Source organism: Pieris rapae, chromosome 18 (assembly GCF_905147795.1).
Source record: "Pieris rapae chromosome 18, ilPieRapa1.1, whole genome shotgun sequence".
Classification (NCBI taxonomy): Eukaryota; Metazoa; Arthropoda; class Insecta; order Lepidoptera; family Pieridae; genus Pieris; species Pieris rapae.
This window is the reverse complement of record NC_059526.1, coordinates 254,170-483,296: the sequence shown is the minus strand read 5'-3', so window position 1 is coordinate 483,296 and position 229,127 is coordinate 254,170. Positions and strand designations below refer to the sequence as shown.

Here is a 229,127-nt window from a genome sequence, read left to right as displayed (position 1 = left end):
ATACTCAACATATAGCAATACAGACACTGCCAATATTTAGTAATATTATTTAAATTTAAATACATCATTCACAGTCAAGGCAAGCTATTCATACTGTTGCCTCGCTTGGCCAGATCAACAAGGCCTAGTGGTCTAGTAGAAGGTAGCAAGTCATTTAAAATTATTGCAAAGCGTCAGGGGTTGAGTCCTATCAATATCAGATGAATTCCACTTGATTATATTTTTAGTATGATCTGTCAAAATGATAATTTAAGTAAAGACATCAATGGCTGATGCTACTCTCATCAACAAGTGACATAATTTATATATAAAAATCAAAGTAGTACGGTATAGAACACGCCTCCCTGTAATGCCTCATGCCTCCGGCCCCCTGCCCCCAGCCCCCCTGCCCTCGTCAGATCGATATGACGCTTGCGCAATGCACCCTTAAGTATTGAATGAACCATTCATGGAGCAACTGGTGCCTTTAGAATGAATCGAACTAATACAGTGCTTAGTATGTTATCAGTAAAGCTAATGATTCTAATATTATTATCAATTGAACACACTTGGTTTTACATCTGAGTTATATTTCAAACATAGTCTGTCGAATGAATACTTCCTCATGTGTACTTGTGTGACTTACTGTTTAATACGCGTATATTAAAGAGTATACAAGAATGGTCTTTTCCACCTCTATCACCTCGATTCGTCGTTCTATAAAAAGCGTTTTTAAAGTTTTTGCCACACACTAAATGAATCCAACTGCCCCGAGACTGTGCAAAACAATTCGTCTAAGGTTCCTTAACATTAAAAATAAATAACATAACATTAACAATGGCTTAACATTAGGTGCGCCCTTCCCGTCTGTCAACTATACTATAAAAAAGAGATTTTTTATATATTCCAATTTAAAAGAGATTTGTATGAATATTATGAACTGAATCATAGACCGGATATATATTTTTTTTTCTACAGTTAGTAGTCAAACACAAGAGCAACCCTTATAATCTGACCCAAATACTAGCATTACGTCGTGTTAATACCTTCAAAAAAACTCAGTGGTTTGACTCAGGTTTTGATCTTAATGTGGTCCCACTTACCATCATAGCGGCTTGCTCACCATGTTTTCCTTCACCAGCGATATCCATTGGTGCACATACAGGGTTTGAACGAGAGATCAGAGTTGCACGCTCAAGCCTTCAGGATATCTAATGCCTTTTTTAGATAACCATTTAAATAAAAGTATTCTGATTGGATATTAAATGGAGCCACGTTTATAAATGTATGCGTATGCGTCCCCAAATGAAAATGCTCTAAATACCAAGAAATGCATTGTGTGACAGGGACAGAAATCTGTTAGCCAGAAAGATAATGGTTTTAGTGCTAATAGTCTCAATTATATCAAATCCAATTTATACCACACAGCAATTAATCAATTATGTATTCGGGCCATCATAGTAAGATTAAGTGATTTCGATGTCAAATCCTTTTAATTTTGCAGCAGAAATAAAACTCTGTAATCTTTGAGTCACCAAGCTACATATTTTAAAATACAAGCTACAAGCTCTATATTTTAAAAATATAGACAATCTTCAATATTTCATATAGATAAGCAAAAAATTACTAGTGAAATTGCGGATTAGGTATCATCAGATAGGCAATTAACAAGGTTTTCTTTTCAAATGGATCAAACCAACAACGAATATATGAAGATCTGGAGTTCTCTACAATAATTTTAGACATATATAAGTTTTTTTTTATTTGATCCAATTTTAAGTTAATTTATTACATTTACTGAGTTAGGTTCCGAATACAAAACGTAAGAGGCGACTGTAAGATTCCATGAACTGTGGTACAGCTATAGTAAGGTTGTATAATATGAACGTAGGCGGTAGACCCAAATTCTGTGAATTATTATTGATGTAAAATTTGTTCCCACTCTATATGAGAAATTCTATTTAAAAACATCTTGATTCACAGCGGTGTGACACTATCTGCATTTATTTTTTATCATGTAAAGGATTGTAGGGAAAATTCATTTTATATTTTTTGTAAACCTTCCCAAATGTTAAAGCATTTTCAGCCGAAATATCCTAAAAGTTTAAATATAGTAAGTTTCTTACGTTCATTGAATACGTAATCATGTTTATTAACATACCGTCAATGGATGACGCTGAGTACAGTGGTAAGATAAACGAAATATGGCTTACGGCAAATTAAAAAAAGGAAAAAAATGTTCTTATTCTATACAAACTGAACATTATGATAGAAGATATTACCATCTTGGCCGCAGATTTATCTGTAACTATTCCAAAAATAGAGGTGGGCCGGTAGTTCTTCACCTAGGCCCAGACGATTTCCCGGCCTTGCAGGCGCTGGCTTAGCATTCGAAAAAATGCTATTTGAGTAAGTTTTATAGAAAAATTATATTAAAAAAAAATATTTACATTAACTAGAAGCTCCATCCAGGGCCTAGAAGAGACCAAAAGAAACTACTGTTTTTAATCGATTATTTTATTGCATAATATATGATATGATATCAGAATACAAGGTATACTTTACATTTAATATATTACAATAATAACAAACAGACGCAAGCACTCTCTTCAATTGTTACGCCGCATTAATTCGTTTCATTATTTCGCTTATATTCTATAATTGTACGGGAGTGGTTGGTAACAAAAAATAAAATCCTCCATTGTTTAAACTGCCGATGAACCAGGAACCTCTTTTAACTATACATATATGTATACTAGTGTCTTCCATTTCACATATTAATAACATTAATAATTTTATAGTTAAAATACTGTCGTATTTGTAATGTATAAAGTTTTGAAACGACAGTGGACATTTTGTTTGTAAGTAAGTGAAAATGCCTCTCAAAAGAGAAAAAGTGTAAGGTGAAGGTTTTAGCTAGTTAGTACGTGGGTAGTTTCAATATTTCATATTAGATTTTATGTATAAAATTCAAAACCCACGTACAAAGTTAGAAGATATTTTATATTCTCAATGTAAATATAACTAAGAGTAATATTTTATGTTTAACCTCACGTAAATAACTGTTCCATTCAATTTTTCCAACAGAATAATTTTTATCATGCCGTAAGAAGCGACGAACTTATACCACGGTGCCACAATGCAATGGAGACAATAACCCCGATAAATACCCTTCAGTGTGTCCTTTTATCCATAAAAGGACACAGTGGATCTCTCGGCAACGATGCTGCCGACGAGCTTGTGATGACAGGCTCGGGAATCCGCTCCATCCTTTCAAGGGTGAATTCCAGATTCACCCTTGAAAGGAAGGAGCGGAGCCAAAGATCTACAGAACTCCAACATCACCGATGCTCCGAAAACAGCCCTCAGACAGTCCAAAATGGCCAGCAGTCGCTAACGAGAAAGCGAATTCTGAGTCTCAACAGAAATAATCTCAAAGTGATAGAGACAATTTCGGGCTATGATCTCCTTAACAAACATCTTTTAGATCTAGGCAGACAGCTCCATGTGCAGAGGCTGTGACAGTGTAAAGGAATCACTCACCCACTGATGTGGCTAAGGTTAACCAACGTACAAAAATCCTTGGAGCAGTGAGACCGCTCCGTGAAGCCTGCAGTTCACAATACTTCTGTGCTTCTGGAAGAAGCTAGGCAGGCTTAGAAAGCCAAGAAATACGCACAACAGTTACTTAGTGAGAGTCTTGTGCGGAAACTGAGTCCACCAACCTACATGACGAAACTTATATATGAAATGGTCAATTAATTTACTAAATATAAAAAGCACGGAGGAAAATGAAATCCTACTACGATTGAAACTACTATTACTACTATATATGAAGAAAAATCATTGAAAAATTCAAAATTGCCTTAATTTCACTAAAATACTGTTGCAAAAAATGCACTTACTAAAAATCATTTTTTGAGAAAATCTGTTATATTAACCCAACACAAGTTTTATTTCGAATTATAAGCACTGTGATTGACTTTTCTATCAAATATTTCACATACTAAATGAATTTTTCCCTATAAGGAAAATGTATAAAAGTCTGAAAATACATTTTCACCCCGGAATACAATTTTCCGAGCGAGTGAAGCCTTAACCTCAACCTCAATATTAATAACTATAACTAGCGTCCGAAGTTTCCTTTCTGAAAGTGACTTTTGCTTTATATACGTTTATTTAAAATATACATTTATTAATGGAAAAAAATACCTAATCAAAACCTTCTTAGAAAATAATCTCAACTGTAAACAAAACGTCAATATATTGCACAACTGAAACTTTTATAAGAGTGAAATGAACTTAGTGTTTGTTGAACATAATATGAAACGTCGATGCAATTTTAGTTTAAGAGCTAGTAATCACTTCGATTATTATTTTTATTTCAGGCACCCGTTAATTGAGAATTGTTCAATCGTGCGAATCGTATGACAATATAATTAAACTAAATAGTAGATCGAGTATATTTTTTTATTATATTTGGATCAGTGCAGCTAATATGATTGGTTGGGCAGCTTACTTGAAGTAGTCTCGTACTGGTAACCCCAGACGGAAACCCCTCACGAGGAGGGATGACGATCTAAAATTAACTACTGGTACAAAGGATGAAGGCACACTAAGCTACAGGACATTTTATAAAACCAAATTCAAAGTAGTGTATGTAGCTTAAATTTACTATTCCTTTTCATTTTTTTGATAGGACGCAAAAATTCCGATCCATGTAAAGCATCTATTAGTTGTTAAAAAAAAATCAGTGGCACTAGAATCAGTTTCGATTTGGGCATCAGATTTCCGAATCTGTTTCATGATCATTTCTCAATCTAGTGGCAAGTAGGTGATCCGCCTCGTGTGCCAGACACACGCTGTCGTCTTTTTGGGTCGAAGAGATGTCGGTTTCCTCACGATGTTTTTCTTCACCGTTCGAGTGAATGTTAAATGCACACATGGAAATATAAGAAAGTCCATTGGTGCACACCCGGGGATCGAACATACGCCCTCAGGGATGAGAGTCGCAAGCTGAAGCCACTATGTCAACACATTTATTAGTTGTTACTTTTCAATAATAAAACATTGAAAAATATTCAGCTATAATAATAAAATATTATCATTTTTTAAAGTAACATAAAAATTATATATTCTAAATTATAAAATAGCTCTTAGCGTATTACAAACACAAACATTCATAAGTCCAATAACAGACTTTATATTGAGTACTGCGTATTGATTGTGGTTTGACCTTTAACATAAAACTTAATGTAAATGCCACTAGAGTACGGGACGACAACGCTTTCCTGTAAAAACCTGTTACGACATTATTGCAAATAATATTCTTTCGTATTTTACATTAAAACAATGCTTGGTATCGAAATTTAAGTTATAGATTAAAACAAGGCACGTCATATTAAAAAAACATGTACGATATTTAAACAAAATAGACGAGTTAAATATATTGACTTCACATAAATAATAAAAAATCAGGGATCATAAAAATCAATCGTTTTTCTGTAAGTTTAAAAAGGAACGCTGAAAATATTAGCTGGTGCAACATTCAGTATAAGTTGACAATACGTCTCAATCCAAACAAAGTACTTAAACATTCAATATTTTACAATGAAACTTTGATGAAAAATGACTCAGTTGACATTTTCAGCTACTACATGGAGTCGTTTTAAAAACTACAGTGTAAATAAAGCGGATACTTGGAGGACCCATGCGGCGGACCAATACAAAGAGTCCCTTCGTAAGTTGTATGCTGCTGCTGTTGAATTTGCGGGCTACTCATTTGTGAGGAACTTGCATGGATCTGAATTGTAATTAGCGCTGACCCTTCTTAAATTCATGTTATTTGACTGACTGTCGTCCTTGCAACATGTGTGATCTTTGAAAGCAAAAATAATAAAAAATAAATATACGAACTACGATTGCATTATACGTAGCAAACCCCTACGGCGTAGCCTTCAACTAAAGCGAATATCGAAAAAGACAATATTCAGAACAGCATAATATGTAATTAATACATAATGTATTAATTTAAAATGTATTATATTAAGGATTTTCTAAATTAATCTACTAACATACCGTATTATAAGAGATTACGAAGCACTGCTCCCGATACCGTAGAATTAGGATTAGGTTGCAAGGATTTATATTAGATATAATAGTTTTGTATTTCTAAGACATGCTTAAATGGATATATGTTGTTGCAATTGCATAATATTTGAGTATGATATATTTAAACTTCTATACACGTGTGTAATTTTGTGTAAGTTTATTTGTATTTTTTCTACAATCCTCCTTTGTCCACGGTGCTAACTATCCCTTACTATTATATTATCCCTTAGTATTATTAATAAATACAGATAATACAACATTTTCTACAGCTGTGATACTTTTTTGATATTTAACACCTTTTGTCTTCAGTCACCGTGACCACGCACGCTGCTAAGCACGCGAAACGTCGGTTAAATTTACAATAATACATAGCTTCAATCATTTAAAAAGTGTTTTTCTTTAAGTTATCCTTTGTTTAACTTAAAAAAAAGGAAAACTTTATCATTATATATGCTAGATTTTAACACTTAAATTAGTTAATAAATAGTAAACGAGGGATAAAAGCAGGTTAACCGTAAAATGGTTACGTCTATCAGAATCGTTTCGATTCAATAAATGTCTTAGCATTGAGTTGGGATTAATCCCATTCGATGAACGTAGATGCGTTGTTTCTTATTTATTTATTAAACGTTCACCACAACATACAAACTGCTATTTGTTTTGTTTAGCTTTATCTTCTAAAATATATAACAATAAATATATATAAACACAAATGGTGATACCATTTGTGTTAAAAGGAAAAATTACACTTCCAATTTTAGATAATACAAAAAAATAGCAGATTAGTTATCTGATAGGCAGTCAACAATGTTTTTTTTTAATTGTTCAGTCCACCTGATGTTTTATTCTAAATAAGTAGTGTTTATTCTGTTATATTCTCTATTCTAAAGAGGTGTCTGAATTAGGTTGGTTTTTGTAGACGGAATTTCGAAAAGTCTGCTAACTTTAAGCAATGGAAGTAAATAAGAAACGACAATGTTTATGTTCAATAAAAGGTTACTGTTGTACATTTGACCATTTATATAAGAAGGTGACACCGGCTAGAGGTTTCTTATGTTAGAAACTGAATATACTTCTACGTGTCCTACATATTGAAAATTATCAAGTGTACTTTTAAATTTTGAATCGAGAAGACTGCTTTTGTCAAATTTTTATGGGGACATGTTCGTATTGGTGAAAAAGATAATTTATAAATGCCGCCGGGGCAAGGGACTAGTTTGTGAGATATTCTGCAATATCCAAACATCTATCTTTGTCTGAGACGATCCAATAAAGCTTGTAATAATGGTGCAGTGGAAACAGAATTTCAATGAAACGTTTAACCAATTTCTCGAAGGCTTTGTGAACCGTAACAGATACAGGATGTGTGTAAAATTGTTTATATTTTAATGCGTGTCTTTACTATTCATTTATGTAACACCTAATTAATGAAAGTCGAGGGCAGCAATCATGGTCTGTATGGGATTCCTGAAAAGCAGTTAAAACGACAAGTAACTTAAATATAGGTTTGCGTTAAAAATATTTTTTCAACTATTATTTTATAATTTAATTATAAAAAGCTTAACTTATTATTCTGACATAATTCTTATGAAAACTTAATGAAAATGAATATGACATTTGCATTTTTATATGTCTGATCGGGCGGATTTTTAATTGATCGATCTATATGTACCGCAAATACTTGCAAATAAATGATTTGTTATTGTTATTATTATTCTAATATACAAGTAGAAAACATGGCTAGGGAGTGGAACCATCGTCGCGATTGATGTTTCGCACCATACACAAAAATCAGATAAATAAAGATATAAATAGAAAACCGGACCTAACGAAAATATACATTTTATCTTAATATATATAAATCTCGTGTCACAATGTTTGTCCTCAATGGACTCATAAACCACTTAACCGATTATAATAAAATTCGCACACCATGTGCAGTTCGATTCAACTTGAGAGATAGGATAGGTAAGATCTTTAATTATAGTCGCAATTTTATTTTATTGCAAATTATTTGTTTATTATTTGATACAATTCTAACAGATGGCGCTGAGTTAAAGGTAGTTTAGTTTAGGTCCGTGTCGTGGTACCAACGCGACGTTTCACATAAGTTCTCCTACGGTTTCCCTTGATTAATTTACTTCTATGTAATATAACAAAAACCTTAGCCACAGCAACGCTTGGCCGAGTCTGCTAGTTTTATTGTATAGATCAGTGCCAAGGTAATATATTATGTCATAATAAACGACATATTTTTTCACCCTAAGAACACCCTGTCGAGTAGAACTAAGACTTATATCTACTTTGAACGATAAAGAGCTTTTAATAGCATTTTTAAATAATTGTTTCCGGTCAGTGAGTTTAATTTTTTATTCTTGAATAATGATGCCGCAGTAGGAAAATTTAGTTCTTATATATAATCATTAGTAGGAAAACTAATGATTGACCATATCTATCTATCGCTTAGCTGTAAATATCGTTAAACTTTGATTATTATTGACCATTGCCAGCTAAATTTGGGCTTTCAATGTTTCTATTTAATAAAGAGACCAATGATTACATGAAATGATCATATGTGATCATACTCATTAATAAAAAAAGAATATAATAGGATAAATTTGGGATTTGGCATTGAGAGTGTCCATGGGCGGCGATATCACTTAACATCCGGTGAGCCTCCTGTTCTTTTTTTTTGCTCTATACAAAAAAATATGAGGTTCTTATAATTTAACTTAAATTATTTTGATATATGATTTTATTGTGTTTTATTAATGTAATCGTACAATATTAAACATTATTATGAGTAACTCAGATGATTTCAGGAATTACTTACTAATTACTTATTTAATAAGGAGAAAAATAGTGCTAACGTCGAGATTTTTGAAACACATTTCTATATATGACACAAACAGATATTTAAACAAAATTTCAATAATAATATTAATATACTTTTATACTGAACATATTATTTTGAACTTCTTTCTTACCTTAGCTAAATTTTTTTCACAGTAGTTGCCCGTAAGAGATAGCTTGAAAGCGAAAAGGCAGTTGCCCTCCTTTTCATTTAATCATGTTAATTGAACTATATTTCTTCAATTATTAATATATAAATATATAATATATTCTACAAAAATCTGATAAATGCTAGCATCTGTTTCGAAAACAGCTTGGGTCTAGTTAGCAAACTCATTAAACATTGAAATGAATTCGCATTAAGTACTTAGACTGAAATTAATGTATTTTCATCTACATTTTCCGCATATTCAAATAGTTCTCATTTATATTCACTTCAGTCCACCTACAACTTGTGGGCGGATAAGGAATTATACATAATTAAATGCAATTCATATACAAAGTTGTACTTCGACGTCTGTTCTACTTACAAGTTTTAACTGTCTTACACACACTGTAGCAAACAACAGTAGCAAAACGATTCTCAATCTTCAGTACTTACGATTGATTAGAGTTGCCTTTCTTAATGATTAGACGCGTCCACACAGAGCGAGCAGCCTCGCGAGGCATTTGTTGCGCGAAGCACCAAGCGCCCAAGCCATCGAGTGTCGGCTTTTTGATTCGCTCAAAGGCGCTTCATTTGTTTACCGCGCGCACTCTGGAGGCTCGGACTTATCGCGCGAGGCCACCTCACGATATGTTTCCTGGCGCGGTAAATGCCTCGGGAGGCTGCTCGCACTGTGTGGACGCGCCTATTGGCATACTGTCGTACGGAGAAGGTAGAGTGAAAAAGTAAGTAATTGAATTAAAACTGGAAAACACCCGTACATCACAACTTTCTACCCGAATCACCTCAACGTCCGTCTTAGCATAACGGAGCGTTTTTAAGGCAGTTTTTATGACCACAATGTAGAACCGGACTATAACTTTCACGTGAGCCTCCTCTTCTATTAAAAAAAACGTATGTCAGGCAGGGTGACCCACTTGGCTGAAAAGAAATCAATCACGAAACATGTCTTAATAAAAGCGAACATTCCCTTCCACAACATCAGTTAAACTAGTATATATTCGAATAGATGTAAATTAATGCATTCTCAAAGATTACTAATATTAAATCAGCCACACATTTGAAGCATCTAATAATAATAATAAAACTATTGTAACCACACCTTTGTCATAATTTCATTCTACTAATGCTGGAGCTGGTGGTAATGGTTCGGCACTTCTTCATCTTCACGGAGGAAGGTCATCATGATATACCATAATTCGAACATTATTTAATACTGAAATATCTTTACAGTGTAAATCAAATTATAAATATCTTGACGTCTCAAGTTAATGGGCATCACTTGTGAGTAAAATTAAATTATTGCTAAGTGCTGATGACATTGATTTCATTAATTATCTACGTCAGGTGGTGTATGACGTCAGTATTGATAGAGATAGCAATACGGTATCCTCCTTTATCCGCCTTTGGACGTATCTATATATTTGTTAAATAGTTATTTAATTTAATTCAAATCTTTTTTTTTAAACACTTGAGGTGGTTAGTAGTAATTATTTCATTAGGAGTTAAACCTACTAGTGTTAAAAAATAAGCAAAAAAAAATCCGAGTTAGATCCGATCTAGGACTTAAAAACAGAGATAAGTAAATACTAATATACATATTGAAATTTATAAGATATAGATTCAGAGTTAAAATAGCAAAGGATCATTTTTACCAAAATTGGCAATGAACAGCCTCAATGTGCCATAATTATGTCACGTTTTTACCTTCAGTGTTCTCAGACTAAAATATCAGGTTATAAAGAAATGGTTTGAAGTCAGGTTAAGTAGGACTAATATTTCTTGGAAATTTTATACTCAGGTTGGAAAATATAATTCATATCTCCGTAAAAGCATTTTATTAAGCCCACGACTTTAGTGTAAAAAGCTTGCTTGAATAATTCCATCTACATATTTTTAAACTTGAATTCGGTAAAATTCATTTTTAATAAACAGTTATATGACTGAATTTTCTGTTATTAATTAATTAATTTTCAACTATTCAGAAATATTATGAAGAGATTTATAGAAACTATAGCTTTACTTACAAAATGTCCCTAAGTTATCGCAACAATACCTGGATATTTCTAAGTCTTTAGCCGATTTGTCTTGGTAGACTTTACTAACGAGACTTAGAACTGGATCAAGGAGTTCTAGCAGAGTTCGGTCGAGGGTTTTATTAATAACGTTATATTAGAGAATCGATAGACTCTCAGCCGAATAAGTCCTTTCGTTTGGGATTAGGTTTACAAATCAAAATCACAAATCCATATCTGACGTCAGTGACAAGCCTTTGAATTTGGGACCCCATTCAGCGAAATTTCGCCGCCTACAAACTCTTCCTAGCTGAAATGATTCTTACGTGATTTACCCTCCCTTTCTGGCATACAAGAAAAGTGATTTTCCCGCTCCCTCCGACACCCACTCACAAGCTCACTCCTACGTGTCAGCGCTTTCAGACCTCCAGTCGAACCCTCGCCGCGGAACAGCGCTCACGTCATGACAATAAAATAATCGCTTTTAATTCGAATATAAGAAATGAAATTTTGACGTTGACAATAAAAGAAAAAAAGGAAAAAATTGAAATTATTACAATAAAAAACATTTGTTGGTGACTGAACGCAGCGTAACAGGTGAGTGAAATCTCTTAAGCAACTAAGTTCATACTTAAAGAAATGTCGTTGGAATGAAGATATATTCTTGCATTTGATTTTAAAAATAAAAAACCTTTATTAATATTTAAATGACTTGGATACATTTACAGTTAAACTATTCACTATTTTGTTATAAAAACCTTAACTATTTTTCAAGGTTTCCACCGCACAAGGCATAAGAACAACCAGATCCCTTACTATGTTTGTAACGAATCTCTAAAGAAATAAAATTGAAATTGAATTCTGGCAATTACATATATCTTTAATGTTATATAATAAAAAGTCTACACAATAAATTATCCTTGGACATAAGCTAGGTATACATTACTTTTATGGGAATATAGTATATAAACTTAACTTACACATATTTTTCAATAAATTAAACGTTACGATAATAGTTTCAAAGTACCTTAAAATACTTTTTTGTATATTGAAACTGTGAAGAACTATTAGCTAAACAAGGTCTCTCAAAACTGATCGTATTTTCAAATTTAACCGAAAAGTAAACACATCTTGAGGCTTTTAAGCGCCTTCTTATTTTTTATTAACTATTAACTACTATGACTAATTAATTACTGACATATATAATTCTCAATCGATGTTGCCAGACAAATAAACACAAACACTTCCGTAATTTGATCGTAAAATCTACACGTAACAGGTATGTGGCTGTAAAAACGATTTTATTACAGAAATAAATTTATATAGAAAGCACTTTAAATAAAATTAATATGTAATAGTTGGTTATAGAAATAGGGCTTTTTTCACGTCTTTCTTTTGCTATAGTGTAATCAAGTTTTTTCTTTCTTTCTTTCTATTATAATAGTAAGCGAAGCTACGTCTATAAAACATATGGGATCATCTCGTGACGCATGTAACTACTTTTAGTATTATAGAGCTTTTAGAGTTTTATTTGAATATGGTTTTTGAACGGTTATGTTTTACAAATCTGCGTCACAACACACAAACATCAGACGCAATTTTGTGATTTAAAATTGTTAGGTGCGTTGTCGTACGCAGTCACTTCACATAAACTTCAATTATTCTAACAAATACCTTATTAATTATTAATGACTTTTAGATACCTATTTTAGAGCAGAAAAAGAGAAATACTTAATCCTAAGAAATATTTGTATATGAAACTTAGATAATAATTATATTAGTGATTTTCTACAAATTATAATTTTCTTGTGTAGAAAGTTTCTTTAACCACACCATGCCACACCTTCTTTCGATGGGAAACGTTTTAGGAATTTTTGCCCGTCACGCCCTGTCTTCGATTTGTATTTGGAATGTCCGCGTAATGAGAACGGTTTATGCGAAATTTATTGCGTGTGCGCAACCGACGTGCGTCTGTTGTTGTTACGATTTACGTCAAACATTAACGTATTTCCACTTCCATCCCGTACAAGAGCCGATTTGATTTATATTTTGCTTATTAGACGATTAAAAAATACCTGAATTGTTTATTATCAGCTTACAACGTAATTTATTATTTTGCAGCGAGTCTGACTAGGCTATACCAGTTTTCGTAACATTAAAATAAAATAAAAATCATAGTATTTTACCATGCGACGGGCAGTCTTATCACTAACATGCGATCTCTTCCAAGAAAAAAATGCTAATGGTATATAACAAAAACCTACAAAATTAAAATTACGAGTAACACAAAACTTATGCAATTACCGATTAAAATAAAATAAATTTAAAACAAAGATTTGTCCTCTAGCAGCAGAAGGCATGAATTTCGAGCACGCACTAACATTCCCGTGGGAACAATACGCAAATACATAAGTCGAAATAACTTACATTACCGCAATCACGATTACAGTCACCAATAATAGCACCCGTTCACGAGTATAGCGCATGGTCATCCATCGGCCCCCTCGCCATATTTTAGGGAGAAAGTCAACCCGACGCATGGACACCACTCCACGCAATGACATTTTAGCGAGCATGACCATCTTCGCTGTTCATTAACTACAATGTAATACAAAAGAATAAGGAAATACAGGAATTCCAAAAGTCACGTTTCAGCAAGATAGGATATGTTTAAGAAATGTTTATGTAGAAGAACCTAAACGAATTGCCCAAATACGAGGATTTGTGTGATGGAATTTGCTAAAAGCATCGCGTAATTACATTTTTTTTTTCTTAATATGTGTACGAGTATACAATTATTAGCAACTATGCATTTCTTAATCAATTAGATAACGAAATTGGATTTGATTTGAGAACTGGCAGGAAATGTAAAATTAAATTCATTTAATATTTCTTTTTTTTTGACGTTCATAAGTGTACATTATGTTACCTATATGAATAAATAAATTTTGACTTTTGACTTTTGGATATATAAAATATAATATAATAAAATAACGTATTTCAAACATATCAGCAGCATTATCAAAAAAAAATTCTAAACAAAATAGGATTAATTCAAAAAATATTTTCATTTTTACCATTCGAAACTATGAAAGCCCTCTATTTTATTCGGTAATTGAAACTCTGTTAATATTAATGGGTAAGTTGATACTAGTTATTTTCATTCATAAATAAACTTTGGTCAAAATATTTTTTGATAATGCTCGGAGTGTTATTATTTTTGGGATTTTATCGACTAACTTTGGGACAGCGTTTTGCGACTTGTTTTATAAATTCGTATCTTATTTTGTGTGATTCTTACTTGAATATATAAGTAAAGTATGTTAAAGCAGTGAGTAGTTATGGCTTCAGGGTGCGACCCTCATACCTGAGGTCATAGGTTCGATCTTCGGCTGTGCAACAATTGATATTTTCTAGGTGCACATTTAACATTCGCTGAAACGGTCGACAGCGTGTATCAAGCACAGGTTGCTAATCACCTACTTTCCTATTAGATTGACAAATGATCATGAGACAGATGCAGAAATCTGAGGCCTAGACCTAAAAAGGTTGTAGCGCTACTCATTTATCTAATTCTTACATACAGATAGTTAAAAGTCGTCGTCTATATACGTACATGCCTATTGATTTTGGAAACCCGACTACTGATTGAAAAAAAAAAAATTATAGCAATATTAATAGAATTCATTTCACAAAATATATTAATTCCATTTTATATTAAAATAAATATTCAAGTAATAACCTGTTTTGTAAATGAGAATTCTTTGTTTTCGCTTTTCTTACAGACATTTAATTGACAGGAATGTCTTCGTTAATTAAAAGAAGGGTCTTTACTGAATCAGCCTGAATTCTCATTAAATATTTGCTAAAAGGAATTTAAAACGTTTCTCTTGTCACATTCTAATGTGTCTTCACTTTTATTTTCGTCGTATGTTATGTAGAATGTTATGTATGTGTTATATAGAAAGAAAAAAAATATGTTTTGTAGAAAATGTAGCGTACTTTAATGAATTAATAGGCAAAAGAGGCAAAATACAGAACGGACACAAGAGAAAAGCTAACCCATCGACTATTACATATAACCAAAGCATTAAATATTCTTTGATCTATTTTTAGACGTTAAAGTACGGTAAGGGAGATTTTTATTTCACTCGTAAATGGAGAATATTTTTATCTTCTGATATGTATAATATATATTTTAACAGTGCTCAAATACACCTGTAACTCACAACCATGGTGCGTTTAAACCTGAACTGTTAGCTTAATAAGTTTTGAAGAATTGCTCATTAGAAGGATGTGAGTATGATTTCTGTTATGTTATCGTAAAGAGATAAATTACGAAGGAAAAAGGAATGATAAAAATGTACTATATATCTAGAAAGGAAAATAATCTGGTAGTAGTCCAAGTCCTCTGGAGGCTTGATGTTATGAAGTGAAATCGACCGCCGCTACTCATACCCTCAGCGAAGACTAATAAAAAACGGCAAACATGACACAATGCATAATATGCAATGAATGCATAGATTAATAGGCGTTTTTTATGAACTGATGTAAAGTCTGCCTTACCTCATTGGAGTAATCTGTATTGTGTTTTGCAAGAATGGAGGGATGAGTGAGGTGAATGTCGGTTTGGTTTTCAAACCGTTGATCTTATTCGTCCCTTTTTTAAACACTGGGTGGACTGATGGTGGAAATAGCTTTCCTATCCGCTTGTTCAGATTCACTCTGGACAAGCTTTGGGAGTTACCTGAATCAAATCAAACTTATGATGAGACACGTAGTTAAGGAGAAAAGAAGGATCGGGACAGCGAGCTAATATAAAGTTTTGAAGATTTTTACCTGGTAGGAGTAATGGCGTTATTATGGCATTCGCGTTGGCGGGGGTAAGGATAGGGCTCAGCTGTTATCTGCCTCCGCCCATTGGCGAGCTGAAGGCATCAGGTTTTTGTGGATAGGGTTTTAAATATTAAATTTGAATCCCACATAATCCCTGCTGCTTAAAATAAAAAAACGCTTTTATAGTTTTCTTTTAGTAAAATTTTAATAATGATCTTATTAAACTTAGCGTAAATTACAAAAAATAACTTCGATTACTGGCAAAATAATTATTATTATTTTCTATTGGTAGGTATTTTATAATTACTGAGCGCAAAATAAAATTAATATATGGGGTTCGATTACAGAGGAAATAATCTCATCAATGTGATCGCTGAATAGCGCTTGAAACGTCCAGTTGTGAAAATAATAAGGAATGAAATAAAAAAAGGTTTAAGTCAAAACTCTGAATTAAACAATTGTTTTAAACATAAAACGTGTTAGAAATAAGATGAGAGAGAGAACGTGTTTAAAACTAGCTGATTTAACTCTCGCTTAACTAATTTTATTAAGTAAGATAATAATTAAGTCTCGCTGACGACGCGTCGGGAATTAAGATGGATTAACATTAAACCTACTCTCATTTAGAACAACGACCGCCATTTTGTTTTATTTTCGTGGTTTTTGATTCAAAGTAAAACAATATTCAAGTCCTTTGTACGCACATAGACAAATATAAAGTTGTATTCACTGGTCTTTCCTTTTAAAAGTGAACACTATTTGATAGTAAAAATCCCTATTATACTTTTAAATAAATAAGTAATTTATGTTTATCATTAGCATGAAGATTAATACATTCCTTATGTATATACTATTGTAGACAAATGTATATATTTTTTTATTTTGTTAACGTTACAACCTACTATAACCATAATTGACTATTCTCTATTATTTATTATCTTTTGTCGATCCGAAGTGGTGGAGGCCTGAAGACCTGTAACACAGGTGCACAACCTTTAGCAGGCATCAGTCTCACATAAACAATAACTATCCCTCAAAAGAAGAATGACAATTATTTACATACATTAATAGTTGTAACTTATCATGTATGAAGTTTTGTGAAGATTTTGTAAGAAAATAAATAAAGATTATTATTATTATTATTAATGCAATAACAAAATAAAACCTTACCTTTTGAATAAATCAATGTATCGAATACCTTCGATAAATTTACTTATTTTTACTTAAAGTACGCGTTTATTTCTAATTTCAATGTGTTTTTATTAGATAAAGGTTTCAAAGGGTCATTAAATTGATTCGAAGTACTAATCAAAAAGTTGGAGACAGTAAATTGGATCCATTAGGTCTGAGGCTCGAGGGAGATAAGTGGGAATGTGTGAAGTAAGGTCATGAACAATGCTAACGCAATCAATGTTGCTAATGTACTCGTGAGGGTCGTAGGGTTGATGCCATGGTAATTAACTTACTACACATAGTAAAAGTTTATTCCAATAAATCAACGTATCATTTGAATATTTTGTTTCGAGTAAACAATTGGATTGACGCTAGGACCTGCTTCAATGTGAATTATTTGTATCTCGATTTGGTTCGATTAAAGAGGTATTCAGGAATAAATTGCCACATTCCAGCAATATCATATACTTATTAATGAACAGCGGCTAATTAATAAATTTCATTTCGAACAATTTACCATACTTTTACAAAAATTTATGTCATTCGTTTTTTTATTAAACAGTCTGGGTCAGTTTATTGTTTCGTGCATTGCAGTATGAACTCCTATTAGTGAAGGCCTCCTCCTGAAGAATCTGTTTTTTTGCTTCATCCATTTATATCCGGCCTGGTAAGCTTTCTTACTCAACACTCGCTTGCCAAACAAGAGTTTACCAAAATTTAGCAATATTATTATTGACAATTATTCATATTAGGCTATTGCATAGATTTTATCGCTGGCATTGAGCGCGGCCACCGAATCAAGAAATTCCGTAACGAAAATAACCTAACACACTATGACGTAATAAAGGTGCGCCCAATATGCATTAGAGCAGGACAGAACGCTTACTGCGTGTCACATCTCTCTGACGAGATCGGTAACGTTAACTTAACGTAAGCGCGGCCGGTACTCGTTAGGCACGAGACAGACTAGATAGGCTTGTTAGTCTGAGTCTGGTAGATTGAATTAATGTCAAAGAAAAAGAATACTGCATAAATAAAAAATAAATAAAATAAATTATAATTGCATAGGTTGATAAAAAATACTATGCAATAGCTTTATCGCGGCTGTCCCCGAGTGCCACACGTTTCTTTTTTAAACGGTTTTATTTAGCTCACCCCGTTTGTTTTCGCATTCTTTTTTCTTGGGTCAAATTTAGTAATTCAAATTTCACCATCTTCCTGTCAACCGATTAATCTGAAATTTTGTATACACTTTGGATTTTGGTGACAATAAAATTATATTTATTCATTATCATTATAAATTCAAGTTGGCCGCCGCTACAAAATGGCGGATAATTTATGTTTTATTAATCCCATCAATATGGGTATCAAATGAAAGGGCTCAACAAGCAGAATACAATATACTATAAAAAAATTGAAATCCAAGATGGCAGCCGCTACAAAATGGTGGATAACGTAGGTTTTATCAATCCCATAAATATGGGAATCAAATGAAAGGGCTCAACAAGCAGAATACAATATACTATAAATAACGGGAAAAAAACCTTGCAATAATGAAGCACATAATGAATTAAACAGAATGCGAAATAAAAACTAAAAACTAGAAAATAAAAATAGGTAAAAAAACTTTTTATGTTAAACATACATTGCAATGTTTAAGATAAATGTACTAAAAACCAAAAAATAATAAAATAGATACAGTCGTGGGAATTATAAACATATGCATAGACTAGACTAAAATAAAACCGTGGGGAATTTCCATGAGCAAGAAAATAGTAAGTAATTTCCTGTATTAATTCTCCATGCTAAATGCGATAGTAAATCAACTCTATGCAACGCCAAGCGATCAAGCCGCTCGGAAAGGGATTAGTCGTCGACTATTCGAACGATGTCAACGCCAAGTATTCCGATGCTGGCTGTGGCTTCATTAATTTCTGTATTTTTTATCTGTCTGATTCAGGTTTAATAACATTTTGATAAAGTAATATCACATGACCTACATTGAAAGTAGACTGTTTAAATATGAGGCAACATTTAATATCGCTTATTTACCGACGAACTATTTAAATGTGGCAACCCTTTGCATAATGTTGATTAAACGTCTAAGTGATAGTCTAGATGTTACTACATAGCCTTGGGCCTGGAGGCCAGTCCCTAGAGACGATATTGGAGGTTGATGAGGAACGTACTCTCAGAAGATAATTTAAGATTTCATTTCGATAAATATCACTTATTTATGTTAGTAAGTTATATACACTGATGATTTTCAAATTTTAAGGAATCTAAAAGTATGTTTCCCAAGTCAAGTTTGAAGAAAGAACGTAAGATACCCTCGTCCAATCGAGTAATAACGGGGGCAGCTGATATTGCACCTTACTTGGCCTCTACTAGCAGTGGGCATGGCGGAATAGGATTAAGTATTTTTTATAGTACAGGGTGCAAACGGACTAAGCTCACCTGATGTTAAGTGCTCAATGCACGCACAAAGCCATACGGTTGCGAGAGGGCTCGCTAGTGCGTTGCCGGCATTTTAAGAATAAAAATAACTTGCCTACGAAACACTTTAAATGGGCAGCTGGTCCAACAAAATGTGATGACTCGCGACGAGAAAGCCGCATCGAGGTGATACGTGTGAGATTTCAAATTGTGTCTGGAAACTGATGATGAATCTCAGATGCAGGTATTAATTCGAAGATATCCTCTAAATACTATCAATCGTTAATAGGTTAAAAGATGCAGAAAAATCCCACAATGCTTAGGAATCAAGCCACTTGAAAAGTTTCCTTCAAACCGCTCTTCGTTGAATACAATATAATATAATATACAATCACCAGCTTCATATACACACCTTCACGTCGGTACTTATTTTTACACCATCACACATTATAGCCAAATTAGTCAAATGTATTTTCCCTTTTATAAATGTATAAATGTTGAACCTTTTTGTAAATATTATGTAGGTATTCCATCTTTGGCTATAATTATATAAATACATATGTAGCTGTAGGATAAGGACATATAAACCCGCATTTTTTACGGTTAATTGTATATTACAGTCAAAGAAGAACGCAAGGTAATACAATCCCAAACCAGCATAAATTGAAAACATCTTTAGATCAGCAACGAGGACCCTCAAGTTCGCTGAGTATTCAGGATATTATGTAAGCTCCATTTTGATTTATGCTGAGATTTAATATTCGCAATATCAGACTTGGTTAAGCGTTTCGTATTTTCTTTTTACGCTCTATTTACAGATTTAGATAATTTAAAACTTGAAGATAATGTAGCACCAAACGCATATGCTATATATATAATAATTACTAACATGTATTTTTCAAATCCTTAAACAACATGAATTTTCATTTTTTTTCGTAGAACGGCCGTGTAAAATCAATATCTAACAACAATGGTATTTTTCAAGAGAATCTAAAAAATAAAAATATCTATTTCGACCAGTTTGTTACATTAGTTTAGTTTATTTATTTCATATTAAAAGACTACTTATATAGACATACATAATTATTTAAAAGACACCAAGAGCCCTGTTAAATCATTTACAGTCGAAGTTTCGAAGGTATATAGGGCAGGTAAACATTGTTTTATTAACTTTTTATATCTAATAAGAACTAGAAAAGTCTCCACAAATGTCTATATTGTCACTCCATGTTGATTTTGGTTCTAATATGCCGGTTTTTTTAAAACTAATTAATTTGTGCAACTTAAATGAATACTGTGAAAATGTGTAAAATTTTAAAAATTTGTATTTTAAAAGCGTGGAGTATTTTATCGATAACTCAATAACGTTTCAATTTGCCTGTAATAACAACAGTAATTGAGTGATCGCGTCGTACAAATTACATTTTGCCGATAGGATGCTATAGTTAAATCAAAATAGAACATTTTTGCAAATGGATTTATTAGATCTCTTTTGTTTTGTGATACAACACACGAAAAATAGTTTTAAATAATCTAAGACAAACAATTTTTTTTATATGCCGTTTTACTAACACTAGCATAAATCCTTTTGTACAACACAGCCACACTCTTATACACTCTAAAGCTTAATAAACCAAGAACTATACATTACTAAAATATATTCATATCTTTCGTACATTACTAAATAAATCCTAAGTTCGATTCTCGGCGAAATAATTGATAAATAACAATTGCGAAATTTATTTGATTTAAAACAAAAGAACACGTAAACAACCAACTCCATTTTAAGATAAACCGTAAACAATTTGTCTTTAAAATGGATCGGGTCTTGGGCGTTAATTAACTTTTAATCATGCTTTTGTTTAATCTCTGGTTGACGGATTATTCCAGATCATATCAGTGCTTGTCTTAGCCAGTGTTTTCTTATCTTATGAGACCATTAAATGAGAGAATTATAAGCTTAAGTTTATTTTATTTAAAACTGTAAAATAATACACAATGGCCCTGAAACCTAAGGCTTAATCTCTTCTATGCTGGTTATTTAATATTATTGTGAAATATAGTGCATCTTAAGGAAATATTAATTATATTAATTTATTGAATATTATATTATTATCTGCACTCATAAAGAGTCTCCCATGAGTATTATACTATTCACATTTTCAATTCAAACGTAAGCGGCTTATGTTATTAATTTTCTATTTCTATGTTCGATTTAATAAAAATACATATGAAAGACATTTTATATATAAATTATGGACATATTTTTAAATATATCGATAGTGATATTGAAACTACGACTAATGTGTATCAGGGTATATGTATCTGATGAAATATGCTGCATAGGGCCTTTATCGCTCAGCCCGGGTTGTCTGGGCCCGTGTAGCTCGTTCGGAATAGGCGTTTCCTGCGACTAGCGCAAGGGTGTCTCCTGAGAGACTCGAACCTCAGCTTGGGCTACCGCGGGGTAGTCAATTGCCTGAAGGGCACGACGAAAGAAAGCTGGAATGAGTGATGCTCGAAGTATAGGTAAAGGTAAGGTAATATTTCTTTTCAGATTTTTAGTGACGAAATTTGTTAGAACGGCATTTAAGATTTCTATGTAATAAAATGTAACAAAAGTAAAACTTCATATGATATAATATAGTATTGAACAAACCCGCACCAATGACTGCACATGACAGATTCATATATAATTGTATGAAATTTATGTCTTAATTTTCCATCAGATGTTCTTAAATGACGCATAAAACTTGGCCAGAATTAAATTCATTCGTTTTGCATAATAATGTGTACATTATACGATGTACCGACTTTGCCCACACAGGATCGCCAATTTACATAATTTGTACTAGCCGTGGCGCTGAATATAATTACTTAATCAAAGTACTTTTACACAAGTGTATATAACAGACTGACATTTAAATAAACTTTCTCTACGAAATACATTTATTACATTAAAAGCTGATACGAACTTATTTAACGTGTTACATACGACGCTGATTTTATGAATGTAATACAAAAACAAATATCTGAACGCACAAATATTTGACAACCAATAAAATCGTCAATTTTTTCATTGCTGGCTTTATTCTTCCATTGCCATTATTAGGCCTCCTGCCCGTTTGCCCCCTGTTCTACAAAAAAAGGTGGACAGATAAGTACAAATACTAATTATATTAATACTATTAGTAATTTTAATAAGTCTGAATTTGCTAATTGAAGTTTCTGAGTAAGTGATGATTAAACATAAATTTTTCGTAATCATTTCGTAGCAATATAAAATGCTTAAGATTTTGATGCGTGATACGTAAAAAGAATTTAATAATTATAAATTCAATAGGAAATCAAATCTTGTATTTCTATGAAAACCATATAATGATAAAACAACTTCTTCAACAACAGCCTAATCATTTTGTTTGCCACGCATTATTTTTTATGTATTTTACAGCCTAACATCGCGATTCATGAACCTGTTCATATTCGGTTATCGTAGGGACTAATGTGGTTGAAAGTTATACATATAGTTCATACCAAAATAAATATCACCTGCACGTCCGTCCGTTTTGGACGCGCAACACCACAATGTGTAACTAGCCAACTAAAGTATATCCAAACCAATTAGACGTTGGGTCCTTCAAGAAAAGAAAGTAGGCCTTTTAGGCCAGAAACGCAATTTCGAGCCTTCTGGCAATGTGAGTATCCATGGGCGGTGGTATCATTTAGTATCGGGTGAGAGCCCGTTGCCTATTATAATTAAAAGCAAAACAGATTTTTTCAGTATTGAAATGAGCCTTATTAATGTTTGAATTATTTGGAAAGCAGATAGCGGGAAATCCTATTAAGCGAATGTAAATCCGAAAGCGTTGAACTGTAACGTTTTCGATAATACGCGAACGCCTTGTACTCGTTATTCTGAGTGCTGTGGGTTGTTTTATGCTCTGTTGAATCCACCCACTAGAAAATAGATCAGAAATAGCTTTGGGGTCAGTGACCTTGCCTTTATAATTCCGTAAAAAGATTGTATAAGTTTCAGTTGGCTGAAATACAGCAAAAAACGTTGCGATTAACCAAAAGATAAATTATGAAATATTACATCTAACTAAGAAGCAAATAGAACTATGGCGTTTGTACAGAATAGCCAGGACTGATAGCATGTACAGAAGATATACAAATAATTTATTAATTTAACTTACAAGAAAACGACGAAGGGAAATTGAATCAAATGTCATTGATACTGGTACAAAATCTTTTTATGCATACATTAAAAATCAATTCAGCTCTACATATAACAGGAATTCCATCGGTTTTAAAAAATGAGGCAGATGAACTTGTTGTTGAGCCATTAATGATAGCAGAAATATTTGCTGATAACTTTGAGTCTAATTACTCTCCAGAACCTGATGGACGTCTGGATCTTCTCACGCACTTAATGGGTTAACGTTTGTTTTAAGTTTTTTGATTTGTTGATTATTTTTCATTTTTTGTACTCTACCCTCTATTAGTGTTTCTTTATCGTTGTCTCTCATTAGGGTTGCCTGGAAGAAATCGCTTGTAAGCGATAAGGCCGCCCTTTGCCTTATAACTTTTGTAACTGTTTTTTTTTATTTTTGTTATGTGTGTTTTTGTATAAGGCGACAAAGGATAAATAAATAAATTAAGACATGTTGTAAAGATGTATTAAAGAGTTTTCTATCTACCATCTCCTGTTTGTTTTGTTTAGTGTTCTATGTCCTAAGTGGTTATGAGCGTCCGGAAACTATGACGGTACTTTGAACTTGTAATACTCCATGTTTTGGGTTTGATGGTGCTAAACACATGTTAATGTTCTCACCCCATTCTGTGAAATAAACAATGTGGTTGATACATTTCGGAACCAGTTTTGTTTTACATTACATGTCTTTTGTTACACAACCTAAGTGATAATTTAAAAATTTGTCATAATCGCTATGAAGCTATATTTGCGAACAATATTTGAAATTGAAGCCTGTTTGATAAGTTAATAATGCTTCTCGAACTATTACTGAAGGTTCTTTAGAACACGAAACTCGACACTCGACTTTTATAGAATTTAGCATTCAATAGGCGAGTTATAAATAAATTCCACTTTTGAAATTTGTTGTTCCATTTAAAATTTTGCCGATTTCTTGTTGAATTACAGAATGGCTTCCTTTTTTTGAAGATAAAAAATATTGAAAAACATAAATTGATTTAGTAAGAAATTGACTAAATAACTAGAATAAATGATGATTATTCTACCACTACAAATTACAAAATTAAATTTAGTTTATTTCACGTAATTTTTCTAATGATACTTAAACACCAAGTTTGTAACTTTATTTCCAACACAAAAATATACAGTATTTACAATATCCTTAATCTACATAGTATTACTAATGATTTTCTATAAAATAGATACAAATTTTAAAAAGTTAAAAATAATCAAAAGTGAAAAAAAATAGTAAAAAATTGTGGAAAAAGATAAAGAGAGAATTGTATTATAAAAATTAAAGGAAAAATAATTTACGTGCGATCTGAAATGGGTAAGGAAAAGGGGGTGAGTTTTTAAGGGTAAAAAACGATTTTCGGCAAAACTAAAAGTCCTTTGGAAAAAAGTTAAATGGTAAAGTTGTAGATAATAAAAAAATCCTATTACTTTTTTTGGTTTAAAAACTTATCAACCCTGGTCTAAAAGTTCATAAAGTTGGTAATATTTATAATCTTAGTAATGTTTGGAATATAAAGCAAATTTGTTGCAGTAAAATAAACAATAAAGTACAAGTTTAAACACAAACATTTCTCGCCAGATGTCACTAATGCGCCGGCACTAATTGCTTCATCAATTAGTTGAGTTTTATACGTAGGAGTAGCGGTCTCCACCTTCCAGTACGCTCTTACAAAAACCTGCAAAGGAAACACTAAATGATAAAGACGTATAATATAAACGTATAACTGAATAAAAAATAAAATTCTAACGTTGTTTAAATTCATGTTTGTAAAAAAAATAGAATAAAGCGAAACGAAGTTCGTGAGGGCATATTAAATAAAACATAACATTATGCAGAAAAACGTCACAAGTGTGACGTTAATACACTATGACAATGCTAAATAAAACAAACTAAGATGTTCAAAACTTTTATCTGTTTTAGGATTTAATTACACGTCAGAAAACTTTAAGTGAGAAAGTTTCGACACAAACAGTAATTTCAAGTTGGTGGTAGACAAGTGTCTATTTGAGTTATGACTCTGAAGTTCCAAATGTATAATTAACTATGTATGAGATAACTGTCTCTCTCTTACCTCAAAGTCCGTCGATCCACAATGCAGTTTTTCACGTGACATTGAAGAATCAATAACACTGAGGGTCCTTCTTAAAAGAGCGTACCGATTCTGAAAACGACGGCAATTTTTCAAAAATAATATTGTTTTCAAGAAATATATGTCTCATAACGAACAAAAAATAGGCTTTTACCAATCGCCAGTTTACAAAGTCATTAAGCTTGAATATTTTAGTATTTAATCGTTAATAATTGATTATGTATGGCAGTAGAGGTGAGACGGGAAGAGGCGCGACGCAATACTCGTAGTATAAAAAAAAATGCGCCTCAGAAAAGATACGTAGAAAGATGAACAAAATACTTTGTCAATGAAGCCACTAAAAAGCGAAACATATTTGCTAAGGAAACAAATAAAAAGTTCCAGCTCTTAGAAATGAGTTACGTCAGTTCTTAGTCCAGTATTTCTTGTTACTTTCTTCTTTGGCTCGAGCGTGGTCACGGCTGCGGCAAAAACAAAATCAGTCAATTTGTACCGTTTAAATTAAACTATGTTATCTTCATCATAGATTAAACATAGCTTGATATGGATGAAAGAATACTTTAGTTACTGTTTTAACTCTTATGAATAAGGTTTTTAAGGTAACAATCACAAAGGTAAGATTTTTCTTATCAAGAAATGCCAAGAAAAAGTTTTTCCCATGTATTAAGGTGTCACTGTAAACAGGTATTATTTTGTCAATATATAATAAAAAGCATACAAAACCTCCAAGTTTCTCATTCTTACAAACCTAAAATAGGATACAGCGTTATAAAATATTTCTCTCTATTTACCATATGTCTCATCCAATTTATGCAATAGGATTATAGTTATAGGGGAGACGAGTCTCGAGGGCTCGGATAAACTAATAAAGTGCGAAGGTGTCAGGCTGTATTCATCTTGTAGACGTTCATACTATTTGTCTTGAGAAAAACAGGGACGAAGCAGTGAGGTTTTATTTTTGTATTCCTTAATACTTTTAATACAAACATTTTATGTTATGTAAGTTAACGAATACTGAAGTATTTCCTAACTATTTCGAATTAACGTCCTTCAAGAAAAGAGCGTATCAACTGTCAAAAGACTGGCAACTCGCGCGCCATTAACGCGTTGAGTGTCCATGGGTGTCCCTGCCCATGTAGTATGAAAAAAAAACGTTGATATTTCAGATAATTACCACTTGAGGTAAATTGCACTAAAGTAGCTTATGTACTTTACTAAGTTATAGAGAAAAAAAAAATATAGAGAACTTGAACAGGTTATATTGTACAATATCATATTATTAAAAATTAAATGTTGCTTCTTCAGTCGCTTCAGACACATTTTTACATTCCCATCATCGTCAGAAAATCTTCTCTATTAAGTTACTTAAGTTCTTACATAAAACTTTGGTGGTTAAAAGGAACCACCTCTAGAGAATAAATATATTTTCAAATTATTTGTAACACTGTTCCGGCCCTGAATATAGCTGAGTAGATGCGAAATAAGATTCTCGTCCCTCGCCCACAACATAATACATTTTTCTAGAAATAGTGTGGTTATTGTAATTTATTATATTGAAATTATTACAAGTACTTTTCTACTCATGTAACCTTTTATAATATTGTTCTTATAATTTCAAATATTTATTTGCCTGTTAAGATATATCGTAATAAAAAATATAGTTTGTTTTAACCAAAGTACTCGCATCACAACGTAAAAGAGATGAAAAATATTTTCGTTTACATATTAATAAAGTTTGACTGTCTTAAAATTTATGAAATTGACAAACTAACTTTGCTCCGATTAAAAACGGACTCCTCACCGATCTTGCACCGTTTGATCAGTCTGCTAACACACAAAGGAAATTAATTCCAACTAGGACGACAGTAGAACACGCTTAACACTGTCAGTCCAAACACGTAACAATCAAAATAATAATCTTCATGTTTCTCATTCGTCATGAACTGAAGAGCTGCAGTTTTGTGATTAAACAATAAAATATATATTACAAGAGATGACATAGCAAGAATATAAAAGTAAAATTACTGATTACATTTGATAAGTTAATTTTTATTGTTATAAACTCCAAAACAAAAATGGTATTAAAACATTATCGTATTTAACATCAGGTATTCTAATAATTATTATTTCTCATATATCCATCCCCAAAATTATCTCAAAGTGAAACTGCAAGTACCACAAAAGAAGCTTTAAAAGTTATATAAAATTTAAATCCTTCTGTATAATTTCATCGTAAATTACATGAAGCCTGAAGCCATTAGCCACTTGTTGCTGCTGGTAAGTTGTTCTCTTGCTTTAGAAAAATAATTTCTACAGTGGATATCTTTTATGAAGCATTACATGCATTGCTGAAAATGCCTTATGACGACACCGATTATTTCGTTACAGTTCGAGTTTTTAATTAAATTTAGCGTAGACTACATATGAGATATGTTAAATATGTATGGGATATGTTTAAATAGCTCTAAATTACCTATAAACTACTTTGAAGGCGAAAAACTAAGCCTGTTTAATTGCATCGTTAAGTGTACTTGACACTTTAACAAACATTTTATCTGAAGCCCAGACCTGAAGGTTGATTCTTAAGGTTGTAGTGTGTAGTTTAATAGTTGTCAAAAATTATAAAATACATACATATTTACAATATTTTTTTTAAACCAAACAAACGGGGACAAACGGATCGGAGGCTCACCTGATGCTAAGAAACAGTGTCCATGGGCGGCAGGCCCAGGGCTAGCGCTGGAGCTAACGCTCAGTTGTGGAACGGCGGACGTCGAGGTGATACGGGTGGAATTTCGTATTCTGCCTCGACGTCCGATGATGAAACTCAGCTGCATGTATTAATCCGAACAACTACTCTGAACACTCTCCATGGTAAATGCGGTAGAAGATGCAGGGTGACCCCACATCCCTATGCAACGCCAAAGAATCAAGCCGCTCGGATAGGGATTGGTCATCGACGATTCGAACCGGTCGCCTTGTTGAGCTCAGAAAGCTTTTTGGAGGCAAATGTAGCCTTTCCCTCGAAGCAATCGCGAAACTGAAATAATAAAGTTTTCACATAAAAAAGTTTAGTTAATGTTTAATATCGTGTGGTTATGTTTATTTACGTATACTAGATAAAATATTTAATTTATAGTTCGTGAATATTTATAAAATTTTCATTACATGATTATTAGATTTTTGATATTAGATACATGATTTAAAATGTAACCGCGTAGTAACTACGAAAATTTATCGCAGCTACTGGTATTACGTACGTTTGCTTTATTTCATTAAGTATTATCAAAGCGTATTAGGGACTCACAACCTCAACATTGTCTATCAGTACAATAGATAACCAATAATACCGGCTAATTGCCCAACAATTATAGATCGCTGACACAACAATAGAGCATTTCCATTATAATTAAGAAAGGTCAAAGGTTGAATTTAGTTTACGGGAATGAGGATGTTTAGGAGGAAAACGGAATGTAATTATAGGCTTTAGCCTTAATATCTCAAACGTTTAACATCTATTTCAATTTCATCATATAAATAAATAAATGGTATATGATAAAGTTATAATGTATTCAATAAATTATATTTTTTATTAACGACAGAACCTTCTAAACATACATTTAGATAACCGTCATAAGTATATTTAAATCTTTTCAATTTGTATTTAAATTACAATGATCCAGATAAATAAGCGGTCAGATAAAATATACCTGTAATTAGACTAATTAAACTTGTAATAACTAGGAGTAGCACTGGGAATAAATAATAACATTACATATTATTATAATAATGTATAACTTGACTACATATATTTTTCAACATGCATATATATAGTTTTTACAGTATTACCTACATTAATAATCAAACATTGTTAATAGAACATTAAAACCAAACTTAAACTTAAATAGAACATTAAAAAAACTTGCCTTTTTTGGTACATAAATGTTACTTGCTTGGTAAGGTTATGCTTATCGCAATTACGAGTATCAGAATTGCGATGGCAACTATTTTTATTGATATCGATATTCATGTTTAATTCACTCTGTGAACTAAAATACTGTTTCGTATCATTATTCAAATTTAACCTCGACCATTGCCTTGCACTTCATTAATTCAATAGGTTCCTTCGTTCTCGGATGTCGGTTCAAAATTAAGCTGTGGACTTTAATATTTAACGAATAATTATTAATCTAACAGAGATCCTATACAGATTAAATATACTCGAATAAATCTAACTCTAAAAGAATTTTTATACTTGAAAATTGTCTTTTTCTCTTGACATTGTGGTCATGCCTTGATTTGTGGCTGGAATTCAGTTTTTTGGTTAAAATTATCAACTCAAACACAACAAAGTCTAAATTCAACAACTACTTTGATAAGAAGCCATTAAATAATATAACGATTAACGAAATACCTAACGAGTCTACGTCTGATATTCTATTTCAGATAATTATCAGATACTTTAAAGATAATTTATAGGTTACATAACGATTTATGTAAGTTTACCATATGATTTGGATTATATTTTTATAGGACTGGGGCTAAGCGGGCTGGTGGCTCATCGGATGTTGGGCCTGCTTTTAAGGGATTCATAGGTTCTTATCTTAAAGGACCCTATGTCGAATTAGTTCGGACTTATTTCAGTGGGCAGCCGGTTCGACATAGTCTTCTCTGAACAGTATTTACGAGTCTTTACGAGTGGCTTGACTGGTCGGTGACGATTCGAATCGCTCTACGTTGCATACGGTCAAGTGAAGATAGAAAAGATATGAAATATCTTTCACTACTTCTTCTTGATTTTTAAAGATTTGAAATCCCATTTTTATCATCCTATTATCAGAGCTTTAATAATCGTTATTAAAATAACTTTGAATATTCCTCTCGTTTATTAATTCTTCGTAGCATCTAAAATAGAATGAAGGTTTTCCCATCAAATCAAATTATTAATAAAAGTAAACTTTGCTTTTCATCACACGCGAATAAATAAATATGCTAATAACAGCAGAAGACTAGATGAGTAGATGAATCTCGTATTAGCAACATACATTTCTGGGAACATCAGGGAGCTAAAAAGAGTCATTGCAGAAGAACGGTAGTATTCCTCAAAACAGAAAGAATGCCCAGAATTATTTAAAGAGTGACTTTGGCAAGAGGCGGTCACACTCGTTTTTAAATTTTTACATTTGTAATTTTATTTTAATAAAGTAAAGTGAATATTTTTTCTTGTCTTTATTGCCTCTTTTACCACTGGCCGTGTACATCAGTTTTAAATAATGCATCAATGATTGAATAAATAATTGCCAGCAGTTTCTGCACCTGTTCTCATTTACACAATTCTAAGTATACACGTACGTATACTACGTCTGATAATAATTATATTTAATTAACTCAAATCGATCTTACAATCTTATTTTCCCTACGTCCCGTGTTTTTTAGAGTTTATGACATTTTTTTTATTTTTAGCAAAACCTATCATATATAAGTTAGAAACAGTTTTGATAGGAACATTTTCGGTTTTAGTATTTTTCTTTACTTATTATTTATATCTTTTATCGTTTAGTATAAAACACCGGAACACTTTTGAACAACAAAACAAAAAAATGTAAAAGTAATATAACAGTCCGATTTCAAACCTTTAGAACGAATATTAAATTTCACAAAATTCTCCATGTTATTTCACTTTAATTTTGCTTATATAAAAGGCTAAGGAAAGAGAGATTTTCTAAGAAAAACGTGAAAGTTGGGTTACAATCGATGATACTCGATAAAATGTAATATTTTATCCAGATAAAATATTACATTTTATCGAGTATCATCGAGTATCACGCCCAGGCGTGTAACTAAAGTTTGATGTTTGATTCGTTTAAGGTTGACTTTGTTTCAAATTTTTAATTACTGGTATGCTAACAATATCCTAAAACTTCGGCAATTTCAGTTCATATAACGATATATCAAAGGTTCTGATAACATAAAATCGTGGTGTAGTTAAGGAAAAGTCACATTTTATATTAAATGGCTGTAATAATCAATTCTTTCCATACGATTAAACGCTTCCTCGGAGGTAACTCTCAATTGTGTAATATTTTGGAAATAACTACCTAAAGTATAACGAATTGGTATTATCACAGACGTACTATAAAATAATTCTAGTTTCATTTATGAGTATATAAGTTTGATATTTTTGTAGTCGTTTCAATACGCAATTAGAAAGATGGATCTCTGATAAGAAAGGTAGGTGATCAGTGTTTTCGTCTGGGATCAAACCCACACAAAAATGAATCAATACTACGACTAGGCAACGCTGACAGTTGTTGAAGTCAAGTTCAATTTTATGTGCTTTATTAGATGGTTATCTTTTATTATCTACAGATAAGCAGGTTTATATCTCACGTTTCCAACGAAGACGTTTCATGAATAAAAATTACTTTATAATTAAAATTTTATAAAATGGCACTTTAATTTCGAAAGATGTATTCATAGTAGTGCACCTAATTTAAGTTGCAACATTATTTTCTCAAAGCTATAGTGTGAAAGTGATTTTGAAATCAAATCGCAAGTGAATACGACCGGAAGTAACAACATAAGCGGATATTACGAGAATCAATTGCTGAAAGCTCCGTCTAAAAATAGAAGCTGAAACTCTCGACAAGTTTGTAGTTTATTCGAAGAGCTTACTTATTCAAGTATACGAGCTTGGAAGAAGGTTTTTTATACATTATATTTAGCATATATTCGGTTACATATTTATAGTATATATCGGTCTTACTTATCTAACTAGTTTTTTAAAATATTTATATTGTAATTATTTACCTGAAAGCCTGTGTTATTTTCAAATATTGTTGATATGGATTTTTAGTTAAGATTTCTCTTAATATATAATGATAATATGTACATAATGAAATATGATGCCTATTTGTATCTCTTGAGCCATAACAACATAGACTATAAACATTTAAGACACAACACTAAATCCTGGTAATTCCAATATAATATATTCGGAATATAAAACTTGATATGTTATGTGATAGTAACAAATATATTAAGTTCTATCGCATATACCATGGGGAGCGAACGACGAAGTTTTCGGATCAATATCTGCGGCTAAATTTCATGATCAGAGGTCAAGACAGAATACGTAATTCCATCCGTTCTCCCTTGAAAGTGCCCTTTTTAAGGCATTCTTCCCACGCATGACCACTTTTTGACATCGGCTGACATGTCAGGTATTACCTGACCACAGCAGACCGTACCACTAGCTTTAAGGCCGGCAACGCGCTTTTAAACACACTTAATATTTGCTTTATCTTTATCTACGTTTGTAGAAAGCAGATGTAGAAATAAGGCTGGTCACGTTCGTAATTAGGATATTAATATAACAAATATTTGTATTTATTATAATAATAAAATACATACATTTCGTAAACACATTTGAATAACTCAAAACATTATTTAACGTCAATACATATAAGTTTCTCGTTTTTGATAAATTGCAGCTAATATCAGTTCAATTTCAATCAGCGGAGATGAAAATCAAACAAAATGATTGATCGTGGCAAAGCGGACTGTTTGTTGACGTATCCAATTATCACAAGTAAAATAAAATAAATATATAATACTACAAATAAAATATGTATAATAAAATAATACGCAGTTTATGTACATAATTTAATCATATGTTAAGTACATACTTAAACTATAATAAAGAAATGTATGAAAATAAACTACTATAATCGCTACTAATTTAGAGCATTCTGTTGCATTCTGAATAATGTATGCAGTCAAAGGTTCAATGTATGTTTACGAACAAAGCGTTCATGGTTTGACGCCTACGAACCGCTACGAGCTACGCATTTGCATTATTCACGTAGCTACGTGTGGTTCCATGAAGTTACTGTAAGCTATGAAATAAATTCTCTATGCATAACTTATCTAGACCCTGTAATATACATTTTTAATTTAAAAATATATATATATATAATATAAACATTACGTCTGAAAGAAATATTTTTATACATACATAGCTTCTTGCATAATTCTTGTCTCTTTGCTTGCCAAAATCTATGTTTTTCGGGAAGGTAATGCTACTATTTCTAGGATACTAAAATATTACAAATACAGATATTCAAATAACAAATGAAAGCCTTTTTTTCTGTACTGTATTTTTTCTAATTATACTTTAGAGCAAAAGCATTTTAAGAATAAAAACATACTCGTGTTTTTTAATAATAAAATGTGTTGCAAAAATTTTGAAAAAAATATAAGTATATGTACATCAAGGAAGTTAAAAAATGCGTAATAATTGAAACCGTGTTTGACGACTTTGTTCTCCGGGGCAATAGAATTATATATCTTAATAAAATCATCCAATTTTAAAGAGGTAAGCATACCAACAAACATACTTTGTAATATGAACGTAAAAACCTCTTACGTAGTTTGAGAGTTAATTTCGCGTAATTCCCGTGAGTTTGCGTCAACTACTTGTTTGCGAACGCCCGATAAGGGTTTAATTAAAACACAACGATGCAATTATAACGGAAATTACGTTGGATTGCGTAGCAAATTGGTTGGATAATTAAATTGTACCTGTCAATTGTGAGTTGTATGAAATTCCAGCAAATTATGAAAATTGTTACGCCTGCGTTCGATAAATATTAAATTTAAATGTTGTTTTATTTTTAATCTTAATGCAAGATATATATAAGGTTACATGTTTTGTACACATTAACTAAAACACTTTGTCACTAAAACTAAATGATCAAAAAAATAATAATTTAATTAATTTGTATATATACATCCGTCATACATAGTGGCGCTACAACCCTTGACGGGTCCTGGCCTTATTCACAATAATTCTCCACTGGTCATCATCGTTGGGGACTCACTTCCAGTTCTTATACTTTCATGTGGGTGGCATCCACTAAGTCATATTATTTCATGCCCTGGTCTTCATGATACGCTCCACTTATGCCCAGCTATACATTCTAGGATCTGCCTATATTATTCTATACAATTTGTGAATTCTATTTCATTGAAATACTTACTTTATCCGATCAAATTGTGGTTTCTTTCATACTTTTATATTTAAATTATGGAACGGGTTTTTTGTTTTATTTTATTTATATTGTTTTCGTAATAACTTATTTATCAATAAGATTGACATTTGTAGACCACATACACTCTAAGGCCTACGTGTCATATAAGTTTTGACATTAACTGTCACATCGAAGTTGTGATTAGTTTATGGAAACAATGGGTATATCTGTCTAATATGAACTAATAAAGAAACAATCCGTATAGACTGTCAAGTATAAGTTGGCGTTCCAGTGGCGGCGCCTCCTACAACCCTCTGTGTTGCCACTTTTTTTGTTTAGTTTGGATTGATGGATATTCTTAGATATTACATTAAAGGTAAATAAAAAACTCAATAACAAAAAAATATTTTTTATAGTAATTATGGTCTGTTAGAGGCATTATTCCTTCCATGAATTCTTCAGAGTCATCTGTGTCAGAAGAATCTGAGTCGCTGCTATTCAAATCAATTAAAAATGGTTCCATTACTGTTTCAAGGCGGTTGTCTGTCATACGATAATTATTTTCAACATTTATAACGTGATTACAGTGTTTCTGCCATTCTTCAGCAGTTATTTTGGAAAATGCACTATGGATTCTCTGTTCCATGTTTTCAGAGAGGCCAGTAACATTTGTGTCTGCAAATATTCTTTTGAACGAACTCCAAATGAATTCTATTGCATTAAAGTCACAATGATAAGGCGGAAGTCTTACAGCCTTATGACCATGTTTCTTTAATATTTCATCAATTAAGTAGACATTCTCCTGATTGATTGTTTTTATAATTTCATACAATTCTGCTTTTTTCATGGTTTCCAAGTATGAAAGATTGTTTTTTTTTATGAAATCTTGCATCTCTTGTTTCTTACTGTTCATTGTCACGCGTTTATTTATTTTAATACAGTGATATGACGCATTGTCCATCACTATTAATGAATTGGGCTCTAAGTTTGGGATAAGCTTTTCTTGTAGCCATTTACTGAAGTTATCTCCATTCATCTCGTCGTGATAATCTCCACTTTTGGTCTTAGATTTGAAACACAAAAGACTATTGGGGATAAAACCTTTCTCACTTCCGGCATTCACTATGATCCATCTCTGACCTTCTGAGACTTCTGTAAGGACACCTTCAGTTTCCTCAGACTGCCAACATTTTTTAACTTTATAGCCAGGGTGTAAATAAGTCTCGTCCAAATAAACGATTGGCCTCGGATTGTCACTCCTTCTATTATTGTCTATTTCTCGTAAAAATCTTGATCGCCAGGCAACAACATCATATCGCTCCATGAGAACCATCCTTTTGGATTTATTCTTTTTATAATTAAATCCCAACTTGTGTAGTATTTTTCTGAGAGATTCTATACTACCCTTGAAATTGATGTCTGCCTTTAGATCACAATGTAATTTTCTGAGAGTAGGGACGGAATTATTTAAATAATAAGATTGGATTTTGCGTCTAATAACACAAAGATCAAAGTCATCCAAATCAGAAACAGTTAATTTTCTTTTTCTACTTTTACCTGGAGTGACTAGTTTTATCGTCTTAGCCTCGGAAGTAGTGTTCTCTGGTGTGGAATTGCCATCACAAGCTGTGGATGTGGAAGGTCCTTGAGCTGCTTGATTAGGGACTTCAATTCTCGCTGTAAAATTACTTTCCATGATTTTTCCCTCTGAAACTATACGGTTCACGGTTCTTTCAGAAACACCTTAAATAAAACAAAAAATATTTTAAGTTATCCATCAATCACATTTACTTTCAAAAGCAATTATTATTTTTCCCTAAATTTGGGGATATAAATATCACTTTTAACTGGCAATACTTTACCTGTCAAAGCCGCTGTTCGAGCATTCACTTGTTGAAATGGAATAATCGGCCCATTGTTACGTTTCTCCTCTTCACAAAAACGTTTTACAGCTAGAATAATTTCTCTAGCTGCACTCCGCACTACTTTTGGCATGTTTCGTAATGATTTTTACACTTTAAAACACAAATTATTAGCACCGACACACGTGAGGCTACCAAGCTGTTAGAACTGTCAACACAACTGTCAAAATTAGTACCTTTTTCTGCCACACGCCAACTTACACATGACAACCTATAGCTAGCAAATGTTATACAGACTGTAAATGTTCAATTTTATTGGTTAAACTAAGTAGGCTATATAAAAAGTTACTAAAACCAAACGGGTAAACATTTAATTTACAGCCCATATAAAAATAGGCACATGGTATTGTATACAATGTATTCTTCATAATGTTAAGTTAAGCTGGGACTGTTCTCGCATAGAATTTAAAATCAACAAAGATATTAAGCGAAGATAACATTTTATAGAATATTTTATTAATAATAATAATAGCAAAATATATTAGTAGTTAAATAAAAAAACTATATCTAATAAACACGATGAATCATTACGAGATTTAGAATACAGTTTTAATTATTTAATTTACCTTGGATACAAATTATGTTTTAGGATGTGGTCAACTCTTCCGGCGTGGTTCATCACAATTTGCGTGTGCGCCTGCGCTCAACGCATCGACCATGAGCCCTTGCTTTCTCCACGCCAGTCCCGGGTTCGAGACCGGGAAGTGAAACCTGATGAACCTACCTGTGACCAGCTCAAGGCTATGTGGAGGTACAGAATTTTTACAGTTTTTTTTATTATCCGTAAATTCACCACTTTAGTAGATGTTTGTCCGAAATCCTTGAGCCTCCTATAGTATACACGTTTTTTTTTATTAGTAATATAAGTATATAAATTAAACATATTAAACACGCTAAACTAAGCTATGCCTATTTATTATGTTATATATATATATATATATATATATATATCTTAATATATTTGAACGTAGAGTATAATGTAATCCAATGCGTCGAAGGCTTTTACGGCTACGAACTGGAACCTAAACAAGGCTCTAGTTTCACACAAATAGTTGACTAAAGTCTGAGATGTCAATCCGAAAGAGGTGAAATACCTCGTGAACTACGAAATAGCACAATCAGATTCCTCTACATGAGGAATGTTGTACGAAATGTACTGAGGTTTTCACGCCAAAACGGAATTTTCGGCTACATTGTACAGTAAACGCCTAAGTAGATTCTGCATAAGAAATTCTTGTAAGTGTAATTTACTTTAACTATTTATTAATGAAATTTATGAAGGTCATTTGTAATATAATCCTTGATTTACGGGAGTACAATTAATTTGAATTTATTAACGAATTTCATCGCCATTTTATATACAATTCAAATAACTTGACATTATACTCCAAACGTGGTTATAAATAAATTTTCATTAACATTACTCTTCTATTAAAAGCAGGTTTAAAAAATCAAATACCAAAGAGAACTTAGAGGTGATACCAAAGGTTTTAGCGCCACTGGATTCTATTATATATGTAGACGTACTATAAACAAGTCATACACTCATTGACAAATAACTCATTGTTTCGTTCTTCAGACGAATCATTGCCTGGCTCACATTATTTACTCGTGAACACATTGTGTTTGAGTTGACTGTAACTCACACAAAGGTTATTGGTAACCTTTTCTATTCAATACTTTGCCGGCGGCTTATCGATTTTATGAGGATTTAATAATGGCTTGATATCGCCTACGAATTTTTATTTAAGACTTCTGATTTGTGACTCAATATTGGCAAAGCCTCTGTTCGATTCACTTTACTTGTAAATTAAAACACCTACGAAAACCGTTACATTTATTACGAATTTTCGGCTAAGTATTTATACAGTAGTATTGATTTCAAGGAAATACACAATAGAATACAAAAAGTCCATTAAACTGACTTCACATTCATTTAAATTCCTGTTTATGTTATGTATAGGTTTCATTATTTAAAAACTCTGAAACAACTCATGCTTTATATGCGTCTCCAATTCTGCCTGCCTATTAAATTGGCCAAATTTTACATTACCAAGAGGATTAAGTACTTAAATAAATAAACGGTCAACAACGTGTAAAAGCGTTGTTAAATTCATTGATCTGTGATAATCTAGGGACAAACCAGAGTATACTAATTAACAGTTGTCCAATTTCATATTAAAGAGTATCATATATATTTAACTTTTACATGAAGCGAGCTTTTATACATCATCTTTTATAGAATAAGGGCCCAACTGGGATGATGTTGAAATATATTTTAATTTGATTCAATACAAAAAAATCGCAAATACTTGTAACCAAACATGTCGTACGGAATACGTCAAAGATCTTGTGTTCTAAATTCTGTGGTAGTGGTCTTTACAGGATTACAATAACGTGGGAGAACATCAGGACATAATCAGGCATGAAATTGAATAAGCCCTCGTATTTTACAAGCCAAACAATTTGTTTTAAGACCTCGGCTATAAAAACTGCGCTGAAATATTGACCCTTGGTTCGTTTGAAATATGGTGTCCTCTATAAGACCCGAGTTTTCTCGTTTAATCTTATCTTTATTTCCATACATTCGCATGCGTAACATGGATACAAAAATAAAGAATGGGTGAGGAAGCATATGAAACGTGTGTAACGGCGTAACTCTTTTTACTGCGTCTTCTCTGTTTTATACAAATATACTTTAAGTAAAATTAAATAGCACTAATTCGAGGACTCAAAAAAAACACGTATGTTTACCGAGAAAAACAAATCAGCTTTGACAAATACAACAACTGCTCAGAAATTGAAAAGCGAATTCAACATACTTGTAACAAGTTCTAGAGTCTAAAGGCAATATGCCAGTAAAACTTACAACACACACGTTAAGCTACATAATCCATGTCGAACAAATGCTTGCCGGACTTGGAAATATACAGACAAGAAAAATAATAAGAACGGAGCAAGGTTAAAAAAAATAAAATAGAATTAAATTCTGTTGTCCTGAACTGCTAGCATTACGTCTGACTCAACCTAAACGAGCGTGCCCATGTCTGAGATAGCTAGCGATTCTTGGAGGAGGCCCTCACCTGCAGGGGTGATCTTGCTTACCAACTTCAAAATATTTTTTAGTATACACAAAAATTTGTGTAATTTATATATATTAACTAGCAGACTCGGCCAAGCGTTGCTGTGGCTAAGGTTTTTGTTATATTACATAGTAGTAAACTATTCAAGGGAAACGGTAGGAGAACTTATGTGAAACGTTCGTAATTTTAACACAGCGCCATCTGTTAGAATTGTATCAAATAATAAACAAATAATTTGCAATAAAATCAAATTGCGACTATAATTTGAGATTTAAACTATCCTATCTCTCAAGGATGGATCGAACTGCACATGGTCTGCGAATTTTATTATAATCGGTTAAGTGGCTTAGGAGTCCATTGAGGACAAACATTGTGACACGAAATTTATATATATTAAGATTAATCGTAATAGGATTGTTTACACAAGTAAACAATCCTATATACTTGTGTAATAGCACACAGTAAACAATTTTGCAAGATAAAGGCTTTTTAATTTAATATTATTACGATATTAAATAGAAGGCCTCCGAAGCAGTAAATGAGCAGCTACCTCGTTGTTTCACTAATCGACTATGTACTTTCTTTAATACAGCACGGAGCGACAGCGGTCTTAAATTCTCTAAAATATTATAATTATCATAAAAACTCATTATTAAAAATTTGCTCTGCTTACAGGTTCTCGAAAAGGCAAGCCCGAGCACCCGAAATTATGAACGAGGTTAATTCCTACCGTGATCCGATGCTGTACAATGAGTGGCCCGTCTACACAGCCGTGCCTAGGGCTGCCCCAAGGTATTGTTATTCATCACTTCTTCTTAGAACGGAAATAATACAAGACACACAAACCTATATAAATATAAAGTATACCTATATATATATGTATATAATAAAGCCCCTTTCTAGGAAAGGGATGAATAGACATTTCCTTCTAGTTTAGATTCTAGGATCTGCCCGAACGCGTGGATTGTAAAAAGGGGTAGGTGTTTTAATACAAAATTCTCACTGAGTAAATAAATTTAACCGTGAAAAAGTGTAAACGTATATTGTCTCCGTATAACATTTCAAAAGTTCACAAAGGAAGTTGCGACTTCCATTCAAAGATTCGCTAAGTGTATTACAATGAACAACAAGACCTATGGAGCTTATGAAATAATGTTGTATACTACAAAAAATTCTTTATCAGGCGATTTTTAGTTGTTTAAGTCCAATATTCATTAAATTTATTTATAAATTTTATAGAAAAAAAATAACAAGGTACATAAAAATTATTAGGGACACAACTGGCGGACTTATCGGTAACAAGCGATCTAAGTATTTCAAGCAACCCTAGAAAACTGAAAAACCTAAAAAAATATATATATAAATAAAGTGCAACAATTACCAACCTCATTATATAAAAACTAAAAAAGGTAATGAATTGAAAAAAATACAAAAGCCACGATTGAGCTGGATTGGATATGGTTAAGAAATTTTTACGTAGAAAAGATAATAATAGTTTTGATATTAGAGGAATTACATACGTACAAAACAAATAATACCTATCAAACAACCTTTTTACCTTTGAACTTTGACTGGTACAAATCAAATGACTGTTTTATACCCACGCATATTTGTCAGTAAAAGCTCATGACAGGCGTAGAATGAAAAAATCTTTCCTGCTTCTTTATTTTATAAATGTCATACGAGTTATGCGTCCCACGCAAAGGCCCAATTTGCCTCTATTTTGAACAATGCGACTCCACGCGTATCTATGTCCACTGAATACAGATTGTGTTATTAATGATTGTAGCAGTATGCACCTGTAATTCCGTTGGTTGATTATGTTACTATTATTACATTTGCTTTACAGAAATTGTGTATACACTTTGACGATTTGCCTGTTTGATTCTAGATTGACTAAGGGTCTGTTTCACAATGTCCGGATAAGTTCCAAATAAGCTATTTATTACTTATTGGTAGGATAAACAGTATTTTTACGTTTCACGACTGTCAGATAGCGCTATTTGTCATGAAATGCAAAGTATCGTATTCGGAACTTTTTTATTTCGAATAATTTATGTGTTGCATAGCTATTTGGCACTTTATCTATACATTGTGAAACAGGCCCTTAGTGATAGGCCGAGGAACGTTACTTTGAACTTTTCCTATCTTATCTTTCTTTGTTCTTTATATTTTAAGTATTATTTCTTTACACTATTAATATTCGTAAGATGAAATAAAACATTCTTCTTCCAGCTAATCTCTCGATCCCTCGTCAGCTCATCGCTCTATTGGTCTTCCTTTGTTCCTTGTTCCTTTTGGACCAGTGCTATCTCCAATTATGTATTAAGGCATATTGCTTAGCATTGCTGCATTTCTGCAAATAAATTCACTATATACTCAATACTCCTTTCTATTGCACGCTGGAACGAACGTAATCTGGTTTTTGTTTTGTTTTTGAAAATCCATCAAACGGTATCACTTAACATCAGATAATTTAAAAACGACGGGGTTTAGTACAGTTTTATCTAAGTATACTTTAGGCATATGTTAGATATTGTATCTAGTTCATAGTCTAGCGAGTTACGAGTTCTTTCACTGACGAAGGCGGAAGGAACGCCCATAAACTACTTTTTGGTCCACTACTAACTATAAAACCCTAAATAATTAGCATATTTGTCCAGATTCCGCTACCAATACCCCGCTATGCCACGTGAGGCATATGGCCGAGTGATTACGAAGGCACCACCAAATGTCGTCCGCACACCCGACTATGGAGAAGTAAGTGTATTTCTATTCAATAACTATATTATTAATGACAGGCAACTGTTTACACCTTTTTTCTAATGAGGTCTAAAGCTTGTTGCGGGGACTTTGGGGCTGGGTCTAATGTAGCGAGACCCTACTCACCGAAAAAAAACCCAATCCTCCACACGCCCTAAAGACTTGGCGAACCCCGAGGTAGCTAACCCGGGTCATTTTTTATATGATACCCGGGCTGATTGACGTAGAGCTCAATCAAGACCTATATCTGTATCTACATAGGCATAACTATAAATATAGGCACTTATAAAAAAATTATCAGTCTAATTGTACCGTATTAAAATGCTCATCTGTCACTTTCTATCATAGCGTAAAAACAAATTGGTAGAAACAGACGACAGTTAAAAGTTAAATTTTTAAAGGCCCATTATTGTTTTTTTTAATCTTAAGCAGTGTTTATGTACACCCGTATTGCCAGAGTGGCATTTATACATTTTAGCAGAAACCGTTTGAAACCTTATTAAGTATAATTAAATCTCTCTCTTGCAAAATATTTTACTTGCTTTCAAGGCTTGTGAGTGGCAATACGTTTTTTTTTCGGCTAAGTCTACTCTGAATTATACAATATATACAAAAGTTATTTTCATGTTCCTATATGAAGCAATTATAGGAAAACATAGCAGCAAAACATACTTCTTTAAACAATTGAAATTTAATTATTATAGTCAAGCAATACAAGTATGTAAGAGATAACAAAATTTGTTTAAAGTGATGGTGAAACAGCCAGATGGGGTGCAAAATCATTGTTTTTTAAGTTGTTTTAAAGACTTGGCAATCGCAAAACGCAATCCTTTCATAGGGTTTCGATTACAACAGAAACTCAATTTCCTTGTAAGAAATTATATTGTGTAATACAAGATCAAGGGCGAAAAATTGCTTAAAACTTGGCACGCCCTTACCAACTTTGTTATTGCAAAAAAAACAACTTGAGAATTACACAATCTCTTGTGAGATTTCTTTTGTTTTAGTTTTTACAACTTATACGAGTATCGTTGATTACTTAGTTCTTTAATGTTGCCGAAGTACGAAATACTTATTGTTATTTTAGCTTACTAACTGTTCTGTGTTAAACGTTCAATGCATTTTAGTATTGCATAGCGATGTGGGGTATCTGTGCATCTTCTACCGCATTTGCCATGGAGAGTGTTTAAAGGTTATCTTCAGATTATTACCTGCAGTCGAGTTTTATCATCGGATCTCAAGACAGAATACGAAATACAATCTGTATCGTCTTGACATCCGTCGTTCTTTAAGACAGTTTTTGGCGCACATCACTACTATACCAATTCGCATATGGCAAGCCATGCGAACATTCTGATAATGTAAGTCCATGGCCGGCGATTATCTCTTAACTTCAGAGGAGCCTCCTGCCAGTTTGCCCCCTGTTACATATAACATAAAAAACTTACAAGATCGATCGTGTATGGAAGTTTTGTATCGGAAGAACGAAAGATGAATTTTTTCTTCTGAATTTTTTACACATTACAGAATCCAAACCAAATGATTTTTATCTTAATCCAGCGCCATTATTTACGAAGTATTCACAAAATGATTTGTAGAGTATTTAGTATAAATAAACTAAAAAGCTCTATTTCCGACCGACGGGATTTTCCGCGAAATTCATTATTCATTCGAAGCAATAGACAGTTCCCACGAAATGTATTTTTAGTGTCGATTCAACGTGGGTGGATGAAACAAGGGAAAATATCGTACAAAGGGAAAATAACAACTACAAAGAAGTCGAATAAGGGGCGATCTTTCATAATAGGTACTACCAGCTACTATAGATGGTTCCCTTAAATTTTAGTTATAGTAGATCCTGTTGTAGACATTTTGAAGTCTGATACCCTGTAATGAGGTACAGGTAGGTAGTCATGTTCATTCATAATTTTTCTGATGAGGTGAGTACAAAACCAAAATGAGGTTTTTTATTTCTTTCTTACGAGCTTTAATTAAAGGATAACTCCACTATATATAATATAATTTATAGATTAATCAGCTAAATCATTTTTTTCTAAATAGTTATATAATGACTTGAAGGTCGAAAAGACTTAACCAATACGTTGATTTGCTGCCTCCACCTCTATCCTCAGCTTGTCTCGGTGAATGAGGGATTCTTGAAATTAACTAATTAAATACATGCCTCAATATTTCCAATTTATTATGTGACACAGTTTACCCTTTACGAAACATTGTCGGCCAAGTGGTCCCTGAGGTTGACCAGGTCTAGGCCAAGGCGGTTAGACTTTTTCCGGCTTTATATAATATTACAGTTGTTCTCCTTTAATTCCGCGGAGAGGATTACGAAATTTTTGTTACGATACTATACCATAATTTAGTAGATTTAGTTCTATGTAATAACGACAAACACTCACGTGCCCAGTTTACTGGTTTATGATAGCAACGGAAAGAGGGCACCAAGCAGAAACGAAATTGCTTGTGGTTACCCAAAAGACTAATCAAATATTGAAATAAACATTACTGACGCTCAAAACCATCTAAATTATACTCTAACGACAAACATAGATTGTAATAACAATTACACCTAAATGTATTAAAATACTGTAGAAGAGAACATCTTATACTTTATCAACAAAACCTCGTTTTCCTCTGTACAAAGTAAATTGGTTCTTTGTTCACTGAAGTGACTTTTCAATTGAGTAACCAAAGGATTTCCAATGTATTTACCTTTGGGTATTTATTTTTCGTTTATAAAACTTCTTAATTAGGTTACAGTTTTGAAGTATTTCTATTGATACAGAGTAATATTTTTAGCACCTTATAGATCCAGTGAAAGTATGATGCCTTTAGCTTTTATTGTTATTAAAATAACTTTTTGTCACCTGATTATGTTAAAATTATTTAATACATATTTTATTTACATTTATACATGGAAACCTGTGTACAGTATACGTTCATTGTAAATGACGCGAATGTTACTTTATATAAAATAAAAACTAAAAAACAGAATAAAATAGCAAAATTTCGTTTTTACTTACGAAATAGGTTACGACCCTGCCAGGATTCGAACCTGGAATCTTCTGATCCGTAGTCAGACGCGTTATCCGTTGCGCCACAGGGCCGGTAGATCTAATTTTATAATTTAAATCACATATCCACAAGACTGTCTTATAGTGATTACACACGTACGCGTCTGTATCAATTAAAAATAAAATACACCCCACCCTTGTGTCGAGCGAAGTAAGAGATATTTATCGTACAAAGTCCTCATCAATAATAATTGACCTTACCACCACAACAATGCGAGACTCACTTATTGCAAAAACCAAATCCTTCAACAAGGAAATGAAGGGCTCGAAAAAGCCACAGCTTAACACGTCCCATATAAATATTCCTGGGCCCACTCACACTATATATCTATCAGAACACCTGACGACAAGATCCAAGCACATCTTTTTTCTCGCCCGAGGGCTTGTTAAAAGTAAGAAGATTGCTGCATGCTGGACATCATACAGCAAAGTCTATATCAGGGTGGCCGAGGGCCAACCGTCATTGCGCGTGGACTCAGAAGAGGACCTACAGAAGTACTGATTTTAGCCTTAATATAATATTATGTCTTAATTTTACTTACGTGTTACTGTATCTTACATCATTTAAATTGCTCTTTTTTGTCCTATTCAATATCAGTTATCTGTTTGTACCAGTGTGTAAACTGGGAAGAATAAGGAAGCCGCATATAATACAAACCTATATTTATAAAAACCACTACACATATATTATACAAACTTACACAACACTTACACATGTAATGACTATTTATAAGCAGTCAACTATACTTATTATGATTTCTAGAAGTATCGCAACATACTATACCCCAAGTAACAATAAAATTAACTTATATTCTCGACCTATTTGTGTGCACTCTCCGTCCCAAGTGAATGATAGTGTATAGATATATTAACGATTGTAACCATCTTTATAACGACCTAGATTCCTACAAAAATATTCAATTTTCAATCTGTGATCCCGAGGAATGTCAAAATGTGATCAGAAGTTCATGCAAATCTTTATCAATCCTGTCACAGAATATAAGAAGTGTAACCTGTAATATTGATAGTTTTATTACTCTAATTGTGCGAACTAATATGTCCTGGGATTTTCTTATTTTAACCGAATGCTGGCTTCCGTCTACAAAATTTATACCAAATATTCAAGGATACAACTATGCTGCCACTAAAAATAATTTAACTCAAAATGAAGGGGTTATTGTCTATTACAAAAAAGGTTCCAGTCCACTCATCGAGGAACCCCAGGAATTTCACGACGCTAATTGTTTAGTAATTAAAATCGATCCCTCTACTGTTATAATTTCTATCTACCGTCCACCAGGATATAAAGAACCATTAACTTTTATTAATTCATTAAACGTACTTTTAAATAAATTAAAAACTCATAGAAATATAATTATTACAGGCGACATAAATATTGACATAGCTCTAGGGACAAGTGACCAGCGCTCATGGGACTATCTGAATCTCCTTGCAGAGTTTAACATCCATCCCGGGTACAACGCTCCAACCCACAACCGCACGTGTTTGGACCACATTATGGTTAAGTCAAATAATGAAGCACACTGCCTTATACTGAAAACTACCATAACTGATCACAACAGTGTAGCCCTCCATTTAAAGATCCAAAAGGACTATTCCTTAACTCCTCGTCAATATAAAAGTAGCGTAAACCTTGCTAGATTGGATCTAACGATCCAAGGACTTGATTTTTCACAATTGTATAATCTGACAGATGTGAATGAGGCAGCTAGGTTATTTACAGACTTATTAACAAAAGCTATTATAGATAACTCCAAACAGATAGCTGTACCCAGACGTAAAAGAATTATAAAACCCTGGGTGACACCTGGGCTCCTCAGATGTATGCGCAACAGGGATAACCTTCACAAAAAAACTAAAAAGAATCCAACTGACGCAATATTAGCAGTGACGTATAAAAGATATAGAAATTTCTGTAATTCGTTAGTAAAAAAAGTTAGGCGTGCGTATGAAAAGGATGAAATTACTAGACATAGTACAAACAGCAGGAAACTTTGGGAGACCATTAATAATATTACACAATATAAGAAACCTATATCATCTTCTATAGAACTTTTAAAAAACTGTAACCCACAAGAAAAAGTTAACAGTGTAAATTCATTCTTTGTAAATGTAGGGAAAAACATTGTTACCGGTCTAGGGATTGAAAATAGCTTTTCCTACAACACCTCTCCCGCCCCGACAATAAATTCTCTTGTCCTCATTCCCACTGACAATGCTGAAGTTAAGAGTTTGGTGATGGGTCTGAGAGACACATGTGCTGTTGGTAATGACTTGATACCTAGTCGACTTCTCAAACAGCACATCGAAGTTTTGGTCCCACCCATCACTTACATTTGCAACCTCTCCATGGAAACAGGAGTGTTTCCAGACATTTACAAGAAATCCCGCATAACGCCTATCTGCAAGGGTGGTGACAAAAGCCTTGTAGACAACTACAGGCCTATCTCCTTACTTCCCATCATGTCGAAAATCTTGGAACGTCTGATTAACAGGAGATTGGTTCATTTTCTCGAGAAATATAATATAATCTCTGACTCCCAATATGGTTTTCGTTCGGGTAGGTCCACTGATGACGCAGTGCATAGCTTGACTGATTTTGTAGTTAGAAATATGGATAGGAGGGAAAAAGTTATCGGTATCTTCATGGACTTGAGCAAAGCGTTTGACACCGTTTCTGTTGAAGTGTTACTGCACAGAATGGAGAGATTGGGCGTTAGGGGCATAGCTCACAAACTTTTCGCGAGTTACCTCTCTGGACGTACGCAAATTGTGAGGGTGGGGGATTGGTCTAGTACTGAGCTACCTGTGACCTTCGGTGTGCCGCAGGGCAGCGTCCTGGGACCCACACTGTTCCTTATTTATATAAATGAACTGTGTGGGATGGACCTTAGAAATGGAAAAATTGTAGCCTTTGCTGATGACGCCGCCTTGTTGTTCCATGGTCAGGATTGGTCTGAGGCCTTTCAACATGCTCAGATAGGTTTGAATTTAGTTTCTGATTGGCTATTTAGAAGTTCCCTGGCCCTTAACTCTGATAAAACCAAATTCATAACCTTCGAAATTACGAAGCGTAAAATCCCTTCTAATCTTGAACTTGTGTCACATGCTGGATCATGTTTAACCAAAGTGCAATGCGGATGTCCAAAACTTACCTCCACAAGTACCTTGAAATACTTAGGTGTCATGCTAGATAGCAACCTGAATTTTCAAGCTCATATTGATCTATTGACCGGTAGAATTAGAAAATTGATTTATATATTCAAAATTTTGAGGCACATTGCTAATCACACATTAATAAAAACCGTCTACTTATCACTATGTCAATCCATTCTGGGCTATTGTATATCTTCATGGGGTGGCTCCGCAAAAACACAACTTCTGAAGGTAGAAAGAGCTCAAAGAGCTATTCTCAAGGTAAGCGCTTTCCTTCCGTTCATGTATCCCACGGCAGAGACTTAGAAACATTGGAAGGTTCTCACTGTTCGTCAAATCTTCATTCTTGCCACAATACTACGCAAACACTCACTTCTCAAATATGACCCACACCTCAATGATAATAAGCGTAGAAAAAATGCACTGTGCCATACAAAACCCTTTCGCACAAGCTTTGCTCAAAAATTCTTCTGTTTTTTGGGTGATTACTTATATAACAAGGTAAACACTTCTCTCTCCATATATCCCCTAACAAAAAATGAGTGCAAGAAGACGGTTACACTGTGGCTATTAGACTTAAACTATGAGGTTACCGAGAAAATGCTTATCATAACTAAATAGTTGAGCATAAAGTTTGACACAAATTTTATGTAAATTTTAGTTAATAATTATTTGGAGTATAATTGTGCAATATTTTTACGTCAATTATTCAGAACACACACATACACAGACACACATACACAAACACACACATACACAAACACACACATACACAAACACACACGCATACACCATGTGGTTTCCTTATAATTAATATAATTGTCTATTCTTTACATATAATCATTTTGTCGATTCGAAGAAGTGGAGGCCTGATGACCTGTAACTCAGGTGCACAACCTTTAGCAGGCATCAGTCTCACTTAAGCAATAGCAGTGATCCAAATAAGAATGACAATTATTGTATATGTTTTTATATGTTTTTGTTTTTGTGAGAAAATAAATAAATATATTATTATTATTATTATTAATGTTCTACACAAAAGTTACTTTTAAAAGCTCTTAAAAGCTTTATTTTACTGAAAGCTTAATCTAATAAGCTGAAATCAAATGCAACAAACGAGGAATGTCATTACCGCAGCTCCACCACTGCATACATTATGCGGCTAAATTTACATTTTAAACTGTTGTTTAGATGGTAAACCTAAAAGGGTTCGTGATCTATTGTCAACTATTAATAATTAGATGTTATTTACGCAAATGTCATTTATTAAAAATAAACTATAATTATTCATATTTAGTGTATCTTAAAAGCTTTCTTACATATATAAACCAAAAGCAGAATTCAATATATGCTTGAGACGAGCCGAAGGGGAAAAGGAAAAAATAATATTTCTCTCTTTATATCTTTTATTTAATTTTTTCTCTTTGATTACTGCTGTGTTGTGTATTTATGTGTGTGTGTTTTGTTTGTAATAAATAATATGTCTATGTTTATGTCTAATTCTTGTTATTATTCTTCCGACTGTCTTCAGGCCATACCGCTTTTATGTAATAGTTATTTAGAAATAAAATGTAATTTACAAAATTTCACAATTTCAATGGATAAGCGTCTCAGCCATTTCGCCTTCAAAAAGCGGGAAACAGAAATACGAGTGAAGTTAAACATGATAAATTACTAATCTGATTTGTTAAAATTTTACACAGATATTATTTTTCCATAACGCGATACAGATAAAAAAATATAAGTATATCTTTATGAATCATATTGTTTATAAGTCCGTAATTAAATTGTCAATTTGTACGGCTTTACCTAAAATTCTTATCTCTTTCTTTTGATCACAGCGAAAGCACAATTTAACAGGTATTAATACGAAACGTTGCTTTTGGGAAAAAGGTGAGGCTATTGTATTAGCCAAGTTTGAAACCGAATGTTATTATTATATATACGTAAATTAAATTTAAAATAGATTGTTGTTTAGATTCATTTGTATTTTTGTGTGTTATAATAGTGGTTAATGTAATAGTGGTAAATCACTTATTATTTTAAAAACTCACCCTTTTTAGTGGCGTACAATTTAGCTAAAAGCTATAAATATCTTCTTAATTACTAAAATAATAAAAGTATACTTTTATAATATTATTATTTATACGACATTGTATCGATATTGTAAATTAAGTATACATCATCTTTTTTAATGTATGAATCTTATCGAGTTTCCAGTATTACTATCGTGTCGTGATATATATATAGTAATAATTTGATTGGAATAGTTAATAATATTCCAATCAAAGGTGCAGATATCGTCGTGTACTTCTATACTGTAATTCCTTTTACAATTTATATAATTACTTTTACAATTTCAATTTCCAAATCCTGTTGAACAATATAGATATTGTAAAATACCAAAATTGTAAAAGTAATTTTAAAATTAATTAATTATAGAAGCTTTTATATGACATCCTTTTTGTGCAGATAACATATAAATGAGTAATTAGTTTTGTATTTTCAATTAATGCGCTTTTATAATATCACAAGTATGTTTAATGTATACCTAATTATGAATTCAGTTGCTCAGTCTGCTTACCAATACGCTTCCAATCCTTATTAGAATAAATTACTTGTTAATTACTATATAAGTGTAAACAACGGTGGATTTTAATGATTTCTTCGTAAAATGTAACTAAAGACTGTAATATAAATAATCTCATCTAATCCTCTCAAAAACAAGTGTGGAAAGGTTGCGAAGATCATCATCCTAAATATATCTAGTAGTTCTTTGCTAATAAATGGAATAAGACCCAAATGGGGGTTTTCTCAATAAATACACCATTCATAAAGAATATAACTTACTATCAATTTGACTACTTCGACTTTGATTGCCAGATCTATCAATCTCGAATATCTCTACTACTTCAAATGTTTTTGTAATATTGAATTGAACGGTCCTTCACATATTCCTTGAACGTAGCTACATACGCCGTCGCGTGATTTTATGGTAGACATTTACTTAAATTAACTAAAAAAATATCCTTATTATAGAATATCATCAAAAGAATCGCTCAATGGCATTTAAATCTTGACAAATCTCATACTTGTGTAATGGTAAACTGGCATGTAGTAAAAAACTTTGCTGCAGACGTCCTGGTCTGGCGATGGTTTAAGCATCAACTCATAATCAAAAGCTTAGATCTTTAAGGACCTTAAAATAATATAGTGCGATAGAAAGATCATTTCTCATCGCTAACTGGTCGTATCTATATGAAATAATCTTTTAATGAACAATAAAATATGCAACATAGATTCTGAATACGGCGTTGAATTGTTTGCAGGGATGAGGAAAATTCAATTTAGTTATTCTGGGAGCAAAAACTACGCCGTCAGTTCCGAACCGATGGGCAGAAACTGCGCCATGATGAATACTGGGAAAATGTACAAAATATTTTAAGTTTGATTCGGTTACAAGAATTATAAAAGAGCATTTTAAAAATCAAACGTGTGATACAAGAAGTCTGGCGTAATCACATATTAATATTAAAGCTATATTATCCAAGAGGAATATTGCGTATTGTTTTAGCTAAATTTTAATGATTTAAACGTTGGTACATTGAATATAGACATCTGCTTGAATTGTATCAAATAAAAAAACAAATAATTTGAAAAAAAAAATTGCGGTTATAAATTGAGATGTAAGCTATCCTATCTTTTAAGTTAGATCAAACCGCACACGGTGTGCAAATTTGATTGATATCGGTTTGGTAGTTTAGGAGTCCATCGCGGACAAACAACGTGACACGTGATTTATGTATATATTAAGATAAATACCAAAAAGTTATTTGTTAATTTTATAAAAATCCCTTCCTTGCATAATATTTCAGTTAAATTTTGGTTAAGTCATGTCTCTTATTGTATAATTATTTTGTTACAGATGTTCGGAATGTTGAACGTTCCCCATACATCTGGCAAGATCTTACGTTACCCGGGGCCTTCAAGACCTCGAGGTGGGTCCACTTTTATGGTGCCACCTCAACGTGACAGGTAAGCGGCATATTACACTTTACTACAGATAACACAAGTGTTAAAGATCAATCATATTTGAGTTGTAATCTAGAGGATTTACGATCAAGATAACAGAAATGTTAATTAAAAAAAATTGTTTGATGAATAAAAATTTAGATTAACCAAAATATTAATTGAAAATATAAACCTATATCTATTTTGGTAGATTTGAGGCGCTGAAGAAGCTAATAAGACAAGAACATATCCGCGAATTACAGAGGAAATATGAGACAGAGCAGAAACATGAACTGAAGGAAATCGTTGCGGGTCGAGGGTAAGAAAATGCATAAATTTGTTTTTATTACATAGAAAGGTCTGAAGAACTTTGTACAGTGCCTCGATACTAGCAAAAAATCTTGTTTTTCGGTGAAAGCATTTGATTATATGTATTTGCCAAATTAACTCCATGTGAGTAAAACATTTAGATAGCAGTGTTGGTCTAGTGGTTCAGGGTAAAAATTGCAACCCTCAGGTCGTAGGTTCGATCCTCGGCTGTGCAACAATGTGCGTATTTACTCGAACGATGAAGGAAACATCGTGAGGAAACCGGCTAGCTTTAGAGCCAACTGTAAGAGTTTTTAGCTTGTTTTGGTAATTTATTGAAAAGCATGTTAATTTATTTAATATAAACTACTCTCGCATTAATAAAATACATTTTGTTTGCTATTAACAGTAATGCTACAAACATTCCATAACTTTTACGACATAAGGATAAAATTAATTAACGGACGTTATAAATTAAGCATATAACCATCCGAGTTTGAAATTTAAGTCGAATTTTAGGATGCCAACGTAAGCGTTTAAAAGAATTTTCTAATTTCTTTCTCTTCCGTAATACCAAGTGAAAATTAAATTCATGGACGTCAAAAATCTTAATCCCAAGCTGCTCGTAATCACGAATTCGCATTGAGCGGTCTTTTCACTAAATTTTTATAGCATTTTTAAATCCCCTTTGTTCGTTAATTAACAAGATTTTTTGAAGATTATTTTATATGTGAGACAGATGTGAGATGTTATATTGTAGGATATGTGGCAAAGAGGTATCTGTCAGATACAAAAATAAAATGCAGTATAAAAGTGACAGTTTTAGTAGGCATTACTAATATTTAAGCATAATAATTTAAGCATTAATTACTTATAATTATAGCATAATTAATAATAGAATGTGCCTTTATATAAACAATTCGTAATGCTAAAGTATCCCATTAGACATAAATTAATAAGCACACACTTTGATCAATTTGTAACATACACATAAAAAACCTCTTTCGTAAATTTTATGTCTCTGTGTTCTTAAGTTTTAAATTAATTCAAGTTTATTTTACGGGTTCTAATTAAAACCCGTAAAATAAACTTGTGTTAACCGAAGTATTTCCGAACCAATTAAGGTCCTTCACGAAAAGAGCGTACAAATTCTTAAAAGGCCGGCAGCGCACTCGCGAGCCCTCTAGCGTCGAGAGTGTCCATGGGCGGCGGTATCACTTAACATTAGGTGTGCCCCCTGTACTATAAAAAAAACTAAAACATATGCGTTATATATGTTTGGTCTATGGAACCAAACTACATTAATAATAGCATACTAGACATTAAACGGCCAAATATTCCCAAGAGAACGATTCAAAGCGAGGTATTTCATAATTGTTTTGCAAGTTACATACAACAAAGCCGGCACACTTGTGAAATTAAAAGTTGGAATGTTCATAAATCCACTTCAGCTATCGCAAAAGATGTTATTAAATTTTAAAACTTGGTTACAACGCCTCGTAAAGTTTTAGGAGTGTATTAGCTGAGTTTGCTACATAAATGCGCTGTGCGGATTATTAAGAAATTGGACTAAAAATTTATAATAATGTTGAAACATTTCAATGAGAGATAAAATATTGTATTCAAGAAAGTATAACACAATATCCTGAATAAATATATATTTCAACGGGTAAAGTTACTAAATCACAAATAGACACTATTATTAAGGCATAACTAAGTAACATAACATAACATAAGTAATAACTGTAGACGAAGGTCACTCATAAGCCTACCGGAAGTCTCCGAATGAGTAATTTAAATTTTTTCTGCTCTTCAGCAATGAGGAGTATCCGTATGGGGCGTATGGTGAACAGGAACCTCGGGGCCTGCAGCCCCTTGAGTACGCAGCTGATGACCCCACCGCTAGGCACAATAAGTAAGTGAAATAAAATAATTAAGTTTTGTAATAAAATTATATTTAACTTAGGAGATTATGTGACATGTTTTTCTGTTTTTTAGTTACATAATTTACGAAAATGAAGAAGATTTAGATGTTTTGAAGTAAATAATTATGGATATTTTCAGGAAACCAACTGCCGGCAGCCGTCAAGTATCCCAGTTCTCGCGTTACTCCGATGTGATGCTTCCACCAGTACGCCGTACCGTTTACCCTTACATGGACTACACTCTCCCTGAATATATCCCCTACTACTGAGTCCCTCCCTCGACCAGAGGCATCAGACATTCCCAGGGGCAACCCTCGTACAACTCTTCAGGCTTTAAAACCCATTTATATCAGTATTAATGGTCATATCTATACCATATCGCTTTCGCTTCTCGACGCGAGCTTTGCGTTATTTTTTTATAAGTGAAATTTTTTACGTAGATTCGAATTTTATCTAATATTTTTATAGTGTAAGATTAGATGTTTTAGGACTTCCATATGACAATAAATAATTGCTTTTGATTCATATACAAGATCAATTAATTTCCCGTCAATTCGGCGAACGACAATAATAATCTACAATCGATGTTTAGGGTAAGATGTTTGTTAGTGATAATTGAACCTTGGAATCTTCTGTGGAATCCCACAATTGTATGTTCCGCGGCGTTCAGTCTGAGCCCGACGAAAACGTGGAATAAAACTATACTACTGTGTTACCTAAGTATTTTTATGTACCTGGCCATAACAGGATATCTAGTCAATATTTGTTTCATCACCGTAGCCAATACAATTTAATCGCATTTATTTTAATGTCAGTAGATCGTTTGAATACCATATAAATATCGTTGTGATTAGACGCTAAGTACTTACTAAATCTTTCAAAAGCCTTCGAGACGGCTGTCGGTGTCGGCTGTGTTGTTTTCGATTGACGTTATGTGGGTAGGCACAACTGGACACCGACAAAAATGCTTTAACTACATTTAAATGTTTCATGTTTATAGATTATTTGTAAATTAGCAGAAGTGCGACACGCGCTTATGTATTGATTAATACATAATATTAGGTAAAGCAGCCTGATGCAAGTCCATACACAACAATAGAGTGAAACCAGAGGGCGCTTTACAGCGTATAATATTTTTTTAATTTAAAACTACATAACATATATAATTATATATATTTATATATATAGGCTGCGTAACGTTGTTAACTATTTGTGTATTATGTATTGTGTCAAATCTTTCGACTTGTATTACGACGAACCGTCGGCATAACTTACAGACTATGAAATTTGGCTTTAAAATGTTGTATTACTTATTACAGCTTTAAGCTAGTCAATATTCGTTATCCTTCTATTTAAAATGGACAGACGTCCCTTCCTACATTACTAATGTATACAATCGGTTATTTATATATAATATTTTAACAATATTCTGTAGAGATTTACAAACTTATTTTAATATCTATCGATGGATAGTTAATTGAAAATGTGCATGTCATTCATATTCTGATCAATAATAATTAGTAATAATTGTAATTGGTGTACTTAGATGTGCATAACATATCCTGTCAATGCGACATTTCTTATCATATCGAAACTAAAATTTTGAAAAATAATTTTTGTGAGTTATACGTATATGTCTTAATCTATGACAATAATATGCTGCTATATAGCATTGTAAATTATGACAATAAAATATATCTCTGGACAATAAAATGTTTAGAATGAGTGTAATTGTATTAAGATGTAATTATCTATAGAATTTAATGTTTAAATTTTAATTGGTGTTTCGTTTTTTGAAATAAATATAGTTACATACTCCTGAGCATAATGTTTTTTTTATTTATATACCTGATTCCTCTCCACGCATCAGAGCTTATAGGCTGTTGGCTTGTTTCTCGGTTAATAAAAACTTAATTTTAACAATTTTATGAGTCTCTTCTGTCACCATTATTGGCTCCGGCAATCATCCAGGCAAATCTCGCAAATTTAAACTTTTAAAAATATATTGAAATTGCTGGGATTTATAGATAGATTGTAAGTGGTTGGGATTACCTATAAATATTTACATTACTAGATTACTTAGGTCACACTTATTTTATTACAGAAACGGGCCATTATAATCAGTGTGGTTGTTTTTTTTAAATAAGCCAAAAGTGCGACATCAAAAATTTAATAATAAGAAGTATCAATTTAAATGTAATTTTTTTCTTCTGACTTAAAAAACAAGTTTAAAGATTCTTGTTTATCAATATTAAAAGAACGATTATTTATGGGTGCAAATTTATAAATGCAAGACGAAATACGATACTATTTCAATCTTTTTCAGATTTCTTTACACTAAAACTAAAAATCTAACCTCTCCAACAATGCCTAGCATTTAGTCATTTATTTCAAACAAAGTGAAAAAATATGATCACACACACACACAGTCGTACAGGTTTTTCACATCAGATTCCTAATTGCCGGTTACCTTAGCTTTTAATGGAGTGTACAAGCCATTCCGAGTAACTGGTAGGGTTCAGACACTGCCCCTTGTTTTTACAAAAAACTGGCTACAATGCAAATTTAGATGAACATATATGTATAACTAATCTGGCCATAAATACTGTTTCATAACAACTTTTTTATTATTTTGAATTTGGAACACGTATGTTATTTCAAAAATTTCTTACTATTTTAAAGAAAAAATTCTTAAAGAAAAAAGGGCTCCCGTGGTCGCCGCGCACACTATTTACATATTTCATACTATCAAGAGCTATAAACAGATATATGTACACTTCGTCTATCGAAGACCAGAAAAGATTGTGGCCGCCGCATGCTGCTGGAACTACAAAGGTTGTTAATGAATACCCGGAATACGTCGAAACCCCATTAGGAAGCAAATAATCTTATCGCTAGAAATGAAGGTTTCCGCTAGGACTCAGTCGCGTATTATAAAACAAGACCTGAAGTTTCGTACGTACGTAAGTACATATCGTCGATATACGAGATACAAGAGTGGATCGATCACACAGCCTTCTGTCGCGATACGCAGGTGAAAAGCACAGAAATATCATCTTTAACGATGAAAAAAATTTCACATTTATATGCTCACAGTACTAAAGAAGCTGCTTAAGTAGTGGGAGTCGTAGGAACAACGTAGTCATCATCCTGCGTCAGTAATGGTTTGGTGGGGAGTGTCTTATTAAGGAAGTCACAATAAGTACTACGTTTTTGTGAAAAAGGAATGAAAACAACTTAACTAGCCCAGACTTCAACGTAAGGTCATTTTAGAGGACACTGTGCTCTAAACGCCACGGTGACTCCATAGTCTCTTAAAAAATTGCCCTTGGAAACTGCGTAGTAGTGATCCATAAACTATTTATTTACTTATTTATTCAGAAGATTCACAGCACAATACAGAAATATATGTATATACCTATATAACATTGTGGGCCAATTACAAATCTTCACAAATAGTTTTTTTTTTAATAGTGGCCAATTAAATTAATGGCCCGTATAAAAAAAGCCAAAGATGTCCATTTCGAATAGATTTTTTGGTGAGACTATAATTCATTAAATAAAATGCATTTTCATTTGTAACAACTTGTGTCTGAACTAGGTATATAATATTCGCTACCAACATATTTTGTGATAAGTCTCTGTAATATTCTTCTCGTAACTCCATACTTGGCTGCTGATTTCCAAAAAGAGTTTGTTTTTAAAACTTCATCGATAGCTTTTAACATTGCCGCCCGTTGCATCCCTTGTAATTTATATATACTGTGTTATTTGTATTTCTTTAGCAACGAAGTGTAAATAAATAAATAAATTTTATAAATTTAATATTGCCTGTTAGTCAACCCCTAGTTCCTATTTTCTTCCCTGACCATTATCAGTCTGCAAAACAACACGCATAAGTTATTCTCTTGATGTGCGCCTATCATCAGATGTTGTACGAATCTGCCTTACTTACCACTAATGGATTATTATAATTACTTGCCCTTGTACTAGCTAGTACCTAACTTAACGATGAACGCTGGCATTGTGAACATAACACGATTTCCTCTGAAACCTGGCTAAAAATACAACTGTAAAACTAAGACATTTTTCGGTAGAAATAAACGATAAAACCAAAAACAATATTATGTAGTTATGGAAAGAAAGTTTTCCCGCAATCGGGTCTTCTTTCAACAAATTCGGAAATATTACAAAGTTTTGGAAGTTACGCAAAACTTCGCCGTGTAACTTGTAATTGAATGGTGATCGTTTCCAAACATTTATTTTACACGCATAACTGAATTTATTTCAACAGAGTTTAGAGTTATGCAGGGCGCTAATAAAATAGACAATAGAATTTATTTACGATTACGGAAATCAAATGAAAAGACGATCTCGTTTGAACGTTGTATGTTTTGGTTTGATAGTATTTCTTATAGTCTCTCCGAGAATTAGTTATTATCGCATAAACCGTATAGGGTTGCTACTTCCCACATTTGGGGAAACAAAACAAAAAAAAACATGCCTGTATACAAATATCAATGAAACAAACTATAAAACCAGCGAACTCGCGTAAGCTGGTGAAGTTCATTTTCATATTGTTATTGAAACAGACTATCATGTACACAAATAAAAACATAATAAGGAAATAGAGAAGTCTCAGACCATGTGTTGTTAAGCCGACTCAGAATGGTGAAGCCTCCATAGAAATACCATCAAGCAAATTCAGACATTCGTATTCTGGGGCCAATTACGCGCTCATTGGCCAACATGTCATTTAACCAATAATAAAAGACGTAAGACGGAAGGGCGACTGCCTAGTGAAACAAACGTATGCCCAAAATTCGCAAAACGAGACTAAAACGAGGATAAAAATGAAATAATGCCAAAGTCATTTATATAACTCGTAAAATAAAAATATTTAATAAAAGTAGCACCTAGGTCAAACCATGTGCTATAATTCAATTATTTTTGTCTCCAATTTACCTTGTTTTTTTGTATCGAGGAATTTATAGTGTATTGTTTTTAATATTACAGTCAACCATTGAAATTTTTGTAAAGCATCAATACAGATTTATTGTTTTTAACTTATACATACATAGATCAAATGAAACCTACAATGAGTGATTTTCTTTATAGCCCGCTATCAGTCAATAACAAAGGAATAGAAATGAAAACACAATATACATATACAAATTCATATTTTTAATATATTTTTACATTTCAAATAAAAGGCGGTTACATAAAATAAATAGTCTTCACACGATTTAAATAGTCGAATGTGATGTACAAAACTTATAAACATTTCTAGGATAATACTAAACTGTACATGGAGTTACAAATTAAAAACTACGTGCGTTCCACCTAAGTATATTTATCAAGTCTGGAAACACTTCTTAAGATTTAAGTAATACAATATTGGTAGAACAGAATAATATAGGACAGACCAATAAATGGAATAGGTAGTAGCCAAAACACCTTAATTTGTTTGATGATTAGCAACTATCGTTTAGATTAGAACAAACGAAAACGTTTAACAAAATCCTTGAAATCTTAATAGTTAAACTTTTCCGTTTCTTGCATGTGAATTAATCTTTCGACGCGATAGTTTCCATGAACATTTTAACTTTGTTTGTACTACAATCAAATAACACTGCGTTAAGCTGTTGAATGTAATATGAGCTTTCAGAAAATATCTACTAAACACTTGCATCTTTTTGAGATATTTTGGCGCGCATATCAACGCCATCTTGTGTGAGTAATACCAGAAACCGCTCATTACAGAAGAGAAGTCTGTATATAATAAACATGTAGAACAAAACAGTATACGCTTATTTTATATATTGCACTATATGGAGTCAGCCTTGTGTAAAAATAAAAAAGTAGAAAAATCAGTGAACTACTTAAAATATATTGTGTCTAAATTATTAGTAAAGTCGTGATTTTCTTAAATACTTATTAAATAAAACGTATTAGTTAGTTAGTTAAAGGTCAACGTTGAGATAAAGTAAAAAAACTGAATTCATCATTATCTTTCATTATAATCTGTGCAATTACTATAAAGAAATTGTCAATTCTAAATTTAGTATTCCACCCTTTTACTCCTTATGTAAGAAAAAGTAATGATGGGTTTTTAAATTATGTAATATCATGGAAAATTAAAGAAATTGTTATTCTACCATCGAGCAAAAGTTGAAGCTCCTGGTGTAAGTATAATTTTACTTGACTATAGATTCATAAAATTTGACCTAATGTTCCGTTTAAAACTATATTATCACGAAAAAACACATGTTTTTTTTTTAAATTATATATTAACGTTTAATTATCGTTGGTATTTTGAAATGCAATACGTAATTGTACCTAATAGAAAAATTGTGCTTCAATACAAAATCTCCTTCTATTGTCAACGAACGTAAAAGAAAAAAAAAATTTGTTTGGAAAAACTATTATAAATATTGTATATGGTGCTTTAGTTATATTTTTACGGGTCTAAGTTTAATTTATTACAGATATTATTTATCAGTGCAGAAAAAGTATACCACATAAACCTAGGAAAATTGAAAAATTCTAAAAAAAATCTATTTAAGCATTAATAAAAAATACTGGCTTTAATTGTTAGTAATTCAGGTAAAATGTCTATGTTACGGAATGTCTATTGTATTCAAGGAAATAATAATAAACAAATCATAATTGATACAAAAAGAATGACGTTTCAAATATATTAGGGGCCGCCACTTAGCTTATTAATTTTAATGAACATCGAAAGAAATATTTTAATCAGTCACGCTAAATGAAACATTAATTTTTAATTAGTAGATTATATAAATTACGCTTAATGTATCTACGAATTATTTGTTCAACGTGCGGTTTAACCGAAATCAGATTTATAGCCGACTTTTTAAGTTAAAAGGACAAAATGTCGTACCGTATAAAAAAGGTATATAAAAATTGAACTAAGCAAGGTATATTGTATACAGGGTATATAATTAACACTAACTACATAGGTACTAAGCTTAAAATGGCACATACGAGCTTCCGAACCTTCCTTTCGCTATCCGATATGATCCAAAGTTGTCAAAATAAATGGCCACACCCTGCGATCATAACGCGTCTATTAATATAATATGTAGTAGAATTAACCTGTTACAGAAAAAAAGTTTGTCACCCCGTTTGTTCGGTAGTTTCAGACATGATTAAACGGCAATTATATATCGTATGAATAAGATTTTAAGAAAAAGATCGAGCAATTATTTTGACAACCTTGTCAATGGTTAAGCTCCACAGCAAATGAATCTGATATGAAATGATCCTATAAATACTTTGTGCTTTAAAATTAATATACACTTTATAAGTAACAGTTAGCAGAGCAACGTTGTACGAAAATAATAACTAGTCACTTGGAACAATTTCTCACTTTATCTAATTCTACTGAGTATTAGGCATTTCTGTCTTTTACGGGTTTTTTATATTTCTCTAAGAAGCCTAGGAACTAAATTGTTACTATTCTCTATATGTGAATTATATGATCATTCTAAATGTTTCATATTGAAAACAAAAGTCATCGACTCATCAATATAGTTAAATTGATTTTCGTTTATGATATAATTTATACATCACATTGATCAATTACAAATAAGTACAAGGTGTGGTAAACATAGTCTATAATCTATATATATACAGAATATACTGGGAAATTATTCAAAGTGACTGTCAATTGTAAAGTATATACCGTTTGCTAGTGTCACGTCATCGAGTTAAGTGTCAAATATCAAGTTTTGAATCAAAACAAAAATATCTAACGCTGATTTATCACAAATATTATAACTTATAATAATCCGAATCGAGAATATACTGTTAAATTATCTTGAGTCGATCTGTCACCTCCTAAATTCCAATGGTAATTTTGTGTTGCATTTTAACTGAATTCGATGACACTGTATTTTCTTAATGTTTTCGCGGCGTGTCGAATCCGGCATAAATCTAAAAATTCTAGCGTAATTGACAAACTATACAATACTAACATTAACAAATAGTGGACCATACATTTAATAGGAGTTATGCCTTCGAATCTAATTTGGTAAACAAGAACTGCTGAAATCATCCGATACAATATAATATATATTTAATATTTTAATCAACGGTGTATTTTTTTAACAGATTAAAAACAACAGGCGTAAAAAAGCAAAAGTTCGTTATTTGTTGTCATTATTTGAATAACTGAGCACATGAGACTTTCTGTAATTATATTAGATTCTTCAGAAATACAATTCAATGTTATCGCTGTAAAACCAATTTTGATCTTTAAATTATTTAATAAAAGATTAATATGATATCGGTAGTAAATTCAAGTTCTTATTTACCAGATATGCTACTCTTAACAAATCGACACATAGAAGCCTTCATCAATATACTCTTAATACTATAGACAGGCGAATAAGCCTAAACAGCCTGTACATTTCATAGCCTTTAAATTTGATATAATACCATAAAATCCAATAGAAAATCGGAAATATTTGATTAGATACTAACCGCACTAAATAACTTTCCATATACCAATTACACCAATGAAGCATTCATAAACATTTACCCTTATGGAATATTCATAATTTTTAATTTTATATTCGTCAATCGACTTCGCATAGGACACATAAAAATGCTTATAAACCTCTCTAAGTTACTCCAGTGAGTATTTATAAGTTTAATAATTGTTAACAGCAGCTTGGTCTTGACAAAGTTCAAATTACAGAAACTGTACTGAAATATGACAGTTATACAAGGAGGTCGGTGAGACCTGGATAATATCTCGGACTTTCAGGCCACATTAATTTGATGCAAAGTACAAATATTAGTGGCCTCAACACAAGTTCAAAGAGAACAAAGCTATTACAGTCGTTTTCGAAACGGTGCATTTTGAGCAGCTCCTAAATTTGATTTAGTCAGACATTACAAACTCCATCAACCACCGATGAACCAATGTTAGTACAAATCCAAGCCAATACGCAAACTACTGAATCTGAAAAGCCTCAATACACATTCTAAATAAACTAATACTTTAGCACCAACATAAACTGGAGACCAACATCGGTTCAAACGTTTGAGCGTCGCGTTGAAAACGTAAAACCTAATCTTATCCAACGTTTGGTCAAATAATACTTCGCTGGATCGCACAACGCGCTGAGTATTCAATGTACACTACCGTCTACTTGCGACCACCACCTGTCGAAGAACATTCTTGTGAGTGGCTGAATATAACTTTTGACGGATTTTACATATTAGAAAATTCACATGATACACTCAAACATACCCGGTTCAGCTATTACGATCGTGCAAGCCGGGCGTATACGCAGCCAGCGCGCAATAGCACGCCAGCAACGCGCCCGGTGGTAAGGGCGCCGACGTCGACGTATACGTGTGATGGTGTACGCACCGTGCGTGCGCTTGAAGCGCACACGCACAGTATAGATCGGCAGACGAGCAAGGGGTCGCGTGTTCTGCCCCCGGTTCACGTATATTTGGATTCCGAGCGCCACCACCGGCTGCACTCAGAGCGCAAAAACTTAACGCCCGCCAACCCCCGAACCTATGAGAAACAAACGTTTTAAAATGACAGACAATGTCTGGTATAAACCGTGTATACTTAAGTGTTTACGGAACTGAAAAAAGGTGTACACTTTTTTGGAAAGCACCGTAGTTTTCAAAGACTCCCTAGACATTTCTGTGTAGTAAATTTATATAAAAAAAATTCAATATAAAATACTCACTTGTCTACAACAATAACAGGCCCATTCTTATACTCCATCTGGCATCCGGCTACGAATTCAATCAACCCGAAGGAATCCTTGTACGGCGCTATCAACCTATCCAACGCTGCCTCCCTTTCGCTCCCGCTCGTCTCTCTCACTCCGCGCACGTGTTCGTTATCGTCCGGGGCGTTAACACTGTAGTCCGTCGTATCCCCACTTAACCAACCACAACACTTAATAAACTTCACACTCAGTTGATAATCGTCCTGCAACGAGTGCACACTAACATTAGTCACTTCTATCACTCTGTCCGATGGCACATGACTGGTGTTTTCCGTTCTTTCGAAATAGTACAGCGGCCTGTGGAGTTCCATCTCCTCCTGGACCGTGAGCGAAGGCTGAATCGGAGGAGGAGGAGGGGCTTCGTCGGGCGGAGAGCCGGCTCTTGCCCCCCATTCGGGAAACTTGAACTTCGTCGGGGAGCTCAACTTAAAGTTCTTTAGGGACATTTTTGAAGGGCTGCGAGGGGATTTTGGGCCGTTTTTCTTTTCCGCTAAAGACGAGAACAGATCTCCATTGGCTATTGATTTTCTAGCGGATAGATCTCTGCTTCCGTTGAGTGAATCGAGGCGTAATTCGGCTCTGTCGTAGCGGTGTTCTCCATCTTGTACCGGTGAATTCTCCGGAATTAATCGTTCATCGTCAGCGCATTCCGACCCTTCTTGCCTCCGGTATCCATTGATCTCCGGTTCCGACGGCGTTTCTGCCTTTTTGTCTGTTCGTCGATGCGCCACATACGTCTCCTTGGACACAAAACTGGCTCGGAAGTTAGCGATGAACAATTCTCGATCATCTTCAGTTGGCCAAAATACTTCACAGTCCTGTAAATACGAAAACTAAAAGTCATTTAAGGCAGAGCTTTATATATTTTAAAAACATATTATATAAAGAGTTAAAAGCAATAATCAGTATCTATGGTGATGTTAATTTTCAAATAAATTTGTATGTTTCCTACCGAGGAATTTTCATCCGGCAGCATCAACACCAGCTGCCCGGTGTGGTCCCACAGAAGCCGCCAAAGCTCTCCGCCGGTCCCCGGATGTTGGGCGACAGCGTACTCGCGCATACGTCGCCTGCCGCAAACCCACGATGCATTCACGTAGTCGCTACCTGTAGATAAGGATTTTAAGATAAATTTATATTTTACTATGGTTATAGAATCTTTATTTCGGTTACAACATTATTTTTTTATCAATAATTCATATACTATTTATTTATTATTTACTATTCACACAACGCAAAAAATGAATCAACTACAAAGAATAGTAATATATGGCAGATATTTAACAAATAAAAGCTAACATACATTGCATTTACGTGTCATGTCTATATTTTATAATGTATTAAAAATACCACTTGCTAGTCTAATTTAGAAAACCGTTAAAATACGGGTTCTTAAAGGTTTTAATTTACATTCGTAACAAAACAAAGTACAAAACAACATACCTTCAACCCCAGGTTTTGGCACCAGCATGACTCTAGCCGAATCAGAAGGAAGAAAGCCACCAGGTTTATTTTTGTCAGCGTTGTGGGCTGCGCGTGCGCACACACTTGGTTCCACACAGGATCGGGTTATAAGCTAGAAAGACAATTAGAGAAATTTTATATTTGTCAAATTTAATCAATTTTTTCAAACATTATTAATCCAACTAAAATAATAAATCTAATTTTATGTCCGTCAAACAACCATATTTAAATATGCTCAATTAAATTCAAATATTATAATCTGTATTTTTATTTTGAGATAAGAACCTGATACTGTTTCTCCAACAAATTGACAGGAGGTGGGCCTTGGTACGTCGGTTGCCGGTTTGATAACGACCGCATTCGTTCCAACAGTGCATAGTTTTCCACTCGATTCGCCCTAGAAAATTTATAAATCTTATATATACTGATATAAATGATAATAAACCACAAAAAATTACGTTTTGACTCACCTCCTAATCTCCTCTTTCTCTTCCTCACTCATACTATTATAAGCCGCCATTTTCTTACTATACGTGTCCGTAGATCGCGGGGCCAAGTCGTACACTCCCTCGCTTTCGTCCCCGTTCACCAGCACCTCCTTCTCCTGGCCATCAGACGATTTACTCGGCTCGCTGATTTCGTCAGTTTTCAAAGACATTTCGCTGCCATTCTCTAATATTTCTGTCTTATTTTCGCTATTCGATTTGACGCTGGTGACATCATTTTCAACAGTTAAATCGTGGACGCTCTTGGTTTTGGTCGAATTTAAATCCATAACCGCCAGTTCGTCGTCCGATATGGGTTCCAGGAGTTTGATGAGATATTCCCTGGCTTTTGAGAATTCCACCTCGGTGTCGCCGGAGCGGACGTACTCTAGGAGCGCGTCGTGAACGAATACGTACTGTTCTTCCGTTTGTACGAGATGGTTTCGTTGCGTGCGCGCGCGGCAGAGGAAGCCCAGCGGGGACAGAGTTCCCGTTAGCTTCAATTGGTTCAATTGTGCGTCTATGACTATGTACGTGCCCGTTCGGCCTACGCCCGCACTGTGAAAATAGAAGTTAAAAACATAAATACTTTGTGCGTCTCGATTTTTGTCCACGAACTTCTTAAAACTGTATTTCTGTTACCAGTATTAAGATTAAGGCTCAAGTAGTGCTCACCTGCAATGGACTAGCACTGTGTGCGGATCTGCGGCGGCTTTAACAAACGGCAAAACGGCCAGCGGGTGTCTGGGCGTCCCGTGGTCTGGCCACACCGTATAATGGTACTGCACTATGTGTCTCTGTCTGTCTGGACTGTCTTCCGTTCCTGGCTCGGTTACCTGAATTTCAAAATTCATTTTTCAAAAAAAAAAATACTCCAAAAAATACTTTTCCTATTTAAATACCATCTAAGCAATAATAATAATAATAAGGTCTTACCACGGGCGTTGCTCGTAAATGTCGTATGGTATATGCAGCGCGTACGTCCTCATACAAAAGCGTAACGTGCACGCCTCCAAACTCTGCTGAACTTCCTCGACCCCCGGACGGCCAGTACATATCGCATTTTCGCTGTAAAGAAATATATATTTGTAGGAAGTTACATTAATAATATATTATAACTTAAAAGTAAGCCAGTGTCTTTAGTAAAAAACAGCGCTTGCTTAATAAGTAAATTTTAAAAATATTTTAAATTAAACACATTAAATTTCTGATATAAAATATTAAATAACTATAGCACAGATTAAAATAATACATATATATTTTTGTAATTAGTTACTCTTTATATTGATGATGCATGAATCTTAAATATTTAAGTACACCACTGACCCTTCCTCTCTCAACGAGATTCGTAATCATGACCAGAGTTCTGACTTTGTGCTGCCATATCATCCTCCAAAAGGCATCCAGAGTGGCCGGAGTCGGGCCTTGAGTAGCGATGTAGCGCCTCTTCCATACGACCCACTCCAGCTTTATTTGTCGTATCGCGCCATCTGTTGGTGGTTTTATGATTTTTATTTTTATTAAAATTTCCACGTTTAATAGGACTCTCATTGAACCGTTAACTTTTAATTTTACTTAGTATATATACTGATATTTATTATATTTACATACAATCTCACAAGAAATTGCATTGGTAAATTCGTATTGTTTTTTCAGTAGTAACTTATATTTTTTTAGTTATTTTAATCAACACATTCGTGTAGGATAGACATATACATTTTAAACAGACGACAAGTTCTTATATACATATGTATACCATCCATATGGTTTAATAAATAAATCATTATAAGATATATTTATATATGAACTCACTGATATTAACAAACACATCATCCAGTTGTTCATCGTCATCGCTGGTCTCCGAGTCAGAGTCCCTTTGATCATCAGACTCCACAATGCCCGAGAACTCGATATTTAGGAAGGCAGACTCGATTCCCTCGGCAAGGTTCGGTGGTGGTTTTGATGCTTTTACTGATGGTTGTCTGAAATTAAAAATCCACTACGCATAAGTTTATAATGTCAGAATTTATTTATTAAGTCTACAACATCATACATATTACGAAATCTACTGATTGATAATTTTATAAAATCTTCTATCTAATATGTACGACAATACATGTTAACAAAAGTTTTGCAAAAAATAGGAATTAAAAACATATACAAGATAAGACAAATACACAATAAAATAAAATTACCAAGAATTTTTGGTACTTAAAGCAGAGAAAAAAAATCATCAGCAAAACAGCGAATTAGGTTCGAGAAAGGCACCCAACAATGCTTTCTCTAAAATCGAATTATAGAGTACTCGCTAAATTGTCTAATACATAATAAATTACAAATTGTCACTTACTATAGTCAAACATATAATAAAAAACTTTTCGCAGATAAAGTATAGAATAACACTATTTACAATTTTTCAATGTATGACATTTATTTATATATACATATTATAAGATACATATGATTGAATGAAACGTCAATTGACACAGCCAACGAAGTCTACCTGGTAGGCCTATTCCGCCTCTCCAGACGTCGTTCGATCCGCCTTATTGCGTCTTCGTCCAACTGAGGCAATATCCCATCGATGAAGTTGGCGTTGACGTAATCGCAGGCAGCTCCGCGACCTGCGCCCACGCACCCCGCCGCCCCACAACGCCCGCCGGCCGAAACGCACACGCGGGAATGGTCGTCTGAAAGAGAGGCACGTATTTGTTTAAAACCCAACATTATCTCATTTTATTTTAATTAATTGACACTCTTCTTCCAAAAAGGGAAGAATTTTTTTTATTGAAGTTATTATATGATATTGAAATAGTGTATTAAGATTTATACTCACAGGCTGTGATGTTTAAATATCTATTTTTGAGTCTGTTCTCTGGTCTGTAGCTGTGATGACTAGTGTGACCTAAGGCCGCGGATTTCGCGACCACGATCTCATACTCCTTGCTGAAAATACAAAAAAATTGTTTTTGAACATTGTTTCCAGTGATGTTTTTTTTCATAAGGGCCTTTCAATATACATTAACATTGGCTGGTGCGTTGCCGATCTTTTAAAGAATTGATACGCCCTTTTCTTGAAGGACCCTAATTCACATTGGTTTGCATCATACAGCATACATCAACGGGCGACTTATTTTAATTGCTTAAACGCAATATTTTAGCATATGAAGTATATGGTAATATATAAAAAAATATACGTATATAATACTATTCTACATTCATATAAATTATATAGACAGAACAAATATACCTAAATATGCCACTTAAAACATGTAAATTAACGTACACGAATGTACTTACGTACGTATGAATACTTTCACACGCGTATACGCACCTAAACCCGATATCTCCATCGGCATGCAACGAGGCCACATGACTGGGAAAATGCTGCGCACGTACTAAGGGACAATGTGCGCCTGCCATTCGAGGCGGACGGCCGCATACGCTCTCTGCCGTGATCCCGGGGCCCGTGTTGTTCCCTGTTGGGGGGGATGAACGGGATACTGAAAAGTACATGCACATACATTTATAGATATACATTATAGTTTTATTATCATCGCTATACGCTAAAATATTAAATCAAAGAAAATAATATTAAAAATACATATTTGGATAATAGTAATACTGTATACCATGGTTAAGATAGATTTTTTTTATAAAGTCACATTTGTATGAATACAATTTCCCCCTCCCCCCCTGGCGTTCAATTCCTATTCATGGGCAATAAAATCGGTAATCTTTTTCAGGAACTATTACCGAAACATAAACCAGTTGGTCTAATATATAAAAGTGCTACATTAAGTATGGAAAAAGAAATAAGGATAAAAACAAAACGTACCTGGTTTCTTATAAGTATTGAGTGGAGCTCGAGCTGCCCTTTCGCCCCCTTCCTCCAAGTAGTTGTAGGCAGCACTTATACATTTGCTGAGACGAGTTCTGCATCTGATACAAAGTATCATACTTAAGTTAACCGTTATTCATATCGTATAATGGAGAATGGGATAAATTTCTGTCTGTTCACTTATAGTTTTAACCCAATTTCCAAGAAAAAGCGATTGAAAGTACTTGTCGTTGCCCTTTTGTATAGTTTTACCTCCAATAAAGCACGCCAGCAGTAGCGGCAGCCAACACAGTCATAAGGGCGGCTGCAAGAAGTGCTACGGACGCATTAGCCCCGCGCATAGCCTTTCCCACCTCAGGTGACATAGCTTCAGAATGGGCAGTACACCACTCACTCGATACTTGCTATAATATAAGAAACATTTATTATTTATATAATTTTACGAATACTAAGCAAAAATAAGAAAAGAAATATATACATTGCATCCGTTAAATCCCATAACGGTTTACAATTACATATATGTATAAACAGAATTATATGACGTTAAATAATAGAAAACTTATGGTTGTTTGTAAAGTCGATTTACGGAAAATAGTTTAACGTGACGTCATAAAAAATATTGATGAAATGATAGCATACTTTTAAAAATAAAATTTAATAACTTTTATTGAATTAACACTATTTTGTATGGATGTAAAGGAGTAAATCCCCGAACGCAAAGACCAATCGAGCGGAACAGAGATAGATACGGCGCAAGCGGATAATGAGCGTAAAGGGACAATGAGTCATGCTTTTTCGTACGTGCAAAATGCCTTCTTCATTCCGGATTTATTAGAGGCTATCACGTCAAAAAAGATAAGATCAGCGACCAAAGTAGAGGACGTTCTAAAGAAAGTAGAGGATATTATAAAGAAAATAAGACAATCGAAATGGCGCTGGACCGGGCACATGGCGACAGATAGCAGGTTTGAAATGGACAAAAATAATTACAGAATGGCAACCACGCGATGCAAAAGAAGAAGACAGAGCAGAGGATGGGCAGACGATACAAAGAGAACAGGAGACACAACTTGGACAAGAGCTAACATCAGAAAATAATGGAAGCACTTCCAGCTGCTTTATGTCACAGGACACGCTGATTATTAGTTTTATTTATGAATTAGAATTAAGTTTTTTTATGTAACTTAAATAAGTGTTAGTATATTTTACTGGGTGTCAGCAATAAAGGCGTACTAATTAGGTAGGCGTTTTTTAGGTAGGCGTAGGCGTTTTACCTCTGGCGGAGATTCAGTGCCATTGATGAAAGTGTCCGGACGTGCGACTGACAGCGTCACCGCGTAGATCTTCACTTCGTACTGTGTTACGTTCCATAGCTGCACGTTCTGCAAAATTGCCGGAATTTTGGAAAATTTATGCAAAATATCGCAACGATAATTACTCAATAATGCTTTTGATATTAAATTAGTATGGGTTCCCGTAACGATGACGTATTTTAAAATTAAAATCGTCATTATATCGTCGGTAGATATTTAAATTGTTTAACACTGTTCATTGATCTGACCTAGCCATATCATATCGTTTAGCTAACGCCTGCATTCGATACACATTACAAGCCTTTCTGTGGTATGTTTATACATCGAAGCGATCAAATTTACGATTGAGCAACGAGTAATATGTTTTTCAAGAACAATTATCAGAATACCACGGCAACACAAGTAAATTCACGTTTATTGTGTGATTGTCAGTTGAGTTTACCTTACAAAATCGCATCTATTGTTTAGTTTTAAACGTCTTTGAACCTCCGGTAAAAAGACTTAAGCGAGACAACTCGTCATCAAATTACCATAGAAGTTTTTCCTTAATGTAGACATTTCACGGAGCATTTAACATGTAAATTGACGGACAACTGTCTAATCCGATTACACGAGTAAGTATACTTTATCTTTCTTAAGGGGAGAATTACGAAGCGAACCTAAAAAGTAAAGTTGGTAAACAATGTTTTATAAGCTTCAGTTTTTGAATATCACTATTTAGTAATATTTATCCATACCGCTAAATCACCTCACACACACACTTTTGCACCGTCTCACAACACAGTTGAATTGTGATTGAATGTATGGAATATTTTCATTGATTTTTCCTTTGTAAATGTATATTTGGCTATATCTTTTTTATTTATTTAGCTTAAGCATTTCGCGGTCACTTCAAGAATCTTTATGTGCATGTATATATCTCGTACATATATTGTGATAGTAGGCACTGATACTCACAACACTGATAGTGGTCTCAATGTCATCCTTGTTGGTGGGTAACTTGAGTCTCGTGCGAGGCTGTTGCTCAGGTAACTTCCTGAGGGTCACCACATACAGATCCAGGGAGTTATTGTACTCCAGGGGTTGACGCCATTGGAGGTATAGTATACCTGGGTAAGCATTAATAGATATGAAAAACTACAAAGTTATAACAATTTTTTTTCCAGATTCACAATATTATTTGCTTACAATTAAAAATCAATATGAGTTAACTTTTAAATGCTCTGAATATATTACTTAGTTACCATTACTTATACTTCAAGTAAGGTCACCTATGTATAACATATCTGCAATCTAATTTACAGTAAGTATTTGTATGTAAACATTGTTTTTATAATTTAAAAGTAATAACCTAACTAAACGTCTAATTGCTTAAAGCAGTTTCATGCAGACCAAATAATTCAAAAGAAAACAGTAACGCATCTTAAGTGGAATGATAAGTATTTACCATTTGGTAAATCACACGTCAGATTTAATATGATGGGCGCTGAGGGTGGATTCACATCAGATAGGACGTACAGCGGCGTCGACTGAGGACCCAAGCGTTGAAGGAGATCTTGTGACTTGACTCCAGTCAGTTGGAAGTTGTAGAATGCACGGACCCATATCTTGTATGGAGTAAAGGCCTCTGGTGGAAAAACATATATTTAGATTCCTATATTCACATAAGGAATAACTTAATAATACACATCTCATCTGTGTGCATAATATCACTGTTTAAATGGACTCACTCGTTTGATTCGGCATGCAAAAAACTATTGGTAAAACTTGAGTCATTCCCACGCGCCCGATAGGTTTTATTACTTACACATACAACATCATAAATTACTTACTCAAATTCTTCAATCGAAACCCAACAACTTTAGTGGGAACACCGGACGTATTCAAAAGCGTTAGATTCTTGGTCGCATTCAAATAATCCTCCATACCAAGATCGCTTCTAAACACATTTCGTCGTTTAATCTCGTCCGACGTAGGAACACCAGCTACGAATATCGAATCGCTGGAGCCTTTCCGAATAGCGACACCTTCTTCGTAGTACAGGACGTAAGCTATTTGAGTTATATCAATTTTAGCCGGCGGTGACTTCTTGACAACTTCGATTGGTAACTCAAAAGCTTGGTGGGTTTCGACCTCAATTTTCTCATGTGTTACGTTATCCTGCCTTCGCTTTCTGTGTCTGTGTGATCTTATGTCTCTCTTATTTCTATAGTCGTCTGATGCAAAGTCATCGTTGTATTTGAGCCTGTCGTTGTTGTAAAGAGTGTATGCGTAATCTTTGAGCTTCTCTGGTTTCGGCTCTTCTATTGGGGCATCGGCCTGAGTTCTGGGTATAACTTGCAACTCGTCGTGTTTTGTGGTTCGATCTACGGTGGAATCCAGAATGTGTACTGTGTATGTGGATGGCGGGGCCCATGACAGATGTATTTCGTCTGATATAACTCTATTCGCTGTGAGGTTTTGCGGAGCGGACGGAACTGAAAATAAAAAAAATATAAAATACAATGCCTTCCATTTTAAATAATCTTCTCCGTATACAATTTTCTCACTTTTTATATCGCAACAGGAGCTTGCAAGAAATGCAAATATAATAATTAATATATAATAAATAATTATAATATAAAACAAATTAACTTTCATCAGATAAATAGTAGAAATTATCGTAAAATTTCCGTAAATCCTATTACGTGATAATTACGTTAAAAAAACGAAGTGGTTATTGAACTTGAGCCAACCGTTACAATATTGACCAAAACTTGTTGGGACCGGATACAAAAAAAGCTAAATTATAATTAGATGGAAATCTTCACATTATATACATATAATACAGTCAGACCTAAATTCTCTATATTCTTGGTTTCAACAAAATCTGCTAACCATAAATATCTCAAAAACATCTTATGTAATATTCAGAGCAAAAAATAAAATCATTCCTATGTTTCAACCGTTAAAAGTTCAAGACGTTGAAATCACTAACAAAAAATGGGAAAAATATCTGGGTCTTAGAATAGATACATATTTAAAGTGGAACTTTCATATATCACACATAATTACCAAACTAAAATCACTTATAGGCAGATTTTGGTCAATATCAAAATGTATTCCTCAATCCGTACGTCATTTAATTTATAATTGTTTAGTCAAGCCACATTTCATATATCTAATTGAAATATGGGGTACGGCATGTAAAAACATAATTTCTAACTTACAAACACTACAAAATAAATTAATAAAATCATTATTTAGATACAATTTTTTAACACCGACTAATAAAATCTACCAAGAAACCAAAATTATGACAATTAAACAATTGTATGTATATAGCACCTGTATTTTGATAAAAAAAAATTTAAATAACTCTATCCATAGTTGCTTGTCGTTTAAAAAAATCAAACACACAACGACACGCAATACTCGTCGAGTGAGTTTGCTTATCTTACCGAAGCCGCGTACAAATTATTTGAAGAAATCTATTAGGTATGAGGGTGTGCAATTATTTAACCAATTACCATCTCAAATTCGCAATATTGGAGTGTTTGACAAATTCAAAAAGGCATTAAAGATGCATGTTAGAATTAACATAGCTGACTAAAATTGTTACGGCTAATGGCGACGTGTATCTCGCTCGTATATAATATATAAATATTAATATTAAGTTTCTCATGTAAATAAAATATTTCTGTTTTGTAATGAGAAATAAAGTTCTTTAAACAATAATAATAACTGTACAAAATATTAATATTGTATAAAAACTATGTTTTCTGCTCTCAAAATTTAGACTTTATATGTAATCCCTTTACGTAAATATGTGTTTTTTTTTACGTTTCTGTATCAAAACTTAACTTTCGGTGCGAAAAAGCATTTGTAATAAGGGCTCCTAATATCCTATAATTACTTTATATAAACCGTTGCTTGTAGCGTGTTTTATTCTGATAAACCAGTTATTTTTAATTTATCAGCTCAGACTCAATTGCCAATCGTACTGTCAGTATTAGTTACATAGTAATATTATCAAGTTCCGTTATGTATATCGTTTCTATGTGCCGTTATTACTTAGCCATTTGCTATCCTACAACCATTTTAACTATGTATAGCTTAAACCTTTCCTTTTTACTCCTCTATTGTACCGATTTACATTAAACCTCTTTTTCATACAAGAATATTGTGACTGTAAGGTGATTTGTAGAATACTTTTGTTTACTACAATAACACCTAAATCTAAATATTAGTAGTACATCAGCTAATAAGACTATGTATTATCATGACAAGATTTTCATTTGATAGCTAACATTCATTGCAATTTGTATAAACCAAAAAAACGAATACTACTGGCGTACAATTGCCACAGATTACGAAACTTAATTGCATTCGGAAGTCATTTTGTACAAGGAATCACTTTCTAATTGCCTGTCTAAAAGTTCAAACTATAATTTCAATTCTGACTATCATCCAAAACAATTAAGATATACACGTTAAAACTTTGAAAATACATAATGTTAAAAACTCATTTACATATAAAACATACAACTACAACCGAAAGGCCGCCGACCCATGGCTAAGAGTTTATGGAAATAGACTGTGGAGAAGGACCTACGATAGCGTGCGATCGGCAAAGATTTTCTCTAATTTCGGAGTCAAGCTCACTTTGGGTCGCGCGTCAGCGGAGTAAGTAATATACATAACTACATATGTGTACTATAATTACAGGAAAATAAATTAGGAAAATTCGAACTAATAATGAAGAGTTTTTGATGTATTTTGAATTTATTACTAAACGCTATAAGTATTTTAAATAAGTTGTAACCAAACTAAAGCACTGCAGACTCATAACCCGGTCAGGCAGAAGAATACGTTAATTTTAATCTACAATCAAGATATAAATACAATACCAGCTCGTGTCCCTGAATCTCAAGAAACTCTCCACATTTTCTTTCAAGCAAAAACCTCAACCCGTTTATGTCGTTGACCTATTATTCTGCTTTGTTAGTTTGTATTTTATAGATTTTGCAACCCCACATCCAGTTTGCTTACAAAATCATCTTCTTGTAAACATATATTGGATAATAATATATATTAAAATTGAGTGTTGTAGATGATTCAAAAACGCAGAAACATTTCTTTTTATAACCGTTACATTACAACTTTAATGATAAATCCAGCAATGTTGAATATTTGTTAATTGCACATTAGACGCGTGAATGGAAGATGATGGTCTAAATTTAAAGTTAAAAGATCAGAAGCGTTTTAGGTTGAGCCTGGGCCTCAGATTTCTCATCATCATGTGAGCAGCCTCTTGTGGCCGGACCTCTTGCCGGTTTCCGCACGATGTTTTCGAGTGGTGCAGAGTCGGAGATCGAACCTACGGCCAACACGTATTTAAAGTCCATTCATTTTCAGGAGTGATTCCAATTGCAAGTCATTTATTTATATAATACGCAAAACAAGTATTTCCATCATACATTGATTGAATCATAATAGGAGTCAGATTTTTTAATAGCTTATAATATTTAATCGGCGATATGTTGCATTCAGCTGCAATTGAGAAAAATGGAGCATTTCGTTTTTACAGCTGAAAAAAGACACCGTAGCCGAAGTTTCAATAGAAAAAAATACACAGCAAAAAACTGTAACAAAGGTGAAAAACGAAAATCCATAACGCTCACTATTGATGCGCTATCAATTACGAGGTAAAATCCTTCTTAATACCAAATACAGAAAGCTGCGAATCCCTTGAGCTCATCGCATATGGCTATTGTATGTACCACTGTAGTGTACTCGCTCTTGACAGTAATCAAAGTGAATGGCGACGCGTCAACTGCGCTAAATTGAGATTGGCCACAGAGTGTTGCATGCACTCTATTTCTATTATAGAAATGACTCTCATTTCGAAACGCTTGTGTTACCTGTACAACTGAAGCTTTAATATTTAAATTGCTATAGAAAACGGCGTGCAGTATTGTGAGATTATTTATTGCCTCAATTATAATAATAAATGTACTATTGTGTCTATTTAATCAAGGTCAACGCTCATGTTGAAATTTACATGAACGTTATTTGTCTTGACTTGTAGACAAAATCATGCATCAAGATAAAAAAATCTAAATTTAATTTAAGCTGAAAAGTTTTGAGCAATACATTTCTTCTACCTACCAACCTATCATTTTTATAATACGTAAGAGAATTTAACAATATTCACAATTTCTCAACTGCAAATGTTCTAAGCTGTGACCATACAGTGAATCACTGATGGATCTGACCTTAGCGAGTGCACCCTCATAGTCTTGACACTTTTATGTCTATTTAAATTGTATTATTCTGGACTTGCTCCCACGTATCATTCGTGTTTAAGAACTTTGAATAGTACCTTATTAATATTGTTTTAATTTAATCAAAATAACGTCACAAACGAAATTTTTAAAAATATAATCAAATTATACTTGTTTTAGAAACACTGAATCAGAGATCCATTTTTCGAATTCCTCTAGAAATCTATCGTGTTTACGAGCCTCAGTTTCTTTCTCTTTCGTATATTAGCTTGGACCACTTTCCTTTTAATCTATACTAAAAAGAACCAACCACAAGTAATTTTTAACTTAACACTTACGCAGTCAAAAAATGAATCTTGTTGGAATTGATTTTGTCGCAAAACTTCAAGTGTTTCCTCCTTTATTTGTGTTTCTGAAGTCGCGAGCGTTTACTAGTTCTACAACTTTACGAGTACTATAATTACCATATCCGTGGTAATTCCGTTAAATTGAACTCTTGTGACGTAACATAATATGTAGGTTACGGTCGTAATTAGGTACTAGCAGAAAACGAGCGTGTAAAATACGATACGAAACTACAATTGTTAACTGGTACTCGTTCGCAAAACTTTTAATGAGAATCATGAATGCGTGCTGGATAAGTCAGTTATAACAATATCGTGAAGCTCAGTAGTTTATCTAATTTATACTTTACTGGCGACTCGTTCTGACATCACACATATAATAGAAAATATACTTTATGTGATTTGAAGACAATATTACAAATAAACTGTAGGCGTTGCCATCTAAATAATAAGATTCTTCACGTGTATGTCACTAATTCAGAAATGTTAAAAAAAAATCTACTTTAAGTACCAACAATTTCTGGTAATTTTATTGTGTGCTTATATTTTCTTATATATATTTTAATTGTATATTTTTAATTTATTTTTTTGTACAACTTATGTTTACATTTTGTCATAGAGAATTAAGACTTTGTAAAATATTTAGTAGAATAATGTATGATGTCGTAACCTCAATATATAAATAAATATACACTGTAATAATAAAAATAGTTATATGTACTTAATATCAAATAATTAACTCTAAAAGACTCGGTTAAACGTCTCTATCGAGTTTTATAAACTTTTACAGATTAGGGTTTCAAAATTCAGATTGGCGAGAGCTAGATAAGAAGTAGTTTATATTTCAAACGGTCAAACAACAGTATAACATGGCTTTAATTGTTAAATTCTTCATATTTTTTACGTACCTAAATTACGCTATTCATTCTCAGTCCTACCATTTAAAGAGATCTCTATAAATATTCGTAACGACACTAACAGGAACTAAGGGCTGACCTCACAATTGATGGTGACAGCTACGAGGGAATGCTTACGGTACAAACAATTATGCTCAACTAATTTACGTGAATTTGTAGTTGAACCTTCTCTGTAACTCAATATTTTAATTTAACTTAATCTTTGTAAGGACACCAAGCGCGAGAATTCTCGTCTTACCACGGCTTATATTATTATGAAGTCTATTAAGATATAGAATTGATCCATAGAAATGAATTCTTATTACAAAAATAAATGTGAATATCAGGTGAAAACTATAATAATTAGTACCTTACCACGTACGTCCAAAATTTTTAACGTCGTACGTATTAGTTACGTTCAAGCAAGAGCCGTCAATAAGAAAAATAAATAAAATTTTAAATGAAGGCTTCTATTTACCTATAATAAGTAGAATATAAAAATTTTGGCTCAGTAATTTTCACTAACTACAGCCGACGCAAATTGGATCTAGCTTGATTGGTATTGAGCGCGAATCTTCGCCGACTTGGCACGACACATTTGCTTTAAATTAAAACCAGGTCGCGGATTAATTGCCTATAAAAAAGTTACCAGGTCCAATAGCACTACATCCCTTGGCCATCTGATCTTGTTACACCTCACTTTTGACAGCGATTTTACACGAATCATAAATCAAAACGCGTCTTGTATCTTTATGTGATAAATTAAATATAACAAGTGCAATAGATTTATGCGCCAAAGCACTTCGAGAATTTTGGTGAGCCCACTATTACCGTATGTTGTGTCACGATATTAATTATATGGGACAACGATAATGAAGACAGAAATAAATATTCGAATTCTACTTTTTTATTGCACAAAAATAAATTTCCATACCGAGGCACACACGGCTCCTTGTTCTAGAAGTTCGTTGGAGAACAAGAAAACCGGAAAACAGGAATATACCAATTTAATAAGAAGCTTATTTATTCCTACAAAATACTTTCGAGGCGGTCTTTTGAGCGGCGTAATTAAAAAATGTTTCCGAATCTACAACTGTTTAATATTTTATTTCAGTAAGGTGGATTACAGACGAATATACGGAAATTATTGAATTCTACTAGATATTGGTAGTAATAACAACAATTTTCTTGATGCCTGTTTTACAAATCTAAAAAAAGTACTGTATTTAAAGTACGACATACAATAATTATATCATTGTAATATTAGAGTCAAAATAAATGAATCCACAGTAAAAAGCAAGGCATTAAATGACAGTATTCTATTGTTCCAATATTATGTTTATACATTGAATAAATCTCTCAACATTATTGTATCAACAGCCTAATATGCAATATGGCTTTTTCCATTAAAAGGTTCAAGAGATGCAATTGCAACAATAATGGGGTTTCTAGGTTATAATTGTGCAATCTTAATTTGTCGGCCTATATTTTTCTATTCAAACGACTCTCAAAGAAAAATGTTTATGAAAAGCCTCTGTTAACAATGAAAACAATTTGTTTTTTATCTAATTAGCCTTTTCATTGCATGAAATGAGTGAAATGGAGCATTTTCTGTATTTTCATTATGTCTGTGTTTTAAATGCTTATACTAAACTTAATATTTCTGTTCTGGATATGGGTTACTAGGATTCACTTCACTGGACATATTTTAGATATATATTTTTATTGGTATTTGATTTCACAAATTTTAGTGAACATGAACTTCGTAACCATTAGTCTTATGTTTCAGATGAGACTTAATTAATTAATCTCTAGCATTTTTTTCATTCCTTAATGTACAATATCCTATCCATACTCAAGTAAACCACAGTGTTAGACATAATAAAACTACTAAGTACATACAAAAAATATATCTTAAAATGTAGTCATAAGAAGATCAAGGTCATGATTTAAAGCAATTAACTGATGTCTCACAGCCACCTTAATATAAAGCATACTAAGACAATTTAACAAAATAATTGTTTTTTTGTAAATGATAACTTCATAAGAATGTTTTTTTTAAACCTGTACTATTTAACAAAAAAACTATGTATTAACTTGTCTATTTTATGTATGTAAAGCTTTGTACTATTACTCAATTAACAAACACAAATTCATTTATAATTAGATAAATGATATTTCATTCGAAACCAAGTTGTTTATAGGAGTTTATGTTGTGTAACTACATTTTATTGAAAATGTACATCACTAGGCTGCAGTAGGCCAGTTTTGAAATGTTCTGGGCGGCTTCTAAGTGGAATTATGCATAGAGTGCTGGCTCCATTACATAGATATTTAAATTATGAGTATAAAATCCTAATAACACTCTTATGTGTCAGATAAAGTAAAATATTCTTTAAACCATGATCTGATGCTTATTCCTGCAAAAATAGTGGTTTTTGTATCTAAGGAGATACCTACACCTAGATTTACTGACATAGTATTTTCTTATAAGAAAAATAAAAATATGCAAATAAACACTTATAATTAATTAATTAAACAATTGTAACAAATTGTAGAATTAACCGATCTAATCCATATTATACGTTTGTACATACTATAATATATTTGCCGCTTTTAATAGGATTTCGAGGGAGACATCGGAATGGTTCAAAGGATAGGCGTTACATCCTGTGAGTCATATCGTTTAAAATTTATATTACAACAGTAATTTCTAAATATAAATATAGCCACTTACCGTAAATCTCCAATATTTCGTTGTTAATACCAGCATTATCACAATGAACGCACAAAATAAATACAATAAAAATGGCTCCTAACGTGTACTGAAAATACATCTTTGTATCACAAAATAACGGTGTCCACCCGTAGAAAACGTCTAATTATTGTTCGTACACCACATTTTTACGACAATATTACATGCAGGCTGTTTTAATCTCGTCAACAAGTCATTTATTTCCACTAAATTGTTTCCATCAAAATGCCATCGAACCAGGACCCCGCCGTCTGTCATTCATCTTGTCAATAAACAACAGATGTTGCCTGAATAATAAAATTTAACACAATTTAATTGTAATGTTGCATTTTACCAAAATATGTCGTAGTCATTTTTTTTATCATATTCATATTACTTCAAAAATAATGTAAATGATATGTCATTCTTGTTTTTATTTAGTATATAAGACATATTATATAATTAGTCGGTTGAAAAATATATGTACTTGTACTAACAAAAGTAATATAGCAACCCTGACAAGCACTTGCTGTTATTATTTATTTATGCTAGCAACACCAATAAAAAAAAGAAGATTGTTTGTTCGGCTTTGGGTGTCAGCCGCTTTGTAAATTTTTTATTGTGATAAATATAGAATTAATCAGTGATATCGTCGTGTATGTGAATAGAACATGAAATAACAAACATGCAATGAGTTTACTATTGTGGCTCCTCGTGTATTTTATGTGAAAGAAAGCTCCTTCCGCCATGACTGTAGTTCACTTGGTGAGGAAGTGCCCCGTAACATTTGCGCTTTATTTCGGGTGTATTGCACTTTGTTATCCGGTTTTAGGTAAGTTATAAACAATATGTATAAATAAAACAAACTGTAAGTGAAACATATTGTCAAATTATTTCTGTAATTACTGTTTTTCAAGTTTCGTAGCTTGTAAGAATCTATATTTTTTCACAAACATACTCGCAATGAGGTATTCCTTTACCAATCAGATGAGGGAGGTTTTGCCGAAATATAGTTACTGTAAGCTTATTTTCAGATACGGAATGATGACTATATTTTTACTTAATCGTACCCTTCTCTATTATGTGTAGGCGGCATTTATTATGTGCATTATAAACTTCATAATTTATTATTGTTCATAAATAAATTCTTGCTGGCTCAAGAGACGCAATTTACCAATTATCTGACGACTGATAATCCTATGATATTGTATTTAAATGTTGTGATGATTAAGAATTAATGTACTAATACCTGCTTTAATTTCACACTACCATCTACTTTTACTAACAAGTAACTATAAATATATAGACAATACTTATTGTGTGTTGCTTAAATTAAATGATTTATGCATTGTTTTCATGAGAATATACTTTAAATACCTTATATTGCAAGCTACTTACACTACATTTATAAGATACAAAGCCAATTTTTTGTGTCATTTTTAATGATTTATAGTCAGTGGTAGAAAATAAAGTATTGTATCATACATTGAATTAAGATTAAAATCAGTACCTTTTTACTAAGACTTACTTCTATTTTATCTTAAGTAGTGGTCTGTCTCGGTTCTGCTATACTAGACTTTAGTTGATTTTTTAAGATAAAAATATATTAAGTATACTAAGGGAGAAATGTCCCATTTTAAAAGTGAGAGACAGTTTTAAATTAAACCGGTAGTTTTTTAATTTATTTATTACAATGATACAAATCTTTCCTCATTTAAATTTAGTATTCAGTATTTGTATGTAATTAACTTTATTGTACTACCACAGTGGCTAAGTGGTTATATTTGATTTGTAAATCCTGGCATGGCATATATGGAAACCTGAAAACCCAGATTTATATAAAAATGTTTGATGGTAATGTAAAAAAAAATATTTTAGGTTTTGAATTATTAATGGATTGATAATTTGTAATATCACATAATGAACATAGTCACACTTATAATGCTTAAAATGTATTAGACTTAATAACAAAAGAAGTTTGATATTTATAGCATCTTCTATCAACATCTTGGCATCCACTTATTCTTTAATATGAGACATATCATCTACTTGAACAAAACAAAAGTTGATTATTATTGTAAACACTGCTGCTACAGCAGTCATTTTATTCATCTTAATTTATTACATACAGACATCAATTACTTAGATACTAAACAATAATAATATACAGAAAACTATTTGTTTTGGGTAAGCTATTGTTTTAAGTAGTTGTTTTCAACCTTACAACAGGGGTGCACATGAGAGCCTCTCGTAGGTGTGAAGTATTTGACTTTCAGCTTTCAATACATGTGGGAGTGTACTCACACATGGAACTAAGAAGGGGATGTTTTAAACCTGTAATTGTCAGAGATTTAAGTAATTTAAATTTATGGTATATTTAAATAGATGAAAAAATCCATTGAAATTGTTTTATATGAATATAAAAGTACTTTCTTAAATTTACATTATAATATAAAATGCTTTCAAATTTTTTTAATTGTAGTTCTAAAGATTCATGAAATGTTCTTTTAAATGATTTTTATAAAAGTTATAAGAAATTTTATGTATAACTTCCATTATATGATTCAATAATGATGAACTTGAACTAGAAAGGAAATAGAGCAAATAAAAATAATAATTTTGTATATTATTCAGTCAAGTTCACAGTATATAGAAAAAGTGACTTTTACAAATTTTTAATATGTTTACTTTTGCAAATTAATTAAGTATATTAGGAAGTCAACAAATGCTCTCAACAAACATTTTGTACACAATATTGTAACTGAAACTCCTCTTACAGCTCAAGATGTGGCAGAGATTCTGGACTTATCATCAAAGGGTGAGCTTGGTGGATCATCTAATATCAGCTGCAGTGTTGCTCCGAGTGAGATTCAGGTGGAATGGCTTTATAATGGGGAACCTGTGAAATTTGATGAGAGGTGTATATTAATGTTTTTTGCAATTATTTTTTATTACAATTAAGAGGTATAGTACTTAATATAAATTTCTTAAAATAACAATTTTAAGAAATAATATTAGTTTTATAATGCTTAATAGCTTACACTCCTCCATGATTACTGAAAAGATATATATTTTTGTTTATTCCGTCCCTAATGAAAGCTTATAAGTACCTTTTTAAAGCTGCCGTTTTAGGCACCGACGCGTAAAAGAACGCGGGAAGGGACATACATATCTGTCTGTAACGTTGATCTCGTAAACGCATAAACAAAGTTTTGTCTACTACTTAGAATTAATTAAGTACGGTATAAAATTTACTATACTACTTATTAATTTCAGTAAGAAATTACTACTTCCATTATTATGAATCCATTTAATTTAGGCTTTCCAATTTTTATTATAATTTGTCTATAGAGATTCTCATCGGCTATTATTATTAGTATACTACTACAAATTATCTCATTAAATAAACTGTGTTAATCCGATGAGCGACATTTTTCGATGAAGTGGTCCCATCGTTGGTTAAGTGTCACGTATCTTGATGGGGGTTGAGTGAGACCCTGAATTGGCAATGGATAATTATCATTTATTAACCCCTATATTCTTAGTATGGTAAAATCAAAATAATACTTTGAAAGTACTCCTTTAATCTGTATAAACTAAACCGATTTAGGGACAGTTCGTTGCTCTTATGAGAATTACCATTAAGAGAAATAGCAATAATTCCAAGAAAAAACCCACCTAACGCGGACGTCCTTACTCGTTTAGCTGTGTACACAACAGATTATTCTAGTGAATATGGAGATTATAAAAGCAGTATCAGCACTGCATTTCCATTGATAATATTTTCAGTAAATCTAACCTACTTAGGTTATGTTTTTTTTTAATGTCGCATTCATCGTATAAGCTTGGATTAATATTCGCTGTCATACGATAAAAAAACTAATTGAATTGCACTGAAAGTAGGTCGGGTTATCAGTCAGCTCCTGATAGGTTTGCTTTATAAAGGATAAAGCTTTAAACTTTTAACGAAGCTAATATTGAACTTTCAACTTTGTACTGTTTGGTGTATCGCCTCTTTATATTGAAATGTGGATAATATAACACCAGCATCAGTCGTTTTTAAGCCTGGAAGAATCATCATTCATTTTTGGCCGATACTCTCAATATGGTACTAAAAAAAATATTTTATTTGATTGTTAAATGTTTGTTGTGTCCTGTATGTTGTTGTAGTTTACTGCTTTTTCTATTAAATTCACGTTTGCGGTTTTGTATATATAATTTTATAAAATACAAAGCATTTTGATTTCACGTACTTGTAAGACTTGCCTGAAAGATATTGCTTTTAATTAGTATTGTTTCAGAGTGACCTAAGCTCTATTTAAAATCTTTATGTAACCTAGATTGTTTTTGTTTGACGAATAACTCAACAAACTTGGCAAGTGTTCTTTGGTTATTGTATTGTAATTGATACTACCTACCTGTGCTGTGGTCTGGCCCGGTTAAGATTGTTGACCTGAATTTACGAAAATATGCGCCTACGCCATCCTATTTCTTATTTATTGGTTTGTCCTTTACTCCATAAATAGTAAGCATCAATAATAAGATTATATATTTATCTAAAAACATACAATATTTGTATTTGTTCTATTTTGTTTCGAGACTTTTCGTATATTATATGGGCCATTCTCTACTAACTGGAAACTTGTCTATTGACAGTTGTCCTAACCTTTTTTTTCTAAAAAATATAAATATAATATGTTAAGTCGATAGATAGTTATAATATATAAATATTTAAACAAGAAACCATCGTAATTTTCCCTTATTTGTCGAATTATAAGCAATTTTGTGAAAAAACGCGGCAGAGGACTGTTTTGCCACCCAGATGACTGTTTTATCTACCCACATACCAGTTTAAGTCAATGTTTATATGAATAAAAACACAATATTAGTTATTAAATGTAATCAAATAAATTATCTTCTTTATTAAATACTGTATCACATACAGAAATATTTAGATTTATTAGGAAGAAATTGCGAGTTTCGCTCTCTGAGTAACAAATTAAAATAATTATAATCAAAATTAAGCTTAGGTACTAAGAATCAGCCTTGTTTACTTATCAATGCAGACTTATTTCTCAAAAACAGGTACAGGTATATTAAAATAATAAAATATTCGTTTCCCTTTTAGGGCAATATCTGGGTTTGGCAACTTCTTTAATACTTCTGGTCAAAGGACACATCAGAAACATCATTTTCATCGACTCTGAACGTGTGTCCTTTGTCATCACAAATTTTTAAGAATGTTACTGTTAGTTCGCCTTCTTCCATATCTATCTTATTAATTACTGCAGCATAACAATATTCAGTGTTTCTTACTAGAAATTTAACCAAGACGTAATCACCGATGGTGTAATTCTGTTGGTTGGATCCTGTGAGTTGTCCATGTTTTCATTTTCAGAGTCTGTGTAAATATCATCTACGTTAAGTTTTGTCTTGTTTTTGTACGCTCCTAAATTAAAATGCTGGCACTCGTCTTCACAATTGCAACTTAAACTTTTCATTGTGAGTTTAGCGCATCTTGGAGCTGATTCCAGAGGACTTCTTAATATTTCAGCCTTTATTTGATGTATTTTTAGAGTGCCATTAAAGTCTGTCTAAGTCTAAGTCTGCTGTTGTCATCATTTTCATAAAAGATTCGTACAGTTTTTATGCAATCAGATGAAATTTTGTCTTTGCGAGTCCGAAGCTTAGGTACTAAAACTGATTGACGTGCTGCCTTCTGAATTATTTTATAAGATATAGCTTATCTTATAGATATCTTTGCTTCGCCATAACTTGTACTTGTGAATTAGTTTACCGGACAAGACTTTTCCGAAAATTTGTTTTTCTTGGCAGGTTTTTAAATTAGAGTAGTTTTCTTTCAGCTGTGCATTCAACACTTCACCGAATAGCGCCTTTTTGACTACTTCTCTGCGAGTTACTGGCGAATCACACATTTTGATAAGTTTAGTGTTAGGTGTGTCTACATTTTCCTTTGTCTTAGCTTTTTCCAAACGTTCTAATCTCTTCCTATACTTCTCGGATTTTTTTTTGTAATACTCGATCTTTTTGTCTTTATCCTTTATAATTTTGTCACGTTTCTTTCTCGCATTACTTGCATCACTTCGTGGAGTGGTCATAGGACTCATAGGTAGTATTGATGGAGAGACAGAACATTGAGTAGGAGGAGAACCCTCGGTTTCGGGCGTATTTTGTCGTACAAAATTGTTTGTAATTTCTTTCAAAGCTTTTTTTTTGCGCGATAGGTAGCACAGTGCTCTCTCCACTCTTTAGTCACAGCTTTGTGTTCACGTCGACTCATATCTTTAACTAGCTTTCTTGTGCCTTTTTCCTTCTTCCTCTTGTAGTTTCGTCGTTCTTTTTCCTTCAATTGCTCTCTTTTTACAGGGTCATTTTTTAGCCGTTGATATCTTAACCTTTCAGCAATTCTTTTCTGCTCTTTTATTTCTTCTTTGGTTTTAGGTTTCTTCTTTGGTGGCATTGCGTCAATACTAAAACAATAAAATAAACTTTCAAAATTGAATTTAAAACGGTAGGGTTTAAAAAAAGGTAGTTATTAGGTACATATTATTGTATATTTCAAAATCCATAATAATAGAAAACAAGACCTGAATGAGCGTGGCATGCCTTTGTAAGAAAGAAAGAAGCTATCGACAAACAGTAGGTTAGTGCATACTATAAGGAATATTAATAAAATACACGGACGTCAAATAAAACAGTTCTCTGTTACATTGAACAGTTCTCTGTGTTATAAATTTCCAGAGGACTGTTGCACAGAGGACTGTTATTTTTACGTAAAAATGTCATACCGCGTATGAGTTTAAATATATAACTTCATAACACTGAGACAGCTTTAAATTATCACACTAAGCAATTTTTTGTTAAATAAATATAATTATAACACATAAAACACCGTTAAATAGACTTACCAGAGGAATGTTCACTCATCACTACAGAGACGTGGCTACCATACTGACGCGGAGTTGTCACTGCGCAAAATGGCGGCGATTTGTTTAGCATGGCGACCGAGCAAACTTCACACTGTTAACGTTCGGTTTCAAGGGCAATGTAACCAGAATTGTCTTTAATATTTTTGTGGCGCGACATTCAAATTATGACACAGGACTGTTCAAAAAATGTCTGGACAAAATTCGAACACTAGTTTTTAGTACTAAAAAATTATCTAAAATAATAATTGTTTTTTGTTCACATGCATCAAATATTCTTTATGTTTTTATAGTGTTCAAAGATTTACTTTTTTAAATAGAACTTAGAAAAACCGAACCGACTCATACTCGATCCGGAATTAGGACATAACAGAGGACTGTTTTTAGTGGCCTTTAGACCGAATTTATGAAATGATTATGATTCTAAATATTGATTAAAACTTGACTCCTTAAGTAACAGGTTTTATATTATGTGTTTTAATAAATATAGCTATGCATTAATATAGCCAAAGTAAAAAAAAAATGCTTGGACCATGATTTTCCTGTTAGCAGAGAAAGGCCCATATATTTATTGTTAACGTATGTATTAAATATTAAAGTACGACTTACGTATAAAAAAATTCCAATTCGTTATTGACATACGGGAATATCGTCCACGCTAAGACGTTACACTATTTCTCCGAAGATAAATATTTACATAAATGGTTTTTTTATTAATAAAAAATATCGCAAAATTTTGCACATAAATTGCGACGATTAAAATAAAAGTTCCCTTGACATAGATCGTATCTAATGGTTACTATAAAATAACTTTTTACTCAAGACGGCCAGTTACCCGTTATAGTGCGAACTAGCTGCCTCTTACTCTAAAATATACTATAACTAACAAGCTGGACGTATTAGAATAATCTTCATGAGTCCATTGGCATTGCAGCATATTGGCAGGGTGCAGACGCATTTCTTCGATTTGTTGTTTTTTTTTTAATTTGTGTGGAAACAATTGTGTTGCCATCACACGGAGGAAATAGCTTTTCCAACGTTTATATGTATGAAAAAAACTTTGTAAAAGTTGATATAATCTTACAGAATCAAAGAAAACACTGAAGAGAAACTCCTGCACAAAAAAGACTTAGACGGAAACCAGCAAAAATATAAACTCAGTAACGTGTTGATAACAAACACTACAGCCAGCGATGATGGGAACTATACGTGTGTAGCGAAATCAGGGGAGAAGAGGTCAGATAAAATGGTCATACTGGATCTAAGTTTTCCTGGAAAATTGGTGAGGAACACGGCCGGTCCTATCAAGCAGAATGCGTCCGATCAGGTCAATGTGACGTTGGAGTGTGTTTTTGAAGGTAAAGTAAAAATGTTGTAATAATATTCTTTGTCTTAGATGAATGCATATGCAAACTTAGTCGCTTTGAAATAATTAATAATATCTATAACCTTTAAGTGACACCCTTACAGAAAAGACCTCTGTTCTTCCTTTCACTCAAATCCTTGTAATTCTAGTTTACATAATCATCAATTTACGATGCGCTTAAATATACCTACTATAAATAAATACTTATACATTAAGAATGAAAGGTTAAAGGTAGAAAAATCTGGAATGGAATATATTTTCTGCACTCGACAGAGTTTACTGCATCTTTTATAAAGATATTCGCCGTGTTGACAATTTTAAAGAAAGTGCACTCGTTTCTGAGAAATGCGATAGTTTTATTTTTAACAGTTCAGGCTTTTTGTGGCTAAGCTCGGAATACAATTTGTTTATAACATTTGCTGTACTTACTGTAAAATTTATCCAGACTGACTGTACAAGTCTAATATCTATATATATTTTTTATTTGTTTCTAGATATAAAATACTAAAAAGCAAGATACTTTGACAGTAACTTTATACTTATACCATAGAAATCTTATTAACATAAAAATTAAACTAAGAATGGAACAAAGAAAACATAAACCCTAAACCTTTTATAATTATATTTAATTATTTCCGAAATATGTTTTGATTGTATTGACGTCTTTTATTTGTAAAATATTATGCTAATTTATAGTCACAGCACCATGTACTTATTTTTTAAACCAGAGGAATAAAAATTAAACCTACCTAATGTTAACTCGTTTCAGTATATAAACCCAGCGAAGTGAAATGGTGGAAACAGGGGAAAGATGATGAAATAACCGATCTTACAACGAAACCGCCGAACAAAATAAGTCTGAAACAAATCCAAAGTAACTACGATCTCCGTATACACAGCCCCGAAGACAACGGGACCTACATATGTCAAATATTTGACAATGTGACGTCACTAAATATTACCGGAAACGTCGACGTCATAGTGTTCGCTCCACCCCAAGTCGTGATAGACACGGTGATACCGATCAGCGCTTCACAACTTTTCGTTAACTGGACAGTTAGGTCCTACAACTCGCCAATAAGGTTCTACAACCTAATGTATCGGAAATTGCCTTCGACGGATTTCAGTCTTTACACCAGAGAGAAAATTGGAGTCAAGAACATATCGTTCGTCATGGAAGGCTTGGAGAAGTCAACGAAATACCAGTTGAAGTTGGAAGTGACCACTATGCACGGTCAGAGCAAGCCGCATATATATGAATCGACCGTTCGGACTTTGGACAAAGATCCTATTTTCGTACCGAATATTTCCATTAATGGATTTTCGGCGACGTCGGTGACCATCGGTTGGGCTCCTCCGCCGGAAGATATAGCTGAGCTGATACATTATTACCTCCTGGAAGCGAGGAAGATGGATGAAGTGGCTCCACGAAGGGCGTATCACTCGAGGGATAGTCGTAACCTGCCGTATATGTTTGACAACCTGGAGCCACATAGCACTTATGTTTTCAGGGTATGTCAAATTCCTTAGTCAATTAATATAAACGCCATATTATATTCTCGTACTGTTTGTGTGTTTATTGATTTATATTATATATAGTAAAAAAACTCGCGATCGTTTCTCAGTAGAGTATTATTAAATATCTTCATATGATGATTTTTTTTTTAATATTTCCAGGTTTGCGCGTGTTCAGACTTTACAAAGCGGTGTGGCAACTGGTCTGGTGAAATGCAGGCAGCCACCCTGGACGGTATACCTGGTCGACCTGCCAATGTGACCGTCCATTGCGCGAGTAGCTGGATCAATCTCACCTGGCAGCCTCCTTTGAAGCCCAATGCTGAGATTAAAGGATATACGGTAAGGATATTCACGTAGCTAACTGTTCATTAATGTAGTAAAAAAATATTAATTATATGATTATTTAACCACGTTTTAAAAATGAAGGGCGTTAAACCGATGATAAAAGCTGTACACTTTTAAAAACATTCTGTAATGTATTTGGTATATCTGAAAGGGATTGATGCAGCGTCCGGGAAGGTTCCAGGGCGGATGACTTTGTTCCTGTGTCCATGTTCCTCAATGAAACGTTTTAGCCACTTTTGTCGTGAACTACCTCTATGTGGTACCAGCTGCTTACTGAAGTATTTCCGAACCGATTCGACATCTTGCTGATGGTGCTATAAGAAAAGAGCGTACCAATTCTTAAAGGCCAGTTACGCACTTGCAAACTTTCTGGCAATGTGTCTATGGGCGGTATAACTATATGGGCTATCATATAGAACCCAATCATATAGAATAACTGCCAACATTTATCGTTATCTATTGGTGAAAATATTTGCAGTAGCTTTTGTGTTCATCACCAGCAGACAAACGTTTCGCAGGATGTATGAATTGATGTTATGTTATGGGACCGTTGAATAAATTAACTATATCTTCCAGATGGAGTTGACAGGAAACGCCACGTACCGGGATAGGTACGGCTCCGTCAAAGAAGCCATGTGGGGCCCACTCACCAAGTTCAAAGCCAATGACTCCAGGAGTGTTCGGTGAGATTTCACTTTTCCATGAAAATTCATTAAATCCCATCCCATCCTTTTTGAAGTCAAATTTCTTTAGGCCCATGAGGGTAATTTTTTTTACGAATCGTCACGAAGATGTGCAGCATTTTTGTCGAAGAAAAGGGAGAGACTGATTGAGAGGGAGTGAGAAAGGGAGATCAAGGAAAAAAAACGTTATTAGTCTATTAGTTACATATCGCACGTCTTGTGTAAACAATGCGAATATTGATATACAAACACATGAAGTGTTCCTATACTGGTACATGGGCCTTCATCTATTGTGGTTTTCACCTTAGCAATAATTATTAATTGTCAAATAAGATTTACTTCTGACATGTGTACTTTGTACGTACACACATTTTTTAAATATGTTTATTTAAATGTCTTGACTCGACATGACTATCCAGCTTTTAGACAATTTCAAACTGACTTAATTTACTGATAAGGATATTTAACATAAAGAAGTGCGTAATAACTCTACTGCTATTAAATCTATGTTAATCACAGCAGTTATATTAAAAATAGATTCATTTCCAGTTCTAGACTAAATTGGAATCGAACTTAAAATTAATATTTTAGGATTATTACACAATAAAAACTATTTTAGGTTCGAAGATCTCCAACCGAACACAAACTATACGGTGCGCTTGAGTGCGATGACCCGAACCCGTAGACGAGGTGAAGAAGAGACAAGGTATTGCTCCACTGCGCCGGCGCCGCCTGATTCGCCACCCAGACCTAGGTGGAGGAAGGTAATGTCTAACTCAACATTTAATGACACATTCACGAATTTCAGCGTAACTTTTCGAAAAAAAACATACAAATTTGACGACGCCCCGTAATATACAAATGTACCTATAATATATATTATTTATATTATATTATAATATATTAGTAAAATACTTTTTTTTTCCTTCACCAAATTTATCCACATACTTGCTTCATACTATGCCTCCAACGTACACATATATGTAACCTAAACTATTTTTGGTTTTTACTTATGGTATATACTTTACATATAAATACCTAAATTGTACCGAAAATTTGTTTTTAATATATACATTTTTACAGATAATGGAGAACGATAGATATATGTTTACCATGTATCTCCCAAGGATATCGGAAAGGAATGGACCCATCTGTTGTTATAGGTGACTAATTTGGTTCTTTTTTGTTATTAAAATATAAAGACCTATTTTATGTAGTTTAATATTTTGTAAACTGAGCTTTGTGATACTCAAACTCTGATTATTTCAAGACAAAGAAACCTTGTTCCTCCATCTGCTTTTATTTTCTATTCTACGGTATGTCAAACTATTTTGTCAAAAATGATATGAAATTAAATGTTCACAGAGTGTACATGGTGCGTCTTCTGCCGCACTCTGATTGGTCAAACCTGCCTCCTGCCCGAGACATCAGTGTACTCCAGTACGAGGAAGCTCATGCCGTTCAGCCCACTTTGGGGGCTTACATCACCGATGTCTTCTCCAAGTGAGTATATCCACATTAATCATCAATATTTTGTTATACTCTTGCCTAATAAACTTTTAAAGATTTATATTGTTCTTTATCAATAACCATACTATGTGAGTCCCAGTTAAAATTATATTTTTAGACTGTAATAACATGTATTTAAATTGTTGTTTCTCAAATGAAAATTATGTTTAATTCCAGTGACAGATTCCCTCCAGACTCGGAAGTAATTCTGGGCGACGGCAAATCTATTTTCGATAAAGAAGATCCGGGCATCGTTCAACCGTCTTGCAAAAGATGTCTCCGTAAACCGCGTCGGGTGTCAGACACCCCGGTGGTTCCTAAGACCACTACAACTGTCCCGACTACTAGAGATGACCTATTCGAGGAGGAGATCGATACTACTGCTGAGCCTGATTTGGAAGAGGAGAAAAGAGAGAGAAGATCGTACGTGGAAGTTGAAAGGTAAACAAATAAATTGTTTTTTTTAAATAAAGTGAAGCCAAAGAAATGACTATTTTCCTATGATAATTACAAGCTATCTATCTTCTATATTCTTCTAAGGTGTCAAAAGCTAAGCATCTTAATATGTATGATAAAATCCAAAAAAGTCTATAACAAGGCAAATAAAACAATTATAGGTGCTCCATTGTGGATTATTACTTTCTGCAAAAGTCCAGTTTTTGCCTCTTGCTAATACTTTTTGAATATGTTAAATGCTATAAATGTTTTAATGTACGGCTTGTGTTTCAGAGATTACATGAAGAATCCAATGATGATGGATAAATTGGTGGATGAGGAGCAGGATTGGGAAGAGGTGATCGTGAAGGATGGCATCTTGGATCCAGCCGCAAACTACACGTTATTCGTCGAGCTCATACGTAAGATTTATTTTTCGAAAAAAATTGATCTTTTACGTGTACTTATATAGTTTTCTGTATCTGCAAAAACTCTTTTTTCAGCTGGCAACGACCAAGACGAGGCCATCTACAGCGAATACGTGAACGTGCTGATGCCCGCTGCCACGCCCCGTCCGTCTACGCACAACGCCACCTTGGAAATTGCTCTACTGGTAAATACGATGCGTTTCATTTTGTTTTTATATGCAATATTCAAACTACATACTATCTGCTAACCAGAGATATTCCTGCATATATAAATATATATTACTATGATTGTGTTCCAGAGACAGGTTATAGAGCTTGATACGTGTAACTTTAACATTATATAAAAAAAATTAAGTTCAAATAATTCTCGACGAAGTACACATCTATTTCTTTTCATCACAGCGTAAACACAGTTTGATGGAAAGGTATAGAAACAATTTTGAGTGCTGAGACGATGGGGAATAGAAGAAAAGAAAGAATCTTGAATGATTGAACAATAGTTGCAAAAATTTAAAACAATATTGACTCACTGAGTTAACTTGGTATATTTCTGAACTCCAGAATCCACTTCAACCTAGATTTCCTCATGGTAAATAACCAGTGCTAAAAATAACTTTAGGTCGGTGGCTAGATTTGACTGATTCTTTAAATGTGTTTGTTCCGCGGCAGGTGACGTGCGCAGTGGCCGGTCTGGTGATTGTGGTGATGGTGGGAGTGTGCGTGGTGCAGAGCCGATCTGCGAGGAAACTGCCGCCCCATCCGCATCACGCCAATCTCGAGATGAATCCCATACAGGCGGCGTTACGGTCAGTATATTAAATCCGTTTAAAACAAAAATCGAGTAAAGCTGAAAATGTGATTAACGTACAAGAAAACATGAATCTACAGATACGTAGTCGGTCATATCGGACGACAGACGACCGGAAGTGCCACGCCTCCCGACCTACCTCCGATACCGAGAGATCAGCTTCCCGCCGCATACGCCGAACGCCAGGCGGACTCCGACTATGGCTTCCAAAAGGAATTCGAGGTAGATATGGAGATAATATTTATTTATTACAATTTTATGCAACATTACTTTCAGAGGAATCTTAAATGTATGGGTTTTATCTCGGAGAACAGATATTAAGGATTCTTCTTTTTGCTCTAAATGTAAGTAAATTAAAATTGAGATTGTTCTTGATTTGCATGCGTTTGATGGGTTTCGTTATTTTTTAAATTAAGATATTTATGGTTTGACTTATGAGCAGAACTCATTTTACATTACATTTGTATTGGGGTTAAAGATTATATTTTATAGTAAATAGATCATTTAGATCGAACAAGCTAGATCTGGATAGCCATAAATGATATCCCTTCAGACTTTGAGATCGATTTTCCTTTAGTTTTTATGATTTAATTTTATCTTTTGTTTTTTCCGTTTGCCATCAGTTGCTTGTAACATGTCAGCGTGTCGAGCGTTGGCAGGCTTTTGCATATAAAATAAATACCATTTGTTCTTTTAGTTTTACAGTTGATTTTAATTAATTTGTATGTTACTGTACGTCTACGTTATAAGAGATTGCCTAATCTGAATTACGAAACTTAACCCTGTCAAAGCATACTAAATGTGACATAAATACTTTTTATATAATGAAAACTTGGTGTCTAATGTTATTCAGTCCTTTGTTGGTTTCATATCTAACGACTAATCAGCGTCTAACATTTAACCTTATCGCTTTGAGTGTAATCCTTAATCAGGACCAAACCGGGACAAGTTGTTGCAGATGCTGCCCGAGTGTTTCCCGGACAGGACCAGCCACGCGTCCGAAGCCCGGGAGAACCAGCCGAAGAACAGATACCCGGACATCAAGGCTTACGATCAGACCCGGGTGAAACTCGCCCAGATCGACGGAATAAGCGGCAGCGACTACATCAACGCCAACTATGTGATGGGGTATAAGGTCAGTTCTTAACCCGGGTAATGTTGAACCGGTAATCCGGGAGTGGGAAAAAATTCTCTAAACACTATCTAGAATATTCGGTAGTGGGCTGATCTATTAAAAAAACATTGTTAAGTGCCTTTCTGACACCTAATTCACTAATTTCTAAATCTTAAATTGGAAGTTTTTTTGTAACATTTATGTTTATCATAACTGTCTTGTATTTTATATAATATAGCTTTTAACATATACTGTAGACATAGCATTATATATGATGTGGTGACTTTTAATAAATAAATAGATCTATGACGTATCTGTTATACTTTTGACGTCGAGGGTACGTCATATCTGGGCTTGAATATGAAGTTTAGTTAAAAACTGTGTGTAAATAGATCTAGAAAAGATGTTTTAATTCTTCTACTTAACAAAAACCCTTGCATGGCGCATGAGTTCCTTCTAAAAGCACAATATCTAACCTGTGTGTTTGTCTCTTGCTTACTCAGGACCCCTCGGACCACAACCAGGTACTGCATGAATCGCTCGCTACAATTTTACATCCGTCACAGTTTTAGTGTACCTTATATTATAAACTTTTTTTTTTCCAATTATACTTTCATTCTTTGTGAGATTAGTCATAGTACTGAATGCTGCTTCTATAATCTTCATGTTTATCCTTATAAAAAATGTCTATTATGATTAGTATTGAATATGGATTCTTTATTAATACATATATCAATCCAATATATCCTTTCTCTCCTTTAAAAATATTTACTATTATTATTATATTCAGTTATTTTGGGAAGACATTGTATTTTATTTATAAGAAGTAAATTAACATTTCTTGTTTCGTAGAAAAATTGCCACCATATTTACTAAAGAAACGTCTTATCCCAGGAGCGGAAGAAGTTCATCTGCGCCCAAGGCCCAACGGAGACCACGGTGAACGACTTCTGGCGGATGATATGGGAACACGGCTTGGAACTGATCGTGATGCTGACCAACCTGGAGGAGTACTCCAAGGTGAAGTGCAGCAAGTACTGGCCGGACGAGGTTCGTGGGAGTCGGGCTTTTGGAAATATCACGGTTCATCATGTTTCCGAGAAGCGGTAAGTATCACGTTTACTCTGTAATTAAAAAGACTTTCATTTTTGTTTGTTTTATTTTTATATATAGGAAAGAGTCATTTTTAGTGGGTGCGTTGCCGGCCTTTGAAGGAGGAGTACTTTGATCAGTTTGAGGTCGTATCTCTCAGGGTAGACCACCACCCGAAGTCAGTTTGTAAAGTCCATCTTACTGTTGATCGATGATTATGATTAATATTGCAGATATTCAGACTACATCGTACGAGAGCTGAGGATATCGAAGCAGGCTTTGAACTCTGATGGCCAACCGGTCGTCGAGAATAATGGAAACGCTAAACGAAATGGAGGTCAGAACAACATTATTATTTATTTAGTGGGTTAATGGACGTAATGATAAAATAAATGATTAAGAGGACTAATATTAATTATAAAATACTGCACCATGTAGAATATTTTAAAGCAAACATTAAATCAAAGCCATAAATAACAGATTGCGGCATGGGCGAGCTGAGCGCCCCGACGTCCCCTCAGACGAAGGGCGAAAGCCGTCTCGTCCGTCAGTACCATTTCCTGATGTGGAAGGACTTCGCCGCGCCGGAGCACCCTCACTCTATACTCAAATTCATCAAGGTAATATTTGTCAAAGGTTAACACACAGAAGTGTGTTTCTCTATTTCTCAACTGACGCCCGTTTCAGCGCGTGAACGAGGCGTGGTCGGTGGCAGTGTCCCGAGAAGTAGTGGTCCACTGCTCGGCCGGTGTGGGCCGAACCGGGACGCTGGTGGCTCTCGACTGCCTCTTGGAGCAACTGCGCGACACCAACTGCGTGTCCGTCTTCAATTGTGTGGCTGAGCTGCGGGCGCAGAGGAATTTCCTTGTTCAATCACTGGTTAGCGCATTCAATACGTTGGCACGGTTCATGAGTTGTCTCAAAAACAATTTAATCCAACGTATTTATATAAATATATATTTTTATTGTTATAAGTACGTTGTTTGTAAACGTACACAATTGTACGTACAAAATGCTAATTTCACTACTTTATATGGAAATATTAATGTGTGGTCGGTGTAGACATTCACAGTTAATGGTGGTATACATACACACATTCATACATATATTTGACATACTGTTCCAATAAATAAATGTACAATGTTTCCCTGAAATTGCAGAAACAATACGTGTTCGTATACCGTGCGTTGGTGGAGTACGCTCACTTCGGAGACACGGAGATCCCGGCCTCGCGACTCAAGAGCGCCATCGACAGACTCCGGAACACGCCCGAGGGTAGCGACAAGAGCCTCATGGAAATGGAGTTTGAGGTATGTTTATTTATATTCTTCCTTCAATGTATATGTGTTCTGCATTCCACCTTCTTAATAAAAAAAAACACTTCTGCTTTTTTCAGAAACTAATTCGTCCGCCAGTGATCGAGAGCGCCAAGTCGTGTGCGGCGGGCGGCGGGGAGGAGGTGAGGTCCCGGAACAGATCCACCGATTGTCTGCCCTACGACCGGAACAGGGTCATCCTGGCTCCTCTGCCCGGACGGGATTACTCCACGTACATCAACGCGTCCTTTATTGAGGGTGAGGAAATTCATCCTTTTTCAGTTGTATTAACTTTTGAAGAAAAATCACGAACTTCCAGAACCTTCATATTTGCTCATATTGAATAATTTTATCTTTCACGAAGGTTACGACAATTCAGAGGGCTTCATAATCACTCAAGACCCACTTCCCAACACAATTATGGACTTCTGGCGAATGGTCTCCGAGCACAATGTCTCCACTATCGTCATGCTCAGCGAGGTGAGTTTCTCTTTCAGTGCTTCTGTTCTTAACATGGAATTTCACTCAGTAGCTTAATCCGTTTAAATGTACACATTTTTACAATTTTAAATCAAACAATTTATTTTTAGTTATTAGTAGTTAGAAGACATAACATTAATTACTAACAAAACACACACACACACACACACACACAGAGAGAAACATACAAAGTAACAATAATAAAAAAAAGCAATTAATAATAAACATAAAAAAGAGATTTTTTTGTAAAGAACAAGGATGTGGCTGTAATTGCAGAGTGTTCCAAAATAGATCGTACAATAATAAAATACTCCACTTTGCAGTTGGGTGAAGGCAAATGTCCGCGGTACTGGGACGACGGGACGGTGCAGTACGAGCACATCTCGGTGGAGTACGAGGAGAGCGAGTCCTGCCCGTATTACACCAGGAGACACTTCACCGTCACCAATAACAAGGTGGGCTAATATTATTTTAAAACATATTTAACCAAGCACTTGCTATAAAAACAGAATAATCACTAGATGGCGCTTACCTTCACAATTTTATTTAATAAGAAATACAACGGTAACTAATACTTTTATGATCATGTAGTTTATAATATCAAATTAAATCACACATATCATGAGCACACCCCACATACACAAAATCACGTACTGGGTATGGGTACTTTTACATCATCACACAACACAACTAATTTAAGTTTAGTTAAATAAATTAAATCACAATTAGTTAAATGTATTAAATCATTTTTGTTTGTTTGTTCCCTTTTTTAATTCTTTTTATTGTTATATATATCATGTATTCCATATTTGGCTATATTCTCAGTGTATTTGTATGTCATTATGTATAATTTATGTTAGCTGTAGGAGTACTAAATAAATAAATAAATAATTATTTTAATTGAATAAATGAAGTTATGTTTTTTTTTATTGTCAAAAATTAGGTAGTTTTTGGCAGTTATAATTCAGCGTGAAAACTGTGTCATTACCTTTTGTTTGTAGAATCTTGTCTATGTTCATATTTGGTGTCTGCCTCCTCAGAGCGGCGACTGGTGCGCCGTGCGGCAGCTGCAGTACCACGGCTGGCCCACGGCGGCGGGCCACGTGCCCGAAGTCACGCGGGGCCTGTGCGAGCTGGCCGAGCGCACGCAGCCCTCCGACCACGACACCACCACGCGGCCCGTCTTGGTGCACTGCCAGTGAGTGCTCTCGATGCTCCCTCTTTCTTAGAACAAAGAACGCTTCGATAATTTGCGATCTATTCAGATACGGCACGGAGCGGTCGGCCCTGTTCGTGGCGCTGTGCATCCTGACCTGGCAGCTCCGAGTCGAGAGACGCGTGGACGTGAGCGCCGTCGCCCGGAAGCTGCGCTCGCAACGGACCAACACCATCGACACTGTGGTGAGCACCGACACCGCTCGGACTAATCTTTCCTCTTGTCTAAGAAGTTTTATTTATATATTCATAATACAATAACATTCGATTTCCGGACGTCAAATAGTAAACATCATACTTGTGCAGCTCCCGATAATATTGTGCTTTGAAAAATACTTACGCTCACTTGTTGTTGTTACAACATCACGAACTATAAATAAAGTGTTGTGAATGCGATAGAAGTGTTGATTTCACGTTATCCTGGACATCACACTGCATTTAGTGTTAAAAGTCGCCGGCTGGATTAATGAGGTTAGAAATATCTATGTTCATTGGTTAATTTGATTTTTGGCATTTGACATCTGCCAGCGGCACTATTGCCATACAAGCGGCTGGATACAAGCATTTTGGACCTAGTTATTGTGACATACTCTTTGATTATTCCTACATACGGTTTTGAGTGGAAACAATAATAATGAATTGCCGTAAATGTTTAAAAATTGCATCTGATGGGGACAGCATTAAATGTGTCTCCTGCCTAGGATGGTTGCATTTTTATTGTGCAGAAATGACGGAATTAGACTTCAAGAAAATTTTACCTATGAATAGAATGAAGTGGAAGTGTTCGGCATGTAAGATAAAAAAGAAAGCTACTACTTCGACGACTTCACCTACACCTACTTCGGCTTCGCCCTTGAACGTGGACACGGAGGTCTTGGGAAGGGGAGGGAAGCAATCGGATCGTCAACAGATACCTGGTTATACTGGTTCATTACAGGATAGGGACGCCTTGGTATCAGCTATAAGTAATCAAGTACTTGAAGCTATTAAAACTGAACTGCCGCAGATGATATCCAGAATATTGAAAACAGAATTATCATCCATTAAAGATGACTTGTTGGATTTTCGCCAGTCTGTTGATTTCCTGAGCACAATGCATGATGAAATGAAGTCTGCGATAGACACTTTAGCCAAAGCTAATGCATTAATTTCTAGGGAAAATTTAGAACTCAAGTCCACTGTGTCAGAACTATCTGATCGCCTAAATAATTTGGAGCAACATATGCGCGAGAACAACTTGGAGATGCAAGGTGTACCTGAGCACCATAATGAAAATTTACCTAATCTTCTTAAACAATGTTCTCGTGTAATAGGTCATGATTTGAAGGAAGATGCAATAGTAAAGTGCACTAGAGTCGCTAAGTTGAATAAAGAAAGCAAGCTACCTCGTAGTATAATTGTCAAGTTTAGATGCGTGGAAGATCGTGATAGCTTTTACTCTGCTGTATATAGATATAATAAATCCAACTCTAGTGACAAATTAAATACATCTTTACTAGGAATCGCGGGTGATAAGAAACCAGTGTATGTGAGTGAACATTTGTCGCCTTTCAACAAATCTTTACATGCCGCGGCTCGTAAAAGGGCGAAAGAACTTGGATATAAATTTACATGGGTAAAAAGTGGACGTATATACGTTCGAAAAACTATTGATTCTAAGTATATATTGATTAAGAATAACAAAAGCCTTGCTCTAATAAGTTAATACTATCAGTGCATATTCAAGTACCCATAACGGGTAAAAATAAATACTAATTAATAGCTAAAATGTCTCTCTCAATCTACTATCAGAACATAAGAGGTATGAAGAGCAAGACTGTTGATATTTATAATAGTGTATTGTGTAATAACTTTGATATAATATGTTTATGCGAGACTTGGCTAGATGCCGATGTATTTTCATCTGAACTGTTCGATGACAGATATTGTGTGGTACGTAGAGATCGTGATCCTGGATTTTGTCGACGGTATGGTAAGGATCATGGAGGTGGTGTACTAATTGCTTATTCTAAGAAACTCAAAATTTTGTTGAGAGATGACTGGCAGTCTGACTGTGTTGAGGACTTGTGGGTACAAGTCACATTGAATGGCGATTTTACTATGAATCTATGTATTGCATATCTGCCTGGATATTTATCGTCAAATGCAGCTTGCGATTTTATTCAGAAATGTGGTCGCATAGTTGGTGACATGTCTGATCACAGGACTTGTATATTGGGTGATTTTAATCTTGGTAATGTTCTCTGGTCAACTGAAACTGGCTGTCCTCTGAACAATTGCTGTGAAAAGTCAAAAGCTTTGTGTGACCTATTCGATGTTACTATGTTGCGACAGCTAAATTTCAATAAAAACTATAAGGGTCGAATACTAGATCTAGTTATAACTGACTGTCCAGACTTATTTACAATTTTACCGACTTTACACATGAGTCGTCTAGATGAGAACCATCCGACATTTGAACTAATACTTCAAACCACTCCTTCTACATTGATTCAGCACACATTGCTTAAAAAACTATGTTTTCGTAAAACTGACTATGAAAGCTGCAGAAAGGATATATTGAAAATTGATTGGGCTGAATATTCATTTAATATGGGATGTGACGAATTTGTTCTGTTATTTTACAACAATATACATTCAATCATAGAAAAATATACTCCTAAGTCTAATGGTCCAAACAATAAATATCCGCAATGGTATTCCAAAAATTTAATTAAATTGCTTACATCTAAAAACAAAGCTCATATTAGATATAAGCGATTTGGTAACCCAAGGGACTATGACGAGTTCTCTATGCTCAGAACTAGAACTAAAGAAGTTATTAAGAGGTACTTCAGAACATATATAGAACGAATTGAAGAGGATGTTAAACTCAACATAAAAGCTTTTTGGCGCTACACAAAATCTAAACGTATCACCAATAATATTCCTGGTCGAATGTGTTATCAAGACAAAGTTGGTACTACGGGTGAAGATATTGTAAACCTGTTTGCTAGTCATTTCTCATCAATTTACTCTTCTAATACCACAAATAATTACTTTCCTAGCTTTCCGTCATCAAACTTCTCTATTGGTAATTTACAGATAACTAGAGAGGAATTGTTAAAAAAGTTACAAAGTGTCGATCTCTCTAAGGGTGCTGGCTTTGACGGGATTCCACCTATTTTTGTTCGTTTTTGCGCTACTGCTCTTGTTACACCGTTATTGATTATATTTGAGAAATCTTTGCACGAGGGAGTATTTCCTAGCCTATGGAAGATAGCCAAAGTTACACCAGTGTATAAATCTGGAGACAAAGGTGATGTTTTGAATTATAGACCTATCTGTATTCTAGACTTATTTGCTAAGATATTCGAGGGTTTCATCTATACCCATATGTATAACCATCTCAAACATATATTGAGCCCACGACAGCATGGATTTGTTACTGGAAGGTCAACCAACTCTAATCTTTTATGCTATTCTACTTATTTATGTTCATCATTTAATGATAAAAAGCAGGTGGACGCTATATATACCGATTTTTCAAAAGCTTTTGATAGAGTGGACCATTTTGCATTGCTTGTGAAGGCTCAGCATGTGGGGATTCATGGGAACTTATATAGATGGTTAAGTTCTTACCTTTTGAACCGTACCCAACTGGTTGCTCTGAGTGGTTACGAATCTGTGCCTTTTTTAGCAACATCGGGCGTGCCCCAGGGATCGAAGCTGGGTCCTTTACTCTTTTTGTTATTTGTGAATGACTTGCTTAGCAAAATAAGCAGTGAATGTTTGGCATATGCAGATGACATTAAAGTCTTCAGACGTATATCCGATGAAAGAGATTGTGAGACCTTACAATTGGATATTAATACTATCTCTGCTTGGTGCGATGAAAACTTTATGGTTCTGAATATTGAGAAGTGCCGAGTTATAACGTTTACAAAAAGTAGGAACCCTATCCAGTATAAATATAATGTTAAGGGTATTCTAGTTGATAGAGTTGAGGTGATTCGTGACTTGGGAGTGCTATTTGACTCTGCTATGTCTTTTAGACCTCATTACAATGATATATGTAGTAGAGCTAACCGGATGCTATCGTTTATCCTTAGAACTGCTAAACCATTCAGGCGAGCCGACTCCTTGATTATCTTATACAGCTCTCTCGTGAGAACCATAGTTGAGTATTGTTCGGCGGTATGGACCCCGATATACCAAACTCATATAGATAGATTGGAGGCTATACAAAGGCGGTTTGTCAGAGCATTGTGCTATAAGTATGGTCTTAGGCGAAAAATAAACCAATATGACCAGCGTCTTGCCCACTTTCAAATGGTTAGTCTTGAAAGGAGGAGGTGGGTGAGCGACCTATGCACTTTGCATAAAATAGCAAATGGCTCATCTGACACCTGCCTTTTGGAGAGGCTGGAGATCAAGGTGCCGACGCGTTCTGTGCGCATCCAGGAATTATTTGTTATACCTATGACTGATAACAATGTTTCCCAGAATGCTCCGCTCGTAAGAATGTGCAAATATTATAATGCTGTGTGTGCTGAGGTTGATATTTTTCACAATAATATTTGTAAATTTAAAAAGATAGTTCATAGTAAATACTTGTAACCTTAATTACTAATTTAATTGATTAATGTATATGTATATACATGTGTGTGTGTGTGTATGTATATATATATTTTTTCCTTTATTTTTTATTTTTTTGTCATTCGGTTTGATATGTGTATGTTGTTTAGTTGATATTTAGTGTAAATGCTGTGTACAGATATAACTGGAAGTCAGATTTTTAAATGTTGTTTAGTATGTAATAATTTTATGTATGTAGTCAGTCTGTTTTCTGTTTTTGTACCTTAATGTGAAAATAAAAATAAATAAAATAAATAATGACGGCACCATTTCTATTTCAGCTCCAATATGAATTCCTCCACCGTGCCATACTGAACTACGCGGAGCTCCACAATCTACTCGACGACAGCTAAACAGAAAATGATGAATTTGAGGCGATTCGTGAGACACAAATTTAGGTGTAATCTTTTCTATTGACCTTTTGTACTGATTAACGAAATTGATATATTTTTTTATACTTTTGTTACAAGCTTTTCTCACTGACGACGTTGTCCTGCGATCTGTGTTGTCCTTATTAGGTCTAGATCTAGATCTTCAGTGAGAAAGGAAATCTTTGGTTCATACCTTGTGCGTCGTTGGGGCGTCTGTCGATTAGGCCTCCTAACGTGTACTTTTAGTACTGTGTTTACACAAATTATGGGTGCTAAGTTCGATTGAGGAATTTTGGACTTTTTCCTATTAAAATCGAAATCACCTTCACCGACGATTGGCAGATAGAATTGTAAGTTTGTCTCGAAGCGAGGAGATCTGACGGTTTTGTTATACTTTTTGTTTTTTAGTTTCCAGATGTTAAGGTCTAGTATTAAGTGGCGTCGCCGCCTACACGCTTGATGTACCCGCTTTGCGAGCGTTTATTTATATTGGTATCAACGGCCTGAGTAATAAAATGGTTTGTTCACAATGATTCATACTTTCAAAATGTCAGGCGAGAAGTTATTATATAAGTGTATTTTTTGCGTTCGCCAATTAAGTGATCAAACTATTCTAAAATCCCATTTTATTGCCTCGAGTCTTATACCAATTGAAACTATGTCCAAAGAAGAAATTGTATTTATTTTTGGTAATGGAGCGGCCGTACGAAGCATTTTTTTGTTTCTTTTCGAGGGTTTATGAAACCTGGCCAAAATCTAAGCCCGACGCGTGCATACTGACAGTCAGTGTTAATATCACATTAAAAGGTATAATGCATGTCAAAAAGAGTAACGATAAATAATTAGGTCCATTAGACGAAATCATATCATAATCAGGTATAAAATTCAGTATGAACATACTCGATTCCCAATTCTAAGTTTTTATGATCTTTCTAGAAATTATTAAAACATCAACTCTTTTAAGTACAACGAGCTAATGATAATTAAACATGAAACAGTTGGATTGGATGAATTTTTTTTAAATAAATCTTTACTGTTGTTATATTTATTAAAATTGATCCTTTAAATATAATAATATAGCGAAAATGATGACTATTGAAGTATAATTCGCTGATGTATTCGATTGGAAATTGGGGAATATCGCGTCAGTGTGCACGGCTTATGAATTTCGGTATTTTTACCGTTTTAGTTGAAGGAGGGCCACGAGTGACTGTTTATATTTTTAAATAGGCTAACTTAATTAAGTTTTCGTATGTTATCTCGTGCAACTGTGATGTTGTAGGAAATTGTGACGTTCGGACATCGGACGTCGTCGTGAAGAAAAGTTTTATTGAAATTTTATTCACCTAGCATACAACGTTTTGAAAATATTTAAAGAGTAATAGAAATATATAGTAGTACAATACCAGCCAGTAGGTAAAATATAATAGATTCCTTTTGATCTGATTAAAATTATATCGATATATACAGTATAGAGCGAGGCACATAGATAAGCCAATAAATTAGTATTATTTGTAAAGTTATCTCACATAATAGATTTTAAGTCTCGATAACATCACAGTTGCACACTTGTATAGACAAATAGGTATTAATACAATCAAACGCAGGAGCTACTCGATCAGCTGACCGAAGTAGCTGCTACGTTTGAGGCGACAATTTTGGAAAGATTTTTATAAAACGCGGTAAAGACAATGCACAAAATTGATTAGAATGAAGTTTGAATTGGCTGCTAATGGTAATTTAAAAGTGTTGCTATAATGTATGGATTTTTATAATTTAATGTGTCCTATTTAAGTTCATAGTCAAATTATTAATACGTTAATATACGTACGTGTTCGCGTATACACGTATACGTTGGCTTTATATTGCCGCATGTTTTATAAATATCTCAATGAGTCCTTAAGGACGTGGCTGGCTTGTATCTGCAGTCAGAGGCTCGGTTTCAATACTCATTTAACATTGGCAGTACATTCACGCAGAACGGTGGTATTTGAAAATTATAATGTAGACATACTAGAATTGTACGATAAAAATTATTAATTAACCATTTTTGCTATTTTTGTTCGATGAAAGCACCAATTCACTGTTCAGAAGGGCGGCATCCATAATTAATTAGTCATGATGATCATTGCTATTAGCCAAACAAGCACAGTGTAGTATTGCCATAAATATTTGACGCTATAATATGATCTCTTAAATTGTGTTCAAGTAAAGCCTGATACAAGCCAGGTGAGCGACTGACGTGTGTTAGCTTTTAAGAACGCTGTAGGTTTTTGTATGAATATAGATGATAAGTTAGATTTCGTACGAAGATTGCGTGTATGCGTAAAATGGTATACCTTCACGGCCTAAGATAATTCATGTGTTTTATTGCCATATTCAAACAGCCCTGACCGACCGTCAAATTTGTGTTGCCCGTCAAATTATATACGACACAACGTAATTGGTTCTTGAATTTTTTGGAAAAGTACAACTTCGCTAAAAGTTAAGAATAATGGATGTCCTTATAACAACAATTTTTGTATAATGAAAAAAGTTTGTCTCATGTAACTAGCCCACCTATAAAATACCTAAATTAGGTTAATTAAACGTATACTATTTTACGAATTCGCGTCTTAGGAGTTCAAATTAATATCGCATTACTGTGGTATGCTTATACAATCTTAAACTATGGTAGCTTTATTTTTTCTATAACAGCTAAATAATGATTTCTTGCACAATCCTATTTCGATTACTTCTACTCTTTAAAATAATTATTCAGTGATGTTGTGTGTCCCAAGTCTGGCAAGATTTTCTGGCGCAATTTCTGTTAAAACTACGAACAAGAAATGTTTACTATTATTCCTCTATACGTGCGTACATTACGTACGTTAAATATTGAATTTCTAGTCCTAACTCTCCGCTTACTAATTCTTTGTTCAATGACACGTCGACGTTTTATAGTAATAGATGGGTATGAATAACCCAAAGGAAACTGAAGAGTAACTTAAATATCAGATTTAATGTTTATAATCTTTTTTAGTTTTTAATTTGTTGAAAATAGTTCAAAAACTTGAGAAGCGCAGCCTATATTCTAAGTTAGGTTAAGAAAAAAATCCTTTTGATAATTTTATAACGAAATCGCTTTGTATATATTAAGTAGTCGCGCAAACTCGAAAAATTGTATTGTAGACATTTTTATTTGTATCAATAATTGTATTCAACGCAGTTCTATTGAATTAAGTTATGTTTTTTTTTTGTAAATAGATTAATGCAGGTCATGTAATATGATATTTTTGAAAATATACCAATATTTAGAAATTGTTTTTTTATTAACCGTGTCTTTAAATATACAGCTAGACCCTGAAACAAGCAGGTAGAAAACAATTCGCAAAGAAATACGTACGGTGGAGGTGAACCTTATTAATCCTATCATCCTATATGTATATCCTTCATAAATATATTATTTGAAAAAATGCCGATATTCGTAGATCTCAGATGATTAACAAGTGAACCATGCGTCACAAGTGTCAAAGAAGGACACCAGAGCACACACGTTCAAGGTTATGGTCTCAAGATGAAGTTTTTTTTATAGAACAGGGGGCAAACGGGCAGGAGGCTCACCTGATGTTAAGTGATACCGCCGCCAATGGAATGCCACTGTTTTTAATACGCTCACAGTATTTCATTATTTACGATTCTGGTGAGCCTGCCTCTTAACAAATGCTCGTTGTATTGAACGGTAGAATGTGATTTAGAATGCGCGCAATTTTATTGTAAACAAATGTTTGCAAAAAATTTGCGCGTATTAGTAGAAAGTTATTTATTTAAATATGCCTGCGATGGATCTATCTCGACATACGTGAAAGGAAATAGCGTTATAGCAATGGATCAATATCTTAAGTCTACTGGGCCAGATGACGGTATTTCCACCGCTACCTACACAGCCGACAATTATTTTCCCACCTCCAAATATTAAAGCCTAAATGACCTTAAATGATGAATGATGTTAACAAATTATGAAATAGTTTCAGCTGGCGTACTACTGCTTATTTTTAACGACTTTTGCAACCTCCCACAACCACACCCACTGTTGGGCAGCTTACGGTCGGTTCGCTTATTAGTCAAAAGATCAACTATCATGTTTATATCACCAGCTTACTATGACTTGTATGTGCAAAGTTTATTTCGTATGATTGTAGTTTTAATGCAACTAAGTGATAAACATCCCTAACATAATTAATTATAAAATATGTTCAGTAGCTTATGGTGGCACCGAACCCTCTTCAAAAATTCCTTGCTAGCGCTTACTGTATCTGAAACAATCGATAATTTTATCCTCAATTATGTATCTCAGACTTTTCTCCACTCGACTTTAAGGAGTAATAAAATTAAACAGTAATAACCTTTTTTACTGGCAAGAGTTGGCTATTGATATACAAAATGTCGATATTTTTAAGCTGTGTAGTTACTACTTCAATTCATACTTTAATTAATTTTAAATGTAAGCTATTGATGTCTCAGAATTATATATAAAATGAATGAATTATAATTATATCTACTTAATGTTAAATTCTTTTTGTAATTACAAAATATTCATGAAATGTTCAGATATGTAAAAAATAAAACTCGGTATTACAATATTGACAAAAAAAAGACATTTATTGTGTACTTAACATAATACAAATAGGAATTTAAGCACGTAAATACTGTAAAACAAATGTGTTATCAAGAAAATGCTTTTTATCTTCACTTTTCTCCGTTAGCACTCGCTTGAGATGTCTGATCCTTGATCTCCTTCCTAACTGGACCAGTTTGAGCGATCGGAACTGATCTCTCATTCTTTAAAGCCGGAGCAGCTCTCGGAGCTACGACAGTGAGAACACCGTCAGATGACAGCCGAGATTCCACAGTTTCTGGGTTGCAGCCCTCGGGAAGTGCGTACCGCCGAGAGAATTGCCGAGAAACGAAGCCGTGCTCGTCCTTCTTCTCCTCGTGCTTTCCCTCAATAACAATGTAGCCATCAGCGGTCTTAACCGTTATGTCCTCTGGTGCAAAATGCTGGACGTCCAAGTTCACTTGGAATTTCTCCTTGTCCGCCTTGATGGTGGAACCGACGTCTCGTGCGGCGGCCGCCAGTTGACGCCAGGGTCTGTAGTAGTCCCTGGATAGCATAGGTGTCACAGCAGCGGTCAGCAAATCATCAGGTGTGAGAGCCAAACCAAAATCCTGGTCCAACACTCGGTGAGGATGCTCGTAGCCAAGGATGAACGGTAATAGAGACATTGTGTGAATATTCGCAGTGCGTTTGCAACAAGTTGTCTTCACTATCGCTTTCCAAAAAATACTTGTCGAGACGCCGGCCGGCGCAGCTTATATACAGTGGACGTAGCGCCATCTAGTAACCGGTAGAACAATCTAGAAAAACTTGTTGACGCGTGCGTGTCTAGAACACACACGAAGCTTAGGGCGCGGGTGATGTTCCTGGACATTCTAGACTATTCGGCATTTCGTGTCATAGTGTGCAACTTAAACATAGAATTTGTATGTGTGCGGTTCCCAGACGCCCTCTTATTTGTTGATATAAGTACCTAATATGATATAGTAATGATTCGTTAAATTTTATATTTAAGTATATAAACTTTACTATTGTTTGCAAATTATTTATAACAGTTTTATATACTATTATATATGACAGTTATATATGCTCTTTATGAAGGTCAATTGCTAAATAAATACCTGCATGTTTACAAAAACTACACACAATTAAATTTCTCAATAAAAAATAAATCAATATAGTAGGTATTGATAAAAGATTGCTTAATATATTTTTTACTGTTTATTTAGTAATAGACATATTCATTATTTAAAAAATGCCTTTTACTTCTATGGTAAGTTTTAGTACTGTTTCGATAAAAATCAGTTTAACCCTAGAAAGATAGTCTGCGTAAAAATTACGCATGCGTTTTCGAAAAATTGCTCTCACTTTCTAATTATCGCGAATCCATAGCTGTGCGTTTAGAACATTTCATTCGTCGTTGGGAGCTGCCACGTGCCGTAAGTGTCAATGAGGTAAGTGCCACCGATTTTGAAATATAACGACCGTGTGAGTCAAAATTACGCATGATTATCTTTATCGTGACTTTTATGATTTTGGCTTATATGACAGTTTTATTGTGTTTCGTAACTTTTAATACTTTATATCATAACTAATATTGTTATTTCATTTTTAAAGATATTGAGGCAAATATATAACACAATGGGGAGTACCAATTTAAACGAACACGAAATCCTGGCCGCTCTTATGCAAAGTGATGATGCTTTCGTGTGAGGACACCGACAGTAAAGTAGCGGACCACGACAGTGAGTCAGATGTGTCAGTGATCAGAGTAAGATGAAGTGCAGAGTAACACAGAAGAAGGGTTTGTAGACGAGATACAAGAAGAACAGCCGACGCCAAGCGGAAGTAATATCTTAGAAGAGCAAAGCAGTACTGTGCAACCAGTCTCCACATCGGCCTTTCGTAGGATCGTAGCCTTTCAACAGAGGACAATTGGTTTACCTCAATCCCTTTGGCAACAAGATTGCTCCAAGAACCTTATAAAATAACCATTGTGGGAACCATACGATCAAACAAACGTGAGATACCGGAAGAGCTAAAAAACAGTCGCTCCAGGCTAGTGGGGACATCTATGTTTTGTTTTGACGGAACCCTTACTCTCGTCTCCTACAAACCGAAACCGGCAAAAATGGTTTATTTGTGAGGAGAATGCTACTAAACGAAGCTACTGGCAAACCAGAAATGATAATATATTATAATCAAACAAAAGGTGGCGTTGACACGCTAGACCAAATGTGTTCTCTGACGTCCTGTAGTAGAAGACAAATAGATGGCCTATGGCTTTATTCTTTGGAATTTGCCTGCCTTAACATTGCCTGCATTAATGCATATGTAATTTACAGCCATAATGTTAATCGTAAAGGAGAAAAGCCTCTGAGTCGCAAAAGATTTATGAAAAATCTTAGCTTGGGACTGTCTTCTTTGTTTATGCGTAGACGTTTAGAAGTACCTATTTTGAAGAGATATTTGTGAGATAAAATCTCTGATATGTTGCCAATTAAAGTGCCTGATACATCCGAAGACTATAGCAATGAGCCAGTAGCAAAAAAAAAGGATTTATTGTTCTTTTTGCTATTCTAAAAAAAGGAGAAAGGCAAATGCGTCCTGCAAAAAATGTAAAAAAGTTATATGTCGTGAGCATAATACTGATATGTGCCAAAGCTGTTTGTAACTTACTTTTATGTAAATGTATGTTTCTAAATTATAAGAAAAGCTTACTGTTGATTTTCTAGTTAAAATGAGTCTGATTATTAGAATAAAAAATAAGTTTTCATTAGGGAGAGTAAGTGTTATACTATTTTATTGATTTATAGAAGACGTTTAAAGTTTTGTTTATTTTTTAAATACAAATAAAGAAGTTTAACAAATTATCTGCATTATTAATTAATGTAATATATGAGTATATATAATAACATAGAATTTATTAAAATAAACTATTAAACCTAAACCTACAACTAATTCAAATTCATGCGTAAATTTTACGCATGATTATCTTTTCCGTATTACAAAATATGATTATCTTTCTAGGGTTAAAATTGAAAACCAATATACAATTTCCTTACTTATTAAATTAAGAATAAACTACCTACCTACTCTTTATATTTAATCTTATAGCAAGTGGAACAAGTACTTACTTTAAAAGTTTAGTTTTAAAAAAAAAAGCATTACATAAATGTATAGGTAAAACTTATTTAAAATACAAAAATAAACCAATAAAGAAAGTAATATTATCTGCTTATCCGGACACAGACCGGATCAATAACCGTAAATTCAGTGGTTCCAAAAGTTTTAACTAAGGCATAACCATGTTGTTTTTTTTTTTTCATGCAACGTATTCATCCAAATGATCTACAAACAGAAATCATGATTTTGTAGGACATTGTATCCAAAACTTTATTAGTAAGATACGTAGACTAAACGGGATACATACGGCTAAACAGTAAAATTAAAAGTAGCTTTTAAAAATTCCCTAAAAATCGTTATATTTTTATTACAATAAAATCTATATAATGATAATTTAAAGTATCTGTGTTTATAGTAATTGTTATTTTTAGTGCTAATTAATGTTGAGAACCCCTCATAAACTGTCTAGACTCTAGATAACCCTGGAACATGTATTGATCGTCCTCGAACTTGTTAAACCTATCACAATATTATTTACAGTGGCGTAGGCCAGTTTTAAGAAAACTACTCTCCGGTAGATGGCATGACAAGTATAGCCATTGTTTCGAATGTTAAATTTTCTTTAGTACAATAATTAATTTATTAATAAAATTATAATAATATTCATTGACTACAACATAACTGAATATTAATGACTTGTCCTAATTAAGTGTTAATCATTGTGGAACACATGTTGATAAAACGTAAAGGACACGTCAGAATTCGAGAATTATCTATTCCACGGTAGATGGCAGTTAATGTGTATAAGCAAGACGCGCGCGATAAGTGCATGTATTTTGAATTTGAACAATCGTAGTGCACGGTACATAATATCTGTAATTCGCAATTTTTCAAGTACAATTTTACAAAACTATACAAAATGAAGTCGATAACATTGCTTTTTATTACTATACTCTTCACATCAGTGTTTAGTGAAGAAAATTGCGAAGAAAAGAAGAAACATCATTTGCATGATCAAGAATTTGGTATGGCACTTACACCTGATGATTTAATAACAAGCATGATGACGCCCTGGATACTCAGAGATTACTTTCGCCCGTGGAGATACCTCAATGAAATCAGTCGGGACTTTGGATCAACCATTATTAACGAAAAGCAGAAATTTCAGATTAATTTGGATGTACAACATTTTTCTCCAGATGAAGTAAACGTCAAAACTGGTGATGGCTATGTAATTATTGAAGGAAAACATGATGAAAAAAGAGATGAACATGGATCAATTTCACGCCAATTTGTGAGGAAATACTCTTTACCGGATGGGGTAGAGTCGGAGGATGTGGTATCTCAACTTTCAAGTGATGGTATCTTAACGATTACGGCGCCTAGAAAGGAAGTGGATTCTAAAGGTGAGAGAATCGTGCCCATTACACAGACTGGCCCTATCAGGAAGGAGAATAAGGAGGCAAAAACTGCTTCTGAAGGAACCTGTCAAGCACAGGATGGAAAATGTGGTTCATAAACTTTTAAAATATTTTCTTATCTGGCTGAATTATGTAATAGACTAATATAAAATGTTTTAAAGCCTTTCATTTCATTTAACAATGCAGTGCGTTATTTTTTAACAGAAAGTGTAGTCAAGTGATATGGTTATTTTTGTCTCGTGAATACACTACACGTCGGAATATAAAGATAATAATTATTTGCATCTCACTTCGTAGAATATAGATCATGATATGCTTAAATAATTAGTCTAATTGAAAGTGTTACTATTTCTATATTTTCCGATATTAAATCCAAAAATATTTATTTGTTTTATTTAATACCCTAAACTTAAGAAAGGCCCCTTCATACAATTTGCTACAGGCCCCGCACTGGCTTAATCCGGTACTGTATTTGATATAATATTATGTACGTTCATGAAAAGACTACTAGTTATAAAGGTCCATTGACCTTTATCACTTACAGAAAATGTAAGTGTAGAATTGGATTATTACTAGCTATTTAAATTGTAGAAGGTATATGTCGTATAAATTAAATTTCGATGAGGGGTATCATCCACCATTCTTTTTTTTCGAATGTATATTATGAAATGTGTCGCAAAAAGAGACAGCGCGGCCGCTGTAATTATTTCAACATCTGCTACTGCCGAAATTTGAAAGCAACGTGATTGGTCTGTGGTAGCCGGTAGGGCAGTATGAATATACACTCTCCTCTCGAATCTCGATCCTTCTCACTGCTGCACCACTACTTAGGGAATTATCGCCCGCAGCGGCAGGGGCTGAATGTAAATGAGGTATAAGAATGTGTATATACATACTTCACAGAATGGCACGTTAGGTGCGCTCAGTTTTCAGCATTGTAGACAATGCCATATTCTATTGTAAATATGAAGTCTGTGGTAAATATTACTTTGACGCATCCGCTGATAATATCATTAATCATTAGTATGATTGTTTATTTTTTATAGCAATAGATTTTTAAGATTTCCTATAAATCTAAAACATACCTAATTGTGTTTACTGTTTAATCCTTTACGGAGTAACGCCGTAAAAATATGGTTAATTATTGTTGTGTAGTTGGATGCGGACGTAATAGCAAAAGTAACAGACATTTAAATTTCTACAGTTTACCAAAGCAAAAACACCGGTATATCAAATGTTTTATTTCTAGCGTAGACAATAATTATAAAGTCCAGAAAATCTTCTTCAAGCTGCATAATTTAAAATGAATTCCTTTTGTGTCTACTTAGATGACCTCTATTTTACCCAAATCTTTCATGTATACTTAAAATCTGTTAAAGCTATTCGTATTTAGATCCATTCTGAGATGAATAATAAGAATATTGCAGGACTAATGTCTATTATATCTTACTTTTTTTTTTAATCTGAGAAAGAGTAGTCTTTCCAGGATTATAAGTTAAGACTGGAAACCTAAAAGTTGTATTTAAATGTCTGAAAAGATTTACTTAGATGTGATAAAATATACAAAATACATTTTTTAAATAGAACCTAAGTTTTGATATTTTAAAATTTTTGATCACTATGTCTTCAGCAAATTTAAAATAAAAAGTTAAATACCTATTGAAATGAACATTATGTATAATCTAAAGCTAAGGTAAAAGCAAGGCTATAAAATATAGTATGTATTTTAAAATTGTATATATATTAGTCAGAAACAATGGTTGAAAGCAGCTGGTAAAGAAGATCTTCTAAATCAAGATATGGAAAAATTGAGAAGAAATTTAAGATTCTGTTCAAGGCATTTTCCCCCATCTTCTATAAAGAATAAACATCTTAATATTGATGCAGTTCCTTCTGTAAGACTTCCTGGATCACTACCAGGTAATTGATCAATTATACTATAGTTATAATATATTTCAAATAGATTAACATTTTATAATATAGTATATTATATATAAAAATAGATAACAAAGTTTTGGGGAATACTAAATCTATATTCAATAGCCTTAAATTGATATTTTACCTAAATATTATTTTCTATTTCTAGAACAAGATATCCTCCCTACTGTACATGAAGGTATAACATGCAATGTATGTTCAGAACAAATAGTTGGATTCCGATATAAATGTGTTATGTGCAACAACTATGATCTTTGTCAAAAGTGTGAGATGCTTGAGCTACATGAGGACCACTATATGTTGAGGATACCAAAGTCTATTAAGTTTGTAAGTAAGAAATCATAAATGTAATTTTGTAAAAATTAAGCACAACAAATGGTTTAAAGTTAAAAAGGTTTGATTCAAGTGCGTACACTGACAAACCTTTACTTGCTTTCTCATATTTTATAAAAAAAATATTTTCTGCTGCTTAATAATGGTAGCATTAATCATTTGCGACCTTACTTGTTTTCAGAAAATAGCAGACACTTTTATTAATAAATGGAGAGAATTAATTGAATGTGAAAATAAGACTAGTGCTTTAAAAGTTGAAGATTCAAGTGATGATGAACCAATTACTAAATATAGGAAATCATCAGGTGTAGTCAACCTTCCAGAAACTGTTAAATCTGAAATAAGAAATGAAATACAGAGAGCAATAAAGTCATTAAGTAATACAGAGAAAGAGGCACGGATAACTGATGGTTCAATTGAATTAATTAATGTGACAAATAACACAAGTTTAAAGCCAGTGGTGGAGTCTGTATATGAAAACAACCTTATTGAAAATTCATCAGAAATACCAACACAAATTGTGTTTGCAGATGTAAATAATATGAAATGTGAAGATGATAAAAGTGAAGCAATGGCCGCCTTATCTGTTGTTAATACAAGCACAGCATCAGGTATGTTTGACATTTAATAATAATGTCTTATGGATTTGAGTTATTCTACTCAATGCTAAATCATACTGGACTGTAATACCAGCCATAATAAGCCAACTGCCAGAGTCAAAAACATATATGACTTAATCTTATATGTTTCATTTATATAATCTTTGATAAAATAAATAATCTACTTGATAAATTGATATGATATAAAATAATAACCATTTTGTTTTTGCAGGACACATCCAGCCTGTTATATATTTGAAGCTAAATGATGTTCTCACTCAACTTATGATAACACCAAGTGATCAAACTGCACAGATTAATGACAGCAATATATTCTAAGGATAATTTCCTTTTATTATATTATAAATGTTATATCTATTTTCTTGTTATTTTACTTAGTGTTTTATAATTAAAATTAAATACAATAATAGCATTTAGGACTATTTTGAAAGGTTGTTAAATAATCACTAAATGGTCCTTTTTTCTTTCATATGCAGCCTATAGTTTTATTGCTATATGAATAATTTTCCTTCATATAACTACATTACAATTATACGGCGTCCATGCGTCGGGTTGTCTCTCTCCCTAAAATATGGCGAGGGGGCCGATGGCTCGTGAATGGGTGCTACTTGTGGTCATGTTGTCGTACTTGAATTCGTGTATGCAGTGATATTAGTTGTTTCTACTACGTATTTGCGTGTTGTTCCCACGAGTTTGTAAGTGCGTGCTCCTATTTTACCATGCCACCTGCTGATCGAGGACAAATCTTTGTTTTTAATTTATTTTATTATTCTTTATTACTCAATATGTCATATGGAACATGGCGTAATGGGTGCAGCTCTTTACAAACACTGTGTAAAAGAAAAAACATGGCTATTAGAAAGAGTGGCAGAGTGTTTATTGCTAGTTTTTCTCTTCCTTTCTGCGCCCTTGATTAGAGAACTGACAGTAAATGTAAAATTAGAAGCATTTAATGTAGGTATATTTCTTTTTTTTGACGTTCATAAGTGTACATTAAGTTAAAGCATTCAAGCTTACGGCGCAAGGCCGCTTTGCAAGAATACCTAAGCCAAGGCTGGGACTTGCCATCGACCGGCACCGCAGATAATGGAATAAAAAGTTTCATTTCCTCTCATCTTCATGTACTCGATGAGTCGGCCAGTTTCGTTATTTCCGCTATGGGACCTACACAGGCACGCATAGAATCGCGGAGGGTCATCGCAGTCCACACGCTGCCATAGGTTTGATAGATCGCTACCTTTAAGCGTCCCGAGGCGACTAGAACAGATATCCTCTCTGGCGTACACGCAAACTTCCGCCCGCGGTACAAAGGAATGTTCCAATTTGTACCTTGGGTAGGAGAGGTAGGAAGTATCAGCCGGGGAGATATTGCCGAGGATATCTGAGTCTCGGAGTTCGCAAGACCGGCTTCGCAGTCTCTAAATAATAGTGGACAGTGTGGATGTTTTATTTTAGAATATCGTCGAAGCAAGCCTGTTCTCCGAACATCCTGAAAAATTTAGGATAATCTTGAAATTTCCATACGATGATCGTTACGAGCAAATAGGGTAAGTATTTCGAGTAGATCTCCTGAGTTTCTTAATCAAGTTCAATTATTTGAATATGCAATAATTGAACTTGATTGATTGAATATATGCAATAACAATTATAGCATATAGCATAGGATCTGAAGTTATTAGGCGCGTAGACAGAGTCCGCGATTTGGGTGTTTTGTTTGTTCCTGACCTTTCATTTGCGGATGATAACGGATGCTGCATTTAGAAGGTTGGGGTTTGTCCTGAGAAATTCAGTTGGTCTATCAGACACTGCCACTAGGGTACTATACTCATCTTTGGTAAGGCCAATTCTTGAAACCAGTTGCGTCATATGGTCCCCTTATGAAAAGTATTATGGGGATATGGTTGAAAGGGTGCAAAAGAAGTTCCTTAGAAACCTGTACAAACGAAGGTACAATTTTTTTCCTTACCTCTACCCTGATGTTAAGTTCGGGATGGGGGTATTGGGGTACAATTCGTTAGAGCTTCGTAGGGATTTGGCTGTGTTAAGATTTGGTCTAAACGTTATTAAAAACGAAACGGAAAGCGCATACTTGATGGGGGAAATCATCAGACTGTACGTTCCGAACAATTATTACCGCTGCCGGAAGCATAACCTCTTTGCTGTGCGTTCGGCTCGCACTGTCCAGCATCAACAAGCTCCCATTCCTCGACTACTCTCGATGCTTAATGGATTTCTCGACTCTTCGCCGGAGAGCGACCTATTTGGTGAGCGTATGGCGGTAGTGTACTCTGATTTGAGGGTATACTTGTAGAGTATTAGGGGTTAGAATAAACTGTGTTTTATGTTATTTTAATTAATTTTGTATTGTATATATTATAGTCTATTTTATTGTGAGTTTAGCCATGTCTGTAATTAATAAATAAATTATGTAAAAAAAATATATCAGACGAAGCTTATCCCTCCAGATAATCGTCACGTTATTAGACAGCACGTTTAGCCTTTAGGACATAAAATGAACCATATGATATATCTTAATGTGACGCGCTTGAGTATTTCAAACTTCTTTTGGCACATTCTCATAAATGCCGTGATTTTGCGTCTCATCCAAATCGTCCGATTATTAGATGAGAGCTTTTTTTAAGTTCAATTAATATAAAATATGGCGCGTTCGATTTAATATTTTTTTCTCATTTACAACCCTTACGTACGACTACCATCATGCAAGCAATTTTATCTAAGAAAAACAGATTAACATAATAATATGTACAATATTAAAAGTGTGTTAGACTATGCTATCAATATCTGGCGCGTTCTAATATGTCCACCCTTTTTATAAATTTTGAAAATCTGTGCTACTCCCTGCGATAAATAGGTATAGATTATAATAATTACAAAAAAAATTGTTATTATTATCCGACTGAAATAAAGAATTTTTCGTGGTAAGTTTAGTCGGTGTATATATGGGTGGCATAAGCCACAGCCTGAATGTTGTACAATGCAAAAAATGAGTTGTGCAGTGTTTTTCATGGAGATTGTCTATTACTCTTAAGTCTTAACTACCAAAAATAAGACTTGGCTAACAGGTTATAAAATTATTAAAAAAAATTAAATCTCAATTGAGCAACTCTGTGGTGAATGGTGATGTTCTGGGTCACTCGTCATTGAATCGCATTTTGTTAACAACAAATTTCAAAACATTGATTCTGAGATAAAAATAATTTTTGTAACCGCTGTCATTTAGTTTTAATTGGTGGTTTACGCTATTATACTATATAAAACATTCATAATTATCAGTCATGGAATATGACACAGGTCAACCGTCACCTCCAGGTGTGAGGAGTTCTGCGGTAAAAATATAATTTTGTTTCATTTAAGATTTGGAAAACTTTATTTTTAAATAAGATGTATTTGCTAACTTTGAAAGTAATATAGCTTGCTTATTGCTTTTGGTGTTTAGAATTGTTACTTAAGATGTTATTTTTCCTTTCTAGTTTCAATGTAAAACCGAGGAATCCAAAATTAACACTCCTGCAAGAACTTCTATCTCCAATATGCTTCCAACTCCTAAAGGTGTGGAAAATGCGAAGAAACGACTACGAGCGTTCTCTATTCAAAAAAAGACTCCTATTACTCCTATTGTAGCTCCTAAGCCTGCTGGGTCCGGCAGTGAGTATCAGTATATATTATATAATATTATTCGTATCAATATATAAATAATGTAATTACAATGCAGTAGGCTTCATCTATTTACATAAACATTTTTGACAATACATATATGAAATATATTAGCTATTTGTTTAAATTTAATTGGTTAAACAAAGAAGAATTCAGTTTTCATTCCTAGCTAAATATATAAAAATTGTGTTCGATCACTTCTCTTCCAGTTGATTGCTTAGAAGTTAAACGTAACTTTAAAATGAGAAACTGCCTTGAAGAATATTCACCAAATTTATTTTTATTGCAAATAAAAATTATTTGTTGTACTTGCAGACACAACAGTGTTAATTGGGAAGCTAAGTGGAATAAAGCCAACTCTGAAACGTGAAGAAGACCCTGACCCTAAAGTTCCCAAACTTCCTAAACCACCAAAACCTGGTTCAGAAAGAAAAGCTTGGCAAGGTAAGGCAAATACAGTCTGTATATGCCAGATTTGTTGATCAATTTTTTTGAATGACTTGATTCCAGCTTAATAGATGGGACCATAGTGCATGGTTTATTAATATAAAAGTAAAATGATATATTCTTATAATATTTACCCTTATTTTTATTTATAACACTACCTGTGTGGCATCTGCTTATATTTTGTTCATATAACCTAAAATGATTGTTTTTTTGGAAACAATTAATTTTCTTTTGCTATTAAGAAGCCAAAACTATTTCCAGCCTTTATTATAGATTTGTTTTACTTTGTTGAAAAATGAAAAATTAATTTGTTACTAACATATTGCATTCTTATTGGTAAGCACGGAAAAAACTGCAATAATGAACATATTTTTACCAATTTACAGATACCTATTCAGAGTTGCAACGACGGACACAAGCGGAAATTGAAGATATGAAGAGAAAGATGGAGTTAGTTGATCTTGGCATCCCATTGGGTCTGATATGTCCATCATCTACTAGTGATACTGCAATGCCCACAAAGGCTATGCCACCCATTAAGTCTTTTATAGGTAAGTTTAATAATAGCTTTAAGCAAAATTTTTAAAGGTACTTAATGTTGGGATGAAGTAGAATAAACTCTGCAAACATCCTGCTCTATGTTTCTTTAGCATTTTCTTTAGTATGTATTGCTTTCCCAGACGTTTTATTAATCAGTATATTATTCCTTGATTCTTCTTTCACCATGCCTCCTGCTGATAGAGGACAAATCTTTGTTTTTAATTTATTTTATTATTCTTTATTACTCAATATGTCTTATGGAACATGGCGTAATGGTTGCAGCTCCTTAAAAACATTGTGTAAAAAAAACTTGGCGATTAAAAAGAGTGGCGGAGAGTTTATTGCCAGTTCTTCTCTTCCGTTCTACACCCTTGACTTGAAAACTGGCAGTTAATGTAAAATTAGAATCATTTAAAGTATAATTTGATGTTCATAAGTGTACATTATGTTACCTATATGAATAAATGATTTTTGATTTGATTTGACTCAAGATTGGTTGGTTTTGTGTTCCAAGTTTTAATTTATTTCATAATCTTATATTTATAATATAAAAACAAGATTTTCAGCTGCATGAAGAAAGTAAAAGTAATTTATACCCAATTTTCAATACTGAATGATTGTCATATACACTATTCATACTATTTTATTAAACAAGACAACAAGTGATTGGTGTATGTGTAAGAGTTTATTTTAAGTTAGGAAAATTTATTAAATGCTGAAACATTTAAATACAACTATTGTTGAATGACTTTATGATATACATAGGCCGCTACCGCGTCTATTCTGGACTGATGCATGTTTCTCCATGTGCTAGACAAAAATCTATACTTTGTGAGTGCAATATAATACATTAAAAGGTAGATTTTATAGATTAATTAAAGTGTATTTGAATGTTAACTACTTAACATATACTTAATATGTTAGTTTAGGTGTAGGTAATTTAAAAAAAATGTATTTTGTAAATGGTAGTACAATATTTGTATAAGGTTGATGTATTAGTTTAAAACTGTAATAATATTTATAGTATATAGTAGATAATTATGGTAGTAGTTGTTTAATTGTTTATAACTGCAATTTCATTTTTTAGATCCTTCCAAAGTAGATGAATTAATTCGTGAAGCCAAAAAAGCCAAACTGGAAGGAAAGCCATTCAAATTTGACTACAGAAAGTTGCTGCCTGACTATGACAATCCATTTCAAAGAAAAAAAGACGAAAAAGACGAGAAGGATAAGAAACACAGTCGGCGGAAAAGTGACTTGAAAGATAGAAAGGATAAATACGGTTCAAGGCGCTATTCGGATCACAGAAAAGATAACAAAGTTAAAGAACGCACCAAAGATAGAAAACAAAAGGTGTTAGAAGTTGCTTCAAAAAAGGTTGAACTTAATGCTAAAGAAGATGTTCACTTTGGTGATTTCGTAGTTTGTGATAGTTGGTCACTCGATAATGAAGATACCAATATATCTAGCCCAAAAACAGATAAATCAGATTCTCAGAGTTCAGCACTAGAAAGAAAGAATTATAAAGAACCGTCAGAGTTGCTAAGAGCCAGCGCTGCAAAAAAGAATGAAATTATTAAAAGAGTTACAACCGACAATAGAATAAAAATTCAGCCAATTGTGGACACGTTTAAATTTGAGACTGACGATAATAATGAAGATGTATTGAATATTTTTGATGCGGAGACGAATATTGATAAATTTGCAACAGCACGATCCACAAAGCTGTCGTTGTATGATTCGCCGAACAAAAAATCCATAGATTTAGACGATACTTCAAGAGATTTATCGTTGGACGATACATTTTTAGAATCGGTGATAAATGAAATCAAGGTAGAGGAACTAAATGAAGACGACAGTCAAGATAAGGGGCTGGTCGAATACGAATCACCAAATAATGACGATACACCAAATACTTCCGTAAGTGAGTCTGTTACACCTGAAATAGTAGAGAAAGAAAAGAAACACGAGTACTGCGACGGCTACAGGTCAAGTGAAAGCGGCTATAAAACGAGTGACACGGCCGAAAGTTACAAGTCGGGCATAGAATTTCGTCTATCAATTGAAAAGGAGCTGGACGATGCGTTAAATGCAGATAAAATGTCGAAGGTCAATTTAGATTCCTTGGAAGCATGGACGTTTGTTTTGAAGATATGTCAGCCATTGTTATTTCGGCATGACAAGAACCAGTGCTACAAGTGAGTATCGTGGGCCTCCTCAATATTTTTAATGGTTTCTTTAAAGGTAATGCAACAAAAATGCATGTTTCAGAGAGACACAATCAACACCAAAGCTATGGTACTCAACAAATCCAAAATTATGTTCTTGTGTGAAAGAAAGGGATGTCGTTTATGAAGAACTGGAGAACAACAAGATGAACTTAGTTGACCGGGTCTACGGATGCGATCAGTGAGTCTTATTAATAATGCTTTCTTACTGTGCCCTCAGCCCACCTGCAGCCATCTATTGAAATAGACAATTTTAACTTAAAGATTCTTAGCTTAGGACTCTGAATGCGGTATATCATTGTTACCATAACAACCTTTATATGTATTAGTTGAAATGAAATATCATTAGGAATTTCACTGTATTTAATTTCGTTTAATGTAACATATTAAAAATAAAGTTTTAAGTAAAATGTTATTAGTCTTATCATGATTTCGAAAAATAAGTTCATCATTTTAATTAAAAAGCTCAAATTTAAACTCACAATCCTGTCTGATTTACGTGCGATACTGATTCGAATATGTGATGTATAGTCTGCAATAATTAATATTAATTAATTTTTCGACAGCTATGTCACTACATCAATAGATGTCAAAAATATAAATTTAGCAGATTTTTACATTATACGTAAGTTTCTCTTTGCATTTTGCAATTATATTGATTTCTTGCGAGATTGTGTGACATTTATATATAACACTATATATATTATATATAATGAAAAAAATAGGATTATGAGATATAGAGTTTCCGCGAATATAACGACAAATACTTCATAGAAAGTCAAAACAGTGTCGTATACTTAATTGTTTTAATGGTGAAAATTCGTGTTATATTTTCGTTCGAAATAGACAATTTTTATTTTATAATATTTTATGAGGGTCATGAGGGTGATCGCAAAAATATTTTTACTCGGCCGATCCGCGCACTATCTTAAGTGTTGATATTTACTTGGGTAGCGTTAGATGCATTTTTATAAATACGGTTTTGTTTATTTATTTTCAATAGTTACGTCCTCCATTTAGACTTATATTTTATATGAGGGTTTTGTGCGTGTTCGTGAATTATTATTGTAAGGCAAGGTACAGCATCATTCTTACCTCTCTTTGTTCGAAAACTAACAATTTGAACGAAAGAACCTTTGTGGCGCAATTTTATGTTTATTATTATTTTATTAAGATTGGGTAACCAGAATTTCGTATAAATTGTAAATTCATGGTAATCAAATATAAGGGTTTTATTTAAAAAGTATGTCGTATTATTGTAGTGTTTGTTTGGGTATTTTGAACTGACTTATTTTGACAGTTTCAATGAGTCTTGGCACTGTTTCGTTGATTACCCGACGGCTACGTGGGATTTCTCTTTTTATGTTCCAGTTTAACCTTTTTTTGCAGTCGATCTACTGTTCAAGGTTAATAGACGATAATTATACATTCCACCTTTTCAGAATATCTGAAGTGACTGCATCCAAGTGTCGTAACTGGTATCCATCGGGTAATAATTGTCTTGTCGAGAGTAAACTGCAGCTCTCGAGTGAATGGGAGGCAGATGACAGTCAACAGTCACTCGGAGAAGAGAGGAGATCTCTCACTCCTAAGACAGAAGAGTTGGACCTGGATAGGGAGTACCATAGGTATGCAATTGTTTGACACGCTACAGGCTTTATAAATATTATATATGTAATTATTAAAACTAATAATAGGTAGTCCTTCAAGTTCTTCAGTTTTGCATCATGTACATACGATTTTAGTGAAGGCTTGTGTATTCACCTAGGTTTATGGAAGCTGTATGGCCAGATGTGATAGAGACCAAAAAGGAAACATCGGGAAGTACCACCCCCGTGCAAGAAAATAGAAAGAAGAGAAAGGAAGATAACGATACAAGGGAAGAAGAAAAGAGAACGAAGAAGATGAAGTTGAGCAGTGAAGGATGGAGTCAAGAGTCTGAAGTGGAAGAGGATGATAGGAGGTTCGTATCTATTTTTTTTAATCCTGACAGATTATATATAAAGATGTCAAAATACTATGGTTTCTGATCAGATGAATTATTACTTTAACCATTATTTTAGGTGTGATTCGTTATACAAATGTGAATAAAAATTGAAGCAATTTACTCATATCATTAAACTTCACAAAATATTTTTTTTAGCTGAATATTTCCTTTCCTTTTTCGATTTAACCTGAAAATAATAAATTGTTTGCGAAAAGTCAAATATTCGTCCAAACCTCAAAAAATGGGTTGCTTTACAGATGGAATAATAGGAACATAATTGATTAGTCAAATTAACGTATAAAATTGTGTACGATTTTACTCGAGTATGTGTTTAATTGGTAGCAAAAAGAAAAATGAGAAAGCGAAGAGCAGAAAGAGAAAACACTCCACATCAATATCGTCTTCGTCGGACAGCGAAGAAGATTCGAGAAAGAAAAATAAAGCACTTAAAAAGAAGGTAGGATTAAATAAACTGGAATAATAATGATGTACTTTTATTTGTATATGTTAATGTATATTGTTTGTATAAGTGATATGTTTAATAAATTTAGACAATTGCAATTTATTTTTCAAATTATATTAATATTTTATTACTGCTGAAAGTCAAAGTCTTTAATAAAAAGTTCTTTCTTGCAAACAAATACAACGATTGTTTATAATCTTTTAGGCAATGAAAAAGGCGAAATCCAAATCAGCTAAGCGTCGGCGCATCGGTAGAAAACTTTTGAAGAAATTAAAAGAAAAGCAGAAGAAAAGTAAAAAGAAAATTGAAAACGATTCTGACAGTGGTGAGTTTTAACTGATGTTTATACATTGCGATACTTTTGTTGTGTATTAATTCCATTGCCCTTTATTTTTCAGTAAAATCCAAGAAATCCAAGAAAAGAAAATCGGTAAAGGATAAAAAGAAAGATAAAAAGAGAAAAAAGACAAAAAAAGTGAGCAGCAGTAGCAGCAGTAGTTCCTCTTCAGATAGTGAAAGCGAAAGGAAGTCGAGCAAGAAGAACAGAGAAAAGAACAGAAAAGGAAGGAAGGCCTCATCGGAAACGCAAAACGAAATTATGGTTGACGCGAACATATTAAATAACATTAAAACCGAAAAAACAACCGACGATGAGGAATCAAAATTGATGGAATTTTCACCGAGACGACAGAAACCCCGAGAAATCATCAACGTCAAGGAGTTACAGAACGATTTCGTCGGGAATACACATGTCAAAGAGGAGATCGAAGAAAAGATTGAGAAAGTGAGAAATGATAAAGAGAAAGAGGCGGAAGCAGTAGAAGAGTCTAAAAGCCCAATCGTCGAGAGTAAGAAAAGTGAATGCGGTTTAAAGGTTAGTTGCGTTGTTCGAGTCAAAATGTGCCAAAATTCATCGAAATATGTTCTACGTTTACATAATCCTTTCGATGACGTAATATGTTTTGTCCCCTTTTTCACGCTGCGTAGGATGACTCTGATGATGCAGACCCAGAAGCCAGCATCATATATGAAGTTGGAGATAAACAGGTTAACGTTAATTGCTTTGGTTAACGGTTATACAACTGCATGTGTATTGCGACATAAGTTTCGAAGTCTTTCTAATTAAAGGAAACATCACCTCAAAGGAACCAAAACGCCGCTATATATATATTTATATGCACATAACACGTTAAACAGTCTTTTCTCGCAGAATAAATGAATATTAAAAAATGATATTTAGGTGTCTTGTAGGCTTTTGCTACCATTCTACAACATATTCGAGCAAATAAGTATTGTTTTTTAATTGTGTCATCACGACCTTCTTCACTTTTCAGGAATCACCAATCGAGAGCGAGGTCCAGCCAACGGAACCGGTGAAGCCAGACGAGAACTCGCAATCCTCCTCCCAAGCGTCCGTTTACAGCGCGAAGGTTTCCATGAACAACTTTTCAAAGATGAATATCATTTCTCTCGTCGCGTTTGAAGCGAGAACTACCCGAATCCAATTTTCAGAACGAAGACTCCAAGTCGACGGACGTCCAGGACTACGAGAAGGACGAGAGCCATCTGCGTCCGCCCTCTCAGAACTCCAACTACAGTTTCAAGGACGTCATGGACGCCAGCGGCTACAAGGAGGAGAAGTTCGAGAGCTACGAGCCGGCCGAGTACGACGTCTGCGAGCAGATGGCGATGGCCTATCAGAGCGACGTGGCCGGTCAGGTCAGGGATTCGCAGTTGACTCGCTCAATGGGTGATGTACGCGAATCAGACGTTTCAGTGATGATGTCCATTCCAGGCCGGATCCCCGATCGACACGAGCGTCTCCCGCATAGAGACCGTGGTGCGCGTGCGCAGCTGCGGAGAGATCACTTGCGATTGGAGACCGGGACACGACCCCGCCGACCCCATACCCCACAGGCCTTCGCGATGGGGTGAGTTGTCAGATATACGAAGCAAAAAATATTACATGGTTCAACAGTATACATATATAAAACAATTTTTTTCAATTATCTTTCAGGCCGTTAGTTAAAAGGCTAGGCTGTTGATTGAACTGCTAATTAAGCTTTGGCTGGCTGCGACATAATATATTATATTATTATTTACCCTGAAAAAAAAAAATTGTTTTGACTGTTTTTCCCCGGAGCAAACAAGTATTTGTTAATATTATATTGATAAAAAAATTAATCATTTTCCATTATCTAAATGTGTGTGTTCTTTTAAAACAGTATATTTTAATGATAAATTTTAATTTATAAGTTTAATATAAATTTTTAATTTGGGAAAAACTAAAACATCGAAAGTTTGAAATTCGATCAAATGAAAAAGCGGCAGTAAAGAGAGGCTGTATAATGCCTGCTATCTCATTTTCTCCCACGTTAAATCATATGATGAATTGATGTTTCTGTCTCTCTTTACCGCTGCATCCGGTTTGAAATCACGACGATTCGAAAGAAGTTTATCTATCTCATTTTCTCCCACGTTAAATCATATGAATTAATGTTTCTGTCTCTTTTTACTGTCGCTTTTTCGTTGCATCCGGTTTGAAATCACAACGATTCTAAAGAAGTTTCACTTCAAAAAAATTATATGTCGTTCACAGGTTTGAAGCCCGGTGAAGTAAACATTGTGTTGACTGGCGGAGACACTCGCCCCGTGTACAAGATCCAGAGCCTGGCCAACAGAAATGAAAATAATACGCCCATAAGGTCAGTTCAGCTTGAGAATGGAGAGAGGAACCTAATTTGTTTTACTAACCGACTTAAGAAAGAGGATTGACCCGTATGTGATATTTTCGGAACTGAACATGACGATCTATTCAGGGTTTCATCAAATTAAGTGCCACCAATCTTCTCGGAAACAAAGTCATATAACAATGACTTAATTACCTTCATCCCAACCCAAGAAACTGTTAATACGTTATGAAAAGGCGTACACGTATAACATATACAGTCAACTACTCATATTTCATACATTTATGTTGTTATTGAGAACCTAAGACAATAGAATTCAGCCGGAACAATATACCAGTGTTTTTTATTTCTTAATAATTTGTGATAAATTAACGAAAAGCCTCCTTCAGCTACGACGAAGCCTACATGGACACGTACGGCGCATCCGATCGGCTGCAGTACGGCGATTGTTTTGCCTCAGAAATCCCAAAACCTGACACAGCGGTGCCCGTCGAGGGGCAGGAGGACAAACGGAGCACCCTCGACGACAGGATCAGCCAGGCTCTCAGAGAGACAGGTGGATTTTCATGTTTTTCATGTCATCTTGGAACGTTTTACTGTCACTTGGAAGTGTCCATTGTCTTGGAAAAGTTGGATTTTTTTTATATTTGTCTATAAACATTTCAGTGCTGGGTGATGTCGCGAAGGAGCTCCCTGGAGAAGAGCGTGGGACCAGCGAAAAGACTGGAACAGGGTGAGTTACAGTTATTTGAATGAAAGTACGTCGGGAAGCATTAGTGACGGTATATTGTTGCAGCGAGCCCCGCCTGCCAAGTAAACGGGTCCGATTCGCGGACGGGTACACTCCCGGACAGGACTCCGACACGGAGCCTCCGCCCGCCAAGAAGAGAAGAGTCCGGCGCTCGGGCTGCGCCTGGCCGTGCCCTTCGACTCACCCGGACCACGTGTCTCTTTGGGACGCCTTGCCGCCCCCCCCTCCGCCGCCGGGGGACCCGCCCCCCAGGAGGATGAGGCCCAGAGGTACGTATCGAGCACATTATTTGTATAAAAAAGGAAGGATTAGGTAAAAAAATGATAATCTAAAGAAATAATTTAAGTTAGAGAGATGAATTAAGAAATGAATTCCTTTTTGATTAGTTCCAGAGGCACTGCTAGGCGGAAGAATGGGCGTGGGCGTCGGCGTGGGCGGGTTCATGCCGCCGGAACCTCCGCCCGGGCTCATAGCTCTGCACTGAAGGATATGAATGGAGATATTGTAATTTATAAGTATTTTAACACTAGAAAGACGGGAGCAGTCATTTGACTGCAATTTGAATTTAAATGTTGAATAATTCACAAACCATTTAACTTAACGTATTGAACCTTTGTGACTTTTATTAATATTAGTAGTTAAATGAAACTATGTATGAAAATAACTCACATCGCTTTTGTTTATTATTTAAAATCTTGATATACCGACAAAGACGGCGGCAGTCATTTGACGGCTGAGATCCGATAAGTGTTTATAATTGTAATGTGAGAGAGTAAAACATAAATTAGGTACGTTTATCAGTTGTTTGTAGTTTGTTAGTCAAAGAAGTCAGTATAGTATCGACTGCCCGTGAATTTAGTCGAAATTATTGTAAGTAATTTGTGAAAAATGTCTCGAAGGCTTCAAGATGAAGAAATACTTTCAATCTTGCAAAATATTCGTGAAGATGAATCAGACTGTGGCTCTGAAAGCGCAGACAGTGACGATGATTGTGCGATATCTCTCTTCAGTTCGAGTTCCTCTACGGAAGAAAGTGACCTGGAAGATCAGGTACCTCTTACAACTCTACAAAACGTTCACAGTTCAAGTTCTCGTGGCCGTGGTCGTAGCCGTGGCCGTGGTCGTAGCTATGCTCGTGGTCGAGGCCGTGGTAGGACTCACGGTTCAGATGAATCTGAGCCTCAAGGTCTTATCACCTCTACCGACGGTACGTCGTGGTCACTTCAAGTGGAGTCAACTCAAAGTGGTCGCCGAGCACGGCACAATATCATCACTGAGCAAGCAGGGCCTACCTCATATGCAAGAAGAAATTTCATGGGAAGTATATCAGATTCGTGGAGGCTTGTGATTGATGAATCTATATTGAGACATATTCAGAAATGTACTCAAGAAGAAGCTAATAGGCAACTAGGCCACAACAATTGGATACTAACTTTGGAAGAGCTGGAAAGTTTTATCGCTATTTGCTATGCTCGAGGTGCCTACGGTGCAAAAAATATTCCAGTAAATAAGCTATGGAGTAAAACTTGGGGAGTAATTTTTTTTTCAAAAGTTATGCCTCGTGACCGATACAAAGAAATTATGAAGTTTTTGCGATTTGATCACAGATCTGAAAGAAGTTCACGACTGCAACAAGACAAATTTGCACTAATTTCAGACGTTTGGAAGAAATTTATTGAGAACTGCTTATCTTGCTACAAGCCAGGAGAAAATATTACGGTAGACGAACAACTGTTTTCTACTAAGGTTAGATGCAGGTTTCTTCAATACATTTCTAACAAGCCTGATAAGTTTGGAATAAAATTTTGGCTTTGTGTCGATGTGGATTCAAAGTTTGTGCTCAACGGCTTTCCTTATTTAGGAAAGGATGAAAGCAGGCCACAAAACCAAAGCCTTGGTGAATCCGTTGTTATGCGTCTCGTAGAACCTTTTGCAAATACTGGCCGAAATATAACTACTGACAACTTCTTTACATCGATAAGCTTGGCAAATAACTTGCTCGCAAAACGCACTACGATTGTTGGAACTATGAACAGGGCACGACGAGAGATTCCACCTTACGTCAAATCACTTCATATGACTTTATTTGAAACAAAAATCCTGAAATCCGATAGATGCACACTCACAATATATCAAGGTAAACGAAACAAGAACGTGTTATTGCTTAGCACGTTACATAACAATGTTGTAATAGACTCCAATCACCCTAAGAAAAAGCCAGAAACTGTGACTTTTTACAATGCTACCAAGTACGGCGTGGATGTGGCTGACCAGATGGCAAAAAATTATAGTGTCAAAGCGGCATCTCGAAGGTGGCCCGTACAGGTTTTTTTCAATATACTAGACCTAGCAGGGATAAATTCTTTCATTTTGTATAAAAAAATGTCAGGTACCAACATAAAACGAAGGAATTTCATACTGAGTTTAGCAAGTGAACTTTGCGGCAAAGTAGAAATTGATGCCGGACTTTCTGGAACCCAACAATTGCCTGAAGTGTCTATACCTTCTACTTCTCGATCATCTACTCAAAATCCGGAAACTCGGAAAAGGCGAGAATGTTATGTACAAAAGTGCAAAAATAAAACTAATAAAGTCTGCGACACTTGTAAAAAGCCACTTTGCGGCTCTTGTAATGTAAACAAAATGTTAAAATGTAAAATATGTGTATAAATATTATAATTAATCGTACATCAAACCCTGTTTTATTACTATAGTTACCATTTTTAACAGCTAAAATAATAAAAAAAGATTTAATATATTGGAGGAGTCATTTGACCGGTCGCCGTCTTTGTAGGTAGATAGATTTTCCCGTCTTTCTAGTGTTAAGAAATGATATTGTAAATAAATGGATATTATTTTTATTGTATGTTTTTATCCCATTCAACTCTAAAACTACGTACATTAATAGCACTCAAATTGTGTCTGCCCATGCGCAATGTAATGCGGTGTTCTTGGGAATTACTTTAGATAGTAAACTCCAGTGGGGCCAACACATAGAAGGTCTTTCGAATAGACTAAGTTCTGCAGCGTTCGCTGTGAAAAAGATACGCGATCTTACGGATGAGAATACAGCAAAGCTCGTTTATTTCAGCTATTTTCATGGTATCATGTCTTTTTATTTTATTTATTAAAGTATTCCTACAGCTAATCACTAAACAATATCCAAACAATAATATCATTTATTCCAACTACATCACCTAATACATAAAAATATATCTAATAACTAACCTTAAAATTTAATTATTAAAAAATATTATTAAAAGGAGTCCCTTTAGGCAATTACATTACACACAAAAGCCAAAACGGAATACACATATAAACAGAAACATAAAGCACAGTTTTACAAAGTCAAGTTATAAGATTGATGGTTTCATGATTGGTCATTATTAATAAAAGATACCTGAGTTTTTTAAATATTTTTTTAAGAATTTTTTAGTCACATTAAATATATCGATTTCGGTAATTTATGTTGTAATCTGTAGGTATGCGATACATAACCGAGTTTCGTAAATAGTTGGTCTTGGAACGAGGAATTTCGAATAATTGAATTTGCCTTGTATTGGGTGATGAAGGGGTCTTAAAAAGTAAAAGCGATAACAAGTCAGGGCAGTCAAACCATTGCAAATAGCATGTAAAAATATAAGGTCGCATTGTTTACGTCTACATTCAAGGGATTCAATACCAAAGTACTTGCAGGAATCCAAGTAACTTTTGGAAATCCTTAAAACTTAAAAACTTAAGGAACTTTTTTTGAATGTTCTCAATTGCTTCAATGTATTTCTTGGGGGACCAAACAATGCTTCATATTCTAGTGTGCTCCTAACAAAAGCAAAGTACAGGCATTTTATACAATTTATGTTATTGAAAGATTTGCATACACGTTTGACGAAGCCAAGTTGTTTATATGCTTTTTCTGTTATATTATCTATATGATTAGAGAAACACATCTTATCATCTATTAGTATCCCCAAGTCTCTAACTAAATTCACTTCTTAAATTGTTGTATCTCTTAATTTATAACGAAATTGTATTTTCTTATGTTTGCGAGTAAAAGTAATTTTACTACATTTTCAAATATTCAAGGATAGTTTATTTTTTTTATAATAGTTTTCCAATCTACTAAGATCCTGCTGAAGTTGAACACAGTTATCTATAGATTTAATTTTTAGAAATATTTTTTGTCATCTGCAAACATGAGATATTGTGAATAGTGAATACATGAAATAACTTTTTATATCATATAGGTAGATAAGCGTTGAACAACAACGGAATCAGAATGGACCATTGAGGTACACCACCAGTATGTCACATTTATAAATGTGCTCTTATGCCCACCCGTTACTACCGCCTGCATTCTATTGGTTACATATGATTTGATCCATCTGTATAGATCTCCACGAATTCCTAGCGATAATAGCTTATGGAGGAGAATGACATGATCGATCCGATCGAAAGCTTTTTCGAAGTTCGTATAGATAGCATCAACTTGTTCTCCTTCGTCCATTCCCTTTAATATATACTCGTCTACTTCTGTGTGCAGAAGCGGACTTTAAAGCGATCTGTGGGTTGTCCCCACGGGATTCAGTCCAAAGGAAGTTTAAGGAATTACATATTTTGACTTTGGCAATTTGACATTTATGAGAATATTTTGTATGTGCGGAAAAATATAGATATCTTTAAAAAGAATAGTAGCTTCCATAATTATAGTACTCGTAATAAAGACATAATAAGCGCACGCGCAAAAAACGAGTAGGTAATTCTTTCCAAGGCAAATGCATACGTTTTTTCAACCAAATCCCTAGTGAGATACTAATATTGTCAATAAATAAATTTAAATCGTACATTAAAGTAAACTGAAACTTAAAATATTATAAATTTATATTTAAACGATCATAGTGCTTGGATATGAATCGCTTCAGTATAAATAGGTAACGCGACTGAATCTCTCGGCTGCATTTTCAGACTCGCTAAATATTGCTATAAGAATAAGTCGAATGAGTTGAAAATTGAACAGATGGTTAAAATTTATACGCATAATTTCAGATTTCAAGAATGTCAGGATCAAATATCCTATTTAATAGAAATGAGAAATGCCTACAAAATGAGATATCTTATTTCGTTTTTTAATCTTAGGAATGGTTGATTTAAAATATTCCTGACTACAAGACTGACTATGTATCATTTTAAGTTTGTAATAATTTAGACTTTAGAGTACTTAGTAAAAAAGACAGTCATAAATGATAATTGTGTGTAGTTTGGCCTTCTTAGGAACATTTTCGCCTTACAAAGAACGGACGAAGGCCATTATAGGTAAAAAATATATATATAATTTCATAGTAAAACGGATTGGAAACTCATTTGTTATCGAAATAATAGTCTTCATTTTTATGAATAAGTTCTTATATGTTATATGATAATATTCAAGGAATGTTCATGAGTTTTTTAAGAAGATTATAATATGTTAAGCATTATATTTTTCGTTTAAATGAAAGAGCTTTTTATGTAGTTTTAGTAAAAGCGGATATATTGATTATAACAATTCTAGTTTTAAGTTCAATGGCTGATTTATAATATTGGCCTTGTATGGAGCCCTGTTCCTTGCAAGGCCGTTAGGAGCTTTATAAAAGTAAGTTTAAGAAATAGTGATATGAAATACGTCTACAATAAAAAAAAGTAATTTATATATTCCACAATAAAACAAAGTGTTAATTAATAATTTCTTTCTTTAATTTATCTAATAAATTAATTAATAAGAACGGTTTATTCGTTATAGTGGCCTTTCATGGTCCACCCACCTTACGTATAGACTTAAACACACAGGAAAGTACGAGGCGCTGGGGATTTTTCCTACTTTGACGATATTTCCTTACTACCTGGTTGTGCTTCAGATGAACAAAACATAGCTTTATTACAAACCACAAACATTCTGAGGGAAAATGAAACTACAACATTAAAAACAATAAAATAGATTTTCATTTATTGTGAGACGAAAAATACAACAATGGTACTTATTATCTAAAATGATTAGTGGCAGATTGTCATGTCAAAACAATTGTTTGTTAGGAAGTGGCAGTCCATTCCTAACGTAACGTAATGTCTTTCATCGGAAACCACGTGGTAACGAATATAACGAAACAGCAATAAACACGAAACGATACCATGCCCTATATGCGCTGAAACCGTATCTAGAATTAGCATAAACATATGAACTCTCAATAGATTCATTTAACTAGGTTCTCTTAAAAAGGCTTTTACCGAAGCTAATACTCGATTACTTACAAGATCGTTAATAGTGTAATGGTCGCGTCTCTCGTGCTACGTCGCGTCGCGGGCAGCGGGATTACTCTACTATGAAACGTTCTATACAAAATTGAACTTGCCGATCGCTACGTCGTTTCATTATTTATATTTATTACTAAACAAGTGGGCAGCGAGCGGTCCGTCTCTCGCTAGCTCCATCTTTACTTATATCGAAATGCCACTTGCATCCTACGACCCTATGAGCGGCCGCGGCGCTAGAGAAGGGCTGCGCCCGGCGGCCGAAGCGGGCCTCTAGCTATTGCTCATAGAGAAGAAATTCCAAAATCAATTCGTTACATCGTAGACTATACTTTGTTTAATAAACTTGAAGTATTTATCAATAATCAATAAGTACATTACAATAATTGAATAGTTAGTATGTGTTCATAAGAGACTAGCATTACAAATAAATACCTTCAGCTATACAATTTTATCTATCTAAACATTTTGAAGATGTTCAAAGTGGACTAGGTCGGTTCGTAGACAAGAAGGCGCGCACGATTCTTGTTTACCAACTGTCGATGCGTCTACGTTCGAGATATGACTTAAATGTATACTTAGATTTAGGGAAAAGGTCGTCAAAACAAAAAGAAAAGTTATTGAAATTTATAACAAACACCTTAACTAATATTTCAATAATTTAGTGTTAAGTATGTATATATATAATATATATATATATATATAAGGCGCGCGCGGGGGTCGCAGGTCGGGGCGGGCGGAAGGCGAGACTCGTCTGCGATAATTAATCAGTTAATTAATGAAACGGTTTATACAAAAGGCGAGCACGCCTGCGGCCCGCCGCCGCGCGACTACGTCTTCGACAAAAGCGATATAAAACATTTCATTCCGTGATGACACGACGCTACGCGAATTTTTTATTTATTTTGTTTCAAAAAACACACGCCCATTCGCTCGTTCTCGCGCTTAACACTAAAATTAATTATTACAATATTTCATTTGTTCAACAGACGCGCGCCGGGGCACGCGTATAATAATAAAATATTTTCAAAACAATCGAATTAAACACACTAGTTAACAATAAGTAACGTTCGGTGCGGGCGTTAGACGGCGGTCTCGGTGTGGCTGTGGCTCGACAGCCGCTCCACGTCCAGGTCCGGCGGCGCCAGCTGCTGCTCGTAGTCCACGCTGGACGAGTGCGAGTAGCGCTTCGACAGCGCCGTCTGCTTGCGCAGCGCCTCGGCCAGCGCCGCGTCGGCCAGGGAGCCGCGCCCGTCCAGCCCCTGCCGGAACGCGTTCACCACGCGGATCTGCGCACAACAGTCCGCTCACGCCGCCGCCCGCCCGCGCCCTCCGGCCCCGCTCCCCCGCCGCTGCCGAGAGCGTCGGCCGGAGGCCGCGTGTCTCCCGGGCCCACCTCCCGACTTGCCGCGAAGCCAAATCGGAAATGTTATGCAGCTCTTTTTGCGGCAAATCGAGAGGTTCGTTATTGTATTAAAGAAACAAATAAAAGCACATCGAGCCATAAGAGAGGCGAAAGCGGAATAAAACTTGAGTCACATCGGTCCACGACATCGAAGGAAGTCGATCACACTCCACACTCGACCGAGCTCGGGCGGGCGCCCGTGACGTTGCTTCCGCGCATGCAGTGTCGCTACCCTCAAATACACACTCCTGGTCGCTCGCCGTCGGCAGGGTCATCCTGCTTAAAAGCAACGCCCTCAACCCGCGAAAGCCACCTCTAGTATGAGCTTTTTATCATCGAGGCCTCTGTGGTAACTTAACTGCCATTCGTACCGACCAGAAGTGGTCGGACGTAGTAGACGGTAGAATGCAGTCTACAACTTTTAATGAAATAACTCATGCTAGAGGCAAAGCTGACCCTAACCACCTAAGCGCTCGAATCACTAAAAGCTAACTTATGATAGGTCCGTGACGGACCCCTGGCGTAATGGTACTTATCGGGTGCAAAATGTGTGGCAACAAAACATATAAAACTAATTTTAGTGATGCAGTATAATTTTACTGGAATGTCCTACGTAGCTGGCTGTACGATTCTTTGTGACTAAACTAATTTTAACTCTGGATGATACCTATTGCTAAGCGACTACTGAATGGAATCCAGGCTCACTGTTTTTAAACATTAAATGCTTCATGATAACTAAATTTCGAATAAAACGTCCCAAGTATCACGTATAAGTTCGAAGGCGCAAACGTATTGCACGTTGAATGGATCGAACTGAATACAGTGAACAACACTGACGTAAAGCGAGTGATCTCATGCGGCGTGCGGTGGCGATGGAGGCATGCAAGCAACACTGACCGATTAAGTTCAACAGACACATCGCAGAGTGTCCGCTACAGTTAAAGGGTCAGCTCACAACAAGAAGGATACAGTAACAACGGAAACACTTGAGTTTAGAGTACAGTAAAGTCGAACAGAACATTGAGGGAAAAATAAAAACAAACGAGGTGAGTGAAAGAGCAGGCGTTTGTTCAAATCTTACAGCTTGATCAGTCGAAGTCTTGCTGTAGGGCACAGGAATCAAGCGCTCTTGTAACTCGCCACCTATGACCTTCCGTGTGCAATGGGGATTCATGGAAAAGAAAATAAAAACAAGAATATGAAAGATCACGACTCTCAAGAGAGTCCCGACTAGCCGTGTGGACGGCAGCTCCAACGCTATTCTAAACTCGCAATGTACACGATAGTGAGGGCTATTTACAAATAGTCATATCAACCCACAGAAAGGTAGTGACATAAAATAATATTTAGAATAGCGTTCGATGCGATAGCAGTGACAGTTTCTGCAGTGTAGAAATAGACTCAGAGGGACTGACTCAAGCAGTGCTCCTCGAAGCGTCAAGATCAGGAGACTAAAATAAAAACAGATAAATAAAAATAACGCAGGGTCTTCCTATACCGTAAGAAGCACATTCATGGGGGTGTGCACTTAAAACTATTTAACATTGCTTTCATCCAGGGCTCCGTTTAATTTACAATTTGAAAGTAGAACCAATTGGAGTGAAGTTTCCTCCCCCGTAAGATGAGTTTAACCAATAACACTGTTTGCGTGTGTTGTGACTGTGTTCCGTGTTCACACGTTCGTGTGTCCATGCGTTCTAGAAGCTCACATCGATTCGCTCACATACCAGATCTGTACCCTACATCTAACATATAAGCTAGTGTGAGACCTACATGTCATACATCTAAGTAAAGCTAGTCGTGGCTGTCGATGTAACTAGGTACTAGTCTAGTCATGCGCAAACAGTGACAGAAAGCAAGCGTAGTCTACACGTCTAGATATAACGACAAACATTCTCGCACGTTTGACGATATCACAACGGCTATAATCCCATCGTTGAATTACCTTATCAATGCGGCTCTCCAACACGAAGCAACGGTTGAAATAAAAGTTAATTTTCGAGTATAGATACTTTATTACTAAAACATGAAGTTTCCACGCGGCTACGCGGTTTCCGTTCATGCTATATTCAGTGTATAAGACTATTCGCGTGAATATTTAAGCGTTTATAAGATCGGTTCCGTTTCAAAATTGTATCCCTAAAGTTGGTGTACACCGAGACACGTATTTCCCTTAATCTCCTTAGTAGATAATCTATGTCTTAAAATAAGCAGGCATTGATTAACTTTCACTACACGAAGTGCAGAAATTTTAAAATTACTCTAAGTCCATATAAATAGTTTATATCTATAATATGTAAGATGGATAGTTAAATTTGCTTGAAACCAAACCTGTCGAAAGAAGAAACGAAAGTGTTCCAAACTTAACTATAATATTGGAAAGGAAGGTATATTAATATGTAGTGTAAAATATAATATATATGTAAGTGGAAGTATATAATGTCTGTGACTATTGACTAAGTCCATGCACTTCTAATACATATTATAAGTGGTGGAGCCAGATATCATGCATCAAAACAATAGGCAAAGGTCACCTTCATTCTTCATGAAAAGCCACCACTGCCTGCACACTACGGGCAAACACAGTGAGCACATATCCACGAAACATAATACACAAACTACAGACATTCACAAAAATATAAAATGAAAATATCAAGCAAATTCAAATATCCTATCATTAAAAAGCACTTGTCAGCGGAATTCATAAATAATTTGTATATAAAAATGGCACATTATAATTTTTATATAAAATTTTAACTTTCAAACACACAACAACATCACAATAAGAGAAAATTGTTCAAAGAATTATTATTTACAGAAAATTATAACAAATAATCACGTTTATATATTATTTCGTAGAAAAATAAATACGTTTATAACGACTTATTAAAAAAACGCGAAAAATTCAATTTAAAAATTGGTGCACCATTATTTACTAGACTATATTTTGCAATTTATTCTAATACTTTTAGTAATATTTTTAATCTACTAAAGATTTCAGAAAAAGTTATACGAGATTATAATTTAAAAGGCGTATTTTTCATTGGCAGTTGTTTAACTCACTATATGTAAGCTTTATTACGCGGTACGATTTCAGTTACGATACGACATTGTTTTATATATTTATAGGTTTGTTTATTCATCGCTCTGATGCGAAACGGGGCTGAGCGCTGGCACGGAACTGCCCCCAGATTGCACGCTGATTCTCCTGTGTTCCGCCAAATAATTATTGACAAAAATCCTGCGGCCAGCCAATATGTCCGCCTTTTGCTGGAAAACAATGACACGGCCGAGTGAGTCTCGCTCGGCTCGCACGAGTCAGCCGGCCACTACAACGGATAGGCGGCCTTCTAAAACCAAGCAATGCGCTGCGGCCGATTGGTTTTAGAACTCCGAAAAATCTACAAGTGAGCTTGCTTGTTAATCGTTACAATACTTAGCAGTTCGTATCTACCCTAGGTGCCTAGACTAAGTCAGGGGTCATTCACTAGCTGGGTTGGGGTTCAAGGGCATCCAGTAGCAATTACAAAAAGTTAAAAAATACCGTGAAAAAAACTACAACTACGAAAGAAAGTTATGAAAAATCCGGTATGTGAGCTTCGCGGTGAAGTGCGGTTCACTCCGAGGTCCAAAATAAAATATCGCTAATGTTCAAATAAATATTTATTAAAATGAGTTTTTAACTGGTCGCTTATATGCCGGTAAAGTTAGTCGTTACAATTAAATCAAAACGGAAAAGAAAACTTAATGAATAAGTACTTACACAACCAAGTCAACGTTAAAACATAAAAAAAAAATAAACAAAAAAATTAAAAGCATATTAAAATGATAAATTAGTTTCTTATCTTTCTAGATTTGGTGTAGTGGAGACATACATACATTTGTTTATTCGTTTTAGCTGCTTAAACTAAATTTAGAGGTTTGGTAGGACAGATCTGAACAATACGGTTTAATCACTTTTGAGACTAAATAAATTAACATTCTAAGCGCATAAATATTAACTCTACCAAACATCTAATAAAATACAATTGTGCATACTCACATACATCGGTCATGCACATCGCTGTAACATAAGCATGATCACACTTTAAATGCGAAGCGAATTAAAAAAATATAAAACGAAAGTAAAAACAACGTTTTGTACCACATAACATGTTCTTCAATATATACTCTGCACTTACAAGCTAACTTTTGACGCACACGTTCAAAGTGTTACTAGAGCCTTCTTCACACATGCGTCGATCGGAGTCTGGCCCGCGGATCGTCTTTTTAAGTTTCAAGATGCTTTTGACTGTTTCTCGTCATGTGATAAATACGACTCATGTGTGAACAAGCTACGTTCTGGAGCTCAATTCTGGCGGGGAGTTTACGTATCGTCGTGTTTCGTTAGAGTATGTACCGAAGGCAAACAACGTGCAAGACGACATGCTCACTGTACGGTCAGCAACGGATATGTATTGTAAGAAACTTATTTTCGCGTTCTGCGTGAGGCGGCACTACTAGTCTGTTCCTAACCTTTGTAAATGAAAAAGTTACCGAGAGCGTTGAACCTGCCCATAAAAAAGCAAATCTATCGCTGACCGACGTTACGCATCTACCCCGTTTCTATCTACTAACTGTTAGTACGGACCGTAACCGCTGCGTGGCTCCTACGTCACCCTACACTTACCGTCATCATCTGAAATAGAACGAGCTCTAAACATCAACTACCCTCAATTAAAACTCTCTTTTATCTTAAACTTTTATTACTGTAAATATACTTTAATATTAAGTCGTATAGCGTCTCATTCGTGCCGCCGTAAACTTTGTACGAGAGCGACCTAGGTAGCTATTTCGGACAGGTAGATATGGGTAAAGTGGTCCCAAAGATTTCTATCAAACATAACGAATCGTTCGGCTGTTAAGGAAGGCGCTAACGCTGTAGAGCCGATTCGAGCGCACTCATACACAATACAAACGAGGTGCTACGTCGAGTAGCTAACCTATTTACAAATAAGACCTCTAAAATAGCAGTGTTCGTTAGCCGCTGACGCGGTCGAGTAAAGTTTCGAAAACGTGAGGGGAGGGAGGGAGCCGTAGTCGCTCGAGAAAAACGCCATTCGATAGGGTTGCCAACTCTAGTATGCTTATCCTAATTTTATCATAAATAACGAAATTTTAAACTGTTTTAATACGTTTTAATAAAATATCTAAATCGCAGACCGCTTTCGTAGTACGAGTTGGCTTCCCAAAAATCGTCTTTAACAATAATGCATTAGGCGTTACGAACCATTAATAATATAAACAAGTGGAATATAATAATACACCACAAACACAAGATATGCGACTCGGCAATCGTCAATTACGAGTTTGAACCTTTGGGCTTCGAAACGTGTCGCAACTCATCGGAGGTTCAAACGCGTAGCGACACAGACCGAGAACGGACCGAGTCGCACTTTTTGCGCGTCGCGTCGGTCCGGTCTCCGTCCGGGCGTGTCGCGATCCGGCGTCGGGTTCGAGTGTTCGGTGGCAACCCTGGGTGCGGTTAAGTACGGTCGGCGGCGGGTACGTCATCGGCGTCGATGTAGGCGATGTCCTGCGGCGGCGCGCGCAGCCTCGAGCGAAGGCCGGCCGCCGAGTGCGCGGACAAGCGCTCCTCGAGGTCCTCGAGCGTCGACTTGAACGCGCGCACCACGCGAAGCTGCAACCGAAAGGCGCTCACATCCCGCCCTGCGCCGCCGAACCGTCCGCCCGCCCCGCGCCGCCCGCGAGTGTGGCGTGGATGCATGCAGACCTGTGCCGAGTGAATCGACCACGTGCAGTGACCCGGGACCGAGCTTAAGACCGCGTGCCGGAAGTGTGAGGACCGTGCGGCTCTCGGCAAGACTTTGACTCGCGGGAGGAGGCGTCGCCGCCGACGACAGACTGCGGTTGCGACTGGAACGTCAAACGGCTTGCCGCGAGCATCGAGAGAAGAAACTACGCTACCCACTAGAGGACGACGGGTGCAGCCGACGAGACGCTTCTCTCCTATCGAAAGAACGTCAACGAGCGAGGTGAAACGTCGTCGGAGAGAAGCGTTCATCGGCCGGATGAGGGACGGCGCTAGCCGCGCTAGGAGGCTGGAGTACGCTATAGGCGTTGGGGCACTAGGGGCACGCTAGGGCTGGCTAGGGGCACGCTAAGGGTACCGTGAGCGTCCGTCGCACGCAGCGCGCCGGCACTCGCCGCGGCCGCCACTACACCTCAGTCTCGAGCACGGGTCGGGGCTGCCAACAACATCGCTCTACCACGCGTGCCTCGCCCCATTCCACACCGTCCTATACGCAGCCCTAGCTTAGCTCGACAGACCGGGGACAGCCCTACCGCGCACTGGCCGCTCCCGCCAAAGTGATACGTTCGAAACTACTCGTTTAGAATTCAAATGATTAATCGTATTCAAGAATTAGATTATCAAAGATGTAATTTTTTCAAACAAATAAGTAATATCAAGAACTTTCAAATATTACTGTGATGTGTATTAAACCAATTCTTTAAGTTTTGCTGGATACACTAAATGCATTCAGATGAGACAAGACTAAATTTTATAATATTTAATTTGATACGAGTAATTTCATATTGTAGTCTGTAAGTAATCTTTTAACTTAAAGACGTGAAGCTATGAGGGAAGCAGCCAGCGGGTGACATGACGTCATCTCCAACGTGGGCGAGTTTAAAGGCCTGAACAGAGACCAATCTAAAGCGACGACGAACAAGGAGGGATGCAATTTGAAGGTTCAACCAATAAAACTAAATAACATCGAAATCAACAGCATAAAGAAGCAGATGACGTCATGACTTTCCCCAATCCGTCGAAGCCGAAGCAGACACCTTTAAAAAATACATTTATTTATGTGTGTCTGTACATGGTGGGACGTGTAAGGGATGCGAGCTCGAGTTACCGGCTTATCACAGTCGAGTGTTCAATGTATGGAAAACAAACCAAACGGGCCGAAAATAGGACAGCTTCAGAGCGTGTGTAACCGAAGTCGTGTGTGTGTGGTGTGTGTGCGCGTGTGTGTCTACGCCGGTGTCTTTGTACATGAAAGTGCCAACTAAAGAAAACAAACCAAAACGTAATGAGGAGCTAGGGGAGGTCGAACGAGGCCTTAGCTTTCCCGACGGCTGCTCTAGGCCCACACAACGCCGCAGCTGCCACCCAATGCACGGAGGGGACTACGTCGCCTAACACGGTCTATACATATCGGACGGCTCGCTATGCACGCAGTCATCTTAATCTACCATGCTGTGTTAGCGGAGGAGCCCAGGATTTCCCTACGGTACGATCGGTACGGCGCGCAAACGCCACGGAGTTTGCGCGGACGCACGAGGTCAATAGTTAATAAGCTACACAACTTTCTAGGTTAATTTTATCGTATCAGTAAACACTAACGCTACTTACCCTCGCCGTCGGCTCGCTATGTACACTACTCGGAGACACTACACAAGCCCGACATAATACGCAACATAACACAATGAAGGCTTCCAAGGCAGGCAACTACGCGCGACCGCCGGCCGCTACCTCCTCGGGACGACACACGGACAAAACAAAACAAACAAACGGAACAAAACAAATTAATAACACAAAACATTGACACTAGGGGAGAGGGGGTGGGGTCGAACGAGTCGTTAGTACGTCGCAAATTCACGGCATGCTCTACAGGTCTGAGAAAATCCACTCCACACTCAAATAAAACGTTCCTCGGCAGCAGTAACTCAACAAATTCGGTTAAAATAATAAACTTCGAACAAATCAATCAAAATAAATACTTGAAAGACCGTTACTGCTCGGAACACGTGGACGCGTGTTAGTGGGCCGTGCGCGGGTCGCGAGTCGGTTCGGGGCGAAGGGCGGGATGGCGATCACAAGCGAACACTATTCTTAAACCAAACTCAAATAAACACAAATAAATACAATAATAAAAACAAACAGTCAGTACGACTAAATAAAAGATAGACGGAAGGAAGTCGCTCGTGTTTCGTTATGTGGCTTAACTATCTCTATCGCTAGTCATAGTCACTGTTTGGGTCGCGCTGAGGGATAAGTAACATCGTCACAGCCTACAGATCGCATGCCGACGGGTATGAGGCGGGAGATAAATAGATAGTTCGGGAAGCGTACGCTCTTCGGTACCGCCGAGCATGCACGGCCGGCACCGACGTCTACGGGTTTACCCCGGGTCTCATGACAGGGACAGTACTACTCGAGAGCGAGACGAAAGGTTAAGGCGGAAACGTGGAGAGATAGCTGAAGAGTGTCATGAAACCAGGACGTAAATAAAATTAATAAAAAACAATCCAATCTCGATTCGTTCGCTCGCCGACCGGTCGCGTCTCCGGCGAACGAGTCGTCGGCGAGCGAACGAACGAGTCGCTACGTTAATGGGCCAAAAATAATAGCATCACTACTCTAATAATCTGTAAAGTGTTTCTCTGTGTAGGCATAGAAAAAACTTAGGTGTAGGAGAATTAACTGAACCGAGAAACGAAATAAAACAAACAAAATGAAATAAAATAAATATAAAAATATTGAAAGTTACGAGAATCGCAATGAGTCGTGTCGACGTTAAACATTGCGAACTGTGAATAATCCGGCTCACTGTAAATGGATGTGTGACAAAATGAAGTTTCGTCTAAGATATTCTTTGGATGCAATGGCTCGCTCTGTATGCAGAGACGTCCGGATGCCCAACTATGTCCTCGGAGGCTGCGCTCCACAAACTATTCGCTGTAAACTAAAACTTATCCCTCTTTCTTTTCATTACCATTCCTAACAGTTGGGTTGGTTTCTCTGGAGCGTCTTCACGTCGTCCGACTAAGTTTTTACACATCTTGTGCGACGTGAACACGCTCTTGACGTACGAGACTCTGTGTCTTCCGTCAAAGTCTAGCACGACATTTTAAGAAAGTCACATTAAACCGTTGAAATCTCACAGCCCGCGGGCATAATGCGACTTTCGCCTAACGGTCGTTTCGTCACTCTCCTGAATTTTACTAAACATTAAATTGCAGTCGTATAAAGTTTAAAAAGACAAATCCCAACATATAATCCCCCAATTACCCTATTCATCTCAATTTCACAGAAATTTAGAAATTATAAGCAGACAGACTCACAAAAACCCTACATCTTCCCGAATGGCGATAAGTGACGGGATTCAAAATATGAAAAAAGTAAAATTATGTTATCAAATAATTAATTTCTATAATTACTACTATCAGTCTTCTTTGGAACAAAATTGTACTTATGGCTAACGAAAATACTGATTTATTTAAACATTAATCAAACACCGGGACCCCCGTCCCGTCACCTAAGGCCCCGCGGTCGCCCGGAGTGCGTACCTGTGTCTGAAGGCGCGTGAGGCCCCGAATCCAGAGGATCTGCCCCGCTCGGGGCTTCTTGTCGAGGTCGGAATCGTAGTCCGGCCCCGGTTGGATCGACTCGGGGTCCGGCTGGCCGCGGCCCCAACTGGGAAAGAGAGCGAGGTGAGAGAGCCGCGAAGATCGGCCATCGGCTAAGGCTAAGGCTAAAATGAAATGAACTACCGACGCTACGAACCCGACTCTACTCTGAATGGTTTCGGAATCGAAAAAGGGACTCACTGCAAATCCCGACGCTTAACTCTAGCGCTAGTGGTGGGAACATTGGAGGAGGATTGTCTCGTCGGCGCATCGGAGAGGCGATCTCTCTCTATCTCTCCCGAGCTTAAACCGAATCATTAAAAAATGGAACATTTAGGAACGAGCCGAGTTTCAAGACGAACGGCGGTACTAACGAGAGTTTCTTGGGTATCTTCCTGGTGGGGATGCTGGTGACGAGCTGTCCCCAGACGAGGGTTCCGGCTCCGAAGAACAGGCACCAGAGCCACTGCTCCACGGTGAGACCCGCCGTGCTGAAGGCCATTCCGCCGAACTGAATTATTATGACCTGGAATGCGAGAGGAGGATGGCGTTAATTCTCTCGTCGTTCGCGAAATAAGTTCGTATCCGTAACATGTGATATGTCACCTGTGAGAAGGCGGTGCCGATCCAAATGGAGTAGAAGATGGGGTTGGTGAAGAGGCCCTCGAAGACGTTTCTCTGGCCGTGGATCTTTCGGGCGTTTATCTCGTTGAAGAGCGTCATCATCACGAAGGTGTTGAAGATGATGGTGAAGTGCTGGGTGGGCTCGGTGCCCAAGGCCTGGCCGCGCCCAGACGGGATGTTCAGCATCCTGTCGCCTGGATTACGGATTGTTTACGATTAATTAACGATCGATACCAGTCAGATCCAGAATTTAATCAGCCGATGGATTTTTCAATACGGAGCGAACACAATATCTCACCGACAAAGAGGAGAGAGAAGATGATAAAGAGCTGGTAGACCGCCTGTCCGAGGATGTTCTTCATCATAGTGCGGGAGATGAGAGGCTTGGTTCTGCCGTAAGGCTTTCGCTGAAGCAGGTCGGGGGTCGGCATCTCCGTGGCCAGCGCCAGAGACGCCAAGGTGTCCATTATGAGATTCACCCACAGCATCTGGACCGCCTGAGAGAAAATTTCATCATTGTGAAGTTCGGTCGAAGAAGTAATACAGATAGCTAATATCGCAAGAGTCTTACCTTGAGCGGACTGTCCTGAATGGCGCAGGCGCCGATGAAGGCCACGATGACGGCCACCACGTTGACGGTGAGTTGGAACTGCAAGAACTTGGCGATCGAATCGTAAACGTTACGACCCCACATCACGGCCTTCACGATCGAGGAGAAGTTGTCGTCCGTCAGGATGATGTCCGAGGCCTCCTTGGCCACGTCCGTTCCCGCAATGCCCTGGCGAAACGAGGCGAGCGTGAAGGAAGGAGTGAAAGGGTAAAGCGGAACGTTATCGAAAGCGAGCAAACGGAGATAATCACCATGGCGAATCCGACGTCGGCCTTCTTGAGCGCGGGTCCGTCGTTGGTGCCGTCGCCCGTGACGGCCACCACCTCCCGTTTGTCGAAGGCTTTGGATTCAATCATGCCCTTCACCAAGGTGTATTTGTCGGTGGGAGACGAGCGGGCCAGCACGCGCAGCTTCGGCCACACTTTGTCCAGCAGATGCTGCTGGATCTGCATATGTATGGGGTCAATGAGAGATTTGGACGAATTCATTAATATAAAACCTGCACTAAACGTGCATATCGAGCGCCGAGTCGGAGTGAGAAGAAGAAAGAGTGCGCATAATCACCTCCCCGTTGGCGTCCCGCACCCGAGTGTTGAACTCCTTGCCCTCGAGTATGAGGAAGTCGTCGGTGGGCTTGAGGATGCCGCACTTGACGGCGATCGAGCGAGCCGTGTTCACGTTGTCGCCGGTGACCATGCGGACCGTTATGCCCGCTTTCTGACATTTGCGGATGGCTTCGGGCACTTCCGGTCTGACGGGATCTTCGATGCCGACGACGCAGAGGCAAGTGAGGTTGTTCACGATGTTGTCTTCGTCGTCCCAGTTCGGCTCCTGGTCGATGTGCACCTGAGGGTCACAATTCGTCGATCACTTCATTTGGTCTCCAACACGTCTTTTAATTTGACCATTTCGAAAATAATACAACAGATCGAAACGAAACCCTAAAACATGTACACAGTACATGTCATGAAATACTTTAATGAAAGCTTTGGTTAGAAATAAGCCACATAAACGTATAAAATAGAATAAAACAGTTTAATCTCAGAGGCAAGCAGGTGATCCGCCTCCCGTGCCTGACACACTCTTGGGTCCAAGGCAAACCGATTTCCTGACGACGTTTTCTTTCACCGTTTGGGTGAATGTTAAATGCGCACACGGAAGGACCATCGGAGCTCGGCCGCGGGTCGAACCTACGACTTCAAGGCCGATACTGCTCTACTTAAATAAATAAATTTAATAACCCGATACCTGGTTGATTTCAGCCTTTCCGGGCACGAAGTCCCTGTAGGCCACGGAAATGGTCCGGAGTCCGTCGCAGGCCATGGGTTCGATGACCTGTCGCACGAGCCGGTCCTGCATGTCTCTCGTGAATTTCTCTAAGCGACCCTCGTGACCGTAGATGAACGCGCATCTGAATCGGGCAAAAAGAAACATGAAAGAGACGGACGGAAAGAGATAGAATGATATAAATCGTCGTCGGGACTCACTTCTTGAGCACAATTTCGGAAGCACCCTTGGTGTACAGGCGATACCCGCCCTTGTGCGGCACGACCGTGGACATGCTCTTCCGAACCGAGTTGAACGTGTACACGCGCGTGAACGACTCTTCCGGGTGTCGTTCGCGAACCGCTTCGTAGCTCTGCCCCAGGCCTAGGACGAACCCTAGGAGGGCGCATTCCGTCTTGTTTCCCACTTGCATCGGAGGGCCCGTCGGGTCCAGGGAGGGCTGGAACGAGAGTTATTTCGACATTAAACCTATCCCGTTGAGAGACTATCGAGCCGCGCGACTACGCACCATGATCCTGGAGGTGAAAGCGCTGTTGATGGATATGCCCTCGATCATCGTCTCTCCGACCTCGGCCGGGATGTCCCTGAAGTGAGGGGTCACCTTGCACAGCTTCTCGCAGATGTACGACTGCACCACCGTCATCCTGTTGGTGGTGAGGGTTCCGGTCTTGTCCGAGCAGATGGCCGTGGCGTTGCCCATGGTCTCGCAGGCGTCCAAATGGCGGACCAGGTTGTTGTCTTTCATCATTTTCTGAAATCATCGTCAACCTCTCAAACGCTAACTACTGAAGATGTTATAATTCACTAGTATAACTACTTTAGAACTCTTAAAGAGAATATGACGTAGGTTTCACTGTTATGGAACTAATTTCCGACAATTTTCTAACCGATAAGCAGGGAGTGCCCCATCGTCACCATTTGATCCTCAGGAATGCGATTAGGATTCGTTGAAAGCTCACCTTGACCGAATAAGCGAGCGACAGGGTGACGGCCAGGGGCAGACCTTCAGGAACGGCCACAACCAGCACGGTCACTCCGATGATGAGATGCTTGACCAGGTTGTTGATGTAGGTGGCCTTCCACACCTTCTGCTCTATCACGAACGTTTGCACGCAGAATTGGATGATGAGGATTATCACAGTCAGCACGGCTATCGTGGACCCGGCGTACCCGATCTGCAATCGTTCCGAATATCTTTTCTGTTCCTCCTTTTCTATGAACGTCGTGATAAACATGAAAGTGAAGCGATTCTGACCTGAATGGCCAACTTCGTGAGCTTCGCCTGCAGCACGGACTTCTCCTTCTTGTGGGCGGCCTCCGGCGCCGGTTTGTCTCCGGAGGGAGCGACGTGGTTGTCGTCGGGGTGGGCGTGGTTCGCGGCGGCCGGCAACGCGTCGTCGTCACCTAAACCACCGTCTACTCATCTTAGCCTGCGTTCACTGTTCGGGTTTCCGCTACCCTACCCGTAGCGGAACCCCGAAATTCATCGGACACACGAAGCGTGGCAAACATCAATGTTAATCGAAAATAGACTAGTTTTAAATTGTTAAAAAATAAAGTTTAAAACTCCTTTTAACCTTCACCATGAAACTATTGAACAGTCTTGAAATATGAAATTCGATGCGTCACGAGCGATGTGATGAAGCGTAATGCGGGAAGCAGAGCGAGAGGGCGAGAGGGCGAGAGAGCGAGAGGGCAAGCGGGGCTGAGGCGAGGAGACTTACCCGCGAGGCTCTTGCGCTGCGTCTCCTTGCGCTGCTTTTTGGCTTCTAGCGGCCCAAACGGGCATTCACGAGAGGAATACGGATTAACGGCATGCCAACACGACAGTACACGATGCGGGTAAATGTGTGTGTTTATCGTTTATTCGTCGGCGGCGGGTGCGGCGGGTGTGGCGGGCCGGGACGGGGTGGAGAGAAACGAAAAGAGAAACCGGATGTCATTGTAAGGCTCGGTAGTGGGGTAACTCCGAGCTCGTCTCGCCCGAACGCTTTTGACTCGCAACGGTTCGGTCAAAAGTGTTCGAGCGAAGGTAGATGCGTTTATTTTATTTGTTTAAACTGGAAACGAGATTATTTTATATGGGAACAGTTAACAGATAGGGGATGACATCTAATCTAACGACTACGGGGTTGGGGCACGGGACCATGCTGACGACACAGTATCGGGCATCAGTCAAACACATACACGAACTGACGACGACGTTGCACCGGTTTTAAATAATGGGTTCTCAAAACATAAAATAATCTCATGTGCGAGATGAAACTGGTGAAATTGATCCTCAACTTAATTAATGTAATGAGATGGTTAAGAAAATTGCTGCAAATAATATCATTGAATCGTCATTTCACCAATTTAATCTAAAATTAATTCGACATAGATGCGTCGTCGATGAGCATCGCAATCATGTCGCTAATGCACGCAAAACTTTGACATTTGATATCTAAGCTAAAAAACGTCTGACAGTAGTACAACATACTCTATGTTTATTAATTATCGAGAAAACCTTTATAAGGAGTATTTTTGTGACAATCGATATCACCTGTCAAAGCAAACTAAGATTCTAAAAGCTCAGTCACTGGTTCGTGTTCTCTAAATGAGCATTTTCTAGTCAGCTATTAGCTATTCATATTTTATTCTTTCTGGCGTATGACTTCAAATTTTGACAATTTATTCAATAGACTACCAGAAAGAACTAGAGGATTAAGCGGAGAGCTCTCTGACCTTTCTTCATCTGCTTGATCTCCTTCTCTTGCTTGTCGACGGCTGCACCCAAAAGGGTGAAAATAATTCCGGCTTGCGAGTTCACTCCCACTGCGGTCACTAGCATTTTTCCCGAGCCTGGAATTTAGTGTATTTATTTTATTTAAGTTAATTTAGACTTTTTAAATATTTATAACCCTATATACATATAGTTGAGGTAGTTTCAGAAATAGTCTACATTATGTATACGACTGTTCACAATTATATATTTACTATCTTTATGTATAGAAATCAATTAGTAATAGAAACATAATGGAAAATTCCTCTACCTTCCATAACGTGTGTACCGGATAGCACCATGGGATCAAACGATTCTCCCTTCTTCACATGGTCCGATTCACCCGTTAACGAAGACTCGTCGATCTGAAATACATACATTCATATGTACTACTGCCAAACAAAAAATTGTTTCTTAAAGAATAATCATTTAATTGATCAGCTGTGCCTAAACGATTAACACAGCCGGTGATCATATGTGGACATAAATATATAAGATATTATATGTAATTATTTTAATTTACGGCTGGTTTAAATTGTTGGGATATCCTCTACTATTCAGTATGGGGTGTCTTGCGGGGAGTGAGTGCGATATTCCAAGTGTTCTCCGAGAACTCGGTTTTTTGTGCCTAAGGGATATGTGCGACGGCGACGGCCAAGGTTGGTTGCATTGCCAAGGGTCAGAATCTGTTGTAAAGAACCCCGTTGCTACCAAATGTTGTTTCTGACACTATCGACATATTTATATTTTTTTTTTTTTTTTTTATTGATAAAGATTGCCAACGCTCGGCACACTGATACATTTGGTAAAAACAAACACAAAATACAATTTTGAATGTGATGAGCAATTAGAGGCAAACATGACATTCATTTAGAGCACATACAAAAATCAATCGTAACAATTTTTAAACAAAACAAACATTACAAAAAAGAAACAATTACAAAAAACTAAACCAAAATCGATTTTAAAGTGTGAGGGGAGCAACTCTGGATATCCAGACCTAACTTGTTTATCAGAATGCTTAATCTGGACACCGGAGAGCTTTGACCAAAACGCGTCCTACGGAAAGGAGGGACAAATGAAATAACGGGATGCCTAGGGGATCGAGAGGGTACATGAATCTTAAATTTAGAAAGAAGGTTCGGACAATCAATCATATTATTGAATATCTTTGCTGCAAACGATATATCAATAATTTTTCTGCGATTCTCCAATGACATCATATTAAAGTGTGCCAGCCTGGTTTCGTACGTTGGCAACTTTTTTTTCGAGATGCCACTGGAGAAAAGCAGATGCCACAGTAACCTCTTTTGTAATCTCTCGAGTCGTAGCATGTGCGTCGCATAATGCGGCCTCCAAACAACTGAACCATATTCTAGAATGCTCCGCACGAGGCTATTGTATAATAGTATTTTTGATTTGACGCTACGAAATCCTTTCGTATTTCTTATGACAAAACCAAGCATTCTAGAAGCTTTCTTAACTATAAAGTCTTGGTGTTCTGAGAACGTTAGCTTATTGTCATAAATTACCCCCAAGTCACGAATCACTCTTTCCTCTCGAAGTACTACGCTACCTATATGATAGTTGTGAATTAAAATATCCCTTTTTCTTGCAAAACGAATAAAGTGACACTTTCGGACATTTAGCTCCATACCATTAGAGACACACCATGAGGTCACTTCATTCAGATCAGATTGGAGCATCGAGCAATCATCGGAGCTACTGATAACACGGCAAAACTTGAGATCATCTGCGTACATGTACTCCTTAGAATGCTTAAAACAAGTTGTTAAATCATTTACAAATATATTAAATAGTATTGGCCCTAAATGAGAGCCCTGTGGTACACCGGAGGATATTTTATGTATTGTGGAGCTAAAGCCGTTAACAACAACGAAAAATTCGCGATTACTTAAATAAGATTCAATCCATTTAAGAAAACGCGGTGATACGCCATAGCTAGACAGCTTATTTAAAAGTATAGAGTGAGGAACTCGATCGAAAGCCTTGCTGAGGTCTGTATAAATCGTATCAACTTGGAGACCTCGATCCAAAGCATCACTTAGAAATTCAGTATACTCAACTAGGTTAGTTGTGGTTGATCTACGTTGCATAAACCCATGTTGTGATAAAGCAATTAACTGTTCAAAGTGTTTATAAAGATAGGGACATACTAGAGACTCAAGTATTTTAGCAAAGGAGGAAAGAATAGAATATTAGTATATAGTTTAAATTATGTATTTTATATTATATATTCACATTTAATATAATTGCTGTGTATAAAATTTGTGATGTAATTTTCTTGTATTTTTTAGGCATACACATTGTTTTAGAACGTAAAAATAAATTTCGTATCGTATTTGTTTACTGTACGTATTTCTGTAAATTAAGAAATTTGTCAAAATGTATTTTAGGCCATCACAAGAATAAATTAAAAATTCCTTTTAATATAAACGCAGATAAATGATTAAATGAATATTATTTGATTAATTTGTCGCATTCTGTGAATCACGCGACATGCAGTGACAATTGACGCAAATTGATATAAGATAACGCTACAGTGATTTGATAACAGCTATGCGGCATTTTTATCTTTTGAAATTGTGTCAGATATGTTACTAGGCTAATTGATTGTTTAACTGTCTTAAGTTAAGATTATAATTTAGATATTGATTAAATATAGTTTTGTAATATTCTTTAGTTTTCAGGGAAATATTATGTGTTAAGTAAACTAGCGACGGAAATATATATTTCGGAATTAAGAAATTTCTTAACAAAGTATGTGTATGAAATAAGGTCCTGCACCACAACAGTCGGGGATATTAGGAAATTTAAAGACAATCTTCTAAATATAAAATAGCCATAACTGTTGTATACCTTCAAGTCGTTACTCTGCAGCAGTAAGCCATCAGCGGGTAGAAGGTCTCCATACTTGATCTGGCAGATGTCCCCCACCACTATATCACTTATCGGTACCTGCTTTACTTCGCTGCCTCGTATCACAGCGAACTTGTGCTCACCTTCTATCCGAGACTGGAGACCTCTGGAGTGTGGATTGGGCAGATTAGACATGAATAATATGAGAATGCAACTTTTCAAAATAAACATCCGTTCAATAGAATTCTTAAGATATGGGAAAATGGAATGAAACCATTTCACATATATGTAGTATTACACAACTCACCTAAACTGTCTTTCTTTCGTGTAATCATTAAACGCTGTAACTATGACGACAACTATAACTGATATTAAGATAGCGAGACCCTCGATCCACTGGTAGTGACCCTCTTCTTCATCAATGTGCCCTGAAATCACATAAAACTGCATTAATTTCAATTAACATTTATAGTATTTGTCATAATCTAATTTGCTTAATGTGATTTTTGAGAGGAGAGTATATTTTTTTCCTCTGTGTGCTAGTTGACACATATCCACCTTAATGGCGTAATATGAGCTACACTAATATAAAACACGCGTGAAGAGGCGTATCAACGCTCTTTTCGTAAAGTGTACACATCTAGACATTAAAAAAGAACTTCGATCTATATTCCAAGCTGTGATTTTTAATAGAATATCGTGAAACTAGGCTAAGCTAATAACTGTGCTTGTTCAAGCATGTCGATAGCTTAGATTCAGAAATCTATCAATCTGTTCAAATAGTACACTTCATTTCTTCCAAATTTAACTTGCAACTTGAAATACAGGTGAAGTGTGAGGCATAGGTTAGAGCATAAAAAAGTGTTTAGAAGGATTTTACTATACAGTGACCTGAATTTCCCATTCTTTAATTTTTTGTATAACATTGAAAACTTAAGTTTAGGGCAACGTAAAAAACCACTTGCGTGACTTTTAGAATATTTTTAACGACCAAATAACATTTAATAACTATTATAGATTTTTTTTTTTTTTTTTTTTTTTTTTTATAGAACAGGGGGCAAACGGGCAGGAGGCTCACCTGATGTTAAGTGATACCGCCGCCCATGGACACCCTCAATGCCAGAGGGCTCGCGAGTGCGTTGCCGGCCTTTTAAGAATTGGTACGCTCTTTTCTTGAAGGACCCTAAGTCGAATTGGTTCGGAAATACTTCAGTTGGCAGCTGGTTCCACAGAGTGGTGGTGCGCGGCAAAAACTGCCTGGAAAAACGCGCAGTTGTGGAACGGCGGACGTCGAGGTGATACGGGTGGAATTTCGTATTCTGCCTCGACGTCCGATGATGAAACTCAGCTGCAGGTATTAATCCGAACAACTCCTCTGAACACTCTCCATGGTAAATGCGGTAGAAGATGCAGAGAGACCCCACATCTCTACGCAACGCCAAAGGATCAAGCCGCTTGGAGAGATTTTGGTCGTCAACGATTCGAACCGCTCTTCGTTGAATACGGTCAAGTGGAAGAAGCTGGTACTGGGGAGCACCCGCCCAAAGGTGGGAACAGTACTCCATGTGGGGCCGAATTTGAGCTTTATATAGTTGCAAGCGGTGGCCCGGAGTGAAGTACCGTCTCGCCCTGCTGAGCACACCAAGCTTTTTGGAGGCTAATTTTGCCTTTCCCTCCAAGTGACCGCGAAACTGAACGTCGTTCGATATGTCAACGCCAAGTATTCCAATGCTGGCTGTGGCTTTAAGGAGAGTGTTTTCGAAAAGAGGAGTAGCGACAAAGGGTGTTTTTTTAGCGGAAAACGCGCAAACTTGTGTCTTTTTGGGGTTAAATTGGACTAGGTTTAGTCTGCCCCAGTCAGAGACTCCACATAGTAGGGTTTCTACTTCAGACACAAGTTTGTTCCGGTACTCATCGACATCTGCCCGAGAAATACTTGCCCGGCCAGTGTAAAGAGTGTCCCCAGTGCTGTCATCCGCATAGCAGTGAATGTTGCTAAGTTGCAACATATCATTGATATGCAGAAGAAACAGGGTCGGGGATAAAACACAGCCTTGTGGGACCCCAGCGTTCACGGGTTTAAGGTCGGAACATGCTCCTTTGCTCTTTGGCCAGTAAAAGGTCTCAATAATGAATTTACATAACATTTTTTATCGTTCACCAATTTTTGGAACCCTTCAATAAAGTAATTATTTATATAAAGAACTATTTTAAATACCCTTTTAATTAATAAGGTTATTTTCCGTTTGCGTGTGTAAAGTAATTTATGACTTGAAATAATAGGTTTTAATATCGGTGGCAAACAAAAACATAAGTATGAAACATTTCTTGCTGTTGAAAAAAGCTAAATTCGTAGAAATTAATGACTAATTATTTAAACGATAGCGAGTCGGCCGAGACGTATTAAGTAGTTGGTACCGGCCGGATAGTGGCCTTAAAAATCTAAAGAAGCTGTTTGCAATCAAGCGTTTCATTTTTATAACTGAAAACAGGCCATTAAGAGCAATTTTGCAAGGTCAGTATGTGTGCTTAACATAAACCTTGAATTATTTACAATTCTATTTTGCAGTCAAATTTACATACAAAACCATCTCTGAACAACCCAAAAACACCAAGTAATATAATTGTGGGAAAAATTGCTCATTTCTGTCGTAACAAACACGTATAAGCATATGGACCAACACATTGTCCCCGGCTTAGGGTGGCATCGTTATAACAGAGCTTTATGCGACCACTTCAACCGGAATTGTGACTCGGATTTCATTACAGACTACAGTTAAAATTAATTTGTATAAAAGATACTACCAAGTGTTCCGTTGTGCTACGTTTGTGTAGTTTTCTTTATGTGAAAATAAACATGTTTTTCAATTCGCGAAACGAAAATCTAATTATGCAAAGTGAGTTTTTTGTTTTATTATAAAACAGGTTTTCCATGGCTCAGTAGGTTATTTATTCGGTAAAACTGTATTTAAAATAAAAACTAACATTTGTCAACATAACATTGTCATAGCCCTTGGATTTAGTAAATTTCTTTACAATATATTGTGTTCAATAAAACAATAATATAACAGGGCAATGCCATGAAGGACTAAACATTAATTTTAGTACGGGGTCATTGCTTTAAGTCATTTGGGACATTTGTTCATATTCTCACGAATTCACGACCCCATTATTGATATTACAATAAAGTCACGGCGCAAACGAAGTTTTATAATATAGATACTTGCTATTGCTATTGCTTTCTTTACACCGCGTTAGGCATATAATAAATTGGTCTAGATAAGTTCCTACAACCCGTAACCTCTAGCATAGAGTTACAGTAAAAATAAATATATACTTTTGGATTCACTGTAGGCAAATTGAATCTACTCACTCGCTTAAAATCATCAATGAAACAGACAAAGAATTGTGAATGTTATTCATGAATAATTTTGGTTTTATCATTAAATTGAATAATCATAAAATTTTCAAACCATTAAAACTAACTGTAAATAAATTTAAATTTGTATTTAACCAAACGCAATATCTCGGATCATTGGTTCTTCATATGATTACAGTTCAACCACGAGACTGATTTAACATAACCAGTGGCAGTGAGATATTCCGATACAAACAATTTTTCTGTTAGTATTAACATGTATTAGGGTAAACAACGGAGAATTAAATATAATTACTTTTAATGAAAAACAGTACTAATACATTCCGCCCGACAGTAAGAAATAATATATATTATTTACTTTAATTAAAAGAAAACGAGATTTATTCGTAACAACGTTTATCGTTTTAGAACATTTAAAGATGTATAATTTACAAGTTTAAGATCATTTAGAGACTACTATTGTTTTTGAAACTGCGTGTGTAAAAGCTAAGAATTTAAATTGTTGATAAAGAATATATTTTGAGTGAAGAAATTCGACAATAGAATTGACCATGTGAAGTATTAAATGTTTTGTCTTTTATACCCAGGAATATTCCAAGGCATTTAGAAGAACTAGAAACGTCATTTAATGCTAAAAATAACCAAGTGCTAAACACAACTACGAGATACATACATCAAAGGATCAAGCCTGCATCTCTTGAATATTATCGTCAATACTTAGTACCCTTAGACAAATCTTTTAAGGGCCTGTGATACCCGTTCCTTCTTTGATGTATATCCTCACTTTCTAATCACAAAACACCTTGTCAGAGCAAGCATTAAAATGGCGTACATTGAACATAAACTAAGCAATTTTTAACTGATAATTATAAAGACTCAATCGGTCAAAATACAGATAAAATACAATACAAAAGAGAGATCTTTTAAATTAGGTCATGTTACTTTACATATTATATGTCAGTATATATATACATACATATAGATATACATTCATGCTTAACGTACACCAAACTAAAGGACCGGGGGAGTGCAGGACGGCACAAAATTGACACCGATATCTTACCAATACTGTCTAATGATCCAATAGACATATAAAAGAACACATATAAAATTATATACTCGTATACCACATAATTTATATACAACATGAGTCTATGAAACATAAAAACACAGATTTTACAATATTCTGTAACACTTAGTAAAAAGTGTATTACTAGATTCGAAGGTCCAAAATAAGGTCTTAAATAATTTACTGATAAAACCCTTCCAAATGAAAACCGTAGAAGAGTTATGAACATAAGATCCACCTTACATATTACACAAATCCATAAAGCATACATATTTTTTATGATTTGCAATAAAAGGGTCGCATCTCGAAAGCGATAAAGTTGAACACTATTACAATATAAATTGAAGCTGCAAATCGAGTTGAATCGTTAGAATCGATTCGTGCCTATAAAGTTTGATGAGTTTTGCTGCATTGTGCCAATATTTCATATCCATTAGTATGGCCTTTGGCTAATTTCTATACGTTGCGTACTATTTGAATGATTACACCGTAATCTTTGTTTTAGATACATGTGAAATGGAATAAAACAGAATAAAGTTGCGAAAAGGTTTTAATTCTATAACAATTATGCAAACCAAGTAAAAAATCTTTAGATTTCATTTAAGTACATATTAATTAAATATGAAATAATAAACGCAGCTCTGAAAAGCCTTTTCAAATGACGTCTTAAGACTAAGAAGATTTATATAAAAATAACAGAAATCTCCCTAACTATCGCATTTATAAATTGGAAAAAAACTGAAGCACGAAAAGTCATTTAAATGTGATTTTCTTTATTTTACTATTAATTTAAGTCTATAAAATAGCTATATGACTCACCAATATCACTTTCGTCTTCGGACGGTTTGTAGAAACTCAAGCCCAACGAGACCACAGCAGCCACCTCCAAGATGATGAGCGTGACGTCCTGCAAAGCTTCCCACACGAGCGTTAGGAAGGTCTTGGGCGGCTTGGGCGGAATCAAGTTGGAACCGAACACTTCCCGCCTGTGCTGCTGGTCGGCTTTCGACCCGCTAAGACCTGGAACCAATATTCAACTTTAGATAAACTCTTTTTGAGGCCTTTTCATTCTCAAATTTAAGCTCAAATATTAATATTCTGTTCTCACGTGTAATACACACAAAAAATATATTTACTCGACATCTATTAAGTAGTATATTTTTAATAGCATAAAGAAATCTTAAATATTCAAAATACAGTGGAAACAAATAAACTCAGCACTAAAAATTCAATAAAGACGTTTTAAAGCGCTGCAAAACCAACATTAACTAAATATAAATAAAATCCATTTTCGATTGTTAACAAATATCATAAAACATCAAAGGTGCATCGGAACCCAACATCAAAGATACCATTGCCATCTATTAAAATAAGTGTGAACCTTAACTAACTAAATTTCTTCGTTACCTCTCACTCAAGTTAGGATTCTCCGGAAACGTTCCTTAGGTTCCCGACATAGGATTTGATTAAAAATTGTATTCTCTTCGAGTTTTTTGTTTGAAATCGTATAAAATAAAATCCGTTGATCGGACATCATTAAAAGGATGTAAATCAATAAAGCTATACGTCGATAAAAATTTCAATAACCATTAAAACATAACATTGAATAAATATTTATTGGATTGCTTGATTAGTTAATTGTAAAATGATTTTAAAATATGAAAATGATTTGATTTCTGATTAGAAAACCGTTCTAATTTCTCAGTGTTTGATAATAATTTGTTCGACTTTGTTACTCGTGATTATAATTCGAGTGTTTACAAAAATCCTGAAATAACATTTTATACATTGAAAAGGTGCCCTTTTTCGTGAGTTTTGTTCGTCACATTTTCTAAAGGTCATACTAATTCTATTAATACGAATGCGAATGACGCAGTTTTTAATCATAGTTTGAGACTATTAATAATAATAAATAAATAGGCATATTGACAGGGGTTTATTTCAAAAGCTTTAGATTTTATAATACAATTTAAGTTTAACAACTAGTTGGAGTTAATATTCCGAAACCTAAAGATATGCGAGTCTGTCCCGGCAGTTCGCTCGCTGCCTCGTTACACACTCAATGGCATGTTTTACGATTATCGATCTATATTTACACCTTCCGCCTCGTACGCGTCGTTATATAATATTCCTACTACATTCGCTTCTTTGTTTATCATAAAGTAGCTTCTGCAATAAAATTCTTAAGTACGATCATGCATATCATAAAATACTCAGTCTTTCTTAACATCTTAACTTTCTTACATCAACGACACATCTTTTAACTAAAAATATACTTAACAAAAGAAAATAACAAGTGACTCAGTGATCCCTTTAACTCGTAAACTGATCGGGTTAATTATAATCAAATCAGCTTTTTAACGATATTTTCGCAAACGAATAAAACGCCAGAGAGCGTTTTATTGGCAGTAAACGCTTAACATGTCCCATATGGACAATGCACGGAAATCTCATCGATTGTACATTATTTTGGTTTAAAGTATTGAGACGAATGGATGCAACGTAACTACCCAAATATTCTCTCTTACACATATTAAGTTGTTTGAAAATTAATTGGCAAATACAATATATTAGTAATATGTATTGGAGTTTTTTTTTTCATTTAACATGACAGATAAAAAATACATTATGTTTTACATTATGTTTAAAAAAATACAACACATTAGGGACTTGTTCGCACTCCGGAAGCGGAAACAATAAATTTAACGGCACTCTTAACCCGAACTCAAGATCCGACTTGAGTTCACATACATTACGTTTTATAATCCTCGTAAAACAACTCTGAGACATTCTCATAATAATTATTTAAATTGCAGACAACTTTCACTCTTATCGCAAAAGGTTAACAAAAAAATATAATATATATGATATATTATGTCTTTATTTGTATTTAGAAATACCAAAACAAATATAATATCGTTTGAAAATGCATGTTTAACCTTTCTAGATATTTTGGAAATTTTACACCACAACTTTATAAATAAAATAATACGTAATTAGTTGCATGATTCCCTAAAATCCGTAATAGGCGATAGCATAATTACACCAAGCTAGTATTTATTCGTAATTGATTAGGCTGTGCCCCAAAGGACATGTAAACAGATTCCTGAATCAAATTTTTTAATTTGAGAAATTACTATGTTCTAAACCTGAGGTAAATATTTAACCCAAATGGAAAGTTTAATATAATAAAATTAATCGGTTAATAATTACTTACAAAAGACTTTGTTTTATCGAAATTTTACTTTATGATACAACAATACAAACGTTGGTTATATGCAAATTTTTAACCAACAATGGTATGTATTATCAGTTTATAATATAATTTTCTTATAGATGTTACCAATATATAACGGAACTTAAAATAATGTTAAAATAAACTGTAGGTCGATGCCCGTGTCCTCTCTTATCAGCTCGGGACGGAAATTTGGGATATCGTTATATTTTGGCATCGGCGATTTCTTTTATTCAGGCGGTTTAGTTTAAGATTAGGGTTGGGTAAGCGAACAATGACTGGACCGTATGTAAAAATCCAATATATTTCTTAAGAATACGCATTTTTTAGTTTAGACTCCATGTAACTTAATCTAACTTAATAAATAATTAATATACACTAAACATTACAAGTTAACTATACTTTAATTGTTTTTATAGCACACACAATTTACTGTATTATAATTTACTGTTTCCATAGAAATTAGTTATTCGTTTTAAAATCAACACGAGCTTATGACCATTTAATCTATTTAAATTAGTATTGAAAAAATTGATCTTTACAATCTAGACTTAAAATTTTTAAAAATTATTTTGTTATCATTTCTAAATATCGCGCGTGTGAAGCCGCAGTCGATAATATACAACATAACTAAAATTAACATAAAACTTGTTTTAAGTGCTACTTTCTGAGTATAAACAAATAAATACCCGAAGACGCGAAGTGTAATGACCGCGTATAAGCTAAACGAAACAGACGTTCATTACTTTTGTTTTTCATAATTTTCACTGACAAATAAACATTTACGGAAATAAACTAAGCAAACTTTGTAACATGTATTCAATGTACAGCAAGTCTACCTGTGAAACTCTAAATACATCTTGTCTGTTTTTCGATCGAAGCGAGTTCCATCATACACAATTTCAGTTTTTTGTGAGTTAAACGTGTTTAGTTAAAAAAACCTATCACAATCAATCATCTGTACACCTGTCGCATAATATTAATGAATATGTAATTCTGTGGCTTATTTGTATCATCATAGTTACACGTAATGTGTATAATTAGACCAAACGTCACTGTCTCGCGGAAGTGCAGCGTATGTTACAGGACGTGTGTATTAACATGACAAATTCATCATAGCTGACTCAGAGTAATACAAACATTTCAAGCCATTTAAACCTATGAGGTAATTGTCACTTAATCTTCAGAAACAATAAGTTTTCAATACTTGTTAATTCACGGTAAATCTATTGCGAATTTTGGTTTAAATGTATATTGATTTAATTGCTATAATATCCACTAAGAAGTGGTTGGGGTATGTACGGGTAATAAATTACTTCACTCTCCCAAATTGGAAATCCCTAAATATAGAAACTTAGCGCTTATGAACTGAACTTAAATGAAATTTAATCGGTTAATGCAAGTCTCAACGATACGAATATAACACTACACAAATACAAACCATTTGAGCCTTTAAAATATGCTGTTAACATTTAAAATCGCGTAGCAGAAGACGAGATTGCGGAAGACGTGAAACCAAATATAAATGCCAATGCAGATACTCGTAGTGCGGTAAGGAAAAAGCGATTTATATCGGGAAATTAGATATTAGTCAATCACCGCAAGAGTTTGCTATTGTACTATTACTAAATGATTTAAGCTAATTTAGGCTCCCTAATTACAATTAAATTTAAACGCAATGATCGAAACTCATGCGGTTTAATCTACTAGGACTTTTGTAAAAATATATACATACAAATATATGTATACTTTCTCTTTACTTTAGCGAATCAATTTTATATGAAGTTTTTATTTAATATTTGCAGAGCAACTAATAATTTTATTTTATATAGCTGCTTATTTTCTAATAGTTTGATAACACAATGTACATAACTGACCTACGTTAAAGTAATTTTTTATTTGGAATGTAATTCTTTGAGAGACAAAATATTTTTAGTCCGAAGGTTCAGTTATAGCATGACAGAATAATTTTCCGATTAAATCTATACCTTTTATATAGGTATATTCATAACACACGATTAAACGATTAAAAAAAAACAAGGATTTCGATAGATAGAAAGCAAATTTGTCACTATTATTATTATAATTTGAAAGCCAATTAAATTGGGAACAACGCTGGAAACGGCTAAACTTAGAATTCAAAACACGAGGCACTGAAGTAGATCTCCAGAGGTATATAAACTTTAGCGGAGTCCAGGCGGAACTTACGTGATGATATAGGGTTGGTCGGAGATACATTAAATTAAAAAACTAAATATGAAAAAAAAGTAACTTTAAAATTGTAATCACTTAATAATGTCTCGATTGAGGGTACGAATGATACAACAAATGGCATTCATGTATTCTTAAATGAATCCTTATTGCCAAACTTATTCTGGAAAAAGGATGATAAAACCCGATAACTTGAAGATGTAATAACGTTATCTTGAAAGTCCTACTACACTAAGCAAGTGACAACCCTACATCGTAGGCTATATGAGAAGGGTTACGAAACTAAATTGCTTTCGAGGCCCGTTGTTACTGATGAAAGACCGTCGGTTAAATAAAACAAACGAGCCGGATTGTTTCAGTATGCCCTATAAATGCCAGTCCATGAATCAACGGAAAAACTATTGTGTTTTCAATGTTACTTCTGAAATAGCTCGTTTTCACATTATAAAAGCCACTAGTTATTCAGCTCGGTGGATTTTATTACAGTATACAAAGATTTAAAGTTTAAGAAACCTATTGGACGACACGATAGAAACGAAACGGATTCTGGAAAGCCTGAAGAAAAAAACAAATCTAAATTGAGTTAATAAATGAATGCTGTTATGCAATGGGCCTAAATAAACACAAATAGATAATACCGTGTGACTAAAATAAACAAAACTGCTTGGACGTCACAGTTTACAAGCAGTATTCGTAATTAATATTATTGGAATTATAGTAGACGCAGTGGATCTGGAGGGTTTATCGTCACAAACAGCATTTGACGTCTGCCCAGCGTCAAAAATCCTGACGTCACAGACGAAATTTGTAAAATTCTCTGCGGCATACGACATCACGAGACAGGGCTATTTGAGTTTTCAGTAAAATCATTTAGAAATAGAAATTTGTGGAAACCCAGAACGAGAGACTTCTAATACATCTCTTGAATTGAAAAAATAAAAGAAGTAACAATATGGGTTTCATCAATGCTGTATTGATACCATTGTCATCACATGACCGGTTCACCAACACCCGAAAGAACAACTGGGATATTTGGCAACGTTCCTATAGTGAATGATAGATCGCCGCAATCTATTAGTAATACGTATTCGATACAAGTATAGTTAGGAACTGAAACGTGGAGCACGAAATATTAATCGATGTAGACGTGTGCGTCGGTGCCAACATCAAGGAAACCAGCGATAGAGATCTACCACGCATCCCTGTGCGTTATCGTCAACGGTTTAATGAAATGAAAGCCAATGAACTAGCAGAGGTCTCCGTGAATGGTTCCTTACTGGCACTGACTGTTGCCAAAGGGCGGCTGGGCATGGTACATAGTAGGCTGAAGTATGTAGGTATTAGGTTGGCAACGCTTGAATTTCTATACTCCCTACGCTTATGACATTTCGAAATTATGTCACTATATTATACGTGGGTTTGACGAATATAGAATGGATTGAAATAGATATTAAAAACAATGATGTATCAAAACTACCGTTCGTGATACGAGGTCACGTGAATACATCCAAATAAGATCGTTCAATGTCGTCAACGCGTCCAGTCTTGCCAAGTTATAAACAATATTGTAAATATTAGTTTTCTTACAGGGCAGCAATTACAACTAAAAAGTAACCTTTTGATATTTATAGCCAATTAAAAGATTTACAAAATAAATTTCAGCGTTTGATCTCGGTGTTCCCATTGATCATCTTATTTTCATTTTCTCTAACGACGTAAGCAATTTAATAACAATAAAAAAGAACATTTCAAACTAATGCAAATTCTTAACGATATACATTTAGGAAATACCGCAGCCAAATTCTTGTGTATCAAAGAATTCAGGTAATTGTTTCTCGGCAAACGACCGCGGAACTGGCACTCACAATAAAGGAGTGCAAAATATAGCGAACGATGAAATTACTCATGAATGGCTTTTATTAGCATTGTGTAATGAAACTTAGAACGAAAGTGTATATTAGTCTTATAGTTGTACAACACGAGACCCGTGCTTATGGAAACAATCGGCTAATCGGTTATTGCAGGCAAATGAAACAACGCTAATGTTATAACTCTATTTCAGCTGTGACGTAATTCATTCCTAGTTGGTCATACACGCAGTTAATTAATACAAGGAAATTTAAATATATACTGAATAAAACACGATCTAACAAAATATGTAAAACTATAATGACTCATAAGACTTCAACTGCTCTGCAAGAGTAATACAGTCTCTACACAATAGAATGAAGGTGTTTGTGATCACTTCTACATCACGCTGTTTGCATCTAAAGAAGTTATTAGAAAAGCTTTTCTACAATGGGTACCGGATATCATTCAACACCAGTTCATGATTCTCCGGCAGTGACCTCGCAATAGCTTTCGATATCATGAACGGTCTGTTTCGGATGCTCCCGACCTATTTCAGTCCGCCGGCCAACACAGCTTCGTTTTAAAACAATGAAGTGAGTGCGCAAGAACAGGAAAGGTATATTTTTCACGTCGCAAGCTCGAGCGGGACGGAAACTGCCCGCTGGCGTCACGCAGGGAGATCACATAGTACCCGCTCTGAGCTATTTCTGCTCGTCGCAAAACATGTCTCGGAATTCGGTTCTATATGTCTGGGAACATCAGAAATCATGTGATTAATGATCTCAAAGTTAAAACTGTCCAAATTTTCCGTCAGGCAACATTCGGATGATGTTCGGACACGATGGACGAAACCAGAATCGATAAAATAATCGTTTAGTATTCCAGCAAAAACAATGACGCAAGGTGATCGGGGCTACTGCCTTGGAATGACATCATAACGTTATGTGACTTACGCGAACACGACAGGTGACTGCCAAAATTGACGAATAAATCAATCAGTATGTCATCACTGAATTCCTAGGTAAATGTTAATGGTAATCCCAATTTATGAAAAAAATCAATGTTTGAATTGTAAAATCATGATAGTTTCTCAGGTTTGTCGTAATCGGCCGAGCTAATAGCAGCCAGCAGCCACTGAGGCGTTGACTTATTTATCTGACAGCTATGTACTGCTAACAATAGAGTGTTGTTGTTAGTAAGGCGTTCGCATTAACCTGCGGGATCTGTAAATAATATGATGTAGCACCTGAATAACGAGCGCGGGTAACGTGTGTTGGGAACATTTCGGTTGTTTGTTTTAGACGTACACCGCACCGGCCGTTCGTCTTTGTTTTCTGCGAGGTGGTATACATATTGAGTGTGCGGCTGATCGACAGGTTAAGCTTTAGGTAGATTAATAAAATAATTACATAAAATGACTCCGTAATATGATAACGGGAAATTACATAATTTCATAAACATTTTCAAATTCGGTTATCGATTAAGGAAACGCATAGAATTACTTTTTAATATCAAATCAGGAAATCAAATAAACGGTATGAAGGTAGCAGTGATAAGACAAATCTGTGATAATGTCATTTAACTGTATGTAATATATGATAAAAATATTAGACGTTATTATCAGCAGTTTAAATTTTAAACAAAGACTGAAATATAACTACAAAACTATAAATTCCTACGAATGAAAGCTGCTAAATATTGAAACTGAAATTGAACTCAAATCCCGCTTTGGTACAGTTCATTAATAACTCCAGTCAGTGTGAGCAGGCCCGGATTTATTTTAATCTCAATATTAATATAGGCGGCAGAAATACCTGCGAGTGTTCAATCATAACTGGCTCGTACCTGGTTTGTTTCTCTTGCACACGCTCTACCATCAGAGGTTTTAATGATTCGACTTTACTGCTGTTTAGTTCTTTTTATACAAACATCTCTTGTCATTGAATGTTCATTTATAATACAACATGTTTTTTTTTAAATAAAAAGTAGATGGAACTAAAATTTAGGTGGGAATAATTTTTATGAAGATTTCTTGAAGAAGAGACAGTTTATACGTTATGAGTAAGTAGCCGAAAGCGCAAATCCAACTATTAAATAACTCAAATTGGTTGTCTATGACATTCGAAGCACGTAAACACAAAGTTTAAATTAGCAGCACGGTGCCGATTTATCCATTGAAACATCCGTAAACATTAATACCCAAAAGCCACAGTTTATAAAAGGAAAACTCGATACAGCGTTTGTTTATATATCGTACCTTAAGCGAAGTGCATTTTAAAATAGCATATTTGAAAGTGCAATATGAGAACAATACGGAAGCGAAATAGACTCAATTTGTCCACGTCAACACTTTTGTGTATTCAACTGTTACTAACGGGAACGTTTTAACACTTTTTGCCCCCTTCGATTGGACTCATTCGCTTAACGAATGAATACATTTTAACTGGAAATGTTCAAATAAAAGTGTTATTGCCACTAGGATTTTTATAAAGTAAACTTACTTTGATCTTATAAATGACAGAAATATTATCCAGGATATAATAAAATTTCCATAGCAGTGAAACAAATTTATTAGTCGATTATAAAGAACCATCGTCAAGTAGCTTTCAATAAAACATAGCAAGGACAATATATATGTAAACTTAAGCAATATGATGCATAATGCATGGAAAGCCGCACTCAATCAATTTGAATTCCTGCCAACCCGTTTTCTTTTGCGAAATAACTTAAAAGGGCAGTTTCAAGTACGTTTCTGTTACTTGAAATGTTCAAAAATCGAACAATATGATATGATACGAGTAGTTCACGAAAACCTCTCTGCTAGATGTTCAAGTCTACCAGTAATTCAAAGACATATTTCAATCTTCCTCTCATGGTCTGAACAAATTAGATATAAAGATGAGAATCAAAAATCACGGTAATGATTTATATAAGCGGCTCTCGAAGTATTATTGTCTTATCATACAGTGCAATCTATGAAGCAAAGATAACTTATAGCTTTGAGTTGAAGGCATTGGGCGGAAATGGAATTCTAGGTCGAGGGGGACGACGTCAGAGTGGGGGGAACCTAATGACGTGTCTTTCATAATGGCTGTTAGTTTCACCCACTTGGGGTGTAGACCTATTTAGCGTTTATCTCTAAAGCCTGATGTGCCTTTTACTGTCCAAATTTTGACGCCTTCTTAAGTTTGTTCAGTAGTTGTAGTTGGTTGCAAGAACTCTTTGAAGTTAAATCGTTAAAAGTGGTAGTATTATTACAATTTTAGGATAGTGCCTCAGCATAATGACACAGATAATGTGTACATGCAAAAATATCTCTAAAGTGCCACAAGACCACAATCAAGTAATAAATTAAGCACATTAAGTTACGTGTTTTATCACTTTGAACTCGATATACATACTTGTACACCGATGTACTATAAGAATATATAAAAAAATAGATATTTACAATCAAATTATACCATATAAAGTACATAATATATGTAGTCCTTTATAAAATTATATGATGTCATAATCCTTGAGGCAATGACATCAGCTTACGTAACTATAAGGTAATCGTCGATGCCCTCGTTTTGCGTTGCTTCAGGCCCAATGTATGAATATATGTTTTTTAAGCCTCTATATAATAATATCTGTGGAATAATGTTCGTCACCAGTTTTTGTGTGCGTGAAAACGTTACTAACAATACAATTAAGCTATTAATAATGAACAACATCATCAATTAATCAATAAATTATATCGCTGTTATTGCTATGACATTACTTCAATGTAAATTACGGGTTAGTAAATGGTGCTTAGCGGTTATACGTCTTTATTATATAATTCCTTACAAATTCGAATTGAAAGCTACTTAAGTGTTTGAACCTCGCAATTTTTGTTGAAGTTTACTTAAATAAAAGCGGTGTTTATATAATGGCCTGATTATTATAAAGACTTCACAAAGTAAGATATTAAAGTAGCTTACAATATATATCGACTGCCTGCGAAAAAATTGAACTAATAGAAAATTTTATAGCGCTATCTTGCAGGGTAGAACCAGGTTAGTGACCCTGATAGAGATTTAATATGACAACGTGCAGATCTCGATAGAAGCGGAATGGAGCAAGGTTAGGCAAATCGAATTAGTGAACAATGCCGTTATATACCGCGTGAAACAATTATTATTATTATTAAAAAAGGCTGACCCTCACATCTTCAGATAGAATTGGATGTGATCAACTTGTAACGAATTGACGAATTTATCGTCAGAGATTTTCGCGTTCTGTTATATACATTCAAAAATTGTTATTCCGTTAAGTACACATAAAATAACATTATAATGTTCTTTTAGACTTTAAGGTTTTCAAAATGTATAGTCAGTAAAGCCTTTATCCAAAATAGTAGTTTAGCATAGCCACGTCATAAATTGGTTTAGGTTACTATGTGCACCCGAGGCGCAGCCTATAAGCCTATAATAATGTAGGGCTTCCCGGATTCACTCGTACAAGTGTAGTAATCTAGATTCTTTATCTGTTTGGACATTTTAGAAAGATCTAAAATTTTCTAACAAAACACTTTCTTACATAATTGGAAAATTTTAATTACTTACTATTGACATTGATGCTAAGTGGTCGCCTGTGGACATGTAATAATAATAATCTTACGAATGCACGCATAAAGCTGGCCATAACGTATATAAGACCTTGGAAGAAATATAGGATATTTTATCCCCATACTACGCAGGCGTGTAGCTTATAATGATTCAGTTGTTGATCTTTATTGAAACTAAGAATCATGTAAATTATCTTACTGATATAATGTGTATTTTGACAAGTCTTGGTAACAAATTGACTTCCATTCGAGTTTTATTATGTGAATATATTGTAAACAGGTTAACTTTATAAATCCCTCTGTGTTTATATATTAATACAAAAACCCTAAAGGCGTAAAATAGTATTCATTAAAATACATTTGACAGACAATTCATATATAGTTTTACAAATTGAAAAATAGATGGCGAGCGGTTGGCATGAAATTGAATTTCTGATGTACATTGTGCGCCGGCCTCGTCTTGCTCTGATGGACGCAAATGGTTGATACATTTATGGAATTAGGGTAATACAAGATCATGGGTTTCTTTTAGGATTTCAGTGTTAAACAACATGGACGTAAGGCAGAACTTTCCAGCTTCAGTCAAAGCAACTGATGATCTGTATACCTACAGTGTGTCAGTTATATTAATTGGATTTGTTATATTAATTATTAGGGGGAAGGCCATATCAGGGGCCCCTAATTTTAGTAAATTACCGAATTTTTCAATTATTCTAGTACGTTTTAATAGTAATATCAAATTAAGTGATGAAAATTTGATAGTCCCAAATTAAAACTACATTTTATCTTTATTATTATCAAATTAAAAAATCTAAGATTACCAAGGGCGTCAGCTACCAGTTTATCGGTTCAAACTTGATTAAAATATAAGTTATCCTACTTTCTGTAAAGATAACAAATCGCTTTTGGTGCTTATTATCTACAAAAACATAATTATATTCGTAGATAATATTTTAGCAAGTGCACTTAATTAATTTTAGTAAAAACATGAAACAGAAACCTAAGCTAATATGAAGACATCTTAAATAGTAAGATTACGTTTAATTGAGGGCGAGAATTCCTTACTTCAATTGGTACAAGGATCACCTGATTCAATATGACACCATCTGGGTCATTAATTGCTAACGAGGAAAACATAAATGTTTATAATTAACATTGATAATGTAACTGGATCTATTTTAAAAGTGGCAAATGCACTACGGCACAGATGTTGTAAGAACTATTCATATTAAGTTACGAACACAACAATAGTCATACTTGTTTCTATTACTGCATTTACATTCAGCCGTAGTGAGCAGGGTAGTGGGCAGCACGGGCAGGACGAGAGTGTAAACGCGATACTTACTTAATCACACAAGTACATAGTAATTTACAATATTCGTATTCAACATAGTAACAATAAATATTATAGTTTTGATAAATATAAAACTGAAACAAATTGAAAGAGTTTAGTGACAGTACCTGTATTGCGATATACTTATTATGCGATACACTTTCTTTACACATAGCTAAGAGTAAATAGCGAATTATTTCTTTGTTTAATAACTTTTTAATTGATTCTTATGGTGTGATTATTGTATAAAGAATATATATATTGTTAATAATTAATGTGATAAAAAAATATTCGATCTCAAGAAAATGGCTTGGCACAGCAATAAATTAATTTATTTCGAACTGAATGAATTCATAAAATGTAAAATATTGTAATTTCAATGGAATACCACTGAAAAAAGGTTACAGATTGAATTATACCATTTAAAAAGATGATAAATGAATATGTAAGGCCCGTAATGGCATACGCGGCATTGGCAGCGTGCCATATCAAAAATGCAGCCTGCCTCAGTGTGCAGCCAACCGCCTGCACACTATTTGTTAAGATCATTTTTCGTGAAAAGCGTCGGGGGCTCATCTATCAACACGTCCAAAGGTAAAGCTTCGAGATAATTTTTCAAGGTATGGTGTATAGGTGCGCGAGATCTCTTGGAAATAGACACTTAAGTAGAATGATATCAAACGCACAGTCGAAAATAATCATGAATAAGCAAAATTAAAAAACAAACAGATTGACGAGCTAATCAGTGGAGGTTAAAATACATAACAGGTATTAATGATGAGATCAGACTTATGACACTTGTATCAACAAGATTTGAATTCGCAAAGTTTACGACGCTGAGTGTTCAATGATGTAATGTTTTTGGAAAGCCAATTAACCTTAACAGTAGATAAAACAGTCGGCAGTAAAATAATGTTCCTTAATCGATCCGAGGTGAGGCGAACATATAGATGATGACATAATTTAAGAGGAAATCAGCTAACAAGGTCTTAAAAATTTCTATAGACTTTAATCTTAAGCAAACTATATCACACTATCATATACCTAGGAAATCTAGTTTTCTGAACTAAAACAAAATCCACAATCCGCTATCACAATACGAACTTGGCCCACATATGAAGTTTGATCGATGCATTCGTACGGCCCTGTGGAAATTAACTCGATGTTATCAGTAGATACCCCATTTTTCAAAAGAAATTGAAATCCTATTATTAAAGTAATTTAGGTAACAATTTGGTGATTACAATAAAGCAATAATATTTCCAGTATTATAAAAACACAATTTGGTAAAAAGATGCAAAATAGTATTTTCATTAAAAAAAAGTATATTTCCCGTGCACTGAAAAGCACGCACCTGATCGTTCTATTTACGACAAGGCTTATTCTCAAGAGTTTGTAAGTAGAACCCTATGGTGTAAACAAGGACACACATTTTTACTGCCTAAAACATTTATTCACAGACAAGCAGGTAATTTCCAAGAGCTATAGGCTGATAATGTAGATTACTCGTAGGAACACTGTTATGTTTGACTAGACATGGGTTTGACTGTACGATTGCTATATATGTATATCAAGATTTACTCTTAAGACGCAAACGATTGTATTGTGGACGAATCCGCGCGTGAAGTTAGTTGAAGTAATAAAGCAGTGTTAATCTGGTTTCTATAGCATTAATGAAACATTAATACGGTTTTAGTAGCGATTTTCATTGGAATCGTAATTTAACCGCCAGCCACACGCCACTGCTTTACGACAATAACATTAGTTTTTCTTTTAATTTAGGTCAATCACTAGATAGCATTGTAAAGTTATTTGTGAAACAACTTTATGGCGTTCCTGTATTTTTACATTTTAATACTACATACTAGTTCGCTAGGACCCAAAATGGGTAACAACATTATAATGATTAAAGTTTTATTCTGCTCATAAAATCAAGTTTAAGAATGCCAAGGCAAACGCAAAAACAATAGTTGTTAGAACGGTTTTGATTGTTTTTAATAAATCCATTAGATCATTGGAAATTCAGTTTATAGAAAAAAGCGTAAAGGACGTTTTCAAACGCATACGGAAAAGCCAGTGATTAATCCCTTGCCATTCAATATGAATTTCGTATCGCGAACGAGAACGGTTCAGTGAACTTCGATCGATAGAGCGAGCGAACGTTTGAATGATCAAATTTTCACGCGAACCGAAATATCTAATTTAGGCACGAGAGTTCGTTTGATTATCTCCGTTCATTTTAAAGATCAAAGTAATTCGTTGTTTTATTCATTTCGATACGTCATGTCTAAACAGAGCCTCGAGAAAAACGGTTTTGTTGAGTTTCAATTTGTTGCCTCATGATAATGTGAAAAATTAACAAGTGTTTCAGTAATCGAAAAGATATTACTTTATATATTACACTATTGACATTTAGAGATTACATCAAGTTTTTTTCGAAGTCTCATCCACGGCAATAATGTTCGACGTACCCTCAGACATTATCGTGTCATCATGTCACGATGGCTATCACCAACTACTATGGAGCCCTGATCAATTCACTAGATTAAGCTTCAATTCGTTTACGATAGGAAAATTTATTTTCTGAAATGCCAGCGTATTTTGAATCTAACTATAAGCAGTGAGCAAAAGTTTTGTTGACGATCTCTACTACTAATTAAAAAGATTTCGATAAATTTTTAATAAAAAAGGATAAACATAAAGTTAAACAAAGTATTACGAAACTGATAATATTACACATACTAGTTGAACAAATATTCGACCCGTTAATACATAATTAGTAATCAAAAATGCGTAACGATTTTTCATTGAATAAACCTTACAGCCATTTTTCACCGGGGATACATTTTATTTGTTTAACAAAAAGAGCAAACCTGCAATAAGGGAAGGGGTACCATAACACGAATTCTAAATTTCAAAATATATAAACGATTATAACGATCTATAATAAATATTATCATCGTGTTATACGTTACGTTATATCCAAGAGAACGTGCATAATCAAATTTGGAGCAAGAGAAACCTCAACAAAAACTACAATACAGTAAAAAAGTTTATTTAAAATCTCCACCATGTGAAATAACAGTTGTAATAACGAACAACAAAACAAGCCGACTACGGTACTGTAAAAACTCCAAAACTTTTTCTAACAACTTCAAACAAACTCGAAAAACTAAAACGAAAACTCGTATTATACTGATATTTATAGAAAATACTTTGAACGTTGATTTTTCTACTTGATAAAGCTCAAAGTTTTAAGAAAATAAGTAATGTAATCCTGAATATTCATGTATATATATATATCCAGTACATCAGGAGTCAAGCGCTGAAAGTTCACGACCTTACAGTGGCATTTTTGACAATTGACAAAACTTTAGAATCAATTGCGATACAGAATAGGTAAATCGCGAATTGAATAAGTTTAGTTCATTAACAAAGTCCCGAAACTGAAGTTATACATTGCTTTGAACGGGAATACCTAATTAGCTCGTATTTGAGTGAGCAAATTTTAGAACACCCTTGAGTCAGAATAAGTGAAATTCATCATGAATCGTGGTAAATATATACAAACTTTAGGAAAAAGGTGGTAGGTAGTATGAATTTTAGTTCATATATAGACATGCACTTCCCGCCACAGAAAGTGGCGAGAATTAGCTAGTTCAAGCAGCTATATTATCAATTTATACGAATACTAAATGAACTCTATTGTATTAAACTGGAATCAACCGCTCATTATTTAATTTTAAAATTTATTATGTAAGTCGTGTTAAGTAATTCACAAACTTTTTGCTGTGGAATAAACAACAAAGTCAAAACGATAAAAATACTCTCCCTCGTCGTCGACTGTGGATATTGTAGACCATTTCGAAAAACTAATTGGCCAGTTATAATTATGTTACTTACCATCTGTGGGTGAGGTGTAAAGTTTTTTGCAGAGTTCCTGTGGGCCGCCGAGCGCGTTGATCTTCGCTATTCCTTCCGCGCCGCGCGTCTCCATCAGCTCGCGCAGCTGCCGCAGCGTCACCCCATATTGGGCGGGCCGCCCCTCCACCGTCGCCATGGTGCCGGGCTCGCGGCGCCTGCCGCCACCACGCCCGACCACCCACTAGATCTGGAACAATTTATATACGTTATTAAAAACTGGAATGTAGAAAATACCATATTTGTTTCTTCCTACCCTTCCTCAAGATCCATAACACAAACATATTGCCCCACGTCTGTACGATATTCACTTCTTCAAGCAATATTTCATTTACATCTTAAAGTATTCAAACAGTAACTTTTCTAACACCCAACAAGTAAATTGTAATGTAATACGAGTAACAGTTTATTTGTAAACCCTCCTAAATGTCAATGAGAATTATGAAAAACGTCAAATTGAAGGCTATTCGATAGCAGGCACTCATGAAGAGTAAACAACATGACAAGCGATGCCCTCTAAGCGACACGAAAGGCACAACGTTGTTGGGTTAGGATAACATACTTCTATAGACTTGTGTTTTATTTATGCTTCGACAATAATGTCTTGAAACCTAAAAAATATTCATAGAAAAAAAATACATATTTTTCTCATATCAATTATTATGCAAATACTTCCATGCTGCGTTAATTACACCAGCTTTATTATTCATACCACTCGGCTATCGAAAATGGCATAATCACCACAATAAAACCACCTTACAGCAATTATTTCACATCGTCGGTTAAGTTAGGTAACTTATTCGAATGCTTAAAGTTGAGGGAACTAAACTCGGCATTCAAATGAAGCGAACTTGTTCTAATACTCTTAAAACTTACTATGATATTTCAGGCTCTGCCGGCTCTAGGGAATGAATGCGACTACAGTGGAATATATTTGAAACCAACTTTCTACGTTCCTAGAAGCAGTCAGTTGACACAAGAAAGCTTTGATATATTTATTCCCACAAACAAACAATTATAATTATCTATTTCTTATTATAGTAACTTATTTAATATAAAGTTATTATGTCTCAACTCCCGCGTTTAATAAAAGGTTTTTGCTCATTCTTATATATGTACATTAAAGTATGTACTCGTTTGAAAATTCTTTAATAAAAAACTACGATGGAACTCGCTAGTTTCAGGTTGAGTCAAATCTATTTGAATCTGCTTAAATTGGCCGAGCAGTGTCTGCGTTTCCTGAAAATCTAACCAACTCCAGCACGTCCCGCTGACGACATGTAAATAATTCATGAGCCACTCTGCACCACCGCAATCCAATACTGGATCTAAGGTAGGTTCATTTATTGAAAATACAATGTTATAAGTCTTGTAAAAGGAAACAGAAATGTTGACAAGCAAGTTAAATATAGATAACCTATCAAAAATGTATAAAGGGAAAGTCCAAGATCCAACGATTAGGTGATTTAATCACATCAGTTACATAATTATAAAACAACTTGGTTTAAAAAAAAACAAAAAGAAATCAAGTGGTGTAATATTGTAAAATGACAGAAACAAATGAAAATTTTTATATTATTATAAACTAAGCAAGTTTGTATCTTGATTAATAAAATCGCTTGATCCCTTAACCCTATTTTTAAAAAACTACTACAACTCTAATTACCAACGAACATTAGTAGATTCCTGTCGTGAGGGAGACAATCATGTTCGCAACGTGCCAACTTTGGCCCGCTACTATTGACCTATAAACCTATTTATCATGCGAAAACGAATTTATATCTTTGGCAGGCCAGGCCATTTTTCTTAATTTTCATATAAAAGAATTAATTCATTGAATAGTTACCCTTTTAAGCATCCTAAGCATATTTAAATTTCTGTTGCATTAAACGTGTGAAAAATAAGGGAACAGTTCGTATTCATTATTTCACTAGAGATGTGTGCTGCTTATTATTGACTAATCGATTTAAAACCATTTTCAATGGAACATTACGACCTCCATTACAGTTAATACAAAAGGCAGTTCACAAATAGAAACAGTTTATATTCTTTTATTGATAGTTTCAGCCACAAATCACTGATTCCACGATGTTTTTCCGTTAAAAATACCGGGCATTCTGAACTCGACATGATTAATTTACAAACCTGCCACATATTAACAAAGGCTAGCTGTTCAACGTGGATTTTTAACAAATTTCATTTATAAGTTAAAATATAACTGATTGATTGCCAAAATATTTATACAATATATTATGTTATAGAAGGCTTATATTTTAATTATTTAATTATGAATTAGACATGTGAAAGTAGGAACTTCATTACACATATTATTTAAGTGTTACCAGTTTAAATATATTTTACCTTAAGTAAAAAATCTAAATTTAGTTTATTCTGTCTTTGTTTCTTATGGAAAATATTATAAGGTGTAATATAATAATGCGTGATAACTGGTAAATTTAACTTTTATCTTTGCTTCAGGCATCCTTAACCCAGCATGATAGAGCGTAGGATCGCGTGACAAGTACGCCTTAACCGCACCTAGACAATTTTTTACCACCTTACTACGAAGCCAACAAATGAAAAATGTCTCCATGTCAGAACAGCAAGTACATTTGTATGAGTGGCTTATCGTGCCTAAATATCTAACCCTTAGCTAAAAAAATATTTTGTAACTACCAAGGTTCCTCCTTCGATCTTGCGTACAAACCCCGCTTGTGGATCAATAAATTCCGTGAACGCAATTACTACACATGCGTGCGAAGAAAAAAACCACGAGAAATAACACTTGTAAAAAAACGGGAAAAATAGAATGATTGGACCGGACTAACATTACGTGTTAAAAACTTGTATAATCAAAAAGGCCTAAGCAGCTTAACTGAAGTACCTACATATATTGAAGTGCCAAGGTGTATCTAGAATCTAATAGACGAAGTTAAACGCAGTCGATAATCAATAGCCAACTCTGCTTTTATTGGAGGCGAGAACTTGTAACGAGATTACAGTTAGCACTAACTGACAGAGTTTACTGGATATATCCTGTAGTTAGGCTTAGTTTAAACTTAAGCTTTAAGCGCTTAGTAAAATATAACAACTTGTTATATAGTAAGGAGATTTCTTGCAAAAATTCAACATATTATACAAATGATACCAGGCTATGTTAAATTGATATAATTAATTAATCAACATCCAAAGCGGACATACAAAATTATAACACGATTTATTCTAGAATTATGAGCTATGAAACACTAACAAATGTTTTAATCATGTTAATATTACATTTGTAATTGTTTATAATGGAAAATACTTTCCAATAACTACAACACCATCGTACATAACTTACAGTATCTGTGATAGACAGTGGCCTGATTAGGTCTCTTGGGAAGCGCTAAGTGCGGTTAGAGTGCTCAGAATGAACTATTCTACTATTTCTATTTCTACTACGATTTCTATTTACATTTTATAGGAAATTTCAATGTTCCTTGTGAGATAATTATCAGAATAAAAATAGAATATCAGTTTTTGTAGTACTACATCCAACTTTGTTAAAGTATTACTATATATTATAATATTATTATATAATATACTATTATAACAAAATATATAAGCAATGTAAAATATTCCAAAACAAACAATGAAAAATATTAGAATTTAACATAGGAGGTATATTGCAAATTAAAAGACTAGCACCTAATTTCATAACTTAGACTTTGAAATGAAATTTCGTATCAAAAGACAATGAAATTGGATTGCATCCAAGTCCACATCGAATGGCTATGAGGGTAAAACTAAAAAAAATTGAGCCTTTTTTCAATTGAGTGCGTTGAAGGAAATTTATAAATGTTTCGGTAAAGAAAAAGACTTCAGTACTGCAGTGATATAAATAAAATAAAAATCAAGAGCTAATCACAGAAACAAAAATTGTGTCTAAAATTGTCTACAAAAAACCAACGGCACCTAATCGCGCAGGCACAGCTAGTATTAGTTTCATCCTGCTATCCTGGCAATTTAATCGAAAATCTATTTCGCGTTGTCAAAGAGATTTATCAGGTTATTTCGAGCTAAAGCCGCAGACTACGCGATAGTCTGATAAGCGATCACATCGCCTGGCGCCGACTCCTATCGAATTTTTATATCCTGTGTCATTTTACATACATTTACTCGATTACATTGCCTGTTGGTTAAATAAGCGACAGGATGAGGTTAAGCGAATAAAACTTAAATCCACGTGCCACAGACGATAAAAAACGAATTGGCAAGTAGGCTGAATAACACCGATATCGTATTCAGTTCATGCTCTGCAACCCGTTCGCTAATCATACTGTATCGTGGTTCAACTGACACAATAAACCAACCAATAAATCTCTTCTACAACTGTTATGAACAAATATCGATACTTTGATTCATTACTCTAACTTGTTCTCCTACTAAAAACCCTTATGTTTATATATAGTTCCTAAAGAAATCGAAACAATCAATTAATTTATACAATTAACGTGGGAATTTAAAAGAGGTACAATCATGTCTACATGTTTGACTATTTAATGTCAGATTAAAAACTACTATACCAGAAATAGTCCTAATTTCTACGACTCATATTGCCTTTTAAAAGCTTATAAGAATAATATGGGTAATGTACATAAACAATTGCGTTAGAAATTAAAATTGAAATAGCATATATTAGAGATAAAATACACGATTTAAATTGTTAGCATTTATATGAAGTTGGTTTTCCTTTTAAGCCGTCAATTTAGTAAAGAAAGCTAACTGGAATTCAGTCACAGTGGTTCCACACTCCATATACGTCAAGTTATAAATCAAAGCACGTATCAAGTGAAAAATCTAGTTGGTGAGTATGCGGCCGATGACACTCAGAAAAAGCACACCCATATATGAAATACGCCGGAACTACTGCATATTAAAAGCGATTTAGTATGTAATTAAAGGGTTAACATGCTATGTATTTTTCTTATCTTTGAAATATTAAAATACCTTCTGTTTAAGTTTTTCATTTTTTATCCAAACTGTGGTGAAACAAATTTTATCTGCGAATTAATCATTAACACTCCTCTTAAGTAACTTTGTTAGGTATTTCAGCCCCAAAACGCATACAATAAACGAGTTAGTATAATGAGTTGATCTTATAAATCTTTCGACCAAACGCTTGACAAGATAACCATCTTATCCGCTTCAAGTTCGTTAAAAGTTTGACCAGCAACTTCACGTTACCGCTTAGGTCTTATCGATGTATAATCAGATTCATCAACTAGTTTCCTAGAAGGTCCAGTACCTATTCAAGGTAAGAAGGCAAGAACATGTGTATATGTCTTGTAATACATATTTAATGTTGTATTATATAATATGTGTAAACTGTGAACACTATATTACGCGTTAACCGTTACAATTTTGTTTCAGATTCAATCTCATTTTAAAGACGCAAATTTGAATTCTCAATTCTCAGTATTTCTGTCATACGAATGAATTTTTAATTTCTATATTCATAAATAAGTAAATTTAAAAATCAAATATAATTTAATCAATTTTAATCATTCAATTACGTAATCAACTTTATCAATGTTTAACATTATCTCGCTTTCAATGTTTATCGTATATCAAAGACACACCCAGAGCTCGTGAAATTTCGAAGAATCATGAACAAATTATGAAAAAGTATGGTAGCAAAAGTTACAATTACACAAATTAACTCTGCCGTGGAAATACTACATTAAATTGTATAAATTTTTATTTTCTTTTGTTGGAAACCCGCCTCACTTAAACAATGGTGCTCTTGGGAGCTGCCCCGAATGTTGGTAAATAAAAAGGCAGAACCCTCAAGAGAGCACCCGTGTTGGTGAATAGGTTGAAAGGGTACTGAGAGCTGAAATTTCTATATTATCTTCATTTACGAGAAATTAGAGAATTTAATCTAATTACTTTATTTTTTAATAATATTACGTTTAATAATAAATAATGCAACTTTCGTTACACAAGCATAAATGTTGATATGATTAATTAAGCTTATCTGCCTATTTTACTTATTTTTACAATGAAATGTAGACATACGCCCTTCGTGCTAATTCACCACTGCGCCTCACTAAGCTATAGAGGCATTATGAAGGCGCAATCTATATTTTTCATTAGTATTCAAAGTGAGCGCTACTAATGTATTCTGACCACAAAGAGTGACGCCAGCACGAGGAGAACTCAACTGGAATTTGTTAAGTCAAGTGAATAAACTCACTTAGCATTTCCTTAAAGAATTTGATTTGAAAAATATTCTTACTCGAAAGAGAATTATAACGAGAAAAATATAAAATTAATCTTGTGCTCGATCGTTCACTGTCGTCGATCTTTACTTACAATGTGTGTGTCAACTATTTACGAAATATATTCTCTAATATATCATTTAAAGACAATTGACTTCAGTTTAAACTCTTACAGGCCCTATAGATCATTCTACTTTTTTCGATTAAAAAGCACTGGAGTGACCTTAAACAATCATATTTGAGAAGCAAGATATGAAATCTTCTAAGCAAACGTGAATGATTTCTGTACCTAATTAAACAAGCGATAACTGAATCTACAAAATTTTACTCAATTATTAATACTAATGTTGGCGGGCTGCCCATCCCACCGCAAAATGCCTGAAAATATATGCACGGAAAGCACAAACACTCCAAACAATCTTTTGTTATCAAAGCAAGTCATTACAGATTCTCAGCGCCCTGAAACAACTAAATCTACATATTTTACAATGACTTTTTCCCTACAAAGCTGGTACTTTGTACCTTGTGTAATTTAAAAATAGAATCCTATTAAGGGTCAGATTTCTTCCTTTTTTCTTTGATTTGACTTCGCTTTCATTCTAAAGTACATATATTGAATTGCAAGTGAAAATCGGTTTAGTATTGAGAAACTCATTGGTTTTAAAATAAAAACTCGTTCATAGTTAGAATTTCAATTACGAGAAGAGCACTAAATAATAACACCGCACCTGCAATGCCACGACACAACAGGTTGTGCAAGCTTAATTACATTTAATTGAAATCAAAGCAAACACGGGCATGGAGGACAGCAATCCTAGCTTTCTAATTAAGTGCAAGATACAGGTGTGATACATAATTCGTATGAGCTTCCCCAGTCGGTGTTACGTGGTGCACGGAAATTGAATTTCAACTACCATTTACATTGTACCACATGCAATTAAAATACTGTGTTTTTAAAGCCCAACGAAAAAGCCATTTGTTTGTCTGTGTGAATACTCGATCGCTAGATCTCTCATATTTAAAAATTAATCAATTCCTTCAAGGAATTTTCTTGATTGATCTACTATTTTTAAATTTGAAATGATTTGTGTACCTATATATGCATATAAGAATATTATTTAACACACTCGAAATATCGTGCTGTTTTAAATTATAATTAATCTTCTGAAGGCTTTTTGATATTCTTTAATATTTTTTGTTTGGAAGCTTGCATTTTTGTTTAAAATAGGGTTCAGTAAACTGCAATCGCTTGTGAGCGGCTTCAATGGGTGACAGTGACGTCTGATTGGACGTCCAATATCAATCTGACGGGATGCGGGTGACTTAAAAGCTTTTTCGGATATGAAGAGTAAACAATAGTGCGCTTTAGTGATGGCAAGGTTTTAAAAACTTTACCGATAGTCATCAATTAACTCCTTATTTCCTTCAAGAGATAAAACCCCTCTTAGCTCCGAGTTAAATAATAATAATAATAATTACACGTACCACGAGTGCGTAGCGCACCCGTCTTTCCGCCGCGGCGTATGGCTCCCTATTATGCAGGTGGCGACCTGAAAAGCAAAAATCTTCATTAAAACACGATCCAAATAGGTACTGCTAATTTCTGTATCATATATCATGGAATATAGAAATTTGTGTCACATCGGGACCATAGAATATATTTAGAATTTTATATTTAAAATTTGAGCGATAGGGAAGAGTGTGCTTTTTAATCAAATTTGAAATCTGTAAAATCGCCAACGCGTGTCCTGATGGCTGATCACATACTAAGAAAAATAATCAATAAAATGAATTGTTAAACGTGATTTTTAAGAAACCATTTCACTATCGTTTACATATTATAAGTAGTTGAATGTAAGTTAAATTCCTTATTCTTGTGTTTGCCATCGCTATAATATGTACGTTTAGGCGCACATCGAGCGAGGAAAAAACGCCCACGCCAGAACAAATAGTCAATTAGGGCGGCGTCTTGCTACTCGTAAATATTTGGATTGTGCCAGACTAGTCAATAACTTCTTGGGCCTTAAAATGATTCCTTAATAGTATCTAATCAGTGTTCCTAACTTCTAAATTAAACCGGAATTATTTTAACTGTATTATATTTTCAGCTGAAGTGAACACTAAAGTGTTGGTGTTGTTGTTACTTTGATATAAAATAATAATTCAGTTTATTAAAAGCTGTAGCGCCATGCCAAAGTTTTTAACACCTGCGCCAAATAAAACTTTTAAGCGATCTAGAAAAAGGTTTTTTTAGTGTCGACGCACACACACACAACTGATAGGTATATCATAAAAAAGTAATCTGTCAACATGAGAAATACTTAAAAATTATTCAAGGTTATGTTTTAGATTGAAGACCCAAAAGTAAGTGTTAAGTGTATAAAAGTATTTATACAAATTAATTTAATTATAATAATAAACCGATATAATATTGTATTTTTATTTAATTTTAATTATATAAATAATAAACAGCTTTAAATCTCACCTGGGATTTTACTGTACTGTTTTAGAAAACTGAACTCACAGACGGTCTCGCACAAACTGTTATTTAAATTTAACCAAATATTAAGATAAATTTGTACACGTACGTTTATTACCCACTGGCATTGAATGTAATACTAATCAAATACGACAAAGGCGCATTTTTATCACTGACTATTTATCACAAAGATAACTATATGAATCTTAATTAATTCCTACAGTTATTTGTTTATCCGCAACGTTATAAAAGCCCTGTATTTGCTGTAGTTTCATAAATTACCTTGAAGGCTATCTATCATTTTGACATTCATCAAATTTTTAATTTTTGGGTAAGGTTCTGAAAGGTGACGCAGTGAGAACTATGATACCCGTATCTCAGGGTGACATGACATACGGAAGTCACACTTAGCGTTTTGTGATGATTGAGAAACTTGGGCCTTATTTCATCGAAAATAATAAAGCGCGCGATAACCTGAGCCATCGAGACCGCGTCCATTCTGTAAAGCACCTACGGACTTGCAATCTTTTTTATGTTTAGTAAACAATACTTTGTTTAAATTTAATAATAATTGATATTACTATAAATTAACATAGATGATAAGGCACTAATACTAAGAAACTAGACGCAAAACCATAGTACATTGGGTTACATACTTTAAAAAAGACATAGGTACTGAATCGTTTTGACAATTAAAACCCACGCACTACGAATTATTTATTGAGAATGTTATATAAGAACTTATGCAAACTCCCCTTTCTTACTTCATCTGGCGATAACCAAACCAATTTATGTAAGTGGTCTCTTCCGTTTCGATTTGACGCGTCTCAATTCATTTGTAATGGACATTTGCTTCAATGGTTTTGTGTCTCCCGAGTCTATAAGAACATCCTAATACATTTACTACTGATGGCTTCAACTTCGTTGAATGAAATCACCCTAGCCCTGGATAGGAAGAACACATTCATTTCGCTCATCCATTGATCCTTAGAACTGAGGGTTTTAGGGTTTTTAATCTCTTCGATTCTTCTAAAAGCACGTGCGTTTAGAGGCAATTTACAAAGTTCTTTGCGAACAAATAGGATGAGGATCTATTCGAGATCCATACACCTAATATAGACTAGATAAAATAGTTCAAGTGAGAATACTACAAATAATACTTGCATTTATATTGCATTATTCTAAATGTACCAACTACAAATTGACTCATAGTTCCCCATATTAGCAGCCAACATAATCGAGCAGATTACGCCCACCACAAGGAATTAAAATGATATTTTGATGGACAACTGAATGCTATTATTGTTTTACGGTCATCTGTTCTCGTGGGTTGTGACGTTATTCTATGCTTAGAAATGGACTCGGAATTTCTATAGCTATTCTAGTTTACTCTTTTTTTTACTTGACATAAATTATATACACGATGTATTGATCGTCACGCAATAGCAAAGTGGTCAGGCATTTTAGGAAGGTTCGATAAATTTAATGTATAAATTAGCCAATTTTTAAAATAATTGGAATATTCTGAACTCAAATAACACTAAAATTGTAACTATCGTCCACGTTTTTATCGATAGTTTGGTCATAAAACAGTTCATAGAAATGAATTACTTTATTTCCTAGCAAAGCTACAATCGTGACTTTATTGCTCACTACATATTATTAGTGGGTACTAGTGACACAAACATTGTTACGTTATTAAGTTTATGAATAGTTGTATAATTAAGACGATGACCTATACACGATAATGCAGTATGCGTTTGATTTTATCTTTACAGACAATTCAATGAGTACAACGAGTACAGTATACCCTAAAACAAAATGGTACGCGTTTTTTATTAATGGATTTTAAAATTATAAATAAAAATATATGAGCCTAGAACAATTAAAGATGAAAAAAGGACTATATAATAATTTGTTAAAGCTAATGACAAAATTAATATCGAAAGCCAACAGTATTGGCAAATAAAAATTTACAAGTACAGGCGGAAGCGGAAATTACAATATCGATATCGTTACGCAACGCACACATGGCAACCGTTATTTATATGGTATGATCGATTAATGTTACCAGTAAAGTATCGAGTGCTTCTCACAGGGTTCAACATAAATTTATTATAAATAAATCGTACAAATTATTAAAACCCCATTTTCAATGACACATTTCTACCATGAAGGGTAAGCAAATGCAGAAAGATTAGAATTGTAGACATATTGCCAGTTCCTCGATGGAATATCGTATATTTAAATGAATTCGCCCGTTCTTTTTACGATTAGTATTCATCTATCTTCGAGGACTAATCAATACTCAAAGTATCGAATTCAGGCTTCTGGAGCAAACAAGGTATTCGATGTGACCTTCCACGGCAAATCGACGAGAATCGATTCCGAGACGAATTCGGGCTGAGTCAGACCGCCTCTCTTGGCGCGATATATAATTATTTCGCGTCTAGACAACCGGCGGCGACCCGGCGCCGTCCATGGTAATATAACTATTGAGCAATTTAAGTAAAATAGTTTTTGAAAATTTAACTAGGTGGCAACACTATATATGAAGATTGATTGTAACTAAGTGTTCTTGCTGTCATTCATCTTCTTACCAAATAAAAGTTATATTTGTGCTAATTACTATCGTTTCTTTGATAAAAAACCCATAATCCTTCAGGTTATGGGCCCAGTAGATTCTGCAATTGAAAGTTTTAAGAAAAATAGCAAAGAAAAAGTTACAATCGTATTGTGAAGAAATTGACAAAATAACCTCAAAATGGATTCAATGCGGTCAATAAACTTAGAAAAATTTGATGGAAATAACTTTAGGCAATGGAAATTCCAAATAAAGTGTGCCCTAAAAGCAAAAGGGATTGATATTTCAGTGCCTAAACCGGCTGGAAATAATGTTGAATGGACAAAGAATGATGGCATGGCCATGTTTATTATAACATCTTCGATGGACTTCAAACAAATAACTTTAATAGAAAATTGTGAAACTGCTAAGGAAATAATGACAAAACTTGAATCAATATACGAACAGAAGAGTGAATTATGTAAAATGTTGATCCATGAAAAGTTTTACCAGTATAAAATGTCTACAAATGACAGTGTAGCTCAACACATTTCTAAAGTGGAATCATTGGCCAAGCAGTTAAAAGAAAGTGGCGAAAGTATTAGTGAAATGGCTGTGATAACAAAAATACTTGGAACACTGCCTCATAAGTATAGATCACTCCGTCAAGCGTGGATGTCTTTGGATCCAGAGCAACAGACTCTTGTCAATCTCACTGCTCGTTTGTTAGATGAAGAAGCTAGTTTACAGTGTGAAGAAGAACAAGAAACTGCTCTTCTTGTGGCTAAGAAAGGATGTAAAAATAGCCCAAAACAAAGTGAGCTGAATAGAAATGCTAGTAATTCAAATCAAAATAAAAACAGTAAACACAGATTTGAATGTTATAATTGTGGGAAACGAGGACATTTTTCTCGAGAATGTCGTGCTCCAAAGAAATCCAAGTATAGAAAACCTCAACAGGAAGGTGCAGACTTGTTAGCGTTTAATGTAGAAACCAAATTCCATGAAGCTGAAGACAATGTGTGGATTTTAGACAGTGGTGCCTCTGCACATATGACCTATAGAAAGGAGTTCTTTGTAGAATTATTGGAATGTAACCAGAAATCATTGACATTAGGAAACAAACAATCAGTGGAAGTGGCTGGCATTGGCAAGGTGTTAATAAAGAGATGTGTCAATGGACAGTGGGAGAACAGTGAACTACATGATGTATTGTATGTTCTGAATTTGCGACGAAATCTGTTCTCAGAAGGTGTGATAATGCGTAAATCATATATCATTATCAAGAAAGACTCTGGTGCATTCATTTACAAAGGAAATGACTTGGTAATGTGTGCAACAATAACAGAAAATAATTTATACGAATTGAAAATTAAAGCTGTGGTCTCAGATACATGTAACTTAGTTCAAAGTGATCAAAATAACATTAAAATGTGGCATGAAAGACTGGGACATGTTAACCTAAAACAAATCAAGAGTATGAGTGCTGATAATGTGGTACAAGGCTTGAAACTGAATAACAGTGATAAAACTGATTTTGTTTGTGAAGCATGTGCATATGGAAAGCAGTGCAGATTTCCATTTCACAAATCTATACGAGGAGAACTACAGCCAGGTGACCTTGTATATAGTGATGTCTGTGGACCTATGAGTCATACATCTATCCAAGGTATGAGATACTTTATATTATTTAAGGATGCTGCTACAAGTTACAGGCATGTATATTTTGTCAAACATAAAAGTGATGTGATGGACATATTCATGAAATACAATGCTTTGATCAAAAATAAGTACATGCATAGTGTCAGAATATTGCATACTGATAATGGAAGAGAGTATGTGAATAAAACCTTCAATGACTATCTCAGCAAAGAAGGTATAATTCATGAGTGTACTGCGCCATATACACCAGAACAAAATGGGCGTGCTGAAAGAGAGAACCGTACCATTGTGGAGAGTGCACGTTCAATGTTGTACGCAAGGGATGTGTCACTGGAATTATGGGCTGAGGCTGTGAATTGTGCAGTATATTTATTAAACCGGACTTCCTCCAGCCAAACTCCTAAGAAAACACCATTTGAATTATGGAACGGCATCAAACCTCATATAGGCCATGTGAAGGTGTTTGGAAGTATTGGATATGTCCATATTCCTAATCAGCTAAGAACTAAACTTGACAAAAAGAGTGAGAAAATGATACTAATTGGGTATGATAATAACAATTACAGGATGTTCAATCCAGAAACCAAAAAGGTTAAAATATCAAGAAATGTAATTTTTGAAGAACATAATGTTCCAGAGATAAGGAAGAATATTACACAAATATACATTGACGATGAAGTGAAGACATTAGGACAACAAAATCAAATGCAAGAAACAAATGTAGAGGATACTCTTGTGGAAACTTCATCATCAGAGAATGAAGATATCATGTTGAGTTGTAATAGTAATGACCCTACATATGAACCTTCTCAAGAATTAGATGATGATTTAATTCAAAGCAACATAAATTTGAGACCAAGGATTAATAGACGTTTTGAAGCAAACCTAATTGAACTGTCACTGCCACAAACGTATGCTGAAGCAATGAAAAGTCCACAAAGAAACGACTGGTTGAAAGCTATTGATGAAGAATTGCTTGCACATGAAGAGAATAATACTTGGACTCCAGTAGAGAGGTCTGGTCAACGTACGCTTACTACAAAGTGGGTTTTTGCTATAAAAATGGATGAAAATATTATTAATTTTCCATACAGAGAAGCTATAGGGTCCTTGTTATTTTTGAGCTCTGTTTCAAGGCCTGACATTTCTTTTGCTGTAAATGTTTTGAGTAGATATGTAAACGATCCAAGTCAACAACATGTAAATGCCATTAAACGTGTTATTAGATACCTAATAAATACTAAAGATTTATGTATATGTTATGGAGAAAGTAGTGATCTCACTGGCTATTCGGATTCAGATTTTGCAGGTGATGTAGACACGCGTAAGTCTACTACAGGTTATATTTTTAATATGAATGGGGGACCTATAACATGGTGTAGCCAGAAACAGAAGACTACTGCTCTCTCCACAACTGAAGCAGAATTTGTAGCTGCTTGTGAAGCTGCAAAAGAGATATTATGGTTACAGCAATTATTATTAGATTTAGGTGAAAATATTACATCTGTTCCATTGTATGTTGATAATCAGAGTGCAATTAAGTTAATTAGCAATCCTGTTTATCATAAGAAAACCAAACACATAGATGTGAAATTTAATTTTATAAGGGAAAAGGTTGAGTTGGGTGTAATAAACTAAATTATATTCCTAGTAACAGTCAATTAGCAGATATGTTAACTAAAGTGTTACCAACTCAAGCTTTTATCTATTTCAGAGATCACATTTTGTTTTTCTTTTCACAACTCTTATTTCAGTAGGAGTTTATTTTTTTTTATATTTGTACCTAGTTTAAATTTTAGTGGGAGTATTGAGCAATTTAAGTAAAATAGTTTTTGAAAATTTAACTAGGTGGCAACACTATATATGAAGATTGGTTGTAACTAAGTGTTCTTGCTGTCATTCATCTTCTTACCAAATAAAAGTTATATTTGTGCTAATTACTATCGTTTCTTTGATAAAAAACCCATAATCCTTCAATAACGATGCTGCAGTGACACTTTGCCATGACTATCGTGAAAGTGGGACACAGATGTCGCACTCTTACACCAAAAAAAATCACAAAAATTCAGAAGAGGACACACCCAACTGTTGTATAATGATAGAATGTGCTTATTTCATATTTTCTGTAAGAGCTACACTACAGGGTTTCGGTTTTATTTTTATATTCAAATTTTCTAAAAAGTTCATTGCTAATTTAATTAAAAGCAATGTTAGCATACCTGAAGCAACGTCGAGTACAGTAGAAGAATGAGGACGGAAAATTTGTGCTGGTTTTTGAACCGTCCCTTATCTCCATATCACAACACGAGCATCTAATTGTCCACTAAAGAGCGCACGTCGCTCGTCATCAATCCTTTCACAAAACTAATTTATTACTGAATTCGTTCGACACTTGAGTCATAATTGCTTGTGAATTTCGCGGCACCAGGGGGTCACACATATTATGGAGTAGTAGCGGGCACACGTGCTATCGGCAGAGAGGGACGGATTCACTGAACGTCCTTGGCGCGCGGGAGGAGGGGGCGCCTGCGGCATCAGACGTTTCAATCATCCCTGGGGGGAGGGAGACGATGATATCGCAGCCTGCGCTGGCAAGAGCGAGATGCGCAATGCCGTGCTATTGACCGGCTTGCAGACCACGCCCACCCGGGCAAGGGGGTGCTCCGATCCTCCAAGTGAAAATCGAACGTCGGCCCGGGCAGACGCGATTCAGCATCTGCATCAAGGTTACATGGGAATTATTCTGCACTTCCTGTATTTCACTCTGCGATACAGACCGTTTAACTGGGTTTAAAGACTTAGTAAGCAGGCCAGATCTATGGCATTGCTTGCAGCTTTGAATAAAATAATCACGCTTATACATAGTCTTATTAGTAAGTTTCACGTTGTGTTGTCTGCCTCGACGAGCCCCAACAACATAATGCTCGAAATTTGAAATGCGACACCAGCGTGTAACCTTCGGAACATTAACGCAACCTATAAAATCCAAAGCATTCATGCTGAACCAATTCATTCAATAGTAAAACCTCGTTCACTTCGGAAATATCAGTTTTTATTAGAATACCCTGTCACTTCATACTAAAATATATTAGTAATATAGAAGATAAAATTGATAGCGAGCGTTAAAATTCACATTTCCCTTGGAAATTACCAGGGATACACTCAACATTATTTCATTCCATTTAGGGCCCCGCTGCTGCAGCGATTTAATCTTCTTAAAGCGAGACCCGTGTTCTATCTTGCCTCCTTATCGCGTCTAAAAAAGATACGCCTTTGCCAAAGATGGGAGACCGTCAACGGAATGACGGTAACCAATTCTCATTCGTTTTAAACCTATCGAAAATGTAAGCAACATTTTTTTCATTACGTAACGTCTACCCGTTCGCTGTAGCAACGAGATTTAGCAAATTCCGAAAAGACTATTCTAGACAAGAATAAAATAAGAACTGTTAGAAAATATTATTTCATGAAATTCTTGCCAAGAAAGCAAGGTCAATTACCAAGCCATTAGTGGAAACAGAACTATGCAGACCTAATTGATAAACATAGTAGCGTATTACTCAGCCTAGCAAAATGACGTAACGCATCGTAATTCTATGAAGTTCATACACACCCCTTTCTGGAATCGGATGTTGATGTTAATACTAAAGCATTAAAGAAAATATTGTTCATCTCTTAACATTAACAATAAAACTGAAAATTATTATCATGCAATTCGACAAGTCTAACATTTACTTCAATACAGCCTTCTAGAATATAATTTGAATACTATATCTACGACAGCAGTCTGCTGCTGGTGAAGACAGTCAGTCAAGCTCTTAAGCTCTAAGCTATAAAGCTTAAAAAAGCTTAGCTATAAAGATATAATTTAAAAGGATGATGAATTTAAAAGAAAAAGCTCATATCTTCGAGCTAAGGCCATTCCAACACGCGTTGTATGAAATACAACATTAGTAAATACCCGTCGAACGAGTGTAAACTTGGCATCTAATGAAGTCGATTGCTATGCACTGCTGATTGTTCTTGCAGTGCTACGTCTAAATACTTAAAAGGCAGATATATCACACCCATATTTTCGTCCAAAATTAATTTGTTCAAATGACAGAATCTTATCTCGTTTCGCAAAAAACTTTTAAGTTATCTATTTGAAGCTATTTCCACTGAAGGAGGGTTTAGTTTAATACAATGTTAATAAGTATTATAGGTATAACAGAGAGAGGTAAAAAATTTTTCATACCGATATGCTTTAACGTCACTACGTCCTGACTGTATAACGAAATCACTGTTTTGTCACACTCAAATTACTTGGCAGAGTAGCCAGACTGGATATCCAATTATCCTCTGCCTGTTTTAAAACCTGATCCCCAGACACAGGGAATCGTATTGGACATATTTATGGACGGAATGTACATGTAATAATACTACTAATGTTTTAAAAATAACCCCAGGTACAGTAAATACTATATAAAATGCTGTCTAGCCGCAAATGATTTTACACAGAATAGAACTGAGACAGACTATTGGAAATTGTGAAGGTATTTATAATAAGAGGAAAAGTCAGTGAATTCATTTCACACATGATTTTGTATCGGGATAAGTACTTATTTACTTATATTTTTAGCTTTTGTATGTTGTTTCTGTCTTCTTCAACTATCATATCCAGACAATAGAAAAGCTTACCAGTGTAAATTTATCAGTCACAAATGTAAAATTTAAAAATGTTTGGCTTTAATAAAAAATATAAACCGCCCGTCACGAAGGGCTTTCGGTTCTTAAAATTGGGCAATTCATTTGCGCCATTTTGGATAAGCCTCTTATAATTAATTCGCATCATTAAATCGCATACATCATGCACGATGACACGACACTTTGAGCCTCTGGCTTTTGAATTTTTTCCTTTTTTATTCTTTTTCGACAAATATTACTACGATATAAAAATATTATTTTTATATCGTAGTACTACATGGGCTACCACTAACAGGGGCGTGTAACAGAGCATTATATTTGTAAGTGTATCTTGAAATTAAGTTTAGAAATTCTGTTACTTCTAGTAAAAGATTAAAATGGAAATGGACCAGACACATTGTGGGAGAAGACAAAATACAAATGGACCATAAAGCGACGGAATGGCTTCCTCGGTATGACAAAAGAAAACCAGAAAGACAAATAAAATGATGATATCCTGATATAAGAGCAGCTGGCCCTATATGCCTACGCAAAGTGAGACATCGAGAAGAGTTGAAACTTTTAGAGGAGGCCAATGTACAATGACATGCTGTAAAAGAGAATTTAACCAGCTTGTCGATTAATTATTAGTGTTTATTTTAATGTTAATTATAAGTACTTATAGAACTTATTAATAGTATAAGTATTTACAACAATAAATGCTTTTTTATTATTAATTAAAGGATATCTAATAACTACCTTAATTAGGGCCGATTTTTTTTAAACCCAAATATGTATCTTTAGTTAATCAACAAATGAAATTCTCTTAAATCCATATGGTATATACAGTTGATCTTATCTTAAATAATAATATAAGTTCGATGGATGTGGATCGGTAACATTGATATTTTCGCTTAACCTTTCAGCTCTCCTTTGGTAAAGTACAAAATCCTTTATTCAACATAAAATAACTGAAAAATATAGACAAAAACGTTTATGCAATTGTGTGAAGGTATAATAAGTTCTTCGAACTTATTATACCTTCTATAACTATAGGATCTTAGCCGAATTAGATATGTGAGAGCAATAATAGCAATTGGAACCCGTATATTATCCGATTACTCATTATCTATCTACCCAAAACAGTCAAAAAGCTTTGAAGTTAGAGACGTAGAATCCCAGACCTTTTAAAAGTAACGGCTCTTTACAGCAAGTGCACGAGAGAGAAAAACACATAGTTTCCCTCTTATTGTATAGAAACAATCTTTTAACCCTGATACATAAATTAATATGTATTATCATAATAAATATTAAATAGCTTCCGCTGTGGCTTCCTTCCTTACCGCGTTTGGGTTTTTATTAGCATATTGTATTATGACTAACAGTAGAATTTTGCTCGTCAAATTGGTTCGAATTGGATTGTTCCTCAATTGGTTCTATGCTATTTTTAATGGTACTGCTATAAAGGGAAGTTAAAACTTAGTAGGAGATTTTCTATTCCTTTTAGAATCTAATCTTAATCGAGTTCATAATTTGTATATACATTGTACGTATGTACAATCTAATGTTGAATAAGAATCTCCGTAGATTAAAAAAGGGCTTATATTTGATTATAAGCAGTGTTAGCGTAGTGGCTTCAGCGTTCGACTCTCATACCTGAGGTCGTAGGTTTGATCCCGGGCTGTGCACCAACGGACTTTATTTCTATGGGCGCATTTAACATTTGCTCGAACGGTGAAGGAAAACATGAGGAAACTGACCTGTCTTAGACCCAAAAAGTCGACGTGTGTCAGGGACTGCAGGCTGATCACCTACTTGCCTATTAGATTAAAAAAAATGATCATGAAACAGACTTAGAAATCTGAGGCCAGGACCTAAAGAGGTTGTAGCGCCACTGATTTATTTATTTGATCATATACATATAGTTAGAATGCTGATAATTACAAATTTGATTAAATCATATCATATACTTTTGTACACAATATGCAATGAAGCATATTATTTATCAGACGTGTATAGAAGATGTGGATTTAATAGCTTGGTGAAGTTATACGCGTAATCACGATGTATTATTTTATATAAATAGTAGGTATACATATTATGGATATTGGCCAATAACAATGTTATCAAGACTTCAATCGCTGACAAGGCCTCCGCAGTTGCATACAAATATTTACTAATGTTTGTGGAATTAGCTAGAATTATATCTGAGATGTAAAATATCATTATATTTTATATAGAACGTGTTTTAATATGTACCTATTCAGAACTTACAAGTTTCACATTTTAGTTGGATTAAAATTAAGTTCAAATTATTGGATTAGGTTATTAATGTTTTAGTGTAATCCTTCGATATGTATGTATTATACTTAATTGACTATGGAAATCTATAACTGGATTTCTCGTTATTTCTGATTACAGAAATATTTAAATTTGCAGACTTACAAGTGTAAGGGCTAATTTAATGTTTCAATGTTGGTATAAAAACGGTTTTTTTTCAACGCAAATTTATTATTGATGTTCAGCGTTCTATTTGTTATTTAAAGTTGATTTATAAAGAAATACACGGACATTAAACAAAATCCATAAAATATTTCCTTTGAAAAAGAAATTGATAGTTTCAATTTATTTCCTTTTGTGTTTAATCGTAGACATTTACGAGGTAGGCTTAATATCACGCTTCGGCCAAATGAACACGAGTGAAAACGTCGGACATACAGTATTTAATAGAAGTATTACTCATAATATGAGTAATATTATTACTTGAAACATCAAATAAGTAATGTAATTAATTCTGGTTTATTCCGTAAGTAGTTTTATTTAAACGCACATTTCTCGTATTTCCAATTTGCTAATATTAATAGATAAGCGTTCTGTTTTAATTTTATATTGTTTACTTTGTATATAAACTTGACGACCTTCAATATTATTGTACAAGACACCCCACGCATTTTGATGGAATGATCTAAGCTTTTTGAACAAATATTAGTCCTTAGATGAATATTATTTTAAGCCATTTATTACCGTATAATTAAAATTAATCCCGTAGCGTCTGACTTCAACATCGATCGAATAAGATTGCCTTATCTAAGTAGAAAGTTGAAACGGAATTAATAACAATTCGTATCATTATTTATTTTGTGTGAGTTGCTTTATTTAATATTATTATTATATGCTCCAGAGTCAAATTGAATCGACGCAAACCTCCCAGAGCTGAATCGATTGCGCTGAAGTTATTGTATATTGTGTCAGCTCTTGATAATAACAGATTGATTAGATTTGAATGCAGATGTTTAATTACTGGATGTAACTGTGCAGCTTGGTTAGTCAAGCCCCAAGGTCTTCAGTTTTACATAATTTCATTGGTTTGTTAAAGACAGAGGGTTGAATTTGGAGTTATCTATAAATATCAAACCGCGACGAACTTGAATAACGACAATTAACTTTAACAATATCAAACAAAACCAAAGTTGAATACATGTATAAATAGAATATATTCTATTTTAATATTAACATTCCTAGCTTCATATTAAACCACACGTGGTCATAAAATGCAATCGCTTCGCCGCATAAGCCAGCCACTTACTGGGTCATTGTATGCACTTAGAAATAAGTCCACGAGAAAATAAATTAAATTATGCAAGTGTTAAATTCCCAGACATTTCTCATGTACGGTTTTTTATTTAATATAGCATGGTTTCTATTTATAACCACAGTGCATAGCTTACAATGAACTGTTTTGATTATTATAATTAATAATTGATTGCATAATAGAATTTTTGGAATAATCCAGAAACTTGATTAGGAAGGTGTACACAGCCGAACAGCCGATTAAAGAACACGAAAAATTTCAATTTTCAAAATCGTTTGTTTGTCAGATGCTTTTCGACATCGAAACAGGCAAAGTGTTTCTATTTCAAATGTCCCTAATTAAATATTTTCACACTAAGTATTTGAATTAAGCAAAACACTGAAAGACAAAATTGCAGTTAAATATGTATATACATTCACTATTTTTATTTTAACAAGTTTGACCAAGACATACATTGTCTGTTTTACGATTTCGTTAATTTTAAACCTAAAACTTGAACAGGTCAAACATTGCGACACGACCATTAAAAAAATATGGTTTTATTTTTCGCAAGTACATGCTATATAATATACGGACTGTTAATTTAGCGCCGCGAGACCATCGATTCTTGCATTTCATTAGCGAAGTGCACGCGAACTATTTCACACTAAAACCTTCGACTTGTCAACAAGGTAGTGCACCTACCGCACCTCCATTCATAGCCTTCGTGCATTCGTAAATACTAGAAATGTTTCATTGGACATAGTTGTTTTACCCGTATTACAAATTAAGATTAGCTTTTCTTAGGATTGTTTAGTGGTAATTAATTAATATAATTATTACAATTAATGTAAAGTATTATCGCTTGTGATCGTCACTCACAAACAGTTTTGTTACAAAGAAACAGGCGTACTGTGAAAAAGAAGCCAAAAGGAGATTTAAGAGATACATACGATGTAAGATTTACAGTTTTAACATACTTGCTAGGTGTTCGGCCAACAACTGCTTATATAAATTAATTTTGTGAAATTCTCCTGAATTTCATATTCATCATCTCTCGCCTTGGCGAATTGTTTTAGCCACTGTTTGGACAGCTCGATTGATGTTGAACACGGATGTTTCTCAATGTTTACGCTTTTTAGCTTGCTATAGGTGAGATTAGACGCTTTGTTCTTCACGTACAGAATAATTTCTATCGATCTCGAGGCCAAATTCTCGTAACAATGAAGATAATGTAGCTTGTATTAAAATTTTAAATTCATACGTTCGAAGATGAGAGATGAGATTTAAGGAAAGTCTCATTTGTAATGTCAATAAATGGTATTAAAGTGAAACACGTTAAACATACATCTAAACATTTCTGAAAACATACTTACGAAGCTTGTACTGTTGATACTAACCTGAAAAAGAAAAAAAAATTTAGATAAATTGCTTCTTATAAAATATAGAATGCATCCCTCAATACAAATTCAGTATTACAGAAGAATTATTTTAATTGAGTATTACTTAAAGCCTAGTAGGACCTTTTTTTATTATTAAGAAAAAAGGTCCTACTAGGCTTTGGGAAGTACTAAAAATATAGGGGCTAGGAATGGTTATCAAGCTATTAATACTGTACACAATAACTAATAACTATTATTTATTGTGTACAGAGGCTAATGATTAATCTAAAACCGTATAATTTATCGACACAGGTAAATAAGTCATCGACTAATCACTACGCAAGGGTGAATGTATTAGATTTTTTCTGAGACATTTCAGTTAATATCCAGATAACTATAATCATTGAGTCCATCTTCGGCTTCTTTAAAGTCGGTTAAAAAGCCACATAGAAGAGAATGACAATATATTATAAAAATCCATCAGTACAGTTTACGACGTATTTGCCGAGTAAAACTTTCTTGGAAGTCTATGTAAGCCATGCATTGCTCTTATTAAAACTTTGCCAACGAAATGGTTGTAACTTCTAAGTATGTCACTTCAAATAATGGATATAATAAAATCGTTAAGATACTGTTTTTACTGCAGTTTCATGCCAAGTACGATCGTGAGATTTGGAAGCAATTTGAGTAACTACTTTATTTACCACATTGGTCGTTTAGGTTTTTAGATCGCCCCAACATAACAGGTAATTTCTAAAACATAATCGATAATTAAAATTTACAGAAAGTTACGTTTAACTATACTTTGTGCTCGCATTTCAGTCAGTAATCGTCAGTAAGTATATTGAGATAGGCGAATCTGACTCTGATTAGTATCGAATCGAGTAGGTAAAGATTATTAGTATTAAAAAAATACTTTAATAACCTGTATATTAATTGCTGTTCCTATTTAGATTAAAAAAAACTACGATTTACACGTCATTACAGTGTTAATTTGACAAGACCAGACAACGCCGAAACTATTGAAACATTAGAAAGGTGTTAAAGTCGATATATTGCAAATTATCCTTCAACAGTCTGTAAATTACGGTTACGCAACTGTGAATCACCTTGATTAGATACAAACATTTAACATTGGTAAAGTAATCACTAAAGATGAGCCCGATAGTGAGTTTACGCTTTCTTAGTCAAGCGTGGAATTCGCTGTAGGTGGGGCAAAACGAAAGTTATTCGCAAATTACAAAAAAAATTAAGATTATTAAGTTTATATATAGACAATTGAAAAAAATTGAAATCTTTTTTTATATAAACAAACAACAAATTTTCACGGAAAATGTGACCACGTGCCAATTCAAATACTGATCTTCGTTATATAATTGGGAATTTCCTTAAATTTAGTATTTAATAATTTATATCTATTTATAGTTTCACTCCTTTTTCCCGAAACGGTAGGCAGAGACCGCGAATTTCTACTTCTTACGGTCTTGGAATACCAACTCTTTCGCTTCATCCACATTCACCGAGCATGCTTTTCGCTAATAGGTCCTACTTTTATCTTCTCCCTTTTCTAGAACCACCCAATCCGACTTCACCATCCACAGTAAACCGCTTTTCATTCATCGGTTCTACATTTCTTACCACTCAGCATAAATTTACTTCCATTCTTTTCTCTACACATTAATTGTTGCTGCCTCTTACGATAAAATTATATACAGCAATAAAACTAAGGAAAATAAATGCTATTTTTATTTAATAACCGTTTTGTCATAGCTCTTTTAATGTAAAATTTTAACCTTCTCAAGCTTAACATTTTTAAACATACATATATGCATATATATATATATATATATCTTTATAAATAAAATATTGTGATTAAAGTAGAAAAAAAATCTTAATGTTTTAATATCAGCAAAATATGATTGCAATAAGCTGTGAATAGTTACAAAGCCGATGCTGCATACAAAATGAAAATATAAATTGGAGCGAACTGAGAGAAAACCACCACAAACAATGCACTCTTTCCTTTTGTACGTATTAAGCCTCGAATGTGCTCTTTGCATGAAATATGATTGTATTCGAATTTCTGTTAGTTTCATTGTCAGGCGAAATATAAGACAATGTGTGTATTGTTTGCTTGACGGTGTGTTAAAGAAGAAATAATTCAATATTACAATCTTAATATTTGGCGATTAAAAGTGGATCATATTGCCCGTTTTTCGTACACTCTTGATTTGAGAACTGACATGTCATTTCAAACGGTAATTCTGAGACCTTATCAGTTCCATAAAGCACATAATTACTTAATACGTTTACTTATTTAAGTCTGCTATTAAGAACATAATTTTAAATTTTGCGTACGCGCATATTTTATGTTTTTTTATTTGGTCGCACTGCCCACGTGTCAATATTACGAGGTCACATGCATTACGTCATTGAGTTTTTACTATAAACGGTAGGTTGTACTCGAGTCATTCAATTTAAAAGGTCTTAATGATTCACGTATCTACGCGATTCATCGGCGAATTGATAGACAAGAAATATTTTAAATAAAGAAGTATGAATAAAATTTGCATAATAAAGCTTAATATGAATATTACTCACACATGAGCATACTTACAAAAATAAAATAAGAGTCACACAAATGTTGCTTATTGTTACTAATTTGAATATTTTTAGTTAGTGCAGAAAATTAATACAATTATAATCTAATTATCAAGTATTACTTATTCATATACATATATAACTTTATAACTAATTGTTTTCTAAATGTACTGTCGGTCCTCAAACAAGAACGTACAGGAAAAACCCCTGCAGCACTCCTTTTAATCGCCAAATATTTAAATTTAAAAAATGCTTGACATGGAACTTTACAATTAATAAAAAGTATTGCTATAGTAAGTACATACGGGCATTTGAATAATATGTATAATGGCGAAGTTATTAAATGTCATCGGAAAAATTTACTGATTGCATGATCCACTTGGCTCTAAAATTAAGTACACATAAAAATGGAATTTATGAAGCTCAGTTAGCTATATCTGGCCGTGTCTGGTGCGTAGGCGCATGAGTCATACAAGATGGCTGACTACAATCGGTAATTATCGACACGGGAGTTTGTTTGTTGCACGCAAAGTATTATCTTTAACATAACTGTAAACTTTCCGATGACAGGTCATAAGTTCAACTTGATTTTCTTTATCTAGTGCCAAAAAAATCTCGTTAAGCTTCTAAAACCGTGAAGAGGACCATAGAGGACATGGACTGCAACAAAAATCTAGCATTTTAAGATATATATATACATATATAAGTAAATAGTTTACGATGATGTTTAAACTGTAAAAAACAAACTCATGGCAACAATATAATGCGAAAATTGACAATGTTGGCGCTTATCTGGTTTAACGAGCAGAACAAACGATTCTAGGCGCTACTTTGAGTTCAGAAGATATTTTTAAATACATATATACTTAAATATGTATATGTTTATCAAATTTGAATTTATTCTATATTCTATATATTAAAGATGTAAATTATTTCACATTAATTCTAAAACAAATTTAACCCCGCCTCAATCTAAAATCTTATTACCCTCAATTGCTCCTAGACGCTATCATAGACGAAGGTCTTAGATTAATTAAAAATGCCGACCCGAATAACCACTCGTTGAGGCACTTATGTCATTTTTCTTAACCTTCGACCTCGCTTATGACTCATAACTATGCTAGAAATAACTATTATCTACATTCATTCATTACGCGATTATGTATTGGAATGTCTAATGAGTAAATGGGCTCGTAAGTTTATGTAATCTCGTTATCTGACTATTGAATTGGGTTCCATATACGGTGGGTTTCTAACCTTTACCCTAGATATATTTAATTTATAAAAATATACTTAAATAAGAAATATTCAGAAAATATAACAGAAAAAAACAACATTTAGACTGAAATTTCTTTGACAAATCGCTAAGCCTCCCCCGGGCTACCACCACCCGGTAGATCTTGCCGAGCGAGGCGGGAGCTTGCCAGCTCCTACCCGTTACGATTAATAGGTACTATACGTAATTCTGTAACGGGGTAAAGCCTAGTTTGCGCGACATCAATTAGGTAGCAGCAGTGCCGGATTAGCCACGTAGCAAAAGTAGCAAATGCTACGGGCCCCGCGCTCCAACGTACCCTTAATAAAATTCACATAGCAGCAAACTATATCTTGCCTCAGTTCCACTTAAAAATCTAAAACTATTCGTCAAGTTACATAATATTAATAAGTAGGTATTTTACAAACTTTTTATCACCTAAACCACACCTTTCAAGCGGCCAGATTTTTATTTTTTTATAAAAATGTGTTAATCGTCTCACTTTGTGGAATATAGATCATGATTTGCTTAAATAAGTCTAATTGAAAGTGTTACTATGTCTATATTTGCCGATATTAAATCCAAATATTTGTTTTATTTAATACCTTAAACTTGAGAAGGGCCCCTTCATAGAATTTGCTACAGGCCCCGCGCTGGCTTAATCCGGTACTGGGTAGCAGGGTTGAGACAAACAGTTTAACATTTGATTTTATAAACGATAAACAATTTACAATAATTGTAGAACATAAGTTTGACTAATTGTGTGTGGTTTTTGAACTAACAAAAACTACCTCGTTATACCGTATTTGATAGCGACATTGAGAAGATACTACGCTTTGTAAGAGAAACAATACTTATACCGAAAATTCTTTGACAAAAGATTGTACGGCCTGTTCGATTGCAATATGATGTTTGTCTTTCTAAACTATTCAAAAGTGGTGATTTAAGACTTACTATTTATAGTGTTATATATATTTTCTCTATATCTATCATCTTTATAAAAAAATAGATGAAGTGCTACTGCCATCTCTGACGGTTTCTAGCTTAGTGTATAGCGCGACTATAATGCACTGATTTTGCTGATTGGTCGGTCCATATTATTACCTTCTTAGGTTTTGTAAGATTTGAGAATATAGTTTCCCGTCTTGTATGGTACCAAAATAATTATTTCCTTTAAGGTTTCCTCAGGCGTAAAGGATCTTCTACATTACGACAATTATTGAGTTCTGGAGACTAATAATCGGAATCCTGCAACTAATCTATCACGTGACGTCACACGGTCTATTCGCGCGCGTGACGCACGCGCAGTGACGATGCTCCTGTCGCGTATATTTATACCTCACTCCAACAGCGTAACTAATACTGGTCGCTTCGCTGGGTTCCACTCGTTGGGACATGCCGGCTCCTACCGACTCCGATTATTACAATATTGAACTCCATCACTGGGAAAATCCGTAATTCATGCGCGACATATTTTTTTTCGCATTGAAAGAAAAGCCAAGGTAACCGCGAGAGACTAACAGTTTTACATTTGTCTTTATAAACTACTGTATACACAATTAAAATCAATGTAGAACAGAAGTAGGCCTCAATGTTCGTATGAGTTTTAGACTAACAAAAACTACCTCGTCATTAAGCAAAAACTATGCTTTGCTAAATTTATTTTGCTCAATTTAAAAAAAAAACAAAAAATACTACTTAGTGTATAACAAGCTTTATGTTGTGCAGTGCCAAATTGCATGAAATGTATTGCCAAATAAATCCTCTGCCTCAGCTCCAGTGGTGTTGCCGATGCTTGCAGATATATTACAATAAATTTCAATAGTAAATTGTACAAATAATTTATTCATTTTTTTAATAATACTTTTTAGGATTATGTCTAATATTTTACTAGACAACTTACAACCTAAGTATAAGACTATTACCTAAAATGTAGAATAGAATATCCATTACTCATAATAAATTACAACTTATTTAGATCAGTAACTATAAATGTTTTTAATATTTGAAATTTTCCAATACTTGTAAATAATTTTCAATTGTTGTTGTAATTGCTCAGGTATTGTGTGAGTAATTTCTCAGAACTTCACATTTCACTACAACCCTTCCAAGGTATAAAAATGCTCATTGTCACATATTTTCTAAACATTATTACAAACACAGCTGTAGTAAAGATTTTTATATTCCTATTTACCATGACTTTCCCAAGTTGAACATTTAGCACTAAGCAAATAAGTATATTACATTTAAAACTTGGAAACTGACAAAGGATTAGGGTTTATATATGTGCATAAATTCCATATCTTTCATACCTTAAAATTGCCATTATAGTGAGTTGGTATGACCTAATAATGTAATTATACACCATTCTTACATGAAATAGAAAAGTTTTATTGCCAACATTGAAAAGTAAATTGTGATTGTGATTCTGACATCTATATTATATTTCTGGCAGATTGCCCATTGTTTCAAATAAGGTTTATAGGGGAACAAAACCATGTAGCCTACATTGCTCGGTCAGCTGCTTAATTAAGTGTGCCACTTATGAGACACTTTGTATGCTCAAGATTCTTTCATCTTCTGGTAATTTTTTTTAATTACTTATATAAGAATGTTTTGATAGTTTGAAAACCATTATAAATATATCATTTTATCCATACGTACAATATTTGACAAGCATATTATAAATAGTTATAAAGGTAATAAAAACAAATAAGACCTCTGAGAGGTATACGAAACATGTAATAAAACTAAATTGATCTTATGCCTGATGTAGTTTGTTTTTATACAATATTGATTATGAAACTATACTTCTATTTTATCTTCCACAAAGTATATATTTTTTACTATAGTTCAAGAATTGCTATTACAATAGTTGTAGTAGCTCCAAGTGTACAATCTAAAATTACTATGCATGTAATTATCATAATTAGTTTACTACAAAGATTTTTGTAAATAACATATTAGAATAAAACTTAAGTAAAATTATTTAATAAAAATATTACTTAAGTTAAAGTAATAAATATGTGTTAAATTCCAAATTCAATTGCATTCTGAAAATAGATTAGTAAGTATGTATAGTAGTATAATTTGCAGTAAATTAAGTTCTACTAATCTATAGCTATATGCTACTTTAAATAAGAGTAAGTGTATTTATTAATTTGTTATTTATATGAGAAACCTTATTATATGTACTTATAAGAATCTAAGATGATTTGTAGTACCTATAATATTTTTATAAATATACATATCACAATCCAGTTTATTACAATAAATAAGCCTAGTTGCATTTAAAGTTAGATTATAACTTTCTTTTTTAAAATATGTTTTAACATTGAATATTTAGATTTGAATTAGACCTCATAACCTAAAAATTCACAATATTGAAAATTATGTACTAATAATACCTACGCGGCTTGTTCACCAAGCCGGTTTGTCTTGCTTTAGATAATACTCGAGTATTTATTTTTACCCATTACGCACACAGCTGTCTGCCTCTCGCCCGGACAAGGGACAGCGTGATTTTTAACAATTCAATGAATCTTTACATAACTTCTTATGCTTGTAATACTGATCAAAGTTATCCCATTATAATTATTTGCTAAATTTTGATTAAATCTTTTCTAAGCCGACACAAAATCAACGTTCTTATATAGCCGTGCCCAAAATGTTTGCGGTATATAGTATTTTAAACGATATACACAAATTCTTACCTGTTTCTTTATCGCTAATAGCTTGAAACTGGAAAAAGGCACTGGAATACAGTTTGATGATGAAAAAATTCACAAAATCCTGCACTTATACGCAAGAGTACACTTGGGCGTGCAAGCACTTTTTCACAGCCGGCGATGAGTAATACACAGGGTATTGTTGGAACACGAACGGTTAATCGAAAATCACCGAGTACACTAACTTTATTTCTATTTTTCACAGAAAGACTTAATTGAACAGGAACGAAAAAACGCGCCAACTGTCAAACTAAAAACCTACAAGCACCAACACTACGCGCCACCGCGCGGTCCGAGTCCGCTCAACTGACTGACAGTCACAATCCACAGATCACAAATCGCAATTCGCGACTCACAAGACGTCTCTCCGTAACGACTAACGGCTCCTCGAGTCAAAGCTCACGACTCACGAGTCACGACAATACGATAATATGATTCTCTATATATATATCTCTAACGATACCCCATAATATAGTAGTAATCTCATTCGATAGACATTTAAGTTAGGTATACATAGCCTTGAAAAAACGTTATCTTCATCGGTCTTGTACAGCATAATTTGTCGCAATTTGCATAAGACTTATATTTATTTTATCAAATTAAACAGCAGCAACTTTCTTATCACATAATTGACAAAATATTAAACTGACATTGTTCTTATCTATACCTCTTTGCGACAAAAAGAGTTAGTAATTGATGCGATAAAGTTATGCGACTAATTTAAAAAGATCGGATAGAAATACAAAATCTCGCAAACGTGATGTCGTTCAAACTTCTGCGGGATAGACGATCGGTAGACGCGCATGCGTCAATCAGCGAACGGTCGTACTACGTCAGTGAATGACAAGCTCTGCGTTTGTATAAGGAGATCGATTTTAAAGAAATGTATTGTCCTGAGAGGAATAATTGAGTTTTCGTTGGGAAGAAAATTGATCTTATATCTTATGAGTTCTGAATAGGGTGTGAGAAGAATTCCGTTATTTGAAGAATTGAAAGAAGCATATTATAGGATGCGCCATCTAGTGATGTCGTGTCACAAGTATCTATATAAGTGAGTCAGCCTACTGACAGAAATCCGACATCAAACTCTTCAAATCGTATAAAACCACACACTTAATTCACGAAACGTGTTTTATTTTAGTTAATATATAAACTCTACATCTTAATAACATGCTCCTTTTACATATTGCCAAGTGTAATTAATTTCACATTTTAATATTAAAAAATTTGGTAATAAAAACCAATAAATTCAAATATTTTTATTATTATTTAGAGTTTGATCCAAATTATGATAAGAATGTGCGTCAATGCTTTATCAGGAATGTACTTAATCAATATTATTATTATCAGGTATCGGCAACTTTTGCGATCCAATTAATATATTAAATATTAATTGAATGGCAATTTTGTCAAATGTCAAAGTAAGGTTACAACAAAAACTATAGACGATTATATGTTTACTTATATATATATATATATATTACATACATTAAATAAGTAACCATAAATAATTTTAGGAGTTATTTTTGACTTAATAACGAATACTCTTACTATAATACTGGTTTTCAATTGATGGTAATTTTTTAAAAAGTCTTCGGACACTTATAAATATTAATTCCGCATTAATGAAAGGCAGAAGATTCAGTAGCGCTATTACGTAATCTAATTTACTAGCAATACACCTCGGTTTCACTCGCGTAGATAACGATCTTGTTTTGGAAAGTCTACTCGTAAGTCTAGTCGGAAGATTTTTGTTAAGATAAAAGTTTTATTTTACTCAGTTTTCTTAGTTTTAAGTTACTTCCTTACATTCATAATCTGATCAATATACAGATTTAACCTTATTTTTATTTTTACAACGAATTTACATCTAATACATTTTTAATATCATTTACGTAGGAAATGTTTTTTAATATTTTTTAATCAGTCCAGGAATCCAGATTGATTAAATTGTTGAAAAAAAAAATAAAATAAAAATGCTAAACTTTTTTCTATAATATTAGAAAAGAGATTTATTTGTAGATCTTCAGTGTCTTTGAAACAAAATTTTGGGTAATTTTGTTTTGCGACAACAAAGTAATTTCACGTTTTGGAGGAATTTTTAAGGGTAATTTTTTCTTTAAGTAAAAAAGACCAGGGGCCTTAGTTACGATGCCTGCATACACTACGTATGCAGAAAGTGTAAAAATAAATTTCTATGAAAATGATAGTTCGTGGCGACAAATTTTACGCTGTACACCTGAAAGTTTCGCAGTACAAAAATTTAAAACCTAATACTGAACTGAAAGAAAATATTTTTTCATTATGTTTGACTAGATTTGCTATACTTTCATTAGACGGGATTACAATAAAAATAAGAAAAAAAGCTAAACTATAAATATTTTTAAATGAAATCGAAGCCCGAAACAGTAAACATTTGATGGCTATACCATCTGGACTATAAAGAATTGAAACAAAGTTAAATAGTGATTACTTCATTGTCTGCTCACGTTTATTTTCCACTAGATATTATGTCTGATTTCATCGGAAATTTAAAGAATCTTCTTTCCGATTCCGATTCTTTACGATCATAGTTTTCTGATATTATATATAGTTAATCAGTATGTATAGGTAGGTTCGTTAATGTAAAACATTAGTTATTTACATATATATGAGTTGCTGTACGGTTGCCTACGGTTGAAGTTTTAAATAGAAACATGTATAATATATAATTAAGAAATAAAAGCATGCAAAGACAGGAGGCTAGGTCTTATCGAGACCCTTGGTCCGTGGGGTACTAGCGCTGTAAGGCTTTTCAATGAAATAGCAGAAAGGTTATTCAATATCGCAGGAGATCGAATAGCTGGCAGCTACCTCGGGCAATGAATTAGTCTAGCTACTCAAAGGGGGAACGCTGCCAGTATCTTCGGAACTCTGCCTTTTAATTATATATTTTAATTATTAAATTTTAAGGTTAGTTATTAGGTATATTAGAATTAACTCAAAAACTAATTTCATCCCGTCGATACGTCGATACGGTAAAATCACTCAAAACTTTAGTAGCTCAGCTAAACTACTTCAATATAGAATAAATTAAGGCACATTGTAATGGCTATTGCTATTGAGTAATAGTAGTGAATATTGTGTTCATAAAATCGTAAATTAAGTTCAGCTAATCAGTCACACGACATTATTTGATAGGCGGTACGAAATTCGCCGGGTCAGTTTATAAAAATGCGGTGTGTTCAAAGTACTTTAACATTTCTTATTGTAGAAACTGTCTACGATATAAATGATATTTACTTAGTTACTGTTAGACATAGACTCGCGTATAAACTGGAAAAATCATTTAGATTAAAATTGTCTAAATATGCACTTCGCGAAATTAAGAAATCCACAGGTATGAAAACCGCTCTAGTCACCTGCTACACGTATGCATACTCATGGTTGAGCTATGGTGTTATCTTATGGGGTAACAGCGTAGATGCCACTGCTGTATTTACAAGCCAAAAAAAACTATTAAGAATTTTTGAGTAAATATAGGAAACATTGACTCATGAAAGCCTCACTTGATTCTGAACAAAGTCCTAACCTATATATATATATATATATATATATATATATATATTGTTTAAATAAGAGTTAAGATACAAAGGCCAACTGGTTCCACCTACGTCCAGATTGGAATTGTATCAATCAGGACCATTGACCTCCTCACTAAAAATATATAACAAATTACGGTAAAGTTTGAACAGCCAGGCAAATAACTTGAGAGTTACCCGTAAAGAAATTATTATATAAGAAATGTTATTACACTGTTACAGAGTATCTGACCGAAATAGGTTAATTTCTTTTATAAAAGTTATGTTTATTAATAATGTAAAGTACAGTCGCCTTTTCGCAATGTGAAGCCAAAGCAAGTAACCAAATAAATAATGTATCTTGTAAGAATAGAAATGTATATGAATAGAATAAACTTTGATGAAGCATGCCCTCCCTAACCCAGGTCCTTATTTTAATCATATATAATTATAATGTGTCACGTGTAAAATATCAACATTAGGAATGCAATAAAAATTTGAGTTTGAGTACTTAAATGAAACAGCACTTGCTGACAGAAATAAAGTCTCTATCTAACGAATAACATATTTATAATAAAGGATTTAATAATTATTGCGACGTTCTCTTGATAAGGGTAGAACAAGAAATTGAATTGCAAATTTTATGTAAGTAAATATGCAAATTCCTTTCAAACCACAAGCAGTTTCGAAATGGACGAAACTATATCTGATTTTATTTCCGTTTTTCTAATTGTGAAAATTTACTTAATATTTCAAATAAGTTTGAAGCTTACGTTTTAAGATTTAGTTATTGAATTGAATTTTTGAATTTCGTTAGATCTTTTCCACCAGGCTTAGATTAAAATGGTTAAATTAAAAAATTATGATGTAAATTATTAGTATTACGTGTATCAAAGAGGCTTAATCTTTGATACACGATATAGACATAATTTTTATAGACATAGACAAATTATTTATTACAAACAAAACATAATAGTTTATGTTTTTAATAAGAACGTTAAACAATAAAATATTTTATTAGATAAAATAGGCTACCATTAACTGTGAGTAAGAATATTATAAAGAAAAACATTTTTAATTATTAAACCAGTTTAAAAGTTGCTCGCGAATTTGACTACTTACACAGCTGGGGTTCGAACCTAAAACCTCAGTACTTAGTACTTATCGGACGCGAAATTATCACGCCTAGATTCGTTAAGGCGTTATTATTTCATGGAAGGTATGAGCTATGAAATTTTCCCCTATTTGCACATACGCTTGTAGAAGCTCAGTCATAATTACCAGTAATATCTTACACGCTTAAAATATGTAATTATATAAATTGTAAACGCATTTTTGATATTCGCATAAGCATATAGAAAAATACTGCAACGTAAGTCGTGATAATAGTACCGCATTGACGCACGGTCGGTTGTTTTTGACGTAAATCTTGGAGCTATCGATTGATCAAATTATCAGGTATGATTATTGGTAATCTTAAGCACCTGGCTTATGTTATACATATAAATATTTTAATATTTATAAGAAAGTTTATTTATTCAATTAGTTGATAAATGTTTTCAATAACGCTAGATTTAAATAAAAATGTTTAAAATAGCAATGCAAAGAGTAGCAACTATTCATGTTACAAATATTGATGTCATTTATATTATACTATATAAAGCTGAATTACCACATTTAAATAATTAACTCATCGCCTTTTATTATGAGGTGAAATCCCTGACAGGGAATGGTTTTCTGGGTTTCGTATAGAGTCGAATAATCAGCGTCTGAAGATTTGATTTTCTTTTGCGAGATCTTAGCGAGTGCTTAGCTAGCGGTTTTGGGTTAAATACTAATGGCAATTCGGAAATGTGGTTAAAAATTAGCTGGTCACCATACTTAGCTCAAATTGCCCTTTCTGGAAAAAAATTTCCTTTGGGATAGCATTTCAGTAATGTGAAACACACGACCAAATTGTGGTATTCTATCCCTTTGGATAAACATAGGTCGACTAATAATCAGGATATAGGGGTCATGTTATAATATTGTTTACTGAATGTCGCACTTTGGCAGCAGGAGATTTTGAATCACAACACCATTTCAGTGGAATGTAAGAGCAACGAGAATTTAAATGTTTGTGACCCGCCTACAATCCGGCGCCTTGACAAGTCCAGCTAGCAGGGTGGGAACTCTGTTACTTGCCACACTCTCGTTTCTAACCAAATGCGGTGTGGAAAGATTTATAAAGGTGCTCTAAAAACTGCTCACCAGTCACTTTGCAAGTAGGTGACTTTAGAAACTTGGAATGTACGGGGTTTGCTAGAACCAGGATAAGAGGATATTATAGAGAAGGGGGAAGAAGTTTATAACGAAGGAATAAATCTGTGAAAATAAATGAAGTGACCATAAATTTTAGGTGGCAGTGATGAGCATCGAGCTAAATAGATGCCAGCGAATTATTTAACCGCCATAAAGACGGCCTAATTGATTAAGGCTAAGCTCCAAGGAAAACAATGATAACTGAAGAAACAAAGGTAAAAAGGAACTGCTAAAATGTACCTTTAGATCATGACCGTACAAAATGCGAAACAACTCAGCAAAACAGAAATCCATAGCTGAGTATAGAAATCTATATACTTCAATCCGAAATTAAAGATTAAAACCAAAAACTGTTCCGGTAGTGACATTTTACGCGTTAGAGTTGATGCAGATAGCAAACGAGACTTTTATTGCTAGGTAAACGGAAAGAGGAGTCGTATTAATACTGAACTAGGGCAACAGCCAAATTTAAATAAACTAAAACAAAAACACTTCATCCTTTTTTCAAGTAAGTCAAAATAATACGAGAATAATGGTAGGAGATAAGACATGTTGATTTAAATATAAATAAATCATCTTATCACCATTTACGTAATCAAAATGATTAGGTAGTAAAGTAAAGGTTTTCACGCAGTACATGTATAAAAAGAGTGTGAGATATGATACTACATTGGCCTTTCATTTTATTTTTGCAATTGAAAATTAAGAATTATAGTTTCATAACGGAGTTATTACAAAAAAATTCAAAACTAAAGCCATAATCAAAATATTAATTATCATGACTCAAATCCAGAATATTTGTATAATTTAAATTAGTTTTAACCGTATTTAATCAATAGCAAAACCGAGGTCGTTTTAGTAATTCTACTAAATAAAACAAAAGCTTTGATAACTATTTTAACACAACCCTATTAATAGAAATGTCTAACAATATTAATAAACAAAAAGTCGTTCTATATTTTGTGTGAGAAGTAAAATAGAAATATTTTAAGAATTTAATTAAAACCTTTTTATAGCTAGGAAAATTAGTAGGTACTAGCTAACACACTTCATTATTAAACAGTTGTCGTGACACATAAAACTATAATTTCAAAATTAAACCGAAAGTCAGGAAACAATTTTTAGCGTTTTGCTGTATTTGCGAAATATACAAAAATAGGTTGATCCATTAGCAATTATAAACAATCTATGATTCGATATAAAACAAACTATATTGAAATAGTCCCGTTAAAAATATTACTCAGAACGTTGCCAACTGCTTTTAAAGCAATATATCTACTGTTTTGAGCTAAAATAAAACAAAAATGATTTATTTAGAACTAGCGTATCTAGATGAAAATGTATTGTATTTTCCCATATACCGGGCTACCCGGCGACGATGACGTCACAGCCTGCGCGCGCATGATCCGCCATCGATCGAACACAACCTCTTTAGCAGCTACAGCGCTCGCATTAATCAAGATACACAATAAAGCGTTAGAATTTTGCCAATTTATCTGTTCCTTAGATTACACATTATAATTTATATTCGTACATAATTTATCATTTCACCAATACATAAAACACTTACACATTCAAATAATTTTATTGATTATATTTTCATCACAAGAGGGTTCAGATATTTAATATTTAAGATTTCAGTTACAAAAAAACTGAAATTTGATGTACTGTTTAAATAATCATTTATAATAATGTAACATTAGTCCATTACGTAGATCACAAATAAGAATTCTGTTAAATTCCTAACATGAAGTTTTCTCGTATTTGGCCTGTAGCCATTGACCTAAATAGTAAATACTCAACACAATTTTCTTGAACATTTCAATAGATATTTAGATGTTAAGCGGGAGTATGGCAGCCTCCAAATAGGCTGTAAAGATCTTACGTGATTATTTAACTACGATTTGACTTATTTTTTTGTATTCTAAATAGGAATAACAAACAGACATATTCAGTGTGTTATTATTTGCTTAATAAACTTGTATGTAATTTTCAGGAAATGATAAAACATTTAAAAACGTTCGAAAAGTGCTAGCTTTCAGTCAATTTCGATAAACAAATAAATACTATTGAATATATTTTCAATTTGATATTTTCGTTTTTATTGCGCCTGTATTAAAGTTTTTCTTTTATTAAAGACAATACACACATCTTTGCTCCTATAGTTACTGAAACAAAACACAAAATCCCACAAACGCATCAGTACTCAAAGGCATTTCCGTGCTCACAGCCACTAACGTAAAAGGCACGCAAGTGACGTAATGCACCTACTTTATCCTAAATAGGAAGGGAAAAGCTTTTCTAATACAAAGCTAATATCCGCAATTGAATGCTTAAGATAGTAGACAGGCTTGAGCGTCTGCCCTGGGCAGTTTCATGAATATTCCGAGGGTTTTATGATTTTCATACATATTATTGTTTTTCGCTTTATACGAGAGAAAATATTGTTCTATACAATAGATCGTGTAACAAATGTGAATAATAGTTTCCATCTGAGCACTTTTGCTAAAACTCGCTCCCGCTTGCACCTTGTTTGCGAGTATTGTTTGACGTTGATTTGATTTATGATCAGGCTTGCCTTTATTTCAGTTCTCTGAAAGTCATCATTCTCGTTTACGATGGGCCGATACGTTCCGAATACTAACATATTACGTGGGGACAAAAGGAATTTTAGCAGATCACGAATCATATCTAAATACATGGGCGTATGTGATAGTCTCAATATAAATAAATATCTTTAAAATTGAATTGAATATCTTTAAATTTATAATATCCCAAATGAGACATACAAAAAATTTTCATTCGTATTTTATTCATTATTAGAGAACATTTGTATTTATAATAGGTAATAATAAGCATTTAATTAGTGTAATACTGATCTAGTTACTCTATACTGAATACTTAAACGAATACTTTTGTATAATTAATTTCTATGAAAGGGAAAGATACAAAATTTTACTCCTTTGAGTCGTGGAGTCCATAAATATTTTGGTCAACGCCCATATATTACCTACCTACCGGAAAAAACAATATTAAGATATTTTAAGGTTAATTATTTATTTATTAGGTAAATTAATAAGGAAAGATAACTTTCTAGTTTTTACTTCAATAACTGTAAATTTATATGATATAATAAGACTACACTATGACGTCATGCTACGAGGTGTGACGTAGGCGCGTAGCACCGTATCACCGTATCGTAGCTGTTGACCCACTTGTTTTAATAAAGCAAAAGTTATAAAATAAGAGCAACATATATATAATAATTTCATATAAAACAATCTTTCATTCTATCTCGTCCGCATACTATCCAAATAATGTTGATTTATATATTTATAATATGGATGTCAACAAAGAGTTATTTATTATAACTATATATAAGGGCGCCAAATTTACATTCAATTTTATTGAATTTGGTTTTATTTATTCGTTCTTATAAAAATAAATATTAATTTATTCATCGGGAATGAACAACTGCCCAAAAAGACATGGGGTTTTTCCCGTGTGGTTTATGCCAAAAAATAATCTGGAATTGTTTAGGAAAAACACCTTTTGTAAGGCAATCAAGGATTATAATAATTTACTTAATACATTCATTAAAAAAAAATATTTGACTGATATATTATAAATAATATTAATTGACATTTTAATAATATATTTCACTAACGTGTTACTGTAGTGATACAATGATATAAAGAATTTACTAAAATGATATGACTCATTATGTAATGTAATATGTTACTTCTATGTAAAGTTCTTTTTATTTTGAAATATGATTGTACCATATTCTTGCAAACAGTGCTATGATATATAGCAACACCTGCTCAACACTAGGGTTAATAAGATTAAATCTTACCTTAACGCGTCGTCAGACGAGCACAAGTCGAGATTCTGCCGTAACTAGCCCCCGCATCACAGAATGTTTTATTGAAATCACTATACAATCCCAGTCACTATACTAAAAATACATATTAAGCACCGATTGTCCGAAAGTTCAAAAAAGTGCGGTTACCTAAAGCGGTTTTTGTGTGTTTTAATACGTGACGACGCACGCGCCGTATACCCGTCCCGCTCCATATAAGGCGATTGAATACAGTTGTCTTTTTCGCGCGATTGCAGTCTGTAACAAAACATTGAGTTACATATTTTTATCATATAATAAATGTCGCAGTAAATTTCTATTTCGCTAACATAAGAGGCAGACATCCGAGGAAAGCGGAGAAGACAGACCTGAGGATAAGCTAGATTTAATAATAATATTAATTAATAAGTTGACATGGGTCTGATGTTTATTAGACGTTGTAATCAGGGTCCGATCTCAGGTGTGTTCTTTAGATGAGGTTTGGAAGCCTTTAAGCTGGGTAACTCTTTTTATAGCGTGTGATTGGTTAGCCGTCATTGCATTTGTCGATATATTTTTCATATCTTTATACCTCCGTATATAGAATGTTTTTCATAGGCGATCACATTGTCACAAGAGTTCAACAAGAGATTGTTGAACTCTTATTTTTATTTATTTATTTATTAACACTTCGTTGCATTACATAAAAGGAAAATATTAAACATAATATTTTCCTTTTAATGAAAAGCAACTGGCGGCGGAACAAAAAGAAATAAAAATAAATTAAACTAATACAGGTTACATAAAACAAAACAAAAGTAAACAGTGCACATGAATCATGTCAATCTAATTCAAGAACTCTTGTGACAATTTTTAAAATTTTAATTAAATCGGTTAAGCCAAGTAAAAGTTTAGTTTAGTCACGCTAATATTGTTTAGTTTAAAAAAAAACAACATACCTATGTTTACTACCTAGTAAAAATAGAATTAAATTAAGAAAAATAAAATATTGTAAATTTTAATTGGAAAAATAATCGATTAAAATTTACTAAAATAAAAATCGGTATATTTTTTTAAGTGAAAATCTATCATAGTCGATTTTTTTTCCCGACATTCTCTCTGGTCTTTTATTACCCGGACCTCGAACTATTAGGTATACTCGATCTACTATACGATGCTTTAAAGAGATATTGATATACACGCATCGATGTTTTTTTTAATGGATGAATGGATGACAAAATCAGTTAATCAAAGAGAGAATTAGAATATCACATCCCTATTGCCTATCCTATAATATATCCTATATCTTTAAACGAGCAATTCTTGTATATATATATATATATAATTGGAATCTCGGAATCGGCTCCAACGATTTTCATGAAATTTAGTATACGGGGGGTTTCGGGGGCGATTTCTAGAAAATGTCATTTTATTCGTGCTTTATCAACTTAAACATAGAATTGCTCGTTTAAAGATGTCAGTCAAATAAAAACTTAAATTTGAATATAAATATCTTTATTCGATAATTATATTAATATTTCATCATTTTATTAGTATGTTATTCGTACTTAAATATAATTTCCAAAAAACACAATTTATAAAAAGAAAAAAATACCGAGCAAAGCTCGGTCATCCAGGTACTGTAAATTATGCTCGCGTATTAATCTTACGTCTTACGAATAAAGAAGTTGTGATTTGTAAAATTCCAACAGAATTGTCTTAGACATCACTAAAAGACAACCGTTAAAGTGAAGGGCCGAAAAAGGAAAACAATCACCTTCTCAAACAGCAACTAGTTTCTTACATTTATATTGTAGGTACATATTTGATTTTATTTTAACGACAGATCAGATGCACCTACAACTCGTTTACAACCTAATATATACAAAATAAAAATGATAAATTAGTCACTTAATATTATTTAGTGCCAACGTAATTATTTTATTCGATTCGAGCGCAATATATTAACGCCTACGATAATATTGAGAGCATTCATTCACTAAAATGTTGATTGACACGTGATAAAATGGTAAAAACAAAAGTTTTGAAAATATTTTTTTTCATAAATTTCAGTTTTGTTCAGTTCAGTTGTAATTAAAAAAAAATTGATATTATAAATATATTTCGAAACGAAAATGTAAAATAGCGGTCGAAGCTTCTACACAGTGGCGTTGAGAACATCTCTAAACGGTCAAGTACCACATTTTTTTTTTTGGGATGTTTCGAACACAGAGAAATAAGAAGTGTTAAATGAGAAGAGAACTTAGACCAGCTTCTCGTACACTGACTTACTGCGTAGAAAAGGACCACCGGTGGTACTAACTGGCCGCTCTTTAATATAGTGTCAAATTGAAATAACTTCGTCACCGCGATTGGCAATTAGCGTTTGAGGGTAGTTGTAAATTTTGGATCACCCTTATATGTATATATATATATATATATAAATATGACTGTTGATAATTTAAGCGCCCTCTATTGACGGGTAGAATCTATGTACGAAAATGAAATTCCGATCTTCCATGCGTTAATCAAGAAATCAACTTATTTATTACGACGTCCTCAGAGCATTTTAGGTCAGTATTTTATGACCTGTAAGTAGGAATAGTCGTAAAATTGCTAGCAATTAATATTATGCAGATGAGTCTGGACCATTTCGCTTATGAGTAATCAAAATCTAATAAGGAATATTGGCGCCTTCTGCGTGACGTCATCTAGAACCTTTTGAAAACGTTAAAAGTGATAATCTATAAACCTATATTTTTGAATAAGAACGAATGTGGTGGTAGTTATAAATACAATTATTATTTTTCTTTAAGGGGTTTTTTTTTAATGATTTTGAAAGCAATAAAAGCAATTAATCCTCTCCTTGTTTTCTCAGCCTGTGGCCATTGTAGGCAAACACAAAAGCCTTCAGGGCTGAGATGACGTTTGCACTAAAAGCTACTTATTGTCGAAACTAGGTCGAACAACGCGATAAAACTTCCACGCTTCTTGGCTTTTCTTGCGAGTTTCGACATTTAGTTTGATTAATTAATAAAGACGTGTTTTATAAGTGTCTTTTGTATTATAACTATAATAAAAGATCTCATATTAAAATTATTGCAGTGCGCCTGTAAGAGTATTCTAACTATAATAAAAGATCCAAAGACGCTTCCGGCGCTAAAGATTTCAAAATGTTTTTAACGGGATTTTTTTAAACATTGCCAATAACCTTAAAACCAACGGTTTTGTTTTCCTGTCTACAGATAAAAATGCAATGGAGAACAATATTGCTATTTTTTGCGACTAAGATACCTAAAACATATTTATTCGCGTTAACGTTTGGCGCCTGAGTGGCGTCTGATCGCCCTTGAGCCTCCCCCACCCTGTAAAGCCTTGACATTAATGTTAGGAATATTGAAGGACACACGCAATTACGCATCACAAGAAACTATTATTTATTTTTTATTAATAAAGAGATCGCTAAAATTAAGACCATGTTTTTACATGAACATTAAGTGTATAAAAGCTTAATTTATTCCTTTATTTTAATGCCAAATAAAAAATTCACTCATTAATTGCAACACAATATCGGTGTGGAGTTTTTTTTGTAACATGAAGCAAACGGGCCGGAGGCTCACTTAATGGTTTGGCAATGTCAGTGTCCATGGGTGGTGGAAGGCTCGCTCCTGCGTTGCCGGTCTTGTGATTATTAAAGGGCAATGTGAAATACAATCAGAGGTTGAATTAAGATTGAAGAAATACGTACGACTCTATGACGAGATTTCGAGACCACTGTTTGCCAAAATTCATGTGTAGAACATCTCAAAATGATGTTTCAGACAATGTTAATATTACAAAAATTTTAGATGATATTAATATGTTTAAAATTTTCTATACCACAGGCAACAGGCCAGACAAAAGTTAATACGATATTATTAGACTGTTTGGCGGAACGAAGTTAGCCGGGTCGGCTAGCTTATTATAAAAAAGCTTGTCATTGATTCGAATATCATTAATATATGCTTAAATCAAAATTATTACGATTCAAACATGTGGGTCATATTTGAATCACTGTGTTGCTATATACTACTATTACAAAATTACCCTCAATTGATCTAGAGGAATTACCGACTTTAAGGTTGAACGATAATTTCAGGTTTAGTGCGTCCAATGTACATGGTACATAAATGTAAATTGTAATTTTCTTACAGTCATGACAAGAGCTACAAATGAATTTATTCATATAATTTAATTTATCGAATAAATATGGATGTAATAACTTTATATATAATTATATGATAAATAAAGTGCCTTAAACCTTGTACAATACTCCTTTTGTCCCCGGTGTGTTATTTCAATAGTAAGTGTGTGGATTCAATTAATTATTTATCTATCGTATTGTTGAATTCAATATGTTTATTTTGGCCATACTATCGACTTGTTGGCTAGAATTCAATGACGTACGTGTCCAATCATTTGTGACCTCTCGATCTTCATAAATGTAGATTAGATCTTAGCTGAACTGGTCAAAAATCACTTCTTCTAGCTTTCGGTGGATTACAATAATTTTGATTATATTGCTATTATATATAAATAGTCCAAGCATACATGTTACTTACTAATTTGAAGTATTTGTGTTTATATGATCAGATTTATAAGTGCAATGAATAATAAGAATAAGTTCTTATTAACGTCTTATTTTATTAATATTATTTCTTATATTAAGAATTATTATGTTACCTATATGAATAAATAAATTTTGACTTTTATTAAATTGTGGCTTGGTACTGAAATGAAATTAGCATATAAACTTAGGATTTGACTCCATTAGAACTTTGCTTTGTCATTTAAAAGAAGAAAAGACGATATTTGTGATTTCAAAGAATAACAAAATAACACAGTCAAGATGACTTTCAGTAGCGAATTCGCCGAGTCTATTATGACTGAACCTGTGGTTTTTCTTTGGATTTCTGTCAGACGAGTTCTTTATGGCGGGGGATTGATGGATGGATTTAATTTGTACCTTTTGCGTCAGTTTCTACTGCGATATCTTGTAGTCAAAATTGCGGTCAATTTTTATATGTATAACGCATATAATGCACGGACATATTTGGAAGGCTTGACATGTCGACCGCCCACAGTACGCGGGGGTGACCGAGTTCCGTAGGGCTTCGTTAAACCGCTCAGAAGGTGACGGACCATTACCATACAAATTAGTTTCGCCAATGACATGCAGATTTTGCTTTTTAGGAAGATCGTGTTTATTTTTAGTATTACACCATTTATATGATAAAATAATTATTTTGAGTTCAAGTTATAATATATGTAAATTACATTTGAATACATATTTTCGTTTTATTCGAATAAAAAGCAATAAAAGCGTTATATGCGGTGGCCCTAAAACATTAATGCGGCAGGAAGTGGCACGCGCTAACCCGCAATTGCCCGTTTCCTGAACGACACATGCTGGCATTAGTTCCATTGTTACTAACGACACGATTTTCTAAAAGAATTTAAACTCTATGAAGACTGAATAAATTTGTAAATTAAAAGCTATGTGAGACATAAAATTCGAATATTATATGTTTTTTCATTTTGTTTATTTTTCATATATTATTTATTTTAGGCGCGTATTAAAAAAATCGGACCTAGGAAAAACTTTTTAAATTTCATACTTATTTGCTATCGTATAATGGAAACGCACTTTAGCCATTTAAACAGTTTGCGTGTTTCGAATAGTACTGCGACAGAGTTACGACTCTTTATTGCTTGCGATTTGCGTCCACGACTGCAGACATTCCAAGAGCGATTTAAAAAACGACAGGTAAATTAAAAAACTTAATGTGAATTAATAATATAATTAAAAAAGAACTTGAAAAAGGAAAATACTAAACGAATTCTAGACTTTCCTTAAATTTAGATTCTGTTCCCTTTGTACGAACAGGCGTTAATTAAGGATTCAATTCGGCGCCTAGTAGATAGTACCGGTGACCCAAGAGTGCTTCGCTCAATGAATAAGTATAGCGACAGCACATACAGCTAGGAAATACTGCCAGCGGTAAAGGTACACTACCACAGGAACCAAATATATGTTATTTTATCGCATAGTTTGAAGGATCAATTCAGGTTCCGTCGCGAGTTCGATGGGACGATTTTTGATACAAATTGAATGAACTAAATTTGATAACCGGTGAGGTCACGTAGAAATCTAATCTGGGTGGTTTATTGGACGTCATGGTATGAATAAGCGATGCAGTTAAGTTGTAGCTTATCATTGGGTTAGAATAAGAGCTATTGCTAGGCCCGATAGACTAGTTTCAAAAAATTCTATTCAAAAATAGTAACAACTACTTGTGTGCCCACATAAATAAATTATTTATATACTTATTATTTCAAATTATAAATTTTTTACCTAATCCAAAGACTGTGTTCAGACTAAGATAGGTGCCTGACCTATCTTAGTCTGTACATAGCACTTGGTCTTGAACTAATCGTGGTAAATGTTAAATGAAAATTTAGGATTTACCAATAATATACATGAGCGAAATGAACTTTTTGATATTTAATGATATATATTTAATTGATCAAGAACACAGTCCGTTATAGAAGACGCTTGTACTAAGGACGTATCTAACGTAAGTCAAATCGTTTAGCGTCGAGCCGTTCTGGCGTCACGCCAACCAGACGCAAATAGACACACGGACACAACTTTTTAATTGACTTCACGTTATATTGTATCGTTTATTGATTTTACTAGTTACATATACAGTCTCCTGTACAATAGTTTTTTTAGAGAAAGAAAATATAAAATTTAATAAATGATGATGGCCTCCCAACAAATCAATTAATAGTCTGAATCCTTATATGTATAACAACTGTTTATTCCAAAGTTAGTTAAAGAGGATGATTTGTTCAATCAGACCGTGCATAATATCAGGGGTCGTTTGGCCAGAGAGCCCCGCGGGACAAATCTATTAGATTGCATGACCTAAACGAATGTATTATTTATGACTACATTTCGTTGGATCTTTTATTTAAGTGTGAATTTATCCCGACAAATCCCCATACACACGTTTGCCTTATTCCCAATTCTGTTTAAAAAGTTAGTAATTTCTTAAATATTCCGAATCTATGTGATTATCAGCTTTTATTTAAATATTTATCAACCAACTTAAAATCATTCAAGAAACAAAAAGAAGGAAAGAAACATTTACTAACACGCACACATAGAACACTTTAATAGAGATACGCTCACTGTGAACATTTGACTAAGCCCCAAACCACTGATTTTCAGTAACCATTACGATGCAACAAAACGTGATCCCTCCTTTCCATCTGCAGCCGACATAAATATTCTCTGTACTAAACTTTAAAGGCAAGCGCAGGTTAAATATTCCGTTATGGTGGAGGTATTTTTCAACATTTTGTTGCATTGAACCTAAAACTCCCTCTGAAAGCTGAAAAGGAATAGGAATTCCCATCATATTTTGCTAGGTGGTCCTACTCGGATATCTTTCATTAACTTCGAAGAATTAATCTTATCGGAGATGTAACGAGGCTTATTTGTTTCAGCAATCCCTAAAGGCCAGCTGTAAACGCCTTCTTAAAAGGCTGGCACCTACGAACGTCCACGGGCGGAAGCATCTTAACCATTTGTCCCTTTAAAAAATTTCGGTAACTTTGTCATTGCAATTTTTTCTCTAAATTGTACTTTCAACACATTGACTATATAAATAATAGATATTGACTACAGGCTATTAATATTATAGCTTATATTACGTTATCATTAAAAATACCGACCAAGCTTTTTTGACACATTCGTACCCGCTTAGACAATGAGGTGTCTACGCATGTCGGTATAGTAAACTTAGGTTTAATTATATTCATCTGTAGAAATCTTTCCATACTTCCATATTGTTTAATGGTAATCAAAACTAATACAAAGTATGTATTATACATAAGTTGATAATCTAATTAATGACCTCCGACCTACATCGAAGCCTGGATATCTAGACAAGATACAGTACAGGTACGTATTGTTGGAAGACCATTATAACAAGAGCCCCACCTAGTTAACGATTAATCGATATTTTCTACTGTACTATGTTAAGGGCGACGCTGATCGAGATCTTTATAAAATGGTCGATTCTATCTTCCTATAGTAGAAGCGCTGCTGGAAATACTGAGAATAAAATAGATTAATAAACTGTAAAATACTTTACGGTGCTTAATTTTTATAGGGTAATCAATTGTTGTAAGCGAATTATTTAATTTGTATGCGGCTTAAAAATCTAGATAACTGCAAAATGCAAAAAACATATAATTTTAATTAGACTTTTCTCACAAAAAATAAAAATAGCATCGATATATGTTTATTGGCAACATGCAAAAGGTTTTATTTATTTATCGCAAAATGTACTCATTCTTTTCACATGTCGTAACTTTATAACATAATCACTGAATAACGAGCTATTATTAGTCATTTCTTTTGTGAACGTGCTGTTTAGATAGCCCCATAAAATAAGAAAATAATTGTAATTTTGTTTGAAATCTTGGTAGATTTGATGGTGAATTATCGTTAATAATATATATTTACAAATAACGATTCTCTTGCTATGTTTTTTCTAAAGCATTTTTTTATATGTTCACTAATCTAATTATTTATTTGAACAATAAATACTGAAACGTATAAAATCATTTACTAAAAATCGTACAACTTGTGAAGCTCGTGAATTCTGCAATACGAATGCAATCCTAATATTAATATTTGTTGAAGTTGACCTCTGACATTTGGCGGGTGGTGGGTCAGCAGGGCACTGAACCAACGACCCCAGCCTCTTGCCAGATCCCGCGAACAGCATGTTACGTAAACCGATTATTTTATGAGAACTGCGGTTGGAAATGCCACATATTATTAAAATCTATGTAATTTATAAAAATAATCGCTGTATCTTGTAGATTATGAGTATGATTTCAGGAACTGTTTTTATGCCTATACAGGAGAGAATTTTAAATATGGTAACTACAACTTAGACCATAAATCTAATGGTTTTTTCAACTAATTTAAATTATTTTTTTACCACTCTGATTACTAAAACATTCACCTGATAGCCTAATCATTTTTACAAAATAAATGTTTAGTAATACTTAGGTATCGCAGTTCTCTACATAAAAGGCTTCCTTTCGCTTACTCGCCTGAGCTTAAGAAAGCTTAGGATCGACCTAAAAGTTTATTACAATTTAATACGTATTTACATATTTCTAACGAACGGATTCTACCGAAACCAAAATTATGTAGACTTTTTGAAAAAAGGTAATGTGCATTATTCGTACGTATATATTTACACTATAAATAATTATTTTTGTTAGTAATTTATCTAATTATTTATATATATTTTTATATCATCATTTAATAAATCAAATTCAATAAATTCTAAAATACTTACTATCTTACAATAAGACATTATAAAATTTACTCGAAAAATTGCTAGGCTAATAATTATTGTATTATCTAATAAAAAAACTTTAACTCTGTTGATAAAAAATAAGTTGTCTGACGAAGTTGCCTCCTATGTACTATCCATTTTATCGTTATATTTCAAGATTTCAATATGAAATTGTAAAATTAAATTACTAGTTTGTATAACATTCAGTCATTCTAGTCGATCACTTTTAGTTACAGGCACGCCCTTTGCAAAAATATGCTAAATTGGTACACTCGGCCGCCCACTGTTTACGATAATAATTAAACTAATAATTCAGCCAAACAGGAAGGCTAGTATAATATGTCAAAATCAAGGATACTACAAAAATATATACATCAGAATTTAATTCATTGTACGCAGTCAATATGCTAGCAGCTGGCGACATCTATCAAAGTTTTTCCGTAACTTGTTGAACTAATTTTACACCTAGCTTACGATTCTCATAAATTAACTAGATTTTCTGTAATAATATTTCATATTATTATTATATTTCTTTATGAATGAGGTCGTCAGAGTTTTCAGTGATGAAATAGGTTATGAAGCGTTCAATGAAATTAGTGCAATGAAACTTCCTGAAAGCTGAAATAGCGTAAGCATAATCTTACGTTATAGGCACAGGCACTCCCAATCACACACTATCGATCTGAAAAGGACCCCAAGCCGGTACCACAATTACATAATTGCTGGCGACACGCGAAAAACGCCCGTAAAACTTGCTCTGAGATGGAAAGAATTCCCATGCACAATGGCTATTTCGGCGCTGCGCCGGCGACGCTTGCAACCTTGAATTGGGAACGCACCTTTAATTTTAGCCGGATAACCTAGATACGGGAACCATTTCGAGTGCGATCGATATTCGCCTGCGCACTTCGAGCGCGATACGGGCGTGAGGAGCGGCGGACCGCGACCGACTGGGACTCTCGCTCGCCCTAACCTCTGCAACTGCTAAATCGCTGCTATTTTGCTGATAGGATTTCACCGGGAACATTTTTCACTGTTATTTACTCATTCGCTGTTATAAATCGCTATGGATGTATAAAAATCAAAACTAATTCTGATTAAGGAAATCTACTGCTTTTTTCGCGTAGTTCATAGCTTGTAGACCTCGCGTAGTAATTGTACGTAGCAGACCCGTAGCCACCGTAGACTACAATTTATAAAAAAATAAACACCTTTAAATTGTTTGTACAGATTTACCTAGAAATAGCTATACCTAATTCGTAGACAATAAATATCGATTGTCTAACACTTGTCGAGTTGTCGTCGTATAATTATCTTAGGCTCTCAATATATTTTCTGGAAAATCCTCTTTTGAAAAATCACAGTGAATTATAATATGCGCTATTTTCAGGGAGATCGAGACCTAACCGCGCATGCGCGTTGTCGTAACGATCCACGCTGATCTTGTAAGAACAGGTGTTAGCGTATAACTAACCAACTTTACTGATGATGACCTTTACTATGGCATCTTTGAGTACATTCGTCAATAGATTTTATTATTGAAAAACATACTGTAGCGTACTTACTAGGCTACGTAAATTGAAAGTCAT

The 229,127-nt window shown here is 34.4% G+C and overlaps 8 protein-coding genes, 1 long non-coding RNA gene and 1 other non-coding gene across 23 annotated transcripts; 5 read left to right on the top strand and 5 right to left on the bottom strand.

Annotated features, from left to right (window-relative positions):
• Positions 1–11,568: 11,568 nt before the first annotated feature.
• On the top strand, positions 11,569–55,689 carry LOC110994587. The gene is made up of 8 exons (XM_022261326.2): positions 11,569–11,721; positions 37,431–37,592; positions 40,600–40,716; positions 42,588–42,684; positions 52,879–52,988; positions 53,176–53,283; positions 55,090–55,188; positions 55,338–55,689. The coding sequence occupies exons 2-8, from the start codon at positions 37,432–37,434 to the stop codon at positions 55,465–55,467; spliced, it is 822 nt and encodes a 273-aa protein (XP_022117018.1). The 5' UTR covers positions 11,569–11,721; position 37,431; the 3' UTR covers positions 55,468–55,689.
• On the bottom strand, positions 45,737–45,809 carry Trnar-acg. Its single transcript has one exon. It is a non-coding gene; the product is annotated as a tRNA-Arg (tRNA).
• A 5,483-nt stretch (positions 55,690–61,172) lies between the features above and the next one.
• On the bottom strand, positions 61,173–82,603 carry LOC110994580. 2 transcript variants are annotated; one of them, XM_022261288.2, is made up of 21 exons: positions 82,330–82,603; positions 73,919–74,563; positions 73,534–73,713; positions 73,044–73,195; positions 72,048–72,155; positions 71,026–71,177; positions 70,771–70,874; positions 70,267–70,435; positions 69,769–69,878; positions 69,436–69,622; positions 68,745–68,914; positions 68,259–68,422; positions 67,869–68,000; positions 67,608–67,768; positions 66,918–67,490; positions 66,733–66,844; positions 66,427–66,559; positions 65,936–66,090; positions 64,939–65,801; positions 64,482–64,757; positions 61,173–64,393 (listed from the first exon to the last, which is right to left on the bottom strand). In XM_022261288.2, the coding sequence occupies exons 1-20, from the start codon at positions 82,427–82,429 to the stop codon at positions 64,487–64,489; spliced, it is 4,641 nt and encodes a 1,546-aa protein (XP_022116980.2). In that variant the 5' UTR covers positions 82,430–82,603; the 3' UTR covers positions 61,173–64,393; positions 64,482–64,486. The 2 variants fall into 2 exon arrangements, with proteins under 2 accessions (XP_022116980.2, XP_022116981.2); XM_022261289.2 differs by having other exon boundaries at positions 70,771–70,868.
• Positions 82,604–82,895: 292 nt separating this feature from the next.
• LOC110999596 (tyrosine-protein phosphatase 69D) lies at positions 82,896–108,778 on the top strand. Of its 2 annotated transcripts, none has more exons than XM_045632296.1 (26): positions 82,896–83,158; positions 85,106–85,244; positions 90,360–90,631; positions 91,409–92,151; positions 92,317–92,496; positions 93,079–93,185; positions 93,805–93,949; positions 94,269–94,348; positions 94,551–94,688; positions 94,872–95,135; positions 95,424–95,551; positions 95,633–95,742; positions 96,227–96,363; positions 96,446–96,587; positions 97,324–97,500; positions 98,374–98,585; positions 98,805–98,908; positions 99,052–99,191; positions 99,259–99,450; positions 99,732–99,881; positions 99,968–100,145; positions 100,252–100,367; positions 100,691–100,822; positions 101,408–101,565; positions 101,633–101,768; positions 106,481–108,778. In XM_045632296.1, the coding sequence occupies exons 1-26, from the start codon at positions 83,074–83,076 to the stop codon at positions 106,550–106,552; spliced, it is 4,437 nt and encodes a 1,478-aa protein (XP_045488252.1). In that variant the 5' UTR covers positions 82,896–83,073; the 3' UTR covers positions 106,553–108,778. The 2 variants fall into 2 exon arrangements, with proteins under 2 accessions (XP_045488252.1, XP_045488251.1); XM_045632295.1 differs by having other exon boundaries at positions 97,315–97,500.
• Positions 88,775–89,703, bottom strand: LOC123689985. The gene is made up of 2 exons (XR_006750827.1): positions 89,256–89,703; positions 88,775–88,817 (listed from the first exon to the last, which is right to left on the bottom strand). It is a non-coding gene; the product is annotated as an uncharacterized LOC123689985 (long non-coding RNA).
• Positions 108,779–111,190: 2,412 nt separating the features above from the next.
• On the bottom strand, positions 111,191–111,911 carry LOC110999598 (protein lethal(2)essential for life). The gene has a single exon (XM_022268734.2). It carries the CDS (start codon positions 111,833–111,835, stop codon positions 111,299–111,301), a length of 537 nt encoding a protein of 178 aa, XP_022124426.1. The 5' UTR covers positions 111,836–111,911; the 3' UTR covers positions 111,191–111,298.
• Positions 111,912–115,115: 3,204 nt separating this feature from the next.
• Positions 115,116–116,087, top strand: LOC110999593 (protein lethal(2)essential for life). Its single transcript, XM_022268726.2, has one exon. The coding sequence runs from the start codon at positions 115,213–115,215 to the stop codon at positions 115,810–115,812; it is 600 nt and encodes a 199-aa protein (XP_022124418.2). The 5' UTR covers positions 115,116–115,212; the 3' UTR covers positions 115,813–116,087.
• Positions 116,088–116,728: 641 nt separating this feature from the next.
• Positions 116,729–118,965, top strand: LOC110999592. The gene is made up of 5 exons (XM_022268725.2): positions 116,729–116,939; positions 117,462–117,634; positions 117,801–117,979; positions 118,167–118,596; positions 118,817–118,965. The coding sequence occupies exons 1-5, from the start codon at positions 116,848–116,850 to the stop codon at positions 118,921–118,923; spliced, it is 981 nt and encodes a 326-aa protein (XP_022124417.2). The 5' UTR covers positions 116,729–116,847; the 3' UTR covers positions 118,924–118,965.
• Positions 118,966–121,728: 2,763 nt separating this feature from the next.
• On the top strand, positions 121,729–132,005 carry LOC110999591 (WEB family protein At3g02930, chloroplastic). 3 transcript variants are annotated; one of them, XM_045632064.1, is made up of 20 exons: positions 121,729–121,935; positions 122,097–122,271; positions 122,596–122,724; positions 123,114–123,278; positions 124,355–125,465; positions 125,539–125,676; positions 126,938–127,123; positions 127,264–127,458; positions 127,825–127,939; positions 128,150–128,270; positions 128,344–128,819; positions 128,933–128,992; positions 129,280–129,375; positions 129,458–129,664; positions 129,741–129,876; positions 130,545–130,650; positions 131,025–131,191; positions 131,302–131,368; positions 131,432–131,655; positions 131,773–132,005. In XM_045632064.1, the coding sequence occupies exons 1-20, from the start codon at positions 121,909–121,911 to the stop codon at positions 131,868–131,870; spliced, it is 3,999 nt and encodes a 1,332-aa protein (XP_045488020.1). In that variant the 5' UTR covers positions 121,729–121,908; the 3' UTR covers positions 131,871–132,005. The 3 variants fall into 3 exon arrangements, with proteins under 3 accessions (XP_045488020.1, XP_045488019.1, XP_022124415.2); XM_045632063.1 differs by having other exon boundaries at positions 121,730–121,952; XM_022268723.2 differs by lacking the exon at positions 128,933–128,992 and having other exon boundaries at positions 121,730–121,952.
• A 5,331-nt stretch (positions 132,006–137,336) lies between these two features.
• LOC110999589 (plasma membrane calcium-transporting ATPase 3) lies at positions 137,337–228,511 on the bottom strand. Of its 10 annotated transcripts, XM_022268713.2 has the most exons (24): positions 228,378–228,511; positions 218,126–218,389; positions 185,988–186,052; positions 178,222–178,429; positions 161,917–162,117; positions 156,957–157,077; positions 156,650–156,815; positions 154,041–154,134; positions 153,733–153,849; positions 152,733–152,777; positions 152,264–152,424; positions 151,968–152,183; positions 151,517–151,759; positions 151,209–151,447; positions 150,970–151,132; positions 150,286–150,567; positions 149,973–150,167; positions 149,683–149,889; positions 149,410–149,608; positions 149,094–149,305; positions 148,862–149,013; positions 148,428–148,554; positions 140,152–140,220; positions 137,337–138,954 (listed from the first exon to the last, which is right to left on the bottom strand). In XM_022268713.2, exons 4-24 carry the CDS (start codon positions 178,376–178,378, stop codon positions 138,748–138,750), a joined length of 3,573 nt encoding a protein of 1,190 aa, XP_022124405.1. In that variant the 5' UTR covers positions 178,379–178,429; positions 185,988–186,052; positions 218,126–218,389; positions 228,378–228,511; the 3' UTR covers positions 137,337–138,747. The 10 variants fall into 10 exon arrangements, with proteins under 10 accessions (XP_022124405.1, XP_022124404.1, XP_022124407.1 ...); XM_022268712.2 differs by lacking the exons at positions 218,126–218,389; positions 228,378–228,511 and adding an exon at positions 208,394–208,807; XM_022268715.2 differs by lacking the exons at positions 218,126–218,389; positions 228,378–228,511 and adding an exon at positions 208,394–208,807 and having other exon boundaries at positions 152,264–152,412.
• Positions 228,512–229,127: the final 616 nt, after the last annotated feature.

Coding starts and splice junctions, on each gene's coding strand:
- LOC110994587 (XM_022261326.2), top strand. CDS start 37,432: ATGTGGTCAACTCTTCCGGCGTGGTTCATCACAATTTGCGTGTGCGCC. Junction 37,593..40,599: donor CAGCTCAAGGCTATGTGGAG/GTACAGAATTTT, acceptor CTCTGCTTACAG/GTTCTCGAAAAGGCAAGCCC. Junction 52,989..53,175: donor GTGCCACCTCAACGTGACAG/GTAAGCGGCATA, acceptor CTATTTTGGTAG/ATTTGAGGCGCTGAAGAAGC.
- LOC110994580 (XM_022261288.2), bottom strand. CDS start 82,429: ATGTATTTTCAGTACACGTTAGGAGCCATTTTTATTGTATTTATTTTG. Junction 73,714..73,918: donor GTTTCGATTGAAGAATTTGA/GTAAGTAATTTA, acceptor TTTTTCCACCAG/AGGCCTTTACTCCATACAAG. Junction 70,875..71,025: donor GCTGGCGTGCTTTATTGGAG/GTAAAACTATAC, acceptor ACTTTGTATCAG/ATGCAGAACTCGTCTCAGCA.
- LOC110999596 (XM_045632295.1), top strand. CDS start 83,074: ATGACTGTAGTTCACTTGGTGAGGAAGTGCCCCGTAACATTTGCGCTT. Junction 94,689..94,871: donor ATCACCGATGTCTTCTCCAA/GTGAGTATATCC, acceptor GTTTAATTCCAG/TGACAGATTCCCTCCAGACT. Junction 99,882..99,967: donor TCATGGAAATGGAGTTTGAG/GTATGTTTATTT, acceptor TGCTTTTTTCAG/AAACTAATTCGTCCGCCAGT.
- LOC110999598 (XM_022268734.2), bottom strand. CDS start 111,835: ATGTCTCTATTACCGTTCATCCTTGGCTACGAGCATCCTCACCGAGTG.
- LOC110999593 (XM_022268726.2), top strand. CDS start 115,213: ATGAAGTCGATAACATTGCTTTTTATTACTATACTCTTCACATCAGTG.
- LOC110999592 (XM_022268725.2), top strand. CDS start 116,848: ATGGTTAATTATTGTTGTGTAGTTGGATGCGGACGTAATAGCAAAAGT. Junction 116,940..117,461: donor TTACCAAAGCAAAAACACCG/GTATATCAAATG, acceptor TATATATATTAG/TCAGAAACAATGGTTGAAAG. Junction 117,980..118,166: donor TACCAAAGTCTATTAAGTTT/GTAAGTAAGAAA, acceptor ACTTGTTTTCAG/AAAATAGCAGACACTTTTAT.
- LOC110999591 (XM_045632063.1), top strand. CDS start 121,902: ATGGAATATGACACAGGTCAACCGTCACCTCCAGGTGTGAGGAGTTCT. Junction 122,272..122,595: donor TAAGCCTGCTGGGTCCGGCA/GTGAGTATCAGT, acceptor TTGTACTTGCAG/ACACAACAGTGTTAATTGGG. Junction 128,820..128,932: donor AAAGTGAATGCGGTTTAAAG/GTTAGTTGCGTT, acceptor CACGCTGCGTAG/GATGACTCTGATGATGCAGA.
- LOC110999589 (XM_022268713.2), bottom strand. CDS start 178,378: ATGGCGACGGTGGAGGGGCGGCCCGCCCAATATGGGGTGACGCTGCGG. Junction 152,184..152,263: donor TCACGAAGTTGGCCATTCAG/GTCAGAATCGCT, acceptor GAACGATTGCAG/ATCGGGTACGCCGGGTCCAC. Junction 140,221..148,427: donor TCACGCGCCTTCAGACACAG/GTACGCACTCCG, acceptor TGCACACGGAAG/GTCATAGGTGGCGAGTTACA.